This window comes from Canis lupus, chromosome 4, assembly GCF_011100685.1.
Source record: "Canis lupus familiaris isolate Mischka breed German Shepherd chromosome 4, alternate assembly UU_Cfam_GSD_1.0, whole genome shotgun sequence".
Classification (NCBI taxonomy): domain Eukaryota; kingdom Metazoa; phylum Chordata; class Mammalia; order Carnivora; family Canidae; genus Canis; species Canis lupus.
In genome coordinates this window covers 4,941,989-5,230,346 of record NC_049225.1, presented here as the reverse complement: position 1 = coordinate 5,230,346, position 288,358 = coordinate 4,941,989, and the positions used below count along the sequence as shown (strand labels likewise).

General features: G+C 39.6%; 4 protein-coding genes, 3 long non-coding RNA genes and 1 other non-coding gene across 25 annotated transcripts; 2 read left to right on the top strand and 6 right to left on the bottom strand.

Moving 5' to 3' along the window:
* Positions 1-7,462: 7,462 nt before the first annotated feature.
* LOC100687994 lies at positions 7,463-11,673 on the bottom strand. Its single transcript, XR_005357752.1, has 3 exons — positions 11,475-11,673; positions 8,550-8,636; positions 7,463-7,964 (listed from the first exon to the last, which is right to left on the bottom strand). It is a non-coding gene; the product is annotated as an uncharacterized LOC100687994 (long non-coding RNA).
* A 5,710-nt stretch (positions 11,674-17,383) lies between these two features.
* Positions 17,384-20,432, top strand: LOC106558654. 2 transcript variants are annotated; one of them, XR_005357522.1, is made up of 3 exons: positions 17,384-17,527; positions 18,822-19,258; positions 19,982-20,432. It is a non-coding gene; the product is annotated as an uncharacterized LOC106558654 (long non-coding RNA). The 2 variants fall into 2 exon arrangements; XR_005357524.1 differs by having other exon boundaries at positions 18,738-19,258.
* Positions 20,433-35,455: 15,023 nt separating this feature from the next.
* On the bottom strand, positions 35,456-42,266 carry LOC119871434. The gene is made up of 3 exons (XR_005357748.1): positions 41,470-42,266; positions 41,175-41,269; positions 35,456-35,785 (listed from the first exon to the last, which is right to left on the bottom strand). It is a non-coding gene; the product is annotated as an uncharacterized LOC119871434 (long non-coding RNA).
* Positions 42,267-55,580: 13,314 nt separating this feature from the next.
* Positions 55,581-72,401, bottom strand: TOMM20 (translocase of outer mitochondrial membrane 20). Its single transcript, XM_038533873.1, has 5 exons — positions 72,004-72,401; positions 66,330-66,376; positions 63,787-63,868; positions 59,720-59,862; positions 55,581-56,840 (listed from the first exon to the last, which is right to left on the bottom strand). The coding sequence occupies exons 1-5, from the start codon at positions 72,122-72,124 to the stop codon at positions 56,796-56,798; spliced, it is 438 nt and encodes a 145-aa protein (XP_038389801.1). The 5' UTR covers positions 72,125-72,401; the 3' UTR covers positions 55,581-56,795.
* On the bottom strand, positions 71,569-71,703 carry LOC119871701. Its single transcript, XR_005358771.1, has one exon. It is a non-coding gene; the product is annotated as a small nucleolar RNA SNORA14 (small nucleolar RNA).
* A 4,623-nt stretch (positions 72,402-77,024) lies between the features above and the next one.
* RBM34 (RNA binding motif protein 34) lies at positions 77,025-102,412 on the bottom strand. 2 transcript variants are annotated; one of them, XM_038533871.1, is made up of 11 exons: positions 102,251-102,412; positions 101,989-102,163; positions 101,392-101,516; positions 97,334-97,562; positions 96,596-96,655; positions 92,103-92,146; positions 82,561-82,644; positions 82,340-82,403; positions 80,526-80,565; positions 80,166-80,284; positions 77,025-77,368 (listed from the first exon to the last, which is right to left on the bottom strand). In XM_038533871.1, the coding sequence occupies exons 1-11, from the start codon at positions 102,307-102,309 to the stop codon at positions 77,087-77,089; spliced, it is 1,281 nt and encodes a 426-aa protein (XP_038389799.1). In that variant the 5' UTR covers positions 102,310-102,412; the 3' UTR covers positions 77,025-77,086. The 2 variants fall into 2 exon arrangements, with proteins under 2 accessions (XP_038389799.1, XP_038389800.1); XM_038533872.1 differs by lacking the exon at positions 96,596-96,655.
* Positions 102,413-105,919: 3,507 nt separating this feature from the next.
* Positions 105,920-255,711, bottom strand: ARID4B (AT-rich interaction domain 4B). Of its 6 annotated transcripts, none has more exons than XM_038533851.1 (24): positions 255,282-255,709; positions 254,397-254,451; positions 194,613-194,723; positions 191,901-191,966; positions 187,870-187,960; positions 184,851-184,930; positions 179,177-179,268; positions 171,792-171,930; positions 164,225-164,304; positions 162,154-162,230; positions 160,990-161,144; positions 157,826-157,898; positions 155,198-155,292; positions 154,243-154,340; positions 152,709-152,952; positions 152,211-152,386; positions 147,727-147,978; positions 132,561-132,645; positions 129,119-129,317; positions 119,430-120,644; positions 115,906-116,019; positions 113,449-113,664; positions 111,999-112,145; positions 105,920-107,679 (listed from the first exon to the last, which is right to left on the bottom strand). In XM_038533851.1, exons 2-24 carry the CDS (start codon positions 254,400-254,402, stop codon positions 107,552-107,554), a joined length of 3,939 nt encoding a protein of 1,312 aa, XP_038389779.1. In that variant the 5' UTR covers positions 254,403-254,451; positions 255,282-255,709; the 3' UTR covers positions 105,920-107,551. The 6 variants fall into 6 exon arrangements, 4 of the variants coding, with proteins under 4 accessions (XP_038389779.1, XP_038389781.1, XP_038389780.1 ...); XM_038533853.1 differs by having other exon boundaries at positions 147,835-147,978; XM_038533852.1 differs by having other exon boundaries at positions 255,448-255,709.
* Positions 255,712-255,861: 150 nt separating this feature from the next.
* On the top strand, positions 255,862-267,671 carry GGPS1 (geranylgeranyl diphosphate synthase 1). Of its 11 annotated transcripts, XM_038533866.1 has the most exons (6): positions 255,868-256,291; positions 256,830-256,945; positions 259,633-259,725; positions 263,541-263,651; positions 264,856-264,926; positions 265,158-267,671. In XM_038533866.1, exon 6 carries the CDS (start codon positions 265,179-265,181, stop codon positions 265,917-265,919), a length of 741 nt encoding a protein of 246 aa, XP_038389794.1. In that variant the 5' UTR covers positions 255,868-256,291; positions 256,830-256,945; positions 259,633-259,725; positions 263,541-263,651; positions 264,856-264,926; positions 265,158-265,178; the 3' UTR covers positions 265,920-267,671. The 11 variants fall into 11 exon arrangements, with proteins under 11 accessions (XP_038389797.1, XP_038389798.1, XP_038389792.1 ...); XM_038533867.1 differs by lacking the exon at positions 256,830-256,945; XM_038533860.1 differs by lacking the exon at positions 263,541-263,651.
* Positions 267,672-288,358: the final 20,687 nt, after the last annotated feature.

The following is a 288,358-nucleotide window of genomic DNA, read 5'->3' as shown; positions in this document are numbered from 1 at the left end:
AGCAGACTCCACACTCAGGCCAGAATCCCAGGTGAGGCTCAATCTCATGACCCTGAGATCATGATCTGAGCCAAAATCAAGAGTTGGACCCTCAACCAAATGAGCCAACCAGACACCCTAAAGGGGTACCTATCGTTTTAAAAAGGTGGTGGGCGGGGAGAGCCTGGCTGGCTGTCAGTAGAGCATGCAACTCTTGATCTCAGGGTTGTGAGTTCAAGATCCATGTTTGGGGACACCTGGGTGGCTCAGCAGTTGAGCATCTGCCTTCAGCTCAGGGCGTGATCCTGGGGTCCCAGAATCGAGTCTTGCATCGGGCTCCCTGCATGGAGCCTGTTTCTCCCTCTGCCTGTGTCTCTGCCTCTCTCTCTGTGTCTCTCATGAATAAATAATCTTTAAAAATAAAAGAATAAAAATCTTTTTTTAAAAATCCATGTTGGGCGTAGAGATTACTTAAAAATTAAAAAATCTTTTTAAAAAAATAGTTTTTAAAAAAGTTAAAAATAGAACTACCCTACAATCCAATAATCACACTACTGAGCATTTGCTCAAAAAAATATGAAAACACTAATTCAAAGGGATACAGGTACCCCTGAGCCTACAGTAGCATTACTTACAATAGCCAAGTTATGGAAGCAGCCCAAGCATCCATCAATAGGTGAATGGATAAAGAAGATAAAGAAGAAGATATATATATATATCATATATACTTATATGATATATATATATATCAGAGTATTATTCAGCCATAAAAATGAATGAAATCTTGTCATTTGCAATAACATGGGTGGAGCTGGAGAGTATCATGCTAAGTAAAATAAGTCAGTCTGAGAAAGACAATTACCATATGACTTCACTCATATGTGGAATTTAAGAAACAAAACAAACAAAGGGGAAAAGAGAGAGAGAGAGTCAATCAAAGAAATAGACTCTTAACTATAGAGAACAAACTGATGGTCACCAGAGGGTAGGTGGGAGGATGGGGGAAATCGGTGATGGGGATTAAGCAGCACACTTGTGATGAGCACGGGGTGATGTATAGAAGTGTTGAATCACTACACTGTACACCTGCATATTAACTGTACTGGAATTAAAATAAATTTTTAAAAAGAATCTCATTTAGATTTGTCTGTAGAAACTCCTGGTTTTCAAAAACTGACCAATTTTTTTAAAGTCACCATGTCAGGGGTGCCTGGGTGGTTCAGTTGGTTAAGCCTCTGACTACTGATTTTGGCTCAGGTCATCATGTCATAGTTGTGAGATGAAGCCCTGCATTGGGCTCCATACTCAGCAGCAAGTCTTCTCAAGACTCTCTCTCTCTCTCTCTCTCATCACCCTCTCAAATAAATACATAAATCATTAAAACAAATCAACATCATGCCAGCTAAACAAAACATGGCTGGTCAGATTCTGTCCAAGTTGCCAATTTGTAACCTTGAGTGTAGATGGTGAAGCTAATTTCAGAAAGAACCCACAGAGCTCATGAGCCAAGCTGAATCCAGTCCCAGCCTCTGCAAAAGGAGCCTCCTTCAGCATTAGATCAGCTTCAAGTTTCACTGGGAACTCAAGTTAAACTTGAATTTTAAATAAATAAGGGAATACTCTTGTAGCATAAGTATATCCTAAAGACTGCATGGCACATAGTTATATTAAAACAAAAGTATTCGTTGTCTATCTGATATTAAATTCAAATTTAACTGGGTATCTTGCACTTTTATTTGCTAAACCTAGTCACTCTCCCTGGAATCCTACCCCAGGCTCCAGTGAAGTCACAGTCTCCCAGCTCCCCCCAGCAGCAAGCTCTACACTCAAGGACACAGGGACACAGTCCACAATGCAGATCTCAAAGGAAAAAGGAAGCAAAGCAAATATTTGAGCACCTGAACACTGCAGTAACATTACCAGGTGATCTATGCAAACTACCTGGATGTCAAAGGATGGACAGTCTAGAGCTGCTTGGTCCCTCCCCAGCTGTGTTCTTTGCCCCTCTGGTTTCCTCATCTCATAAATGGAAAAGGGAATTCCTATCTCATAGGATTATCACGTGGATTAAATGGACTAAAGATAAAAGTGTATCACACTTGTCTGACACAAGGCAGATGCACAACAAATATTTGTTGTATGTTAAATGAAATTCCTCAACCTCGGAATGATTGCATTCCCACCACTCCTGTCACCAAACTAAGACCTCTCTATTGAGGGTCCCAAGAAGCTGGAGCAGAAGGAACATGTGATCCTACCATGGCGGGCGATGTCTCTGGGGACTGGGAGATGGCCCGGGTGCTGAGCTCCTGGCGAACCATCAGGATCACAGTTCAGGGGGAGAATGGAGGCCCTGGCTTTCGACATTTTGGGGGCTGGATGCCAAGTGTACAGAATGCTCCTTCTTTTATTGACATAAAAATATTTTGTTTATATTTGACATGCATTTGACATATAATATTGTGTCAGTTTAAGGCATACAACATGTTGATTTGATACATTAATATATTATAATATGACTGCCATTGTGTTTAACACCTATCATATCACATAGTTATCATTTCTTTTTTGTGGTAAGAGCAATTAAGATCTAGTCTTGTAGCAAGTTTGGTAAATATAATACAATATTGTTGTCTATATTCACTATACATTTTATCAGATATCCAGGATTTACTTATCTGCTAGTAGCAAGTTTGTACCCTTCAATAACCTCTTTCCTATTTCCCCACCTCACCCCCAACCTGTGGTAACCAACTTTTTACTGTGTTTGCATGAGTTTGGCATTTTTATATTCCACAAATAAGTGATATTACACAGTATGTGTCTTTCTCTGATATTACACAGTATGTGTCTTATCTCACTTAGCATAATTGTCCTCAAGTTCCATCCATGTTGTTGCAAATAGCGGGATCTCCTTCTTCTCATGGCTGAATAATACTCTAGTGTCTGTGTGTGTGGTGGGGGGGTTCTTTATCCATTCATTTGTTAACAGGCAAGTAGCTTGTTTCCATATCTTGACTATTGTTATTAATAGAACAATAAACACTGGGATTGTGTATACCTCTTCTATATCCTCTTGATTTCTCTTGAGTATATACCCAGAAATGGAATTACTGAATCATACTATATTTTTAATTTTTTTTTGAGGAACTTCCATAGTGGTTGAACCAATTTACACACCCACTAACAGTGCACAGGGTCTTTCCCCCACATCCTTGCCAACTTGTTATCTCTTGTGTCCTTGATACCAGCCATTCTGACAGGTGTGAGGTGCCATCTCATTGTGGTTTTGATTTGCATTTCCCTGATGATGAGTGACATTAAGCATCTTTTCCTGTACCTGTTGGCCATTTAGATGTCTTCTTTGGAAAACCATCTATTTCATTCCTCTGTCCATTTTTTTAGTCAAATTCTTTAGGGGATTTTTTGGGGGGGTCATTAAGTTGTACAAATCCTTTATACATTTTGGATATTAACCTCTTATCAGATACATGGTTTGCTAATGTCTTGTCCCATTCTACAGGTTGTCTTTCCATTTCCATACTGTCAATTATTTCCTTTGCTGTGCAGAAGCTTTTAAGTCTGATACAGTCCTACTGCACCAAAAACAAGTTTTGCTTTGTTTTCATTGGCACTTATGCAAAAAATTATTGCCAAGACCGACATCAAGGAGTTTCTCCTCCATTTTCTTCCAGGAATTTTAGTTTGGGATCTTATGATCCATTTTGAGTTAATTTTTGTGAATGGTGTGAGACAGCAACCCAATTTCATTTTTCTGAATGTGCCCACCCAGTTTTCCCAACATCTTTGTTGAGGACTATCCTTTCCACATTGGGTGTTCTTGACTCCCTCATCAAATATTAGTTGACCACATACATGAGGGTTTACTTCTGGGCTCAGAATCCTTCTAATTCCTGCTTTGCCACTGTTCTCCTACAGCATGGCATCTGCTGCAGAGATGGTTTCTCATGGACCCAGAGTGTTCTTCGAGAGGCTTAGGCACATCCAGGAGCAGCTCCAACTACCCTCCCACCTCTTGAAAGCCACATGTGAGCAGAGAACAGCTGGGAAGTTCTTTGAGCATTGCAAGGCTATAAATAGAAACTGGAACTTCAAGTTCTTCATTTGATCGGATTCCTTCCCCAGACCACTTAGAGGATGACAAAGGATGGCTGTGCATATGACACTGAAACGTTGCTGCCACGTGCTTATACTACACACACACACACAAATATACACACGCACTTAATGATCTCTGAGGGATGTCATTTTAATCTGCTTCCCTTAGAAATAAAGTTATTGTATTAGTTTGGTAGGGCTGTGGCTTAGTCCATTTGGGCTGTTACAACAAAAATGCCATAGACTAGGAGTCTTCTCAACAACAAATATTTTTAAAAATAAATTAAAAAACACAAATATTTACTGCTCAAATATTTATTCTGGAAACTGGGAAATCCAAGATCCAGGCACTAGGAGATTTGGTGCCTGGTGAGAACCTGCTGCCCAGTTCATAGATGATGACTTCTTGCTATGTCCTCACACGGCCAAGGAGTGAGGGACCTCTGTGGGGTCTTTTCTGTAACGGCACTAAACCTATTCATGAGGGCTCTATTCTCTTAGCCTCATAACCCCCAAAAGCTCTACCTCCTATCACCATCTCACTGAGGATGAGGTTTTTAACATATGAATTTTGCGGTTGAGAGGCTGGGGACATAAACATGCATGCAGTCCACAGCACCAGCTGACCTCTAGGACTTCGAATTCCTGTAAAGGGAAGCCATTCTTTTCATTCCACACTTAAATATAGGTTAAATACTTTAAAACTCTTTTCCTGTGAAACTCAATTTCAAGGTAGCTATAAGAACAGTTATCCTTGGTATCTATCTGTCTCTGTATTTGGGAGCCCCTTGATGTGGTCATACTCACTGCATTTCTACCAGGAGGACTCCCAGCCACCCACCCATGAGCCTCCTTGTACAGGTAAAGGAAATGTTAACTCAGCATTCTGGAAACCAGGGTCAGGTCTAGAAGCCTGTTTCTAGAAGCCTGATGGGGGAGGAGGGTTCTCTGAGCCCCTCTGGATCAGCCTCACTGACCCCTGCCAAGCACACCTTCCAGGAAGGAGAAGGGCATGGGTGCTCAAGGGGCATGTGGGAACCAAGCTCTCCCAGTGGAGGATACCACCACTGGAAAAGAGCCATCCCTGCTCTGTGCCTGGATGGCCTGGTCAGTGAAATGCAGGTAACAGACTTGATTTCTCTCATTGTCATTCTTGAGGTGGGTTAAGAACCCATTAGGGGCACCTGGGTGGCTCAGTTGCTTAATCATCTGCCTTCAGCTCAGGTTGTGATCCCAGAGACCTGGGACTGAGCCCTGCATTGAGCTCCCTGCTCAGTGGGGAGTCTGCTTCTGCTTCTCCCTCTCCCTCTGCCTTTCCCCCAGTTTGTACGTACTCTCTCTCTCTTTCGCTCTCATATAAATAAATGAAATCTTTAAAAATAAAAAAAGAAATTAATTAATTAAAGAAAAAGAACCCTTGGGCAGCCTGGGTAGCTCAGCAGTTTAGCGCCACCTTCAGCCCAGGGCCTGATCCTGGGGACCCGGGATCAAGTCCCACATTGGGTTCCCTGTATGGAGCCTGCTTCTCCCTCTGCCTGTGTCTCTGCCATTCTCTCTCTCTCTCTCTCTCTCTCTCTCTCTGTCTCATGAATAAATAAAATCTTTACAAAAAAAAAAAAAAAAAGAACCCACTAAAGACACATCCAAGTGCTTGATGGAAATATGAGTGAGCTACAGGGAACAGGACTTGAGCTGAGGGCAGGTAGTACTGTGTTCCAAGGAAGGAATTCCAGGGAAGGTTTCTTCCTCCTGTTGTGTCCTCCCTCTTTCCACAAATGGTTCTTGGTCTTGAGCATCTTGTGCTAGATGCTGGGGCCCAAATGATCAAAACAGAGGGCCCACTCTCAGGGTCCTTTACCACTAGACCATAGAGTCCTCCCAAAATCATCTGGCCTCCTGTAATCCTGGGCCAGCTGCCCATGTGCAGAGGGCCCTGAGAAGCCAGTCCCAGTCCCCAAGCAACTGAAAATAAGGATCACATGTCACCTGCCAGCTGCCGCTCGGGCAGATGGACTAGCTGCTCCCGTAGAACCGGGGCAGGCCTCTGATTCATTACAGCGAACAGAACCACAGGGCCTTGAGGGGGAAGTGTCATACAAGGCAGTGAGGCCAAAGATCTCCCCAGACAGGACAGAAAACTGAGGACCCCAGCTGAGGTCAGACCTCTCCACTCTCCCGAGAAGCCAACCTGCATCCCAGGCCCTCTGTCAAAACCAGGTCGATTTCCACTGCCTAGTAATCTCATTTATGAGGTTATTTTATGGTCACAAGTTGGAACTGAACGCACACTGAAATGCACGCAAATCATGGCAAGAGCAAAAAATTCTAATCTCCCTCCAGCGCTTCCAGGGCCTTTTCTCCCGAAACTACCTGCCTCAGCACAGTTCCCACAGGTTAATGACTGCTGTGGCGGAAATTGCACTGATTTATATCCACTCTCATCCACTCGAGGCAAGCCCTGCAGGACAGGTGTGGGTTAACCCGCTGGCCCTTCTGCGGACAGGTGAGGGGGTGTGGCTGTGCCCCCCCAACACCACTTCCCTAAGCCTATCACACGCAGTGACTCAGCGGCGGGGATCCAGTTACCTGTCACCTGGACTTCACACATCTGATACTCTTCCCACCTGCTCCTCACAGCAGCAGCGGGGGCCGAGCTCAAGGCCTGCTATTTAATTTGGCCCCTTTGAAAGGTTCCATCCATACCTGGTGAGCTCATCAGTTACAATGAAAGCTACCTCTCTTCCCCTTCTGAGTACCAGGCTTTTTATAATGACTGGCTCCAGAGGTAATTTCAAAATCTGGCTAGCTCACGCAGGAGCCAGCGGCCTCCAGAGCCTGGAGGCCAGGTCTGCATTTGAAGGCAGGGTGAGTTACAAAACAGGATCCCTTCCTTTAAGGGAAAGCAGATAGAAATCGCTATGTAGGACTAGCCCCTGGGGCTCTGAAGATAGAGTTCTGGGTTCTCCTGTTGCACGGGATTTGAGAGCTGGCTGGCCCTGGGTCCCCCTGCGTGTGTAACAGGGCACCTCCTAGGCCTGAGAAAAGGAAGTCCGTAATCCATACATTGATATGCAAATGTGTGTTTACCCAGGTGAGGCGCATTGTGAGGTGCACCTGGAGCAGGTTCCCAGCCTGCACCTCACCTTTATTGGAGTGTTCCTATTTCACTGGGCTACCCCAAAGATGGCTTGGAAAGTTCTGCTCACACACCACTGCTGGTCTACAAAACCTTTCCCTGAGCAGCTGTTTAACCAACAAACTAATATTATTTAGTTTGCACTAGTATATGTGGTCATTAGGTGCTTTTGATTATAACAATGGCAAGAACATCACATCTAGATAGCACCTATCCTGGAAGATCCTCAATGGTGCTGAGTAATAAGCACCATTATAATACTTATTTATAATAAGTATTGTATTACGTACTGATGACAGACCAGATGCCACTGCATTTTCTCTGTGAAAGGGGCTGAACAACTCTGCACTGACAACCATGCTGAGGACCCCAGGATTCGTTCTTTCCCAGCATTTATTCACCCGCTATGGTTGGTTTCTTTCAAGCTCTCGAAGGTGGGGACTGCCTCAGTTAGCTTTCCACAGCTGGGCTGAGCAGTGTCTGGCCTAGTAAGTGCTCAGTGACATCTGGGGTAGGAGTGAGCGAGTACAGGTACATATGGATGGACAAAGGAACAAAGTCGATCCCATGGGCCAAGCTGCAACCACCAGTGAACCCCATTAGATGAGAGTCAGAGGAAGGTGTCTACTTCCTGGGAGCCATCTGAACATGCAGAATGGAGTCAAGTATCTGCAGAGGCATTTGGCACACAACATGCGGCATATTTTATGACCCGTTTATAGAGATCTTCCTGGAAGAAAAAAAAGGGTTGAGGACTCAGGAAGTGTAAGCAATGAGTCACCTGGTTAGCTAATCACAGGAGTTACACACATTTGGCTCCAGGATGAAGTCCACCCAGGTGTTATCCAGTACCCTGACAGACGCGGGGGACGCAAGCAGCAGGGCCCGGCCCAAACCCCCCGCCGATGTGTACTTCCTTCACATGCTGCTCTGATGGGGGCTGCACACCCAGGCGCCATCACTCCTCAAGCTGCTGATGCATCATCCGCTGGCTTGTGCTGTGGCTAACAGCACGACCAGCGCCCAGGCTTCCCTGGGTGTGTGACAGCTGCCTGTGCCTGGAGCAGCACAGGAGGCAGACCTGCCCGCCCTACAGTGGGCCCACCCACCCATCCACCTGCACCCATCCCCCCAACTCCCATTACCACCCACTCCCACCCAGGAGTGTTAACAAATGCACTCTCCCAAATGGACGCTTTGTGGGCTCAACTTTGTGGTTTAATCACATATCCTACCTTAGACACATCCCCAAAGGGTGCTATTCTCTTCCTCAGCCATCGCCCCAATAAACAAACACAGCTGCTACTGCCCTTACCCATCGCAGACCCAAACCGCATCAAGGACTCCTGGACCGCCTTTATAAACAGCTCTGCGCATCCCACGTCCCACTTGCAAGTGTCACCTGGAGAGAGGACAGGTGCTGAATGGCATGGAGAGAACCATGGTGCCCCTACCGTTCACTTAACGCTCTCGGCTGCGTTACCCTATCGCATGTGTTTCCTTCAGCAAACTGAAGCCCCAGGAGGTTCAGGGTCAGTCTGTGACAGCGCCCAATCAAGCTCAGCTCCTCTGCCCAAAGAAAGGAAGAGCAGTCAACCACCCCAGGAAAGGGGAAAAGAGCTCTGTGTGTCTCTTGGGTCCCTGTCAGATATATTCTTTGATTGTGATTAGCTGTGATGAGGCCTAAGGACAGGGCCAAGGACATTTGCTTCTTGGGACAACCCTGGAAATATCTGAGGTCTCAGCTCAGCACGTTTGTTGAAGGTCTACAGTGCTACACACTGTGCTAGAAAGCAGGGTGTACAGATGCAGTTCGCTGCCTGAGGAACGGGAGAACAGCGGAAAAACATTCATGACAACAGAGTAATAAGGAAATGAGAGGTCTGCACGCACTTCAGAGGACTTCCACTGACTCTGCCTCATGCAAGAATCTGTCTTGGGAGGAAGCTGTAGTGACTCTGGGTAAGGATTTTGCAGGATGAATAGGAGTTCGTCAGGCAGATGAGAAGTCAGGAGGTGTCCCTGGCAAAGGGATCCATACCTATCAAGGTGTCCCTGCCAAAGGAACCCATACCTATCAAGGCAGCACGTATGACCGAGAACCAGATGCCAGGGACACAAGTTGTTCAGCACTTCTAGATCTCAGTGTGGTAAGAAATGGGGCCCAGGCGATGGAGCCAGCTTCACATGTCCTGCTAGAGGCTGGGGTGTGACTCCCAACTAATCAGGAGTCATGGAACATTTCTACAGAGGCGCACATGGTCAGGTTGCTGCTTTCATTGATCTGGATGGAGTTTCAAGGGAAAAGAGATGTGAGCAAGGGGGCTAATAGATCAGCCATTGCATAGTCCAGACAGGAGAGATGTGGGACCAGCCTGGGTGCAGAGCTGGTAAGGGGTGCTGACTCAGGAGCACCTGCGTGCAGCCGCAAGTGTCAAGTGCCAAGAGGGCCAGATGAGTAGCCTGAGCAGAAGTATTGTCAGTGGCACCGAGGAGGGCAATAGGTGAGGGGGTTGCAGACAGGACGGCAGACTACTCCCGGTCAGCAGGGCAAGCTGTGCGGAGAAGAAAGAGGGGGGTCCTGCAGAGTCACAGAGGACATTTCCTGAGGATGTGAGAGAGCCATGGGGAGAGAGGGGTGGCTGCCCCCCAGGCACGGTGAGGCCAGGACGCTAGTGATTGGTCTGGCCGTGCAGAGGACAAGGCAGCTCGTTGTCGTTCCTGGAGCAAGTAGGACACGGTGCATGTGGGCTAAGATGATGCAGGAAACTGGGACAAAGCGGACCAAGAAGTTAAGGACTAGGTTTCATTCTCCTTTATTGAGAAATGGTTATCTAGGTAATTAGGTGGCATTTTTTGAAAGACTAGGTAAAACAATCTTTAGAAAGACAAACTAGTAGGATCTCTGGATGGCTCAGTGGTTTGGTGCCTGCCTTCAGCCCAGGGCCTGATCCTGGAGATCCGGGATTGAGTCCCACGTGGGGCTCCCTGCATGGAGCCTGCTTCTCTCTCTGCCTGCATCTCTGCCCCTCTCTCTCTCTCTGTGTGTCTCTCATGAATAAATAAATAAAATCTTTAAGAAAAAAAGAAAGACAAACTAGGAGCTCAGTCAGTTGGGTGTCTGACTCTTGATTTCAGTTCAGGTCATGATCTCAGGGGTCATGAGATGGAGCCCCTCGTCCCGCTCTGTGCTCAGCAAGGAGTCTGCTGGAGATTCTCTCCCCCTCTGCCTCTGCCCCTCCCCCCATTTACACGCTCTAAATAAACAAACAAACAAATAAATAAATAAATCTTAAAAAGGAAAAAAAAAAAAGACAAACTAATCCTGAGTGTAATATGGTCATCTCTATCCATATGGTTTGTACATACATTGACTGCATGCCAACTGCCGTGGTGAAAGCATGTCCTTCTTGGCTCTGACAACATTGAATTATTTTACTAAGATTTTTCAAAGCCATCAAAACAACAGGTTTTAGCAGATAAAACCACCAAACATCAAACACTGTGTAGACTTTGGCCACTCCTATTTGAAATAATTAAAATCCATAAACACAGAACACAAACTGCTGCTCACGTGAGGAAAAAGGCTGCTGCTATCTTGGTACCTGTTCTTACAAACACCACCAAGCTCAAGAACCAGAAACAAACTTCAACGTCCTCAAGGCGAAGCATCTCCCACCAGGGAGAGCCAAGTAAAAATGCTTTTGGAGACAGAAGTTTGAGGGCATTGTGAAGACTTTGATATGCTGAGAAATTTCAAGCTTGAAAGAACAAGAGGCAAGAAGAAATAAACATATTCGGTATTTTAAAGAATCAAAGCATAAATGAAACTGCTCATTTGACCAAAGAGGAGATTCACAAAAGCTTTGGTGGGTGGGTTGAATCCAAAGTGGAAAGCACACAGCCACAGGCTTTCAAGCCATCCCTAGCTGAGAACAGGAGTCCTACAGAAGGTTGTAGGGTGGTGAGTAGAGCTGGGTCCACACTGTGGGTCCCCTCCATCAAATGTTCCCCTCTGCAGAGCATAGTACAGGCACTGCACAGACACAGGTTCCACCATCCAATGGCACAAATGACATGGCCCCAGTAATACCAATGCTTGGTCCTGAGTGTAGCAAGGCAGCCCCTCCCACTCCTCCCCACCAGCAGTACTGGGATGAGAAAGACTGGGGGTGGGAGGGAGCATGTCGAATGGCACTCAAATCCCCCAGAGCTAAACCCACCCTGCAGGAAGTCATACCGCTATTGCCCTGGAGGCAGCCTCTGGGCAGGTTTCGACTCTGGACTCCAGAAGCCTGCTGTCCGATTGCCATGTCCTCTTAGCAGGACAACTGGGAGCAGGGGAGAGGAAAGGAAGAAGATTCCAGGGGATGTGACTGACTCCTGAGAAGGCGGAAGCCACAGATGCCATGGCAGGCCAGGAGCCAAAAGGCCCAGCATGCTTTGGGCCCGGGGGGAAGTGGGGGACACAAGGTCTCGGGGAAGGAGCTAAGGACTTGAGGACTTCCCAGCCCAATCATTTTCCTCTTCGAAAGGTTCTTTGTACAGCTTTAGGTCAAAGGCAGGTTTTGGACAAAAGAGAGGCTGTTCCATCCCCAAAGCGAGTACTTGTCGGAACAAGTCCCTTGCCAGAACGCCGACTGGGGAGGGCATGGAGCAGTGGGATGACCCTGCGGTCCTCGGGCCCTGGCAGGGCACCAGAGTACCTCCCCGCTCTGAATCAGAAGAAGGGCATTCTTCTACTATTACCAGCTCCTCCGCCAGCACCAAAACAAGCCATGCCTTTCTCTTTCCCACGTTCCTGGGTCAAGAAGCAGGTGTGGTCTATTGCAGCAGGTTTACATCAACGGAAAGCACATTCCCGGGCTCCTCGATCCAATCGACACGTGCAGTTTCTGAGGCTGCTACGCCTGACCTCCCGGGCCGTCACTGTTTACTCATCTGCACAACCCACTCAGCCATCAGATAACAACCAAGCAACTTGGGATGGGCCTCCCACTCGGCCCAGCAGGAGGCCGCAGGGGTCCAGGAGCTCACAGGCTGCCCCGTGCTAGTGACGGCACCTGAGAGCCTCTGCTTGTACGACCCTGTCCCTCCTGGTGTCCACCTCCACATCAATACCGGGTCGCATTCATTCATTCATTCAATAGATAGATATTGTGTGTCCCCAGCAGGCTCCCTGCCAGGTGCTGAAGCTGTGATGGTGAGCTAAACTACGCATGGCCCCATACCTACATTTTATTTATTTATTCATGAGAGACACACAGAGAGAGGAAGAGATATAGGCAGAAGGAAAAGCGGGCTCCCTGCAGGGAGCCCAGTGCGGGACGCGATCCCAGGACCACGGGGAGCTACCCAGGTGCCCACCTCCTGGAGCTTTTATTTTAGTGAGAGGGGGCATTAGAAGCAAGCAGGCAAACAAATAATAGTTTCTGGTCATGGTAAGTGCCCAAGGGAACATCTAGACTGGCAGGGGTCAGCTCACGTTCCTCAGGAAGGGCTCTCTCTGGGAGGGACACTGGAGCTGAGGCCAGCACCTAAGGCCTGAATAATGAACTACAAAGGACATTTCAGTGCTGTTCCCCTGAGGAAGGAAGCCCAGAAGGAAGCCATGATGAGGCCAATGGTACCAGCATGAGCCGGAAGGCCCAGTGGGAAAAGGCACTGTCCTAGCTCATCCAACACAGGCGTGCACAGGCAACACCACCCAGGCCTCAACCCCCGGGCCTGGTCCCCTCCTCCCTGCCCCCCTGAGAGCTTCCTCCTCTCGCTCGGCACTTACATGGGCAGCAGTGAAAGTGGACAAGATCTGTACTCTCTCATAAAAAGAAAGCAAGTACCACCTGCTAAACTATGAAGAAAGACACTGTGGGGACACTCCGATAGCTCACAGTCGGCCCAATTTCCTTGGGTGACAACAGAGGGTCAGGAACTTGGTCATATGTGACACCCCTCTTTTGAGAAAGGAACCAAATACCATGTGGGGCTTGTGCCCACAAGTGGGGTAAGGGTCCCAGGACACAGGAGGCTTTGGCAGGAGCTGGCTGACTCCCATCACTGGCTGAGGCCTATTAGATTCTGTGACGGGCAGTGTGATGGGAGGGCCAGCAGCCCCTGGGTCTGGCTGCCTTGAACATCCTCACTCCCAGAAGCTCCCCTTCTCCCTGCCACAGGAGAAAGGTGCCAGGCCACATGGCGGGCTTGGCTCAGGGGCAGCGGGCCTTCCTGCTGAATGTGGCAGCCCCGTGTGCTTCCTGAGGTGACAAGTGACCTTGATTCACGTTGGTGAAGTAATGGCTGTCTGTCTCAACCTTCTCATCCATTGGTCACGTTGCAACACGGCCCTCTGTGAGCAGAACTAGTTCCCAAGAGCCAGCTCAGGGAATTTCAAGCACCGCCCAGGCGAGGCTTGCCACACTCATAACATCGGTCCAGGTGCCCAGAACCACCCTGGCCCCCTGCCACCCAAGGTGCAACAACAGGGACTTGGGAAAGTGGGAGAGGTTGCAGGACTGGCATTAATTCTCAGCTCTCCCTTTGCTGTGTGACTTTGGACAAAGGCCTTAACTTCTCTTAGTCGCTGCAGCTGCACTGACTACACGCCACAACGTTGTGAGTCATGGAGAATGAGAAAATGACCATGACAGCACTTGGGGAGCTTTAAAGCACACACCAGCGATAGGGGTTCTGTCCACCGAAAAGCTGATCAGAACAAGTGAGTTTCTGAGTGTTCGCCCAAGGCGCTCCTCTGGTATGAGAACTGGCATCCCTGGACCTATTTCTAACATGGAAAGACAACCTTACAATACAATGTTCTCCATACATCAGAAACTTCCTTGTAAAGCCCAAGATGTAAACCTGTAAAGCTTTATAACAAGATACCAGGAAATTCCCATAGATGTAAATATCCTAACATGTGCTTAGCCCCAAAATGATTCTGTGGAGGGGCTCCCAGCCAGTTCAGTCCGGGGAGCACGTGACTCTTGATCTCAGGTCGAGTTCAGGCCCCACATTGGGCACAGAGCTGAGTGTCCTGGGGGTCTCTGTCACTTAAGTGTAGGACTCGATCTCAGCTCAGGTCTGGATCTTAAGGTCCTGAGTTCAAGCCCCTGCATTGGGTGCCACACTGGGCATGGAACCTACTTTCTAAAAAAATAATAATTAATTAAAATAATAACAAGGAATAATAATTCCTTGTAGACCCAGAATTGGAATTTCCATTGCACTAATGGCTCTGAGTTGACCCTGCAGTGAGATATATACATGGGAGGCAAATCCAAGAGGATGGCTTTTTTCCCTGATGCAATCCTTTTTGCAGCTTTCAGTTTATACTATGGGGCATGTATGAACGTGTTCTTCAAAGCTACATGCCAAGTTAGTGGCCACAAAGAGTCCTAGCCCTCCTGCTTAGTGGACTCCACACTGGTCAGGGACCACATGGACCACCCTCTTCAAATGCCCCTTCTTATGAGAAATTGCTAAGTTTTTTTTTTTTAAATAAAGGCCATTTTTATTTTATTTTTTTTAATTTTATTTATTTATGATAGGCACACAGTGAGAGAGAGAGAGAGAGGCAGAGACATAGGCAGAGGGAGAAGCAGGCTCCATGCACCGGGAGCCCGACGTGGGATTCGATCCTGGGTCTTCAGGATCGTGCACTGGGCCAAAGGCAGGCGCTAAACCGCTGCGCCACCCAGGGATCCCGAGAAATTGCTAAGTTTTTATCCTTCCATTGTATCAGTCAAAAGACAGGCAAGACTTAGGTCTTCCTCACCCACAGGTAATAAGATCAGCCTAATTATGGCACGCGAGGATAAGTGGCCAAGGACTTGGCTGTGGAAGGCAGGAAGCTGGATGGAAAGGGACAAGCATGTGGGATCTGGAGAAGGCTGTTCACCACATCACATGCAGACATTTGCCCCGTATCCAGGTTCTGCTCTCTGACCTGAGGTCAGCTGAGGCTAGGAAGCACATGATCCTCCTGATTTGCATAGCCAGAGGGTCAAGGGTAGCCTAATGCCAGGTCCCAATGGCCACATCACTCACCTCACTTCATCTCACCATGTAGGCATTTTATCATCTCATGTCCTCGAAGGCTGAGAACAGTACAGTATCTTGTGAGAGACCACATTTGCTGAACTTTCAGGTCAATACATTGCTACAAGTGTTCTATTTTATTATTAGTTTTTGTTTTTCATCTCCTATGGTGCCTAATTTATAAATTAAACTTTACCATACATATGTACAGGGGGGAAATGCTGGATCTATAGGGTTCAGTACCATCCGAAGTTTCAGGTGTCCCCTGAATGTACCCCCCACGAGTAAGGGGACGATGGGACACCAACCCTAGCTGGTCTCCCCTTCATGTCACAAACCAACCATGATGGAGATCTGCTCCAGCTCAGAAGGCAGGAGTCTGATCCTCCTGGAAAAAGGTTTGAGCACCCAGGGCCTCAGGTGAATTCAGGACACGCTGCGACAGAATCCACCATCCTTTCATGGAACCCACCACCCTTTTTCTCCACTGTTAGAGAGGGACAGCTTAAGAAACACTGAGGCCAAAGCCTCACATGTAGCTGCCCAGAAGCAGGCGTCTCAAACTCCACCCCCACCCTGAACAACACCAGCCTCTTGGAGTCGCCCCTCCATGTGTTCTTCCTCGGTCTCTTTACCTGAACCCACAGCTCTGCCTTCCAGCTCCAGCAAAGGCCCAGAAGTCATCCTTCCTTGGTGCCCCACATTGAGTCTCTCAGAAGAGGCTGTCCATGCTACCTCTCCAAGAGGCCCTGACTCCCTACTGCCTCCCCTTGATCCAGAATCACTCCCAGCCCCTTGGCCCATGACCAGGTCCCCACATCCCCTCTCTCACCACCATTCAGGAGCAGCGTCTTTGTCCTTGACCTTGGGACGAGCCACCCTTATCACCCTCTCCGGTGGCCACACAGCTGTCCCCTCCCTCTAGAATGCTCATCCAAGTCTGGCTCCTCCTCATGCTGGGTTAGCCCTCATAGACTCCTGCCCTGATGCCTCTCCATGGTTGTCCCTCTTCCCCATGCTCCCCTCCAGCCAGTCTCTGTCATACTGTCTGTTTGTACTCTCCTCATGGCGCCAGGCACCCTCCAAAATTATTTCTTCTTAATGTTCTTTGTTGGTTATCTACCTCCTGCAAGTTGCATAGGCCAGGAGCCTGTGTGCTTCACTCACCACTGTATCCCCGGCACCCGGAACAGGTCCTGGGCCAGCACAGGATACTCAAAAGCTATCTGCTGACCACCTCTGAGAGTCCAGTGACTTCCAGACAACTGACACCTCCCAGGTTGCCAAGGGCCAATGTCAACACCTCAGACCACAGGGCAATAACAGTTCCCGGATGCTCCTCGGTGCTGAGGGAGAAGCCTGAGCTTCCTCCATCTCTGGCCTCCTTCTCCGATGGGCCTCCCCACCTAGCCCAGGACCCCCCAGGAGTTAGCAACAGGGCATGCACTGGCCAGAGAGCCAGGAAGAAGTCCTGGCCCTCTGTACCCCAGAGTCCCTGGCAGGAGAGCTCCCTTCTTCCTTTCTTGGCCTCACCACCTGGCCAGGCGAGCTTTTCAATTTCCCCATCCGTAAGACAGGGACAAAGAATGCTTTGTCACCCCACCTACTTCTCACGGGTGTTATGAAACAACTGTTTGCTCGGAAAACACTTTGAGCAACTTGGGTAAAGGTGCCTGTGGCTCTGATGACGCCTGCTGCACCCGATCCAGGCCAAGGAGGGCTGTGCCAGCTAGTCATCCGGTCACCGCCTTGCCCGCCCAAGGGACAGGAGGCAGGAGGCGCACAGTCGCTCCCGGGTCACCAAGCCTATCTTACCAAGCCTGTGGACTGGGCTGCGGTCCCAGAAGATGCCCACAGGGGTGTGTGTGTGTGTGTGTGTGTGTGTGTGTGTGCGCGCGCGTGTGCATGTGCGCGCATTCCTGGGCCTGCCTGACCCACTGATTTCAGCAGAATATGAGCTCTCCGTGGGCCTGGCCAGTGGCCACCGAACACCCAGCCTGCCCTTTGGTCAGGAAGGAGAGCCCAGGGTTACCTGGGGATAACCTGTCTGAGCGCATGCCAAGGGGCGGGGCCGCAGCGTCAGGGCCAGCCTCCCGGGCCGGGAGCTGGGAACAAAGGAACGCGGCCCTGGCTAGGAGGCCCTGGCTCCTAGCCGGAGAGAGCAAGCTCAACCTGCCGGCGCTCAGGTGCCCCTCGCCAGCAGCGGCTGCAGCCACCACGTTGCCATGACAACCATACCTGGCAGCTCTGCTCTGGGTGAGGGTGGAGGCGGGGGCAGCCCCAGCACTGACCAGGCATACCGCACCCCGGGCCGCCCAGGTTGAGGCTGAGCGTGGAGAAGCCCAGGCCGGGGCCGCGCAGGGCGACAATGGGCACATCTGCCCCTCGGCCAACATCGAGTCCCCGCACCTAGAACTGGGCGCCAGACTCCGAGTCCCCGCGACAGGCCTCTCCCTCCTGCAGCACCCACCCAAGGGCTGCTGATCCCTGAAGCGGGTGGCGAGGCAGCCGGCAGACAGCGCCCAGACAGCATGTACATTTAATTATAACTCTCCCGGGTGGAAAGGGCTGGCTGTGTGCAGTACGGCTGCCTGGTACTAATTATATTTATTTTCAAACGAAGAGGGGGGGGCTGGGGGGCATCTTCTGAAGATGAGTCAGAAAAAAAAAAAATCCTTCATTGTTATGAAAGCAGAGGACCGTCTCCTGAGGGTGTCTGTAACGCATCGCTGTCACCGCCTGACACGGAAAACCTGAGCCGAGAGCCAACCGCCAGGCCGGTGAACACCCGATGGCGGCTTTCCTGGCCGCGTCCCCGCATCCCTTCAAGTCGGTGCAGGCAGCACGGGCCGAGGCCAAGGCCAAAGCATAATCCGTAGGAGAGGCCCTCTCCCTCCCGGCCGGGCCGAGCTCCGCAGCCTGGCTGAGCCCCCTGCTCCTGCAAAGACGGGCCATTCGGCATCTGCTGTCACCTTAATTGGGAGGCAGCGGTCCAGTTGAAACACGGCAAAGGTTTCTCCCTCATCAAAGGAAAAGCCTTCCGACCAGATGGCTGAAATGAAAAGGCTCCATCTTCAGCCTCCACGCGGCCAACGGGGTTATTAATAACAGCACCAAGGATGCTGCAAATCAAACAGGCACACCTAAAAACCCCAAATAGTCACCCACACATGGGGCGGGAGACATCTGTACTTTGGAGGCAGGCAGATGATTCTCTCGTTTCAGGGGCACACGGCTGCTTCAGGGGGGCCTGGGCAGGCCTGCTCAGCCAGTCAGCCGGCTCCTCCGGCGAGGCCTGGCAGCTGCCCTGTCCCCTCCCCACACCCACACCCGTGGGGTGCTGGGGGGGAGAGGGAGCAGTAGGTGACGCGTCCACCCAGGAAGGCTACTCAAAGCCAGAGTGTTCAGAATGGGTTTTCCAATAATTTTTTAAACAGTCACACTCGTTTTGTTTGCTTTCTTCCAGGAAGGCTGTGCCGTTCTGGACAAGGAGGGGGAGGGAAAAGAAATGTGAGTTCATTTCCTGAGTCTTTTAAACATTTCTTTGCAGACAGAGCACTGAGAAGCTGTGGCCAGAGGGCAGAGCAGTCGTAGGTATGCAGCACTCACGGAGGGAAGGTCAGAACTCATCCCCCACGTGGGCTCTTTCCAGGCCACAGCAGGACGCTGGATTTAGCAATGAGACAGCGCTCAAGGATCTGGATGCACATCAATTCTCCACCTCCCTCCCAAGAAAATGGTTTTAAGGCCGGTTGTTTTTGGAATGGGTTTTTCCCTGTTTGTCCAGGCAAGGTTGGACTGTTAAACCAGTTTATCCTAAAGAGGGCAGAACATGGACCTGGGGCCCAAGTACTAGGGACACATGAGAGTTATGGGAGCAGCCAACACTTGTCAAAGTGCTTTTCCACATTCATTATTTTACCACATCCATTATTTTACTTCTCACAGCAACCCCACGAAGCGAATGGCAGCATGCCCATTCCACAGGTAAGGCTCTGGGAGGTTAAGCAGAAAATCCAAGGGCACCTCACCTATTCCCACAGACAAGTCATCTTTCCTGTTGTGTGCTCTTAGCAATCTGTTCCTCCTCTTATTGCTATAGTCAGCATCTTATGCAAAAGTTCTTTGTGGGATGAGCTGGCCCATATCCATCTGCCCGTCTCCCCGACTAGGACGAAAACACCACGAAGACAGGGACTTTCCTTGCTCACAGATGTGCACGGCGGCCAGCACGGAGCCTTGAGCGCAGTAGATTTGTAGTATGTATTTGTCAGATGAGTGAAGGAATGAACAAATGAACAAAAGACTTTTGCCCTGACAGAGGAAAGAAGGTCCAATAGACAGGCAGGGCAACCTCAAGCATGCCAGCCGAGATGCTACAAGGTTCATTTTGAAACTAGTGGCACAAGGTCCACAAACTGAGCACCATGGCCATGAAGACCTAGCTGCAATGAGGTGGCCTTTGTCTTTCCTGCCCAGGTTACTGTGTGCAGCTTACAGGGAGTGTGTCCCCCACCATGCAGATGGGGTCCGTGCACCCTTTTGACAGATGGACCACTCAGGGACTGAGTAGTGCCTGCCTTTGCCCTGGAAGTTATATGGCAAGTCAGGGACAGAGTTTGCAATCAGACATGTCAGTCAATTCCCATAGATTCCCTGATCAGCTCATGGATTAAAGCAATGATCTGTTTTTTGTTTTGTTTTTTTCAGAACAACAGTCCCAGTTCTGGTTCTGCCTCATGAAGATGGCACCTGGCCTCCCAGCTTAGAAGACTGGCCACTGACAAAAGTCTCTGTGACCCCCGCTGTGGCTTCCTCTGCTCTCCTCTGAGACCCAAGGCGGCTTCCATGGACAGTCGGAACGAGGAAAGTAAAGCAGACAGAAGCACACAGGGGAGATGGGACTGGAAAGAGGACCCCCTCTACCCCCGCCACGAGCCCCCCACTCCCACCTGCCTTGCCACACTGCAGGCTGATTCTGCTCTGATGGGCTTGCTGGTGTCTGCCTTTGAACTTGGTTTTAAACACAAGCATGTGAGGGCACCTGGGTGGCTTGGTGGTTGAGCATCTGCCTTTGGCTCAGGTCGTGATCCCTGAGTATTGGGATCGAGTCCCACATCAGGCTCCCTGCGGGGAGCCTGCTTCTCCATCTGCCTATGTCTCTGCCTCTGTGTGTGTGTGTGTGTCTCTCATGAATAAATAAATAAAATCTTAAAAAAAAAAAAAGGAAAGAAAGAAAAAATCTTAAACACAAGCATGTGTAAATGCTCACTGTGTTCCTGGCCTTGCCTTCAACACCAGGACTGCTGCAGAAACCCAGGGCCCTGCCCTCAGAAGGCTGCCAGTCCAGCGTGATGCCGGGCAGTGAACCAAACAGCACAGCCCCCTTCCACCCCACTCCACCCCAGAATCTCCAAAGCCCAGAGGCACAGGCCAGGCCTGACACCCCTGGTCTGCTGCTCCTCTGGGTAGATGTAAAGAGGCCGAGTGCTCCAAGACTCAAAGGGCCAATTCCTCCCTTTCAGCTTCTTCCTTTCTGATTCCGCCAGGTCAAGGTTTATGAGAAAGTGGATCTCACCATTTCTAGGACAGCAAAGTGAGGGACTTGTCACCAATCACCCTTAATGAGACCACATTCTGTTCCCGGGTCACACAGAGTAAATGCTGGAAATTGGACTCGTCACGTCTACTGCCTTCTGATAGATGGCCCTTTGGAGCTGTGGCATACATGACAGCTCTGGGTCGAGGGGGACCAGGATTGCCTGTGGCACCATGAGTGTAACACAAACCAGAGAAGACCTGGGGACACCGGGACTCACTGGGGAACTGTGCCTCCCACGACAACTTCCCTCCAAAAGGCCATTTGGCTACAACATATCATATGACTTGTTCTTAGAGTTACATTTTAACTGACAAAGTTTAACAACTATGACTTATGGCCTTCTAAAATTGGCAGCAGAAAAATGAACTGAGGAAGTAATGGAAAAAAACCACAAGTGAAGCCACTCTATATTATGCACAATTTCTGTTATGCTTTTTTTTTCCTTTCCAAGTGTGTGTGTGTGTGTGTGTGTGTGTTTTCGAAGGGTAGCAAATATTTTCCAGATACACTGTCCTGGCGTTCCCAAGCACATATTTATGCCAAGTTTATAAAAAGCAGCTGCAGACAGGGTTGACTGGAAGGATTGCTCTGCTGTCTGGCTTCCAGAAGGTGCCTCAGTTCTCCCTCTGCCACCAGGACACAGTCTTACCTCCTCAAACTCTCAAATCTGCATCATGTGTCCGAAACAGGACAAGCCCGCGGCTCCAAGTGATCTGGACAAATGCTCACCTCCAGCCCTTCTGAGCTTTCACACACTTCTGATCTGCAAGGTGCTTTAGTGACACATGCTTGATCATTTTTAGTCATTTCAAAATCCTCATACAGATACAAAAAGGAAAGTGTTCCAAAACTCATTTCACAAATATCTGGATGGCTCAGAGGGGCCTCATCAGCACCAGTTTCTGAAAGTTTAGAACATATGGTGAAGCCCTCCCTGGGTAGGCTTGTGTCAACCTGCCTTTGCATCTACTTACCCTGGGTTCAGCAAAATACCCTTCCCCTGTCCCCAGAGCATCCGATCCTGGGGCACCTGGGTGGCTCAGTGGTTGAGGATCTGCCTTTGGCTCAGGGCATGACCCCGGGGTCCTGGGATCAAGTCCCACATCAGGCTCCTCACAGGGAGCCTGCTTCTCCCTCTGCCAGTGTCTCTCATGAATAAATAAATAAAATCTTAAAAAAAGAAAAAGAAGGGGATCGATCCCTGAGTGGCTCATCGGTTTAACACCTGCCTTCAGCCCAGGGCGTGATCCTGGAGACCCGGGATCAAATCCCACGTCAGGCTCCCTGCATGGAGCCTGCTCCTCCCTCTGCCTGTGTCTCTGCCTCTCTCTCTCTGCCTCTGGGTCTCTCATGAATAAATAAATAACATCTTTAAAAAAAAGAAAAAGAAAAAGAAAAAAAGATCCTCCAATCCTTCCCTTCACCCCTCCGTGGCCTCCCCCCAGCTTCTGCCCATTGAGAAGCTCCAACCTCTGCTCTAGCACATTCTTGATTCAGCACTGCACACCCTCGGACACCCTGGGACATTCCGAGTGACTGCTCACCTGCACCCAAACCCAGACTCTCACTGGCCTGGGGTGGGGACTCCACTCACCTCCCTCCCCCACCTCAGGCTTAATGAAGACAGTAACAGCCTGCTTTGTAGCTTTCCTAAGGGTGACTAATTGGTTAATCTTGGGAAGGCCCTTTGAAGATGAAAAGGCGAGTATTACTCATGGGGTTGAAGGCACGCACCTGCCCTCCCGTGGCCTGGGTCCCCGCTCAGAGCGGGCGCTGGCTGGCTGGGGGGCAGGAGCCACATGGGGGGCACTCCCAGCACCCACCAAGGGGGAACCGGGAGGCTTCTGCGGCCTGCGCTGTGTGGGCCACTCTGAGTTTGGGGACTGTCTCATCAGCTTTTACGTGGTTTAACAAGCCTCCAGATAACTCTGCCAAGAGGGCAGCGCATGTCCGAGAATCAGTCAAGACAGTATTTCCTGGTAATTGTTTAGGGGAAGATGCTTTCCTTACAATGAATTCCTCCCTGGCCATATGGCGCTTTCTCCTTCCTGTCCTTGGGGATAGGAGCCTGGGGCGGGTTGGGCAGTGGTGGGTGCTCTGTGGTGGGGAGACCTGAGGTCTGGGGTGCCAGAGTGGGGCAGTGGTGCTGTCGCGCCTTCCCCAGCTCGTGGTCCCTCCCCCCAACAGCTCGGAGAAAGAGGAAGTGGCAGCAAGAACAGGGAACCAGAGGCCAAGACAAGGGATGAAGTCAAGGGTCGCCCAGCACCATGCCCCCGCCTACCCTTGACCCCGAGGGTCAGTGGGTCCAGGGGGACTTTGACACAGTGGCAGCTGGGAAGCCAAGAACAGAAAGCCTTTAATCCGTGCAACCTAATGCCAAGATTCCGGCTGAGAGAGCCCATTTCCTGCCCCCCACTGTCTGCACATTCCTCCCATTCCTCCCAGCACCTTCTCCCAGTGACCCCTCACCACGCAGCCTGTGCTCTCCCCCCACGGCCAACTGCTTCTTCCTTCTAGAAAACAAGTCCCGTGGCCAGCAGGATTCCACACACTTCTGCTTTCTCTCTCTTAGATCCCCAGGTTCTTAGAAGTTTTCATGGCCCTTTCTCCTCCGGCAGATGGCCTGGAACCCCGGAGGTCCCCCTGGGACATGCAGAATGGTAAAGATTTAGAGAGCAGGATGGAAAGATGGGAGCGCAGCAGTGAGAGAGAGGCCAGAGGGGCCACTACATCTTCACATCCAGCCAGGAATGGGTTGCAGAGGGTGGGGGACACGCCAGGAGGAACAGGCTAGGAAATTTTTCTGCCTCTGTTTGGGAGAAGGTGGGTGGAAATGAGTTTGGAGAGGATTAGAATGGGGTGGGGGGGTACTGTTTTGAGGCAGGCAGCCTCCGTTCCACAATTCTAACAGTGCCATCAAGTGGCCCTGCATGTAGACGCAGGCCGGAGCCTCCAGACAGCCCTTGTGACCCGGTGCACGGAGGAGCCGCGGGCCTTTGCTCCCTGCCAGCAGCCAGCCAAGCGCCCTTCCCTGGAATGGCCGGCCAGGAGATGTGGAGGGTATCCCCCCAAGGCTACATGTAACAACCCCAGTGGAAATGGGTCATCCAGTTTAGCACGTTCCTGAAAAGTGCTTCATCAAGACTCATGCCCACACGTGGAGGCATCACTGGGAGGCGTTGAAACCAAAGTCACTATCCTATGGGAGCCACCAAAGCACATTTTCAACCTAAGACATGGTCAGGGACCAGAGCAAGCCTGTCTGTGCCAGCAGACCCTTGTGTGTGTCCAAAGGAGAGATGAGGACTGAATCGAGGTGCTGGGCAAGGCTTGGTCCAGTGAGCGCACAAGAGGAGGCCCTGCCAGCACCCCTCAAGTCACCCTTCCAGCGGGGACACAAGTCTTCTTCTGGCGTTCCATTCTCTTACTTGTATTTATTTATTTTTTTAACTCTGCAAGTTAAAATCAACTCACCGTAGAAATACAAAAGTGGTTTTCTTTCTAAAAAGAGGATTTTTCTTTTAAATATTTTATTTATTTATTCATAGAGACACAGAGAGAGGCAGAGACAGGCAGAGGGAGAAGCAGGCTCCCTGTGGGGACCCCATGCAGAACTCAATTACGACCTGAGGCAAAGGTAGATGCTCAACCACTGAGCCACCCAGGCGTTCCCCCAGGCACCCCTAAAAAGAGGAATTTAAAAAGAAACAAAAGGCTTTTCCTGGCAGTGGTGTGTTTGTGTAGCTGGGCATGAGGAGACAGAGCGAGGAGATGAGCAGACATTCCAGTAGGAGCCAAGGCCCTGGGGCCAGTCCCAGCCTTGACACTCAGTTGCTGTGTACCTCTGGGAGGTGACCCCACTCCCTAGCCTCATTTTTCTATAAAAATGAGGGGGGAGAAATAGATCCATGGTTTTCAAAACTACACTCCCATGTCCCAGGGAAGGGGTGCCAGTTTGGGAGGACTTTGGTCCCCATACCCTTTACAAGAACAACCCTGTCTTTATCCATCCTATGTGTTTGGCTCTTAGGTAAGATCTTATTTTAACAAAGGGTCCCGCAGTATGGTAACCACTTTTGAGTTATCCACCCAGACCATGACGCTCAGAACTATCCGTCGTGCCAGCAGAGTTGAGGCCTTAATACCGTGTTTATACTTCATGACCCCAGACCCAGACTACAGGTGACTACATGAACAGGAACAGCTACCCCAGGTGAGCCAATCTGACTCCTCCTCCCCAGAATTGGAAACTGGATCAGATTGGGTCAAGATCGGTCTTTGTTATAGCTGAGGCAGCCACCTTGGATCAGAGGACTGAAGGGCTCAGGGCGCCAGCCCCTCTTTCTGCTCCCCACTACACCCTCACTGTGTTTCCCTACAATATATTGCCCCTGTGAAACTTCTAAAGCTCTGGACAAGACCATCTAAAAACTTCTTCCCAGGGGCACCAGTGGCTCAGTCTGTTGACTGTCCAATTCTTGGTTTCATCTCGGGGCGTGATCTCAGGGGTCATCGGATGGAGGCCCACAACTAGCTCTGCCCTCAGCAGAGAGTCTGCTTGAGATTCTCTCCCCCTCTCCCTCAGCCCCTCCCCCTGCTCACTTGCACACGCGCGCTTTCTCTGTCTCAACAAAATAAATCTTTAAAAACAAAAACAAAAAAAGCTGCTTCTCAGCTCTAAGAAACAAGGTCACCAACCCAGGGCAATACACCTCATCCCCCCAGAGCCACACTCTGTTTTTGAAAATAAAGGGAAGTTTCTAAAGAGACCAAGTTTTTATGAATTAAAATGTTTAACAGAGTAGGCATATAATGACTCAGTAAATATTGACATTATCATTCTATTACTGATATATTCAAAGATTATTTATAAATCAGTCATATTATCCTGTTATTATAAATTTTAATCTCAAAAACATTTGTTATTTGTATCTACTTGGACCTCACCTATCAATAATACTTTTTTTAAAATTTATTTGTCCCAGGGTAGCCCTGGTGGTGCAGCGGTTTAGCGCTGCCTGCAGCCTAGGGCATGATCCTGGAGACCCTGGATCGAGTCCCACGTCAGGCTCTCTGCATGGAGCCTGCTTCTCCCTCTGCCTGTGTCTCTGCCTCTCTCTGTGTGTGTGTCTCTATGAATAAATAAATAATCTTTAAAAAAAATAAATTTATTTGTCCTGAAATCTTCCATCCAAGGATTTAAGTATCTATAAATATGCTAGTTCATTCATTCTTCCATTTTCTTAGATGCTCCAAGTTTACCAAAGAAATAGATCTTTTCACTAAGATCTTACAGGATGGAATTTGAAGAAATCCCAATTTTAAATGCATATTTCCTAAATTACATCTTCTCATGTTAAAGAAGACTTGTGCCTTCTTTACTCTACAATAAATGAGAGAATCACATATTCTCCATTTAAGAAAAGGCTCTTAAGGTACTTGAGTATTTGTCAAAATCTGCATCATGACTCAAGAGTGGGCCCTGAAATCAATTTAGTGGATCAGAATCAGCATTTTAGAATTTAAAAAAAAAAAAATTAGAGGGTGTCACATGCAGTAAGGCTGCATGTTGTTATGTAAAACCTGATTTCAGATATACAGGTATGCATGAGCAGGGGGAGGATGTCCAATGCATGTCTCACTGTGGGCCTCAAAAAGGTGTGTCAGGGTCCCAGCCCAACCATGCCACCCCTCTTCTTAACACCTCAGCCCAACCCCACACATGTGTATGGGTGCACGTGCACCCAACAGCATGTCCGCATCATCCCACGTGCCCACACCAGCAGGATCACAGGAATTTCCACCCTATTGTCACCTCCTTTCCTCAGAGTACCAGCTCTGCTATGGGCCAGGCCTGCCACATTGGATTTCCAGCACACATCTGTTGGGCTTTCATTTTTGGTACCGGCTTTGGGGCAGGAGAAGGGGGTGTGGCGCAGGTGGCTGTTGGAATCAATGAAGTCCAGGCTGCTGGGCCTGAAACCCTTGAGCTCTCTTGGTTATGCTGGTGCTGGGCCTGTATGATGGGGACTGTCCAGTAGCCATTAATCTTAAGTAGGCAGGGTTACAAAGGATCCTGGCGCAGGATTGCGTTCAACCCCCAGCAGGACAGCAGTGGTTTCTGCCAGCCATGGCCAAGTCCACACAATAGCCGAGAACCTATTAGAAAACAGATACAAAATAACCGTTTTACCTAATTTTGTCTTTCGCTGGCATGAATCAACCACAGGATTGTTTCTGGCCTAGTACAGGGCACACTCTTGCTACTCATAGGTAGAGCAAGGTGCTGCACTCACCTGGGAGCTTGTTAAGAGAATCTCAGCCCCTACCACCCAGGCCTAATGAGTAAGAATCTGCATTTTAACAAGACCATCAGATTCATGCAAGCACTCACAGAAGCTTGAGGAGCTCCAATTCAAAAATGCTGGTCCCCAAACTCACTGACACCCAGTTGCCCCGGTTTCCCATCGGTGGGGGAGAAGATGTCAGCACGCATTTGTCTTTTCTTGGTAAGCGCTGTCTCACTCTGATTTTATTCCCTTCCTTCTGGCATTAAGACGTGCTCTGCGTTAGGAAGAGGGATTGTGTTTAGTTCTGCTCCACATCTTCAGGAGGCAAAGTAAAACGTAGTTACCTACACCAGCCTCCTTGCTGAACTGTTCTGGCCATGAGCCCAAAGCCTCCAAACAACTTGTGAAAAGGAAACCGGAGTGTGTCTCACTGACCCCATGCCGTCTAAAGCAGAATTGGAGAGCGGGGTCCACGTTAAGACTAGGGGTGCAGGGATGTCATCTGGGTAGCTCAGTGGTTGAGCGTCTACCTTCAGCTCAGGTCATGATCCCAGGGTCCTGGGATCCAGTCCCACATCAGGCTCTGCATGGAGCCTGCTTCTCCCTCTGCCTGCATCTCTGCCTCTCTCTGTGTCTCTTATGAATAAACAAAATCTTAAAAAAAAAAAAAAAAAAAAGACGGTGCGGCAGCGTCTGCGTAATCGTGCTCGGTTTTAGAAACTCCAAGAGGTGCCCACTCTGTGAGGAACATTGCAATTAACTCAGGCACAGACCCAGGGAGTTAGCAGGCCAGCTAGAATGTGGCGTTCCAGCCACCAGCAGAGCCAACCTCAGCCTGGGCTTGCCCACCCCCTCTGCATCCATGCCTCTGGAGCAACCATAAACCAGCAGATCGCTGTAAGAGCGTCATGTGCATGCAACATGGCACCTTCATCCCAAGTATAGAGACGTGAAATCTTATAAAAACGGGCCCAGCACTTTGGCCTGCATTAAGAAGCCAGCCTCCATAGCTGGAGACTCAAATGTGTCCAGGCTTGTCTTGCCTGACATTCTCTCCTGACACCTGGAGAACCTGTCAAGAGTAGGAAGCAAGCAGAAGGTGGAGAAATCATGCAACAGGGTCAACAGGAGTGTTCTTCCTGAGTAGAGCGGATACTTGGAGTGACTCTGTGGTACTGGGAAGAACAAAATCTAGGGCCTAGCATAGTGAGAATGACAGAAGACCAGGAGGCAGGCAGCATCTGAGCCCGGGTGGCCCTGTAGAGGGAGGGACAGGAGCAGACCCATTCTCGGCCTGGGAAGCCCACTTCCATGCACCAGCAGCAGGCCCTCTGGTCCCAAATGTGCTGTCCTGACTGTCCTGTCCCGACATCCTGATCCTGAGCGTCTTATCCTGACTGTCCTGGTCCTGACCATCCTGTCCTGACTGTCTTGGTCCTGACCATCCTGCCCTAACCATCCTGGTCCTGACTGTCCTGGTCCTTACCACCCTGTCCTGGCCATCCTATCCTGGCCGTCCTGTCCTGGCCATCCTGTCCTGGCCATCCTATCCTGACCGTCCTATCCTGGCCGTCCTGTCCTGGCCATCCTGTCCTGGCCATCCTGTCCTGACCATCCTGTCCTGGCCGTCCTATCCTGACCATCCTTTCCTGACCGTCCTATCCTGGCCATCCTGTCCTGACCGTCCTGGTCCTGACCGTCCTGTCCTGACCATCCTGCCGGCAGCAGACAGGCCCTCCTTCCCAGTGTCCTGGGATTCTCAGCATTCCAAAGCCTACAAATAACAAAGGCAGTTTTGTGGCGTTTCAGAACAAGCTTGGAAACTTTTAAATGTCAAAATGAATGATGTGGAAAGACTTGTGGGAGAAGCGAAGAGGCAGAGGCTGAGCTGGGAGAAAGGAAAGGCTCCAGGACACCAGAGGGGCCGCTGGTTAACAAGTCTTTGGGGCTCAGAAGTCTTTTAATAAAAGGGATACTCAGAAGCAGAAAAACATCTTGAGCTGTCACGAGGACCAGTGATGTGGCAAAAATGTAAAGATTAATGCAGCCCCGGCAATGAAGGCTCAGGCACATGTTACTGATTTCATTGAGGATCTGCTGTCTGAGGTGGGGAGCGTCTGATTTGCGCAAGGATGTCGCAGGGCGAGGAGTGCTATCACCCCACCCGGCCCGGACCCGGATCCGTATCTGGAGACACTTGCCACTCTGTCTTGCCAGGAGCCGGAGGCCCCACGGCCAGGAGGCTTCCCATGCCGGAGGCCAGACTTGTCACTGGATTTGCACCATCCACAATAGCCCCAGGAGAAGGCGGGGGGGCTGGCCTGTCCATGCCCCTTATCATTTGGGCAGTGATGCATCATGCCCAAGGCCGGGCACAGAGCGGACAGCCGCCCCCCAACCTTAGTTTTCTCATCCGTGAACGCCAGGCCCAGGCTGGGAACCGGTGGCATCCCCCTCGGACAGTGACATTCTAGAGGCTCAGCAGTGAGAATGCTGTGGTTGAACATGTGGAGCAGGACTCCTAATTCCACGAGGTGTGCTGACTCCAGGACACTCCCACAGCCTGTTTGCACCTCATAACCAGCCCTCAAATTGTGAAGTTCCATTTTACAGATGGAGAGACAAAGGCCCAGAGAGGTGGAGGGACACGGGACCAGGGCCACTGGGGCCGACGGCAGGAAATGCCGGCCAGGAAGGCGGTCACGAGCACTCTCAATCCGGGCTGCTGCCAGAGGCTCCTCTTCTCAAGGACCATGCCCTCCGGGGACTCTGACCATCCTATCCTGTCCTGACCATCCTGGTCCCAGCTTTGTCAGCCTCTAAACCCCAAGAGGAAAGGTACTGATCTCTTTTGAGTGAGGCCTCCCCAATGCCTGACCTTAAAGTGTTGAAGAAAGATCTGGAACTGTCCCCCTCCCCCACCCAGATGCTTTGTGCCTGACCATTCCCTTCAGATCCCTTTAAGTCTCACTATATATCCCACGAACGCTGCCCCAGCCCCAGAGCTGGTGGCCAGCTTCACCCCTACTGGGACTGGGACATCACCCTCCCCACCCCCACCCCACTGAGCACCTCCTTGGCCCAGAGCCCAGTGCCCACTTGGATGACCTTCGGGGTCCCTTACCCTCCATCATGTCACTGGAATACATGCAGCTCCCAGGTCAGGAACAGGAATCACAGTTCTGCAGCCTCACCCACCCCCAGAAGGAGTTGCCACAGAACCGGGGCCCAGGGCCTGATGCTGCCATGCCATCCCTCTGCCCGTGCATGGGTGTCCCGCATGCTCGCTCTCTCACACTCGCCACTCAGACAACCAGAAACAATGGCTGAGCCCTGAGAACTCACCCAAAGGCCCCCCTCCCAAAGGCCCCCCTGCACCTCCCATTTCCCCAGCCTCGCAGGGGGAGAGCACCTTTACTTGGCCATCTGCCATTCCACCCCCCACTAGGATGCTGAGACCACAGTCACCCCAAACAGGAAAGGCTGTCTCATTCTGTCCTCATCCCCCAGCACCTCTGCATGTGGGCAGGAAGGGGGGGTGTGTGGGGGGCAGGCTCAGAATCACCGCACATCCTGTCTGGGATTCTCGTCCTCGGGGCCTCCCAAATGTGCAATTACCTGCCAGCACCACCCACACCCCACCCAGCTCCCCTGCACAGCACCAGCTGGCCTCTCCAGGGAATCAGCCCTCAGGTCCAAACGCTGAAAGCAGCCCAATCAGCAGTAACGTGGGCTGCAGTCACCTCCACTCAGCCACAGGGGAGGTGCTCTGCTGAACAGCGGCTGCGTGGCCCTGACCCTCACCACGGTGTGTGCAAGCCCCCTGAACAGCAGCCAGCAGCATGGGCCACCCGTGGCACCCTGGCCTTCCCGAGGGAGATGTTTCATGGGGTCTACATAGCCCCGATCCTCTCACACAGGAGGGATCGCAGCAACTGAATGACTCCAGTGTTCATGGTCTGGAGATCAGGTAAAGAGGGAGGAGGCTGAACGAACACTCTTAGCTGGGTGCCAACAGGACTCTGCTGCACTGCTGCCTCTCCAGTGCCCAGGGCCACCTGGGGTGAGCCACGGAGGCGCCAGCCTCTCCCAGATCTTCTCTAGGCCTCTGGCTGTCCCAAGTCAGCTTTCCCAATACATTCACTGCAAAGTCATCTTACCATAGAATAAAATGAGTGTAGCAAAAGACAAGTTTTATTCTAAAGAGTCTTGCTTCTAGCAGTCATGGACAGCCATCAGGCTGGCAGCCAGCCCCAGGCCTGAGCCCCACAACCAGGCAGAGTGATCCGAGTGGGCCTCCCCCGGCCACAGCAGGATCTTCCTGGAGAGCCTCAGCACCCGGCATTGAGCCAGACCGAGAAAGGAATGGGCAGTGAAGGTGGGCAAAGGCCCGTCATTAGGCCCGAAGACAACAAAGGAGATGGGGCCAGGCAGCCTGCCTCTGGGGAGGATGAGCAGACCTCAAATGAGGGGAGTACAGCTTCAGGAGCCTTCCCCACCTGCTGCTGCCAGGGGGACTGTCCAGTGTGCCTGAATTTGGCCGAGATCCTTCCAGCAGCAGCTAGAGAATGGGGAGGGCCCGCAGCCAGGTCAGGTCTCCACACCCCTGCCCCCTGGGCCAGCATGCAGCCAGATGCTCACACTAAGCCATAACCACGATCAGCTTAAGCTGGCTTCTCCGACAAAGCAACGCCAATGTCTGTGGTTTGAAGTTTCAAGGTCCCTGAGTTTCAAGGGACGTCTGAGTCCATGACAGAGTGATGGGTGGTGAGGGAAAGAGGGTGAAATGCTGATGTTCTAAGTAGGGCCTGAGGCAGGGACTGGGCAGGGAGGCACAGGACCAGAACAGCTTTCTCTTCCTTTTCCTTGTCAATCCTGTCCATAGCAGACACTGAGACAGTGAGGGGATCACTCCTGCTCCAGGCCCAGCCCCTCCTGACCTCATCCCCTGACTTCTTAGGGGACATTCCCACCCCATCCCTACAAGGCAGCCCTTGGCAACAGCCTCCAAAGGTACTGCTGGGAGCTAGGAGTGCAGGGCCCCGATCTTTAAAGAACCACTGCCACACTCTGGCAAATGCAAGGAAATCATCCCGGGTGCTCTGTGCCTGTAGGACAGCCTCTGTATGTCCCGTGTTTATGAGAGGTCAAATCCAAACAAGGCTGAGGCCAGGCCTGCCTGTAACAAGTCCTAGGCGGGCATCAGCAGGAAGATCACTGGCAGTGGCATAAGAGTGGCTCCTTGTGGGACAGGAGCACATAGAGGCCAGGGGCTGAGGAAGAAGATACACAGGGTAGAGCTCTGGCCAGGCAGAGGACACAGATGCTGAGAGCCACAGGGACTTTCAGGAAGACTGAGGTCCATCCTGGGAAGCAGAGAGGACACCGTGGTGACACTCCATCCCCTGCCTGGGAAAGGACTCACAGAGCCGAGCTGATGGGACAGCACCAGCACCTGGAGGGGCTCTACAGTCCTGCCACCTGGACTGGTACCAGGACAGCCCACCAGGCACAGTAGGGAAGCTTTGGGCAGCCAGGTGGACACGTGCTACCCCACACCTGACCTGAACCGGGCTGCTGAGGATGCCTGCCCAGAAATCTGATTGGCTGAGAGATTTCAGCTTCTTTCTAGAGGACCAACGTGAAAAGTGTGTACACTTGGGAGCTGACATAGTCCTCCCTTCCTCAATATGGACTAGGAAGCAGAGTCTTTCTGCAGAGAGGATACAAACTTAAGAACTCTGCAAGAGAGAGCATAGAAACTAATAGAAAAACTGCCAGCCTCCCCCTCAATTCTGTGAGCTATCTGATATTTTCCCAACAAACCTTAACGAAGTTTGATTTCTGGTGCTTGCAACAAAAGACCTAGACTGGCCATGCATGTTATCACATCGAGTTCCTATAACATAACCCTATGAGGGCAATACTCTTAATTGCCTTGAACACACAAGGAAGTTAAGGGAAGCTCTCCAGAGCTTGGATCTGCTCCTGGACAGTCAACTTTCAAAACCCATTGTCTTCACTAGAGTGCTGTACACCTCTCCAAGGTGACCTCTCCTCAAGCATAGAGAAAGGAAATTGAAGGAGATAATATTCGAATTTAAGTTTCTTTCTTTCTTTCTTTCTTTCTTTCTTTCTTTCTTTCTTTCTTTCTTTCTTTCTTTTTTTCTCTTTCTTTCTTTCTTTCTTTCTTTCTTTCTTTCTCTTTTTTTTTTTTTTTTTTCGAATCTGAGTTTCTGCTATTGGCCAACACATCCACGCTCATTACAGGATGCACCCATTGAGGAGGAAGCATGCAAGTAAGTGGCCATGAACCGTCTACATCCAGAGCCAACACCATGTCTGGACCAGAGCAAACACTCCAGCCTCAAATCCCCATTGCTCATGCCCCAGCTCCTTGTTCACCTTTCTTGATTGGCCTTGAGCTCACATGACTATAATCACCTGCTTTTGTTCCTTGTCTCCATGGAGACTGTGAGCTCAATGAGGGGGAAGAGACCACTTACTGGGCAGTCTTTGCATCTGCTGCCATGCCTTCCTTTTGCACAAGCAAGCCCTCACTAAATGTTTGTTGAGTAAATAAAAGAGTGAATGATGCACACGAATATGCAGGTCTCCTACCAGGTGAGTACACTGGTGGGGGAACCAGTGAAGACAGGCCAGTACTCTGCAGTGCTTACACCTGGCACTAGAGAGCACCCATGCACACCAAGAAGGTGCTTCTGAGAAAGAGTGGAGGTGAGATTTTGGTAGAGAGTTTTCAAGGAAGAACGCTGATGTTCATCTATAAGATCTCCTTGACTGAAAGTCTGCAGTCTTGCACAAATGAGCCAGTCTCAGCAGGACACACTGTACTGATCAGGGTTCTCCAGAGAAATAGAATCAATAAGATATATACGCATGCTATAAAGAGATTTCTTATAAGGAATTTGCCCATAGATCCATGGAGGCTGGCAGCCCTAAATCTGCAGCATGGGTGAGCAGGTTCAAGATCCAGGACAACCAATGGCGCAGATGAAGTCCAAAGGCCATCTACTGGAAAGGCCCTCTTATTGAAAGACATAAGTCTTTTTGTTCTACCCATGCCTTCAACTGATTGGATGAGGCCCACCCACATTAGGGAGAGCAATCTATTTTACTCAAAGTTCACCAATTTAAATGCTAACCTCATCTGAAAACACCCTCCAGTTGACACATAAACTCTATCGCCACATATACACACTTTAAGCTTTTGGCCCAGAGGCGATGATCTTTCGTGGAGACCTGCATTTCTCTCTCTCTCTCTCTCTCTCTCTCTCTCTCTCTCATCCTTTCCTAATAATCCTGTAATGAGTGTGAAGCACTAGAACAAAGATCTGTTTCCTCCCAAAGAAACCCAAAAGTTACATTGATCACTGTTCTTCTCATGTGCATCCCCCAGAAGGAAATGCAGGGAACACGACCCATAAGAGTGGTTGTAAGCTAAACTTCTGAGGGCATTATCCTAACCTACAGGACTTAAATACACTGTTAGCAGATTTTTAGTCAATGTTTAAAAATGAGCTGACAGATGCCTGGGTGGCTCAGCAGTTGAGCATCTGCCTTCGGCTCAGGGCATGATCCTGGGGTCCTGGGATTGAGTCCCCCATTGGGCTTCCCACAGGGAGCCTGCTTCTCCCTCTGCCTGTGTCTCTGCCTCTCTCTGTGTGTGTCTCGTGAATAAATAAAATCTTAAAAAATAAAATAAAATGTGTTTGGGAGTATTCCCTCCACAATTTTTAAAAAATGAGCTGATCATCCCTAAAGGCCTGTGAACTGACTGTAAGGAATTCCACTGGAGATGAGTAATTGGGAAGACAAAGGGAAAGATTTTTCTCACTTAGCTAACACAGCTAAACTCACAGATAGGAAGGAGCTAGTCGTATATTCACTAATTGGAGTCATGTTTACATTCCCATTGCCAACGGGAAACATTTGCTGGTTTCAAGGAAATCTCCTGAGTTCAGGGTAATGGTTACAACTTCTCTACTTTAGGGAAGTCCTGGGAGAGGACCCAGAATGGGCAATTTCATAAGTGACCGCTTGCTAAGACAAGGCACAAATTTGCTGTACTGGTAAATCATTTTCTTTCACCATACAACGGTCAAAGTTACTGCCATCAGTGAAAATGCTCATTATTCTTTCATGTTGAGAACTAACAACTATTCTCAGGGAGAAAACCTTTCATCTGTGTTTATGCGGTATCAGCATAATAAAAGACCTTTTGTTTAAAGCAAAATTAGTTCATTCATAATAGATTCACAAAAACCATTGGAAAAAAGAAAAACCATGTTGAATCATGTGAGATACACTCTGCTTTGCAATCCAATTTTTAAAATAAGGCTTCTAAGTATATAACATGAATCGTGCCCTAGCGGGGTGTCTGTGATGGAAGCAAGCCACTGGGTCCTGGAGAGACAAAGCAGCCGAAAAACGTTCTTTTTGGTGGGGATGTTCTTCTACCGCGGCAGGCAACCTAAAGCATATTCTTCTTATTAGGTCACATCCTATTCTTCAACAGTCCGCTGAAATACCTACGGCCAATTCTGAGCAATGGTCCTCCCCTTGGAGATGCAGGTGGCTGCCACCCACTCACGTAATGTTCTGCGAAGTAAAAGGACCATAATCAAAACGCCGGTTATAGACGATCCCACCAAACACGGAGGCAAAATACTAAAGTTCAGACTGTAGGAACAGCATAGAAGAGAGCCTGAACAGATCATACAGGAAAGGTTACAGATCACTTCCTTTCTACAGTCAAATTAGCCTCTTGCCTGGCTTTTCGGTGGGGGGGTGGGGGTAGGGGGAGGAGGTGGGTGTTAGCCATTAGAAAGGTGCAAATAGGACCACTCTAGGGAAGAAAACACCCCAAGCAGTAGTAAGGCCAAAAAGTGCCCTCCTCTCCTTCATTTGGGGGGATCGACAGGGCCCTGTAGCTACTTTGTAAACTTGAAGCCTAGGAGTGGGGAGGAAGGGGTCTTCCGGTCAACATTTTCTTTTCCCAAAGCAACCAGGGCCTGTGTCAGGAAGGCTCCCCGCAGGCCAGTGGCTGCTGGGATGTGCGGGCTCTGCTCCTGCTTCATCGACAGGGGGGCTTGGGAGAGCAGGGCTGAGGGGGCCAGCACCACGCCTGGCCCCAACAGATGTGCTTCCTCCACTTGTCAACACAGGAAAAAGAATGGAGTGTGAAACTCTCGGGATCTGTGAGAAACTATGTGGTCTGGAGGAAGATCACTGAGAAGTTTTTTGATGCAAAAGACATTGTGAAATGGGTTTCGGGAGGAGAACTGTACTTTCCCACTGCGCAGTGCGCTTTTCGCAGCCGGGCAGAATGTTGGTGTCACCAGCAGGTCCAGCTCAGTCCTCTTCAAAAGGGGGACGGAAGGGGAGTCAGTTGGTGAGGGGTGGGGTGTAGGTGACTCAAGGAGAAACAGAACTAAATTCCTAGTCTCTTGACCCTTTGTTTCTGGAGGACTGATGATCGGACATCAGTGGGTTTTTAGCCTTTCGAGTTCAGGTTTGCTATCTCCTGCAGCACAGTGATAGGATCACCCCAAATGTTCTCAGAGTTTCCTACTCAACTGTAGAAGAAAGGGCAGCAGGCCATATGGTGGCTCCAGGCAGAGCCAAGGGACAAGGACTCCTCCCAGTACACAAGAAAAAGGTGAAGACTGCCCAAGAAAGACAAAAAAAAGTAAAGTAGTAAGAAATGCTCGAGATGGACAGAGAAAAGAGGGAGAGGACAAATTAAAATGAACCTTGTTATCTTAGGAAAGTTTTGTCAAGTTGTGGGTCCTTCCTTACTGCTTAATCCTGATGAGCAGGTAGTCTTCCCTTTTTGCCTTAGTTGCCAGGAAGCTCAGAACTACATTCTGGACTCCATGACTGTAGCTTTCCTTAGCCTAAGTTTTCTCCTGCTGGGGTTATTACAAATCATTTCTGGAGTAGGGAGGAAGACCACGTTTGTGATTTTCTGCTATCTGCCATCTATCTACTCCTCCTCTTTTGTTAACTGGACACCAAATTCCCTCTAGGAAACTATGGTTCCCTACCCCTTAGCCCCTGCGCTTCGGGGAGAGGGTCCCACCTCCATCCCAGGGGAGAGGCATGTAACCAAGACACAAGTCAGTCCATTGCTCTATCTCCCTTGCCTCAGCATCGGGTTATAGGTGGGCAGATGAGCCAGTGAGGTCCTAAGAACATTTTGCCAGGAATTGGGGAGCGGGGGTGGGGTGGGGGTGCTAGGAATTGTTCCTACCGGACTAGCAGGTGGAAAGATACAAGTCCAAAGCCCTTACAGCTGCATTGTGACCACAAGGGAAGCATCTGCTGGAAAACAGCTAAATCTAGAGTGAGGCCCCAGGATGAGGAGAGATAGGAAGGCAGGTCCAGGATATGCCTATGAAGCAGCAGCTCCTTCATCTGCTTTAGTTTGATCTGGATTTGTCACAGCAGAAAGCGTCCCAACTGACACAGCAGATAGAGAGAAAAAAGCCACACTTTTATTTTCTCTTACTATGAGAATAATATGTGGTGAAGGCGGAAATTTTAAAAATATAGGAAACTGTGAGAAAAATATCACCCCAATCCCATAACCTAGAGATAACAGTAAAATGGACTGACTGTTCTCAGAGTTTTGCTTTGAAGCCAGGAAAGAAAACATCACTTGTGACCACCTTCCAACATGCAGTTACCCTAAACCCAATACTGTCTCGAGTTATCCCACTGAAGCCACTCGGAGAGAAAGTCTATTTCCTTTCTGTGTAGCTTCGGTGGATAGTTCTGGTAGGCCTCTGGCTTAGATTTAACAATTTTTTTCACCCTCCAAGTTCAAAAGCCATACATTTGGCTCAGCACCACAAGGTTTTTCTTGCTAGAACAGCTGAGCAGCTTGAGAGCTGCTTGTCTCAGAGGAGCAGCTGGCATTTCAGGTTGGCCCGGTCACCTTTCAGAAGCCACTGGGACAGTGGGGGACAGGGAACCAAGTGGAGGCAGCACCAGGCCTGCCAAGCTGCTCAGTGGTTGTCTGCACGGGCCTGGGAGGTGAGCAGGGTCCTCAGTCCCAGGCCTCTGGCTCCACTGGCAGGTCGCTTTGAATCAACAGCAAAATGCTGCTGTCATGAGTCTCCCACAAAGGCTGTATAGCATGCTTTCTGTTTCTTTTCTCTTGTTAAAGTTTTCTTACAGAAAGAGTAGAAAGAATACAGTGTAACAGGCATGGGCACATTGGTTCAATTTCACACTTCTTGAGCTTTGCCAGCTTGGCTTCATGTATTTCTTTTCTTACTAAAGTGTGTTATTTAATTTTTATGATATTTTTAAGAAGGCTCTACATCCAGCTGTGGGGTTTAACTCACAACCCTGAGCTCAAAAGTCACATGCTCCACCGACGAGCCAGCCAAAGCCCCTTGCTGAAGTGTTTTGAAGTAAACTATACATACTATAAGTGGATGTATCTGATTGCTGCTTCACAGTGCAATTTTCTCTTTTAATTTCCTATTCAAATTAGGTATCTAAGAAGGACAATGTGAAACAATTGTTACCATTTATTAAGTACCCGCTATTCACCAATTGCTTCATTCATTCACTCATTTGTTGGCCAATGTTTATTGAGTACCAAGCAGGCCATGGTTTGAAGCCCTACAGATAGAGCAACACACAAAACTGCCAACCCCACTCCTCATGGAGCTGATCTTTTTGTGCAGGAGATGGGCATTAAATAGATAAAGAAGGGTAGGACAAGAGTGATAGTGGAGATGGTGAGAAATGACTGGAATCATGAAGGCAGAGCCAACAAGGTTTCCAGACAGACTGGATGTGAGGGGTGAGAGAAAAGAAGGGGTCAAGGATGATGGATCTTTTTGGCCTGGGTGTCCGGAAGCCTGAAGGAACCATTAAGTAGGATGGAGATGACCTAAGACAGCAGATGCAGATGGAAAGATCAAAAGTTCGGTTTAGAGACTCCAAGTCTGAGCGGTCACAGACAGCTGGCTATCTGAATCTGAAGTTCAGAGGTGACACCTAGCCTAGAGATGACACTCTGGAGTAGCCAGCATATACAGGTAGCATCTTTAGCCCCGAGACTGCATAAGATTATTAAGGAGTATCACTGGCAAAGACATCCAAGGACTGAGCCCCTGGAAAGTGGAAGATAGCCAGAGTAGGAGAAGATTCAAGTGTAGGGTACTGAAGCCAGGAGCACAAAAGGTTTCCAGAAGTGAGTGACTGTGTCCAATACTACCAATAAGCCATCAAAGATAAAGACTGAGAACTGGAGGCCCCTGGGTGGCTCAGTCAGTTAAGCATCTGACTCTTGATTTTGGCTCAGGTCATGATCTCAGGGTCCTGGGTTCAGGCCCCAGTGGTCTCCACGCTCAGCACAGAACCTACTTGTCCCTCTCCTCCCCACCCCTGCTTGCATGTTTATCTCTAAAATAAAATAAAATAAAATAAAATCTTTTTTTTTTTTTTTTTAAGATTTTATGTATTTACTCATAGACACAGAGAGAGAGAGAAGCAGAGACACAGGCAGAGGGAGAAGCAGGCTTCCCGCAGGGAGCCTGATACAGGACTCGATCCTGGGACCCCGGGATCACAACCTGAACCAAAAGCAGATGTTCAACAACTGAGCCACCCAGGCGACCCTAAAATAAAATAAAATCTTAAAAGAAAAAGAAAAGACTAAGAACTGACCCCACAATTCAGCACCAAGGGGCTCACTAGCTTCCTTGGCAAAAGCAGCCTCAGTGAAGGGGCCAGGACAGGGTGGGTCGTGAGAGAATGGGAGAAGTGGAGACAGCAGGAATGGACAGCCCTTTGGAGACATTTTGTCATAACATAAAAATGAGGAGAAGTGGGGTGCTAGCTGCAGGAACAAAGGGTCAAGAGGTTTGGTTTAAAATGGGATGATTATACCATGTCTCTGCTGATGGGACTATCTAGCAGAGAGGGGGAAATGATGCAGAAGACACGAATGGCCAGAGGAAGGTCGAGGAGTGGTCCAAAGCAGATGGGTACCAGGAGCAGAGGGCGATGAGCACCTGGAGGACTGGGGGCATCGGTGCTGGGCACAGGCAGTAGCGCTTGGGTGGTCCGAGTGTGAGGAACTACCACCACCCTCTTGAATCCACCCAGCCTCAAAGAAGTTATCTTGTAAGTTGCAAATCTGAGAGCAGGGTCCCAAGTCTCTAATTCCCAAAGCTGTTTGTTCCACTCTAGGCACCTCTTTATTTTTGCACAGAACCGGGAAATTGAGTTAAAGAAACCCTCTGCCTGCTTCTTCCTCTGCCTGTGTCTCTCTCTGCCTCTCTCTATGTCTATCATGAATAAATTAATAAAATCTTAAAAAAAAAAAAGGGGGGGATCCCTGGGTGGCTCAGCGGTTTAGCGTCTGCCTTCGGCCCGGGGTGTGATCCTGGAGTTCCAGGATCAAGTCCCACGTCGGGCTCCCTGCATGGAGCCTGCTTCTCCCTCTCCCTGTGTCTCTGCCTCTCTCTCTCTCTCTGTGTCTATGAATAAATAAATAAAATCTTAAAAATATAATAAATAAATAAATAAATAAATAAATAAATAAATAAATAAATAAATAAATAAATAAATAAATTTCTGGGGCCCTGAGACCAGACCCGACAAAATGTTATCCTGGCGCATCTTCCAGATTTTCCCCCCTAGACATATAAATGTACAAGTATTTTCGCTTCGCCCCTGGCCACCTTGCTTTGCACAGTCTCAGCGGGCGCCGCGGAGGCGGGCTGCGGCGGAACCAAGCTCGGGGCGCTCCCTCCGGGCCGCTGCGGGGACGCCGCCGCTAGATGGCGCCAGAGCTGGGCTGCGGGCCTGCGGCGGGCCTGCTGCGCATGCTCCCTGGCGCTCCTGCCCAGCCCCGCCTGCGGTCCGGGCCGCCGCGGCCCCCACCCCGCCCCACCTCGGACCCGGAGAAGGGGGCAGTCCGACGCCCCCGCTGTCTCCTCGGTTCCCCTGCCTTGCAGCACACCCCCATCTTCGGCTTCCTGTCAGGTGATCTCACAGCGGCCGGCGTCAGAACAGCGGCTGCGTGCACTGGGCTGATGGCGCGGAATCGATGGGCTGCTGGGAGGAGGGAGGAAGCTTGTTACAAAAAATGTTACCTGACATGTACTTTTCTGATAGTTGCCTCTCAGAAAGCCTGGTCCACCGCCCGGTAACTCAGCTGCCCCAAGCCCTACGCGGTGGACACTGGATTTCCAGGCGGCCCAGCTGCTGGCCTTAAATCATTGTCCGACCAGGTGCACACACACAACGGAGCTCACCTGTTCCTTCTTTTGTTTCATGGTGACACCGCGATGGCACAAAATATGACCAGCCTGCAAACGCTTGAAATAGAAGTCTGTGGCTGACAAATCCATCCTTGAAACACTCGTGTGTGCATCCAGGACTCGTGCAAGTCAGGTGCCACAGCTCCACAAGCGCAGAACGCGGTCTATAATTAGACTGATCCAGAGCCCTCTGACAACTGGTTCAGGGAGGTGCTTTTCTTGACTCCATGAGAGCTTATTCCTTTGACTGTAGGATATCTGTCAAGTGCTTTTTAGCATGGAATGAACTAGAATTTTTAAATCCTAAGCTGTTTTAAGCAGGTCACAGGTGTTATTTAGGATGGGTGTCTTCCAGACATACTGTTGCTCTAGGGCTGATGTTTGGAAGGCTGCCTTAGAGGTTTCTGGAATCCCCTTTATCACATACCTTAAGTCCATCCAAGAAAGAAGTTTAATTTATCTCTGCTTTGGGAGAGGATAGCTGTGCTAAAGAAGGAGAGTATAACTGAAGAGACCTAACCTTCACTATGAGAAGTATTTCATGTCACTTAGTACAGAGACCTATTTCTTTTTTCGAGATGGGGGAGTCTGATAGGTTTTACTAACAGCCTTTTCTGTAGGACTCCACAAAAAAAATTTTTTTTTTGTGGAATCAATGTCTTTTTAATTAATTCAGTTACTTTTACTGAGGTGCCCAGTGCGTGCCAGAACCCACTCTAGGCACTGAAGATGCAGCAATGAACAAAAATAGCAAAAAAGCACAGCCAGAGCTTACCTCCTTCCAGAGGAAACCACCAAATAAGTTTCTATACAGACATCTCATTAAGATGAGGACATCTATCAAACTTGCTGTCCTCAAAGCTGTGATGTAGCATGACCTATGGTAAGATGGCTCACGCAGGAAGCAGGAAGATGAGCCTGAACTCATTTTAATCACTGTGTGATTCTGAAATAGAGGCCACTTTTAGGCAACAGGCTTGAGTAACAAAACGTAGAGCAAAGCAGAAGGACCGACAGTAACCCTGTGGCTGAATACAGACAGGACCATCAGGCAACCTGCCTCACAATGTCGAGGCCCTAACTAACCAAAGGGCTCCTTACAACCAGGCACAGGTACTAAAAAAAGTAAAATTCCATAGGTTCTGTAACTCCTCACTTTCCCCCTTTACAGCCCTCCCCCACTGCCTCCAGGCAGACAGCCTCTCCCCTGCTGTCCTACCCACTGCTTCCTTGCAGAAGGAAGTAGTTAGTACTTCCTTTAGTTTAGTAAACTATCTGCTTTGTTCTCCCTCAGGTGAATTCTTTCACTGCCAGCTTCCACCCCAATGGGTCACCCCACATTTTGGGCACCCCTGTCTGATCCTGAGAGACATAACACGGAACAAGTCACTTCGCAGTTCCAAGTGCCCCACCCCCACCCCCGGCCGCCCTATATCCTCTGTTAATATCCTACCTTCCTCAGTTTTGAGAAGTCAATGATAAAACATCTAGAGCTGTCAAGACATCACAGAAATGCAGGTTCATATATTTTTATGCTATAACAGTAACTAAACAAAGCATAAGAGAAGGGAACACGATTACAAATGATTCAAAGGATTCTTCAAACAGTGTCAGAGGACTTGGAAGGTTAGGCTAGAACTCTAACAGAGAGTAGCATTAACCCTCAGTTCTTATTTACTTCTCTGAAGCACAATCTTAGGAATCCAGAATATTCTAAGTATCTCTTAAAGGATCAGAGTTGAGGAATGTGGTCAGCCCTGAAAAGGAATCCATGACTTTTAAGTGTCCCTCTAGCAGCTAGTCTCCTTTGGAGAACAGCTTTAGGCACATCTTTCAGCCTAAGAGGACTGGCTTGCCCAGATATGGGGGCTGGAAACCAACCCTGCAAGCCCAAGCAGCGCAGATTTGACCAAGCTCAAGGCCTCCGGGAATTAGGTTACACAAGAAGTCAACGGCCTCTGAGGTGACTCTGTCCAACATAGGGACGTTCCAGAACCTCTCTCAGAAGGTATGATGAATGTGAGATGCAGAGGTAAGAGGATGCTGGATGTATCCTGAAGGAAGATGTGCTATCTAGGTGGCCTGAGCCCTGCAGCACCTCCCAGATAAGGAGTCTGTGGAGGGGGTGACTTTCCCCCATGTTGAGGTGACTTTGTATTTTCTAACAGCCCCACTTCCCCCAGATAAAGAGAACAAAGGCAAAAGAAATATAGGTAAAATTACATTTCCTTACAACTTGCAGCTCCATGACAAATACTTGGGAGGGATAGACTATGACAATCCAAGGAGTTCCTGACGGCATTAATGTTAATGAATTGCTATAGGCAAAAAGCAACCGTAGCTTGACAACAGCCAGACCTCCAGGAACCTGCAAGTCTTTTTTTTTTTTTTTTTTTTAAAGATTTTATTTATTTATTCATGATAGTCACAGAGAGAGAGAGGCAGAGACACAGGCAGAGGGAGAAGCAGGCTCCATGCACCGGGAGCCCGATGTGGGATTCGATCCCGGGTCTCCAGGATCGTGCCCTGGGCCAAAGGCAGGCGCCAAACCGCTGCACCATCCAGGGATCCGGAACCTGCAAGTCTTAAGACTGTTTAGGTGAGAATCCTTTTGGAAACTTCCATGATCTCCACCCCTCCCTCCTAACTTGAAAGTACATAATCAGTCACCCCTCACAATCCCATGCAGCTCTTCCTGCCTATGGGTCCTGCTCCCATGGGCTTTAATAAAAACACCTTTTTTGGGTTCGTTTGGGTGGCTCAGTGATTGTGTTCCCGGGGTCCTGGGATTGAGTCCCACATGGGGCTCTGCAGGGACCTTGCTTCTCTCTTTGCCTATGTCTCTGCCTCTCTCTTTGTGTCTCATAAATAAAAAAATAAAATCTTAAAAAAAAAAAAAACAACACCCTTTTGCACCAAAAATGTCTCAATCTCAAGAATTCTTTCTGGAACCCTAGCTGCTGGCTCTTACCACATCCACCTCCACTTCCCCATGCATCCTGACAATGCCATCACCTAGAGGCTTCACATGAAAGGATTTTTCCATTTTCTTAGAAAAGAGGTGGAACTAATACCATTTTCCTTAAGCAAGGACAAAAAGATCAGTATGCCCTTTTGCAAAAGGGTAGTTACACTTGGCAAAAGGAAGAACTAAATTCTGCAAATTCCCTGTTGAAAGTCCCTCTTTATTTAGAAAGAGTGCTGGCTGACCATTTTGTTTCTGTTAGAGAATCAACAGAAATATTCCTTCACAGGCCCAAATAAAATAAAAAGCCTTGTGGACTGATAATTTATCCTGCTCCACCTCCTCCACTCCACGGAAGTCTGGTATGCTTGTGTCTACTCTCCAAATCAAGGACTCTGGGTCCAGGAGCATTTAGGAAGAAATCTCAACTTTAGCTAAATCTCAACTTAAGTTGCTAAATCTCAACTTTAGCAGACAAATCTTTTGGCTGACTTTTCACCCCATCCAGAAACTTCTGTTCCTTTCTAACTAAAAGAATCTGTGTAAGGCCTAAACCAGAAAGGAAAACCATTTCTAATTTTGTCAAGTACTAGAATATTTTAATTCAGATCAAATTAGCAAGACTGTTCATTCTTCTTGATTTCAGCTCATAAATATTTACTACCAACCTACTGACATGCCAAGTAGATACTCAGGATCTAAAGAAAAATAAGATCTAGCTCCTGTGGCAAGAAACTCATGGTCTAGCAGGGAAGAAAACAAATAAGCAAATGACTGCAATATATCATTTCACTGTCTCTCTGTTTTACTGATGATAACCAAAAAAACCTCACCAGGTATTTCTAAGTAATGAAGTACCCAAAGCAATTTAATTACCCAAAGTCAGACAGCCAGTATGCGACAGAGCCAGAATTCACACCACAATATCTATTATTGACATACAATCACCTTTACATTATTAAAATTAGTAATATTATTCATATTGAGCTTGCTGAATGTCTAATACCTGGGAAATCAAAGAAAACTTGGAAGGTCTTGTCTTCTGTCATCAAACATTTAGTGAGAGCATGAGTGTTTTAGTTAGCATCTTTTTCTGAATATAAAGGTGAATTTTTAAATGAATCACCTGTGAAAATAGATTAAATTTCAAGTCTTCAAAGTTCTATAGGAGGTAGAACTCTGGACTATTGTTTTAAGTTCCCCTTGCCCAATGGGAAGGTACAAAACAAAACAAGCCTGTCCATTCAAAGGGACCAGGAAAAGCAAAGTATAGACTGGTCTGCAGAACAGCCTTGAGTGAGGACTATACATAATTCAGCCACACATTTGACTAGTTTTCAAGAAAAGGATGAATAGTTTAGAATGACATTTTTTAAAACCTCATAAATGCAACTTCAATGGCTGGCAGGTTCACTTTTTTTTTTTTTAAGATTTTATTCATTTGAGAGAGAGAAAGAGAGAACACAAGTAGAGGGTAGTGGCAGAGGGAGAGGAAGAAGCAGACTCTCTGCTGAGCAGGGAGCCCAATGCAGGGCTAGATCCCAGGACCCTAGGGCCATGACCTGAGCCAAAGGCAGACGCCCAACTGAGCCACCCAGGTGCCCTGGCAGGTTCACTTTTTTAAAATTTTTCACATTTTGTTCAGCTATGAGGCAATTAAGATCTACAAAGAAGACTAGATATGTATCCTTCTATTCCCAAACTTCGTATATTTCTAATAATCCAGCGACATAATGAGTAGCTTTAAAAGAGATGCTACCCCTCACAACCATATACATTTTTTTTCCTTCCATTTACCCCTCATGTGTCATGTCAAGAAATATTTTATGTTCATTTCATTGTGAAGGATTCCAGGCCAACTTCTGCCCATCTAGATTTTCATTCATTAAGTATGTACTAAGTATTTAACTATGTTTTATGCTGAGAAACCCAATCATCAGTAAGACATATGTATTTGAGAGTGGCCTAGTGGGAAAACAGGACATGGTACTAAAAACAGTATAGTAGATCTTGGTAAGAATATCCCAGGATTCTAGAGAATCTCTAACAAGGGACACCTAACCCTGCAACTGGTAAGGCTTCACGAATTATCTTCCAACCTGAAGGTAAAATCAGTGAGGGAATGGCCTATTTTGTCCATCCAAAGATCTCTGGCAATAACCATAGTGCCTAGTCCACAGCATAGGGCCCATTATGTGAGACAACAGAATGACAGCTAGGCAGGAAAGCACGTACGAGGGAAGTTAGTTCAGTATGACCAAGGCCTGTGTGCTTCTGTGTGTTTGGAAAGGGAGGGGGACATCTAAGGAATGAAGTTTGAGAATTCGTCAAATCTGATTATAGGGGCCTTGGATGCCACACAAGGGAGGGCCATGTTTCAGAGCATTCCTCAGACAGCAGAGCGGATCAGTAGATCAGAGGTAATGAGGCTACATAGTAACCGGAGACAAATGTCCTGAGAGACTGGCAGAGAGGCCAGAGAGAAGTGGAATGGATCAGACACCTAATAAGAACTGGATAGCAGGAGGGGCAAGGTTTGGCCATTCCACAAGGTGGAATGTGGTGAGTAGGTAACAGCCAAGTGGATGATAGCTCAGGAGGAGCACATTTAAGGGAATACATTCAATTCTATACATGTCATTTGAGATGCCTGTAGCCATGCACATGACATTGAACAAGTAGGAACCCATGTCCACCTGGTCTTGAGGCAGGGAACATCAGGGACAGGTGCCACTGAAGCCAGAGAGCATGAAATCCCCCAAGAAGAATGGAGAAATTAGGGAGCAATTCTAAATGAAACAGAATTTAGGAGAGGAGCAAGTTCTAGCAGAGGTCCCACTCCCTGCCTAGAGCCCCAGCACCCAGCCCCAGCTGCTAGACCGCTCTCCCAGGCCCATGGCAGCCCACTGTCAGTCGAGCCTTTCCAACACTCCAGCCCTGTTAAATGGTCCAGTCCATGACCGCAGCTTAGGACAGCAGCATGGGAAGTCATGGCATGCCCTCCTGAAGCATTACCTGTATTTGAGTAACTTGGGAGGGGGCAAAGAGATGATTATGTTAGACAGTGCAAAGTTATAAAGCAGAAAACAAAAAAAACTTTCATTTTTAAAAGAGATAAGACATCATTTCAATAATGTTTTGTGCTCTCAACTCCTCAGGCTCTATATTCTCTCAAGAAACAAGCAGCTGTTCCATGTATAACTTGAAAGTGGCCATTTTGTTTGCTCATTGTCTCTCATGTTTGATGAGAGACATTTTTTTTTTAAAGATTTTATTTATTTGAGAGAGAGTGCAAGTGAGAGAGTAGGAGAAAAAGCACAAGCAGGGGAAGCAGCAGAGGTAAAGAGAGAAGCAGACTCGCTGCTGAGCAGTGAGCCAGACAACCAGGAGGACTGGGCTCAATCCTGGGACTCTGGGACCATGACCTGAGCCAAAGGCAGAGGCTTGACTGAGCCACCCAGGTGCCCAAAAGTACCTACATTCTTTAACAAAAAATAAGTCACCCTAGCTCCCTTACTCTTTCAAATACATAACCAAGTAAAGTGCAAATTATCCTCAATTCAAACCCCTAAATCTTATGGTCAACTAATCTTCAACAAGGATGCCAGGAACACACAATGGACAAAGACAGTCTTCAAAAAATGGTGTTAGGAAACTGGATATCCACATATAAAAGGATGAAACTGAACTCTTATGTCATATACAAAAATCAATGTAAAATGGATTAAAGACTTCAATATAAGACCTGAAACCATAAAACTCCTAGAAGAAAACACAGGGGGAAAGATCCTTGACATTAGTCTTGATGATTTTTTTAATTTGACACCAAAAGGCAGGTAACAAAAAGTGAAAACAAACAAGTGGGACCTTATCAAACTAAAAAGCTTATGCAGAGCAAATGAGACCACCAACAAAATGAAAATTCAATCTGCTCAATGGAAGATATGTGCATATAAAATATCCAATAAGAGGTTAATATCCAAAATATCCAACACCCCAAAAACTAAGAATCTGATTAAAAGCAGGCAGATGGGGATCCCTGGGCGGCGCAGCGGTTTAGCGCCTGCCTTTGGCCCAGGGCGCGATCCTGGAGACCCGGGATCGAGTCCCACGTCAGGCTCCCGGTGCATGGGGCCTGCTTCTCCCTCTGCCTATGTCTCTGCCTCTCTCTCTCTCTCTCAATCTGTGTGACTATCATAAGTAAATAAAAATTAAAAAAAAAAAAAACGGGCAGATGGTCTGAAAAGAAGACATTTTTTCAGACATTTTCCCAACACATGCAAAGATGCTCAATATCACTCATCATCAGGGAAATGAAATCAAGACAATGAGATGTCACCTCCCACCTGTCAGAATGGCTAGAATCAGTAAGACAAGAAGTAACAAGTATTGGCAAGGATGTGGGGAAAAGGGAATCCTTGTGCACTGTTGGTGGGAAGTAAATTTGTGTAACCACTGTGGAAGACAGTATGGAGGGTCCTCAAAAAGTTAAAAACAGAAGTACCAAATGATCCAGTAATTCCACTGTTGAGTACTTACTCAAAGAAAATGAAAATACTAATTGGGAAAGATGTGTGCACCTCTCTGGGTTCCCTGCTGCATAATTTATGATAGCCAAGATGTGGAGGCAAACTAAGTGTCCATCAATAGATGAATGGATAAAGAAGTGGTATATATATATATATATATATATATACATATATACACACACACACACACACACACACACACAAAACAGACTACTACTCAGCCATAAAAAGAATGAGATCTTGCCATTTGATGGCAAAAAAACACATACACAACATAAGATGGACGAGGGTATTACACTAAGTGAAGTAAGACAGAGAAAGACAAATACCATTTCACATATATGTGGTATCCAAAAAACCAAATGAACAAATGAAAAACAGAAAGAGACTCATAAATACACAGTGGTGGTGTGGCCAGAGAGGAGGTGGGTGGGGGATGGGTGAAGGGGATTAAGAGGTGCAAACTTCCAATTATAAAATAAGTAAGTCGGGGCACCTGGGTGGCTCAGTCAGCTGCATCTACCTACAGCTTGGGTCATGACCCCAGGGTCCTGGGATCGAGCCCCATGTTGAGCTCTCTGCTCAGCGGGGAGCCTGGTCCTCCCTCCTGCTTGTGCTCTACCTATCTCTCAAATAAATAAAATCTTTAAACATAAATAAGTTAATTAAATAAGTGAGTCACGGGGACGAAAAGCACAGCAGAGGGAATATAGTCAATACTGTAATAATGTTGTATGGTAACCACACATGGTGAGCATTGCACGATGTGTAGACTTGTTGAATCACCATGTTGTACACCTGGAACTATTACTTTGTATGTCAGTTATGCTTTAATAAAAAAAGTACAACAACAAAAAGAAATTTACTAAAATGTTTTGAGACTTGAAAAAGAATTCTGGTTTCAAAATGTTGTAAGAAACATAGGGGTGGCTGAGTGGCTCTGTCAGTTGAGTGTCTGCCTTTGGCTCAGATCATGATTCCAGGGTCCTGGGATCGAGCACCATTTCTGAGCTCCATGTCAGGCTCCCAGCTCAGTGGGGAGCCTGCTTCTCCCTCTGCCTCCCTCTCCATTTGTTTCCCTCTGCCTGTCTGCCGTTCCACCACCTTGAGTGCTCGCTGTCAAATGGATAAAATCTTTAAGGAAAAAAAAAAAAAGAACAATTGTAAAGATGAAATTCAGAATTTTGAAAGCCAAGTTATTATTTTCATAATGTTTTTAGTGAAAACATAAACAATGGGACCGCACAAACTAAAGTGTTTCTGCACAGCAAAAGAAACCATCAACAAAATGAAAAGACAACCAATGGAATGAAAAAGATACTTGGGAAACACCTACCTGAAGGGATTAATATCCAAAAAACACAAGGAACGCCTACAACTCAATAGCAAAAATAAATAAATAATCCAACCTTAAAATGGGAAAAGGACCTGAAGAGACGTTTTTTTTTTTTTCCAAAGACATACAAATGGCCAAGTTGCTCAAGATCACTGACCATCTGGGAAATATGAATCAAAACCACATTAACACCTCACACTTGACAGAATGACTATTACCAAAGTCAACAGGTACCTGTTGGCAAGGGTGTGGAGAAAAGGGAGTCCACTGTAAAGTGGTATAGTCACTCTGGAAAGCAGTATGAAGAGGACTCAAAAACTTAAAAAACATAACTACCAGATGATCCAGCAATCCCACTTCTGGGTATTATCCCAAAGAAATGAAATCACGACCTCAAAGAGCATTCTCAAGTTCATTACGGCATTGTTCACAAGAGGCAAGATGAGAGAAGCAGCTAAATGTCTATCAGTGGATAAAAGGATAAATAAAGTGTGACAGATATGTGTGAGTGTGTGTGTGTGTGTGTATGGGATATTCAGCCTTAAAAAAAAAAAAAGGAAATGCTGCCATTTTAGACATGGATAGACCTGGAGGATATTATGGTAAGTGAAATAAGCCAGGAATTAAAAGACAAATACTGCATGATCTCATTTATAGGTGGACCCAAACTCCTAGAAAGAGCAGAGTGGTGGTTGCCAGGGATAAGGGGGTAGAGGAACTGGGGAGATGTTGAACTACGAGTAGAAATTCTCAGTTACGGGTGAGTTCTGGAGATCTAATGTACGGCAACGAGGACCACAGTATTGTATGCTTGCAATCTGCCCAATCTTAAGTATTCTCACATCACCTGCCTGAAGAGGTAATTATGGGAGGTGAGAGATGTTAGCCTGATGGTGGTACTCATATCACGTCCACAGACACTGTGGATATCTGTGGAATATCATATTGTACACCTTAAGTGTACAAAATTTTAAGTTATAAATCATACTTCAATAAGGAGGAGAAAAAATCCTGAATCTTCCATTTCCTGTGCAACCTGGAGCAGGTTTCTTAAGCTGTAAAAGGGGAACTGCTATTGTAGGAAGCTATAAGGAGTCTGAGTGAATACATTTTTGAGCCCAGGAAGTGTTTGTCATCTTTGACATGTTAATGTCAAAGCACAGGGAGATGCAGAGAGGGAGGGAGCTGTCCTGGTTTGGGGTGCTCAATCGAACACAAGAGGCTAGCTAGATCTGCTTTTCCAGGAACTAACAAATACCACTTCTTATGCTAATTAGAGTTGGGTTTCTATACTTGCTACTGGAGTCCTAATGGCAGAGGAAGCCTTTGAAAACTAGCACAGGGCTCTCTATAAACATGGTATATTGACACAATCGGCTCGTCAATTGTCTCTAAGACCATAAAGTTGTCCTCTTCAAATGCTGAATAGGGTGAGCAACTGCGTGCACGATGTGAACACTGCCCAGAGGTCACTGAATGAACCTGTTTAACCTGTCCAGGGACTCTCTCATGCTACTCTGGGTAAACTGAGATAGGTTCTGGTTGAGAGCTTCAAACTTACCCACTCTACCAAGGTACAAACTAAAAAAGCCAGTTTGGTTCAGTCTATCCACTTCCTTAGTCAACAAAGAGAAAGACAGGGCTACATGGATTTGAAGATCTCAGTGAAGTTCCAGTGGGATTGGGATCCAGTTGTTCTTCCCTGAATGTGCAGATCACATGCTGGCACATTCCACATGGAGGCACTGCTTAATACCAGGCACATCTTTTTCAGATCAAGCTCCAGCTTAACCGTCTCGTTTCTTCTCCCTCCACAGCCCACTCCCCACCCCTAGCTCTAGTATGATTGCAAGTATATGATTCCTCTTTCAATACCAATAGAAATTAAGAACTTAGGACCTCTGCAATGCCTCCTGTTTCCAGAACACAGCTATAAGCCCTTAGAAGTGAAGGGGGGAAAATTACATATATAAAGTGTCCTGGAGACCCTGTTATCTAAAAAAGGAGAAAAATCTGTTTGACTTGCCCGAAGACACAAATAAGGAGTAAAAAAATTTAAAATCCACATGCTTAGGGAATTAATTTCTGCTTATCTGATGTGTCTAGCTGATGAGCTATTTACAGAAAAAAATCCTAAAACACATTTAAATGTCCTATCTTGAATATAGAGTCTGACAATTGATGCTCTTTATGCTTCAGATCATTATCAAATGAGTGCTGGATGTTCTTAATCACATTCTACCACGAGTTAGCTGGCTTTTTAATTATACATCTCATTTTTAGAGCAGAGTGCTAAAGTGTATCATGTGACATTAATATGGCTACCATCCTATAATTTCCTATTTATGTTTTCTACACTATCATCGAATGTCACTAGGTCACCTTCACAGCATGACCGCAGACCAGCAGTACCACCCAAATTTGTTAGACATGCTATCACGGGCACCTGGCTGGCTCAGTCAGTGGAGCACATACATGACTCTTCATCTCAAGGTTGGAGTTCAAGCCCTGAACACGGAACATAGTTCACTTACAATAAAGTAGGGACGCCCAAGTGGCTCAGTGGTTGAACATCTATCTGCTTTTGGCTCAGGGCGTGATCCCAAGGTCCTGGGATCGAGTCCATCAGGCTCCCTGCTATATCAGGGAGCCTGCTTCCTCTGCTTATGTCACTGCCTCTGTGTATCTCATAAATAAAATCTTAAAAAAAAATAAATAAAAAGTGCCCCAGTTGGCTACATATCCCTCTCTTGATTCCAACTCAGGTCATGATCTTGGGGTTGAGACAGAGCCCCATATTGGGCATGGAGTCTGCTTAAATTATCTGCCTCTGCCCCTCCTCCTGCTCATACTCTCTCCAAAACCAAATCAATCTTTCAAAAAGTAGTACTGGCAATATGCTCCTGGCCCAGACCTACTGCCCAACAATGTGCTTTAACACTGCTTCCAGGCATCTGCTCAAGTTGGGAACCCACTATTACACAGAACCCTCATCTCCTGACCTGAAAGCACAGGTGCTTAACCTGGGATCTGTGAATCTCCTGAAGTCAAAAGCAAACGTGCATTTTCCTGGGAGAAGCTGCACAATGTCAACATTCTCCAAAGGATATTAGCCTAGAAACAGGTACACTACTTTGAGTCAAACTGAGAATTCATTTCTGCAAATATACACTGAAAAAAAATTTCTCCAAGCCCCCTTTTTTTAAAAAGATTTTATTTATTCATGAGAAATAACGGGCAGAGGGGAAGCAGGCTCCCTGTAGGGAGCCTGATGAAGAAATTTCATACTATGACTCCAGGATTACACCCTGAGCCAGGCATCCCACTCTCCAGGCCCTTTAATATTTACAGTTGAGGCACAAGCAATAGTAAAAGTGCATTTTTTTTGTCAGAAGAAAGAAAATTTTGTGTAACATCTGCATGATTATTCCAATTTTCTCAAAATCTTTTCTATATCTCATTAATATTGTGGTCTCTAAGTTGGTTCAACAAGGTCAGAACAGCAAGTGGAAAGTTGCCAAACTATTTTTTTTTTAAAGATTTTATTTATTTATTCATAGACACACACAGAGAGAAGCAGAAACACAGGCAGAGGGAGAAGCAGGCTCCATGCAGGGAGCCCGACGTGGGACTCGATCCCCGGTCTCCAGGATCACACCCCAGGCTGCAGGCGGCGCCAAACCGCTGCGCCACCGGGGCTGCCCTTGCCAAACTTTCTAAGGGGTAAGATGACTCCCAACATTTGCTGGGTCAAGTTCTATGTACTTTACATAAATTCAATGTGAATGTAGATTGTGGCTATCTGTTGACAGGACAGCATGGACACTGCCAGTCCATTCTAAGTGCACTTTCACCTCAAGTACAAACTGTGGAATCAAACTATAGAACCCTTCCCAAGGAAGGACACCACGGTGCATGGATACAGATTTCAAATTCCAAAGACTTTATAAAGTGTGCAACATTAGTGCATGGGCACATTCAGGCTGTCATCACGCTCTTAAATCTTGGCTTCAGCACCATTTGGCTGGCATCACCCCTACTTCCTGGTTCCGTCACCATGGAGAACTTTAGGCAAGAAACTGTATTCAGCAATTAAACGCCTGGGGAAAAACCATGGTTAGGCTTTTATTTTTATTTAAAGATTTTATTTATTCATGAGACACAGAGAGAGAGAGAGGCAGAGACATAGGCAGAGGGAGAAGCAGGCTCCATGCAGGGAGCCCAATATGGGACTTGATCCTGGGACCCCAGCATCACGCCCTGAGCTGAAGGCAGACACTCAACCACTGAGCCACCAGGCGTCCCTAGGCTTTTTTTTAAATTTCAAACCAGACCAAACCAAACCAAACCAAACACAACTAACTTTCAAAAGTGGCACCTAATTTTAAAGCTATCATTTAAATAAGAAAATGCATAACCAACTATACTGGAAAGATATCACAATCTTTTCAACAAGCATTAGATCAAAGTTATTATTCACAAAGCCAAGTGGTACCCAGCTAGCTCAGATCACACAATTCTCAAAGGGCATTTAGTCTTCATACCCTCCTCCGAGGCTAAGCTGACGGCTCACACCCTCCAGCCAGTCCTTTTCTGGGCCCATTCCTTCTTTCTGAGCTGTCTGTCCCTTACTCCCCCACCCCACCCCCTATAACTCTGACCTATATTCTGAATGCCTTTGGTCTGAATACTCCCTCTGGATAGGTGTGGTGGTGGTGGTGGTGGGTATAGGACAAAAGACTGTTTCTTAGCTCTGTGACCGACCAATCACCACTACACTGCTTTGGATTTGGGATCTATTAGTAAAACTGGCTAACCAGCATTTTTGCACTGGTTATCTCCCTATCCCCACCGAAGGACAGGACACAGACAGGGTGTCATTTAAAAAAAAAAAAAAAAAAAAAAAAAAAGCAGCATGCTGCTTAAGGATGAGGGATCATGAACCTGGAAGGTACACAAGGAAGTCTTAAGTGTCTGAGTTACGTAGTCTGATGTTCTAATTTGATAGATGAGAATACTAGGGGTAAGTTCAGAGATGTATGTGACTGCCAAAGGCTGTGGGGTTGTCCAGAAGCAAAAACTTAAAACCATGCTCCAAATTCTTTCCTCTATATCCCAACTACAACATAAACCCAAGGTTAAGGTTAAGGACAACTTGTAAGTAAATTAAGTAAAATATACAAGTACATAAGAAAAAGTCTTCGGGATCTCTCCAGATTTCTAGACAGAATAAAGGCAATGTGTACAGGGAGGAATTGTTACTCAGTTCAACAGATGACAGTAAGTACCAAGATCTTTATTCTCAGACCTGATGTGCAATCTGTGACTACAGATGACATGTCACTATTTTGAGAACATCTCCATTCTTTGCAAGTCTTCAGTCACAAGGTTACACCTTATTCTCATCATAACAAGATAAATGAATCAGATTGAAAGAGGATTAAGGAGATACACTGAAGATAAAAGCAAAGGAGAACATTTTACAAGCTTAGCATCCCAGTTACCCTACAGGTTAAGTTTCAGATTTACAAGAGTAGCGACAGAACCATATAATTTCAGTGAAAAGCAACATAAGTTAGATCTTTTTTAAAAAGGGGAAGTGGGTTTAGAAATACTAGGTCAGGCAAGCATGCAAACTTCAGAGTAAAAATAATGCAAGGCCTGGTTGTCCAAACAAATATATACCTCAGGAGAAGGTGGATTTGAAGATGCTGAATAAAACCAAATGAATTAAAAGCTAAAAGGGACACTTCTCTGAATTAGCAGACAAATTCCCTTACTGTTTGAGGAAAGAGGGCAGACAGTAACTGGTGAAGCTCACATGGCTAGATTAAGGATGTACATAGATCTAATTCCCGGTGCTAATTGCAACTACATACATCTAAATACAAAGAGATAAATATCCAGAACACATTAAGCCCACCAATTTAAACAAAACATTTCAAGACAAATACACAGGGAGGGAGGAATTAATACAGCACAGCAGCAAATCTCACATATTTAAGAGATTAAATGGAAAGAAATAATCTCTCAAGATTTTTAATGCTCAGTTTTGATAAACAAAAGAAGTTTCCATCCAATTGTTTTATTAGAGCAAAGTGTATTAGCTTAAAAAAACGTGCATTCTTCAGCTTTCTCTTATACTTTTTTGCCTATCTTTCAAAACTAAGCACTGAGTATTTTTAATATAAGTAGTGATGTTATATGTACACTTTTTAATTGCACGTTTTAAGAATAAAATAAATCCATGATATTTTGGTAACTCATAGTGTATTTATAAAATGAAAACGCTTTCTATCAAAATACACTTTTCACTGGGAAAAATAAATAAAACAGATGAATGGATCTACACAAAGTAAAAATTAACTTTGGTAGATTTCAGCATAGGACAGTCCATAACAAGCCTATTTGCCCTTACTCCCCCAGAGCTGCTCATCTTCTGACTTAAGATTTTAAAAATATTTTTAATTGAGATTATGTTGACATTTTCTCATTCCACATCATCTTCAGCCAAGCTCTGAGCACTTACAATTCTCTGAAAGAGAAAAGAAAAATTTTTTATTTTATTTAAAAAACATTTTTTTAAATTTATTCATTAGAAACACAGAGAAACAAGCCCCTCGCATGGAGCCCGATGTGGGACTCCAATACCGTACCACGGGATCATGCCCTCAGCTAAAGGCAGATTCTCAACTGCTGAACCATCCCAGGCATCCCCTCCAAAAATTAATTTTTAAAAGTCCTTTGTAAGAGACAAGAATATCCAATAGGAAAAGAGTGTCTTCAATAAATGGTGTTGAGAAAACCATACAGCTACATGCAAAAGAATGAAATGGGACCACTTCCTTACAGCATGCACAAAAATAAACTCAAAATGGATTAAAGATCTAAATGTGAGACCTGACACCATAAAACTTCTAAAAGAAAACACTGGCAATAATCTCTTGGACAAAGGCCTTAACAACCTTTTTCTATGTATGTCCCCTCAGGCAAAGAAAACAAAAGCAAAAATAAACCACTGGGACCACACAAAATAAAAAGCTTTTACATGGCAAAGTAAACCAACAAAATGAAAAGGCAACCTACTGAAGGGTATTTGTAAATTATGTATCTAATAAGGGGTTAATAGCCAAAATATATAAAGAACTACAACTAACATGGAGGAAAAAACATAATAATTCAATTTAAAACAGGCAGAAGACCTGAATACACATTTCCCCAACAGACATATGCAAAGATATTCAACACCATTAATCATCAGGGAAATGCAAATCAAAACCACAATGAGATATCACTTCACACCTCTCAGAATGCCCAGAACCAGAAAGATAACAAGTGTTGACAAGGACTGAAGAAAAAGGAACTCATGCATTGCCTGGACTGTAAACTGGTACAGCCACGGTGGAAAACAGTATAAAGGTTCCTCAAAAAATTAAAAATAGAAATACCATATGGTGCAGTAATTCCACAACTGGTTATTTACCTAAAGAAAATGAAAATACTAATTTGGAAAGATGTATGCACCTCTACATCATTGCAGCATTATTTACAATAGCCAAGATAGGGAAGCAACACTATGTGTCCATCAATGGATAAATGGATAAAGAAGTGGTATACATATACAACGAACTATTATGTAGCTGTAAAAAAGAATGAGATCTTGCTACCTGCAACATGGATGGACATAGAGGACATTGTGCTAAGTGTTATTTCCTTAAGATAAAGATAAGCACCATCTGATTTCACTTTTATGTGGCATCTAAAAACCATGAAGAAAAAAAGGAGAAAGAGATTCATAAATACAAATTGGTGGTTGCCACAAGGTAAGTGGGTTACGGGGATGGGCAAAACAAGTGAAGGGGAGTGAGAGGTCCAGGAATAACTTATTCCAGTTATGTAAGGAATAAATCACAGGGATAAAAAGTACAGCACAGGGAATATATACTCTATCATGTAATACCATTGTATGGTGAGGCAGATAATGTCTGTCTGTGCCACACCTAGTAAGACCATAATGTACAGACTTGTCAACACCTGAAACTAATGTAATATTATGTGTCAACAATACGTCAATTTCAAAAAAAAATTTTAAGGGAAAAAAATGTCCTTTGTATTCAAAGAATCAAACCTTGCTAAAGTTTACCCACTCTAAGATTTCATCATTTAACACTGTTAGACACTGTTATCAAAGAAAATAATGACCATACTACTGCCGGTCCCATTTCAAAATCCAAGGAGGGTTAACATTATACTCTTTTACATATTAATCAATTATGTAACTAAAACCAAAAAGAATTTAAGATCTCTTTTCACTCTCATATAAACTGAGAATACTGATTAGTGCTTAACTTGTCATTCTATGCTCCCAACATTTCCCTTTTTACCCTGAAAATACTCAGTCATCATATAAGAAGGAATACAGTAATTCCAAAATTAGCATTTGAAAATATTTCCAGATAACATGAGTTAATGGAGTAAAGGAGGCCATTTTTATAAAGAGGAGTTCAGGCTTCATCCTGAACTCATCCATATTTCAAAAGACCTCACTCTCAGATCCATCTTCCAAAAGCACTATGCTATGCTGCCTTTGCAAGAGCAGATAATATTAAACTGAGAAATCTGATTTAGATAGACTAGGAATCACATTAGTACAAATAAAAAGGATTAAGACCAAATCTTTGATTTCCCAACTCTTTCCTTTAAATCTTTGGGGCCTTTATTTTCAGAAGAAAATAGTCCCTTTCCAAAATAGCTGAGTATACATCAGTTTGAACAATCAACCAATTTTTAATCACACCAACTATGGAAATTAATACACGAATAAACTATTCCAAAAAATAGATTCATTTTGGTTCCCTGGAAAAGATTTAAAAAATGAACAGAATGCATTTTAATCAATTCTTAAGTTAGATATAGTCTTACGCAGATGTAATCAAATAGCTCCAAGCTCAAAGTCCACCTTGGCAGAAGCAGAGGCACTGGGGCCTTTAGACAAGTGAGGTCAGAGGATATCCACAATCCTTTAGGATATAATCTCAGGGTAGGCCATCTTGGCTCCTCTGCCCTCTGCGCCTGGCCACTTAACTGAACGCATGGGCTCCCAAAAGTTGATAGAAACCTAGGTTCAGTAGCTGACAGTGGACTAATTTGAAATACGAAGGCCTGAGATTTAGTACTATGAGACTTATTTCCTGACCCATACGTAGGGGCACAACAACTAGATCTTATGCCCAATCACGTCAATATTATTAGGGGAAGAAAAGTTTCAAGCACTGCTATCTCTAATTCTACTTTGATTCCAAGATAAGTTTCATAATTTCATAATGTACACTAGACTAATTTTTCAATATAAATGTCCCTAAAATATTTAATTCTCAGATTCTACCCACTTTTATTAACATTTCAAATCCTTACCTGACTAATTGTTGGAAGCTTGGTCAGAAGCATCTGGAACACTGGTGGTGGAAGAGTTTGCTGTAACACTTGCAGCAACTGCTGTGGCTGTCCACACACAGCAATTGCATTTGTTAGATGGTCTACACCCTTCTCATATTCGCCTGAAAGATTTATGTAAAAATAACATGTGACCTGGAAAGCCTTTGCCTTTGTCAAAAATTCAACTCTAAAGCCTTCATTATATCTCTAAGTGATACTGACCAAAAATATCACACAAGTAAAACCTTGGAAGTAATCTATAATACGTATATATAACTGGATATTATTAAACCATTACTAAGAATAAATCAGATCACAAGTATTGAAAGTATCTTCAAAACACATTTAAAAAGGGGAGAAATTAAAGTGTAAAAATGTCCAATTATATTCCTACTTACAGACTTACAATATTTCTGAAACAGTGTATTAGACAGAAATTGCTAACTACAGAACCCTTCTTCTTCTTTTTTTTTTTTTTTAAAGATTTTATTTATTTATTCATGAGAGACAGAGAGAGAGGCAGAGACACAGGCAGAGGGAGAAGCAGGCTCCATGCAGGGAGCCTGATATGGGACCAGATCCCGGGTCTCCAGGATCACACCCTGGGCTGAAGGCAGCACTAAACTGCTGAGCCACCTGGGCTGCCCCAGAACCCAACTTTTCTGAGAAGAACCCAAAGATTGGGAACTGAGGAGAAAAGGGGGCCCAAATTCACTTTAGACTAATCCTTATACTATTTTAAATGTTACTACATGCAAATACAAGAAAGAAAAAAACTTTTAAGTAACGCTAGTAGGAAAAACAGTCACACTAATGGAAGTGGCAAGAAGCTGGTGGCAAAAAGAGGTTAACTCTGAGTGATAGGACTTTTAAAACTTATCCTACAATGGACATATTACTTTTTTTTTTTTTTTTTTTTTTTTAAATATTTTATTTATTTATTTAGGATAGTCACAGAGAGAGAGAGAGAGAGAGGCAGAGACACAGGCAGAGGGAGAAGCAGGCTCCATGCACCGGGAGCCCGACGTGGGATTCGATCCGGGGTCTCCAGGATCGCGCCCTGGGCCAAAGGCAGGCGCCAAACCGCTGCGCCACCCAGGGATCCCGACATATTACTTTTTTAAAAAAGATTATTTTCTGGATTGGTGAGCACATCAAGGTATTAAGAGGGTGGTGCATCCAGAGACAGTAGAAGATTCTCATGTCCTGCCCACCCATCCTCGCACACCTCATCGTATGCATCTCTTCTACCTGGCTGCTCCTGAGTCATATCCTTTATAATAAACCAGTAAACACAGTTTTCCAACCCTGAATAAGAATGTGACCTAATAAAGGAACTGAGGATGGCATGTGAAGAAGAAGAATTGCCTTGCTATAACATTTCACTTGTTGGGACGCCTGGGTAGCTCAGTGGTTGAGTGTCTGTCTTTGCCTAGGGCATGATCCCAGAGTCCCGGGATCAAGTCCCACCATCAGACTCCCTGCATGGAGCCTGCTTCTCTCTCTGACTGTGTCTCTGCCTCTCTCTCTCCTCTGTGTCTTTCATAAATAAATAAAAAATCTTAAAAAAAAATTCACTTGGGAAAATCTAAAGACTGAGATATTCAAACTGAATAAAGCAAAACTCTACAAAGCATTAAAAGATTTTATTAAAATTGGAAAATACAAAAGAATTAGGTCTTTTGCATGGGCTTGGACTTCCATGAGAGGACACAATGGCTCCACTGACTTAGAAATTAAGATGCCACTGAATTCTCAAGCCAATGAATTTATAGGCAATATATGGGACTGCAACACTGTTGTCTGGGGATATTAATTCTGATTATTAAATGAAATCAGAGCAGCTACTGGATTGTTATATGTAAAACACAGAATCCCAAGACACCTCCTATTATTTCTAAATATACTGGAAATAGTCAATGAACCACCATAGCAACTCAATACAATTTCTTCTCTACATTGTAGACTTGAGTCCATTCACATCAATCCTGAGATGAGATCTGGTTCAGTTAACAGAATATGCTTATGGAAGACCCTAGATGGTGGAGGCCATGCCAAGCAATGAAGTTCACTGCCTAAATAACTTACACCTTTACATGGTTTATGGTTTACTTAGATGTTGACTTTCTCCCCTAATACTAACCAACCTGATTCTTCAACCTTAGGTTTGGTTGGTAGTTTCCACCAGAAGAAAGGCAACTTGGTAGAGTTAAGTAACCCTCTGGATGGTGTGGAGTTAAAGTGTAGAATATGAGCTTAGGAAAAAGAGTTAACTCTTCCCTGTCCTTCCTCCCAGCCACCATGAGTTACTGTGCATTGCGGCCATCTGTTGACTTAAGCTGTTAGCTTCAGTTTGAGAAGGACAGTAATACAGTCTATAAAATGAGCTCTATGAGGATTTAAGTGCTTTACTATTACCCTATGATTAAATCTCAGGTTTTTCTTATTGTAATGAGGTAAAAAAGCCAAAATTACTTTCTAGTAAGACATTTCCATTTTTATTTGTAAATATTATCAGCCTACTATGCCATCCAAATGAAGATAATTATTTCTTAAAGAAAAAAACAAAAAACGCATAGAAATTACTAGGAAGGAGGAGACAAAACAAAAAATAACATGTCACCACCACTTCAAACCTTTAATTCTTTCCATAAAAACAAAACAAAAAAATCACAAATGACATTCATGATACTAAGTCTATGATACAGCAATGAGCATAAGAAAAACCATTTTTATCAACGATAGCAAATACTTCGAAGCTATTTTTCTAATAAAAGCTAATTTGAGGGCACCTGGGTAGCACAGTTGGTTAAGCATCAGATTTGATTTCAGCTGAGGTGATGATCTTAAAGAATCCTTAAAGAATGGAGCTAAACAGCTCTGCACTGGGGCATGGAGCCTGCTTAAGATTCTATCTCTGCCCCTCCTCCCTATCCCCAGGCAGAAAGTCTATCTCAATAAATAAATCTTTTAAAAATAAATAAATAAAAGCTAATTTGACACTAAAAATTTACAAATACATTTAAGACTCTACCGATTCTAGTTCTCCAATTGGCCTGTTTGATCATTTTAACTTCGTAATAGTAATGTTTTAAAGAAATAATCCTTAGTCCTTAATTGAATACATAAAGCACAAAAGCTTAAACTCTAGATCAGATTCGTATCACTGACTGAAATCAAGCACCATAAACTCACTGTATGGCTCTGACAGGTAAATTAACCTTCTCTGGGATTTACATTAGCCACTCTTTCCAATAAATAAATATTGGAAAAGACCTGAAGATTACATGAAGAAGTTGAGGAAGCATATTCAGTTACTATTTACATATTACGACTATATTCTCTGAACTGCTTAAAAAAAAAAAAAAAAACACAACCCTCATTTGTAAAGATTACTCATAGTATCTGTATCATATAGCAAATAAACTTCAAACTCACTCAAAACATTATGGACAATGATGATCCATGAGAAGTATTTTTCTAGAGCCAGTCTTTTTAGTTTTAGAGAGTGAGAGAATGAGAGAGAGACAGCACGCAAGCGTGGGAGACCGCATGAGCCAGGGCAGGGGACAGGGAGAATCCCAAGCAGAGACCACATGGGGCTCAATCTCAGAATCCCAAGATCACGACCTGAGCTGAAATCAAGAGTGAGGCACTTAACTCGTAGAGCCACCCAGGAACCCCTAGAACCAGCCTTAAATAAAATAATCCTCCCATTACTAAATGACTTGTCTTGAAATACTTAGAAAACCTTTTTTAAAAGCTGCTACATGGGACACTTGGGTGGCTCAGCAGTTGAGCGTCTGCCTTTGGCTCAGGGCATGACCCCGGGTCCAGGGATCGAGTCCCATAGCGGGCTCCCTACAGGGAGCCTGCTTCTCCCTCTGCCTTTCTCTCTCTCTCTCATGAATAAATAAATAAAATATTTAAGAAATAAAAATAAAAGCTCCACTACACGCACACACACACAAAAAAAATCCCATTATCACTATAAATTTATATTAGTGTGAAAAATTCTAATTTCTTAGTCTTTTAATGAATATTACCTTGGGCTAACAACTCTTCACCAAGCTGTATTTCTTCAAGGAAGAATTTCTGAACCGCTTCAGCATCTTTAAGGTCAGGTAACTGTTTGGAAATAGAATAATAAATAATATCAAAATCATGCTGGGGATATAATCAATACACAGAAAATCATGACACTAAAAACAAAACAACAAAAACTGAGTAACTCATAAAAAACGATAAAAAGAAATTTACTCTTTAATACTTACAAGCATTAATTTATAATCTACATTTAAATGAATACAAGAAAAAAATACTTAATGATCAAACTGATACTAGAACAGTTCTCAGAAAGCTGTGCATCAAACCTAAAGTAAAAAATGGAGTACAACGATCTCTATCGTAAAATATGCATACTTACATTAATGTGATCGTTGTTATTACAGATTTTTATATAACTAGAGTCAACTGTTTTTCTGATCCAACATTATTTTTATTTATTTATTTTTTAAAGATTTTATTTATTCATTCATGAGACAGAGAGAGAGAGAGAGAGAGAGAGAGAGAGAGAGGCAGAGACACACAGGCAAAGGGAGAAGCAGGCTCCATGCAGGGAGCCTGACATGGGACTCCATCCTGGGTCTCCAGTATCATGCCCTGGGCTGAAGGCAGCGCTAAACCGCTGAGCCACTGGGGCTGCCCTCCAGCATTATTCTGAATAGATTTTACATGTATCTACAGGATTATTTTAAATGGTAATAGAATATTCCATTGAAGGAATATAGGATTGCTTAATCATGATGTAGTTGTTGCACATTTGAGCTAATTCTCATTTCTTTGCTATTACAAACTGCTACAAAAAGCAGCTACTACAAAGCAGCTTTATGTAAATAAGTTCCCATTCCTGTGTCCCTGTTTTGTAGTTTGTTACATATTACCAGCTATGGTAATCAGCTTTATGACTTATCATTAAAAAAACATAAACCTACTTATTAAAAAGTCCTATTTTATTTAAAAAACCTAGACTTCTATTAGTGGAAGTTTTTGGTTTCTGACTAATATTATACCAATACAGATGAAAAACTTAAATTTCTCAAAGTAGAGGCATCTTTCATCAACTATCTCAGCCTAGGTTTTGATTATGCCTGTATCTAAAAATACATACTGATGTATATGTCTTTATCTACCTTAGGTTGTCCTTAGAAAGAAAAGGCTAATGAAACATTAAGAACATACTACATAGTTCAGAAAGGTAGTTGGACATAATGGGACAAAGTGGTTGCTTCTCAGTTTCACTTCACTATTATCGTGTCCAGTTACTTAGCTGTGTTGATTTCTTATTTCAAAATAATAAAATATAACATTTTCTGATTTAATTTTTCTTAGCCTCAACTTTCTTTAAAAAGAATCATCACTGATCCTGTAGTCCAAGTCCTGGGAATCCAACAATGGAACGGATTTCAATGAAAAAGAAAAACATTTTTTTAATCAAGCAGAGAAACCTATGTAGTCATTAAAAATAATTATGGGGCAGCCCGGGTGGCGCAGCGGTTTAGCGCCGCCTGCAGCCCAGGGTGTGATCCTGGAGACCTGGGATCGAGTCCCACGTCAGGCTCCCTGCATGGAGCCTGCTTCTCCTTCTGCCTGTGTCTCTGCCTCTCTCTCTCCGTATCTCATGAATAAATAAATAAATAAATAAAATCTTTAAAAAAAATAATTATGAACACAGGATCTATGAAAAGAAAAAAAAAGATTTTTAAAAGATTTTTATTTATTCATGAGACACAAGCAGAGGGAGAAGTGGGCTCCATGCAGGGAGCCCAATATGGGGCTCGATCTCGGGACCGTGGGATCACACCCTGAGCCAAAGGCAGACACCCAACTGCTGAGCCACCCAGGCATCCCCCCAAAAGGATTTTTATCTGCATGTACATATTACATCAAGGTTAAATTTGCCATGTGTTAGGATTCTGGATCAGTAGTATGAATAATCTGGTGTAACTTTTGAAGCAAATAGTATGTGGTTCTTTTAAAGGAAGCTGAAGGGAGGAAAATTAAATCATTATTATTATTTTTTTAAAGATTTTATTTATTCATGAGAGAGAGAGAGACATAGAGGCAGAGACACAGGCAGAGGGAAAAGCAGGCTCCATGCTCTCTGCCCAACGTGGGACTCGATCCCAGGCCTCCAGGATCACACCCTGGGCTGAAGGCGGCACTAAACCGCTGAGCCACCAGGGCTGCCAGGAAAATTAAATTAATAAATGTTTACTGTATTACTTTGAAGCAGCTGAGTGAGAAAGTTTGAACTGTCTTCTAGAGACTATCATCTTATTTCCCCTAAAGTAACACTCATGTAGTAAGTAAGTTGTCTTGCTGTTTGGGCCAACAAGGGGGAAATAATGATAGACCAAACAATCTGCAGTTGAACTGAGTTAACTATTCCGAAAAACAACAAATTATACCTTAAAATAGAAAAATCAGTGTCTGGTATCAATTAGCTTTGTCGAAATACCTTTGATGTAATTTGTAAAATTATTCTTTCTATAAAATATATAATATAAAAAAAAAAAAAACAGATTACCTTGCAAAGTCCAGCTCTCTCCTTAGCAAGCTTCTGCTTCTTTCTTCCTGCAAGAAATGGAGTATTTTCATTTTACCATTATTAAAATGGGAATTAAAAGAAATCAAACGGTGGCAGTTATTCATTCTATTTGCAAAACAATGCTGAGTAGGGCTCTCTTACTTCCTTAGTCTCCTGAATTCTCAGGGTCAGGGTTCTGATCAATGAGCTGTGCATGGACAATATGACATTTCTGGGCAAGAGCTTTTACCTTCCCTTTGGGGCACCAAGATCAGCAATTTTCAAGATGGAGACGATTCCAACAGCTGATTAACTGCCACAAGCAGAGCAAGCCCCGCTCCACAGGGAAACGTAAAACACAAGCAAAGAAGCCATTGCCGTGAGAAACTTTTATTACTGAAATATAACAGATTCAATCTTTCCTGAATGTTGAAAGCTATCTGACATTCCTAAACCAGGTAATGAGAAGGTAGGAGGACAGTGTTCAGAAATGCACTGCAAGATTCTTGACTCCTGCTGGCTGACGAAAAGAAAAAACTTCTGCCTACACTCTTGCTCAATTTTTGGTCTTTTGATTTGGAAAAAAACTACGTATCTCCAAAGTGAGTGACATTAAAAAATTTTAAAACCCTTAAGCCAAATCAGTAAAAGACCCTAACAGTATCTTAAGTTGCTATTTAATGGGACCCCCGGTTGGCCTCAGTTAAGCATCTGACTCTGGGTTTCTGGCTCAGGTCATGATCTCAGGATTGTGGGATGGCCCAAGTCAGGCTATGCACTCAGGACAATACAACTGTCCCTCTTAGTTCACCTCTGCTCCAAACCCCCACTTGCATTCACGCGTGCTCTCAAAATCTTTTAAAAATGTTTTCAAAGGGGGCAGCCCGGGTGGCTCAGCAGTTTAGTGCCACCTTCAGCCAGGGTGTGATCCTGGAGACCTGGGATCAAGTCCCAAGTCGGGCTCCCTGCATGGAGCCTGCTTCTCCCTCTGCCTGTGCCTCTGCCTTCCCCCCTCTCTCTCAATAAATAAATCTTAAAAAAATAAAATCTTAAAAATTTTTTTTCAAAGAAAAAAAAATTGCTATCTAATGATATGCTCCATGTGAAAGGGTGTTAGCACAGGGGAAGCAGGAACATCGTTTATATCCCAGCTCTTAGTGTCAGTGAGACCCTGGGCAAGTTACGGTAACTTGTCCCTCACTTTCCTCATATGTAAAACTGGCCCGAGAATGGTACATGCTTCAGAGTTGTTGTGAAAATGAAATTAGTTCAACCATGTATTTTTTAATATGGTCTAGTTTACAATGTGCCATATGAGGAGTCGATAATGGTCTCAAGTAAGCATCTGGTATTGAGATAGTTCACTACCAGCAACTCAGCTGAAGTTGTGCTATGCTAAATACCTACAGTAAGTTTCCCTAGTCACAGTGATGTGGAGATTGTGGCATAGCTAAGAAAGGTTAAGGCTCTAATACTTATTACCTCAGCGACTTTAGCAAATCTCTTAAACTCTCTAAAGATAAGGCATGTTTAACTTTACTGTGAGGAACAAAAGCTTCAGAAAACAAGGGCAGCCCTGGTAGCTCAGTGGTTTAGTGCCACCTTCGGCCCGGGGCATGATCCTGGAGACCCAGGATCGAGTCCCACGTCGGGCTCCCTGCACGGAGCCTGCTTCTCTGCCTCTTTCTCTGTGTCTCTCATGAGTAAATAAAAAAATCTTAAAAAAAAAAAAAAAAGAAAACAAGCAAATGTCCACTGAAAACCTTAATGTATTCTACAAATCCAAGTCTCAATATATGACTAAAGAGACAGTGACCTGTCCACCTAACTGCAGGGAGAGGAGTTAATTTATTGTGGTCCAGGAAACTTTTCTCTTCTACCCTTACAAACTGGGTTTAACCACACCAGTACCTCTTGCCAACTCGAACCCCGAAAACTTCTAAAGTGCTACCACTCTAAGGATTAAATTCTAGCTGCTTCAACAAAGAAATATACATTAAATAGGCTGATCTTATATGTAATTTTGAAGACTGCCTATTTTTCTAACAAACTACCTTTCATGGGTGTTCATCTTCAGGCAACTAACTGTGGGGACACAGAACACATAATATTCTATCTTCAATTTGCTTAAGGGTATCCTTAGGCACAGAATAATGCTACTATACTATATTAATTACTAAATATCACTACTGCTACACAGAAGCAGCAGACCTGAAGGCAAAGGAACAATGAGAAGTTGAGGGTAAGTACTCAGCAAGTTTTAGATGCCACGTGCCAGACACTATTATAAAGGCTATTAATTTGCTTGCTTGATCCTCACAGTAACACTCAAACAAGTACTACTATGAGCTCCATTTTACAGATGAGAACGTTTACCAAGGTCGTAACTATTAAGCAGGGAGAGGGACAATTCAAAGCCAAGCAGATGAACTTCAGAACACGTGTCCTCAAACATTATTCTGTATCGCCTCCATATGCTAGAGGGAAGCTGTAACAATGCTGACCGACAATACGACTCCATCTTTGGCCTTCCATCTTGTTCACATGTGCACTGGCTGACCTCTCTGGAGACTTTGTGTTCCTGGTCCCTTGGAGTTTCATGTACATACCCTAGAAAGGCCCAAGGCCACAATGGGGCAGTCTTTCTTTGGCCTTCCATGAATCTGTGAGAGAGAACACAGCATTTCTTCTTCCTGACACAGGCAGTGCCACAATATCTAATGAAAGGTTAGCTGTCATTTGGGTGCATGCAAATCCTCTGAGGTGTGGGCGAACCTTTTAATCTTGCAACAATGCCATTTCTGTTAATGCCCTCACTCTATAAAATCTGTGGACTTAGGTCTGGACTTTGTGGAGAGCAACTGTGCAGCCGGATTGTCATCTGCCCACCCCTCCCCTTGCAAAATAAGCTGCAAAAACCTGTAAAGTGTATGGAGTCATCAGCTTCATTTTTCGGCCACAAAGTATCTTCTCAGTTTGGGAGATACTTTATTATCCTTCCACTACCTTCTATCCCTTCTTCTTCTTCTTCTTTTTTTTTTTTTTTTTTTTTTTTAAGATTTTACTTATTTACTCATGAGAGAGACAGAGAGAAGGGGAGGGGGCAGAGACACAGGCAGAGGGAGAAGCAGGCTCCATGCAGAGAGCCCAATGCAGGACACGAACCCAGGACTCCAGGATCACACCCTGGGCTGAAGGCAGATGCTAAACCACTGAGCCACCCAGGGGTCCCTCCTTCTATCCCTTCTAACAGAAGTGAACACATTCCCATAAAAAGAAAAGGAAATGAACATGGCAAGTTAGTGGAATAAACAGAATTTGCTAAGCCAGATTTCTGGAAAATGACAAAAATAATAATGAAACCCACTAGAGAGAAACTTAGTTTCCATTACTATCAATCTTATAAATTTTTTTTTAATTCAGTGGAGAGTGATTGTGTTTGAATGTCTGACTGATACCAATACCAAATTTAAGACTGATTAGTTGCTTTAATTTCTAGCATAAGATTAAATTTCTAGCTTTAGTTTCATAAAACAATTTACTTGTTATTTTATCAGTATATTATACTATCCCTGTAATAAGGGAAGAATACTAATAGACTGAAAAACCATGGAATTACACATTCAATGAGTAAAATCAAGCCTTGACTCAGTTATTACCTAGAAATTAATCCCAAGTGCTACTATATAAACCTAACAAGTTAAAACAGATCTTGTCTACTTTCAAACATACACATAAAACATGAACTTACAGATTGCAGAATCACTCTGAATAAAAATTTTACTTCCTAAAGAAAGTATCAACAAATAATTATATTTATAAACATTCTTTCACATCCATTTATTACCACATGCCAGGGACCGTACTAAAGTCCCTACATACTAGAACATTTCACAAAAGAGGGAAATGAAAGTTTTAGTCGCTTGCCCAAGGTTACTCATCATTCAAGGCTGACCACTGAAATCATTAGGCCACTAACTCCAGGAAAAAAAAAAAAAAATTATGGACTGAAGATGATGGAAAAGGGACTTTGAAAATAATCTCCCAATTTGTCTAAAATGACAGCTCTTACGGTTTCCTCAACCAAAAATTAGTTTTCTCAAGGTTTCTAATGACCAGATTACAGTGTTTCCAGAGGAAGAAAAGCTTAATCCATTCTTTACTAAGCTCTGTAGCCAAACCACCACCACCATCCCTCCAACTAATATTGAAACTACCCGAAAATGATCTAAATTTCTAGCTATGCTTAGAGCCAGCATTTCTGGAAGGGCTTTCTCTTGTCGGCAATGATGGTGAGTGCTTCACACAGCGTCTTCACAAAAACAACCAGAGGCAGGGGACATTACCTGATTTTACCAGCTATGAAAATCAAGATTGGGATCCCTGGGTGGCGCAGCGGTTTGGCGCCTGCCTTTGGCCCAGGGCGCGAGCCTGGAGACCCGGGATCGAGTCCCACATCGGGCTCCCGGTGCATGGAGCCTGCTTTTCCCTCTGCCTATGTCTCTGCCTCTCTCTCTCTGTCTGTGACTATCATAAAAAAAAAAAGAAAGAAAAAAAAAGAAAATCAAGATTAAGCAAGTTTAAAATTACACAGCTGATCTATGACTAACCCAAGCCTGGAAAAATGAGTGTCTGAATCCAAAATGGCTTTCCTTCCATTAATCTATCTAACTGTAAATAAGATAAATTCTCTGTATCCCTTCCCTCCCAAAACATATGACAGCTAGAATTAGATGTCATGTTCTAGATGATTTAAGATCATCTTATGCCCCCAAGAGGGTAGGTCACTAGCCACGTGGGGCTTCTGAACACTTGAAATATCTTACTAGAGCTTAATTAAATGAGGATAATCACACCTTCATACCTTCTGGGCTTTAATACCTTACGTATCAATCTTATTTTTAAGATTCATTTATTTTAGAGAAAGTACACAAGTGTGGGGAGGGGCAGGGGGCAAAGGAGGGCAGGGAGGTAGACTCCGCGCTCGAGAGGGAACTCACGACCCTGAGACCATGACCTGAGCTGGAACCAACAGCTGGATGCTAAACCCGCTGACCCACCCCGGTGCCCCTCAATTTTAATTTTAGAGATTATTTTGACTGAGCAACCTAGATAAGTCATAAAAATATTTCTTATCCAACAAATTTACTCTTCCACTGTTGCTAATACGGAGGCCTTCGAAATGTAAAGACCACGAAGGTCTTGGTGACACGATTTCCCTCATGAAAACTCGCTTAAAAGATGTCGCAGGTATGAAATAAGACTGAACCACATGGGAAGCGCAGCCCTTTGGACTCCCCTGCAATTTCTATAGCATTCACTCATATCTTGGAAGCCTTTTTAGGGAAGCTACCAAGAGGGTTTAAGAATGCGGCAACGATACCGTTGATGTACGGATCCGGTGTCGGGCACCGATTCGCAAAATACAAAACACACGACTCTCGAGTTACATAGAGCGGTTCAAAGGAGAGAGTCCCCCCATCCCCTCCCCCCCCCCCCCCCGCCCCGGAATGACACAATCGACCGTGCATTCCGACGGCAAGCGGTCGGGGAACACAAAATGGGAAAAAGCGTCGGTCCAAAATGGAGGGACCCGTGCAGGTCGCCGGGGGCGGGCCAGGGGCCAGGGGCGGCGGCGGCGGCGGCGGCGGCCCGGGGCAGAGGACCCACTCACGTTCTCGAAGCCTGTTCTTGAAGTTGGGGTCACTCCGCCTCTTACGGTCGAAGTAGATGCAGTACCCGATGAAAAGAGCCCCGCAGACACCGGCGGCGATGGCGCTGTTCCGGCCCACCATCTTCCCTCCACCGAGGAGCAGGGCGAGCGCGGCGGCGGCGGGGCCCGCGGAGCAGCAGTTGGCGCGACCCCTCGGCGCGGACCACGCCGCTACGACCTGACGCTCGCCGCGAAGGGCGCGGAAAGGCCGAGCGCACGCACTTCCGGGCCCAGCAGCGCGAGGCCCTGCGCGAGGCCGCGGCGGTGCCTGAGCCGCGGTGGTGCCTGAGCCGCGGCGGTGCCTGAGCCGCGGCGCCCGCGCCGTCTCTGCGCCTGCGCGGGGGCCTACGCGCGGTCGCCCAGCGCCTCCGGGCCGGGCGTGCGTCGCTGTCGGGGTTTGCTGGTGGCCTCGCGCTGCTGTTAGAGCCGCTGAGAGTGACGTAGCAAGGTGGCGCGTGGCTGCGCGGCACGCACTCAGGACTCTGCAGCTGACACGCGTGCTTGTTCAGACAAAGGTGGAAGGGGCTGACGACAGATGCTTCGTCTTACTCTTCTATAAACGAGGCAACCTGTGGCTCTTTTGATTAGGACAGAATTTGCTTTTCAAGTTCACTCACATCCGCTGTGCAGCAAGCAACATAATCTAGTGATTCGGTGTCAAAAGAACATTGCAGTATACTCTCAGGAAGGGAGGAAGAAAATGAAGCTGGACACTTCCTGGAAAAATAACGGAGAAAGGAGATTGAAAAAAATTGAAAACATGAGTCGTCTTACAGTCACTGGCAACATGGTTGTTTAAGACAAAACCTTGACCAGAAAGCATAGAAAACCGGTAAATTGAGAGGGGTGGGCACCTGGGTGGCTAAGGGGCTAAGCATCCGCCTGTGGCTCAGATCGTGATCCCATGGTTGTGGGATCGAGTCCCACACGGGGTTCCCTGCCCAGTGGGGAGCCTGCTTCTTTCCCTCTGCACCCCCACCCCGTCTCTCATAAACTAATAAAATCCTTACAAAAATAGAGAGGGGTAAGAGAAGGCATATACAGGGTTGTGTAATAAACGTGAGGGATCCTTTTGAACCCTTGAAGTGACAGCAATGCTCTTACCTTGAGCCCTTGACAAGACTATGCTGAGAAGCCTCCTGATGGGGCTGGCCAGGCCAGAGGGATCAACCATGTGGTTAGAGGGTTGGGGCTTTGATCCAGGTGACATCCCTGGGGAGGGCAAGGGATTGATTACAGGGGAGGAAGCTGGAGATTGAGTTGAACTTCATGGCCCATGGCTGACATAATGAGACCAAATAAAAACTCAAGACCCAGAAGCAGCTGAGCCTCCTAGGTTGGCAATACTCTATGTGATAATACACCAGTGTGCCCTGTGCTAGGTAGGAGGGTGAAGTTTTTTGGACTCCATTGGGAGGGGACGACAAAACCTTCCCAGACTTCTCCATGTCTTTCCCTGTGACTGGTTTGTACTTCTTTTGCTATAATAAAATTGTAATTTTAAAGTATAACATGTTCCTGGGGCACCTGACTGGCTCAGCCAGAGGAACATGAGACTCTTGATCTCCTAATTGTGAGGTCCAGCCCCATGTTGGGTGAAGAGCTTACTTAAATAAAACTTAAAAAAAAAAAAAAAAAAAGTGTAACATGTTCCTGAATGAAGTCCTTATAGCTAAATTGAACCTGAAGGGGTAGTGGAAACTCCCAAACTAGTAGCCAGCTGGTCATAAAGTGACCTGGAGGACCCCCCCGCCCCCCAGCCAAATTTTTGTCTGGTGTCTGAAGGCAATCTTGTAGAAAACTGTGCTCTTAACCTATGAAGCAGACTTCATAACTCTGGATAGTTGGTATCAGAAGTTATTGCAAGGGTACTTATAGGAACATTTAGCTGGAGGCCCTAACCTAGGCCAGGAAAGCCCTCATGCTTAAGTGACGATGAACTTGAGACCCTATGGAAGACTGGAAATTGGACCAAAGGTATGCATTGCCTGGACTGGGGTGGAGGATGGGGAATGGTGTGCATTATGTACCAAAGCAAAGCAAACAATTGAGATTTACACAGAAGAGAGTAACACAAAAAGCTTTCCCTTATGCACTGCACGCATACATTCTGATTTTTCTGTTCCAAAACGCTGTCAGTCTCAGCTGTTAGAGGTATACCCTGAGCCTCAGGTATGTTGAAACAGAAGACTTATCCAAGGCCACACAGATGACATGAGGACTAGCACTCCAGCCTCTTGAAAACAGACTATATGGCCATTAGATTATGACTCCTGAATGAATGAAGAACTATCCCTGTATTGTGCATAGTAAGTAAACCTGAGGTAAATGTTCAGGTCAGACCTATGACATAAAGTAGACCAGGTAGTATGTTTATAGAAAGCATAGTTTGAGCAACATCACCCTTTTGTCCCTTAAGCACTCTACATTTTAAAACACCTGTTGTAAAACACGAGCACAGAAGAATCCTGAAACAGAAACAGCCTGGAATCCCCTATGCACTTGTTTGTGAGTCAAATCCTTACTGGGTTGTAGAATACCCTCAGTGGATCATAACTAGTGTTTGTTATTAATAAAATAGGATTTAAAATATCAGGAAGTGGGGCATCTGGCTTTTGGTTTTGGCTGAGGTCCTGGATCAGGCTCCCCGGTCAGTGCAGAGTCTTCTTGAGATTGCTCTTCCTTTCCTTCTGCCACTCCCTCTGCTCACACTGTCTCTCTCTCTCTCTCAAATAAATAAATCTTTAAAAACATACACAGATCAGAAAACAACATGTGTAGTAAGGACAAGTACTGTCATGTGCAACTTTCATGTCAGTTAAATATATCCATGTTTGTACTGGTTGCAAAGTAAAGTTAAAGCTACTACAACAGATCATAATCAAAAACAATGATAATGCTGCTCTAGTCCATGCCCCTTACTTCACCAATCAAGATATTTAGATGAAGAGGTTGAGAGGAAGGGTCCCACGTTATGCATACACAGCCCCAGAGCTTGATCAAGAACCAGATGCCCAGGCAGCCCTGGTGGCGCAGCAGTTTAGTGCCGCCTGCAGCCCAGGGTGTGATCCTGGAGACCTGGGATCGAGTCCCACGTTGGGCTCCCTGCATGGAGCCTGCTTCTCCCTCTGCCTGTGTCTCTGCCTCTTTCTCTCTCTCTCTCTGCGTCTCTCATGAATAAATAAGATCTTTAAAAAAATAAAAATAAATAAATAAAGCCCTTACATGAACCATTAAAAAAAAAAAAAAAGAACCAGATGCCCCTATGCTCCTGTCCAGGGCTCTTTACATAAAAACCTAGAGACCAAAAGGAGCACTCTACGTTAAAGACTAAAATTATACAAACTTATATGTACACTGTAAATTATACATAATATAATGTATACCAATATATACACTATAAGATACAAGAAGATTATACACCATATAGTCTTTACCTACAGTGATAGTCTATAAAGTCTATAGGCAATGTATCTTTATGTAAGTTTAACTGAAACATATGGAAAAATGCTTAAGATTATCAAGTAGTATTTACTGAACCATACTTATGAAAAACTAGATGCTAAGATGATGCTAAACATGAAATATCTACTCTCTGGATACAGGAAAATAAGAGCTCTAATTTCTACAAATTATATTTTAACCTAGTAGGTTTTCCTGGTGCTATGCCCAAAAGGCAGGATTTTAAAAATAATCCATAATGGGGCACCTGGGTGGCTCAGTTAAGCATCTACCTTCAGCTCAGGTCATGATCACAGGGTCCTGGGATTGAGCTCCACATCAGGCTCTCTGCTCAGTGGGAAGCCTGCTTCTCCCTCACCCTCTCCCTGCTCCTCCCGCAGCTTGTACTCTGTCAAATAAATAAAAAATCTTACGGATGCCTGGGTGGCTCAGTGGTTAAGTACCTGCCTTTGGCCCAGAGTGTGATCCCGGAGTCCCAAGATTGAGTCCCACATCCGGCTCCCTGCATGGAGCCTGCTTCTCTCTGCCTATGTCTCTGTCCCTCTCTCTCTCTCTGTGTCTCTCGTGAATAAATAAAAATCTTAAAAAAAAAATCTTAAAGTAAAATAATCAGTAATAACTCACTGTTTCTCAATCCCCTCACCTACCTAAGTGATACACATAAGACTCAGCACTCCTGGATTTCTCCCACCCCTCCCTCCTGGGCACAGAGGCCGCTTGGTAAGTTCTGTGAGTGGGCCAACATCTACAGCATAGGCTTGAGTCCAAGGAAAATGAAATGGTATTCTCTCCCTTGTTGAATTTTATGACTTATTTACCATATTTCATTAGAAAATATCCTTTAAATGGGGTTTTTTGAATGACTGTTTCATTCTATTGCATGACACTAATTTAAGAATACCAAGTTTTCCTGGAAGAATATTTGTTCAAATTAAAAAACAGAAATAAAAGTTGAAATCTGCTTGACAAGACAGTTTCCCAAGGACTTCAATAACAAGTTTAATTACTGGTTAAGAAATCAAAGCAACAAGTCATATAAAATCCTTGGGTTTATTACTACTAGGTTGATGAAATAAAATAGAAACCCAGAACTCCCCTTTTCACAAGTTCAAGAGAAAGGATGAAGAACGAGTGGCTATTATATAACAGCCCTTAAAACCCTTTCTTCTTAGGGACTGGGGTTTGTATTAGATCAGTATTCCAACTCTGTCTAGGTCAGCTAGTATTAAAGTGTGTATTTTTTAATTTACTCACTTTATTCTCATCTCAATTCTTGAAATAACCATCTGAAGTGTTAATTACATATTTCTAACTTACACTAATACATAACCACTAAAATTCTAAGTGTTTACCCTAAGTCTAAAATCATCCCTTATACCATCAGCAGAAACACATAATAATCATGGTGACTAATCTGCCTACATCCTAAAACAAAGGCTTCAAAGATGTTATTACAATGTGAATAGAATGAAAAGGTTTCCACGTTTCACACGCACCATCCATAAAAACCTGAAACTCAATTCATGGGTTTACCACACTTTTATTACCAGTACTCAGCAGGAACTAAATAATCTTCAGGTGGTTACTTCTGTTTTTTCTGTTTCTTAGTGTGTCCACTTTTCTTTTGTCCTTTCTTCTTCTTCTTCTTAATGAGAACAGCTTTTTCTCCAATAAACAAATTTTTACACAGTCCTACATTTTTTGAAGCGGAATTAAGTCCCTCCTTAGGTTTACCAACATTCTTCAAACTGGGATTTGAATTTGGTTTTAATTTTTCTTTATTAACAGAACGCATGACTCTCAGTTTTCTTCCCATCAGTTCAGAATTATTTAATTTCAGAGCAAGATGAACAGCATCTGTATTCTGCAATAAAAATCAATATATTAATTTCTACCAGAAAATCCTCTGCCAAGAAACTAGTAAAATTCTGACTTGAATGGATTAGAACAATTTTTAAGCTTGCTGACAGACAGAAACCCCTCCCATTTCCATATCCAGGAGATTCGATCCCATGGGTTTCAACAACTGTCCTTGAAGTGTCGTGTTCACCATGCTCCTCATGAGTTTTCCCCCAGGAAGCACTCAGCTGCCTTGTCACAGTCAGGTAAATCACAATTCGACAGGCTTCATTTTTCTCATTGTAAAACGGGAGTTTCAGCCAAGATTAGTCATGTGCAATCTTCTAAATCAATGAACCTCCTCTTGTGTTAGTTGACTTGAGAGAAGGGAAGTCTGAGACGCTGAACTAGATGCCTTGCAGGATTTTGTTTATATTCCAAGTTCTATTACTTTTCTAGTGTAATATAGAACCACTAAATGCTAACAATCCTGAATATTCATATTTGTTAAAGGACCTTACAAACTTATCAAGCAATAGTAGACAGAAGAGAAAGTGAGGTAACTCCAATGCAGTAATGATGGAAACAAAAGGCTGTGACAACCTTTCTCAAAAGCTACCTCATAATAAAACATAGCAAGAGTATTAAACATGGTCACGTCTCTTTTTTTTTTTTACGTCTCTTTCATGACAGAGCAGAAAGCTAGCTGAGGACAAAGCACAAGCGGATTCCCAGGTGGGATATGTGTGACATTCCTCAGGCATTCCTTGGGTGCCCTTAAACTAAGGGAAGGGAAAAACAAATGGTTAACTGATAGGGATGACAGTCCTGTAAGTATGAGTGTCCATCAGTTTACAAACGTCTTAGTGATTTAGGAGGAAAAAGCATTCTTATCAATCGCCTAACACCCAGAGACCCACAGACTCAATTTCCTGGAGCCTTAACATCACCTTCCCCTCCACAAGGATGTGGGAAACAGAGGAAAAAGGGAATGTAAATAAAATTAAAATAGTTTATAATCTGTGGCCCATTGACAAATACTTGAAATAGGCAGAGTATAATGTTCCTCCAGGGAATTCTCAACTCTTTTAATTTTTAATGCCTACCAGAGGGAAAAACAAACTCCCTTAGCTTGACAATAGCCAGGCCTCCAGTATCCGAGTCTTCTTTAGCATATTAAAGTCCTTTTGGAAACCTCCCTTTGTCCTTAGCTCCCCTAAGTCCCAAGTATAAAATCAAGTCACCCCTCACACTTAAAATGCAGCCCTTTCTGTCCATGGGTCCTGTCCCCGTGCTTTTAATAAAATCACCTTTTTGAATCAAAGACAGCTCAACAATTCTTCCTTGGCCTTCAGCTCTGGACTCCAACACCAACACTCCAAAAACTACGTCATTTGGTGCCCAACATGAGGTATGTCTTCTTTTCATCTGGACTGAGACTCAGCGCAAACTTGGGGAGTCCTTTCACTTCTCATCTTTTACTCTCATTTCTTTTTTTTTTTTTTTAATTTTTATTTATTTATGATAGAGAGAGAGAGAGAGAGAGAGAGGCAGAGACACAGGCAGAGGGAGAAGCAGGCTCCATGCACTGGGAGCCCGATGTGGGACTCGATCCCGGGTCTCCAGGATCACGCCCTGGGCCAAAGGCAGGCGCCAAACCGCTGCGCCACCCAGGGATCCCCTCCCCCTTTTTTTTTTTAAGACTTTTATTTATTTATTTATGAGAGACACAGAGAGAAACAGAGACACAGATAGAGGGAGAAGCAGGCCCCTCACAGGGAGCCCGATGTGGGACCCGGGCTGGGATCATGCTCTGAGCCTACTGGGCTGAAGGCAGAGGATCCATTGCTGAGGCACCCAGGCGTCCCCTTTACTCTCATTTCAAGGGCTTTTCAAGGAATATGGTCTCACTGGAACACTTTCATGCTAATTGTTCAAGTTGCAATCTTCTAGCCTCTGGCTAACTCACGAGAGGAGAAAGCCTGCCTTTTGGCTAAAAGTTAAGCACCCTGGATAAAAAGAGCCCTAGAAACTTGATGCTGTCTTTATTCCTGTCCTCATACAAAGTTGTCTAGGGGATGCCTATGTGGCTCAGTGGTTGAGCGTCTGCCTTTGGCTCAGGACTCGATCCTGCAGTAGAGTCCCGCATCAGGTTCCCTGCATGGAGCCTGCTTCTCCTTCTCCTTCTGCCTCTGTCTCTGCCTATCTCTCACTCTCTCTCTCTGTGTATCTCATGAATGAATCAATCAATCAATCAACCAATCATCTTAAAAAAGTTGTCTCTCTTGGGCACAGGACAGCCACGTAGGTGACTAGCATAGCTGCCAATCTTAAGATTCCCATGTAAAGGTTCCTCCTTACTAGTCTATGTGATCCCCTCCAAATCTCTTATCTAGCAGCTTCTTGCCACGAGACCTCCACTGGAGCCAGCCACAACCTGTACCCAAATGAATTAAAACCCAACCAGGGAAGGTTTCCTAGGGAAGTTGGTTGTAAATACCACGTGTTGAAATGTCACTTAGATCATGATGGATTTCAATCTTTTTCCACTTCATGGAAGGTGGAAATTCCGAGATTTAATACCTTACATATTCAGTACCTAAAATATTATTTACTAACATTAATATGGAGAAAGAGTGAACTGGAATGACTTTTGGTGAGGTATAATGACAGGAACGATAGTCTATCATGGCAGGTTCTGAGTTTAGGTTTCTGAAGATGTAATCTGAAGGTGACAGTGAGTTGTGTCTGAATGATGAAAGAGCAGTGACAGCCTGTCCAGTGCATTTCAGAGAACAGTGACAATCACTAGTCTCCCATACCTCAAAGAGTACGTAACCGAATCCTCTGCCAACTCCAGTAACTCGGTCTCTCACAATCCTTACTGCCACGATACTCCCACAATCCAAAAAGTGTTCCTCAACCGCAGATTCTTCAACTTCTAAAAAGAAATTCAGTCAGAAATATAAGTAAGAACAGGATTGCCTTAGAAAGTTGGAGATGTTTAATAATGTAGCAAGTTAACATAATACAGCTAATATAGTGAGCCCCATGAAAATTAGTCACATTATATTCCATACTTTTTTAAGTTAGTCTTAAAGCAAAACATCGTTATTATTTAGTTATTATTTTCCTGTTATTTTAATGATAAACAGGTGCTTTATTGGTTTAAATGAACTTACTGTACGGGAGATTTCCCACAAACACTGATCTCTTGTCCCTCTGAAACATAAAGAGAATAAAAATAACTAGAGCAGCAAATGGAAGCCATCCTAAAATGCACTCTTTCTCTCGCCCCACATATCTGACAGGTCTCCATTTCCTGATTTATTTATTTTTTTTTAAGATTTTATTTATTCGAGAGACAGTGAGAGAGAAAGTAAGAGAGCGAGCACAAGGGGGAAGAGGGAGAAGCAGGCTCTCTGCTGAGCAGGGAGCCCGACAAAGGGCTCGATCCCAGGACCCTGAGATCATGACCTGAGCCAAAGGCAGAGGCTTAACCAACTGAGCCACCTAGCCGCCCCCTCCACCTCCTGATTGAACTCATACCAGTCCTCTATTTGATTGTTTCTTCCTTCTTCCCGCTCAAAGTGAGTGAGCATAAGAGGAAGTAGTTATTTTTTTTTTTTTTTTTATCACAGCTAACACAAACACATGGCCATGCTCAAAAAGGGCATGCTAGATTAGAAACTGTCTCTGTACCGGGCCAGACAGCAGGTATGCCAGGCTTGGCCAGCCGTGTGGTCTCTGTTGTAACTACCCCACCACCCCTGCCATCCACCCCCGCCATTAACATGTAACCTAATGTATATGGTTGTGTGCTATTAAGACTTTACTTAAATAACACAAGCAGCAGATGGATTTGGCCCTCAGGATGGGTCAATGGTCAAAGCCAGAGAGGTCATTTCTTAGCCATGGTAATGCACCCTCTGTTCCTGTGGTGAGCCCTTACAACGTAGCCTTTGCTCACTGTGAGAGATCTTATAAACTGCAAATCTGGGCAGGTTGCTCCTGCATTTAAACCTGTGGGACTGCTCCTGGATAAAATCCAGACTCCTCAACACGGCAGGCCACTCTTCGTGATTTGGCCTCTTCCTAGTTCTTCAACAGCAACTCTTAACTGCTGTTCCTCCTCACACTCTACCTCTAATAACTGTATCAAGCTCTTGCCGGTCCGAAGCCAATTAAATTTTGGCCTCCACTACATATACTATTTAAAATTTCTTGGGCCTAGATAACACGGACTCATCTTTCAAGTTTGACAGAGCACCTGTTCTCCTGGAAGCCCTCCTTTGTCCCTTCTTGCTGGCACCTCAAGTGTCCCTATCCTAAGCTGCCAAAGCATCTGGTGTACTTATCATAAAATAGAGCCACAATCAGCCTGTCTGTTTTGTCTTCACCTTTATACTGTGAACCTCTAGAGAAGTGAGACTGTATCTCAGCACTGCATGCCTGACATAGAGTAGGGACTCAAAAACTGTTTAAGGAGCAGTTTACCTTTCTCAATCTCAGTATGTGAAAGAACATGTCAGCCCCAGTGATCTCCAATATCCCTTCCAGGGTAACTCTCTCTAATTGCTTGATCTAGGAGTGGTGGCTGGAAGCTGTTGACTGAGGTCCTTGTGCCACTCTGGGCACCAACACTATACCACAAAAGGCAAAAATGTTTCCTTCTCAGCTTCCTCACGCTCACTGCTGATTCCATTCCTCTCCTAGCAAAACCTCAGAAGAAAACGTTTCATTTTATGAGACTCTAGTTAAGTTCTTTTTTTTTTTTTTTTTTAATTTTTATTTATTTATGATAGTCACAGAGAGAGAGAGAGAAAGGCAGAGACACAGGCAGAGGGAGAAGCAGGCTCCATGCACCGGGAGCCTGACGTGGGATTCGATCCCGGGTCTCTAGGATCGCGCCCTGGGCCAAAGGCAGGCGCTAAACCACTGCGCCACCCAGGGATCCCTCTAGTTAAGTTCTTTACACAACTCAAGTACTACTTACAGATGAAGTCTCAGATGCAAGATCAACTCTAATACGAAATCCATCTGCAATTTGGGCACCGTTTCTGTATTATAAATACGAAGGGGAAAATGGCTGTTAAAAATAAGCACCGAATATTAACTGTAATATTCACTCTAAAGTCAAACCAAAGAATAACACATGTACTCACACAATCACTTAAATACAATCATTCTGTTCAAATCTCAAAGAGATAAAATTACCTTTTCAAGGCTTTTGTAGCAGAGCTCTCATCCTTAAACACAACATAAGCATTAATATATTTCTGATCAGGATGAATTTTACGTCTATACAACAAGAAAAGACAATATAAAAGCTATTAATCTCAAAGTCACTAAAAAAATACATAAGCATTAATATATTTCTGATCAGGATGAATTTTACGTCTATACAACAAGAAAAGACAATATAAAAGCTATTAATCTCAAAGTCACTAAAAAAATACAGCTTATTTCCTTCTCACTTTCAATCAACACCTATGACAAGAATTCCTGGGGGGAAGTTTCACCTCTCTCTCTCTTTCTCTTTTTTTAAAGATTTTATTTATTCGTTCTGAGAGACAGAGAGAGAGAGAGAGAGAGAGAGAGAGGGAGAGACACAGTCAGAGGGAGAAGCAGGCTCCATGCAGGAAGCCCGATACAGGACTTTGATCCCGGGTCTCCAGGATCACATCCTGGGCCAAAGGCAGGTGCTCAACCGCTGAGCCACCCAGGTGTCCCAGTTTCATCTCTTTTAATAACTACTTAATAACAACTCAAAAAATCACACACGACTTATACAGCTATTGGACAAAACATGTAACCTGTGCCTCCTTATTAGTCATCACTACAAGAGAGCAAGCAAGGCCACCCATGCAATGCTACAAGGCTAGAAATGATCATCTTAGCTGCAGCTCTGTACTTAACACACATATAAGTAGGTGTGACTGCCAACTTGATTCGTCTTACTGTAAAATAAAAACTACACAAATGTGTATAGCTTAGAGAAATATCAAAGATCAATACCCTTGCAGCCATTGTCCACCCCAAAGCCTCTCTCTGTGCCTCCCCTCCTCCAAAGGTAACCCCTCCCCCCCACTTTTACAGAAACCACCTCCTTGCATGTCTACGTGATTTTGTTACTCAAGTGTGTACTCTTTGATTATACTTTGGTCTTGTCCATTTGGGGACTCTGGAAGTCTTTTGAGTCTGGTTTAGTCTGTAGGATTCCCCCCCATCTCCTTTTGTTTTCTAAGACTTTATTCTCTCTTGGCAGAGAGAGCAAACGAGTTGGGAGAAGGTCAGAGGAAGAGGCACAGGCAGACTCCCCACTAAGCAGGAAACCCGACGGGGCTCGATCCCAGGACCCCAAGATCTCAATCTGAGCCGAAGTCAGACACTTAACAGACTGAGCCATCCAGGTGCCCCTGCAAGGATTCCACTTTTCTCTCTCTTTTTTAATAAAGATTTTATTTATTTATTTATTTATTTATTTATTATTCATTCATTCATTCATTCATTCATTCATTCATCCATTCATCCATTCATTCCCAAGAGACATAGAAAGAGAGGCAGAGACACAGGCAGAGGGAGAAACAGGCTCCATGCAGAGAGCCCAACACAGGACTCGATCCTAGAATCACTCCCCGAGCCAAAGGCAGACGCTCAACAACTGAGCCACACAGGCGTCCCTCTCTCTCTTTACCTCACTGTTCAACCTAGTGAAATTTCCAAAGCCTGGATTTTGTTGAATGCAAGCTAACAATATAATTCAATGTGTACCTCTGTCCTTGCGATTTCTTGGCAAATTGGCAGCCAGATCCAGAGGTATGATCAGACTCAGACTGCACCCCTTTGTCAGGACTAGAGGTAGTGCTGTGTTCTTTCAACGGGAAACATGTCATGACTAGTTTTCACTCTTAGTAACTGCAGTTATTGCTGCTCAATGCCTACACCCACTATTTCACTAGGTTTCCAAAAATGGTCATGTAATTTAGATGTGACCAATCAGCAAAAAGGACCTACTAATGACCAGAGATTCTTCTCTGAAGACACGAACCTATTGTTTTTGAAGTAACAAAAACGCTAATAAACGAATGAGTAGCATCAAGAAAGATACTAGGAAACACCAGAGCATTATTCATGGCACTCTGTAATAATATACAACACTATGTGACAATTTTATATTGATAAAACTAGCTATGATTTACTGAATGCCTAATATAATATCAGGTACTGGTTAGACATTTTATGTATTTCATTTAATCTCACATCTCTGACATGGGTGTTACTTTTCTGATTTTATGGATAAGAAAGCTGAGACTCAGAGAAGTGCCATGATCACAAGGCAAGAAGTGGCAAGCCTAGGACTTAAAACACACCTACGTGACTCCAGGGACCCTACTCAGTCTGTGCAACACACATTTGCTGACAACATCCTAATTAGTATGTCCTACAGCAATCCTGGTGTTGTCATGTTTTCATCCTCTCCAAATTCATATACTGAAATCCATTTAATGCCCAATGTGATGGTAATAGAAGGTGAGGCCTTTGGGTGTTGCTAAAGTCATAGGGTGAGATCCTCATGAATGGGGCTAGTGCTCTTAAAAAAAGTACCCCACAGAGCTCCTAGTCCCTTTTTAAATCTTATCTCACAATATAAAATGTGAGGACACAGTGAGAAGGCACTGGCTATGAATCAGGAAGCCGACCCTCACCAGAATGCAACCACGCTGGGACCCTAATCTCTGACTTCCCAGCCTCTGAAACTGTGAGAAAGAAATTTCTATTGTTTATAAAAAGCCATCCAGTCTGTGATATTTTGTTATGGCAGCCCAAATGGACTAAGCCTAATCCCAAGACAACCTAAATGGAAAGTGACTTTAAAAACTCTTAACTGTACTGTTACTTGAGGAGAAAGGATCCTTGGCACAGGGAATAGGAAGGCAAGAATGCAGTTCTGCTCCCTTAGATGTGGCAAGAACATGTTTTGTATCAGGCTTGATAAATTTTTTTTTTTTTAAAGATTTTATTTATTTGGGGATCCCTGGGTGGCTCAGCAGTTTAGCACCTGCCTTTGGCCCAGGATGTGATCCTGGGGTCCTGGGATCGAGTCCCACGTCAGGCTCCCTGCATGGAGCCTGCTTCTCCCTCTGCCTGCATCTCTGCCTCTCTGTCTCTCTTCATGAATAAATAAATAAAATCTTTTAAAAAATATTTTATTTATTTTTATTTATGTTTTATTTATTTTATTCATGATAGACATAGAGAGGTTCACAACCTGAACCAGAGGCAGATGCTCAACTGCTCAGCCACCCAGGTGTCCCTTGATAGATGATTTAAAAACACTAATGACATCTAGAAGGTACAAAGCCAAGAATAGCATCACTCTCACCCTAAACAATAAGAAGCCACATAGCCTATAACATTGTAAGCCACCAGAGCTGAAGACAAAGTGAAACCCAGCAGCCTGAACCCTAAGCAAAGATCGGTCCACCTCAAGAGACAGGAAGCAGCTCTGGTTCACAGGACCGGTGCCAGACAAGCGAGTTGGACTGATTTTAGCTAATATTTAATAAACTGCTAAAGCTGAGTGTGGGCTGGTCCTGAAATGGCATCTCTGGAGGCCGCCAACACAGTGGTGCATGCCCATGAGTGGGCTCTGCCAATGTCCCTGGGGAATGACTGAGAGCGGGCGGGAGCCCAAAAGCACCCATGGAGCGTGTGGCTGGAGAAGAGAAGGGCCAAGGCTAGTGTGCAAAGGGCACAAAGCCCCACCAGGATTCTTCTCCCTACAGAGAGGGCTAAGCTGCTAGGGCAGAGGCAACAAACCCTGTCACCTCTAGGGCACAGGGGATATACCCTTGAGGCTGGAAGAATGGAGGCCTCCTGTCACAGTGAGGAGTGGGAAATGGTCTCCAGCACAAGACCCACCAAAGGCATCAGGCAGAGCATGGCTGCTATGAGAGGGAAGACCCCCGGACACACTGACACAGGGACAGACGGGGCCTGCCAGCATCTGCAGCCGAGCCAGGACATCAGTGAACCCCACAGCCACCTGACCAGACCACTAGAAAACAGCACTCTCTACACTGGATTTGCAATAAGATTTGAAACTTCTGCTCTTTAAAAGACACCCCTGGGACACTTGGTTGGCTCAGTGGTTGAGCATCTGCCTTTGGCTCAGGTCATGGTCCCAGGATCCTGGGATTGAGTCCCACATTAGGCTCCTCGCAGAAGCCTGCTTCTTCCTCTGCCTGTGTCTCTGCCCCTCTCATGAATAAAATCTTAACAAAAACAACAAAAAAAGACACCCTTAAGTAAGTTAGCCACAGACTGGGGCAAAATATCCAAAGCATGTACAACAGAAAAAGGTCTTACATTCAAAATAGAGAACTCCATACAACTCAATACTAAGCTGGGGCCCCTGGGTGGCTCAGTCAGTTTAGCATCCAACTCTTGATTTCTGTTCAGATCATGCTCTCAGGGTCATGGGATCAAGCCCCATGTTGGGCTCCACACATGGAGCCTGCTTAAGATTCTGTCTCCCTCTGCCCCTTCCCCATTCTAAAAAAATAAAAATTAAAATAAAAATTAAAAAATAAATAAAATAAAATAAAATAAAATAAAATAAAATGACAAGCCACCAGAAAACGGGCAAAATTTTTCAAATGACACTTCTTCAAATAGATACAAACTGCCAATAAGCACATGAAAAGATAATTGATATCCTTAGTCATCAGCAAAACAGAAATTGAAACCACATGACAGGGATCCCTGGGTGGCGCAGCGGTTTGGCGCCTGCCTTTGGCCCAGGGCACGATCCTGGAGACCCGGGATTGAATCCCACGTCGGGCTCCCGGTGCATGGGGCCTGCTTCTCCCTCTGCCTGTGTCTCTGCCTCTCTCTCTCTCTCTCTCTCTCTGTGACTATCATAAATAAATAAAAATTTAAAAAAAAGTAGAAAACAGTTTAAAAAAAAAAAAAAAAAAAAAGAAACCACATGACAAACCTTCTGAATGGCTAAAAATTAAATGACTGACAAGTGCTGGTGAGGATGTGACACAACTGGAGTTCTCATACAACTGGTGGGATGTAAAATGCTGCAACCACTTTGGAAATTATCTGGCAGCTTTTAGAAAACTGACATACCCACAAGACCCAGCAATCCCACACCTCCAGATACTTTAGCAAGAAAAATAATTTGTATACCAATGTTTTTAGAACCTGTAATTCATGATAGCCCCAATCCTAAATAACCTAAATATTCATCAAACTGGTGAATGATGAACACATTTTGGTACAGCCACACAATGGAATACTACTGGGCAATAAGAAAAAAAAAAAAAGAAAGAAAGAACAAGCCACTGAACATCCAGCAGCATGAGCGAATCTCAAAATCATCATGCTGAGCAAAAGAAGTAGGTAACAGTTATCTCCTGCATGATGAGTCCATATACATAAAATTCTAGAAAACGCACGCTAACAACAGAGACAGGGAGCAGGTCAGTGGCTGCTTGGGGATGGGGTGGGGAGGCGAAGGCGATGATACAGAGTGATGTTAGTATTCAGTATCTTGACTGTGGGAATGATTTCATGAGCACGTACATACGCTAAATTCATAAAATTGTACATTTTAAATATATGCAGTTTATTGAAGGTAAGTGATGCCTTAATAATGTAGAAACAAAGCCAAAGGAATGGACTATATGAAAAAACAAAGTAAGTTTTACACGGCAAAATCCTCCAAGCAAAATAGCAGCTAAAAATAAGGAGAAATATTCATTAACTCAAATTACTAAAGGCTGATTTCCTTAACATCCACATATCTATGAGAAACTATTCAACAACAAAAAAACGGAAAAATGATGGTCAACAACTCAGATAAGCACAAAAGACTCCTGAATATATGAAAAGATGCTTGTTTCCAAGAGAAGTGCAAATTACAAGTATCATTTTTCACCTATCACTGAAAAGCTAAAAAACCTATATTTTGTAAAGGTGGGAGAATATACATCGGTTACCATCTCTAGGATAGCAGTCAAAATCACAAATGCAAATACATTTTTGACCAAACAATTCCACTACTAGAAAGTTTATCCTACAGATAATTCTCACATGTACAAAATTACATGAAAACAAGGTAATTCAGTCCAGCCTTATTTGTAATGGCCACAAGACTGCCACAACACATCAATGTCCATGAGTGGAGAATTTGCTGACACAAGTTATGGCATACCTTACAGAATACAGAGATGCTCTGAAAAAGAACAGGGGGATAATTTTTACACTGATAAACATCTCCAGTTTATAGTAAGGGGAAAAAAGGAACATGTGGAGGAGTATGCACATTTAATACTACTAAGTCAAAAGTTATGTGTGTGGGGAGTAACATATATATGTGTGTGTATCAGTGTGTAAGTGCATAAAACGTCTCTAGGAGGTTATACAAAAAAGTAAAACCAGTAGCTGCCTAGAGCAGGAAAATGGCTAAGGGAAAAAGTCTAGGAGAGAAACTTTTTACTCCCTTCCTTTTTTTTTTTTTTTTAAAGTAGGGTCCATGCACAGCATAGAGCCCAACGCCAGGCTTGAACTCATGACATGAGCTGAGGTCAAAAGTCAGACAATTGGGGATCCCAGGGTGGCTCAGCGGTTTAGAGCCTGCCTTCGGCCCAGGGCGTGGTCCTGGAGTCCCGGGATCGGGTCCCACATCAGGCTCCCTGCGTGGAGCCTGCTTCTCCCTCTACCTGTGTCTCTGCCTCTCCCTCTCTCTCTCTCTCTGCATCTCTCATGAATAAATAAATTAAAAAAAAAAAAAAAAGTCGGATACTTAACCGAGCCACCCAGGTGCCACTCACTGCATACACTTTTATACTTTATTTTTAACCATTTGTTTCATTATTTGTTCAAATAATTTTTAAAAATTTTTAATTGGGAGCAGGTGTCACAGAGGCCAATGGCAATCAGAGTGTGAAAATTCCATTTTTCTGGCACCAAAACTACTTAGGGCTATTGTACACTCCTATCAAGATCTTGGTTTCTGTTGACACTTGGGCCCTTCCAGCCTCAGAGAGGAATAGGCCTATATGGTCTGAAGAAGGTGGCCTGTGTCTTATCAAATTTCCCATTCCTTACAGCAGCTGGACAATGCCCTGTGTACGGCAGGACTGACATGTTTGGTTACCCAACAAACATTAGTGGAGTCAGTAACATATACTAACACATACTTATCAAGTGTTAACTATATACCTGACATTGTATGGGTATGGGAAAAAATTGGCAGAAACTCTGCCTGCCAAACAAATCTAAATTAGAGATGAATGTAGAAACAAACTCACCAAAATGCTCAAAGGGACCACCTAATTCAAAAATCCTGTTATTGTAGGATTCCCAAGAATATTTTTAAATTTAGAGTATAGTCAACACATTACATTAGCTTCAGGTATAAAATGAAAGTTTATACAGTTTATACAGTTTCAAATGAAATCTTTTTTTAAAATATTTTATTTATTTATTTATTCATGAGAGACACAGGGAGAAAGAGAGGCAGAGATACAAGCAGAGGGAGAAGCAGGCTCCATGCAGGAAGCCCGACATAGGACTCGATCCCAGGACTCCAAAATCACACCCTGGACCAAAGGCAGGTGCTAAGCCGCCAAGCCACCAAGGGATCCCCTGAAAATTTTTTAAAAACTTTATTCAATCAGTACTGGCTGAGGTAACTAGGGACTTCTTTTTATTGAAACATAATTGACATATAACATTAATTTCTGTTGTACAATATGATTCGGTATATGCATATACTATAAAATGATCACCACAAGGAGTCTAGTTAACATCCATCACCGCACATGGTCATAAATTTTTTTATGATGAGAACTTTTTTTTTTTAAAGATTTTATTCATTTGAGAGACAGCGAACACAAGCATGGGGAACAGCAGGCAGAGTGAGAAGCAGGCGCTCACTGAGCAGGGAGCCCGGTGTGGGGCTGGATCCCAAGACCCTGGGATCATGACCTGAGCCAAAGGCAGACACTTAACGACTGAGCCACTCACGTACCCCTTTATGATGAGACCTTTTAAGATCTACTCTCTTGGCAACTTTCAAATAACCAATACAGTATTATTACTGTAGTCGCCATACTGTACATTACATCTCCATGACTTATTTAGTTGTAACTGGAAGTTTGTACCTTTCGACCTCGTTCACCTTCTTCACACAGAGAAACCACCGAAGGGTTTCACCACAGAGAAGTCTGTGTCTTTGAATTCTTTTTTTTAAAGATTTATTAACTTTAGAGAGAGTGTACACGAGCAGGGGGACAGGGAGAGGGAGAGAAGCAGACTCCCTCCTGAATGTGGAGCCCAACACAGGGCTCAGTCCCACGTACCTGAGATCATGACAGGTAGCCCAAACCAACACACTCAACTGAGCTACCCAGTTGCCCCTTGAGCTGTTTTTCATTCACTGACTTACTTTACTTGGCTTAATGCCTTCAAGGTCCATGTTGTCAAAAATGGAAAGATTTCCTTCCCTTTTTTTCGGGCTGCATTCCTGCATGTACATGCGTGTGTGTGTGTGTCTCCCCCCATTCATCTATTGATGGACACTTATGATGCTTCCACGTCTTGGCCACTGTACTGCAATGTTTTCAAAGTATGTTATTTTATATATTTATATATTTTTTTATTTATATATATATGTTATATATATAAAATATATGGAAATAAATATTATATATATAAATACTATTTAGGTTTCATGTCCAGCATGGAGCCCAACATGAGGCTTGAACAAGAGCTGAGCTGAGACCAAGAGTTGGACGCTGAATGGCATGAGCCACCTAGGTACCATGACGGTATATTACTTTATTTTATCTATTATAACTGTACCTACATTCAGATGTTATCTGTATAACTATTAATATATCTATATCAAATATATACGTTTGTAAAATCTATATTACATGTGCTAGTTAGAAAAAAAAACAAAACCCAAGATCAGAGATTAATAGGAAACGCTGCACTTAACTGAAGGTAAATGAGAAATAAAGGTTTACACTTTAAACTGTACAACCTTATATTAACATATAACATTTTAAATGTTATATGTCAATTATATTTCAACTTTTAAGATTAATGAGAAATAAAGGAAGAGTAAAGAAACTTGAATGTCTTATCCTTGGCACCAAGTGGATAGGATAGGGGAAAATTCTCTGAAAATACGAACCACAAACCATACTACCAGTCTAGTTTCCAAACCCTCAGAGAGCCTGAAGTGGTATTAGAGTCGCAGTACCCCCAGGTGACCAACAGAAGCAAACATGGAACTCTGGAAAAACCTAACCTACCAACAACAACTATGGGGCATTCCGGACTTTCAGATGCATCCTGACTTCAAATTATTAAGATATGGGAAAACGTGTGCCTTAGAACTGATAAAATATGGTATTTATGATTTATACTAGAATATCTGGGCACAAGACTTTCTTATTCTCTTCCAAGCACTATGCTCAATTAAACGCCCTTGAAATTTTTCATGGTACATTTTCTAGTGAGTTATTTTATAATACTTTCTGTGACTCTACCATTTATTTTAAGGCTTAAAAGACAAATATCTTACAAATTTATATGCTATTACAGACGTAAGAAAATGGTCAAGTATGACGTCTTACACAAATATAAAAATCCATGAAAACATGATCTCAACTTTTAACCAAAATGGAAAAGAGTTTAAATCTACTCCCTTTCTGTAATTATAAACTTACTTTATTGCTGCCAACTTTTTGGACAAAGTTCCCTCTGCTGGAATCTTTTAAGAAAAAAGAAAAAAAAAAAGAGTATTAAAGAAAATTCATTATCTGAAATATTACTTCAAATTAATTGTATTTTAATTAACTGAATTCTAAATATCTTACTCTGATGTGATCATTTAAGACATTCGAGAGAAATACTGAATCAGAAACAACCATCCTAATGTTATATGAATGGGACCTGGAGGCTTAGAACAAAATATTCCAATGATGTAAGACCATATTCAGATTTCATAGGTATTAACTTTCCATCTAGATGGAAGTAGACATACTGTGCCCTTGAACTGTGTCAGGTGACTCAAAGGGGTCTCAGGTCATGAGAAGACACTGATGTTGAAGATGCATATGAAAAATTAAGGAAAACTTTTATAAAATAAGCTTGGAAAAAGGCAACATTTCTTAAATTAATATTTTATTGTAAATTCTACAGGATTTGAGATATCAAACTAAATTGGTAAATAATGTAAAGAAATATTATTTCAGCTGAGTGAAGTAAGTCAGTCAGAGAAGGACAAACATTATATGTTCTCATTCATTTGGGGAATATAAATAATAGTGAAAGGGAATATAAGGGAAGGGAGAAGAAATGTGTGGGAAATATCAGAAAGGGAGACAGAATGTAAAGACTGCTAACTCTGGGAAACAAACTAGGGGTGGTAGAAGGGGAGGAGGGCGGGGGGTGGGAGTGAATGGGTGACGGGCACTGGGGGTTATTCTGTATGTTAGTAAATTGAACACCAATAAAAAATAAATTAAAAAAATAAAATAAAATAAAATAAAATAAAATAAAACAACAACAAAAAAACAAACAAACAAAAAGAAATATTATTTCAACCAAATGTCTAAAAGTTGATATATGCCAGCTGGCAAAAACAAACAAACAAACAAAAACAAAAACAAAAAAACAAAAACACCCCATGGTATCTTTAATTGGGCAAATAAGGGAATCCCCTTTACATTCAAGCTCACTTTAGTTTCAGTCATATATAGTATTTATTTATTTATTTATTTATTTAAAGATTTTATTCATTTATTTATTTGAGAGAGAAAGAGCACAAGCAGGAGGGGCAGAGGAAGAGGGAGAAGCAGACTTCCCACTGAGCATGGAGAACAACACAGAGCTCCATCCCTGGACTTTGAGATCATGACTTGAGTGGAAGGCAGATACTTAACCAACTGAGCCACCCAGGTGCCCATATATAGTATTCCTTTAGTACTATTTAAGAGTGAATGGGGTAGGGAGGGACAACTTTATGGAGTAGATGGAAATTCAAATCAACAACTGTGACTGTCAGGATATACCAATACGGTCAAGATACTGAGAAGGCAAAGGTGAAAAGAAACAGACCTGCAAGTTCGCAGATCAGGAACACCTATGAATGTCAATTTAATTTAAGGCAGTAATTCTAAATCTCTGAAAATCTTTCTTAGTCATCCAAAATATAGCAAAACTAAGGAATTTTCAGTTTGTCCTGTTCAAACTGCTAACATACAACATAACAGTGCAAGACATGAGAAATGCCCAAGTGAATTATCAATAGGTGAATGACAGTCATCAACACACATTTATTGGGTGCCTTATAGGAGCCTGCAACCATCTAGATCCTATTATTGAAGATACAAATGAGTAAGTGTAATATAAGGCAATAAGGTACAAAAACAATTTAGAGGAAAAAAAATACCACTTAATGATATAAAGTATCAGAAAAAACTCGAGTGACATTTTCTTTTTTAAAACTTTATTATTTTTTTAAAGATCCATTTATTTGAGAGAGACTGCACTGCATGCAAACACGGGGGTGGGGGAGGAACAGATGGAGAGGGAGAAGAGAATCCCAAGTGGACTCCTGAGCCCATTGCTGAGCTTGATCTCACAATCCTGAGATCATGACCTGAGCTGAAATCAAGAATCGGACATTTATAACTGCCTGAGCCACCCAGGTACCCCAGAATAAGTCACATTTTCATTGTCTACAAAAATACAGACAGTATCTTAATAGACAAAATGAGATTTCAAGAAGGATGCCCAACAAAACGAATGAACTGAGCAAAAGGACAGGAGTGAGAAAACCCAAGTGTATGGTCAGCATTGAGGGAAGCTTCAGAGCTGCAGAAAAGTCTCATCATGTGGAGGTACACATGGCCTCAGGGCCACAACATGACAAGTGTCAGGCTATGAACCAGGACAGATTTCACTCACAGAAAGAAAAATGTAAGAAGTTTAGGCAATTCCATATAGGTTTGATGTGTATAATGTGCAGGTACTGGTGACCCAAGGATGAGCAAGACAAACAGTACCAGCAATCACTGCTTTCAGTCTGGTGGGACACATGAACAATGTAGTAATTAGAGAAGTGTATCATAAGGACCGTGATGAAGTATACAGTGCTACACAGTGCACAGCAGGGTCAGCAAACAGACCAGTAATCCAGGGACAGGGAAGAATCTGGCCAGGTTCCTCAAAAGTAATACCAGGCCAAGGTGTGTATGTGTGTGTGTGTAATAATCCTGAGTTTCACTAAGAATTTTTGGGAAAACTAAGTTCACAGTGGGTATGCTGAACAGAAATAGACTGAGGGTAGAAACCATAACAAGCCTCTGCAACTATTCTGGCAAGAGGTAATGAGGAGTTAGGTGGAACAACGCAGGAAGAAAGGAAGGACTCTTGGGGGGAAAAAAAAACACAGCTAAAAAATAGGCAGGGATACCAACAATAAATAGGCTGAGTGGGCAAAGAATCCAAGGCAATGAAAAGGAAGCCTTGGTGGCACTAATTCACACAGAATATCAGCACGCAGCACGGGATGGGGCCAGGGAGAGTGGAGGTGGACACAGACATGCTGAAACCCGGGTGCCAAAGATACCCAAGTGGATGTGTCAGGGACAGATCTGATAGGGATAATGGGACTCCAAAAGGCAGACAAAATATATATGAAAAGAGAGAGAAACAAACACCATGACAGAATCATGGAGACTGCCAAAAACCTTGGGAAATGTCTATTTTTAAGAGAAAGAACACATGTGCCAAGTGTGGGGGTGGGGGCAGAGGGAGAAGGAGTCTTAAGCAGACTCTGGTCCAAGCGAGAAGCCCAAATCAGGGCTCGATCTCATGACCCTGAGATCACAACGTAAGGCAAAACCCAGAGAGTTGGACACTTAACAGACTGTACCCCTAGAATCGTCTACTTTTAGACAAGAGGGCAGTTTTGTCCTCTGGGGACATCTGGCAATGACTGGAGAAACTTTGGGTAGTAACAGCCTGGGTGGGGAGGGTGCTACCAGAATCTAGTGGGTAGAGGTCAAAGATGCTGCTAAACATCCTCTAATGCACAGGGCAGCCTCCAATAACAAAGAATAATCTGGCACCAAATATCCATATATCAAGGCTGAGAAATCCCATTTTAGAGAGTCACATGAGGAAGAACAGTTAGAAACAGGGATTAAACTTTTCTTTTATTCTAATGTGCATTAATTACACTTAAAAATTATAAATGAGAATAAAAAGAATGATGCTATTTCACGCTCCAAGAAGCACGGCTATAACTCGTCTATAGAGTGTTCAGTTGGTGAAATCAGATATCATCTCCTTCTATAAAGGTTTAATATTAAATTGATTTACAAAACAAAAACAAAAACAAAAATCAAATTTGTCTGCCTGGGTAACCGAGTGGCTCACTCTGTTAAGCATCTGACTTTTTTTTTTTTTTAAGATATTATTTATTTATTCATGAGAAACAGAGAGACAGAGAGGCAGAGAAACAGGCAGAGGGAGAAGCAGGCTCCATGCGGGGAGCCCTACGCAGGACTCGACCCTGGGTCTCCAGGATCACGCCCTGAGCCGAAGGCAGCGCTAAACCGCTGACCCACCCAGGCTGCCCAAGGGTCTGACTCTTGATTCGGGCTCAGGTCATGACCTCAAGGTCATGAGATCAAGCCCTGCATCTGGCTCTGTGTTCACCAGGAAGCTGGCTTGGGATTCTCTCTCCCTCTCCCTCTGTCCCCCCGACCCCCCGCCCAAGCTCATGTATAGAGCATATGTCCACTCTAATAAATAAAATCAATCTTGAAAAAAAAATTAAATAAATAGAAACTTTGGCTTCCTATGCTCGGAATTTAAGTACTGTTTGCAGTAATCACACAAACTTTCTGTATTGAATGCCTAGGATTCTAGAAATGCTATTCAACATGTTTTAATGTTCTGCAAACAAGTCACACATCCACCCTCCAACAATGGTATCATTTTACTATGTGAACTCATTAAATATGAACAGAATCCAAGTGCCAGCACTACATACTAAGAGCATCTCTTCTCTTCAATTAGATTTGAACCTGTTGATTCAAAAAAGTTGTGCTTCTCCATCTCGCTAATACCATCATGTTAGTAAGTCTGACTTAAATGCAATAATACATTTTAAGATTTGCAATTTCAAGTTGGGGAGAACACATACCAAAGAACGAAATCGTACAGAATCTATTTGTCCATACTCTCTAAAAAATGATTTCAGCTTCTAAAAAAAAGAAAAAAAAAGTATATATATTCTTCAGTTTACTTTAGAACATCAAATAAGTGCTATAAAAAGGAATTAAGTAAAACTGATAATATTTTATTGCCAGGTTTTATTTTAAGAATATTTCAGGAATAATTGACTATTCAGATAAAAGACAAAAAATTTGGCTGAAAGTTATATATGTTTATATAATATAAACACAACTCAAGTTATTACTACCTATAAGGTACACATTTTTGTCTTTCAATCTTTTATAATCTTTATCACATATAAATTATAAAGGTAGGACTTAACCCCACACAATGGAAGAAACTTAGGATGTATGCATCCATTTATAAAACAAACATTCATTGAGCCTCTTACTATGCACTAGGCACTATTTCAGGTTTACTTTCTAGTAACATGTAACAGAAGAAATAGCTAGGAGAAAAAAGAAAACCCTAATAGGAGGCCACTGCAATACTTCAAGAAGATTTGCAAAAGCTTGTATTAGGGCACTGACTACGGTAATGGAAAGGAATGGGTGTATACTGGAATCAATCTAATTAATCTAGTCATTTATAATGAAGTCAATATGTTAATAACTTATTAATCATGCAGTTATTCAATGAAGGAAGAATAAACTAAGCTATGAATTATTAACACTGAATCTTTACAACATGCAGATTATACACTTACCTTCTTATTACATGTGACAGGCAAATTCCCAACAAACACAGTTCTCTCATTCTTTAATTTCTCCTCTTCTTGGTTGATTTCAATTTTCTTTCTTTGATTTAAAACTATGTGGTCTACATCAAGTACTTTTTTATCTGCTACATTAATACCAGATTGAAAATTATTCCTTTTCTGTTCCTGTTTTTGATGAATTTCTTCTTCTAAATCACGACTTGCTAGAGTGTTTTTCCTTTACAAGGCAAAAGAAAATAAAGAGCAAAAAGAAAAGAAGAAATGAGTCCTGGAAGTCAGGTGTAGTATTTGACAAAGTACAAGGATTAGAAAATATTTCCACCTGTGCTTTGTACTTACTGTAGAGTCTGAGATTCTCTCTTTCCCTCTCCCTCTGACCCTCCCCCTACAACCTCATACACATGGTCTCTCTCTCTCACAAAAAAACTCCTACCTACTTTTGCTTCCCTAAATATAAATTCATGATTCATAAATATATGTAAATTTAAAAAGCAGCATTCTCAAAGTGACCATTTTTTTCCTAAATTTTGACCAGTATTACTCTTCCACTAGAGCATAAGTTCCACTGAGGGTTCATGTCTAGTTTTTTGTCCACTATGGCATATAAAGTACTGAGCAGGAGTGAAAGGAACCAAGACAACATGGTGAGGTAGGAACCAGGTCAAGGACCATGACTGTTAGGAAAATGTGCTTAGACAGTATCCCATAGAGTCTAAGGAGCCACTGAGGACTTTGGAGATTGCCTAAAAAAGATCATTTGGGCAGCAGAGCAGAAGATAATTATGAAGAGGTGAAGGGTGGAAAAGGGAGATCAATAAGAAGATAGTTGTAACAGCATACTATCTAAGAAGACAACAGACCAACTAGAGAAAGAGAAGGGTGGAAAGGCAGAAAAAGATCAAAGAGATCAGCATCATCAGGACTCAGCAGCTGATTAGATGTGCAGGGAAAAAAAGAGAGTGTAAGATGACTCCCAAGTTGTTGGCTCAGGCAACTGGAAGGCTGGTGGTATCACTCACGCAGAGGAACAGGCTTGATGAAGATAAACAGCTCAGTCTGAAGCATTCTGAACTTAAAGTGCAGTTGACTCTTGAGCAACATGTATGAACTCCACTTACAAGTGAACTGTTTTCTAATAAATATAGTACAGTACTATAAATGTATTTTCTCTTCCTGATGATTTTCTCAGTAACATTTTTTTCTCTAGTTTACTTTATTGTAAGAATAAACACTATACTAAAAAAGCAACCTACAGAATGAGAAGATATTTTCAAATGACATATCAAATAAAGGCTAGTGTGTAAGATCTATAAAGAACTTCTCAAACTCAACACCCAAAAAATAAATAATCCAGTCAAGAAATGGGTAGAAGACATGAACAGACATTTCTCCAAAGAAGACCCACACATGGCCTAAAGACACATGAAAAAAAAATGCTCCTTGTCACTTGGCATCAGGGAAATACAAATCAAAACCACAATAAGATACCACTTCACACCAGTAAGAATGGCTAAACTCAGGAAACAGCAAATGTTGGCACAGATGTGGAAAGGGGAACCCTCTTGCACTATTGGTGGGAATGTAAGCTGGTTCATTCACTCTGGAAAACAGGATGGAAGTTCCTCAAGAAGTAAAAATAGAGCTACTCTGTGACCCAGCAATTGCACTACTGGGTATTGACCACAAAGATACAACCGTAGTGATTTGAAGGGGCACATGCACCCCAATGTTCATGGTAGCAATGTCCACAATAGCCAAACTGTGGAAAGAGCCCAGATGTCCATCAACAGATAAATGGATAAAGAACATGTGAGATATATACACAATAGAATATTACTGAGCCATCAGAAAGGATGAATACTTGCCTTTTACATTGATGTAGATAGACTGGAGAGTATTATGCTGAGTGAAATAAGTCAATCAGAGAAAGACAATTACATGTTTTCACTTATATGTGGAATATAAGAAACAGCACAGAGGAACATAGAGGAAAGGAGGGAAAAACTGAATGGGAAGTCATCAGAGGAGGAGACAAACCATGAAAGACTTAACTACAGGAAACAAACTGAGGGTTGCTGGAAGGGATCCAGGGGAAATGGGGTAATTGGGTGATGAGGACATGGAGGGCAGCCTGAGTGGCTCAGCGGTTTAGCGCTGCCTTCAGCCCAGGGCGTGATCCTGGAGACCTGGAATCGAGTCCCACGTTGGGTTCCCTGCATGGAGCCTGCTTCTCCCTCTGCCTATATTTCTGAGCACTGGATGTTATATGCAACTGATGAATTACTGAACACTACATCGGAAACTAATGACATACTATATGTTGGGGAATTGATTATAAATTACAAAAACAGGGATCCCTGGGTGGCGCAGTGGTTCAGCGCCTGCCTTTGGCCCAGGGCGCGATCCTGGAGACCCGGGATCGAATCCCACGTCGGGCTCCCGGTGCATGGAGCCTGCTTCTCCCTCTGCCTGTGTCTCTGCCTCTCTCTCTCTCTCTGTGTGTGACTATCATAAATAAAAATTAAAAAAAAAAATAAATTAAAAAAAAACAGAACTATATATAACATAAAATATATAAACGTGTATTTTATGTACTGCTTATGGTACTGGTAAGGCTTCTGGTCAACAGGAAGCTATGAGTAGTTAAGTTTTGGGGGAGTCAAACTTCTATGTGGATTTTTGACTGTGTGGGGGTTGATGCCCCTAAACATTCCATTGTTCAAAGGTCAATTGTATATAGAAAATATAGATGCAGATGTTAGCAGGTAAACAGATTCACAGCTCAGGAGAGAAAACAGAACAATGCAGCCATGGGCATAAATGAGGTTGCCCAGAATGAATGGTAGAAAAAAGTCAGTGACCAAACACAGAATCCTGAGGAAAATCAACATTTACAGAGCAGTCAGAAGAAAAGGTACCCACAGTAACACTGAGAAGAAACAAACAAGAGGAGAATCAGAAGAGATTGCTACTTAACAGCTGCAGAAAAAAGTACCCATGAGAAATACAAGAGAAGACTCATGAGACAAAGGCTTTATTGTCTATTAAATATGGCAACTAGGTCAGCATGGCTCCACTGAGCAATGTTTCAGAAGTTTGGTCAGATCACAGAAAAAGAAACACAACAAGCAAACAATCAGACTACAAGTTCATGGAAGAGAAAACAGATCAAGAAAAGAAGAGCACACAAGTATCACATTTTTCTGAAAGCTTGACTACGAAGGGAAGGAAGGTAGCAAACGGAAACATGACTATAGGTAGGGTTTGGTTTTGTTGGATTTCTCTTTTTAGGATGATAATCTTGAGCACATTTGTATAGCAGACAGAGGAAAGATACAGGAAAGAAAAGAAAATGGATATATTTGAGGACATAATCCAGAAGGAGGTAGAAGAGGTCTGTAGTATACACAGCAGGGGTGACTGATTTAATTTGGACAAGGAAGAAAACATCTTTCTCTGAGGGAAAAGCAAAGAAATTAAGGATATGCATAAATACACTAAGTAGGAGGTCAAAGAGTAGTAGTGAGTAACTGTTAGCAATGAACAGCTGTGACTAGGTAACATCATCAATAGTGATAGAGAAACGAGACTTCAGGGGCTTAAAGGAAAGGTACATGGGAACCTGGATGTGACTGCTATTTGGATCTTGATCAAATCAACTGTAAAGAAAAATTTTTTAAGCTAATGGCAGAAATCTGATCTCCAACTTAGTAAACTTAAGAAAACAAAACTCATCTTCATGCTGAATTATTTACACATTTAGATTACAGATCTCAGATTTGCTTCCACTTAATGAGGGAGTCATGAATGGGGTCAGGATGAAACAAGACTGGCCAAGTATTAATAACTGTTGACACTGGGTATGTGAGGTTCTCTTCTCTTCACCCTTTTCAACTTTTGAATACGTGTGAGATTTTCCGTAATAATTTTTTTTTGTAAAAATTAGAACTACAAAATGAGAAAAAAAGATGAACACTGCAGGTGCAAAATCTCAATTTCTTTACCATCTAATTTCCTCAACATCAACTTAAGAGAATTCTACCAACCTTTTGTGTGCATCAGAAAGTTTTTTCTTCGCTTTCACTGATTTTGAAGGTTCTTGCAAAAGTGGTCTCTGAATTTGAGATGTACTTTCTTCCTCCTCATCCCGTTTCCTTTTCGTGGTGGTTTCCTTTTAAAAGTCGTAAGTTAAAAAAAAATAATAAATTAAAAAAAAAATAAAAGTCGTAAGTTATGTTTGAGATCTCACCTTTTAAAATCATTTAACAGTCTTTCTAAATTAGCAATTTTTCTGTCCCACCGGATGTCCAGTAGTGAAAGGTTACTTAAATTCTCTCCGCCCCACTCTGGAAACCACGCACTGAGAGGTAAACTGCTTAGGTTTTTGTTGTTGTTGTTGTTGTTTGTTTTTTAAAGATTCTGTTTATTCATGAGCGATACCCGGGGAGAGGCAGCGACACAGGCAGAGGGAGAAGCAGGCTCCCCGCCGGGAGCCTGATGCGGGACTCGATCCCAAGACCCCGGGGTCACGACCTGAGCCAAAGGCAGGCAGACGCTCGACCGCAGAGCCACCCAGGCGGCGCAGGCTGCGTGTTTTAGAAGCCTATCCAACGGGCCCGTCGGAAGGGCACCCGGTGACTTACTCTGGGCACAGGCACGTACACGGGCTGAAGCTGAGGCTCTGAAGAGCTGAAGAGGGACGCCAGGCGAGCTGCGCTGTCTCCGGAGGGACGCCTGCCCTGGAACAAGCTGCGGGCGACTTGTCCAACCACATAGTCTCCGGTCAGAGTCCCGCGAACGTCGTCGTCCGGGCGTTCTCTGGACACGGACGCCACAGAGTCAGCCATGCCACGTCCCACCGCTCCGCCCGCCCGAGCTCCCGAAGGCTTGCCTCGTGCCACTCACCCTTCCTCCGCACCTCCCTTTTTCTTCCGTTTGTTCTTCCCTTCCACCAGCATTCTCATCCCACGGCTCCAGACACACCAGCCGGCCCGCGAGCCCGCGCCCGCGCCCGCGCCCGCGCCCGCACTTCCGGCTCTCGGCCACTTCCGCCCCCGGAACCACGCCCCTTCCGCTCTGGGCTGCGTGGGAGCGGGAGACCTGCCGCCGCTCGGGGCTGGGCTGCCTGGAGCAGGTGGGAGCTCTTCAGGTTTGCAAGTGAGAGAAGAGTGCTTGAGGCTTGGAGGGTAACTAAGAATCTGCCCGACTGGGTGTGGGGTACCAGCCCAAGTGGAGGGAAAACACGGTCGAAAACCCCTGAATCATTGGCGGGGAGGGAGGGAGGGAGGTTTATCAAGATTATCAAGAAAGGTTACAGGGACGTAGGTTACACAATATTAGCAATTGGTGAATCGGTGTGCAGCGTACGTGGGTATTTTTTGCATTGCTCTGGCAACTTTTCTGAAATTAGACACGATTTCAAAATTAAATTTATAGCAGTGGAGGCCTCAGGCCGAACCCGCTGTTCCCTTGCTCTTCTGCCAGATCCTAGGCACTCTTGCTATTTTCTCAGCCTAACTTCGCTGACTCCTCTCCCTCCAAACCCATACATTCTAGCCTTTTTTATTCCCTTACCCAAAATTATCCTCCTTAGTCATTTTCGCCTGCAAAATCGTGCCCATACGTCAAGGCCCAGCTCAGACATCTCACATATGAAAATTTCCCAGCTATTTACAAGATTTTCCCCCAATCCTTCATCTAGCTGCATTAGTGTTATGTACTCTCTCTAGATGTCTAAATGGGTGTCTTAATTATCCTATTTCTGCATCTCTATTTGCTGCTGTACCTATTGAATGTTGGTAAATTGATTATGTAGTAAAAGGTAAATATTATAGTTAGATAATTGAATTCAGAACTTTGATGGTAATATCGTACTGACAGAAGTCACGGAGAATATATGTGACCTTTCATAGACCACATCAGAAAAATGAAAAAAAATCCTCATAATACTCATCTGCTTGGGCCTGGTTTTTGAGTCTCTTTTTTAAAAGGTTTCCCATAACTGTGATCTTTCACAAAAGATGAGACAAACCCAACTGTGCCTATTTGCAATTCAAGTGTCTCCCTCCGAAGAGATTCTACTCATTTTTTCCTTCAGAAGGTCTCCCAATCCCATTCCCTCCTTACTCTCTCTAGCATTTTTCCAAGAATCATTTTCTCTCCATAGCACTGCAACTTCATCACATCTGGTCTTTCCCGACTCTTCCTCTCCACTGTTGCCTACAGTCTATTTCTAGATGAATCTCCCTCAAATGTTACTTCAAGGTTTGCATCTCCTCTGTGTCACCATCACATCTGTCATCACATGTCCTGTATACTAATTCACCACCCCTTTAAACTCTTATGCACTGGTTTTTCCTTACAATGTAGTTTAGCACATATTTAAGTCTTACATATATTACTTCCACAACTAAACCATGACACTATTCCTCCAGGAGTTCACATATAATATACACAAAACCCATTATGATGTTAGCCAAAAATCCGTAAATATTAGGTGAAAATTGAAAGGTGGAGAAATGGACTCATAAAGAATGAAAGGTAGCACACATTTCTAGAGGAAAATAATTAGGATGAAAGAGGCTCTGGTTGGAGACTTAAATGATCCCCATTGCTGTTCAGAACTGGTTTTTAAGCCTTTGGAGATCACTTAACCGCTTTGAAAAGTTTAAAACATAAAGACTCTTTTCATAGGAAAGCACAGACAAGGGGCGCTTGGGCGGCTCAGTTGGTTAAGTGTCCAACTCTTGATTTCAGCTCAGGTCTTGATCTCACAGTCATGAGTTCAAGCCCTGTATCAGGCTCCACACTGGGAATCAAGCCTACTTGAAAAAAAAAAAATAGACAAAAACACTTTGTAAAAAATGTTAGTGGTCTTTATGTTTGCTGCTTCAGCTTCCCCAGTCTCCCCAGGTTAAGAATATTAATAAGACCGCACTCTCAGCTTATTTCAGTAGGGGGAAAAAAAAAAAAGGTTTGGAGAAAAAAAACCCACATCCTAATTTTACCATACACTGTAACTAGGTTGATAAAATATAGTTCAGGTGCCCAGATGAAAACGTTAAGTCAAATTCTGGTAATAACCATGAAATTCTCAAACTCTCCAGAGAAGCTGGGAAGGACAGAATGGGCAGGAAGGCAGAGAGGCCCCAGATAGTAAATGTTGACTCCAACAAAGTTTAGAATTGTTCCCCTTTACAGCACTATTTCTGTAACACGCAAAGTAGGTGATAGCAGTAGTTCCTTGAAAAACAAGGTGTCATGGTCAGGTAAGATTGATAACAGAAGGGTAAAGGAAGTTAGCCAGGTGTCTTCACAGGCCTCCTTAGTTTTGAATATGCTAACACTGAATCTCTGCAGAAAAAGGAGTGCTATATATGGCATATATATCTGACAATTGCCAGAGTATTTCCAGGAATCAGTATCTAGGACTTCATTTTGGGAAGCACTGTTCTTCAGATTTTAAAATTCACCTCTTAGAAGTTAAGCAAATTTCTGTAAAAATAAAGGATCATCCCAAAGTTGATTTAAAACTATACATTTGAGCTTTTTAGGCCTTAAAAATTGTTTAAAGGATTGTCTCTTGATGGAAAGTTCATTAAATGGGGCAAAAATCCTAATTACCGATTTTTTAAAAGTGGAGAAAAGCAGTGGTTCTCAACTCAGACGCATATTAAATCACTGGAGACCTTTAAAGAAAGATCAATAACCAAGCACCATCCTAGACCAATTAAGTACGACTCTTTGGGGGGCAATAGCTGCCCCCCCACCATCTCCATGGGCACAGTGGGAGTACGGACTATTGTTTTAACAATGTCCAGATGAGGGCAGCCCTGGTGGTACAGCGGTTTAGCACCGCCTGCAGCCTGGGGTGTGATCCTGGAGACCTGGGATCGAGTCCCATGTCAGGCTCCCTGCATGGAGCCTGCTTCTCCCTCTGCCTCTCTCTGTCTCTCTCTCTCTCTCTGAATAAATAAATAAATAAATATTTGAAAAAAAAAAAAAACAATGTCCAGATGATTCCAATGTGCAGTAGGGCAGAGTGCACTAAAAGTAAAAGTCCAATGAATGAAATTACAAGACAGAAAAAAGGCAAAAAGCTGCTGGTGCAGGTTTCACATGTTAAAGGAAATAAATTTTTTCTTCTTTAGACAAACCTCCCAAGTCATAAATATTCATATTCAGGCTCAAGCAAAATAGTCTATAGTGTATATAAACATATAAAAATGCCTAATAAATCCTGTGTCTGGTTAATGGACTTTTAATTTTAATAGGTATAATATTTCCCTTTTTGGCAGGTCAGTGAACCCCTTTTCTGATAATAATGGGCTAGAGATATATGTTCCAGTCAGTCATCACATATAGAAATGAACTAAAATTACTTAATCTTGGGCAGCCTGGGTGGCTCAGTGGTTTAGCACCGCCTTCAGCCTGGGGCCTAATTCTGGAGACCTGGGATTGAGTCCCACATCGGGCTCCCTGCATGGAGCCTGCTTCTCCCTCTGCCTGTGTCTCATGAATAAATAAAATCTTTTTTTAAAAAATTACTTTATCTTTTAGAAACAAAATCAAGGATTCACAAACTATGGCATTTTATTTCAGAGCCTCTGCTTACATTTGTACAATATATTACATAATTCTTCATTGTTTGCAGATCCTAATATATACTTTATAGCTTTTATTCTATAAGCTTTTTCTTCAACGTTTTGCTGTCAACAAATCTTTACAGTCCTGTACAAATTTGAATAACTTGAAACCATTTTCAACAAAATTAGTTACTGTAAGCACACACTACAAGACTGAAAATGCTTTTCTTAGAAAAGTTGAATGTAAAGGATTCTGACACGTTAGCATCTACAACAAAACGCTTCGAAATTCTCACGTCGTATTGCCAGAAAACAAATAAAACATGCCAGCCCCATCCAAAGAAAGTACACAGAACTACAATTAAAACGGTAAAACAGTCTGTACAGTAAAGTACTGTGTATTAACAGTGCCAGGTATTAAATAGCTTGAATGAACACATCCGCAATATACAAATGTCTTACAAAGGTGTAGAATTAAATACAAGTGCCAAACAGAACAGAGATTGGAATCATACAACATAAAGTCAATACAAGTGAAAACAATTTTGCGTTCATTTTGGATTTTATACAAGGCATTTAATTTTGTAGGCCTACCACTCCGATTAGCTATTTATACTTAAAATAACAACCATCCTTTTGAGACAGTTCATATCAACAACCTTGAAACATACTAATACAGTTTACTTGTTCCTGAAGTCCTCTTGTAGCTCATAATAAAATAAGCAATACAAATGAATTATCTGTATTTAAGGAAAAAGAAACATTTACAAGAAAACACAAAAATATAACTGTTATAATTCATTATGAATAAATATACACTTTGAACTGGCTAAGTACAATCTTTATACATTGTTTAAGATTTAATACAGTTTATTAGCCATTTTCTTTTTTCACACAATGTATTATATCAAAATTAAAAAAAAATACTGATTTATAGAAAAATGGCAAAGTACAGTAGTTCCATTCCAATTTGAAGGGGCATGAAAAGCCACTGCAAGACCTTTTAGCCTAATTCAAACCTGTAAACATGTTCAGTCTTTTTTAAAGAGAATCTTTAATATTTGGTTACCAGGATTGATGTCTAATATCCTGTTAACTGCAGGTTTTGAATTTATTACATGTGCTTGACTTATACAATTAAAGCCACCCTAAGGTGACTTGCTTTAAAAAACAATTAGCTCGTACAAATGAAAATAGGTTCATATTTTTTCATAAATAAATGGAAAAATATCAAATGTTCCAGCTTTAACAAAATACAAGGGAATACATATACAGTAAGTTATCTTAACATGTTCTGGCCCACCGAGTAACTATGCTTACTGTATTGTCTCTACAGGCGGTGAAAAGCCTCCATTTGCCACAGTGGAAGGCCTTCAAGTTACCAGACACACAATTCCCAGACAAGTTGGAAACAATTATTGCTTGAGGAAAAGCAGTTCATTGTACTTTTTCTTCATAAAAAAAGTGCACTTAAGTGCCAAGTCAGCTTGTCAAGAAACAATTTTTAAATATAAAATAGTGCTTGTCTGATTTTTTTTTTTTTTTGTGCCACTGTGCAGTATAAAAAAAGACGTGGCCCTCAACAGCCATTAAGTGCAAAGTGCTTTAGCAAGTCCTGCTGTCACCTGCACTCAACTGACATTCCATTTTGTGATGCGCTGGACATTGACGGTTCAGCTAGGGTTAACATAACAGCAGCTGTTATGGAACTGGATGAAGGGGAAGAAGAGGATGAGGATGTAGCAGCACCTGAGGAAAGGAGAAATCAAACCAGAGACTTAAATAAATGTTTATACAAGAACAAAAAGAAAGCAAACACCAGTCCACTGGACTAAAATCACTTAGTTTATAAGAGCATTCCACAATGTCACAATACCATAGTATCAAAAAAGGAAAAACTAGTGTATCTCAAGTAGCTAGACCACGTGTCAAAAAGAACTTTAAATCCAATAGGAAAAATCTGTAATCCCTCCAAAAATAATTTCCCTCCTACTAAGTCCTGCATCTTCCAGTGTTTGGGGTTTCTTATGAATTTAAATGGTGATGAGAATGGGAGGCTAATTGCTTCTTCCAGTTGGAACAAAAGGGACCACAGCTCAACTATAGCATTTTCCTATACTTTGTTTACAAAGCAAATGATAAATTTGTTATTTTCCTCAGGGAAATTCTCTCCTTGTTATAGATCAATTATTTGGGGGAAAAATGTTATAATGGATACATGTACAAGGTAAAAGAAACTCCTTCAGTACAGGAATATAAGGTAGAAAAGCAAATCTCATCAAAAACCCTCCGTAAGTCCTCCAACTTCCACTTCCCCCTTGTTACCAGTTGCTTCATTGTCTTCAAAACTCTAGAATAGGGGCTGGCAAATTATTGCCCCCAGGCCTAATCTAGACCATCTGTTTCTGTTAAGAAAAACTTACTGGAAACAGCCATGCCTATGTGCTTACATCTTGCCTATGGTAGATTTCACACGTACGACGACGGCAGGGTGAAGTTGTTCTCAAGAGACCAATTGGCCCTCAAAGCCCAAATTATTTATCATCTGCCTCTATGGAAAATGTTTCTAGCCCCCGTTCTGTAAGAATGTTATCTCCAGAAGCTAGAGATATGATATGCAAATTTAATATGTGCAGCTACAACTCTACTTGAAAAACACAATCATAGTATATATTGTTTGATTCTTGATTTTTCTTTTTAAACAATCTGTCTCAGGAGATTGTTACATATTGATACATATATAAATCTACCTCTTTGTCTTTTCAAAGTTGAATAGTACTCCATTATATTTATGAATTGTAATATTTAATTTTTAGTCTCTTCCTGTTACCAACAAAAATGCAATGAACATTTTGAGCATTTTATTTTTTTTTCATTTTGAGCATTTTAAATAAAATTTTAAATGTCTACTTTTTCTTTAATGTATCACAATTTAAATAATTTGTTATTATAAATATTATCACAACAAACTTCTTTATGGTTACTATTTTTCCTTGAGACCTATTCTTAGACCTGGAATTAGCTAGTTCTCCAAATATATAATTAAATTGTTTTCCAAAATAATTGTGCCAATGCTTCCAGCAATGTATATGAATTAAACTATATTTTCCTAGCATTGGTTTCAGTTATACATTTTGAGTGTGGGGATGGCTAGGAATAGTATATTTGGTTTGCTTTTCTTTGACAACTAGGATAGTCATTTTCTGACTGATATTTTAATAGTATTTAGGAACTGACTTTTAATGCTAACACCCCAGAGAAAGCATCCATTTATCAGAATCACTTGCTATAGAGAATCTGTGGTGACACATACACAAAACACTGTTTTTAGAGGAGCAGTTTCTGGATAGACCTCTTATTACATAAAAAATACTCTAAAAAGGCTTAGATGACTTAAGAAGAAGGAGCTCTAGCATAAGGATTTAAATAGTATGCTTATAATTGATTTTTAATTATTTTTAGATGGTTACATATCAAATACAATCCTGATCCCCTTCCTTTGACAGAATGTTTCTGTATATACTTTCTATATATTAGCATTTCTTTTCAAATTACTCCATAACCCAGGCTTTCAGCCAGCACACAAATTAAAAAGCCTAGACAAAGTTGGAAAGAGTTATAGGACTTATCACAACAGAAGAAGAGGGATGGAAGTATATTCCTCTGAAGAAAAAAAAATGAAATCAAAGTGCTTCAGAGCATGAGAACAGTGGAAAAAGAAGAGGGTCAGGGAGGAAAAATCATAAGCTTGCAATGACACTGTCCCTCCCCCCATCTCTAATGTCCCCTTTCTGCATTCACTACAAAACCTGAGATTTTCCTAGGGCTCCCTTTTTCCTAGGGTCACCATCTCGACCTCCTCACCTCCCCCTATCCCAATCAGCTTTAATCCAGCTTCTCCACTGCCACAGTTCATAGTAAATGCTCTTGAAAAGGTCACTAGTGATTCCAATATTGATCAGCCACTAGCCACTTCACTGGCCTTTCAGCAACATTTGACATAAATGAGCACTCTCCTCTTCCTCAACTGTTGGCCAGCCTCTCCTGGTTTTCTTCATATACGGCTACTCCTCAAGTCTTGCTACTTCAATCTTTTCCCTCTCAGCACTACTCCTAAAAGTGGGCTTGCCTCCACTTTCCTTCTTTTGTACTCACGTTTATTTTCTAGGCGATTTTCTCAAGTACTGGGGCTTAATAAACCACTAGGGATAAGAACTGTACCCTAGCTATGCCAGTGACTTAAAAGTGATCTCTCTAGTCCTGCCTTCTCCCTTGAGCTACACACTTACATATCCTACCCTCTACCCAACATCTCCATCTGGATGCACAATAGGTATTTCAAAAAGTAACATGGCAAAGGAGCACCTGGGTGGCTCAGTCGGTTAAGTGTCTGACTTTGGCTCAGGTCATGATCTCAGAGTTCTGGGATCTGAGCACAGTTCAGGACTCTCGGCTCAGTGGGGAGTCTGCTTACCCCTCTCTGCCCCCTCCCCTCGCTTGTGTGCACATTCTCTCTCTCAAATAAATAAAATCCTAAAAAAAAAGTACCATGACAAAAACAAATATGTCTGATCCTGTGTTCCCCAACCCATATCTTTTCTAGGTCTTCCTCTTTTTTTTTTTTTTAATTTTTATTTATTTATGATAGTTACACACAGAGAGAGAGAGAGAGAGAGAGGCAGAGACACAGGCAGAGGGAGAAGCAGGCTCCATGCACTGGGAGCCCGACGTGGGACTCGATCCCAGGTCTCCAGGATCGCGCCCTGGGCCAAAGGCAGGCGCTAAACCACTGCGCCACCCAGGGATCCCTAGGTCTTCCTCTTTAGGTCTTCCTCATTTCCTTTTTTTTTTTTTTTTTGGTCTTCCTCATTTCCAAAGTCAGCACCAAGTAGCCGTGTGTTCCAGCTGAAAACCTACAGGTCATCTTGCTGCTTCTTCCCTCCACCTGCACCGAATCCATCAGTGAGCACTGTTAACCCAGCACGCAGTCCAGAGCACTGTCACTCGCCCCCAGAAGCCACTGTAAATTTAACATCTCCCTAACTGATATTGCTTCCCTCTACCACTGCCCATCTAGAGTTTGCTTTCCACATAGCAGTGATCTTTAAAAACTATAAATAGACCACAACATTTTCCTGTTTAAAACTTTCAAATAGCTGTCCATCTCACTTAGAATAAAATCTAAACCTGTCATCCTTGCCTACAAAGCCCCACAGGATTTGGCTTCTGCCTACCTAGATTACGTTTCTACCACTTTCACCACCGTGATTTTCTTTCTGCTCCTGAAAGCACTAAGGTGCTTTCCCACCTTAGAGCAGCTGTTTCCAGCCTGGGGTGCAATTTTGCCCCCTAGAGGATATCTGAAAAACATCTGAAGACATTTTTGTTTGTCACGATTGTGAGGCACGGGCTATTGGCACCCAGTGGGTAGAGGCCAGGGCTGATGCTAACCCATCCTACAGTGCACAGAACAGCCCCCAACAGCAAAGAATTATCTGGCCCAAAATGTTAAAAAAAAAAAATTAAACAAAAAACCCCACACCTCTATCTTAGGGAATACTTGCTGTTCTCTCTGCCCAGGACTCTCTAATGCACTGAATTCTGTCTCCCCAAATTCTATGTTGAAGCCCTGACTTCCAATGTGACAGTATTTGGAGGTAAGCCATGTATCTCCTGCCTGTGGTACTTTATTATGGCAGCCCTGGAAGACTAAGAGAACTCTTTTCCCTCAGATTTAGCTTCTCTCACTTCCTCTGGTCATTCAGGTCTCAATGAAATGTCCCGACCACTTGTAATCTAACACATCCAATCCCTGGGTTAACATTATTCTCTTCACAGTGTTCTTTACTATCTGAAATCTAATTTGGGTTTTTTGAGGCAGATTATAAACTCCATGAAAGCGAACATTGTGATTTGAAATAATTTTTTCTTTAGATAAAATTTTCCATTTTATGGATGAGGAAAATAAGACAGAGAGATTAAAGGACTTGCCTAACAATACACAGATGTAAACTCAAGAGTCTAACTGTAGTCATAAATTGCTTGTTTAAGTAAGGTTAGTAACTTACTTTCTCTCTCTTTCTTCTTTAAACGCTTTCTCCTCCGATCGATGGAAGCTACTTCAGATTTTAATGACAAATAATGTTTTCTGATTTCCTGAAGTTTTTCTTGAAGAATTGTGATGCGTTCAGCACTTGTCATATTTTCCAGGTCCGCTGTGAATTTAAACGTTTCATCAATACATATTTTTGAACAAAACTGTAGCACATAAAAGCAAGCATATAGTGTGGTTGCAAAAAAAGGTCAAGACAGATGAACTAAAATAAGGCTTATGGATATTGTTTCCCTGAGATTTTTTTTTTCTTAGCCTAGAACATAACGAGCTATGCCTATTTAGGGGCACCTGGATGGCTCAGTCAGTTGAACATGTGACTCAGGATCTCAGGGTAGTGGGTGCAAGTCCCCTGTTGGGTGCAGCTTACTTAAAAATCTTAAAAATTAAAAAAAAAAAAAAAAAAAGGAAAAGCTATGCCTATATATGCTTATAACATAATACATGTTGAATCTGTTGAATAAATGCGTAAAATTAAAAAACTTAGTACCTAAATACATATGCTAAAAATTCTATCATAAGTATCAAATACATATGCTAAAAATTCACATACAGTATCACAATATATCACTAAAAACCATACTTAGATAAATTTTTGTCTTTCAGCCTCTTCTTGTCCTCTTTTTTGATTTTTATGAGTTATGTATAACTTGTTTTTTGCGTATGTATAAATTTATAAATTTTAAATAGTAGGAAAACTTTAAAAAGCTCTAAAAAAGCAGTTTTCAATTTCCTAAGAATATCTCCATGTGTGAAAAACTCTGGGGTAATCTTTTTCAGGAAGTTTTTATTATGGAGATTTCTCATGTAAGCTAAAGTACACAGAATAATAATGCCATCCACAAACCAACATTCAGCTTCAGTGATTAGCATTCATTGGCAAATCTTGTCTCTTTCTACCCCACTGATAACTCCCATCCCCAAGTGCAGATTATTTTTAAGCAAATTTCTAACATCTTATCATAAATATCTATCTAGTCGATGTTGATATTTGTCTGAATTGCCTTGAAATTTTTCTTTTCGAAACTTGTTCATGCAAATCAAGATCCAAATAAGCTCTCTACACTGCCATCGGTTATGATGTCTTAAGTTTGGTTATAGCCTCCTTTTTGGAGTTATTAGCCTGAAAAGCATTACTAAGCTGAAGTTTCTTCCTCTATTTTTTTTTTTAAGATTTTATTTATTTATTCATGAGACACAGAGAGAGAGAGAGAGAGAGAGAGAGAGAGAGAGGCAGAGACATAGGCAGAGGGAGAAGCAGGCTTCCCACAAGGAGACTAATGCGGGACTTGATCCTGGACCCCAGGATCATGCCCTGACCCAAAGGCAGATGCTCAACTGCTGAGCGACCCAGGTTGTCCTGAAGTTTCTTCCTCTTCATTGTCAATATACTAAATGTCACTTACACATCTGAAAACTCCATTTGTAAACTTTGGGTAATCGATTACTGGGTTCCTTGAGATCCGGATCTTTATCTCCATTCTTTCCACATTTTCCTGGGGACTGTGTCCTTGCAGGAGATTTGGTATTGTGAGACTTCATTCCAGTGGAAACTGATTTGACCGGCTGACTCTTAGTTACACTTTCTCCAGCAGAAAGTTCTTCACTATCACTACTATTTGCTGAAAGAAAAGTTAAAAGAAAAGCATTAGTAAACCAAAAAATAACAAAAAACTTGTCACAGATTTTAGTGAACAATTTAACAATTTAACATTTTCTACTGAAGTGAGTACCTTGCTTTACAGATCCTGCCTAGAGACCTGAAAAGTCATGATGTACAAATACAGCAGCATCTCAGTGAAGGACAACAAAACCAAAACCAATAAATTCTTACCTGAATTGCCAATAATATATTTTTTTAAATCATTCAAACTAATCTTCCATTACACCTGATAGATTGCCAATGTATCATAATTATATATTTGAATGCGTTTTTATTCTATTCTATTACTATATGAAAAACAGAATACAGCATTTTTAAAATGACTCATTGTAAGAACTTAATTTTAATATTTTAGGTTGTATACATATCATGTTCATATAATACTTTTCCTACTCCTCTGGCCATAAGCAAACAATGATATATAATCATGAAATTCAATAAAAAAAAATTCTTTGGGTTCCCAAACTCTAAACTTTGATGTGTACATGATTTTCTCCTTAACTAACTCCTATATCATAGCATGTTGACTAAAATAAACCATCAATTCAACTCTGGTAAATATATTCAGTATGAATATTTCACAAATCTATGTAATAACTGTGTTACATCTGTCTCTGCTGATCAGTCTCAGTTCTCCAATAGAAAGGCTTAACCTTGCCAGTTTACCATGTGAATAGGTGATGGGGATTGATATTTCCATGAATTACCACTTCCTGGACACAAAGTATTATCTTAGATTCCATGGGTTGGTTCCACTTTACTAAATTATTCTCAGAGAATGGTTTCCTCATTCTGATGTACCAAGCCTTTGGCCCAATAATTAAAATGGGAGAATATAATTAACTATAACTGCTACAGAACAGTTATAGAATACAATCAAATATAACTGATGTACTCAAAATTATAGGAATACATTAAGTGATTTGTTGAAGATGAGCCCTCTTAGGAAATGTCATTTAAATGGTAAAGTCTTTAAGACAAAAATATCACTGTGTAGTAAGTAACACTTTAAATATCCTGTTTGATATTCCAAGTAATTGATGATCAACTTAGCATTTATTTATTGTTTCGTTATTTAACAACAGCTACCCCCAAGAAAAGCATAGTTAGGCTTTCAAAGCCTGAAAAGTATTCTAGATAGAAAAGGTACACAGCAACTCCTCCCACTGTGGTGTTTGGAGAATGAAGAAATGCCACCACTCCTTTATAAAACACATCTTAAACGAATCCCCTCCCAACCCCACCACTGCTGCTCTGGAACCCCTGGCAACTCCTAGCTAAGCCACCCAAGGCTTGGCCCCACTCTGATGCAGTGGTCTGCCTCAGCCTGGCTTTCATGGCCTTGCTGAGCACAGCCGCCCGGGGCCCCGAGGGACGCCATATTCACCGCCTGGAAGTCATATGGGCTCAGCAGAACCTCGGGGAGCTGGCCGCATAACCCTTTTCTGCACTGAAGTGCAGCCAAGCCGGCCGATAGCAAAGGTCAGGCAGTGGAGGTGGCAGGAGTCTCCTGGAAGAGCAGCAGGAGGTCAGTGTGGGGCACCTGAAAAAAAATTCTTTACATATTTTCTGCTTCTCACTTTGTCTACAAAAGAGAGATAAAATGTGCAGCTCTCAGGAGAAATACAGTATATAAATTCCTGTTGGTTGACAAACAGAGCCATTACTAAAGTTAAATTTTTAGTATTGTTTATATAGCTGCTCTTGGGACACACAGTTTGGGGTACCACAGATAAATGTAGTAGACTGGAGTTGTTAGAATTACAGCTCTAAAGCTATCTTGATTAATCTCTTTCAGTCTGATTTTGTCTTGAAGAGTTACAAAGCAATCAATTTCATTGTAATAAAAACAATATATAATTGAAAGTATTTTCAATTATATATGGTACATATAATGTCAAGTGGAAAGAATGGGTGGGACATAACACTAACAAAGATGTTGAACTTATATTGGCTATTATTTTAAAGAGGATTACCTGATCATTCATCAGCAATCAATACCACTGTTGAATAACACCAAACTGCTTAATCCTAGAATTTACCTAGGATCAGAAGACTTCTGTGTGACTTTTTTGAGGGCAGAGACAAAACCAAAATATTTAACTATACCATATCCTGAATACCCTTTTCTTAATGGGGGGGAAAAAAACCGTATCCGCCATTATTTATATATTTAAATAACAAGAGGTTTCACACTTACTGCCTTTTCCCTTTTTTTTGTTGTTTACCACTGTTGCTTTATGGCTTCGTTTCTGCTTTTTTGATGAACTTCCTCCTCCCTGAGATTCTTTCCCTCTTTTCTGACCTGTACAGGCTATGATGGGAAAGAAATTATTAAGTAACACAAAGTAAAATTAAGCTTTCCTAGGTATAAATTAATTCCACATTTTAGAAGCAGAGAACAACTCTGAAACTATGCATATTCTTTATGAGAGGTACAATTATCAAAGAAATTACTGTAATTTTTAGAATTACTTATCATTAATGAACTGAATTACTACACATAATAGAAGAGTTTTAAAAAAGCAAATAAAGTAGGTACATCCATCTTAGAAAAATCAGATAAAACTAAAAACAGTTCTCAAAATAGTACTGGAAGTTTATGAGTCTAGTAATTCAAAAACAGGTAAATGCTGAAAATAAAAACTGAAATTTGTTAAAATTCAATAAAAGCAAAATAAATATTAAGATTTAATTACAGATGAAAATATTAATGCTATATATTTTAATGATATTAATCTTTAAATTTATATTAATGGGATAAATTTTACTAATTCACACTTAGTTATTTTACCAATTTATTTATTTCACCAATAACCTCACTGCCAGAGCACTGGTTGACACATATACCATTTACAAATCCAGCATAGTAATTCTGAGAAATATTTCATCTTCTTGGCAGGAAATTATCCCGAAACATCATAAATGTCTTCCTCTTTAAGAACTAGCCCACATCCTACATCTTCACTAAGACCTTCCCTTCATTAAGACATGCCCAGGCTTCATGTCATGACCACTCCTCCAGACTGTAGTTTCAGGACACTTTTCTATACTATTAACATGGTCCTCAGCATGTGCTGTGTTTCTAAGTATTTCTAATTATATGTACCATCTACCAGACTTCTTCAGAGATTAATAAAGTCCCATCTCTACTCAGTACAATGTTAGATACTGTAATGACATATAAATATGATTAAAAAAAAAACTATGCATGCTTACTACAAGAAACATTTCTTAGTCCTGTTACAAATGGTAAAATCAGTCTTGAATATATAAGATGGGCTTCCTTGGTCAAAAATGGAATAAGCTAGGGGGGTGCCCTGGGTGGCTTAGTCGGTAAGTGTCTGCCTTCAGCTCAAGTCATGATCTCAGGGTCCTGGGATTGAGCCCTGTAACAGGCTCCTTATTCAGTGGGGAGCCTGTTTCTCCCTCTCTCTGCTGCTCCCCCTGCTTGTGCTCTCTGTCAAATAAACAAAATCTTAAAAAAAAAAAAAAAAGACAGGAATAGGCTATTAACTGTTTTGTTTGTAACTTCCTAATTTTTTAAATTACACCTTACTAATAACTTTTCCTAATGCTATTTTATTTATTTATTTTTTAAGATTTTTATTTATTTATTCATGAGAGACAGAGAGAGAGAGAGAGAGAGAGAGAGGCAGAGACACAGGCAGAGGGAGAAACAGGCTCCATGCAGGGAGCCCCACGTGGGACTCGATCCCCGGTCCCCAGGATTAGGCCCTGGGCTGAAGGCGGCGCTAAACTGCTGAGCCATCCGGGCTGCCCTCCTAATGCTATTTTAATATAACAATTTAAATGAAACATAAAGAGGTTATTAAAGTAATGACTGTGTTGAAGCACAGAGTTTTAAAAATAATTGCCAGGTTTCTCCCTAAAAGAGTGTTAATTCTGAAGCTTTCAGGTGCAAGAAATAAAAAGCTTAAGGTGAACTAATTGGAGGGAAATCCTAAATTTAAGTTGTAAAACTTCCCTTTTTACTTTTGCTATAATGTGAATTCTCTGACATTGGTAGACAAATTTCTTAAAATGAAGCCATATGAAATCGGTGCTTAAGAATTTATTTTAAAGAGAGATCAAGGGGCACCTGGGTAGCTCAGTGGTTGAGTGTCTGCCTTTGGCTCAGGGGGTGATCCCAGGGTCCTGGGATCAAGTCCTGCATCAGGCTCCCTGCGGGAAGCCTCTTCTCCCTCTACCTATGTCCCTGCCTCTCTCTGTGTCTCTCATGAATAAATAAATAATCTTTAAAAAAAATAAAGAGAGATCAATTCTAAAAAATATTTTATGCTTTGATTTCATAAAGCAGATGGTCTCTATTATCCTAAATTTGGGAGTATTTCTTTAGTTGAATACTTTTTAACCTGGTCAAGATCAAGATTCCAAAAAAGGCAGTGCTTAGTCAGTCAAAAGAATATTCTAGCTCTTTTCCATGGAACACATACTGTAGTTATATGCATGATATGAAAACATAATGATGATCCCAACTGAATTGCAACTATATTTTTAGTTAATATTTATTTTTATTATTATTTTTAAAGATTTTATTTATTTATTTATTCATGAGAGACAGAGAGAGGCAGAGATAGAGGCAGAGACATAGGCAGTGGGAGCAGAAGTAGGCTTCATGCAAGGAGCCCGATGCAGAACTTGGTCCCAGAACTCTGAGACCACACCCTGAGCCGAAGGCAGAGGCTCAACCACTGAGCCACCCAGGTGTCCCAACATTTATTTTTTAAAAAGAAATGTTTTAAGTCCAGATTTGTATGACAGTGTCACATCATTATATCTCAGTAAAGCTGAAAAAAAGGAAAAAAATATTTGTGTGAGAATCTTGGAATTAACTCATCTGATCTATGCCACATCTCTTTAAACTCAGCTAAAAACGTAAGGCAAGTATAATAAAAACTGGTATGTTATATAAAATATATATCCTATCTTTGCAATGGAAAAGTATGTTTCGAAGTCAAGTGTCAGTGTATATTATATTCATTTGAAGACACCTGAGTGAAGTGGTTTATAAGAAAAATGAAGACAGAAGTATAGCTATGGTAAAATCAAAAGGCACTAATACTTTGGAAAGTACTAATTTGAATTTCTTTTAACAACTCCATGGAAAATCAAAAAGTATTACTGTAGGTTATTTACATACACACTGGTCCTTCAATTTGGAAGCTATGCAACTAAGAAAGCAGCAAATTCCTTTACAAACTCACACAAGTTAGTCAGGCTTGAAAATCAGTTTGACACGGTTGTCTGAGGAAAGCAGTGCCTGGACAGTTGGTTGCTCCAAACCCCTACATACAGTATTTGGTTAAGGGTGGAGGGGTCTGTCAATAAATCAAAATGTTTGTGAGAAACTGCACATTACAATTGCAAAAACAACGTTACAGAAATATATTTCAGCTGCTCATGCCATATAGTCATGTATAATGAATTTTCAAGCAGGTTTGGATTTTGGATGCACTTTTCGCATGTGTTCTGGTCCACTATGAAATGTAATAGCTCAAGCAAAGGACATTAAATCCTTCTCAAGCTTTTAAATTCATTCACTATTCATCACTCATATTACCCTTCAAATTTCCATTTTACCATGGTCACACAAGTATTTCATTTAAACATCTCATGTTCTAACAGGAGACACTGTGAAGCCCTTGACAGCGTAAGGAGGGAAATCTTAAAATAAGGCAATGTGTGCTTTTTGCTCCTCACCTTTGTCAGGATGTTCTGGTTCTGGCTGATTACTACTGCTGGAGCTCACACTTGCGTCAAAGCCTGCTGGTGAGCTGTTCCCTTCTGACTGGAGGTCTTGGAGCTCCCCTGCGACACTATCCACCTCAATTGTGCTATCCGTTTCACTCTTGATACTTCGAACCTCCTCTTGGTTTGGAGCCAGCGGTTCTGACACTGTCACAGAAGACTGCTGCTGACCGGCTTCTGTTACAGTGACCGAAGAAGGCGATTCGGGTGTAGTAGGAGGGGTATTGAGCACGGAATTGCTGCCACTACTAGGAAATTCTGCTTTTTTGTCACCGATCTCTGCTGTTTTTTCCTCAGCGGGTTTACTGTCAGCACTGGCTGGAGGTGGTGTTTCCAGCTCGGCACTGGGCGAGCAGCTCTCCTCCTCAGCTACAGTCTGCAGTGACCCCTCTGCCGGCCCCTCTTCTGGGGCAGGATGGGGCGGGGAAGCTGCCGCCTCCGTGTCAGAGTCTGAAAAAAGCTCCTTCAGTGTTTTTTTAGGCCACTGTCCCTGAATGCTTGACCAGACATCTTTTCGATCTTTTGCTCTGCTGTTCTGAAGTCTTTCATCAGAGTTATTTAAAAGTTTTATCCTTTTTTCTGCCACCTCTGAAAATCCTGAATAGAAACCAGTTGTCCGTAGAGATTTTCTCTTCTCCTCCAAACCATTATATTTCTTAGTTGGCGTCATCTTTGTTTTTGATTTTTCTTCTTCCTCTTCATCTGAAGAGCTGTTGCTACTGTTTTCTATGCAAAGCGATTCTTTGTTCTTGGCTTTTTCTTCCTTTTTGCCAGGTGATCCGGTTTTTAAACACTCCTCTGTATTGCAATACCTTCTTTTACCACGTTTCACTTGTGGCTTTGAAGACTTCTCTGTGGTGTCTTTCTTAACATCTTTCCTCTTTTTTGTAATTTCATCGTCTTCTTCATAATCAGTATCTTCAGATAATCCTTCCATATCTTTTCTTAATCTTTCTGGAGATTTTGACACTGGTTTGGACATTACCAAATCTGCATGGACTTTGTTTTCTTCTAGCAATGATGAACTGTTCTGTTCCTCTTTCGCAAGAAGATCATTTCTGGTGTGGGTCAAATGATCAATCTTAGAGTCCTCTTTGCCACTGTTATCTATATCTTGAGCACCTGTCTCATCTTCCTGCTCACTGTCCTCAGCAGAACTTTCAGAAGCTAGAAAATAAGAAGAAAAGCCAATGAGTATAATAACACTAGCAATGACTTCCCTGTGCAAGGCGCTTGATATAATTAGCCTCTGTTTATAACCCTCTTGGGTTGCTAGGCTTTATCCCCATCTTACAGGTGAGGAAAGGGAGTTTTGAAGAGGGAAGACACTCACACAATGATGGTAATGTTTTACATTGAGAGGGTGACTGTAGTGACACTCTTGTACACTTTTGCCAAAACACAACAAATTGTAAGCATAAAAATCATGAATTTTATTGTTTGTAAATTATACCTCGATAAAGCTGATTATAAAAAAACTTCTTAAATTTTTTTTTTTTTTTTTTTTTTTGAGAAACTTCTTAAATTTATGAGTAGAATATAATAGTGCAGTCAGGATGCAGTCCCAGGTCCAGGTAATTCTAACTTCAAAGTCTGTATTCTTAGGAAATTATATGCTTCATTTTTTCAGTGTTGTAATGATTATTCAAAGATTTATGAACAATGAATTTCTATGATGTTTTAAAGAATAGACACAATTAACTTAAGTAACTGATACCTTATATAAAAATATTTACAGATTTTATTTCTTAAAAATTCATTTTAGTAAATGAATTCAATTAGGTATAAAAAATAATTGCCAGGGCATCTGGGTGGCTCAGTCGGTTGAGCATCCAGCTCTTGGTTTCAGCTCAGGTTGTGATCTCATGGGTCATAGGATGGAGCCCCAAGTAAGGCTCTGCAGTCAGTAGGGCGTCTGCTGGAGATTCTCTCTTCCTCTCCCTCTGCCACTCCTCCCTACTCATGTGCACTCGCTAGCTCTCTCAAAATAAATAAATATATCTTTAAAAAATTTTGCCTTTACTAGGATTTTAATATTAACATTTACTGAGAAAATGCCATATGCCAGATACTTTGATATGCCTTGCACAGACTGTCTGATTCAGTCTCACAATAACCCTATAAGGGGCAGGTAAAATAACCCCATTTTACAGTTTAGGAGACTGGAATTTAGAGGTTAAACTACCCCAAAGAGCTAATAAAAGTCGAGATGAAATAGAAATATAAGCTGTTTGAACTCCTGGTTTAGAATTGTAATTACAATACTACATATATATATATATATTTTTTTTTTAAGATTTTATTTATTTATTCACAAGAGACACAGAAAGAGAGAGGCAGAGACACAGGCAGAGGGAGAAGCAAGCTCCATGCAGGGAGCTCGATTGGGATTCGATTCCGGGACCCCAGGACCATAACCTGAGCCAAAGGCAGATGCGCTTAACTGCTGAGCCAAGCAGGCGTCCCACTACGTATGTTCTTTAGCTAAGTTTCCTAAAAATAAAAAATGATACAATTAAGACAGAAATATTTAACTTTCAACATGTTTCTGTATAACTGAATTTTTTAAACCATAGAAGCAATGCAAATATGACTACAAACAAATGTAGAAAGAAAACCAACAGCTCTTTTTCTTCCTTTTGCAGCCTCTGAAGTCTCAATACCATTTCTTTGGGTAGTATATTATTTAGAAATGATGAAAACTGTAACTTTGTTCATTTAGGAAATTTAGCCTGCAATGAGCAGTGAGGATGTTTTCTTATTAATATTCCCATCTCCTGTCATACTTTCTATATATAATCATCTTTAATTAAATATACTATTTGTAGAGTACATAAATGTGGTTCACTGCAGAAGTAGGCAGCATGCTTGATAAACTTCTTTTCTGATAGAGCCATTTATTTTTTTCAAGTTTCCATAAGTCCTTCTTTTCTTTTCTACGTTATATCTTCCTTTTGTAGGCCTTTCATCTTTATTTCAACTACTCCATTAAGTCGAGCACTCCATCTGATTCCCTTATTCACCAAATCTCTCTATCTCAGAGGCCTACTTTCTAACTCCATCTAGTTGGTTGCTCTCTGGGTCTACTCTAATAGCCATCATCCTAGAATTCCTTTCACTGCTTTCTCTTGACAGAGACCCACTGTTAAATGAATTGCCCATCTTCCCCTTTTTTGGTTTATTCCTGTATGTGTTGGAGCACATCATCTAGTACTTTCCTGAAAAAGGTATATAGAAGATAAATATTCTTTGTCCTTATATCTGAATACATCCTACTCTTCAAACTTCATTGTTTTAGATACAGAATTCCAAGTTGAAAATTATTTCCCCTCAAAACTTTGAAGGTATTTTCCTTACAAGTGTTAAAAACACTACTTTCATTTGTCTTCTCGTCCTTAGTGGTGGTTGTTTTTATTGCTGGTATTTTTAAATTTCATAATAATGCACTGTGGCATAGCTCTTTCTTAACCAATTTACCAGGTGTTTGGTGAGCTCTTTCAATATAAAGATTCAATGTCCTAGGGCACATTCAATGTCCTGAGCCTTGGGTGGCTCAGTCAGTTAAGCATCTCCTTTGGCTCAGGTCATGATCTCAAGGTCCTGGGGCCTTTCATCTGGTCTCCTGCTCAGCGAGGAGTCGGCTTCTCCCTTTCTCCCTGCCCCTCACTGCCTCCTCCCCTTGCTGGTGCTCTATCTTATATACTCTGTCTCCCTCTCTCCCCAATAAATGAATAAAATCTTTAAAAAAAAGAATCATGGGCAGCCCCGGTGGCCCAGCGGTTTAGTGCCATCTTTGGCCCAGGGTGTGATCCTGGGGACCCAGGATCAAGTCCCACATCGGGCTCCCTGCATGGAGCCTGCTTCTCCCTCTACCTGTATCTCTGCTCCTCTCTCTCTCTCTGTCATGAATAAATAAATAAAGTCTAAAAAAAAAAAAAAAAAAAAAGAAAAAGAAAAAGAATCATGTCTGTCAGTTCTGAAGGTTTTTCTTCTTTTAGTTACTTGGTAATTTCTCCACCTACCCAAAGATTATTCCAGGATGACTCCAAAGATTGGTATGTATATGGGGGGGTGGGGGGAAGAGAATATACCACTGTATATACAGCATATATACAGCACTCACTAAGACATGAGGTACAAATCAATAATTTAGTTGTGAGACAGTTTATAAGAAAATCCCAGCTCAGTGTTTTCTTGTTCAGTTTTTCAAAATCCAACTGCTTTTTATAGTTACAAATAACCAGGCATCTGTTTCCATGGCTTCTTGATGCCTCAGGCTGACTGATTCTAGAAGTAATGCTAGTGCCTTTCTCCCCATTACAAAAAACAAAGATTATAAACATGAGATTATTACTCAAAGAGTGGTATGGTTACCTGTTAATTTCTTCCCCTCTAATTTCACTATTCCTAGAATGATACTCATATCACTCATCTTCTAACATTTCTATCACTGCTTTCTTATACTTTCTCAAGTTTTCCTCAACTTCAAATTCTGCTTTGTTGAATTTTAATTTTTATTTCTAAGTTTTTCTTGTTTGTTCCTTTTTCACTGTATCCTGTTCTTGTTTTATAGATACTTCTGGGTTCTCTGAGGTTAATAAGAACCAGAGATAATTAATAGTTCATGTTTGTTACCTTCATTATCTCTCTCCTCAAGGGTCATCATTTCTTCTGTTTTAGTTTCCATCTTTTATGCTGGAGCTTTCCTTGATTATGTACACTGAAGGATGACCTACTAAAACTTAACTCTGTTGGTATGGGTTATTAATGGATAAGCTTTCCATGTGGTGATTCATCAGGGATCTAGTTCATTTGAGAGGATTTAGTGCTAAAATGTGGATGATTATTCTCTAGAGACATTCAATGCCTCCACAGAATTCTAACCATCACCTCCTCTCTTGTTCCATCCGTAGCCCATCTCATGCCAAGGAAATAGACTCCTAGCTATCTGTTCTATACTTGTGGGTGGTCTCAAATTTTCTTTATTATATACATGTACATATACATACACATATGCATTCATAGCAACAATCATTTTTTTTTAAACTGGAAATAATCTGAAATGTCTTGAAGTTGATCTATGGCCAAATCTAAAATAAAATAAAATTCACCATGGAAAGGAGAAAATATGAAGCAAATATTTAAAATGTTACAAATATGCCAATATGATGCTCACTGTTGAATTATGCACAATAGGGAAAATAATTGAAATACCTAAATATCTTTTTTTTAATCAAAAACTAATTAAATAGGGCAGCCCCGGTGGCACAGCGGTTTAGTGCCACCTGCAGCCCAGGGTGTGATCCTGTAGACCCAGGATTGAGTCCGACATCGGGCTCCCTGCGTGGAGCCTGCTTCTCCCTCTGCCTCTCATGAATAAATAAAATCTTAAAAAAAAAAAAAAAAGAACTAATTATATAAATTATGATACAGCTATCCTGTAGTATGAATGTGCTGACATGGAAAAATTTATCAGTTATACTATACCAAGCCCCACACCAAAAGGTTGGGTTTGCAGTGTCAATGATCCCATTTATAAATATATTGTATTGTGTATGCGTGTATATGTATATGTGTGTTGTTTGAGGATATATATTTATTATACTAATATATAATACTAATACTTATATATTACATACACAATCATACATATGCTATGTTAACACTATTTCTGAAATAATACAGGAAAAAACACAGGGAAAAACAGGAGAGAACAGCAACAGGATGCACAAGCCAGAAAGCAGATGAATCAGAGTTAACAGATTCAAGAAAGGCAACTCTTTTCTCAAGTCAGCAATGAATGGAGCTGAGAATAAACCCAGAGATTCAATAATAATTGGCTATATCATGTATCTATGAAAATGAAAAGTAGAGGAGTCAGCCTAATGTAAGGAGCATTGGGTGAACATTATTATTATTATTATTAGGTGAACATTATTTGACAAGAATTTAGATTCCTAGGTCCTCACATCCACCGCAGTTTGCTAGGTGACTACTCTTCTGGAGGTTTATTCTCTCAAGATGGTAATTCAAGATTCCTGACCTAGGCAATGCTAAGAACTATTGAAGGCAAGGTACAGATGTGATGCTGTACTCAGCAGGATCAGAGAATTAAAAATGCTAAGGTGCACCTACGCGGCTCAGTCAGTTAAGTGTCTGACTCTTGATCTCAGCTCAGGTCTTGACTTCAAGGCCACGAGTTCAAGCCCCATTTTGGGCTCCAGGCTGGGTATGGAGCCTACTTAAAAAAGAAAATGCTAAGAATTTCACCCCTCACTTTCCCAGTTCTCAACTGGATCCTAGAGCATTAGAAGACATTCTCTTACCCTCTAGTGAAGACTAGAAGACTCTTCTCTCTAGAATGCAACTAGTGTAAGAAAAAAACCTAAAGATCTGACAGTAGTCCTCTCCAAAAATTGGCCCATCCAGATTATCCTAGTGAAACTCAAAGTTGACCTGTCCCAACCATGTGCTCATGATTCCTAATCAGGAGAAGACAGCCAAGGAAAAAGTCCTTCAATAAGGAAGAGATCAAAACAATAAGGCAGGAAAGAGCAAACTGGAAGTAAGTAACCACGCAAAAGAAGAACAAAAAATTACAATATCCTTTGGAAAAAGCAAAGAGAGAAAGATAAAATGTACACATCTTAAAAGAATAGAATAGTAGGAGAGCATGCAGAAAATAAAGAACTCTTGAAAATTAAAAACATTACAGCTGTCACCAAACATTATAGCAGTAAATTAATAGTCAATAAAAGGATGAGAAGATAAAGTTGAGAAAATTTCTAAGAAATCAGAGAAAAAGGGCAGTCAGTTAAGTGTCCGACTCAGGTCATGATCTCAGGGTCCTGGGATGGAGCCCCACATTGGGCTCCCCACTCAACAGGGAGCCTACTTGTCTCCCTCTTCCCTTACCCCTCCCCCTGATCATGTGTTCACAAACTCTCTCAAATAAATAAATCTTTAAAAATAAAAGAAATCAAAGAAAAAACACAAAAGAATGAATAGTAGGCCTACCCCCAAAAGATAAATATATTAGAATATATAATAGAAAGTACAATATTGGGGGCACTTGGGTGGCTCAGTTGGTTAATCGTCTGCCTTTGACTCAAGTCATGATCCCGGGGTCCCAGGATTAAGCCCCACATTAAGCTCCCTGCTCAGCAGAGAGTCTGCTTCTCCCTCTGCCTCTGCCCACCTCCCACCCCACTTGTGTTCTCTCACTCTCTCTCAAATAAATAAAATCTTAGGAAAAAAAAGTGCAACATTGATATAATGACTAGTCAAGAAAACACACACACACACACACACACCCCAAACAAGAAAGAATAGTAAAAGGCAGAGGAGGGGAATAATCAACAAAACAATTCAGGGATCCCTGGGTGGCGCAGCAGTTTGGCGCCTGCCTTTGGCCCAGGGCGTGATCCTGGAGCCCTGGGATCGAGTCCCACATCGGGCTCCCGGTGCATGGAGCCTGCTTCTCCCTCTGCCTGTGTCTCTGCCTCTCTCTCTCTGTGACTATCATAAATAAATAAAAAATAAAAATAAAAATAAAGTAAAACAAAACAAAACAATTCAAGAAAAGCAGCTGAAACAGAAAGGTCCAAGTTTGTAGAATGAAAAGAATCTAACAAGAACACAGGACAGTGGATAAAAATACATCAACATAAAAAAAAAAATACATCAACATAAGGCATAATCACCGTGAAATTTTAAGACATTAGACACAAAGATTCAAGATTCCAAAGAGAGGGAAAAGAAAAAAAAAAAAACATTAAGAAATAAAAGTCGCACAGGAAGAATGAGGAATTGGAAGAGCTCTGGATTTTACAGAAACGATGTTAGAAGAAAAAAAAGACAACTGAACAATACCAGTAAAATACTAAAGGAAAACATTCTATCTAGGTAAAACATGCAAAACCATACACAGGATGATATTCTCAGACACACACAATCTCTAAAAATCTTTCCTTCTCACTCATTTGTTCTTAAAAAATTACTAGAGAAAATGTTCCACCACAATGAGTACGCCAAGGAAGGTAAAAAAAGACAGGAGATGCCAAAAGGACTTCCAAGTAGTACTCTGAAGAGTGATTCCTAGAATGGGATCTCCTCAGGAAGATATCTGTGCACCAGATGCAGAAGGAAATCAGTCCATACTAGCACATACCACAGAGTTATTTCCAAAGAAAGTAATACAAAGGACTGCTATCACTGCTGTGCTGTATCACAAGATACCTGCTGCCCCCACACAATCTGAAGGAGTTTAAATAGGTTTAGCTTGTTTTAACAACGTGTTGATGAAATTCCAACTCTCCCCTCCAAGTCTTGCCAAGTGTTATCCCGATCAGCTGACTACATCATTTTACCCAGCAGAAACATTTTGCTTTGACCTAGAAAGCTAGAGGTATTATTTGGTAAACCTAGAATCAGAAAACAGCAGCTTACTACTCCCATACTCCTGTTCATCATCCACTATACTACATCCGAGTTTCTGATTTGGTAAGCCCCAGTGCTTCCCAGAACTCCTTTATGACCCTCCCCACTGAAGTACCTTAGAGAGGCTTTTGCAAACTCTGAGAGAAGCTGAATGTGAAATTAGAATATGGCCTACAGACTCTATTCAGGCAACATTCTCAGGGAACCTTCATCTGAGTGGAAATATTACCTTTTCTTACACAGCAAGGCTTATGCTTGCTACTCAGTTTTAACAAAACTAAACAATATGCTCTTTAGAAATATATATTTATGTTTAATATATATACATATGTTTAATTATAATGAAAAGTAAAGGGATGATTGCACTAAAATCAGGATATTAATTACTTCTGGAACAGAAATGCAAAATTCTTTTAAGTAAATATTGTTTGTTCATCACTATGGTAGACATACCAATGTTCATATTATTCTTTAAATTATATATATTTTTTCATATACTGCCTAGATGTCTGACATATTAGAATTATAAAGACTGAACTTTAGAATACTCACAGCATTTGGTTTAAAAAATTAGTTCATGCAAGTAACCATCTGAATTAAGAGACACAAAACAATTTCTGTCACATTCTAAGTGAGTAAAAATCCAAATAATTAAGTATTGAGAAATGTAAAATATTTTTATGAAGATACATACTTCATTTGATAGGTCGTATTTCCCCCTTCCCCTGATTGTCAAATTTATTAAATCTCCTCTCCAGTCTTCCTCATTTTTATTATTTGATAGTTATACCTCATTCTGCCTTAAATATTAAGCAATAATGCCATCATAAAAGAGATCATAATAGATGTAATAGAGATAAGCAAAGTTTAGTATTCTTTACCAAAAATTCAGTATAGCTGTGTAAGTCTAATATTGCATAACAGAAACCATGCTTTAACTGGCAATGGAAAAAGATAGTACCTGAAAAACCCACAGTACAATACTATAGGGTGTGAATAATAAATCATAACTAAAATTTAATGAAGCTTTTAGATCCACTAATAATAGAAATATTTTCAAGCCTCAATCAATGGCTGATTTTAAGTAACAACAGACAATAAAATTTTGGCCCAATTAAAAAACAGTGAATTGCCTTTATAGAACTTGATTTTTAACAATGAAAAACACATATTGTATGCAATAGGCTATTTATTATGTTTACCTTGAAGTCCATTAAGGATAGAAGTAATTTCTATGGATTTAATATGAGCTGTATCAGAGTTTTTGGCATCGGTAAGATCCAGTTTGGATACCATTTCAGGAGATGGATTTGTCTGGAAAGGTGGTTTTGACAAGCGCCGAAGTTTACAGTTTTTAGGAGAGTATTTTTCATCTTTGTCTTTTTCTTTGTCTAATTTATTCTAGGTTAAGAAAAAAAAAGTATCTCACATTAACCATGAGTTATTATGAGGCATTTATTAGTAACAATGTTAATACTCATTTTAAATTCAAAGCTGTATTATATATTATTAAACAATATGAAAAGAAAGAATATAAGAAGCTCTTCATAAACAGAGACAGTGGGACACCTGGGTGGCTCAGCAGTTGAGATTCTGCCTTTGGCTCAGGGCATGATCCCGGAGTCCCGGGATGGAGTCCCACAATGGACTCCCTGCATGGAGCCTGCTTCTCCGTCTCCCTATGTCTCTGCCTCTCTCTCTCTCTCATGAATAAATGAATAAAATCTTAAAAAACAAAACAAAACACAGAGATGGTTTCCCAAAGTTGTTTTTTTTTTTTCTTTTTTTTTCTTAAGGATCATACATTCATTCATTCACGAGACACAGAGAGAGAGAAGCAGAGACAGAAGCAAGCTCCCTGCAGTGAGCCCAATGTGGGACTCGATCCCAGGACCCTGGGATCACGACCTGAGCCAAAGGCAGACACTCAACCACTGAGCCACCCAGGTGTCCCTTTCCCAAAGTTTTTAACAATTACTACAAGTGAGCAAAATGTTTTTTGTTTAATATTTAAATTTTAATAGTGGAGTTAAATTAGTAATCCCATAAGCAATTGAGACTAACCAACCTCATACTGCTAATAATTGGCATTACAAACTCTTCAAAATTAAATCCCTAAGGCTTAAATATTCATTAAAAAAACAATTTCAGGGGCGCCTGGGTGGCTTAGCAAGTTGAGCATCTGCCTTCAGCTCAGGTCATGATCTTGGGTCCTGGGATGGAGCCCCACATTGGGCTCCCTGCACAGTGGGGAGCTTGCTTCTCCCTCTCCCTCTGCCTGCCACTCCCCCTGCTGTGTGTGCTCTGTCAAATAAATAAATAAAATATTTAAGAAAATAATTTCAACCTGGTAGTTTCAAAACGTGTAACATTTTCAATATAAAATGTGGGTTGGGAATGACAAAATTCTAAACATCTTCATTTAGCTGGCAATGAGGAGTAACTCTAAACAAATGATCTCTTGTAAAGCGAAGTTGGAGACAACTTTCTTGCCTCAGTGGTAAATTACCATTTCTAGTAAAGAACTGTCTGTTTACCAATAAGATGAGGAGAGGCTAACTAAAATACTTCTGGAAATTGTTTTTTGAATCTGTTTTGAAAATAATTTATGGGAAAAATCATTTAGACAAGCTTCTTTTTTTTTTTTAATTTTTTATTTATTTATGATAGTCACAGAAAGAGAGAGAGAGACAGAGACACAGGCAGAGGGAGAAGCAGGCTCCATGCACCGGGAGCCCGACGTGGGATTTGATCCTGGGTCTCCAGGATCGCGCCCTGGGCCAAAGGCAGGCGCCAAACCGCTGTGCCACCCAGGGATCCCTAGACAAGCTTCCTAAATGATGATGTAGAGCATGATGGAGCAGTAAACAACTCTGACATCCTATTATAGAGACAGACTAGAATCTCAGTGACTATTTTCACACTTCTCCCAAAGATGGTACATCACCATCATCACTCTGGATGCACAGAAGATAATTCATTACATATTACAGACGCTTTAGGGTAAAGGTTCTCCATGTGTGGCCCTGGACCTTCTGGGAATATGTTAGAAATGTAAACTCCTGGAACCAGCCTCAGATCTAGTGAATAAGAAATGCTGGGGATGAAGCCAAGCCTTCAGAGTTTCAACAAGTCCTCCAGGTGACTGATACATGCTCAAGTGCAAGAGTCACCTATTTAAGACATCTGGGTTTAATTCTCAGAATGCACTGAAAAGCCTTATGTGCAGGTAGACAACCATAGCCTATCAATAATTAGTGCTGTTCCTATTTTTGTACCATTACCAGCCTTTTCACTACTTCATTATTTTATTCCAGAGATTATAATGTATCATGTATTCTGAGAGCAGAAAAGGTCCACCCCACTCAAAATTCAAATATGGCTTGCTTGCATTCATTCATTCATTCATTCATTCATTTCAAATATGGCTTTTAATGGCTATCAGAAGAAAGATGAGAGGGAAAGGGGTGCAATATCAAAATATTATCTAGGAAGCATTTTCCAAAATTTACATGCCTTTTCCCCAAAGACCAGGAATTGTAATATGCCCTGGGAGAGGCCAAGAACTAAACTGAGAATAAATATTTACAAAAAAATCTCTCTAGGGAATATTCTAATACCACTTCTCCCATCTCTACACCCCCTCTTCTACCTAAGCAATACTCCTCCTAAAACTTGCTGTGTATAGACACTGGCTTTTTTTAACACCACTCACAACTTTTCCAATAGCTAAAAATAATGCCGTAATTTCCATACTTCCCAATAAAGACCAAGAGTGAAGCTAAAAGGGGTTTGAGAAGCTACCAGGTTGTTACACTGAAACTTGAAGAACAGATTTGATTTTACAGTGAGAAAAGAACCACCATTCTGGGGGAAAAGTCTGCACTATTTGGGACCACCAGCAGGAAAGTAAACAGTTCCTCACTGGGAATACAGGAAATTGAATTTCAAAAGAACTACTAAACACCTCAACTATAGATATCATTCAAAGGATTAAAAAAGCCATTAAAAAGATAAAAAAATATTTTAAAACCTAGTGACTGGTTGACTTTCTAATAAAAGTTAAAAGATTTAGTCTTAGAATAAACAAGAGTAATTCTATCATACACAGCAGTAGCATTAATTTCCAAACAAGCTCATTAATAGATTCCCACAGTACCCATCGATGGTGGGGCTAATGTGGTCCTGTGAACATGTTCTAAGCTCCTGCCAACAGAGTCAGACAAAGATGAAAAGAAACAGAGGAGGTGCAGACAGGCTCTCCTCTGCGTTCAGATACGTCTTCCTCTTCCTTTGAATAGTTTACAGCCATTACACTAAGCCAGGCTCCTAGACACACTATTTAATGATTCCTCACTGGAGAGGAAAGGGGCAAAAAAGGACTGAAATAACTAAATGAAATCTGTCTGGATGGTCTTACCCAATGTTAGGACTAAAAAACCCTCAAAGATCACTTAGTCTTGTTTTAAAAGATCTTTCCCAAAAGCTGACAATATTAACTATACCCAAATCTAGCATTTGATAAATTCGCTGTTCTGAGAGTATTTCCATCTCTACTAATATTCATGCACACACACTTAATACATCATTTTCGAGGAAAAGTTCTTTGATTAAAAGCTATGATATAGCAAAATAAGTACTTACCTTTATTTTCTTCCGATGTTTTATCTTTGGCACATTTTTATCAGCAGGTCTTACTATTTTATCTGCTTTAATCCATTCATCATACCTAAAATTAAAGGAAATTAATATAAATACACAAAATATCACAGAAGTAACTATGCCATATTTAAGAAAAATTCGTAAATAGAATTGTAACATTTTAGAATAGGAAAAGACCTTGGAGACCATTTAGTTCAACTTCCTGGTTTGATGAATATAACTACCAAGGCCCAAAAAGAGAGATAAAGTGATCTGCTGACATAATGTCAGCTTCTGGCTGAGCCAAGACCAAAAAGAAAGATCTCTTGACATCTAAACTAGCACTCCTTACTCTGCTATACCAGAAAAACCAAATTGTATTATAAAGAAACCACAATATATTCTGGCTTTTTCTGTTTTGTTTTCTTTTAAGCAGCAAGTGAGACAGTTGGTTTTTTTTTTCTAGACTCATCAGGAAGCTAAGGAAATACGCTCTAATTTTAAATGACATTGTGATACGACAGCATATTATAACTTACAAACAATGCAAAAATCAATTGAAATAAAAAACACCTTCTTATAAAATAGTAGGAAAGCTTGACTCTGCCAAATTTTTCAGTATTCTGAGGTGCTTCCTACATATACAGACAGCTAAGAGTCAACAGCTCTGACTCTGATGGCCTTTCCAAAATGCTGACAGTCTGTGCGCATTTCATAGGGTGCAACTTACTACTGACTGCAATAAAGCTATTTGTTTAAAGCAAAACAGAATGGCAGTTTATTTTTATAAAAATTCAGCTAAAAAGAAGAAACATTAAAAATGAATTAACCTCTTTTTATGTTCAAAAGTTATATACAATTACTGTGGAAAATGGAAAACTACCTGACATTTTTAACTCCAGAACACGGAACAATTGAAAATGAGCTTTTAAATTAAAATGTCCTCATTATTTGAGGTACTAAATGAAGTAATAAAGGTCCTAAGTCAGGAAGTAAATGACTTGGGTCATTACCTGACGAATACATTATATTCTTGCTCTAGGGTAGGCCTGGAAAGTATGTCTGTAACCACTCCCAGATAAATTCTACTGGCTGGTGTAAACTACTAGCTGCAATAAAGCTGAGGGCACACCCCTCAGGCAAAGGATTATGTCTATCTGCTGGAAGCTGCTGATAGTAAACTGTGGGGGCCACAGTGATAAGTAAAAAGAATGAGAAAGAATGCAATGCGTTCTAGGAAAGTCTTCACATAATCCCTGCAGGCTAGTTATGTGGCTCTGGTTAAGCCATTCTCAACATCAGATTTAGTGTATTCTGCATAAATAAGACTATTTTATTTATTTTTTTAAAGATTTTATTTATTTATTCATGAGAGACACACAGAGAGAGAGAGGCAGAGACACAGGGAGAGGAAGAAGCAGGATCCCTGCAGGGAGCCTGATGTGGGACTCAATCCCGAGACTCCAGGGTCACACCCTGGGCCAAAGGCAGGCGCTCAACCACTGAGCCACCCAGGTGTCCCAAATAAGACTATTTTAAAAAGTAAAATAAAAAAATAAGACTGCATATCACATACAGTTTTTGAGAATCAAACATATGATTAAGTACTTTGAAAACTTCTAAAACAAATATTATTCTACTAAACATACCCCTTTTGGTATTTATACTGGCACAGTAACACCTATCTAAATATTTACAGTACTTTTCACTTTCCTATGAATACTAAAAATTGCATTATGCTTGAGATGAAAGCAATTCAGTTCCTTCCAAAATTGGGGTGAAGGTGGAAAATGAACAGAAAATATTTCTGCCCTCCACAAAGTTGAATGTAAACTAGAAGCTGCTCTTATTTGCATATAGTTATGGAAGTCAATGCTATATACTTTGTTTAAAAGAAAACAAAAGAAGCTTTCTAACTACTTAGAGATAACTGAAGATAGTTCATGATGGTTATATATAACAACAACTTAACTAAACAAGGATATATTATTTTTAACCTTTCTTAAATGAAGACTATCTGTTGTGTAGTTAGTTTTATAATATCAGACATTTTTACTATTCAACTTGGGTTTTTGACATGAATTATATTTCAAATTAGGGCAAAATAGTAGCTTTAACTTAAGATCACTACCACGATGTTATATATTTATTTTACATGGAACACCAATTACATCAAACAAGCAAAGAATACATCTGCCTCCATAGTTAAAATGTCCACTGTGACGGAGGAAGACTTAAGACTCAGAATAAATGTTAAATTTTCTTCAGAAGAAGGTAGAAGAAACATACACATCAGTAACAGCTATTGCCTGGTACAGGCTGATGCCCACTGCCTGAGTTCCAACAGTGTACAGATGCCAACTGGTAATTATTTTCTAAAAGAAGACTGGCTATTGGAAGAACTTAAAGTAGTGAGTGTGGATGTGGAAAGCGTTGGAACAGACAGAAAAGAAAAAAAGGCAAATTCTGGAATTAGATGAAATGAACTACACAATTCTAAAATATCTGAATAGTAGTAATTAAACACTATGGTCTTACTGCATTTTTAAAAAGATTTTATTTATCTATTCATGAGAAACACACAGAAAGAGGCAGAGACATTGGCAGAGGGAGAAGCAGGTTCCCCACAGGGAGCCCAATGTGGGACTCAATCCTGGGACCCAGCAATCACACCCTGAGCCGAAGGCAGATGCTTAACCACTGAGCCAGCCACCCAGGCATCCCTGATCTTACTATTCTGGATGATAGTTTTGTTTTAAAATAATATTCTGTATGGTTTTAGGAGATGCCTTGGACAATCATTTAGATATGTTTCTTTTTTTTAAAATATATTTTTATTTATTCATGAGAGGCACAGAGAGAGACAGAGACATAGGCAGAAGGAGAAGCAGACTCCCTGTGGGGAGTCTGATGCAGGACTCAATCCCAGGACTCTGGGATCACAACCTGAGCCAAAGGCAGACACTTAACCACTGAGCCACCCAGGTGTCCCTAGATATGTTTCCTATTGAAGTAATTACATGGTAACTTATAGTCCTCTAAGTATTAGCTAATATTATTACTCTTTTATTAGTTGCCTCTTTCTGTTCTACTTTCTCAGTGTGTGTTTGTTCAGGCATTCCCCTGTTCTGACACTACTTAAATTTTTTTCTTTTCTCCATCAAATGTATTCCCTATTTTTATAAAATGTAGTAACACAATATTATTGTTATTATAATTAATAGCCTTTAGAACTAGAAAATGCCTTAAAAACCTATCAATGAATTTATTTCGCAGATTAAGAAAACCAAACCATGAAAGTAAACTGACTTTGCAAGCAATAGGCTTGCCAAAAACAGCACCAGGTAGGGAGTTAGAGAAAAATGGAAGGTAGAGAAAGGAACTGCCTCTTAAAACATTCTGGTCAGTATCAGCATAATGACAGAGGGCATGGCAGGTTCCATTCAGAGTAAGCACAGAGAAGAATTATAGATCAGCAACTGGAAAAGCCACCTTCAAAGTGCACAACCACAGCACCTGGGGGGCTCAGTTGGTTAAGGGTCTGCCTTTGGCTTAGGTCAATGATCCCAGTGTCCTGGGATTGAGCCCCAAGTCAGGCTTCCTGTTCAGCAAGGAGTATGCTTCTCCCTCTCCTTCTGCCAGCTGCTCTGCCTGCTTGTGCTCTCTTTTATTCCCTTCCTCTTGTCAAATAATAAATCAATAAAGTCTAAAAAAAATTTTAAAAGATATAAATGCACAACCTATGATGAGGGAGAACTGAAAATAATGTGAGAATTTTGGTTAAGGGAGCCCTTTTAAATTATAAATGCCCTTACCAAATAGAAGTTGAGATCATGGACACAAACGTTAGCCCAGACAAATATTTCAAAATTTAATGAGATTCTACATAGCACTTTGTCTGATTAATCTTAAAAAAAAAAAAAGAAAAAAGATTAGAGAATAAACAGAACTGTAACTGATCATCATCTTTTATTTTTTAAAAGATTTATTTATTTATTTATTCATGAGAGACACAGAGAAAGAGAGTCAGAGACACAGGCAGAGGGAGAAGCAGGCTCTGTGCAGGAAGCCCGAAGTGGGACTCGATCCCGGGTCTCCAGGATCACACCCTGGGCTGAAGGAGGCGCTAAACCACTGAGCCACCTGGGTTGCCCTGATCATCATATTTTAAAAATAAGAAATGTTCTTTTCCTTTATGTAATTACTCAGAGTATCATGCAAGTGTTCCATTTTCTTGATAGAATACATTCAAAGAACACAAAGGAGAGACACATAAGTTCATATGGAGAAAAAAACTGGTGCCAAACGCCCCCCCCCCCACTACATTTCCTACAGATACCAACTTATGTAAAAGGGGTAGGCCAATTTAATTTTGACTTTAATAGTGCCAGTTAATTTAAATAAAGGAGACAGTATTAGTAGGTCAAGATCTCTGACTCCCTATGAAATACCAAGAATTAACACTTGAATGAAATGAATCTAGTTCAGAACTACAAGAAGTTGATGCTGCTCATTCTATATAAACTTTGTCTTTTAATACAGTATACTTAATATATATTTAAAAAGAAACTATACATTTACTACAGGCATAAAAGAAAATAATCAATGAAGATAAAAAATGAGAAAATTCAGCTCAAATTCAAATATCTTGGATATCATAAAAATGGAAACTACTGGAAGTGGCAAAAAGCAGAAAATTGCAGCTAAGAAACAGAAGACGATAAAATAGTTCTCAATTTCTCCTTAGAGTACGATATCAAAGTAAGATATCCATTCATGCCTCAAAATACATTCTTTTATTTTGTTTTGTTTTTAATTTATTTATTCATGAGAGACGCAGAGAAAGAGAGAGGCAGAGACACAGGCAGAGGGAGAAGCATACTCCATGCAGGGAGCCCAACGTGGGACTTGATCCTGGGTCTCCAGGATCATGCCCCGGGTGGAAGGCGGCACCAAACCGCTGAGCCACTTGGACTGCCCTCAAAATACATTCTTAAAGAATATTAAGAATCTTAATAACTAAATGCGATACTTTTTTAATTTGAAAATGTTTCCAGTCATTTTCTGACATCCTCAAATACACAAGAATGCTGTCCTTCCCTCAGCTCTCCAATATTCTTGGTTTTGCTTTAAGTACCACAGACGGAATCAAGAGTACGTATTTTGATGAGGTCTCTCAATGCATAGGAAGAACACAGCTTAACAGGTATTTAGGGTAACAGGTCTTCAGAGAAACCACTTTTTATCATTTTAATACACCTAGATTCTTCTTCAAGGTTAGCTAGCAGGCCTATTGGTTGTCTTGTTTATGATCACATTGTCTGAGAGCTAGGAGAGAAATGTAAGCTAAGCAGTGGGCCTTCAAACAAAATGACTGGTAACTCTGGATTCAAGCAGTAATAGAGTTCTATGAGAATGTCTGAAGAAAACCAGGTAGTTTGGATTATTGATAAAAACTGTGCTGCCTTTAGCCTGGGGCCTGATCCTGGAGACCTGGGATCGAGTCCTATGTCAGGCTCCCTGCGTGGAGCCTGCTTCTCCTGCCTGTGTCTCTGCCTCCGTGTGTGTGTGTGTGTGTGTGTGTGTGTGTGTCTCTCTCATGAATAAATAAATAAAATCTTAAAAAAAAGAAAAAAAACTGTGCTGCCTTTAATTGGACGTTATCTTTAAAAATCACGATCACAAGAAAGTAATTGGCCTCTTTGTGACAAAAGGGAATATAGTTTGCCAGGGCACAATGAAAAGATAACTAAATATTTCCATTTAAAAACAAATATTGAAAAACTAAGAAAAACAAATATTGAAACAAAAATTAAAACAAATACTGATTTAGAAAATTAAGTCTGATAGTAATTAGACTATATTTTTCAATGATCAATTAATGCACTGTCGGGAATGCATGAAATCTAGACAAGTATCTCATCAGGTATTTAACTAAAAGTATTGAGGAAAATATTTTGAAAGTATATATTTGGTGTACTTGAGAATACCTCTATTGAAATCATCTAATATTCAACTAATGGAACAAACATGAAAGAACAGAAGCATGAGCAACTCATTTAACTGATGTCTGCTCCCTGACCTGTATAAAATAAAGGAGCTGGATCCCTAAAGTAAAAAAATTATATGAAAACTCTGTGACTGAAAGTATGCATGAGGGCTTATTCATTTGATAAATACTTCTTAGGTACTATTTATGTGACAGATTGTGTACTAGGCACTGAGTATTTAGGAATGAATACAACATGGCTCCTTCCCACAAGGAGCTTAGCATGGAACACAGAAGACAACACTAAGCAGTAATGGCAAAATTAACAATACAAACCTTCTGAACCTTTTGAAAGCAGCAGCCACATAGATATTGGAATTTTAAAAATGTGTTCAATTTAAATATTCATACAAAGCTAGAAGGAACCATTCAGAGACCATAATATACTTGCTCTCACCAGAGAAAAACAGAGAAAAACAGCTTTCTGATTTTTGTTTGGATGTGTTGGCAAATCATCTTAGCAATGATAAAAACGGAAAAGAATTGTTAATCAATCAGATATAAGAAACCAAAATGGTTCTGTTGCCCACATTAATCCACATTTTGGTTCTTCTTAAACCCAACCAAACCACCTTCAAAGAAATATTATCAGTGTGTATCAATACATACCCCAAAAGACATAACTTCAGAGATTTAAAAAAAATAATTACATGCAGAATAAAAGTATTTTAAAAATAATTTCATAAGCAAAACCAAACTGACATTAAAAAGCTCACTCTGAAATATATATACAAATTATTAAAAAATTATAAAATCTAAGAACCAACCATTAATTTAAATATTAAAATCATCTGTATTTTGTTTTCTGTGACGATTAGACTCATTTAATAACAGCTGAACAATACGTACTTCATATCTTGTCTATTTATATATAAACAGTTAATATATGTCACATACTAGTCAGGTTTTAAAAACCTCACATCTAAAGTAGAAATTTAAGCTATCTTAGCAAGGAGAAAAATTTTCCCCCTTAATCGTTAGAGTAAAAAAGTATAGAATATAAAGCATAATGTTGTAATAGGAAAAAAGACCAACTCATATGAAAAGCAGTAATAGTTATTAAATTATAAACTTTATAAGCTATTTGATCGATATTTGCCTAGTTTATGAATTTTCCATAATAGTTTCAATTTACACACATATTTTCAATCTGAGAGAATACCTAAAGCAAAATTTATGACTCATTGAACATAATTTAATGCCTTCTGTCATGTTAAGATATAACAAAAATAAAAGCATTATACTGTTGAAAAAATAAAATTCTAAGCATGCCATTAACATTTCATATTTCCAATTCATATAACCACTTAATATTAAGTCCACATCAAAGACACAGGAATGATGTTCATCATAATAAAGAATATAACAGAATGACAATTAACTTGAATTTTATAGCATAATCATATTTAATGTTTGACACAGCAGCCCAAGAGTATGGTGTAGTAATTGTATCAATTATTTTTCCTGAAGATTTTAACTCTGTAAAATGAAACAAAGGTATAGGTCTTTAGGCAGAGGTAATATGTAATGTTAAGAACACATCATAAAGCATTACACCAGGCTTATTTATAGAGATCACTGCAAATGGTTAACAACCGTGGCATTCACTGTATTTTGTGATGTAAATACTGACTTTTAAAAGTACCTGAAAAGTTTACTTTATTAACAGTTGTTAAGTTTAGGGGATTGGTACTTATGCACAGTTAGACAAAGGTACTGATGTACCTACCAATCTACAAAACCACCCAATGGAACAGGTCCACATTTACATTTTACATTAAATGTACCTGCCAATATACAAGAACTACTGAATGGAACAGGTTCAGTTTGGGAAACACTCTAAGTTGAATTCACAAAGAAAGCAAGCCCATCTAAGTGCAAAAATACCCAAGCTATTAATCTTTTTTCATGAAGGAAGTATTTATTTTCACTTGCACTGAAAAACTAGAGTCCACTTAGAAGTCGTATTTTTAAAGTACAAATTATTATGTTCATTTTACTCACTGCTTTGTCTCTACAGTTAGAGGACTGCCTGACACAAAGCATCTGGATACAGCACAAGAACTTTTCACATGAATGGTAACAGCCATTTGACTGCCATAGTACTTTTTAATTTTATTGTGCTTTCGAGTAAGCTGGGGAACGTGACAAAGGGTTGGGGATAATGAGAGTTTGGAAAACATGACAGTGAGGTAACAAGAAAAAAAAGAATAGGACACAAGAGGAAAAGCATGCAAAGGGAATTGGAATTCTTTAGTTAAAAGAATAGGGTGATGTTCCCTCCTTGCCCTCTAAAACAAGTTTGCAGATATTCACTTGGAAACCACTGTCAAATGGTGAAAGTTAACTTTCACACTATAGCAATAAAGAGACAAGTTCCTAGAATACTTTCCTTTCCTTTCTATCATTACCAGAATAATTATTTCAAAGAACAGAAACAGAACAACTATGTATTCTTTAATCAACATTCCTAAGTCCAATGGCAATGAAAAGTATGACAGGGATCAGATTACATAGGAAATAAAAGAAGAAAAAAAAAAGTAAGGATGTACAACATTCTGCAGATGGAAGGAATAGAGAAACTGAGCAGAAGTGACATAAAATTTCTTAAAGGGACAAAAGGAGACAGAATAGGAGAGTCATAGAGTAGAAGTATCTCCAATCAGATTCATTCCAGTGTCTCACCTTCAACTCTATTTTGGCTACAAATTAGAGGAGATGGGCTGTCCATACAACAAAAAAGATATCATAAAAAAGAACTGACTACCATACTTACATTTAAAAATTAACTCAAAATGGATTAAAAACTTATGTATTAAAGACAAAACTATATGATTCTTAGAAAAAAAAAACAGGGACATTTTCACAGCCCTATATTTGGCGATATTTTCTGGCATACACCACCAAAAGCATGGACAACAAAGGAAAAATAGATGAATTTGGACTTTATCAGAATTTAAAACTTTTGCACATCAAGAGAGTGAAAAGACAACTCTGAGAGTTCACAGAATGGGAGAAAATATTTGCAAATTATGTATCAGAGAAAGGATTAATATATAGAACACATGAAAAACTCCTGCCACTCAACTGCACAATAAAAACAATTAAAAAATGGGCAAAGGGCTTGAACAGACATTTCCCCTCAAGGAAGACAAATAGCCAAAAAGTGCACAAAAAGATGTTCAATGTCACTAATTGTTATAAACATGAAAATCCAAACCAAATGAGATACCCATTAGGTTAGCTTAATAAACATTTTTTAAAAGCAGAAAGTAACAAATGTTGGTGAGGACGTGGAAAAACTAGAACCACTATACAAATCTGGTAAGAATGTAAAATGGTATAGCCTTTCTGGAAAATGGTTGGACAGTTAGTCAGAAAATTAAACAAAGAGTTACCATATATAAAAGCATCAAGAGGCTCCAGTGAGAGAGCCAGGCCACAACTGTCCCAATCCCCCATTAGTCTCTATAATCTACAGGTGACATTTTTATACACCATTCCCTTTTATTTTAGATTAACTTCTGTTCTATTTCTATTTTGTTGCCAGCAGGTCCAATTTAATTCAGTATTTGTTTCCTACTTACCATATACAGGCATGTACTTTTCTCCATGTGGTAAGGGATATTAATAGAATGAATATGGAATTGGGATTTTTTTTCCCATGTTTTAGAGTTAAATGCACTTTTGTAATGGGAAGTATTGTGGTGCAAGTAGAAAACTTGAACAATTAAAAAAAAATGTATCCACAGTCCTAGGTGTAAGCTATATTCCAGAAGGTCAAATCCCTTTGGCTCCAAAAAAGAATTTGGAAAAATTCAGTATAAGAAAAGTGACTCAAATTAGGACTGGAAAAATAGGAACAGAATGTAAAAGTAGTTAAAATGGATACCAGAAAGATAAAAGAAGAGCACAATTTTAAGGAAGAAAACACACAGGCAAGAAGAGACAAAAGGATAACTGAGGAATGGCAGTAAAAGAAAATAAACAAGAAAAACAGTTGATGCTGTTGCAGCTGGAACACAAGTGAAAATTATCACGGAAGGAGCGATCAGCTGGGTAAAATACCCCTGAGAAAGCAAGTAACAAGAGTTCAGGAAATAAGGATGGAATTCAGCTAGATGGGGTCACTAGTGACAGGGAGGTGTGATAGGGGCAAAAGCCCTATTGGAATGGGTTTTCACAAAACGACAGGAGAGAAATTGGGTGACAAGTGTAAACTCAAAGATTTTTGCTAGGTGGCAAATGAAGCAAAAGAAATGACACAGTAGGAAAAAGCAGGGAAAGCTCAAGTGAGTTTTGAGATGAGAGAAATAACCACAGGTCCAGACATGGATGATTCAGAACAGAGTGAGAAATTGACAACAGAGAAGAAGAAAAGGGAGAATTTCTGGACCCATGTCTCTGATTTAGGCAAGAAGGCATGAAATTTAGAAGACTGGCTTGAGGGCAGCCCCAGTGGCCCTGTGGTTTAGTGCCGCCTTCAGCCTGGGGTGTGATCCTGGAGACCAGGGATCTAGTTCCACGTCAGGCTCCCTGCATGGAGCCTGCTTCTCCCTCTGCCTCTGCCTCTCTCTCTCTCTCTCTCTCTCTCTCTCTCTCTCTCTCTCTCTGTCATGAATAAATAAATAAAATCTTTAAAAAAAAAAAAGACGACGACTGGCTTGAGATAGTATAGTAGCATGCTTGTTCACTGATGACTTCAAAGATGAGGCAGAGAATGTGGCAGCAGATGCTAGTAAGAAGGTAGATGTGGAAGCTATAGAAATCCTCCTCTCATTTCATTCTTTCAATGAGGTCATAAAGTAAGGTCACTAACTGCAAGTGAGGATGGGGAAGAGATGCTGAGTAGTTGAGGAGCTAAGAAACAGTATGAAACAGTCTTTTGAGAGACTGAATGGAAGTGGGACATATCTTGGCCACTTGAAGTTCATAGTCACAAATTTATTTTTTTAACAAAGCTAAACTTATGCACAACTCATTTCTGTTATTAATCAAACATATTTTTAAAGATGTTATTAGAGAGAGAGAGCACAAGCAGGGAGGGAGAAGCAGACTCCCCGCTGAGCAGGGAGCCTGATGTGGGGCTCGACCCCAGGACCCTGGGACCATGACCTGAGCCAAAGGCAGATGCTCAACCAATGAGCCACCCAGGCACTCCCACAGTCATGAATTTGAAAGAAGTCAACATAGTTGTTTGCTTTCTTCAGCCAGGATCAGCTGCACAGGCCAGGAGTAAGAGTGTGAGACTGAAGCAGTGTTCTAGTGGTAAACCACTTCTTCGTATCTTCAGTCCAAGAATAATATTCTGCATATGATATTGAACTTATGTATGCCAAACAAAGGAATAGATGTTTGTTAAAAAGCAACTGAATGTTAGCATAAAAAATGGGTTTGAACCCATTTGTGAAAGCTTTTGATCACTCCCCCATCCCCATTCCCTCAAAAGAGAAGTCAATTTGCTTAGAGAAGTAAAGTATAACAGATACATTTTTATTTCAAGTAATATACTTAAGTATAATTTATCTTATTTTCAGTTTCCTATAACTTATAAAATGGAACAGAACTTGTTACTTAGGAGTTTTACAGTTGAAATTTCAGTGTTGCTTTTCCTTTTTTATTCAGGGTATCCTCTTAATGGAGCTGATGAACCTCAATATTAAAAAATTTTCTAATCAAATTCCCAACCCCTTGATTATGGAAAGCCAAACTGGAAACAGAAAAAAACATATCAGCCTCAATACATAATACAGTACTGATGCATTTTTAAATCTCAAGCCAAGCAGTCTAGATAGCCAAAATACACTTAGCTATATCACTGAACGGGGATAAACCCAACATGCACAACAGAGATTATAGCAGTTGAATTTCAAAGTGTAACTTTATTTTCAAAAATTCCATCTCATATTTATGGCATGACTTAGAAACTTGAGAATGAAAGTGATCACTTAGGTAATGGTACTAAAAACTTCTATAAAATATTAACATCACTATGAGAAAACAGCCTACTATTAAAAATTACTGAAATACGATTATAACTTTTAAAAACATGAGCTATGTACCTTAAAAGACTAAAAGAGAACATACTATAATATTAATAGTTGTCTTTCTATTTTAATATATTTTGCCATTTTTCTAGATTGAACGTTCTCTTTAGAAGAGTTGAAAACAATTTATAAAAAAGCACTGACTTTTCTCCAAGCAAATCTACTTGTATTGGACAATAGTTGTATATTCGGGCACCTCATCTGAAAAATTCTATAGGAGTGTTATACATTTATAAGCCATTATATTGCTTAAGATCCAGAGTTGTGGCTATTTTCCAGAAAACTGGATGTAAGCCTATAAATTTTTTTTTTTTTTTGTGGTGGTGGTAATAAAAAAACAAATTGGCCCAAACACTATCCTTTGTGTAGCAAAAATTAACATTTTTCAGTTGTAAAATAGGGGTACAAATGAAAATTATATTAATGTAAATGTTTACACTGCACTTTAGAAAAAAGGAAAAATATAGAAATTACCAGAACAGTATTTTTAAAAGAAAGATACTCTTAAGAAAAATGTCTTCACTAGAAAGTGACCTTTTAGATCAAACAAAATTCATATATATAGCTCCGTATAAAATGTCCTAAATTGCTATAGTAATGAATGACTGCCACTGAAGATTAAACTATTTTCATGAACTTTCATGCATAAATCTTCATTTCTAATTTCACGACTCATAAGTGTAAATTCAAAGATCAAGCTGAAGATCCCCGGAATAATAGGCAACTTGTTGTAGAACTGATGAGGATTTGTTGCAGTCCTCATTAGATTAGCTTCTGATATGAAGGAGCAGCAAAAATCATAATTATTGCTTATTCATCAATAAGAGACTGGTTATTACTGCAGAGAGAAATAAGAGTACTGTTCTATTGACTAAAAGAAAATTACTGCTAATCTACAGTTTTCTCTCTGATGCTGGAGTGTGGAGAGATCCACTCTACAGGTCTTCATCAAGTTGGTCAGTTTTCTTCTTTTGAAAGTTCAGACCATATAAACGCTTGAGGTGTAAGAAGTAGATGGCATCCTTCTCAGTAACATAAGCTTGTCTTGTTGAACTAGGTCTCATTTGCTTTTCTATATTATTAAAAACCTGAAGGCCTCAATTTAAAGTCTTCCCCCTTATCCTACCCAATCCCCTACCAGTTTGAAAGCTAAAATATCGATATTCTCTCTCTACTCTCGAAAATCCACGTATTCCTAGGGTAAGATTAGTCAGTCTTCTCTTAGCAAACAGAAAGCTCTATCTTCCTTGCAGAATAATTTAATGAATGTCTCAATTCTTCCACCCACTAAACCTCTTTTCTGTTTAATGAGATAACAGAAAATAATCAAGCCCTGATAATGGTTCAAGTTGGAGAACAGTAAATTCTGTCACAAAATTTAAAGTATTTAATAAAGGCCATTAGAAAATAAACCAGCAGAGTAGGACTAAAGAACTGAAAGGAGAGGTAAAAGATGATGTGGCTTATCTATCTGTGGGCATTACTCAGTAATTATTAATTTTCCTGATTCAATTTTTTCCTTCCTAATTTTAAACTAACATGTTCAACTTTTACAGTTACATTATAGGCATAAATGGAACTCCCTCTACATTTATATTAATAAGATCACTTAGGTCAAAATGATTAAATATCAAAGACTGGGCAAAATATTCTTATAGCAGATATATCTGAGATCTCAAGTATCTTCCTTTGAATATGATCATTAATAGCCAGCCCTTTAAGTGAGGAAAATCATGCACCACAGAGGCAGCTAAGAGCCAACAGACAAAAGAATAAATTACACATGATGCTGAAACTGATTATTTGGAAAAGCTTATGCTTCAGGATAACACTTATGATAACAGTATTCTTAAAATTGAAAACTTTGTTAACTCTGCTGGTCAGAAATAATAAAGAACGGGTCCCAAACAAAACTTCTAAACGTTTCCTTTTGACTTAACTTGTTATTTTCTTCCAAGCATCAGAATGGATGAGAGCTGTACTTTTCTCTAAATAAGAAAGATTAGCCATGCTTCTAGAGCTTCCCATTGCCACAATAGGACGACATAAAATAGATTTTTAAGAAACAGAGACTATACAGCTTTCTTAAGAAACAGAATTTGAGATGATGTTTTCTTAATAGCTTTCCAAATCACAGAATACAATTTAAATAAAAAACATGGGAACTGTATTCCTCCATGAAGACACTAGGCACACCATGAAACCACCACTTAAGATTCCTATGGTGAACTTTTCAAGGGCAACAACCCTATTATAGACTGTATTTCAAATATAATATCAAATACTCCAAAATGAATTGTTTTTTCTTAAAAGATCATCTAAGTGACCAGATCCTAAAATGGGCTTGCCAATTTTGGATAAAATTCAAATACAAAATTTCTCTGGGTAAGCCAAAGAAAACTTGTGTAAGGAAAGAATTTAAGCCATTGAACACAACCTAAAACCAAATCTTAGTCTTGCCTTTCATTCCTAGGATTACCAGCAGTCAGAAAGTACACTCTATTTTAGTCAAGCAGACTTGCTTAGACTTCCAACATATTGTCTCAAACAGACAAATTTCAGAGGCTTCTGAACAAGGCTGTAATACAAGAGCTGTTAATGAGGAAATAAAGGCCTCTTAAAATGGCTAAAGCTTATTAAGAAACTGCAACTCTAAAATCCCTGCCTACTAAAGGAAAGAAATATGAATTAAGATTACAGAGAAGAGGTTATTGTGGCAATGTAGTTGAAAATGCAAGAGCAAGAAGCCTAGTAGACATCAAGACGCTCTTTAAAAAAGATTTTTCTATCATTTCCCCAATAATATTGCCTCTGTTAATCTACATGTATAACATAAAAAGCAACTGTATGGATTTCAGTTTTCTAAACACTAAGGGTATCTTCTGAGTATTAAAAACAGTAAGTAGGAAGTCACTACGCGAGGCATTTACATGCTAAAATCTACGTATTTTTTTATATGGTACTATGACCTCAATTAGAATATTGATAATGTAATTTGTTAATTCAATTTTAAAATAGAAAATTATTTTATAAGTGTTTTTAGGTAGTAATCACTAGCTAAAACTCAAGTTACCTCACATTCCATCCGCAGTAATGCACCAAGTAAAGGACCTCTCCACCTTCGACATCAGAATCTTTAATACTAGCTTCATACATTTTTTGATTTTTCCCTCGTCCATACCGCACTTGGACTTTCATGCCTGGTGGATAGCATTCAAACTCCTCTTCCTCATTGTTGTCATCATCCTCTTCATCCTCTTCCTCCTCCTCCTCCTCCTCTTCTGCTTCTTCATCATCTTCATCTTCCTCTTTATTCGTTTCATCTCTTGAAAGGTTTAAAAAATTGCAGTTAATAAAAGACACCTCATAAGCTTTTCAGTTCCAAACCACATAAAATGATAAAAATTGTGGCTGTGACTGCTCCGGGAACAGCAGGTTCTGTGTGTATGAAATTCTGAGTTTCAACGTAATGGTAAAAACTAAAACTGTATAAGATGACCATGGTTATAGAAAGATACATTTAGAGAAAATGAAGATTGAAAAATGCATTAAAAGAAAATTTCCAATAGCCAGAAGAATAGAAGTTGCGTAAGAAACTAGTAAGGGCGACTATATAACAACTTTTCCATGTTTATTATAAGTGTTTTACACAGAAGCATTGACAAAAACAAAAATCATTACACCTCATAGCCATTTTCAGACTAAAAATTACTTTTATTCAAATATTTCCATCCTCAGGATGTTTAAAACAAAAACTTTTACTAGCCAACAGCTGGTCTTACTGAGTTCCAAAGGTGTTCCAACCAAAATTTTAAATGTTATGCTAACTGATATTTTACCTTTCACAGTAATATTTGACTAACTTCACTATCACATCTAGTTTTTTTTTTCTATTCTAAACTTAGCTACAATTTCTTCTTTACTGCAAATTTATTGAAAGTCTTCTACTACCTTGAAAAAAAAAGTCTTCTACCAATTCTCTCAACTTTAAAGTTCCAATGAAATACACATATGAGGCCATATCCAAGTAATATGAAACTAAAAGTCAAATCATTCTAGAAGCAGCACTGCAACTATTTCAAAATTCTCAATATTTTGCGCTTTTTAAAACTGAGCATTTACATTCATTCTATATTAGTCAAAAATCTGTGCTAAACAAGTTGGAGAAAATCTTAAATTATAAATCTTTCCAAAGACTAGAATTATTTTTTAAAAATCTTCAATTTGAAATTCAACTATATTTACTTCTAAGTTTTCATCTGTTGTGCACAGTATAAAAACTATGTCTATACTTATTATAATTTTTCTCTCAAAAAGAATCCATCACTTTAAAGCTGACAAAGATCATAAAACAGAACCGCAAGACAGCTAAGTATGCTTTAAAAATTGATGAATATAATATTTATATAAAAAGCTTTCTCTGTTAATGTTTTATATTCTTATATGCAAACTTCTTAGCAATAATATACTTTATTATCATTCCTAATTATGCAGTTGTGTAAGCAACAAAAATAATCTATAGTAATACTAGCAACACCAAAATGGTTTTTTATTCTCCTAGCTCTTTCCTTCTACATGGTGAGGCAGAAGGAATGAAGGGAAGCCTAATAGCCTTGTGAAATTAAGTCTAAGTTTACAAAAGTAACAAATGCATTAGTTTTCTCTGAAATACATCACAAAGTCTACAAATCTCAAGAATTATTTCTATTTTTAAAGATTCATTTATATTCAAATGATTAGGTACTTAAAAATTAAGACCTAAACAAAATCAGATATAATCTGAGACAAAAAATAGGAACTCTATTATTAAAAATACATTAACATGTCTATAATGAAGAAATAATTGTTAGGCTAAAATGTCTAGGAAATTACTAGAAAAAGGTATTCTGGATGATAAATTATTATTAACAATTTTTAAATAAATGTTATATATATATATATATATATATATATATATATATATATATATATATATAAATGCTTAAGATATTTTGGAGGGAAGAGTATTACTTGTTTAAATCATAAGCTTAGGGATCCCTGGTGGCGCAGCGGTTTGGCGCCTGCCTTTGGCCCAGGGCGCGATCCTGGAGACCCGGGATCGAATCCCACATCGGGCTCCCGGTGCATGGAGCCTGCTTCTCCTTCTGCCTGTGTCTCTCTATCTGTGTGTGACTATCATAAATAAATAAAAATTTAAAAAAAAATCATAAGCTTATATCTCTGTGTATCAGGGAGAAAAGGAAGTGTATTCTAATGGCCACAACAAAATTAGAAATTTATCATGCACCAAAGAGATTTATCATGTACCTCAGAATCATATAAGAGAAAAGAGATACAGAATAAAATGTCTTAAGATTTTTTAAAATAAAAACAAACTCTAAAAACTATGTCGTACATTATACAGTGCACTGAACACAAGTGATAAATGCCAATAATAGCAAGTACAACCCTACTTTAAAGTGGCAGCCAGGTCAATCTTTATTTTAATCTGGAATAAAACCCTAATACTCTGCAAAAATAAAGCAAACAAAAATTTAAAATAAAATTCTCACATTGAATATCAACCTCAGACACAAACCAAATGAAAAGCACTTAAGTAATATACTAAAGTATAAAAAAGCAAACAACACAATTACTATCAGGCAAATAAAATATTCTACTCCTTCCTCTAATAAATCAGTGGCAAAAATCAGAGGTAAATGCACTAAGCCAGATAGAACACAGAACAAAATACCCTTTGAAAGTATAAAATGTAGCCAGCATACAGAATTTAAAAATTAAATTTATATCACATCCACATGCACGCTGCATGCCATGTGTGTACCCGCATACACACACACACAACTGTTTAAAGTTTATTGTTTAAAGAACTATACGCTGAGAAACCAAATGTATCAGTATTTTTCACCTGAATTCACAAAGAAATATCAAAGTTTCCCAGTTTAATGACACACTCCTTACAATGAAACAAAAGTTTTTTTAAATCTATAATTTGTTAATAACTACTATAGGCCAGGCACTGAACCTGGCATTTTATCTGAACTAACTTATTTATCTCCTACACCTGGACTATGAGAAAAGGACATGGAAAGTTCCTGGTAGTAGCTAATTTCTTAGAAAAAGTTTACATGCTAGAGAAATACATAAGATTCTTTATAACTGTAAAAATTTTCTATTGCACTTACCTAATAAAATTCAGAAATCAATCTTGGACATTCCCAACACATAATAATTCTAAAGAATATCTACCAAATTAGGGCAGTCACACCAGGAAGATTTCAGTTTGTGGTATGATACATTTATAAATATATGTAGTAAATTAAAGAGTATATATAGTTGAAGAACTTTTTAAAACCTATAATATATAGTTTATACTATAAAATAAGCTGAAACACCAACTTGAAAATTTAATTAGTAACAAAAAGAAAAATAGGCTTGTCACAGTGCCTCCTACACAGTAAATATTCCAGAAATACATGCAGATTTAAAATCAAATTTTTAGGCAAAAAGCTGAATCTTATTAAGTTTCTTAAGAGTTGAAATGGTCTCCAGTAGCAGCAGCGAGGAGTACTTCAAAAACACATGTGCACAAAAAAACTACAACCAAGTATAATGAGAAAACATACTATATTCATCTACACCCAGGTTTTTCCTTCCATGTTTATCTGCATGCTGCAGCCAAAATTTCAGAAGACTCTAAAATGATCAAGAGATTTTAGGCAAATAGCTAAGTACTTACTAAGTTTCTTAATAGCTGAAATAATCTCCAATTAGCAGTTAGGAGTATCTGATACACACATTTGTACAAAAAGATATTTAACCAAGTACACTAAACAAACATCTTTCACTATATTCAGGAAGCATATTTTGCTTCCCTTCCTTTGCTTGTCCACTTGCTGTGGCCAAATTTCAGAAAAATACTAAAATGATCAAAAACATTTGGTTGTACTTATTTAAATGGACCATTAACAATGGAGATGTTTAGGTTTTCTAAACCTCAGAAATAAGACCAGATGCCAAAATTCACCTACAAAATCCAGGGATCCCGTGGCAGTGCATAAATTACATTACTAAATAAGTAAGTTCATCATTCCAAACTAACCAAAACAATTGCTACTGTCACATTAAACACAATATAACAATCTTGGCCTTTTGAAACTATTAGCACTTTTCCATTTTTACTTTTTGCTTAAGAAATTAATACACCTCTTAAAATCTAGAACCAACATACCATCTACAAAACATTACAGAAAGCCATCTTCCCAAATTTCTATTATCTGGTTATTCAGCAGAGCTTAATGTAGTAAGAAGTCCTTTTTTTCTAGCTCAAAATTTCATAAATTTCCATGATGAGAGCAAGAAGAATGGATCAAACCTTTTGCTACAAATTTGCATTAGCAGGGTCTCTGAAGGAGGCAAATGGTACTTACAAAATAAATGCAAACCACTGATAATCCTATATTTTGTCAAATTTAGATTCAAACATACACACACAAAGAGCAAATTACAAGAATTCATTCAGCCAAAATGCATCTTAACCAAAAACAAATTTCTTACCCAGATTTTGCTTTTTCTTCTTCAGCTTCTACCTTTATGCTGAGGGATTCATCCATACCAGTTGTCTCCTCATCTTTATCCTCCAGATTTTCATTTTCTTCTGTTTTTTTCATGTTAACTTCTTTTTCCTGATCAGATTGTGTAGGTATAGATTCTAATACATTCTTTTTACTTCCCTAGAAAAAGATCAGAGGAACTAAACCAACAAAAAGTATAAAATGTCAACCTAATTCCATGATCTAATTGTTACCAAAAGGAGGTAACAACCAATACTAACTTTGAGAAAGGTAGTAGTTATTTTATGAAACTCCTGTAATTTCTAAAACACTAAGCAAAAATAGCTAACAGCTAATTTTAAATTAAAAAGTAGCACTTAATAAAGAAAATACATAAAAAATAAAATATAACATTTTACGATAAATTAGCTATGAAAACTTTACAGATGATGTAGAAAATGTATCAAAGAAGGCATAGCACTATTAACAGTATCTGATTTACCAGAGAGGGCTTAATATTTTCCTTTCTTTCAATATCATCATCAGTAGGTTTTTCTTCTTTTGGTATTATATTTTCCTCATCTTCAATCTTTATTTCTTTGATTTCTGGTTCATTTTCTTCCTTAACTTTTATTTCTTTTACATTTTCACACTCCTTACATGGCTTGTTAACAACTTTCTCTGGCAATGCCATCTGGAATTCAATATTGGCCGACCTACAGTACTCCTCAAAACCATATAAGTATCTGGAAACATGAAGAGAAATTACATTTGGGAAAACATTTCAAAATACTGCTATAGAGTCATGGTTTTTAAAATGTGTTTATTTAAGTTCTCAGATACTGAGCCACATTAATATTCTCATTTATTATAGTTCAGTTCTTCCCAATCTTTTTAATCCAAATCAAAACATTTTTCAAAGAAAAAAAGTCATTTAAAAAACTATACTAGGGGGATCCCTGGGTGGCGCAGCGGTTTGGTGCCTGCCTTTGGCCCAGGGCGCGATCCTGGAGACCCAGGATCGAATCCCACGTCGGGCTCCCGGTGCATGGAGCCTGCTTCTCCCTCTGCCTGTGTCTCTGCCTCTCTCTCTCTCTCTGTATGTGACTATCATAAAAAAAAAAAAAAAAAAAAAAAAAAAAACTATACTAGGGGCACCTGGTGGTACAGTCCGTTGAGCATCAGACTCTTGTTTTCAGCTCAGGTCTTGATCTCAGGGTCATGAGACCAAGCCCCATGTTGGGCTCCATGCTCAGCTCAGAGTCTTAAGATTCTCTCTTCCTCTCCCTCCACCTTTTGCTCTCTCCAAAATAAATAAATCTTAAAAAAAAAAAAAAAAAAACTACACTAAAAGTAAAAAGATAATCAGAATGTTAAATATTGTAACTGTAACAATAGTAGTTATTAAAGGCATTAGCATCAATGGGGCACTTCTTCCACGCCAAGCACTAGTCCTTTTCACGTGAAATTTCATTTAATTCAATGAGGCAAGTATTATTTTTCCTTACAAACAAGGAAACAGAAGCTTAGGAGAATAAATAAATGGTCCCAGGGACATAAAAGCTAATAATTGGCAGAACCAGGATTCAACCCTTGACTTTTTAAAGGCATTTTTTTAAAAAGATTTTATTTATTTATTCATGAGAGACCAAGAGAGAGAGAGAGGCAGAGACACAGGCAGAGGGAGAAGCAGGCTCCATGCAGGGAGCCTGACGTGGGACTCAATCCCGGGTCTCCAGGATCACGCCCTGAGCTGAAGGTGGAGCTAAACCGCTGAGCCACCCAGGCTGCCCACACCTTGGTATTTTAAGCTCTACACAGTACTTTCCAAATTTACATGGCCACAAAAACTTTCTTTATACAGTATCACATAGATCTAGTATTCGTAGAATATACTGTAGAAAATGCTATTATAAAGTGACTAGTCGAGTAAATTCTGATTTCTTCTTAGAAGAAATAATCAGCCTCACTTATAAATTCTAACCTGCTTTCTAGGTAAAGTAGTGACTATAGGTATATTAAGAACAGTAACTTACTTTTTATAAGCACATTTAACATTGTATCCTGCAGCTGAATTTAAGACAGGGATTCCAAGATCTTGGTAGACTTGTTTCCAAACAGCTCCACTTTCAATCTAACAGACAAAGTAAAATGAAAACTCCCAAGTTAAAAGGTGGACCTATAATAAAATTTGATTAATGTAGCATATATATGTTTATGTATGTTAGTTCTGGTCTCAAAGGAATAAAAAAAATTAACTAGCTTAATAAATTCTAAATAAAAAATTTGGTTTACAATATTTTACAGTAACTTTTAATCTCAAAATTATAAATGTTGAAGTGTTAGGCCATTTGATTTTTAAATTAACCCTAGCAAGTACAAAAGAAAATATTCAGGTTTCTAAATCAAAACTTGTAATGAAGAGATAGATAAAATTCTTTAAGTAATGTATTAGCTCCCATAAAACCTGTAAGCTTAATAAATCAAAGCAGTTCTACAGAATACATTTCCCCCCCAGAATAATCATAACTGGATGGGCACCATACATGGCCACCATCACGGCAGCCTTAAGATAATTTCTTCAGTTCAATGAAGATTTTTCTGCAGGTTTCCATATATACACATATGTGTAGGCACATGTATGTGTGTGCATGTGTGTGTATGTTTCAGATACAAAGGAAGAGATTAAGGATATAATAAAGACTATTAACTCTTAAAGACCTTACAGTTTAGTGGAAAAGGAACATAGGAAGAACTTCTATCAATACTCAAACATAGGTGGTTTATGAAAGTATGGCATACTTCACAGTAAATCAGAAAGCTCATTTGAAAAAAATCTTCAATAAATTTATTTGGTTTGAGGAAGATGTTTCTAACTTATGCTTTACATTTTCTTCTCCTTCTGAAGTTTTTATTAGTGTACAAGTTTAGGGAATTTTTAGATGAGAAAACATGTACAAAAAATGTTTCATTTCTAACTGTAATACTTACATTATCAAATCCTCCAAGTTTGTGTACAAGTCTGAATAATTTAAAGAGATTCAAATTTCGATATCCAAGTACAGGTCGTTTGTTAATAGGCGTGCCTATAAAAGAAAATACAAAATATATTATAATCATGCTACATTTTTAATTTAAAATTACAGAAGATTCCTATATCACCATTAAATATATATGGTGCAAAGTGTGTGTATATATAAGAAAACAAGTCCCTTGTTAATCAAAAACATGATGTCTACTACTTAAGCCCATTTATTTTTTATTTTTTATTTTTTTTAAGATTTTATTTATTTACTCATGAGAGACACACAGAGAGGCAGAGACATAGACAGAGGGAGAAGCAGGCTCCATGCAGGGAGCCTGATCTGGGACTCGATCCCAGGACTCCAGGATCACACCCTGAGCTAAAGGCAGATGCTTACCGCTGAGCCACCCAGGCGTCCCAAGCCCATTTCATTTAAATACATTTCTCATACCAGATTTCTGAAACCTTATATTATTTCATTCCATTTTCATTTCCCTTAAGAGCAAAAGAATAAACAGCTGATAAAATACCAACAACAAAAAACTTTTTTTTAAGATTTTATTTTTATTTATTTGACAGAAAGAGAACACAAGCAACGGGACTGGAAGAAGCAGCAGACTCCCTCCTGAGCAGGGAGCCCTATGTGAGGGTTCCCTGGGATCATGACCTGAGACAAAGGCAGACAGACGCTTAACCGACTGAGCCACCCAGGTATCCCAAAACAAAATTTTTTTTAAATCAAGGAAACAAAGTTTGGTAGAACTGAAGAAAGTGCTAAGATAATTGATAGGCAACTGCTTCACAAATAATTATTTTCATGATACTTTCTTTGTATGCTATTAATTTGCTACTAGTCTAAACAATGATTCCAAGGTAAGCTATATAGTTTTGTTTCTCTCTATAGATATTTACTTGTTTATTTGTTAGAGAGAGAGAGAGAGAGAGAGAATTCCAAGCACACTCCCTGCTGAGCATGGAGCCTAACACGGGGCTTGATCTCATGACCCATGAGATCATGACCTGAGTTAAAACTAAGAGTGCAACACTCAATCAACTGAGCCACCCAGGCTCCCCTAGTTTTATTTCTTTCTAATGTGGAACATGCAAGGAAAGGACACTAAAACTACCAAACTGTTAGAAAGTGGTAGAGGAAATAATGGAATGGAGATATACCTGTAGCTTTTTCAAAACAACCTATGACTGACATAGTCATATTTTACCACTTTTTCTAATATCAGCTTTTATTTATTTTCTTTTTTCTTTTCTTTTTTTTTTTTTTAAGATTTTTATTTATTTATTCATGAGAGACACCAGAGAGAGAGCACGCGCGTGAGAGCGCCACAGGCAGAGAGCCACAGGCAGAGGGAGAAGCAGGCTCCATGCAGGGAGCCTGATGTGGGACTCGATCCCAGGACTCCAGGACCACGCCCTGGGCCTAAGGCAGGCGCAAAACCGCTGAGCCACCCAGGGATCCCCTATTTATTTTCTTTATGTTTTTATTTATCTTATATAAAAGCCTAAGAAATCCACCCACCCACCTAAACCACCTTCTTAGGCCAAACCTCTTTTCACACAAAGAAATAATACAGAAAGCAAAGACATTTCATATCAAACAATAAAAAGATACCTACATTACCACTAACATAAGTAGCCACTATCACTTACTAAAGCAAAAGACACAGAGCCAGCTTCTACTTACCAGCAATACAAATGAGGATTTAAAAAATGTTAATTGCCATCCCCCCAAAAAATGAATTCCCTGAGTAGTGACACTTCCAAGTAAGATTCATTTTGTCTCCCTCAAGCTAGAAAGTTTTCTGCCTTTCCCTATTCTCTTTCTAGTATCTTCCCAGGAAAGGAGACATGATACTCTGAATAGCAGATAAGCAACAGAGTAACAGGGCCATAGGTACTATAGTGCCAGGTCACTAGGGTAAGTTAAAGGTTAGCACCCATTCTTCTTTCCTTCAATTCTTGCATTTCTTTAACAACATTAGGCAGATTCAAAGAACTAAGCCAAGGCTTACTTGAGAGTCTATCAGCTTTCTCTACATCTAACTTTCTTTGAATGGTTTAATTCTCTGCTTAGTTCTGTGTGGCTAGGTCATAAGAAGGCTTATGGCCCATCTCCCCCCCCCCCCCCCCCCCCCCCCCCGTCTCACTCACATGTACACATACACAAAACACACACACACACACACACACACCCTAGGTTTATCAAACAGTGATTCTGGAGAGGGAAGCTTTTTATTAGAAGCACCTATGTAGGTGCAAATAAATTGGTAATATGATTCCCATTCGGCTCCCACTCCCTAGTATTAAGAGTTCTCTGGGGACTCATGGATGGGTAGCCAGATAGGCAGAAGTGAATACAGGCCACATGGATCCATGGCCATAATATCCATCAAAATACTGTCAAAGCCCTCATTCCATTCACTATAGGACAGGCACTATGGTAGGTGCTGGTGACTCTGGCAATCAATAAGAGAGCCATGATTACTAGTGACACAAAGCTTGACAGAATTCTTAAAGTATTCATTATCTATGTGATAGATTACAACATTAATAATGAATTTAAAAAAAAAACAACTCACCTCTATCCTCCATAAATTTGTATAACTGCTGAAGAAAGTTCTCCCTTTCTTCTGGAAATGGTTCTATTTCTTCCTAATTTTAGTCATAGAAGAAGAGAATATTATTTTCCTCAATGAAGCATTTTAGTAAGGTAAGATTTCCTACCAACAGTAGAGACTAATATTCACTAAAATATTTTAGAGGCTTTTTACCAAGTAAAAATTATTTCTCAACACTAATCTTCAAAATCAAGCAAGTCTAGACATTTTTATGCTTTCCAAAGGAATATGCCCTAAAAGGTATCTCAGTAGTGGCAATCCCAAATGTAAATTCTCATACAAAAAATGAGACTAGCAAGATGATTCATGAGCTTTTTACTATATCAGATATCTATTCTTTAAATCGGGGCCACAGGCTCAAGAAGACCTACTCTTACTTATAGTATATTGGGTCAGGGTTTAACATCAAAACGGACTTTCTTATTGCTCCTCCAGAATTATACAAGTGTGGGTCCCATTAGCTGTAACTACAAGTATCCTTCATTATATACAGCCCCACTGTATAGCACTTCAAGCTTATAAAAATCAGTAAAGTGGGGAACAAACTTGATCTACAATACCTGAAGATTCAGACTTAGGGAAATCTTCAAGTAATAAAATAGTTCCCCGATTTATCAATTACAAGGGAGGGACTAGCTTCTTGCTGCTGTGGCCAGGGGCTGTGGCAGTAGGGAGCTGGTCCTGAAGCGACCTGCAAGGAGCAGGGTAGTTGGTGAGATGGAGGAACTCATCAATTCAGTGACTATCATCCATTCAACAAACCACTTAATGAGCACCAGTAAGTGTAGGCACTATGCTAGGTGCTGAGTCAAATAAAAGAAAAATAAGCAATGGAGCCTGCCATTAGAGAACATGATTAGGAGTAACTGCAGAGAAAGTGATTAAAATTTACACCTAGGCCTTAACAGTTACTCTGGCTGAAACAAATGTATCCTTGATGGTAAAACTTAAGAGCATACTTTTCAACTGATAGTCTAAATAAATCTATCATTTTAATTTTTAAAATCATGTGTCTAATGCCATTCTTTTGACATTCTTTGCCCCTTTATTTTAAAATCTAGCAGAGCAAAGGAAAGCAAGTTAAAAACCAAAAGCAAAATTCATGTTGATAAACGTTTAGATCTGCTGGCTGAGCAGAGAAAAATAAATTACAATTATTAATTTGTTTACCAAAAAAATCTGCACTTAATTTAAACATGGTCAATTTAAACATGGTCCACAGAAGCTGGGTTAGATACAAGTGTACTCTTTTTTTTAATTTTTTTTATTTATTTATGATAGTCACAGAGAGAGAGAGAGAGGCAGAGACACAGGCAGAGGGAGAAGCAGGCTCCATGCACTGGGAGCCCGACGTGGGACTCGATCCCGGGTCTCCAGGATCGCGCCCTGGGCCAAAGGCAGGCGCCAAACCGCTGCGCCACCCAGGGATCCCCTGGGTTAGATACAAATCTAAGGAAACCTACTTTCTAGATATTATATATTTGACTTTCATGAACTTCCAAATGTATTCGTATTCCTGTCACAAAAATATTTCAGTGAAATTTGTATTTAACTTAAGAAAATGTTTAAACTGGAAATCAGATTTGCTTTATAAAACACAAAGCTAAGCAACAAAAATTTTAGTAACTAATATTTATTGATCATCATTTATTTACATGTTACACATTAGGACAGACAATCTGTCAAATAACACAGGGTCCTTTACCCTTACAGAGCTGACAGGGTAGAAAACTGACAAGAATGTGTGTGTGTGTTGTGTGCATAAATTACAAAAACATGCACAAGGAACAGTATTAGGTTAGCCTAGCAAGTGGAGTGACTGAGTTTCTTCAGGTGAGGTAGGTGATGCTTCACAGGTTTCCCTTTTTCAGAGGTGACATGTTAGTAGGGTTTTGAAAATTGAACAGGAGTTTGCCAGATTAAGCGGGGGAGAAAAGGAAGGGCACTGTAGGCAGAGGTACTGGTATGTGTACAGGTTGAGCAGAAACAAGGTATGTAATGTAATATTGCTACAGTATCAAGTTCAAAGTGGCAGGGTATACCAAGAGAAAGGATAAAAAGGTGGGGCCAGACTGTAAAGAAGGTTCTTTAAGTGAAGCTTGACTTTGAGGGTGATAAGCTATTGGGGAGGTTTTAAGCAAAGGATTGCTTGTTCATTTTTGAATTTTAAACAGCAGTGGGAAAGGCTGAAGCTAAGAAACTTCTACACTACACACTGTCATCATAGATCACTGTCATAAAACACAAATTCTAAAACAATCCTATTTCATCAATAGTTGCTTATTACAGTTAAAAGGCAGAATTCAATAACTTACCTAAAATATTACATATTGACATTAACTTATTTAGTTTCCTGAAATCATTCAATCCAATTCACTTGATGGTCAAATATACAGCCTTCATCATTTGCACCATTCATCAATAACTTTTAGGAAGTCATTCAACAAACCATAAAGAGTACAATGGTGCAATGTCACTAGTAGTATCATGGACACCTTTTGTTAGTACTTATCAATGCTAGACCTAAAGTAACAGATACAGTAAAATCTAAAATTTTATCTCCTTGAGCCACATGAATTCATAGATGTTTTATTTATGATCTGATTAGAACTACCCACCCATTTGTGTTATATATAATTAAAGATTCTCTGAATCTAAGATCTTTTATACTCCTTTTTTGCTGATCATTCTTTTAATACTACTAGATGGAAAATATATTTTATACTTCTATAGGTATTTCAATAAAATGTGCAGATGAAAACACTGTAGGGGGTGATGGGTGGTCCCATGATGACCGAAAGTATATGAAAGCAGTGTTTTGTTCTGTTAGGTGGGTATTTCCCTTATTATCTGGTAAACCAAAAGCACAGCAAGATTAAGAAACATTTTTGAGGTTGCTGAAATAACTATACTTAATATTTTTAATTTCACAAGACCATATTTCTATTTTAGGTAAGCAAGAAAACTACATGGTTATGATGAACAACACAAGCACATTTTTATTATGAAATATTTCTAACACTAAAAATACTGAAGTGATTGATGACTTTGGGCTAGATTCTAACTCACAGAGGAAGCCCAACTGTTAGCCTGAATTTTAAAAGATATCAACTATTTGTCCTTACCTCTTCTTCACTGCTATTATCCTCCTTTTCTTTTTCATCATCTTCCTCCTCCTCTTCTTCCTCTGCCTCGCTGCTAGAGCTATCTTCCTTCAGTTCAGTCTTCCAGTTAGCAGGAATAGTTCTACTTTTGTGAAATTCAAGGGCCTGATCAAAGGCTGAAGAGAGGACCATTAACTATGTGAACTGGAGAAATTAAGACAACTGATTTATCTAGTAACATTAAACAAGATAAAAAAATTTAAAACTGCTGTACTAATATCACTGAGATTTACCATGTGTTTGCTGTGTACCAGGTACTGTACACTGTAGCAACTCATTTAAAACCTAGCAGTCCTAAGCATCAGGTACCCAATTTATAGATGACAAACTGCTACAATAGGAAAGTGACTTAGGTTCAAACAAATACAAAAGAAAAGAGTAGTTTTCTTCTTTTAACCAGAAATTAAACCTGCCTAGCAAAACAACTTTAGGACAGGTAAATTTCTGATCTTTTATCCAACAAATCGCTATTAAACAGCATTATATACCAAGCACAGAGCCAATGTAATGAACTTACAATAGCTGAAAATATACTATAAATACGTTATCTTCATTCCTACTAAAAACTGAATTAAAATTATATTAATGATTAGCTTAAACTAAAATTAGCAAGACACAGGTATTTTCGTTTTACTATACATGGAAATAAACTCTAAGCAATAAATTCTTAGTGATTTTTAACCAGTCTATATAGCACACTATTAGAATTGATGAGCTTGGGCAATAAGAAAATAAAGTTGTCTACAATGCCAAAAACCAGGTAAGAAATCAATTATGGTATATTCCTCAGTAAAATATAACTACTGTTAATGCCAAATCAAAATTACTTCTGATTCCTGGTTCTACCATCCTCAGAACTAGTATTCTATTTAGTAGGCAAAAGCAAGGCTATAGTAATTGGTGATGATCTAGTTCTTTCCCTCTTAAGATTGCTGCCCCTGAAAAGAAACCTTAAAATAGCAAAAGACACACAGGTTTACAAAAGTGTAATTTCACAGAACCAAACAGAATGTCAAAGACAGAACTTTAAAAAACGTATTTTTTAAAGAGCAAAAGAAAGTTTGATCTTCATAAACACTTCAGCAGTTTTAAATTAACCATAAATTATTTCAAGATTATCCTTACCTTGTTTTAATATAGCATCAGGCTTTGGTGTAGTGTCACTAGTAATTTCATGGACATCCTTTCTGGGCACTGAAGTACTACATTATTTTTTTTTTATTTTAAAGGGGAAAAAAAGCCACAAAACACAACAGAGATTAATAGTCCAATTACACACCATAGAATGATTTGAAAATATGGAAACATTTACATTGAAGGTGACTACACAGTGTTGCAATTCCCAAATAAAATGCTAGGCAGGATGTTAAAATATGTAATCATCTAAGAATGACTCCACCTTGAGTGATGTTTTTTTACAAACAAGGTATTCTCAAATGTCAGAGTCCCTGGCTAAATGCAAAAAATGAAAATATCAATTCTGCAATCCAAAAGAATAATAAATGAAAATATTTGGATAGCAGGATCAATCCAATAAAAAAAAAAGTCAAATAGTAAGAATTTGCCATTGTTTTAAGATAATCACAAGAAACTACTAAATTTAAGATTAGAAGAAAATGTCCTTGTTTATAACATAAATGTTCTTTTAATAATTGTTTTTAAACTGGATTCTAGCCTTGCAAACAACTTCTAATATATAATTTAAGGTCTTTCATGGAACTCCCCAACCATATATATACACACACATATATACATATATATATATGTATATATGTATATATGTATATGTATACATACAACTGTCAAAACATGTTGATAGTGTATATACACTATTGTCAAAACATGTTAAGATAGTGTATGTGATATATATATACCTCACAACTGTCAAAACATGTTGACAGTGTATGTCATATATATATTATTGTATATAATATATGCAATATATATATATATATAGTCCTATTTTACAATAATGAATCATTGTTCTGCATCATTCAGCTCTTCTGCATTTGGCTTATATCAATCAATCTACAAAAGCCTGAAAACAATTCCAAGTACATTTTTAAGACAATCTATGTTTTAACTTTTTATTTTAAAAATTTCTAATACACATAATAGGAGATAGACTAGGGCAATGAACCACCACATATCCATCACCCAACTACAATAATCATGAACTCATAGTCACCATTTCATTTATATCCCTACCTACTTTCTCCCACACCTCATGGATTATTTTGAAGCAAATCCTAGATATTATGATATAGTTCATTAAATGAACCACCACATATCCATCACCCAACTACAATAATCATGAACTCATAGTCACCATATCCCTACCTACTTTCTCTCACACCTCATGGATTATTTTGAAGCAAATCCTAGATATTATGATATACTTCATTATGAAGCTTTAAAACTCTTTCTAAAAATCATAACCAATATCATTACCAAACATTTAAAAATTAGTAATTTAATATCATTGATCAGTATTCAATTTCAGTGTTCAAATTTCTGATTACCTCAGTTTTATTAAAGTAGATTTCACAGATTGCTTTTAAAAATTACTTTTCAGAACCCAAAAACCCCAAAACCAATCTTAAAATGTAATGATCTTTTTAAAGTATACAGAGTAAAGTATAAAATATATGACTTTTCTAAATTGCACAATTCTTGAAAAAAAAAAACAACCACAGCAATTCATAACTCAGTTCCAAAAAAGTTCTATATGAAAAATCACTTAAATACTTAATATACATTTATAGTAACCCATTTTAACCCTCAGACTACTGGAGAAGTCGAATGTTATACAATAGGTATCAGTATAACCATGAGACAAAACTAAACATATCAGAGCCCAATTAAATATTCCAGAACAATAAACATAGAAAACAAGTATTAGATATGGTAGATACACCTAAATTCACCTCAACAAATCACCAGCTACTATGCAGGCAAATATTGAAAAGTTAGGATAATGATGGGAGTCTAGAAACTCTGGGAATTTAGAAAAAAAAATGAACAAGGAAAACACACTATAACCCCATTTAAATGATCATGTGAAAAATTATTATACTTTGAAACATTTTGTATAGTGAAAAATAAAAGCATAAGTCATTAGAAATAACTAATTTATCATTTACCATACTAACTTGGAAAAATAACATGTTTTTCATCCCTAGCAAATTATACTTACAATTTGCCATCTTTGAAAGATCGTACAAGAATATTGTCTTTTTTCACAGCAATTTCATCACTACAATCAGGACAAACCACCTTTAAAAAAAGTGTAAAACTATTATAACTAAAAAAAAGCATATTTACAGATAGTTACGTATATATCAACTACTTAAATCCTTCCAAAAAAGTTTCAGCTTAAAGAAGTAATTTTAGTTTGCAGGGTAAACAGGTAAACACATGTGGGAATACACACAAGTAATTTTAAATTTACATCCTCTATCTTTCCAGCTCTCTGAATTCCCCACACTGATTTTGGCACAGGCTTGTGTTGAAAACAGAAGCGGGGGGGATCCCTGGGTGGCTCAGCAGTTTGGCGCCTGCCTTTGGCCCAGGGCGTGATCCTGGAGACCCGAGATCAAGTCCCACATCGGGCTCCCTGCATGGAGTCTGCTTCTCCCTCTGCCTGTGTCTCTGCCTCTGTGTGTCTTTCATGAATAAATAAAATCTTAATAAAAAAAAATGAAAACAGAAGCGGGGCCATGCCTAGGCTGATGCTGTGGACCAAGTTCTAGTCAGAAATAGAAAGCCTATATGAAATTGGGAGGCTGGGGTGGAAACAGAGGTAAAGCCCAAGTCTTAATAGAGGGTATGCAGTATGGCTAGGAGAATAGCAGGAACCAAAATGGGAGCCAGTATCAGAACCAACATCAGAGTAGCTCGATCTTAAAAAAGATGAGGTTCTACGTATTATTTATATTTAAATATATATGTAAGCACAAAATTTTCTTCATAATACTACCCACTCTAAAAAGTAAACACTGGGACACCTGGGTGGCTCAGCGGTTAAGATCTGACTTCAGCTCAGGATATGATCCTGGAGTCCCGGGATCAAGTCCTACATCAGGCTCCCTACATGGAGCCTGCTTCTCCCTCTGCCTGTGTCTCTGCCTCTCTGTGTCTCTCATGAAGAAATAAATAAAATCTTAAAAAAAAAAAAAAAAAGTAATCATTGTAGGGGTGCCTCGGTGGCTCAGTCAGTTAAGCATCGCCTTTGGCTCAGGTCATGATCCCAGGGTCCTGGGATTGAACCCCTTATCAGGCTCCATGCTCAGCAGCAAGTCTGTTTCTCCCTCTTCTTCTGTGATCTCTCTTGCTTTCACTCACTCTCAAATCTTTAAGAGAAAAAAAAAAATCTTAAAAAAAAAAAAGTATACATCTTAAAGAAGACACCTGTCTGGAGGCTATATATGATTGATCACTACCAAGAGAGGACTTATGTAACTGGAGTTGCCTCAGCTACTTTTTAAAGTGAAGTTAAGCAGGCCTTCCCAAAGGCTGATAAAGATGCCTATAAATTTTCAGTATTTTAATTCCAAGACAGCCCACTGTGTATACTAAGAACAAGTTAACAATATAGTTATATGCTTACATGAAAAATGAGCTAAGTAAGTATGTAACAGGTTTGCTTTAAGGATGTGCTCATTAGCTCTGAAAAGTGAATGACACAATGGGACCTACAGGCATGTGCTCTCGGGATCCCTGGGTGGCGCAGCGGTTTAGCGCCTGCCTTTGGCACAGGGCGCAATCCTGGAGACCCTGGATCGAATCCCACATCGGGCTCCCGGTGCATGGAGCCTGCTTCTCCCTCTGCCTGTGTCTCTGCCTCTCTCTCTCTCTGTGTGACTATCATAAATAAATAAAAGTTAAAAAAAAAATAAAGATGCTGATAAATAGACTTAAAAAAAAAAAAAGGCATGTGCTCTCACCACAGGTCAGGAAGAGGCTAGAAATAGGTTAAAGTCTAATTCAGTCTTTTTTTTTTTTTAAATTCAGTCTTTAAGAAGTTAGTTAACATTTTCCATAACTGCAACTGCATTTCACTAGGCATTCTTTAAATGCTGACGGCCTTCTGAATGAATTCATTGATGAAAGTCTTTTATATGTTATTAACATCCAGGGAAACTTCCCTGTCATTTCAAAAAAGTCCTGAAGTCAGTTATTAGCATTTATTCATGTACTCATCTTGTCACTCTACAGATACTGGACTACCACATCAAGGTACTGTACTAAATAAATGCCAGAGAAAAAGAGATCAAGGCAGTGACTGCTCCTCCCCACATGCCCCACCCAATGTAGTCAGGAAGACAAGTGCTGAACAAGTAAACACACATGTATGTAACTGCAATTGTGTCAAGTCCTTATTTAGATAGTCAGGAATGCTTTCTTAAAAGACACAACATTTAAGCCCAGCTTTCAAGACTGAGTAGGAATTGGCTTGACAAAGGATGTATATGTGTGCATGTGTGTGTAGTATAAGGGATGCAGAGACAGCAAGCACTGGAACCAGTCCCTGGAGCAAAAGACAGTCAAGTGTGGCTGACTTTCTGCCTAGACTGATTAAGAGAGTTAAGAAGGGTTCAGATTTCCCAGTCTTTTAGGCCATGTTAGTTCTTTGGATAAAATCTAAAATCTTTAGGGTAAGGCTCTGAAGTAGGATAATGTTATAACAGATTTGTCTTTTAAAAATTACTTTGAAAAATTAAAAAACATAAAAATTGCTTTGGGAGCACCTGGCTGGCTCAGCCAGAAGAGCATACAATCCTTGATCTCAGACTTTTGAATTCAATCCCTACATAGGGTGTAGAGATTAAATAAATAAAACTTAAAAAAAAAAAAAGAATAAAATAAAAACTACTCTGTTATACAAAGAAAATGGGCCAGAGAAGGGTGAGTTAAAAGTGACGAAACCACAACAATCATCCTGGTGAGAGAGGTGGTGACTCAGATGTAGAATGTTGACAATGGCATACTAAAGGAAAGAGAATATTAGAGATAATTAGGGAAATGAAGAGATGAGTGAGCAGAGGATGCTCAGGTTTCTGTCTTGCACAAATGGTGTCATTCACTGTGAGAGGAAACCCTGGAGGAGGACCAAGTTTGGGAAAGAGGGAGGAGAGAATACACTTAGTTTTAAACTTAGTAAGTTTTAAGATGGCTGAAGGACATCTAAATGGAGATACTAAATAGGTAAGACACCCAAGTTCAGAGCTCAGAATGGAAGTCTGAAATGTAAGATGTAAACTTACGAGTCAACAGCCTAAATATCAGGGGATCAATCTTGGGTCTAAACCTGTAAACAAAATCTACCTTTTTCTGTTTTCTCATGCGTTTTGCAGTCCTCCACTCTATCAGCTGAGCTATCAAAGAACTTATACTTTTTCATGGGTTTTGAAAACTACACATATGGTAGCTTTGGCCAATGCTGGTGGTGGTGGTGTGCAAGTGGCTTCACTTTCCATTCTGCCACAGGAACAATAATCCATATTTCATCCTGTTCACCCATGTATGTGATTTACTTGGCCCCTAAGACATTTCAATTGGTTAACTCTGTAACCAATGCTATAAAAGGGCATGAGATCACCCTAAAGAGAATACAGAGTTATATATTCTGAACCTTGCATGGTAACATTTAAATGTTGGTTAGAGGAGAAACAGTGAAAGAAAATGAAAAGGAAGAAGACTGCATGAGTCATGGAAGCTAAGATTTTCCTTCTGTTAAAATGGGGTAAATCCACTTATTTTTCAGTCTCAATTACAATTCAATGAGACTAGTTAGGTGAATGAGCTTCACACAGTGCCTGGCCTTGGCAGGTGCTCAATTCATGGGACCTACTTATAGGTCCAAGGAGTACACAACTGCTTTCTAACATAGTGATGCTACTAAACACTTGTAAAATTAACTCAATTTATAAAAATTAATCTTAAAAATTGAAACCCAAATACTATTTATGTGATTTTGTGAAGATTGTTTGATCTAGAACACAAGTTCACACTCTAGTTTACAAAAATTATTCATCACTGTCCAAAATATCTCAATTTTGGGGGAAGATTTACATACATAAATAACTGAGATTCTTTAAATAATACTGAGATGGTCCAATGCCAATTACTAACAATTCAACAACATAAATCCTTAAATATTTTTCTCATCATCAAGGAAACTATTTAGAAACTATGGGTGAACTGTTGTTCAACACAGAAGTTCTAGCTTCAGCAATCAGACAACAAAAAGAAATAAAAGGCACTCAAACTGGCAAAGAAGAAGTCAAACTCTCACTTTTCCCAGATGACATGATACTGTATATATAGAGAACCCAAATGACTCCACCCCAAAATTGCTAGAACTCATACAGCAATTCAGCAATGTGGCAGGATACAAAGTCAATGCCAGAAATCAGTTGCATTTCTATACACCAACAATGAGACTGAAGAAAGAGAAATTAAAGAATTGATCCAATTTACAATTGCACCAAAACCCTAAGATACCTAGTAATAAACCTAACCAAAGATGTAAAGGATCTGTACTCTATCAGTACACTTATGAAAAAAATTGAGGAAGACACAAAGAAAGGGAAAAACATTCCATGCTCATGGATTGGAAGAATAAATATATGAAAATGTCTATGCTACCCAGAGCAATTTACACATTCAATGCAATCCCTATCGAAAGACCATGGACTTTCTTCAGAGTTGGAACAAATAATCTCCTAAGATTTGTATGGAACCAGGAAAGATCCCAAATAGCCAGAGGGATATTGAATAAGAAAACCAAAGTTGTTGGCATCAAAATGCCTGACTTTAAGCTGTATTACAAAGCTGTGATCCTCAGAACAATATGGTACTGGCACAAAAACACACACATAGATCAATGGAACAGAACAGAGAACCCAGAAATGGACCCTCAACTTTATGGTCAATTAATCTCAAACAAAGCAAGAAAGAATATCCAAAAGAAAAAACACAGTCTCTTCAATAAATGGTGTTGGGAAAATTGGACAGCCACATGCAGAAGAATGAAACTAGACCATTCTCTTACACCAGACACAAAGATAAACTCAAAATGGATGGAACATCTAAATGTGAGACAGGAATCCAACAAAATCCTAAAGGAGAACACAGGCAACAACCTTTTTTTTCTTTTTTTTAAAGATTTTATCCATCTATTCATGAGAGACACAGAGAGAGAGAGAGAGAGAGGCTGACATAGGCAGAGGGAGAAGCAGGCTCCACGCAGGGAGCCCGATGTGGGACTTGATCCCAGGACTCCTGGATCATGCTCTGAGCTGTAGGCAGACTCTTAACCGCTGAGCCACCCAGGCGTCCCCAAGCAACAACCTTTTTGAACTTGGCCGCAGTAACTTCTTGCAAGATACATCCATGAAGGCAAGGGAAACAAAGGCAATAATGAACTATTGGGGCTTTATCAAGACAAAAAGCTTCTGCACAGCAAAGGAAACAGTCAACAAAACTAAAAGACAACCTACAGAGTGGGACAAGATATTTACAAATGACATGCCAGATAAAGGGCTAGTATCCAAGCTCTATAAAGTACTTCTCAAACTCAACACCCAAAAAACAAACAATCCAGTCAAGAAATGGACAGAATACATGAACAGACATTTCTCCAAAGACGACCTACACGTGGCCAACAAGTACATGAAAAAATGCTCCACATCACTTGTTATCAGGGAAATACAAATCAAAACCATAATGAAATACTACTTTATACCGGTGAGAATGGCTAAAATTAACAAGACAGGAAACAACAAATATTGAAGAGGATGTGGAGAAGGGGGAACTCTCTTGCACTATTGGTAGGATTGCAAGCTGGTGCAGCCACTCTGCAAAACAGTGTGAAGGTTCCTCAAGAAGTTAAAAATAGTGCTACCCTACAACCCATTGCACTACTGGGTCTTTACCCCAGAGATATAGATGTAGTGAAATGATGGGACACCTAGATCCCAGTGTTCATAGGAGCAATATCCACAATAGCCACACTATAGAAGGAGCTGAGGTGTCTGTCAACAGATGAATGGATAAAGAAGATGTGGTGTGTGTGTGTGTGTGTATGTGTGTGTATACACACACAATGGAGTATTACTCAGCCACCAAAAAGAATGAATACCTACCATTTACATCCACGTGGATGAAACTGGAAGGTATTACGTTAAATGAAATAAGTCAATCAATGAAAGACAATTATCATATAGTTTCACTCATATGTGGAATATAAAAAATAGTGAAAGGGACCGACCATAAGGGAAGGGGGGGAACTTGAGTGGGGAAAAATTATAGAGGAAGACAACCATGAGAGACTCCTAACTCTGAGAAACAAACAAAAGGTTGCAGAAAGGGAGGTGGGTAGGGGGACAGGGTAACTAGGTGATGAGCTTCTTTTTCTCTTTTAAAGATTTTATTCATTCATTCATGATAGACACAGAGACACAGGCAGAGAGAGAAGCAGGCTCCCTGCAGAGAGCCCTATGAGGGACCTGATCCTAGGACCCCGGGATCACAACCTGAGCTGAAGACAGATGCTCAACCACTGAGCCACCCAGGCATCCCTGAGTGATGAGCATTAAGGAGGACATGTAATGTGATGAGCACTGGGTGTTATACTATATGTTGGCAAATTGAATTTAAATAAAATTAAATTAAAAAAAAAAGAAAAACAGTGAGAGAACCTTAATATTGAATATACTAACAGTAAAAAATTATTATTTTAGGAAAAGACACACAAAACTTGTTAAAAACATTTTTTTTAACATTTTCAAAAAGAAATTCTTACAGAGAATCTTAGTACTTTAGGAAAAAAGAAATGATCACATAAACTGACACTTAAGTTTTTTTGTTTTTTTTTTTTAAAGATTTTATTTATTTACTCATGAGAGACACACCGTGAGAGAGAGGCAGAGACACAGGCAGAGGGAGAAGCAGGTTCCATGCAGGGAGCCCGACATGGGACTGGATCCCGGGACCCCAGGATCATGCCCTGGACTGAAGGCAGGCGCCAAACCACTGAGCCACCCGCAGATCCCCGACCCTTAAGTTTTCTACTCACCATTAACCAAGTTACTTAACCTTTCCACTACTCAGTTTCTGGATCTCTAAGTGAGGATAAACAATACCTGCCTCAGAGTCCTTGCAAACAGCATTCAATAACTATTAGGATGAATAGATGGATATATGCAGAGGTACAAAGGTATCATAAAGTATTCATACTTATTAAAATAAATAATTGCCCTCTTTAGTTTTAACTGTAAGATGCAATATAAGTCTTAATTGTAAGAGCTAGCATTTACTGGGCAATTATTTTGTGCAAAATACTGAACTGATAAGCATTCTGGATGAAGAATACATATCATGTTCACTGAAAAGAATGATAAATAGACATCATTTACAGATAATAGTAGAAAAAGAAAGATTCTCTTCTTCTGCAGTCTTTTGCACAATGAATTTAGGAGTTTTAAAAGTTTGCATTATGAATCTCCACCCAAAATAGAGCAGTATAATGAACTCCCACAGACCTACCCTCTAAAATTACCATAATTTTGCCTTTTTTGGATGACTTTAAGAGTTCTTGGTACTCAAAGACAATCTTGAAAGAAATCTTTGCATAAACTAAATGATGCTAAAAACACTTCCCTACTTTGCACCTATGAAAAACACTAGTAAGATTATCAATTGTTTTCTTCATGAATTTAAATAGCTGAAAATTAAACTTTTATGCTGAAGTTACTCACCAATGCAGGAAACCACAGTGCTTTCTTTTTATCCAAACTAACGTAATCTACACACACAACTTTTCCTAGTAGTTCATCAATCTGTTTCCTATCATCCTCATCTTCATCACTGGAGGATGAAGAAGACTCCTCCTCAGGTCTAGGGAAAGAAAAAAATATTTCCATTTATGTTCACAAAGAATAAGCATACCAAGCTGATAAATACAGGTATTCTAGAAATCTTATCCCACTTTCTAAAACTCACAGAATGGCAAACTTCAATTTTTAAATTGTTTTCTAAATTTCTAAACAATAACAAAAAGGGTTATCATTAGAAGAAAGCACATCATTCTCCTTTTAAACATCTTTTAGATCTATTCAGTGCTACTTTAAAAGATCATGGGAGAAGAACAGAACAGAGTAACACCAGTCCCCAAATTCTCAAAAAGCTGAAGGCCTCAAACGAAACATCCCAGTACTATACTAAAATATATTTGATCCAACCCTCAAATCAAAGAAGTTCGGCAGATAGCATTTTATATTCCCAATACAAAGCTAATTTTTAGAAAGGGAAGAAAAATCTTTATTTATTGGGTGGTTAGGGTGGGGAGAGAAGAAAATCTGGTAAGAGATCACTGCTATCCTTAATACCAAACATACACAAATTAGGCATTGATAAAATGTACAGTACTGTTATTTTCAGAAATTCCTTCCAGTTTACATTGTATATTGGACTGATAAATTAGAAAGAAGTTCACTATCAGCAGAAAAAGGAAGTATTGAAAACCATCTACTTGTTCTTAGACAAAAGTAAAAAGTAAAACTAAAAAGAAAAAAAAAAACACAAAACAAAAATTCTACTCTGAATCTGGTTCCAAGAAAGCCTTACAATCAGTGTTAAAGAAAATAAAGATTCTAACAACCGAGTGTTCAAAATGCCCAGAGTAAGTGAAGACACTAAGAAATGAATAGACTGCAGTGTATGTTCTTTGTATAAAATAAAATGGAACAATGGTTAGTATTGATTACCTACAGGGTTAAAAACATTTTTGAGATAGTTGACAATGACCAAGTTCACTGACAAAAAATGTAAATTGACATTATTTTAAAAGCTTGGGCATGATTTAACTATTTCGTTGATTGGGACAAATCTACTATACTCTAAACTTGTCTTGATGCCTTTCCAAAGGGCTGACAACATAAATGTCACTTCTTTATATATTTCAACATAAATATAAAAAAAGAAAAAGCTACTATAGAACATCTTAGAGTGATACAGGAAATATCACTAATTTGACTTCCATGATCAAGCTACTTAAAAATTGTCCCCTGGTAAAGACAGAGCAAATTTTCCAAATTGGCTGCCGAGAATGAGTGTACTTCAAATGGCACTTAAAGCAGTTCAAAGTAGGGACTTAGGAAGTAAGTAATAGGAGGCAGGAAAAACCAGTACACCTTCGTGTCAGCACAACATAAAACCTTAGAAACAGGCACACAGCTTGGGAGAGTAATGACAGACCTCCCAAGTCAGAGTTCTAACTGATGAGAAGTGTTTCTCAAGGGCAATGACTTTTATCTCTTCACTTTCTAATGACTGTAGAACACAACCAAGCTTAAAACCATAATTACTGCTTTTTCAAAGCAGTCATAAAGGATTTATTTGGCCAAGATTTAATGGACACTTTTTATGTCATTATCATTAGCAAGACAGAAAGTCCCAAAACACAGATAATATATATCAAAAATCTTTAAAACACAGAGAAAACTGGACTTTATCTGCCTCACAAAGTCATCTACATCTTTATGAAAATTCTCATTTCTTTAAGATTTAACAAGTGTGAAGACTTCAGACATCAGAAAGCGACATAGTAAAAAAAAAAAAAAAAAGTGAAGAACAGAAAACACCTATCCACCTCATATATTAAATGTCCAAGTTCCACTCTAATACCACTGCCCAATTATAAACTAGATTTCCTGCCCATTCTCTCCTCAACTGAAGATTTTGTTCCAATACCACTCGTTTCTCTCTCCCGTATCATTCTTTTCTGCGTCTACTACACTGAGTCCCATCAGCAAACTGCAACTTCCATTGATATGCTATTATTTATTTCACTTAAAAAAAAGAATTCCCTGACCTCACCTTCCCCACCAGCTACTGCCACCTTATTTCTCTACTCCCCTTTGCAGTCAAAGAGGCTGCAATGCTCTATTCCCTGACATCTGGAAACTCTTTTGATGACTTTTCTAAGTCTCTGTTCATATGTCACCTCAATTAAGTGACCCTGACCGTCTCATTCAAATTTACAACCTGCCCTCCACAATCTCTCCTCACTTTTATTCTTTTCATACAGCATTTACAAATCGATCATACTGTATAATGTATTTAGTTCTTCCTTGTTTTCTCTTTATTGCCCATCTCCTCTATGAGAATACAAGCCAGAAGGGCAGAGATTTTTATCAATGCCTGTTTTATTCACTGATATATCCCAAGTACCTCAACAGTGTTTGGCACAAGCATAGATATTCAATAAATATTTGTTGAGTAAATAAATGAACTGAATAGATTTCTTTCTATTATGGTATTTCTAATTTTATTTTTCCTGAAATCACAAAATGTATACAAGCAGTATAATGTACACAACCAGTATAAACCACACCATTATATATACCTAAGGTTCCTTTAGCTTTTCCTCCTGGAGGAGTTTTAGCCAAGGAAATAATTTACACAAGACACTCAATAAACTGATGAACTAAAATAAATGAGCATCAAAAATATTTTAAGGGAGCAAATACAGAACAAGCAGGAACCTGCTTGGTTTTAATCCTCTCTGATATCGTTGCTTCTTTGGTGGTAAGGTAGTATTTGTTTATAGAGCCAGAACAAAATAATGCACTCTTTGTGACATAACATCTGACGATGCCACTGACAACAAAGCTAATTACATGGAAATGTTTACCACCACAGACTAACAGCTAATTACTCAAAGCTGATTGCACATCACTATTAATTGTAAATTAATTGTGAAACAAGTAGAAGAACTTTAGACAAGACACGTGCCAAAGAACAGCAAATGATGAGATGCAAAAAAGAAAACTCAGCAGCTCAATTTTGAAATGTAATTCTGACTTCGATGATCCTTAGGATTTCAGACAAGTAACTCAGTTTCAAATTTTGTACACTAAATTAAAAACCTGTATTAGTATTAGGAAGACTAACAATGAACAGCTCCTTAGAAATTAAAAAATATAGAACATATGGACGTGTATATACTTACCAATAAAAGAGTTTTAATTTTTCATGTTTAACCAAGAAGGAAACTAGAGTCAAAATCTCGTATTAAAATAAAACAGCAAATAATTTTAAAAATCTTCTAGGATTAGATAGTGGTACTGGTTACACAATCTGTGAATACACTAAAAAACACTACACATTGTATACATTAAAGGGGTGAATTTTGGCATGATAATTACCTCAATGAAAATTTTTTTTAAAGATCTGCAGACCTATAACCACAAGGTACAAATCACTACTTTATTGTGTAAACTTTAGCACTGTTACCAGGTAAAATCTATGCCCATAAATAATCACTATCAAGAATCATTATAAGCTTTATTATGCTTTATTCTTCTGAAGGAGAAAAAAAGTAACAGCAAGCAGACTGATTTCCTACTGTAACAACTGCATATATACTTCTGCCAGGTTACTGGAAAACACTTTTGAGCGTTGAGGGTACACAAATGGTTCCTATAATTTCAGGTATTCTATTCTTTAGGCAGAATCAAACAAAACATCTGTATACAATGGCTAAATTCTAAGAGCAAAATTCAATCAACTTATAAACTGATCAAATAATCAATAACTTGCTTTTAAAAATTAAATAGAGAATGATAATCTTAAGAAAATACTTGAATACTTTAGAATTAACCAATTAGAGTATAAATAAAACTCAACTAAAGGAAGGTGTCAAAAATAATCAATTTTGGAATACCTGGAGGGAGATTAACAGTTATGTGGATTAACAACTGTTAAAAGGAAATAAAGGTAGGGATATATTCATGTAACAATCGAGTCTGGGGAATCATGGGAAGAGATAACCTTATTTATCTTTGTACAAAATTAAATTTTAAATGACAGAGAATCAAAATGAAGACTTTTTTAGTGGAGTAATGGAAGAGAAAATGAAAGTCAGATAAATGACTTTAAGGTCGGGGTCCAAGACTCTGTTGCAGAAAATCACTCATAAAGGAAGAAAGAACTCTGAGTAAGTGCAATTAAGGAGAAGGGAATTTCCAACTGTAGTACCTGCCTGTGGTGCCTATATATCATGGTGTTAAGTGCTAAGTGAGAACATTATAATGTCTCTTGGCAGTGAGAATGACCACCATAGTGAGGGGGAAGGAATAGCAAGCAAACAAGATTACAGATGAGCAGGGCTTCATTTTCTCCAATAGTTAATTCTCAACCTTAGGTCTGTCTTTTTACATTGCACTTAATGCAATACAATCGCAACAGCAAATCTTTCATTATACACAGAGATTCTCAACAGGAAAATCACTGAGTATGTTTGCTAGAGTCTTTAAAAACAAAGATCAACTTGCTCAGTGATAACTATATGCTTCTGTCTCATCTTCAAGAAAGGAAGACTTCAGCTAATAGATTTTTTTTTTAATACACCATAATTCTGGGTCATTTTTGTAGATCACTCCAGATAATACTCTATAAAATTATCTTACTTTAAATTTATGTTTACACCTCTATATGACAGTTGAAGAAAGACAATACATGCCTAAATATTAGATGGAATGCTTTTCAAAATTTAAAAAGAATTTTTGATAGATACAAAAACTGTTTTTCCTATAATATGTATATAATATGAATATGTTGTTTTAGAAAATTGAAATAACATAGCCAAAAAACAGTTCTACCTATAAGACAAACACTAAGTAAGGAGAATTTTTATATACTTACATATAAACACATTTTTATGAATGAAGTCATATCACATACTGGTGTTTCATGAAAACATTTGCATTCAATACGTGATGTTGATATCTAGTATTTATACAGTGCTTCCAACATAAACGTTTTAAGGATATGAATTCATTTAATCTTTGCAACAACTCTGAGAGAGGTAATACTATTATCTCAGTTTTATAGATGAAGAAAATTGAGGCATGAAGACTAAGTAATCTGCCCAAGGTTATACAGCAAGGAGGTGGCATGGACAGTTATTCACACCCAGGCCACGTGGCTCCACAGTTCACACTCTTAACAACCAAACCACACTCTCAAAAGCTAGAAGAGAAGTAGAAATCTTCACTGATGAAATAATTTTACATTAAATACACTCCACCTCACTATTCTGACATCACCGATCATAAGTAGAAGCTGACTACAGAACTATGGAAGACTCTAATGAGTAATGATAGGTAAAACTTTAATATACAATCGAAGTCATTAATTTTCAAAGAAACATCAAAGGATTTATCTTAGAAGTACTTTAGTGAATATTCTATGGCAATAAAATATCCCTCTGAAAAAACTGAGATTATTAGAGAACTGTAATAACAAATAATCACAAGACTCTTTCATAAGAATAATGTTATCATACATTTTTCATTTATTTTTCTTTTTGGATAGAACATTTCAAATTTCAAATGTCATATGCAGAAGAGTAAATAATAGTTATACCATGAATACCCTAAAAATAATCAAGTCATCAGCAAGCTAAATCACAAGTGAGAGAAATTATTCACTTAGTAATTAAGAAAAACATTTTCTAAAAATTTCAGAGAGTTAAGAAAAAAATAATAATGCATGGTCTGAATCACAAGTAGGAAAATACTAATACCAAATACTTTTTCAATGCAAGGATTAGTCTTTTAATTTCCTCCCTCAGAGGAGTCATTTTTCATTTACTGGAAAGTAATTGAAAATACTATTCTATCTAAATAAGAGTCAATCAATCAAATGGGAAAAGGCCCATGGACCATGGGTGAGTTCTTGAACATGGTCCTTTCCTTCCTGTGTTCCTTGGATTACTTACTGGCTTCTGAGCCCAATTCCCCAATTTTTAATACAGGTAAAAATAATAGCTATCTTCATGAGTTTGATACAGGCTCAAAGTAAGTAAAACGAGAGATAGTGCTTACCCAATCTCTATCTCCAAAACTCAGCAACAATTAGACTTAATACGTGATTCTAAATACTGAATTAAATCATTCACTTACACTAAAGGTTTCAATAATTCAACTCAATATCTATTTTTAACAGCTACTTTGACAATATATGGGCTTAGACACATTAAAATTTTTTCAATTGTATCCAGTAAAATATTCAAAATTGTTTTTAAAATAACCTCCAATGGAATAAATAAAAAGCCAATCCTTTCCAATTTTCTTCTCCTGCTATGGAGGCACTATGCTTGTAACTATTTCAGCTGCTTCTTTGATAGGTACTACTTTATCTCTAAATAATCCTCTTATACTGATTTATACAATAAGACATTATTCTGTTGACTTCCTATTGTTACTAGGACTTTATTTTATACTTAAGTCACCTGCTCCTCTACCTCCATCCTAAGTTTTCCCTTCTCATATAATTTTTGGGGTGAGTTACTTAATGCCTTTGCTATTTTTTCTCTATCCGTTATCATTGTATCTTTCATTTCCCGCCAATGTTCCATTATATTGGGTAATTGAGTCCACTTTTTATCAGAGACCTCCATTCCTCTTTTCTATTCTACTGACTACCAATATCAGTGTTACCATGGAGAAGTCTGACGCCATTCTGCTTTCCTGTCCTTTGCAATAAGTTATGTTTCTTTCCGAAACTGTTTGAAGATGGTTTCTTTATCCCTGTGACCCCTTTATCTTGTGATCTTTTGTAATTTAGAGCCTTTTGGGCCTAAGTACAGCCCACTAAAAGTAATTTGTCTTTGACATTAGATAGATGCAAAGAATTTAGAGGGCTCAAAGGAAAGAAAACAGGTTTGTTTTCAAGGGAAGAGTAGGAAGACACAAAACGGTTCACATAAAGATGGGAGGATTTCAGTTGGAAGACTAAATGACTGACACCATGAACAGAAAGGTGGCATTAGAGAAAAAAAAAAAAAAAGAGCATGAATAGGGTATCAGGAAAACAAAGGATGTATTTAGTGAATGTTGTTTGGTTCCATTCTGACTACAGCACCAAGATACATGTAGGGAAAACTGGCAGGTAGATATACAACTGTTAAGGTTGGCTGAGCATAAAGAATCTCAAGCATCTGTGCTAAGGAGTCTGAAATTAGTATGAGATCCAGTTAGCATTTTGCAAAGTACAATTTCAAATTAGTAACTCTTAAAAAAATACTATAAGGAGAAATAAATTCAGGTTCAACTAACAGTTATGAAAATGGACTTACATATGATTAGATCTTCTTCCTCTATTTGTTTTCTTCCCTATGACAGGAGTGCCAAAATGTTCAGGGTTCGTGAGTGGGAGCTGGTCTAATGTCTGTGGGTAAGAACATAAACCCATCAAAGTTATGACGTTTCAAGTTCTTTTTCCTTTTTAAACCAAGTTAGTTTAAGAATATGCTCAGATTTGAAGATTAAAAACTGCCCCCATGGAAGACTAAAATACAACTTTCCTAAAGATAGACAGCTGTCATTTCAAAGATAAATGAACCCATTACTGAGGGAGGACAGGTGAAAAGAGATTAAGTTGTTCTTTCTTCATTATCTATTTGAAGGCTGACTTCTAAGAATGATTAAAATACAAAACAAAACATAGTTCAATAGAAAATACACTGGAGAGATAAGAAATCTATATGTAAGGACCTAGCACTTGAATTGGAGCCAATTGAAAATCAAATTTCTTTTTGTTTAAAGGGAATCATATCTATAATATAGAATTCCTAATAAATAACAAGCAAAATAATCCAAAAAGCATCAACTGTTTGAAAAAAGGCTTTAGATAGGATATATTATTACTTTGTAAACATTTTCTGCAATAAACTGTTCAAAGAAAATGTAAAAATTGACTTTTCTACATTTAATTTTCCCTTCTTTTTCAATCTGCAGCATCAAATGTGGTACTTGATATGTAGATAATGATCAATGAGTAAACATTTCTTATTGTCAACTGACAGTTCATGTCAAACCCTTTGTCCCTCATCCCATCATAAAACAATGATTTCCAGGTGAGGAATTGGTTGTTGGTTAAAAACAGAATGAAGAAAAAAGTGATTTTGGAATGACTTCCTTCATTTCTCAATATCAGGTACTTCTTAGATTTTTCTTGCCATTACTTCCTGCAAAGGTTTATATAACTAAAAAGTTAATTATCAACTTGAAGATGCTATCCCAACCAACTGAATCCTCTGAATATCAATTTTTTATAATCCTACTTTTTCTGCATTTTTAAAACCTTCCACATAGTTGCTATCTCTTTCATCCCTCCAATTGAACCTCTGCTATTACAGAGCACTTCAGACTTCTCAAAGTTAGAAACCAGGGTGTTATACAAAAGGGCATATATACATCAACTCAGATTTTTTTAAGAAAATCAGATATCGGGGATCCCTGGGTGGCTCAGCGGTTTAGCGCCTGTCTTCAGCCCAGGGCGTGATCGTGAAGTCCCTGGATCGAGTCCCATGTCGGGCTCCCTGCATGGAGCCTGCCTCTCCCTCTACCTGTATCTCTGCCTCTCTCTCTCTCTCTGTGTCTATCATGAATAAATAATTAAAATCTTAAAAAAAAAAGAAAATCAGATATCTAAATATAAACTAATGTTAATATTTAAGAGGAAATTTTTGACTTTTATTTTTGAAACATAATTTTGTTCAAATGGTGAACTAAAATGTGAAAGGGGGGGCAGCCCCGGTGGCGCAGCGGTTTAGCGCCGCCTGCAGCCTAGGGCATGATCCTGGAGACCCTGGATCGAGTCCTATGTCAGGCTCTCTGCATGGTGCCTGCTTCTCCCTCTGCCTTTGTCTCTGCCTCTCTCTCTCTCTCAATCTCTCTCTCTCTGAATAAATAAATTTTAAAAAATCTTTAAAAAATAAAAGGTGAAAGGGGGAAGCATATTAATCTATGTTGCATGACTTATTAGAATATATATAAATGTACTTGAGGTACATAGATCTATCTATCCAAGAACAAAGAATATTGATATAGGTAAACAAAGTAAAGATCAATTCCCTCAGAAGACAGACAAAAACTATTAACTTTTATAGGGCATAAAATTTAATCTTTCAAAATTACTTTAAGTCAAGCATTTTAAAGGTATTTGGAGGGACGCCTAGGTGGCTCAGTTGTTTAAGCATCATTTGACTCCTGATTTCAGCCCAGGTCATGGTCTCAAGGTTGAGGGACTGAGTGCCATGTTGGGCTCTGCATTCTGCAGAGGGAGTCTGTTTGAGGATTCTTTCTGTCCCCCTCCCTCTGCTCCAATGCTCTCTGTCTCTCAAATACATAAATCTTTAAAAAACCAAAAACAAAACAAAAAAAAATTTGGAGGCAAAAGTTGGTCCAAATACAATTACAATAACATGCCAAACAAAATCTCTTTAGAAGTCATTTGTCATTAACTCCTAAGTATGCTTCCCAAGAACAAAAAATTTCAAAGTACTATATTTGGTAAGCAGAGAAAATAAATTAATCTGGATTCACTTTCTGCCAAGCTAACAGAAGATTAAATGCCCCACCTCACTCCCCTAAAATTAAGGTTGCTCTTTTGAAAGCAGACTTCTATTAAGGACTGTGATTTATATTTTAAGCATCTAGTAGTTACCAGTTACAAGAAAGAAAATATCCAGGATTTCTGATTTCTCTCACTATGTAATAAAGGGAACAGTAAAAAGCAGTATCTCTGTCCCTGGCCTCAAACCACATCCAGGAAAGTAGGAGTACCTTTATTTCAAATGAAAGAAAAGACTAAGGGAAGGGTAGAATGTGTCTTCTCTAAGCCTAAAGAGCAAAAAGCTGAGGCTCCCAGCTATACTGAAAGCTAAAAGAAAATCCCATAGGCTTAGGGGAAACATGCCTATGTCGCTGTTACCTAAATGTGCTGCAGGAAATAAGGCGCTGAGATTTTATCTAACCTTTCTTTAGAGTTTTCAACTGCATACAGTAAATGTACAACAAATACCAGCTGATGAAACTACTTCTGAATAATGTGCTCTGTAGAAATGCCTCAACAGAGAGGCAGCGGCAACACCCTCACTAAACGGGTAAGAGAGAACCAGTGATGTTAGTGCTGGAATTCAGACTGACGGAAGTGCTGCTGCAATCTCTTATCATGGAAATATTCAAATTTTTTAAGGTTTTACTTATTTATTCATGAGAGAAAGAGAGGCAGAGACACAGGCAGAGGGAGAAGCAGGCTCCATTCAGGGAGCCTGACGTGGGACTCGATCCTGGGTCTCCAGGATCAGGCCCTGGGCTGAAGGAGGCACTAAACCGCTGAGCCACCTGGGCTGCCTGGAAAACTTCAATTTAAGTCTTTTGGTTTGTAGCCTCTTAATGGAATTAATGACCCCAAACACTGCCAGTCTGATGTGGCTTTTTGCTGAAAGGCCAAACTTATCACTGATAATAACAATGCTTTGAGTAATCTTTCAACAAATTAAAAACATTTTCTGAAAATGTCAAAAATATCAAATAAAGGGAAGGAATACACAGATGGCAGATTAAATACATTCCTGGCCAATTATCACAGAATTCAGTACATTTATAATTGTAAAATACTTGACTGTTAGATTAATGCTCTTTCTCTTCCAACAGATGATAAGTTACTCAAAGATAAATTCCCTATTTGGCTTATCCAAGTAAAGTATCTCCAATACCTAACATAGCACCTGGCTTAAGAGAATGGGATAAGGAACAAATACACTAGTATTCCAAGTACCCTCTAGCAAAACATAAAGTCTAGCACATGTAGACACACACAGTAAAAGTGGTCCTCCTTGAAAGTGAGAAACACTGAGCTACCTGTTCAGATTACTTCAGTCTTTACACTACAACTGTCTTATGAGTTAATTCTCCTAACAAAAACAAATTATTTTAGATATTTCTCTGGAATAAATAAGTAAGGCACATGCCTTAACTAAGCAGATGAAAAATCAAGTCTTCAAGCCCCCATATTCACTCACTATATATATCTATACATATGTTCTAAGGCAATGAAATTATTTCTAAGGATTATATAAACTTGGGGGGCACCTGGCTGGCTCATTTGGAAAAGTGTGCTCTCAGGGTTGCAAGTTTGAACCCCATACTGAATGTAGAGATGACTTAAATAAATAAAACGTTAAAAAAAGAAGAATTCATAAACTTATAAAGAATTGTTAACTTCATCAGTGCAAAAAGCCATATTCACTGCAAATTCTAAAGCTGTATGTACTTCCTATATTTAAACCTTTGCATTTTAACAAATATTTACTGAAGGCTTTTGTGTAGAAACAGCACTGGGAAAAGAAGAGCTTATCGAAATGACAAAAACATGGCTATTACCCCCAAAACAGCTTAAAATCTTACAGGGAAAACAAGAAAAGTAATAAAAAAAAAAAAAAAAAAAAACACTATCAAATAAGAATAAAAGAAGTGCCAAAGGATCAAAGGACAAAGGGATCAAATTTGGTTAGAAAGCTCATGAAAGACATCATGGAGGAACATTAAGAGAAGCAGTGCTCAGCAGAAACCAAGAAAAGAATATGAACCATAATCTGAAAATACCAAGTAGTCTTATAAGACAGAAGTACAGGGAAATGGGGCACCTGGCTGGCTCAGTCAGAAGAGTATGTGACTCTTGATCTCGGGGTTGTGAATTCGAGCCCCACGTTGGGTACAAAATTTTTTTTAAAAAATGAAAAGAAAAAAGAAGTACAAGGAAATGGTACAATATAATACTGAAAAAATAGGCCAGACTGTAATACACAGAACCTATTCCAAAAAAAAAAAAAAAAAAAAGAACCTATTCCAAAGTCTGAGTTGCAATAGGAACTCAATTAATTAAGGGAAATGAAAATATTTTCAAAACAAGAAAACATAAAATAAAGTCTAATAGTTTAATATTAAAATGTCCCCAAAGAAACACAGTTCTAAATAGTGATAAGAAAAAAAGAAATCATAGTTTGGCCACACTGTGCGTTAATTAACATTTATAGGCTGGACTAGAGATTGTAACACTTTAATAATGTGTCCATTTTAGAAATTCTGGATTGCAAGCTACTAATGTACAAAACTTTGTGAACCCTCCCTCCATTCTTAGTAACTTAACACCTTTCAGTTCTAGAGCATGGCTTTGGTTTTAGAAAACACTGGTTTGAGAACCAGCTCTGACCATCAGTTTCACCATCTGTAAATTGAAGATAATAATGCTATCTACTTCACAATGTTGTGAATGTGATGATGCAAGTAAAGCAGTGAGCAAAGTCCTGGCAAATATAAGCACTTCATTTATCCATCGAACTACCATGTATTCAGTTCCTACTCTATGCCAGGCACTGTTTTAGGAAATGGGGACAAGTGGTGAAGAAGACATAAAATCCCTGCCTTATGACACATTCTAGTGAGGAAGGCAGGCAATAAACAAATAACTAAGCACATATACATATCCTGAAGTCCGAGAATGATACAAGCTATGAAGAAAACTCAATCAATCTAAAAGGCAGGGACTAATTTAGAAAGGGCAGACAGGCAAGGCATCTTTGAGGAGGGGCTATAATGTCAGCCAGTAATGGTAGTAGTAGTAAGAGACTGCTTATAATATCTACAGATCATTTAATGATCAAAGGGTTCAAATGAATTATAAACCAAACATCTCTTTTCTATAATTATTTAAAATTAGAGTCTACATAAAAGTTGCCTAAAGATAATAGTTTAAACAAGCTCATTTCATTTTCACTGTGGACAAACAGTAAAGTATCACCTGGTGCTCAAACACAAGGCCTTAAACAAGATTTACAGACTACATGATAATGGTATTAATGAATTTTTCTGAATGACATGTAAGTTGCTTGAGTTGAGAAAGAAAATATGCTCCCCCCTAATACAAAATATTGAAACATGGTCATTCATTAAATGATTACTTACTTCACTTTCAGCAAAATGCCTCTCTCCCTTCAGGCACAGTGAAGATCGTCTCAGTGTCTTCTCATCTCCATCATCAAAAACTACGAGAGAAAGTAAAATGGAAACTATTGAAGGATTTTTCAAAAATTAAGAAGACAATATAAATTATCATTTAATTTTCTGAGTGCAAAGAGAACTATTATTTCAGAAGATAGCATTTGAAATTCAGTTCACATTTTTTTAACTGACAACTTCAAAACTTTTTTTTTTTTTTTTATGATAGTCACAGAGAGAGAGAGAGGCAGAGACATAGGCAGAAGGAGAAGCAGGCTCCACACACCGGGAGCCCGACGTGGGATTCGATCCTGGGTCTCCAGGATCGCGCCCTGGGCCAAAGGCAGGCGCCAAACCGCTGCGCCACCCAGGGATCCCATTAACTGACAACTTCAAATACAGTGTATGTTTTCCCATTTCTAATGATAAAGAAATAATATACCTAAAATGAAAATATCTTCCCTGACCAGAAAATATTAAACAAAAATAAGAAGTTAACATTTTAGGAAGAAACCATTAAAATGCTAATTAACCCTTTTCAACATGGTAAAGGAAAGTTTTCCAACTGGTGAATTCTGACAGATTTACCAAAAAACAGAGTACAAATTTATATATTCAGACAGATCCTAAAAAATTACTCTGCTTTTACTATTTAAAGCAGGTTCCTAAACCTGAGCACTGCTAACATTTTGGGGCAGCTAACTCTTTTTCATGAACCACTATAGGATGAACAGTATAGGATATTTAGCAGCTTCCCTGGCCTCCAGCCACTAGATGCCACTAGTGGCTCCCCACTTGTGACAACCAAAAATGTCTAAGGACATTGCCAAGTGTTCCCTGGGTGACAAATTTGCTCCCCATTGAAAAATATTTATTTAAAGAACTAAAATGGAAGGAAGGAAGGAAGGAAGGAAGGAAGGAAGGAAGGAAGGAAGGAAGGAAGGAAGGAAAGAAGGAAGGAAGGAAGGAAGGAAGGAAAGAGAGAGAGAGAGAAAGAAAGGAAACTTACACCAAATTTACTGTAAGTTTATACATACACAGAACATATGCACATTTAGGTTATAATTTTTAGCATATACTTACATCCCTCACAAATCATGGGGAAAACATACCTCTGTTTTAAATAAAATTACGAGGCTTTGATTTTAGAAATAGCAGTTTTTACCTAAGTAACAAGATTAGTTTCTTTAAGTGAAACTTTATGTGAGACCAGATAAGTAACTTTTAGTTACTTATTTTTTAATGTTGTAACTAAATTCAAGGATAAAAATGCCACATTTAAGACTATCGTACATAATTACCACCTAGACTTACTGCACAGAACATACTCAGTCTTGTTACCTACATGAAGCCAAACTTTCCTGTTTCAAATTAAAATTTCCCTTCTCTTCACCAAATTTTTTCTCATCCAACAAAAATATAAACAAAACTCATCTAAACTATTTCTAAGCTCCATCAAAATTTGACATCGAAGACATTTTAATTACTCTCATCTATGAGGTATTATAAGAGTAGGAATTATTCCCATTCAATTTTATTATTATATTATTATACCAGTATATCTACTATCGATTGGGGGGGGAAATCTGACATTTTACAATGTTCAAAAAAAAAAAATGTAGGTGAAATAAACAGCTACTTGCAAAACAAAACTATAAATTGAAGAATATAAGGGAATATGAATTTGTAATACTGACAGAAAGAAGCCCTTTTAAAGATTCAAAACTAAAACTACAAAGGAAAAGGTGACCACAGGAAAAACTGACAATATGAAAACTGACAGCAGAGATAAAACTAAAGCAGCAACAGAAGAAAAACACTTGCAACTAAGGTATTCAGGGGTTAATATTCAGAATATGTAAAGATCTTGTGTCCTAAAAATAAGAAAATATAACCATCCCAACAGGACAAGGGAGAGACTGGGAAGATACTAGAAGATGGTAATTCAAAAGGAGTGTTTGGGTGGCTCAGTCATTTAAGCCTCCAACTCTTGGTTTTGGCTCAGGTCATTATCTCATGGACCATAAGATCAAGCCCCAAGTTGGGCTCTGCTCTCAGTGGGGAGTCTGCTTGAAGATTCTCTCTTCCTATCCCTCCCCCCAACTTGCACACACGTGCTTTCTCTAAAATCAATCAATCAATCAATCTTTAAGGAAAAAAGATGGCAAGTCAAATGAGTGAAAATGCAAATAAAATGATATTCCCTTCAATAAACATGAAAAAATATATCACTAGTAATCACAGGAGGAGAGTATTAAAACAAAACTGAGATACTACTCTCTATCCAGATGGGCAAATATTTTCAAGATTACTAATATCAACTTTTGCCTGGGCTGGGAATATGGCTGCACTCATACACTGTCCACAGAAGTATAAATGAATACCGTCTTCTAGGAAGGCAGTTTTGACTCCCTACTTAAGTTTTAAAGTATATTTCACTTCACTATGCCTCATCCTTACATACACATTACATCAGAGACATACAAGAATAATATGCATGTACAAGACACCCAACCCAGCATTTATTGTAATAGCAAGAAAACTGGCAACATCATCAGTAAAAGAAAATAAAGTATAGTATATCAAATGTTATGAAACCTACTACAATTAGTAGAAATTTCTTTTCACAACATCATGAACATACTAAAATGTACATTTTAAAATGGTTAGTAAGATAGAAAAAAATTTCTCTAAGATACACTTTGAAGTGAAAAAGCTACAAATTCAACTGTATAATATATATACTAATTTCAAATTATACTTTATACACACACTTATGAAATAAAAATTCTAAAGACATGGAAAGATTAAAAAAAAAAAAACATTAACAGCAAAAACAAAAACAACAACAAAAAAAAAAACAAAAAAATCCATCTAGAAAACATTAACAGTAAGAATATCTATGGCATTAGGAGAAGAACTATATCAAGGAAATTTTTATTTGTATTATCTTTGAAAATAATTTTTAAAAGCTTTATCCCCTTACCTACAGTGTACCAACTTGCATCTGTTAATTTATTGATAACAGCTTCCTGATATGCACCATCAAGATTCTTCACTTCCACAATAGCTCCAACCTAGAATATTTTTTAAAAAGTTAGAAAAACTTTTAGAAGACAAATGAACAAACAAAAACCTGGCTTCTATTTTTTTTTTTAACCGAGTCCATGGTGGTGAAGAATAAAAAAACTACTGATGTGATTTGTCTTAAGGTAACAGCAGCTTTTATTTACCACTGTTTTTATATCATTACTAAAAAGGTCAACATAGTAAAAAAAAAAAGGTAAATAATATCTAAATATTTTATGAAATCAGGTTTTGCTCTTACAACCTCCCTGAGAAGTTCTGGGAGTCTTCAGAGGTCCCCCAGACCACACTTTGAGAACCACGATCTATGAAAAGTGACTAGTCTTACCACATACTACCACTCCTCCTTCGAAGAGGCTGGGGATCAGTATAAACAGTTAAGAAAGAGCTTTGATATCTCCTTAAGAGTTATAATGTACCACTAATAACAAGCATTTGAAATATTTTCAAAATGCCAATAATTACATTTATATGGTCTTTGTGTAACTACATCAAACTAAGAAGCTTTTGCACAGTGAAGGATATTATCAACAAAATGAAAAGGGAACCTAGTGAATGGGAGAAAATATTTGCAAATCATATATCTGATAAGAGGTTAATTATCCAATATATATATAGAGAGAGAACTCCTATAACTCAACAGCAAAAAAACAAACAATCCAATTAGAAAATGAGCAGAGGATCTGAACATTTTTCCAAAGACACACACATGGCCAACAGGTACATATAAAGATGCTCAACATCACTAATCATCAGGGAAATGAAATCAAAATCACAATGAAATACCACCTCACACCTGTTAGAAGGCTATTACCAAAAAGACAACAAAAAGCAAGTGTTAGCAAGGATATGGAAAAAAGGGAACCCTTGTGCACTGTTGATGGGAATATAAAGTAAATTGGTACAGCCACTATAGTAAATAATATAGAGGCTTTTAAATTAAAGATAAAACTATGACCCAGCAATTCCACTACTGGGCATCTATCCAAAGAAAATGAAAGCATTGGGGTGCTTTGGTGGCTCAGTCAGTTAGGCATCTGCCTTCCACTCGGGTCGTGATCTCAGGGTCCTGGGATTGAGCCCCACATTGGACTCCCTGCTATGCTTCTCCCTCTGTCCCTACTCCTGATTGTGCACTTTCTCTCTCTCAAATAAATAAATAAAACCTTTAAAAAAAAAAAAGAGGAAGAAAATGAAAACACTAATCCAAAAAGATATCAGCACCCTTATGTTCACTGCAGCATTATTGACAATAGCCAAGATATGGAAGCAACCTAAGTACTCACTAGTGGATGCATGGATACAGAGAGGGGGGAAAAAAAGAAAGGGGTGTGTGTGTGTGTGTGTGTGTGCCATAAAAAGGAAGGAAATCTGGCAGCCCCGGTGGCTTAGCGGTTTAGTGCCGCCTTCAGCCCAGGGCATGATCCTGGAGACCCAGGATCAAGTCCCACATCAGGCTCCCTGCATGGAGCCTGTTTCTCCCTCTGCCTCTGTCTCTGCCTCTTTCTCTCTCTCTTTGTAATAAATAAATAAAATCTTTTAAAAAAAGAAAAAAAAGGAAGGAAATCTTGCCATTCTGGGACAACATGGATAGGCTATGAGGACATTATGGTAAGAGAAATAAGTTAGAGAAAGACAAGTGTCATATGCTCACTTATATGTGGAATCTAAAAACAAACAAAGAGAAGCTCATAGACACAGAGAATGGACTGGTCATTGCCAGAAGGTGGGGAGGGAGTGGGGAGTGGGCAAAATAGGTAAAAGTGGTGTAAACATACAAAATATCATAAAATAAGTCCTAGGGATGTAATGTACAGACAGCATGGTTACCACAGTCAATAATACTGTATTGCATATCTGAAAGTTACTAAGAGAGTAAATCTTAAGAGTCTCTATCACAAGCAAAAAAAAAAAAAAAAAAAAGAAAGAAATTTCAACTATGTATGATGATGGATGTAACGAGGCTTACTGTATTGATCAAACATCGAATCATTATGTTGTACACCTGGAACTAATATAATGGTATACGTCAATCATACCCCCAATAAAAATAAAATACAAGTATATGGTCTTTATGGTGATAACAAAAAATAAACTTGTTCAGAGAAAGACTGTTAGCCCCACACAATGCCCAAAATGGGGAAGGAGATGCTGGGGAATTTTAACAGAGCCTTTATTAAATGACTATAGTCAAATACATGGTACCATTTTTTTGTTTAATAAGTAGTCTAGGTATTATATTTCATGTGAACTCATTAGAAAATATATTGAGATCAAATGACCATCACTTTTGGTAGGTTTATTTCCTCGAAGAGAAACATCCAAATGCTGACACTTTTTAAAGCTATGGAAGTACACAGGGAACAATTCAAAATCTATACACATACCAAAAAAAAAAAAAAGAAAGAAAAGAACAAAACACTTCAACAATCTTGGGATCAAAATTTAATATACCTGCCTATGTCAAAATCAAGATGGTCCTAAGCCCTAACCATAGACAAAAAACAATTTAATAAAGTAAGAAAAACCAAACAAGTAAAATAAACCAACTGTGCCATAAAGAAGCAGGAGCAGAAGGAGAAAAAAAGGGCTTGAGGATACAAAGTGGTTGCCTTTTCTATCTCTTCACAACACTAGGCATATTTTGTAGCTGGTCAGAACTGGCCCCAGCCACATGAACAGGGAGGGCAGCTGGAGCTATGCTGGTGTGCTGGTGCTTCCAAGGCAAAAATGCAAATATTGTACAGAAGTGTTTGGGTTCTGAACATTCAGAAGGTACATGCTTCATATACAGGGGGGTAAGCCTATCAGAATTTTGATTCTGCCATTACTGGCTGGCATGGCCAGATTACCGCCTTTAGTGTCCTCTTCTCTAAAGAGCTGTTAGGATTATATAAGATTATATGAGCAAAAGACCTAGCACAGCATTAGCACATACTAAGTGCTATTTAAATTAATGGTGGCAAAAATAAATAAATAAATAAAATACATCAATGGTGGCACGCATCACATTTTAAGTATACATGTTTTGTCTTTTGTCCCTGCAAATGATGAACATGTGCACGTAACATTAAAGATGGCACCTACAAAACAGAAATGGTGGAAAACAATTTTTATAAGGCAAGATTTTTTTAAATTACAAGTGTTATTAGCTCTCTTTAGTACCCACTAAAGCTCTGGGGATTCAATTAAAGTCTTTAAATCAACCATAAACAAACAACTGGCAGATACACATATGTAATTCCTCCAAAAGTATAGCTGCAGTAAAGGATTCTTTTTGCATCTATAGATGTTTCTTCAGTTCTGTTAGCATTTCTTAAAACTCACCCAGGCAGGCCACTGTCCAATTTTTAAACATTAGAAAGGGCCAAAGAGCACACAGTGGCTACCCATACATTCCCTTTAGCTTGTTCACTAGTAGAAAATAGAACAGTACCTATTTCACCCGCCAGTGAGAAGAAAATAATGCAAATAAATAAATCTATATGTAACATGCTTATCACTTTAATAATCACCTGACAACCCTTACAAAATTCCATTTGCCTATAATTGCTTCAAAGAATTAGCACTAGCTCTGAGGTTAACATGTTGGGTTTTTGTCCTCACTATTCACATCATCACAGAACCTCCATCACTTAATCTGTAATTCATCACCTATTAATTCTGGAAGTGCAACATGGTGAAATGCAAACAGATGAGTAAATAAAAAGCATTCAATGTTTCTTCTATGTTCACTTCATTTCTGAACACAGATTTTCCTATCGCAAAAAAGTTTCACTGAACATTCTATTGTTTTCTACTGGTCTATTTAGAGAGAATCATGTTTATCAACTCATAACAGCAAATGAATTAAAAAGAAATAACCATGTATAATTATTAATGTTTCCCATTGAAGTATTAGAATTAATAATGAATAAATAAATGAGTTACCTTCAGTGGGCCCTTTATGTGGTCATCCTGAACTTCCACTGTTGAAGAATCATGTCTAAATGTTACCTAAAGATCACAAATTTAATTAGCAACAAACCCACACAAAAAAATCAGGTGATGCAAACTCATCAACATATGAATGCATTTTCACTACAAATAATCCATCACAGCTATCTAGTGTATATAAAATCTCAATCCCTAAGTAGATTAACTGAAAATTTTATTGAACAATTTCCCAGACTAAATCAGTTGGTGTTTCACGTATTAGACTTTATTCAATACCATTAGCTATAATTTTAGTAGTATCATTTCTCTTCCTAAAACAATGAGGGGGAAAAAACAGGTGGAGACCTTAGGCTATTAGGTCCTTTATCATTCTGTGAAGGCCTAGTTTAATAATAAGTAGGAGAAACAAACATTTACTGAGAGTTAAGCATCAGGATCAAGCATCAAACATCTAATCTTTACAACAACCTTACTAGGTAGGTATGACTGTTCCCACTTTGTTGATAATAAAACTGAGAAGACTAAGTAACCAGTCCAAAATCACAGAACTGGTACATCTTACAGCTGAGATTCAAACTCAGGCAAACTCCAGAATTTTACTGTACTCTCTATCAGTACAGAAATCAGAGAATGGGAAATCAGATGTGAGGAGATTAAGTTAAAATAGGGGCTCAAGTTTAAATACTTCACTAGTTAGTGAAGAATAAGATAGCTTCCAGGATTCAATGTAGAAAAAGTTGTTTTCCCTATACAAAGCAAGAGTTCTTACAGGGACTGAACCATCAACATGGTCTTATCAGATCAGATGTCTTTGGTAATTGATCTATGTAATATACTCACAAACCAGTTATTGAAGAGATGTCACAGCATCCTAGGCATTTTTGTCTCACACAAAAGCGTTACCAGGCTTTATTCAAATTATATGTTTAGGTATCTCTGTCACTCACTTAGACTGTAAGCCATTTTACAATTGAGATCAGATTTTTTAACACTAGAGTTTCAATACCTAATATAGTGCTTAGCATATAGTAAATGTTTAATAAATGAAAACTGATTAAGGAATAAAAGTACATCAACAAATTGTTGAAATGTATTAACTCTGAATCATAAACCAGAAGAGAAGTATACAACTATATCTGTTGAGAAAATAATTTGAATTATAAACAGATTTTTAGAGTAGCCAAAAAAATTAGCAAGTTTTAGATGTTCATTATTTACAAGGCACAAGGTACTGGTACTCTGTGCTATCAACAGAGGCAGTAGAGACCAACAGTTCTCTCTCTTCCTTTTATTAATAGGAAGAAATGGCAGGAGTGAGACATGCCATTTAGCTGGTTCATTCATATACTGCAACATCCAGCTAAGACTGCAAGTCAGGGCTAAAATCCAGCCTGTGCTCTGCAAACCAAAGCATGGGTCCTGGAATAAAACTGCTCCTGTCCAAAAGGAACACCTTTTTCTAACACGGAAGTCTTACCTGCATGACAAGCTCTGCTAAAGAGGCTATCTACCAGGAAGGAGGGCTTTTGTCTAATTCACAGTAAGGTGTTGCAATGTGCTCACAGGAGTTCTGTTTGGAAGAGTGAGGAAACTGATAAAAAAAAAAACTTTCTCTTCATTTCTGAGATAGTAGTGGTAAAAAAAGAATGCTCAGGGAATACCAGTGTGTGAAATCAGAACAGGGAATGCCACTATGAGAACACTGTAAGAGTACCCAGAAAAATCAAATCACTAAAGAGCTCACAGTCACCACACATGTGAAAACTAAAGGCATGGTGTGGCCAAGACTAGACTCCTACAGGTTTGCCATTAATTTAAAGGTCTTATCACAATGGATCTTAAGTAGGAGTATAAATCAGAACTACCCAGGAAGCTTTTTTCAATACATTCATGCAGAAGGAAAGAGCCTACGATACATGGAAAAAGCTCCAGAAGAAAATGTGAAACACTCCAATGGACATACAACAGGCTCTGTGGCCTGTTTAACTTGGTGGTATTCAAACCAATGTTTTACAGGGTATCTGGTAAACTGGACTATAATTCCCTTGAGGACAAAGATCAGGTCATCTTCATATCCCCCATCCTCCTTCCCACCAAATAGGCCTGCCTAACCTGCACAGTTTACCACTCAGTAAATAACTGACAAATGAATAAATATCTACTTTCAAATATTTCACTTGTCCTATATTTTTCAACACTGATAATTTACTAAAATATAAACAATTACATTTCTTCTTCTGCATTACCTGAGACAAAACGTAAGTATTTAAGAAAGGTCTTTTAAAGAACGTAGAGAATAAGGAAAATAACAACTAGATCTATCGTATTTTATTGTTATCTAAAATACCATCAATTATAAATCACATCTCAATCTGATGGTTAAAATGGTGAGAGGGGGGTCTAAAGTTAAGAATTAAACTACATGACTTCTAAGATCCTTTCCAGCTCTAAAAGGTTAACAACACAAACAGTACCAAGTCTATACTGAAATGGCACTCAAAATACCAATTTGTAATAAGCTAACTTCATTCTAATTAGAATACTTTAAAACCCCAAATAATGTGTTGTTTTCAGGTATTTGACAACCCTTATATGAAAACTAAACTCTTCTTGCAGGAAAAAAAGTCTTAAATCACCTCCCCAACAAATATAAATTTAAATATCAAATACTGAACATATAATTTATAAGATCTACATATACTGCACCTTGACTTTGACAAGTCGTTTTGCTGTCTTGATCTTAGCTTCACAAAAGGCTCCTCTGTATTTAGCACTCACATCAGTGCCCACTGTCAAATAGGGAGGCTCATCAAGGGCCTAAAAATGCAAATAAATATAATTAGATTTAAAGTCTCTAATTTTTTAGCACAATTAGACTTCAGTCTGGCATATCTAATCCCATTATGGCTATAAAAGTTGTCATAATTGAATGTATTTGTTAACAAGAACCATCCATAAAATACTCAAACTTAAAGACAAGTAAAATCTAAGTGTCCAAAAAAACCTATTTAAATGTACATCATATAAAATAAAAATGTGTCTTTTTTCTTTATACAAAATACATATAGTCTATGATATGAATCAGCTTAAGTTTATCATTCTATCCACCATCCCATCTACCCATTCATTTAAATCTTTATTTACTATATGGCCACCTAAAGAGAAGGCAGATTCTTAAAAGTCTCAAAGTCTGAGAAAATTTCTTTTAATATTTAGATTACATCTTAGCCACCACCCAAATTCAGAACACCTTTGTCATATTCCTATCTAGACAATTCTAAGGAAGAATTGTAACATACAAGGGGTGGGAGGAATTACATGTATTCAAATATCTGGAAAAAACTGTAAGAAATCCAATCTGGGAAGTCTTAAATGCTCTGGCATGGATTCACTGTTTATTTACCCTTATATGTTAAATATTTTAAGTTTCCACACTTGTGATATAGTTTCATTTTGTGTGTATGATTTAGTTTTTAATAGTCTTAATCTAGCTGCTCTCTTTACAATCAGGTACGTTTCTTACTAAGATTTTATTTATTTATCTGAGAGAGCATGAGTTGGGGGGATGGGGCAGAGGAAAAGGGAGAGCAGATTCACTTGCCACTGAGCAGGGAGCCCCTTGGACCCTGTGATCACGACTTAAGAAGTACTAATAAGAAGTACTAATATCCTGAGATGCCCCACACCAAAAAGGAGGGGAGAGTTTGGGAAAATCCGTTTAATGAACGAACAAACTCCTACTCTGCCTCACCATTTCCTAATCTATTTGTCCAAAAAAATGTTTTTTTTCTATTAACATCTTGCAGAAGTTCTATAGAACACAAAGTGGAAAAATGCTGTTAATATAGCAGTGAATGATGAAAATACAAATTTCATCTGGATCTTAAAATAAATTCAACCCAAACAGTTGTGGATAATACACATTAGGAGTGATCAAAAAAAAATATATGTCCTAATACTATACCAAAAGTATATAATCAAATAATCGTAGTAACCTTTTTTATAGGTGGGAGATGGCACAATAAACCAAAACAAAGATGCTACACCTAAAAATAGGAGGGTAGCCTCCTTAGTAGCCATTTGTTTCACATCCTATTTATTTCAAGAAAAGCATTTTAAAAAGAATATATTATTCTTTTATATATTAATATATAAATTAATATTAATTAATATATTAAAATATATTAAATATATGGTTTTTAAAATCTACATAGGGGAGTGGTGCCTGGCTGGCTCAGTCAGTAGCGCAGGCAACTCTTGATCTTGGGGCTGTGAGTTCAAGCCCCACATTGAACTGCAGAATTACTTAAAAAAAAAAAGTTTAATTAAAAAAAGAATATAGATATGAATATATGAATATTATATATATCTAATTAGGAAAATGCCCATATTTCAATAGTTACGCCATTACAGAAGTATACCATCATAGCAAGACAGTAATTTCTGAATTACTACTACTTAAATTTATTGATATCACTGACTACAACTTGGTAAATTTTTATTGCTCTTGCATGTAAACTTAATAGATTCATTTTTCTACTTTACCTATTTGCCTTAACCCTGTTAAAATACCATTTTCCTTGGTCAAAATCTTGTTTAAATTCCAGACAAGCTAGTAGCTTGATTATAGCAAGAACATGAAACAGACACACAGCACTTTACCCACAAATTTTAAGAAAATTTCATCAATTCACTTTGTGGTCCAATTGGTATTATGTGTTACTGTTACAAAAGCAAATGGTGGGGTTGTCTTCACGACCACAGACATTACTTTCCACAACTTGCAAACCTCTCCCATTAACACATCTTGCCTTTTAGCCAGTAAATTTTATTTTTATAGACAAATAGTTAAATAAATACAGATGAGGAACATGAAATTGTGAAATGTAGAAAAACAAGAAAACAAAAATTGCACATTTGTGCCTACTCAGAAACAAATATTTAAGAAGTGATATGCTTTTTAGATATTTTTATTAGAGAATTATGAAAAAAAAGGAACAGAATAGTAATATATTTACACTTCTAGTATACAGAAACCCATTTGCATATTATTTTCATTAATATTCATACCAAACCCTGGCAATATTCCAATGATAGCAAGCTAGAAGTACATTTATTGAGCAGATTTATTCAACTTAAATTTGAAAGAGGAGCTTTTTTCCCCAAACCAAGCCCATCTCACATCCTTATCAACATAAAAATCCAGGCTAACAGAAAAGAGAAATAATTACTTCAAATATTGTAGAGGTAAATTATTATTTGGAACGGTAATATTTCCCTTCCTTCAAGCTAAAATACATGAAAAGGAAGTAGCAAAATCCTTAAAGAAAAATATCTATTAGAAAAATACTTGAGAAGGGAAATCAAAGTCTAATAAACACCTGCCTGCTAAACTGAAATAAATTGTTAGAACAGTGTTAATCTGTTAAAGGCAACATATGAAAAGCAAAGATCTATGATGTGATCTTACTTCTGCCTCTATTATTTTGTTTTGCATCATCTTACATAAGTTAACTTTTCCGTTCCTAAATTTTAATCGTTAAACGAACCTAAGTATTTGAATTCTGTATAGCTCTGTTGAGTGTTTCTCAAAGCAGGGGGGTTATAGAGATGGTCAAAATGAGACACTTTAAGAAACATAATCATCTAGAAGTGAAACTATGCTAACCAAAATACGAACGGGGATTTCTACCGGAAAACAAATGAAATCCATAACCTACCTACACGGTCAGGTTTGTGTATATAATTTTAGCAGAGCATAAATTACCACTCTATCATTAGTGTAACATAAGGTAATAAAGCAGAGTAATAGCATAGGCAGAAAGACAGGGTCCTAACCACAGCTCTATTTCTTATACTAACTAGCTCTATTTCTTACACTAACTAGGTGAGTTTTTGTAGGCTACTAATCCTCTCTAAGCTTCAGTGTCCACAACAGGAAAACATGGTCAATATTAAAAAGCACTCAATTATGATACCCCAAGTATTTAGCTATTAACAATTATTATTACTATTATGAAACAGTCAATGTGGGCAAACAAGTCATTAAACGAATGTAAATTCTAATTTGGCATCCTCCTCTCTCTCTCTCTCTCTCTCTTTAAAGATTTTACTTGAGAGAGAGAGAGAGAGAGAGAGAACAGGCATGCACATGAGGAAATGGGCGGAGGGAGAGAGAGTATCTCAAGGAGACTCCAAGCTGAGAGTGGAGCCCAACCTGGGGCTCGATCCCAAGACTATGATTATGACATGAGCTAAAATCAAAAGTCTAACACTTAATCAACTGAGCCACCCAGGTGCCCCAATGAGCAATCATTTAAAATGAGGTTTTGCCTCTAGCATTTTAAAAAGAAAAAACGGGGGATGCCTGGGTAGCCCAGTGGTTAAGTGTCTGCTTTCAGCCCAGGGCATGATCCTGGAGTCCAGGGATCAGGTCCCACATCGGGCTCCCTGCATGGAGCCTGCTTCTCTCTTTCTCTCTCATGAATAAATAAAATCTAAAAAAAAAAAAGGAAAAGAAAAAAACGGGGGGGGGGGTGAGTCAAATGGTTAAGCTTTCTCTATTTCTAGAAAAGCAAAATTTTAAAAAAAGAAAAAAAAGAAAAATTAATCAAATATATTTATATCACACATATATAAAAACATAAAAAAAGATAGGAATAACTGCTAAAAAGGGATTAACCTTTTTGAAAGGGAATGGAATACAGGGGTATATGTATGAAAATATTTCAAAATAAGTCTTCCTGTTCTTTATTTTTTGAGAGACAGCAAACTTGCCCACACACGGGGGAATGGGGGAAGCAGGAGAGGGAGAATCTTTTTTTTTTTTCTTTAAAGATTTTATTTATTTATTCATAAGAGACAGAGAGGAGAGAGGAGGAGACACAGGCAGAGGGAGAAGCAGGCTCCAGGCAGGGAGCCTGAAGCGGGACTTGATCCCCGGTCTTCAGGATCACGCCGTGGGCCACAGGCAGGCGCCAAACCGCTGAGCCACCCAGGGATCCCAGAGAGGGAAAATCTTAAGCAGGCTCCATGCTTAGTGCAGTCTGATGTGGGGCTCAATCTCACCACCCCGAGATTATAACCTGAGCCAAAATAAGAAGGTGGACAAAAACTGAGCTAACCCAGGCACCCAAGCCTTCCTGTTCTTTAAAAAATAAATAAAAATAAAGTTTCTTTTTTGTTTGTTAAAATTGGCATGTATTCTTTGCTTTTTAAAATATATACTGGGGGGGGGGGCATCTGGGTGGTTCAGTCAACTGAGTCTCTAACTCTTGATTTCAGGTGAAGTCATGATCTCAGAGTCGTGATATCTAGCCTCACCACAGCTCCATGCTGGGAGCAGAGCCTCCTTAAGATTCTCTCTTTCCCTCTCCCCTGCTCCCTGTCCCTCAGGCGCACCTGCTCCTTCTAAGAAAATAAAAATAAAACATATACTAAAGAACATTTCAAACATACACAAAAGAAGATGGAACTATATAATAAATCCCCCATATACTCATAGTCTGGCTCCCACAATCATCAACACAATTTTTTTTTTAAATTTATTTATGATAGTCACACAGAGAGAGAGAGAGAGAGAGAGAGAGAGAGGCAGAGACACAGGCAGAGGGAGAAGCAGGCTCCATGCACCGGGAGCCTGATGTGGGATTCGATCCCGGGTCTCCGGGATCGCGCCCTGGGCCAAAGGCAGGCGCCAAACCACTGCGCCACCCAGGGATCCCCATCAACACAATTTTGTCTGATCTATACTCGTACCCATTCCTCCTAAACAATGATTATTTTGAAAGAAACCCAGATATTACAAGACTTCATGAGAACAGTAAAAAGTATTATAATCTTAGGGGAAAAAAAGTAGGTACACTTGGGTGGCTCAGCTGTTGAGCGTCTGTCTGCCTTCCACTCAGGGCGTGACCCTGGGGTCCTAGGATGGAGTCCCACATCAGGCTCCCTGCAGGGAGCCTGCTTCTCCCTCTGCCTGTGTCTGCCCCTCTCTGTGTGTCTCATGAATAAATAAATAAAATCTTTTTTAAAAAAGTATTCTAATCTGTAGTGATTAGAATTATGGGTTATTTTTATTTTTCTTATTAACACTCTTTTGTACTTTCTAATGTATTTAGAATGACTATATTAATAAGAGTCAGTACAATATAGTAAATTCAGAGCACAGGCTCTTGAATTACATGCTTAGGTTCAAATCTACCACTTGGTAGCTGGGTGACTTTAGGCTAGTCTGTACCTCATGATATAGAGTGACTATCTCACAGGGATGAGAACTGAAATGCTACAGTAAAGTGCTTGGAACATGGCTCAGAAAACAGTGCCAAATAAAGACTGTTACTATTACTTAATAATTTGGAGAAAAACTGTGAGGTAAAAAAAAAAAAATTTCAGGTCCTATACAAAAGAGATACCACACAAATAGAACAAATGCTAGCATAAAATTGTGTGTATATATGGTGGAGGTAGGGGAGGAGGTGTTTAAATATCATCCCCTCATTCAATTCAGAAATAAAGTAATCCTGTTGATATTAGTAGCAACAGGTTAAAATGTTTGTGTGGATGCTCTATTATGAAGTATATATCACAACCCTTTAGTACAGTAGAAAGATAACCAAGACAATATACCTATTCTAGGACTCCCAGATTTTGGTTCAACAGAGTTATACAAAGAATTATTCAGCAGGTTAACTAAGATTACTTGGACCAACACTGACCCTGTTAGATATACATGCCTTTAAACCAGAAAAAAACTCTTCTTACCTTCTCTTTTTGCTCTGCTTCTCTGATTTTTGTCAATAATATGGACAATCTCAGAGGCTAAAATAAAATGTTATTATGCAGCACCTCCATACCAAAAAGGAAATTAAACTACTAAATTACCATACCTTTGTTTAGCAAACAGAACAGTTTTCTAGTTGTCAAGGCAACGGCTACCTCATAGTTATCCAGCATTGCTTAAACAATTATTTTTCTAGTCAATCTACCAAATGCCCTAACTGGCACCTAAAAACCATTGAATTCCATGGGAACACTAAAAAGCATACGCAATTTTTAAATTAGCTATTGGTGGATAATTAATCCTTTAAGAAGCCAAAATGCCAGTGAAACATACAAGTGCCCAAAGGAACCAACAGTAATTTCTAATGTGCCTTGGGCTGCAGTATACCAAATATTTGAAGTAAGCTTCAGAGAGACAATAGTTGAATCAATTCTCCAAATGGCTGACTACTGTTGACACTGCCCAGGAAATATTCAGTTATTCAAGATCTTTTTTTTTAAAAAAAAAAAAAAAGCAAAACATGCCTGATGGCATTTGACTGATGTAGTCTCTTCAGAAGGGTAAGCATTCAAACTGGTTTTGGCAGTGCCAATGCAGTCAGGAGAAACAGAGAACAAGAGTATTAAATCTGATGCTAAAACCCCAAGTAAATAAATATATTTAAACACACAAGTGTAACAATAAATCTAGGAAAATGACCTTTTGCACATGACAATCTGAAAGAGGCATTAAAACAATAGCAGAGAAAATTCCAACAGAGGAATGAAAAATACACTTATATGCCAAAGGGTATGTCATTTAAAAAGTAAAATGCACAATTTTTTAGAACATGAAAAAAATACCCCTAAGTACATTGAAGAAATAAAGAAAACTGTGTAATCTAACTTTAAAATCTTCTCTGGGACCATTTCCTCTCTTCCTTTTCATGTGGTACTAAGGACATGGAATAGTGAGGGGTAAGGGCTGGGGAGGCATAGAGGGATGGGACAGATGCTGAGTAGACAAGGTAATGAGGAGGAGCCTGTGAGAGTCACATGGAAGCACAGGCCGACCTGTGGTTAAGGACATGGTAGTTGCTAAACAGAAACAGAGGAAATGAGCAGCACAATTAAATTTGTTACACTCATCAAATAAGTAAACTCACTGATCAAATAAGTAAATATATTGAAGATAATGGGGCCATGTCACTGCCAAGGAAATTTAAAAGGAAGGAAGGGGAAAGGCTATAAAGAAGTCCAAGGTGGGGCACCTGTGTGGCTCAGTTGGTGAAGCCTCTGACTCTTGGTTTTAGCTCAGGTCATGATATCAAGAAACTCTGGAGTTCCAGACCTGCATCTAGGTCGGAGCTGGGTAGGGAGTCTGTTTAAGATTTGCTCTCACCCTTTCCCAATACCCCTTCCCTGCCTATGTGCTCCCTCTCTCTAAAATAAGTAAGTCTTAAAAAAAAAAAAAAAAAAAAAAAGTCATCATCTAAGGTACTGGCCTGGAATTCGAATTATGAATTCAGAGGCACCTGGGTGGCTCAGTGGTTGAGCATCTGACTTCAGCTCAGGTCATGATTCTGGGGTCCTGGGATCAAGTCTTGTATTGGGCTCCCTGCAGGGAGCCTGCTTCTCCCTCTGCCTATGTCTCTGCCTCTCTCTGTGTGTCTCTCATGAATAAATAAATAAAATCTTTAAAAAAAGAAAAGAAATACAAATTCATGGTTGCATTATATATACACATAAAAAACTTAGTTACAGTGGTGTGGTATACACACACACACACATATATATATATATTTATGTGCCTCTGTGCACATATATATACATATATATATTTTCCTAACCTGTCCACTAGGAAGGCCCAAGAGCAATTTATAGCCCAGTAACCAAAAACATACTGATGGCCTATCTCTTGGTTTCTAAATCCCATCCTACATTAACAGAAACCAAAGATCTTTGGAGAAATGGCTGACTTCAAAGTTCGGCATGGAAAGTACAAGAAGAATCTGAAACATCTTGGGCCAGAAAGTAAGGAAATGCTCAATAAATTACGGGAGGCATTCCGAAGAGACACAAGAACCAAATGAAGGGCCACAGAGGGAAAACTTTGAGCATCAAAATAAACACCTGTTATCCTTGATAGGCATACATGTGTATGTCAAAACTGACTGACTTAAGATGTATATATTACACTATAAGTAAATTATACCTCAGTTAAAAAATTTAATAACAAATTACAACCCACTCATTAAAACTGGCATCCATGAGTCCATACCGACAAGTGAATAAATGATAAATAAATAAGTAAATGCAGAAAAGGGAAAGTTCTCCCTTATAGTAAAATGTTAATAAATATAACAGGAATGATGGAAATAGAGAATCATCTTTTGGCAGTTATCATAAAGATGAGAGATTCATAGCATTGTCTATAGATGCTAACTTGATGAATCTGGTCTGATGAACAGTATATTGGTAGAATTTTGGAATATTACTCAATTATCAGTGGTACAATGATGGAATATACTGAAGACAAAGGAGCAACCTTCTGTGCAGCATCTGACAATGAGAAAACCTAGACCCAGATTGAAGAAGTTACCCTACAGAATTCCTTAAAACTCTAAAGAATATGAAATATAGGAAAACTAGGCAACAGTTTTAGATTGAAGTAGTCTGAAGAGATATGACAGTCAAATGCAACATGAATTCCTGCATGGACCAGAAAGGAAAAAGAGATATTCTTAGGAGAGTTGGTAAAATTTAAAAGGGATCTGTGGATACGGTGGCAGTACTATACCCAAGATGACTTCCTGATTTAGAGGGCTGAATGCCGGATAGGTACAAGAGTGGCCTTTTTGTTGGGAATTACACACTGGAATACTTCAGGGTAACAGGACATGATGGCTGCAGCTTCCTCTCAAGAAGTATGAAGATAAAGGTAACAAGTACTACATACATATACATATATACATATTATTTGTACTGTAAATTCATTATTCTCTGAGAGTAAATTATTTTTAAGGTACTTATATATATTTATTGGGCACCTGTATATCTTTTCCTATGAGTTGCTCATTTGTGCTCTTTATCCATCTTTTTGAGTTACTTTTTTTAACTGGATTATAAAAGTTCTTGCATATTAACAAATAATCAGGAGCACCTGGGTGGCTCAGTCAGTTAAGCGTCTGACTCCTGGTTTCAGCTCAGGTCTCAATCTCAAGGTCATGAGATCAAGCCCCACATCAGGCTCCTCAGTCAGCATAGTCTGCTTGAGGTGTGCTCTCTCTCTCACAAACAAACAAACAAACTTTTCCCCCAAACACAAAAATTTTCTGTGGATGCCAACTATATTTCCTAATATTTTCCTAAAATTTAAGTTACTTTAGAAGATGGGACAACAAATTACCTGTAAGTAAATTTTATCCCCATTTCTACTAACCAGAGAGATACTTGCATATTCACAGATATTGACAAAGGGGTATCCTCATATTCCTGGGAATTTTAAAGGCTCAAAATAGACATTCTAACTAGACTATTATCAGCAAAGAGGTAAGAGAGAAATGTAGGAAGGACATTTGTTAAGTGCTTGCTGTACATTTAAGACATTATCCTATGAGCTAAAAAAAGCACACGCACTTTCCTCATATAACACAAAGGTAGCCAATTTATTTTGTCCTCAGAAAAGATCAGTCTTTTTTTTTCTTTCTTTCTTCCTTTTTAAAAAAATATCTTTTACATTTATTTGACAGAGAAACAGTACAAGCAGGGGGAGTGGCAGACAGAGGGAGAAGGAGAAGCAAGCTCCTCGCTGAGCAGGGAGCCCAATGTGGGGCCCAATCCAGGGCCCGGGGATCATGACCTGAGCCAAAAGTAGATGCTTAATCCACTGAGCCAGCCAGAAGCCCCAGAATAGGTTACTCTTGTTTGTTATCTTGCTGGTGAGGTCAAAATCTTATTCAAACTAAATGAAACTGCTTCAGACTAATGTCACCCTCAGAACATACCATACTTATTTATAATATTTAAACTTTAATGATCTGGAATTTTAGAGCTTAGTGGCCAATCCAAAAATCAGAAATTACAAAGAGAAACCATAAACTGGCATTGTTACGGTCTATGTCTATCTGGGCATATTAGTAATACCTACTTTGGCATGAATTGAAGGGCAGTAAGTAGAACATTTTGAAATGTCGCAAGATAAGTCACTAAGGATACATCTAGAGAACATTTTCTAAGAATTTGTTTGATTTCCAAAAATAATAACAATCCTTGAAAGTCCCCATTTGCCAAGGTTTTTTAAGATGACCTGAAAATTACATTTTGTTACCAATAAAAATAATAATAGAAAACTAAGGAGAAAAATCAGATTAGCAGAAGTGTCTGTCTTCTCAGAGATGACTATCAGAATACCATTCCAGATATTTTCCCCAAGCAAAATAACTAGAGAGATAGATGACAGATAGTTTGATCAGCTACTCTTACTTCACTGTAAATTTTGTTTTTCACTTAATAGAGCATGAATGTTCTTCCATACCTTAAAAGTGATTCTATAAAGTGAATGCTAATCACTACACAGTCTAATCTGTGCTACTCCAACCTTTATGTACTTAGTCCTTCATGAATGCAGAAAGAGGGAGACAGAAGCAGGGAGGGAGTAGGAGGAGGATGGATGAAACAGAAGATGATAAGGAGATAAACAGTAGAGGCCAGAAGAGAAAACAAAGAGAAAGCAAATCCTGTGGACAAAGGGTTTGGCACCTGGTTCACCAGCTCTCCTGATGAAAGCCATCTCCTATTTGTTGTCTGATTTCAGAGTACATGTTTCCTGTTTTGTTTCCATTTAACCCATCCTTGCTGACCAGGGACTCCATCCACATCCCGGCCTATCTCAATCTGGAGTTCCTCAATGAGGTCTGACAAGGTGCAGTCCCACCTGTGGCTCCATTTCCAGTGAGAGCAAGAAGGAAGCGTACTATAAAGTGAATGTAAGAGTCTGTTAAATCTGTAAAAGTGGATCAGATCCGAGACAGCCTGTGCAGAGTACTGAACTCTTCGGAGTAAGACATATCTGTAATTATTTTTTGTACCTACTGCTCAGAATAAAAACACTTGAAATATGGGAGAAGAAAAAAAAAAAAGTACCCTGGCAAATTTGAAAAGTCTCTGGTTTTTGAGCCAGAGATTGCTATTTACTTACTTAGTAACTTTCTGTCTTGGAATATGTCACACCTTCACCATTTTAATCTTTGATTTCTTCTCTGTAGACTGGAGACTTATCTTGTAGGGTGCTTGCAAGTTTTGAATTAAAACTAAGTAGTATATTTAGACTCCTTAAGAGACTGACAAGTCCTGGATAAGCACTGAGCAATATCAGATTAAACAGACGAAACTGCTATTTTTATAGGTCAAAAATGTCAAATATTGGCAATTTATATAGTTCAACCTAACACTGATTTTGTCCTTTTCTTTTAAATAGGTACAAAACCAGAGATCAACACCTCAGACACCTAACAGTATAGTCATATTCCACAATCTCCTCAGACCCTGCTACTCCATGGCCCTGAGCCAAGACCCAGCTTTGCACTACTAACCACTCTGGATCCCACAAAACTCCACTTAGGGGTATTTCCTTTAGATGATTGGGCCTCTCACTGAGTCTGGATCCTGAGCAACCTCCATTTGACCCTGAAATGACTGGTACACCAGTTACACCAGGGCTGTAACTATTTGTTCCCACTTGATGGCTGTCTGGCTCACCAACCAAGTTTTTGTCCTGTTTTACATCCTCAAGAATATAACCCTGAAAGAAGCCATCAATAGGAAATTAATCTAGGGCCACCTGGGTGGCTCAGTCAGTTAAGCATCCAACTCTTGATTTTGGCTCAGGTCATAATCTTGGGGTCGTAAGGTTGATCCCCTTGTCAGGCTCTGAGCAGGGCAGGGAGCCTCCCCACCATGCTCTCTCTCTAAATTAAAAAATTCTTTTAATTTAGAAAAAGGAAACTAATCTTTGATCACTTGAAAACCTGTCCATTACTTGTCTAGTGACCAAAACAAACCAACCCACATATAAGCATTCTAAGCCCTAGAACTTCTAATTTCAGATCACTGATATATTAACTCCTTTGTAACCAATACTACAATACTCACTTTTACACTTTATACTCGCTTTACTTGTCCCAAACAGATACAAACATTCTGCAAAGGTGAATATTTCACACTGTATTTTAATGATTTGTATCTCTCTCCTAGATTGAGCAACGTAAGATAGAAAGACTCTTACTCACTTCTTGATGCCCTCATCCTAGAATCACACCTGCATGTAGGAGGAATTCAGGAAACATTTACTGAACCAAAGAAGCCAGACATTAGTTAAGCCTGGCTGAATGAGAGTTTTGTTCAGATAAATCTTTATATTTCAAAATGCCTTATAATGAGAACCATCTTATAGTGAGGGGTCAAAAGCATGAGCTCTAGAATCAGAGTACCTGTTTCAAACTCTAGGTTTGTGACTTACTAGGTATATGACCTTTGAGGTAGATTAACTTCTCTGAGCCTAGCTTCACATTTGTACAGTGAGATTGAAAATAGTAATATAAGGGATCTCTGGGTGGCTCAGAGGTTTAGCGCCTGCCTTCGGCCCAGGGCATGATTCTGGAGTCCCAGGATCGAATCCCACATCGGGCTCCCTGCGTGGAGCCTGCTTCTCCCTCTGCCTATGTCTCTGCCTCTCTCTCTCTCTGTCTCTCTCATGAATAAATAAATGAAATCTTAAAAAAAAAGAAAATAGTAACATAATAAGCATATAAGATGTATATGTATGTAAGTAAAATACATAACAAAGTTGTGATCTGTTACATAGAAAATTGTATCATGTGCTGACAAATCTGTAATAGTTCTGTTATCTGTTAACTTATCAGATAACCAATTTTTTTAAAAAGATTTATTTATTTATTTGAGAGAGAAGGGAGAGCACATATGCAAGGGGAGGGGCAGAGAGAGAGGGAGAGAAGCAGACTCCCATGACCTCAAGATCATGACCTGAGCCAAAACCAAGAGTCAGATGCTTAACCAACTGAGCCACCCAAGTGTCCCTCAGATAACCAAATTTTTACAATAAAAAAAGGCCTGGAAGTCTCAGTGGTTGAAGTCTGCCCCTAGGCTCAGGTCATGATCCCAGGGTTCTGGGATTGAGTCCTGTATCAGGCTCCCCGCAGGGAGCCGCTCCTCCCTCTGCGTATGTATCTGCCTTTCTCTGTGTGTTGCTCATGAATAAATAAAGTCTTAAAAAAGAAAGAAAGAAAGAAAGAAAGAAAGAAAGAAAGAAAGAAAGAAAGAAAGAAAGAAAGAAAGAAAGAAAGAAAGAAAGAGGCCATATAGTTTCATAAAGACTAAGCTGGTAATGTGACAGGCATCAATTATTAGATTATTTCTCCTAACAGAGATATGTTCTGGCAATATACTTTGCCAACAAGTTGATTAGACTGGTAGCCAGACACTTGATCCAAACTGGGCAGATCAAATTCTCTGTCCTAGGAATTTAATGATAAAATGCTAATCAATTTGTTGGTAGAGCAAAATAATATTGTCTATAGCCATTTTCTGACATGTAGGGAACAAAGAGAAAACTGGTCTGCAAAGAAAGAGTCAGAAATAAAGAACTTAACAGATGTACAGAGAAACAAGGGACACATAAGAGACTGTGTGTGTATGCCCTCTAAATGCCTAAGGAATAGCTAGCTAGTTCCTGCTAGCTCTCCAACTCCCAACTTACTTAAATCCCTCCTAAAAATCTGACTGGATTTTCTGCTCTTGGGTACTAGCTTTCCTTAAAATAAATTCCCTTTTCTGATTTTGATAATCTGAGATGGTTTCTATTAACAATAATCAAAACAGTCTTAATTAAAAACCCATCAGAAGCTTATCAACGTAGAGTAATATAAAATGTAACTACAATTCTTTTCTTTTTTTTAACTTTTATTTATTTATGATAGGCACACAGTGAGAGAGAGAGGCAGAGACACAGACAGAGGGAGAAGCAGGCTCCATGCACCGGGAGCCTGACGTGGGATTCGATCCCGGTCTCCAGGACCGCGCCCTGGGTCAAAGGCAGGCGCCAAACCGCTGCGCCACCCAGGGATCCCAATTCTTTTCTTTTTAAGATCTTATTTAGTATTCATGAGAGACAGAGAGAGAGAGAGAAAGGCAGAGACACAGGCAGAGGGAGAAGCAGGCCCCATGCAGGGAGCCCAACGAGGGATTCGATCCCGGGCCTCCAGGATCACCCCCTGGGCCGAAGGCAGCACTAAACTGCTGAGCCTCCTGGGTTGCCTATAACTACAATTCTATAAAGATTTGCTAAGCATCCATAATGTCCTGGGATGCTTAGTACTTAGTTCACATCTATATAAACATTATACCAATTCCAGTTTAAAATTTTAGGCTACATTGTCACAATATAGGTCTATGACATTGAGAAGACTAACTGGACACATTTAAGGTTGTATATTCAACTAGTGTGATTTGGACTGGAAAGGAAGCACTGTCAAAGCCTTCAAACCAAAGTCTCAGGAAACCCAATAGTAATTTGATCCACAGTTTTGAAAGATTACATTGAAAACAAGATTTCAACATTCTACAAAAAAAAAAAAAAAGTTCTAAGTCTATTAACCTATTCTTTTCTCACTGAACTGAATACATATTGAGTAACTTGTCTGGATTCTGGTTAACCACAGCACACACATTACACTATAATACAAAGTTAGGTACTCTGGAACTGCTCTAGAAAAATATTTTGAAGAATAATTCTGAAGAATAAAATCGCTTACAATATATAGTCCTTGCCTCCCATTGAGTCTCAATTTGTATTAAAACTATCACTAAAACTGGAAAGAATTTTTTTTAAAGATTTTATTTATGTATTCATGAGAGACAGAAAGAGAGAGAGAGAGAGAGAGGCAGAGAGAGAGGCAGAGACACAGGCAGAGGGAGAAGCAGGCTCCATGCAGGGAGCCCGACGTGGGACTTGATCCCAGGACCAGGATCATGCCCTGGGCAGGCACTAAACCGCTGAGCCACCCAGGGATCCCCCTGGAAAGAATTTTCTGATATGATACGTCTGATCCCTACCTAACCCATCAGTCTACAAGATAAAAGTGGTATTAAAGACAATAATGTGAGACTTTTTAAATGCCTTATTTTCTTGTGTGCATATTTTAGGGTTTTTTTTCTTCTTGTTATTCTATTTTGGGGTTTTGGTTTATATTTCACCTGATCACCAACCCAGCATCTTTCAAGTTTTTGATGGTGGCACCAAATGGCTTTTATTTCGCCATTCCTACCATACTACATCACACTAAATGGAGATTCTGTTAGTTGTTGACGATATCTCTTCACTTAGAACCAAAAGAAGTAATTTCAGAATAGGTGTAGAGAAACATACTTAAGTCAAAACTATCTCCTGCCTCTGCATATGCATCTAGTCTTATTGCTAGGTCACCCTGGTTGTCATCTAGATCACGAGAAATTGATGTCACACTGGTTGTCATCTAGATCACGAGAAATTACTGTTACATCAGAGGCAATATCAAATAGTTCCAGCCATATTTTAAGAACCATTTACCCTTCTCCACTGCACTTATTTAAATAAATGAACACAAGATATCATAAATGAAAGCAGGTAGAAAGGGCCACACTATATACAGGGATCTATATAACAGGCCATCCGGAGTACTTGATCTTGCCTTTTTTCAATGGGCTCTGAGAACAAAGCATTCAATCCTCAAGGCACTCTAACATGATACCTTACATCAGACTGCTCATCATCAGATCTGGACTTTTAAAAATTTATACCAACCAAACAGGTGACTCATCAAACTAGGATCCCATGTAGATCAGAACATTTTCAAAATTACATTACCAAGCCTGCCGTGTCACCAATTGTGATGACCATGCCCACCTTGCCACCAGCTAACCTCTGCCTCCTTTAGATTCTCTGACCCCAGTGAAGTCATGAAAAATTTTCAGTGAGATTCCCTTTCATTTTCTTTCCAGCTAGGAATGCTGGAAAGAAAAGCCAATAAAGCCCTGAAATTCTAGCGTTTCCCTTGCTAGCCCATTTTCCAAGAAAATGCTGAAGAAATAATCCACTGGTCTGATTATGCAGGTGAGATGAGAAATCACAAGTAGTCTGGGGACAATTCACCTAACACATAAAAAATACAGAATATTTTATTTACTTATCTTAAAAAGATTAGAAAGTTTTTTTTTCTTTTTTTTTTTTTAAAGATTTGATCCATTTTAGAGAGAGAGAAAGAGAGAGAGAAGAATGAGCAGGGAGGATGGGCAGAGGAGGAAAGACAGAGAAGCAGACCCCTTGCTGAGCAGGGAGCCCAATGCAGGGCTTGATCCCAGGACCTGGAGATCATGACCTGAGTTGAAGGCAGATGCTTAACCAAATGAGCCACCCAGGTGCACCAGAAAGTAAATATATTTATGTTAATCTACCTGAGCCATGTTTCCCAATAACATATACATCCTGAATGAAAGTGGCAAGCAGAGAACACAGAGGGGTTGAAAGTAGTCCATTCACTTTCAGCATATTTACTGTGTTCAGTATGCCTATAGATGTTATTTGGCAGATGACATAATCTGGTTTCCATAAATTGTGGATTATATTACAAATTAGGAAAGAGGTCTTCAAAGTGTGCTTCAAAGTGTGCTCCGAGGGCCAAATGTATCAAGCATCATCTCCGAACTTGTTAGAAATGCAAATTCTCAGGCTCCACTCTAGACATCCTGATTTAGAAGCTCTGGGAGAAGGAATGAGCAATCAATGTTTTAACAAGCCTTCGAGGGAACTCTGATACACCCAAAGTATGAAAACCTAGAGGTTATTTCTGTAGGTCCTCGCAAGAATTTGTAATAGATACACTTAGCAACTAACAGAATCTTTTTGGTTTCCTGACCCATATAATATGAGATATTATGGTGGGAGTGGCCGAAGAAAAAGCCATTTGGGAATCATGGCTACCATCAAAGAGTTGAAAGATGCTGGATGGTGCTAATGAAAAGAATATTCTACATACAGAATGAAATAAGGCAATAAAAGGAAACTCATTTAGAACATAAATATGGCTTAAGATTCTGGCAAAGAAATCAGGAACTGAGATAAAACTATTAATGCAAAAAGTAAAAACCAAGAATAATTAATACTACTCTGCATAAAAGTTAATACAAAAAGCCTGACTGCTATTGTTGGCCTGCTTGCAAGGCGGACCCTTAGATGGCATCTGGGAACTTATGGGAACCTAGCTTTCAGAAGGGTTCCCACAATTCACTGATAAGACTGACTCACTGTGTCTAAACTGTATTACAAACAATACAGTTTATGGTAAACACCTGTTTTCATTCTCAGAGTTGGGCATTTGGGTATGTGGCAAGCATGGGGTGTCTATGTAACTAGCCACTATAAAAATCCTGGGTGCCAGGTCTCTACCAAGCTTTCCTGTTGGCAATACCTCAGATATATTGTTACAATTCATTATTAGGGGAATTAAATGTCTCCTGTGCGACTCTACTGGGAGAAGATTCTGGAAACTTGCACTTGGTTTATCCTAGACTTCACCCCAAGCATTTCTTCCTTTTGCTGATTATGTATCCTTTTGTTTTAACAAATTACAGCCCAAATGAAACTATACACTGAGTGCTGTGAGTTCTCTCCATGAATTACCAAACCTGAGGGTGATCTTGAGAACTACAAGCACATTCTCTTCTATGATGAGCTCTTTGACAGTCACATAACAGGGTTAAAAACACTGACAATACCATCAAATCTGACATGTTTATATTACTCTTACTTGATGCAATAAAATAAAGCATTTTAAAATCATTTTATTTCCATCTTCTTACTTTTTTAACATATCCAGTAAGTCTAATTTGAATCCTATGCTCAGTCCTTGCCCAGTCAAGGACCCGGCACCTACACTGACTGTCCCTTAAGGAAATCTGACATGCTGTTACCAAATGAAGGGAAAATACATGCTGAGCAGGCCCAAATAAGAGAGGACCACTAAAATCAGGCTATTTAGCAAATACAAAATTTACTTCAAAGAAATTAAGGAAGCATCTCAAAGAAGACAACAGTCATGATCTAGCACAGTTCAAACTAGTTTACAAAGAGTTCTATGTAACTTCTAATAGTTTACATTTTAAGACATAAAAATAAAAAACAAAACGGTTTCAAATGTGAGCTCAAAATAAAAAGTCACAGATTGTACAGACTCAAGGTGATGACTTGTCATCAGACTGCTTCTTGCCAGGGAAGGTCAATAGACTATGCCCCAAGGTGTGTAGGAGTTAGTAATCTATTTAACACCAGTTAGCAATTCTAAGGCAGCTGGGTAACAGCTAATAAAAACCTATTGTTTTTATACCACTGAAAAGACCAGGGAGGGATGATAGAAACATCAGAGATACATAATGAAAAGAAATTAATATATTATTAATCATTTTACATATCTATATCATCAATGATGGAATAATTTTCTGGCACAAAATGGTCCTTAAACTTTCCTATTTGGGGTAAAATAGGGGCCTAGGGACATATACCACAGTTTAGAAGAGGGATCGAGTATGAAATAAAAAGAAACATTGAAATACTAGAATTTGGTGGTATACTTGAAGAGATTAAAATAATCAAAAGCACAATGACTATGTAAGCATAAAGGTGCCTGACAATGGTCTCCAGGGGGGTCCAAGTTAGCCCAGCACTCACTGGCTCAGCCCCTAACACTGTGCTTACCTATATGCCAGGCCCTGTACTAAGCATTCTATGCTAATTAACTCATGCAGTCTACCTATGCATATGGCATGAAATCCTAAAGGAACATCTATGACACCAAAATACTCCCCCAGTCTCAATGAGCATAGTGTAAAAGAAGGTACAAGTAAACTAAGTGAGACAGTGAAAGGAATGAAATTCTCACCTTTTGTCTAATTCACAAACTGAAACATGATCAGCCTAACCCCACAAATGTAGCTACCTAATAATTTCTTCAGCAGGCACTAGGCATGACTTTTGGTGCACTATTCTGTGTTTCCAGGATCTTGACTTACTGACTTTTTTTAATGTGTAAGCTATTTTTTTAAAGAAATTATTAGTAGCCTCTTTCAGCCAATATAAAATAATAAGCAATGGTTTTACTATCCAGCCTGAAACTAAAAAAAAAAAAAAACAAAATAACTTTAAACAACGGTTTTCAAGTCACTAGACATCAGGCAAAGAAGAACAAAGATCCCTAAAAGATAGAAAACAAATGAAGTAAACCCTATAACTGCTCTAGCTTACTGCTTTGATAGCTATAAGGCCATGACATAAGAAGAGGAAACTGAGACAAAAACCATAGGACTTCCACTGGAGAAATAGAGATAAGAATCTAAGGAAACCAAGGTGGCTAGAAGCCCTAGGACAGACTATCAGAGAGAAGAACAGACTATCAGAGAAGAGAAGGCTACCCAGAAAGAGAACCTCGGGGATCTGTAAAAGGTCCTCCTCAAGTCTTCAACAGAGGACCTAGCAATATGCACATGTGAGGAAACTACACAAGACCAAAGAAGAATCTTCAGCAATAATTAGAGGGAATGCTGCCTAGTGGTTCACACAGGGCCACAAAAGTGCTTGTTCTTGCCAACTAGATTAGAAAGACTCATAATTTATGGGTAGCATATCCACAAAAGTCCTGTCTTATCTTAGTAGTGGAGAATAACTAGCCTTTGTCTCTGTACCGCTCCTTGCCTGCCTAGCAAATTTTAAAAGCAAGACCCAAAAAGTTCAAACTATTTCTAAATAACTTACCTACTTCCTAAGAAAAATCTTAAGATTTACAGGACTACAGAAATATCCAGCACCCGAATATAGCAAAACTCACAATATCTGCTATCCACTCAAAGATGATCAGAAATGCAAAGAGGTAAGGAAACACGACCATAATAAGAATAACCAATCACTCAAAAGTGATCCATAACTGTTACAGATACTAGAATTCACAACTAAGGACATCAAATACTTATGTGTATTCCTTATGTTCAAAAACTCAAATAGAGACATGCAAAAAAAATTTTAAAGACTTAAATCAAACTTGTAGATATGAAAACTATGATATCTGAGGAGCACCTGGATGGGTCAGTCAATTAAACATCTGCCTTCAGCTGAGGGCATGAGCCCAGAGCCCTGGAATTGAGCCATATAGTCCTACATATATGTATGCTCCACAGGGAGTCCACTCTCCCTCTGCCCCTCCCCAAACCCGTGCATGTGTGGGCATGCCCTCTCTCTCAGATATATAAAATCGTTATTAAAAAAAAAAAAAAAACTATGATGTAAGATGAAAACTACATTAGCTGAGGAAAAGATTCATGAACTTGAAGACAAAGTAATAGAAAAAATACAAAATAAAAAAGAAAGAAAAAACAACCCCCACCTGTAAAAAGGAAAAGAGCATTAGGGAGCTGTAGCACAACTTCAATAGCCTAATATATATATAATTGGAGTCCACAAAGAAGAAGAAAGAGGATACCAAAAAAAAATTTTTTTTTGAAGAAATAATGGCTAAATTGTTTCTAAACTATATGAAAACTATAAACCTAGAGATTCAGGAAATTCAAAAATCCCAAACATAAGTAAATGATGCCATCAACCAAGTTGACATGATTTACATCTAGAGCACTCTACCCAAGAAGAATAAAACATTCTTCTCAATTGCACACAGAACATTTATCAAGACAGAACATAATCCGGACCATAAATCAAGTCTCAATAAATGGGAAAGCAGTTAGGTTACATAAAATATGACTACAACGGAATTAATTAAGAGATCAATAACAGAAAGATCTCTGGAAAGTCTACAAATATTTGGGAACAAAGTAACACATGGGTCAAAGAAGGAATCAAAAGGAAAATAAGAAAGTATTTCAAACAAAATAAAAATAAAAGTAGAACATATCAGAATATACGTGATGTTGCTACAGAAGTATTTAGGCATGAGTTTATAGCACTAAACACTTGTATTGAAAAGAAAGAAAAAAAAAAGAAAAAAGAAAAGAAAGGTCTCAGATCAATGACCTCAACGTCTATTTTAAGAAAGTAAATACAGAAGAGCAAATTGAACTAGAAGACAAGAAATAATAAAAATTAATATAACTATTAATGAAATAGAAAACAGGAAAATAGAGAAAATCAATGAAAACAAAATCTGATTTGTTGAGATTAATAAAATTGCTAATCTAGCCAAAGCATCACGAGTAAAAGGGGAGAAAATACAAGTTACCATTATCAGGAATGAGGGAGGTGACATCACTACAGATTTTACAAATATTAAAAGGATAAGGGAGCATCATGAACAATTCTATGCCCATGAGTTTGGTAACTCAGATAAAATGGACAAATCTTGACAGACGCAAATTACAAAAACACACTCAACAAGAAATAATAACTGGAATAGACCTCTACATATTTTTAAAACTGAATCTGGAGGTGCCTGGGTGGCTCAGTGGTTGAGCGTCTTGCCTTTGGCTCAGGTAATGATCCCAGGGTCCTGGGATCAAGTCCCGTATCGGGCTCCCTACAGGGAGCCTGCTTCTCCCTCTGCCTATGTCTCTGCCCCTGTCTCTCTGTCTCTCATGAATAAATAAAATATTTATTTTATAATAATAAAATAAATAATAAATAAAATAATAATAATAATAATTTTAAAAAAAAACTAAATCTGTAGTGCAGCCCCTGGGTGGCTTAGTCAGTTAAACATCTAACTCCTGTTTTTGGCTCAGGTCATGATCTCAGTATGTGAGACTGGGCCCTAGGTGGAGCTCAGCACTCAACACAGAGTCCTCCCTCTCTCTCCACCTTTACTACTCCCTCCACTCATGTTCTTTCTCTCTCTACAATAAATAAATAAAATCTTATTAAAAAAATATTGAACCTGAAGTTAAAAACTTTTCCACAAAGAAAACTTAAGGCCAAAATAGCTTCACTGGTAACGTCTATGAAATATTTAAAGAAGAAATAATATCAACTCAACACAAGCTCTTCCAAAAAATTGAAGAGGACAGAACCTTCCCCAAATAATTCTATAAGGCCAGCTTTTTCCTGATATACAATGTCATTACGAGAAATGAAAACCACAGACTTCTATCTTTCATTAACATAAATGTAAAAATTCTAAACAAATTTTTAGCAATCAGAATCCAACAATACATTGAAAAGATAATACATTATGATGAAATGAGGTTTATTCTAGAAACGGAGAATGGTTTAAAATTCAGAAATCACTCAATGTAATTAAGGATATCAACAAACCTTTAAAATAAAAAGTATATGATCATCTCAATAGAGAAAATGCGTTTGACAAAATCCAAAGTGCATTCCTAATAAAACCTCTTAGCAAACTAGGAACAAAAGGAAATTTCTTCAACATAGAGGTAACCCATGAAAAATCTTCAACTAACATCTTACTTAATGGTGAAAGACTGAATGCTTTCCCCTAAGATTAAGAATAAGAAAAAGCAGGCAGCTCGGGTGGCTCAGCGGTTTAGCACCGCCTTCAACCCAGGGTGTGGTCCTGGAGACCCAGGATGGAGTCCCATGTCCGGCTCCCTGCATAGAGCCCATTTCTCCTTCTGCCTGTGTCTCTGTCTCTCTCTCTCTCGGTCTGTCTCTCATGAATAAATAAATAAATAAAATCTTTAAAAAAAAAAAAAAAAGAACAAGACAAAGCTCCTGACTGGCTCAGCCAGTAGAGCATACAACTCCTGATCTCAGAGTTATAAGTTCAAGCCCTACATTAGGTGAACAAATTACTTAAAAATAAAATCAGGTTGAGCACTTGCCCTCAGCTCACAGCGTGATCCTGGAGTCCCGGGATTGAGTCCCACATCCGGCTCCCTGCATGGAGCCTTCTTCTCCCTCTGCCTGTCTCTCTGCCTCTCTCTCTTTCTGTGTCTCTCTTGAATAAATAAATAAAATCTTAAAAAAAAATAAAATCAAGAAAGAAAAGAACAAACAAACGAACAAGACAGAGATGTCCACCTCACCAATTCTATTCAAGGTTGTCCTAGAGAGAGGCACCTGGGTGGCTCAGTTGGTTAAACATATGACTTTTTGGTTCAGGTCATGGTTTCAGGGTCCTCAGGTCAAGACCCTCATCAGGCTCCATGCTCAGTGGGGGTCTACTTGTCCCTCTGCCCCTTCTCCTGCTCGCACTCTCAAATAAATAAATAAAATCTTAAAAAAAAATTTGTCCTGGAGATTCCAACCAATGCAATCAAGAAAGAAAAACCAAAGGCATTTGGATTGGAAGAAGAAAAACTCTATGGGCAGGTGATATGATCAGCTAGCTATACAGTGAATCCAGTGTAATCTACAAAAAAAAGCTTCTGGGATAAGTGGTTTTCACAAGATCATAGAATACACAGTCAATATAGGTAAATTAATTTTAGTCCTATAAGCAAAATAATCAGAAATTAAAATGATCAGATGTTGAAATTTTACAATAAAATAAAAAATTACTAAATAACTGAGGATAAATCTAGCAGAAGATGACAGTTATTATTCTGAGTACTAACAATACATCAGGATTCCCTCAGTGTTTTTCACAGAGTTATGATCGATTGATGGACTATGAATATAGTTTGATGGGTCCTGACCAAGATTTCAAAAAATGAGAAAAGAATAGAAAATATCAGAGTGAAATTAACATGGCAGAATTATTATTTTGTGAAATTTGTTTTTAGTGTCTATGTGTACATGTATTATGTTGTTATATGAAATCTATGCTCAAAGGTGAGCTCACCAGGCACCTGGGTGGCTCAGCGGTTGAGTGTCTGCCTTCATTCAGCTCAGGGGGTGATCCCAGAGTTCGGAGATCAAGCCCCACATCAGGCTTCCTGAAGGGAGTCTGCTTCTCCCTCTGCGTCTCTCATAAATAAATAAAAAATCTTAAAAAAAAATCTATGCTCAAAAAATGTCTGAAAGACTTAAAGAGAGCTAATTTTTTCTTGATGAAAAACCCAAAAGATATATGGCTGAGAGTTATGGCTAAAACAAAGAATGAGAGCTCCAACCCCAAGTTTTTGGTCTGAAGCAGGAAATTAGAGAGAGATGGATATTGGAAAGTGTTAGTCTTATATAATATTCAGAGGTAAGAGCTAGGCAAGCATAGGTTTTGCACTCCAGCCATATTAGGTTTTTCACCATTTCAACTTCTCCCAGCCTACCGGATCTTTGGCCACAATGCTATCTGTCCTTGAAGCATCCCTCCCCCTACTTTCCATCTAGAACACTATCCATTCCTCAATGTTTTGCTTAAATATAAAGACTTCTCTGAATTTTCTAGACACTGTCTTTATATTCTTTATGTATCAAGTCAGAACACATAGATTCAATCATTCCATACTTTATGATATATCTTTCTACCATCCTTCTATCTGTGAATCATTTATATTTAAAGTAAATGGCAGAAAACTTCCAGGTTCTAAGTCTGGCCTGTAAGGAGACTAGAAGTTACCATGCCTATCTCCACAACAAGAGAAAAGCTAATCAATGACTCTTATAGAGAAATGACATCACAGGTCAAATTATTGCTCCCAAAATTGAAGAGATGAACAGGCAAATGCAGAGAATTACAATTTAACCAGAGAAGTAGTGAAGGAGTAGAAACCTGTGCTGGAGGTACTAAGGCTATTACAATTTAGGAAAACCTAAACTGTAATTGATGAATTTCTATAGGCTCAGTATGGACAGCCTGAGTTCTCCCATACTTTCAGGAATGACCTACCAGTTCTCACAGGGATCAGAGAAAAATCCCCTTGTGCTACTAGCAGGGGGTTAGGAAAAGTTTTCACCATTTTCAAATACACCCAGCGCATGGTTTTTCTTTAACAAGGCCTGTCCTAAAAAAACAAAAAACAAAAAATAAACAAACAAAAAAAACCCCCAGCTATTTTATCAGAGCCTAACCAACCTGGGGGAAGGAAATACCCTCAAGCTTTCCGGTCTCATCTAAGGAGAAGTGCCTGAGCAGCACTTGTGAAGATCACAACACAGGGATACCAGCTCACTAACTGAGACCTGATCATAAGACTACAGAATGCTTCCTTGCCCTGCCCCCACACCTTTCCATCATATGAACAGAACTCCTATACAGTAACAGAGGATTACAAGTGGAAGAACTGTATATATAAAACCTTATGTAAAACAATCTCTTAGAAAGGGCACCTGGCTGGTTCAGTCAGTAGAGCATGCCACTCTTGATCTCAGGATCATGGGTTTCAGCCCCACATTGGGCACAGAATTTACTTAAAGAAAATCTGAAGTCAGAAACAAGGAAAATTTTAACCTCTGACACCCATAGCTACAGCGAACAGTAAATATAGCCTAAAACCTAACCAATAAACATAAAACCTTATATTAAAGGCCCATCTACCTCAGTTCCTTTTACCCAGCACATCATTACAAGTAAAAATTACTGTAACAATTTACAGTAAAAAGTTATAGGGCACGCTAACACATTTTGAAGAAAGAGATTGGATCAGAGCCAGACTTAGATATGGCAAAGTCGTTGGAATTATCAGAGAAATTTTTTAAAAAATATACTTTATTCCAGTTGCATTTATTATTTTTTAATAACATTTAATTTTTGCTTATTCTGTCATGTGTTGTATAATTGTATGCAGTCAGATCAATTTTTTGGTTCATTTTTAAGTAAACTCTATGCCAAATGTGGGGCTTGAGCCCACGACCCTGAAACGAGGAATCACATTCGCATGCTCTACCAACTAAACTAGCCAGGCACAAGAATTTAAAGTAAATGGCAGATGTCAGAGAAACTTTCCCCTAAATACTTCAGCATATATATTGCCTTTTTAGTTTCTAAACTGAAAACTATATCCCTTGCCCAGAAATCTGAAATTAAAACAGCAAATGTCTATTCTTTGTAATGAAAATAATAAATTCTTGTATTTTTGGCAAGGTAGGAAAGGAATTAAGCATAAAATACTAAGAACCCAGAACAGAAACTTTCCTGTAATTCTTCAATTTCCTTTTTCTTTTACCCTCCTCCATTTTTTTCTACTCTCTTTACCACTAGGTGGGGAAAGAACAAGAGAAAAGAAGGGTAAGAGAAAACTGCTGAGAGTTAAATTGCCTAAGATTAACCACTCACTGACTTACATATCTGACCTAAAACCTATAATATACCAGGCACTAGTTAGAAACCAGGGATACAATCTAAGACCTGGTCTTTGTTTCCAAGGAGTCTAGTGGAGGAGTCTTAAACAAGTGAGCAATTACAACACACAGGTAACTACTGTGATCAGGTTCTGTACCAGGGGAGCATAAAAAGCAATGTAAATCAGTCTTAGGATAGCAGACAAGGATACCTGAAGGATGACTGATGCTGATAGTCTAGGAAAAAAAAAATCAAGATGCATAATGACTTGGGGGTGGCTGGGTGGCTCAGTCAGTTAAGTGTTTGACTCCTGATTTTGGCTCAGGTCATGATCTCAGGGTCATGAGACCACGCCCCATGTGGGCTCCCTGCTAGGCGTGGAGCCTGCTTAAGATTCTCTCTCTCCCTCCACCCATCCCCCCATGCACACATGCTTTGTGCTCGTGCACTCTCTCAAAAAAAAAAAAAAAAAAAAAAAAGCGTAATGACCTGAAATGAGAAATAAAGAGTCTAGAAAACTGTAATGCAAGGGGAAAGGTATTAATACAAGAGGCTACAATTATTAATAACCTTCTTAATAAAGAAGCATTCTCACAGCCAAGGGAGAAGTATGGCCTGAGAGCAACACGAGAACCACTACAAAATTTTATGCAGAGTGACATGATCTGATGTATATCTTTTATCACTGTGGCTGCCATGTGGAAAATGAACCCTAAAGATACAAAACAATCAGAGAGAGACAAGTTAGGAATCTCTTGTAATCTAGAATGAGATAGAGGTAGGGATAGAAAAAGGACTGACTAAAAGACATCTTCATAGGGAGGAAAACCATGAGACTCTTAGAAAACTGAGGGTTGCTAGAGGGAGGTCAGTGGGGGATGGGCTAAATGGGTGATGGAAATTAAGGAGGGCACTTGTTGGGACGAGTACTGGATGTTATATGTAAGTGATGAATCACTAAATTCTACTCCTGAAACCACTACTACACTATATGTTAACTAACTTGAACTAATGAAAAAACATTTACACACACATCTTCATATTCAGTCACCCACTGAATAAAGAAATAATGAAGAATTTTATCTTTTTTCCTGTAACTGCTGATTCCCATTTCATTAAAACAGATCTGATCCTGAACCCGTAAATTAAGAAAATTGAACTAGAGTGATATCCACAGTACAGAAGAGGTTGTAGTAGAATGAGAGAAAGCAAGAGACAATTCCAGATGAGGCTACAGCTCTGTGTACTATGTGTAATGTATTAAAATCTAGAAGTGTTCATGATGGTATATAAGAAAGGGCTTATGTACTTACATTCTTGTATCCACCCTGAAGTGAAGAGCATGCATCACATCAAGCAAATTAACGTCCTAATTATCATTAAATTAGTAAACCTTGCCTTTATTCTCTACCTAGTGATTCAACTGGCAGCTACTATTTTCATTAAGAACAATTAAATGAGCCTGACAAAATGAGATCATATTCCATATGAATTCCTGGTCCCCAAGAATTTAGTCTTTTTTTTCATCATACAACTTAATACATGAACTCATCTGCTTTATAAAAAAATCTATAGATGTATAAAGAAAGTAAATGCTGTCTCCCTTCACTTTCTCCTTTTTTAACATCCCTCATAACTTAACTCCTTTTGTTTCTTTATGATCTTCTTCCAGTCTCCTTTCTCTGCATTTACAGGGATCTGTATACAAAATGACATACTTTTATTGCCAACAAATGTTTAAAATTAGCTTTTATTTACACAGACTATGAATATCCTTGTACAAAAAATAAAACAGTACCATACCCAGTCCCAAACCCTTCCCATTGGTAACCACTTTTATCATCTTGGCATATGTCCCTCCAGATCTTTTTCACTCTTCCATTTATAAACTTGTCTATGTACCCATACACAATATTTCTGTGAATATATTTTTACATAATTGGTATGCTCTCTTTCAACTTTTCTTTTTCACTCAAAAAATGTTCTGGAGATGTTTCCAATCAGTAAACAATGACTATCAAATTATCTTTGTGGTATTTAATGAAATTAAATGGCTTCTAGGTTTTCACTATTAAAAACAAGCCTTCAACAAACATATTTACACATGCTTCCTTGTGCATCCACCTGTACAGTGTTGCTCTAGGACAGATGTCAAGAGTGAGCACAGGATAAGGCACATTTTTTTTATTTCAAGAGATAATGCAAATGCTCCAAGAATTTCTAAAACATAATTCTAGTACCTTGAAGACCAATATATAATGAAAAAATAAAATTCTCAGTGTTCTATAACCAAGTGTTCTACTTTGAACAAAAGCTTTTCTAGTACTGGAGGAGTTTAACGATTTGACATCTTGAACACAAATCACCATTTCTTCACCAGTTATTAGCAATGCAATATCTTAACAGTCTTAAAAGATACATGTATTCAATTTGGTGATAATTATCAATATTAAAAACACATATATCCCTAGCCCTAAGAATGTATACCAAAATTCATCCAAAAGATACCTTTGTATTTGTGTGAGACGACATATGTTCAAAGGTATTCATCAAAGATGCAAGTCAGTAAATCTGGCTAATACAATTCAAAATAATAATGAACAATGATCTTGGAAGTGTTTTCAACTTATGCCTTAGCTTAAAGAGTACATTAATTTGACGTTTAGAAGCTATAAAACAAAACACTGATAAGTTTAACCATTAAAAAACCTCAGGGGTGCCTGGATGGCTCAGTTGGTTAAGTGTCTGCCTTCAGCTCAGGTCATAATCCCAGAATCCTGAGATTAAGCCCTGTGTGGGGCTCCCAGTTTAGTGGGGAGTCTGCTTCTCCTTCTCCCTCTGCCCCTCTCCCCTTGTGTGTGTGTGTGCACTCTCTCAAATAAAAGTCTTAAAGAAAAAAAACCCTCTGCATGGCAAAAAATAAAACTACACAAAGCAAGCAAACATAAATAAAAATAAACTCTAAAAAGATTTGTTATCCATTATCACTAATAAAAAACTAATCTCCCATATATAAGGGCTCCTAGAAATTAATTTTTAAAAAGACTAACCATTCAACAGAAAAGTGGGCATATTATAGGAAGAGGTAGTTGACATTATTCCAAACAGCTCCTGGGGTACCTGGGGAGCTCAGTCGGCTGAGCATCTGACTCGTGGATTCAGCTCAGATCATGATCTCAGGGTTGTAGGATATGGTCCAATGTCTGGCTCCATGCTCAGCATAGAGCATATGCTGTCCCCCTACCTCTGCTCCTCCCTTAGATCGCACTCTCTCCCTCTCTCTCTCATAAATAATAAAATCTTAAGAAATAAAAAGAAACTCAAGGTGGCTCCTAAACATATGAAAAGATGTTCAAATTCATTCATAAGAGTAAGGCAAATAAAAACTACTCCAAAATAGTATTTTTTACTTTTAGATCAACAAAAGTTAAGAAGACTGATAACATACTTTGCTGGTAAGGTTTGGGAAAACAAGCAATCTTGCTGGGGAGAATGTAAATCTATATAGCCTATATGGAGAAAACACCAAAATAAAAAAATATATACACTCTTTAACCAGGAACCCTACTTTTGGGGATTTAGCCTACAGATAATCTTGTACATGTATGAAATAACATATCCACAAAGCTACCTCATCTCAGAATTACTTACAAAAGTAAAAGGTCACAACAACAACCCAAACTCCAAAAATGAGGGAGCAGTTAAATGAGCAATATTATGTCCATAGAACTGACTAGTATAGAGCTGAAAAAACAAATGAGGAGATTTGGGGTTACTTCAGGCCAAAGATAGGCATGAGGACTGACTGCAGATGAACATGAGGGAACTTTTTAGGGAAGACAAAAATGTTCTAACACTGGCTTGTGGTAATGGATGCACCACCCTATACATTATTTAAAAATCATTGATTTTTACATCTATTATGGTTTAATATTTTGGTGTAAAAATTATACCTCACTTAAGTTGTTAAAACACAAATGAGGGCATTTTCTATGCACCTATATATCAAAACATCTCCCAAATGTGCCAAGGAAAAAAGTTGAAAGTGCAGAATGGATGTACGATTTAAAAACTGAAGGTAGGGGCACCTGGGTAGCTCAGTCGGTTAAGCATCCAACTCAATTTTGGCTCAGGTCATCATCTCAGGGTCCTAAGATTGAGCATGGTGCCAGGCTCCTCACTCAGCAGGAAGCCTGCTTGAGATTCTCTCTCCCCCTCTCCCTCTGCCACTCCCTCAATTCACTCTTTCAAAATAAAGAAAGAAAATCTTTTAATAAAGAAATAAAATTTGATGATAAATAGGACACCTGGTGGGCTCAGTCAGAAGAGCTTACAATTCTTAATGTCCAGGTTATAAGTTTGAGTCCCAAAGTGGGTGTAAAGATAACAAAAAAAAAAGGTAAATAAATTTAGAAATTAATTTTTAAAAACTGAACATAAAAGAGAGAAATATGAAGGCAAATTTGTGTTTGCTTTTCTATGCATCAGCAACACTGGATGATTCACAGGAAACAACAGTGGATACCTGTGTGGAAAGAAAGGAAACTCAAAAAGTGGAAAGAAAAAGTGAATGAAAAGTTTTTTATTACATTCCTTTACATTTTTAACTTTTAAGCCTTGTGAGTGTTCTAACCACTTGAAAAATTAAATTAAAAAATTACATATTTGGTCTTCAACATATAAATATATCCTGTAATGCAAACTTGTCTGCTTTCACATTTTCATTACATATTATATGTGATTTAATTTTGCAATCATCATAACATTAACAATGAATGCATCTACTTCATAAAAATGCTTTTTAAAAAGACCATTTATATACAAATCTATATTGCCTAACTAAATTAAAACAGTAAGAATTTATTTTAAAAAATCAGTAATCTCGAAGTAAAATATCTGATTTACCTAGATAGTACAAATGTAAGCAAACCACTGCCCAAACCTAAGTAACTAACACTAGGGTTTTATCACATAGCATATTCTAAAAAGCATAGATAATGAAAAAAAGAGAGAGAGAGAGAGAGAGAAACAGAAAGAATGAAAGGAAGATAGGGCCAAAAAAAGTCTAGCAAACCAACATAGCAGTATAGCCAGTTTATCACCACCTACCTACTCGAGCTGATTTTAGCATTTACTTCTGTGGTAGACTGGCATTAAGCAAGACTATACCTACGACAAATGTCCTCTACCAGAAAAGGGCCTATTCTGGCAAATTTGAGCCATATAATCCCTGAAGTCTGACTCTCTGTCATAATTTCAATATATCGGCCAGCAAAGCTCTGAGAGAGAACAGGTGTATGAGCAGAGAGAGAGGGACAAGCAGACTCTGTGCTAAGCAAGAGCCAAAAACAGGGCTTGATCCCAGGACCCTGAGATCATGACCTGAGCTGAAATCAAGAGTCAGACCCTTAACCGACTGAGCCACTTAGATGGCCATGCAAAAACATCTTTATAGTTAACTGATGAGGGAGTAGACTTACAGAGAATATTTACTGTTTATCTGCCGATATCATAATCACAACTTTTAAGCAGTGGATAGGTCCATGTGCCTCCTAATGATATGCATTATGTTCAAAACCAAATAAAATATCCAAAATTCTAAAAAGCAATATATAGGGGCAGCTGGATGGCTCAGTCAGTTAGGCATTGGACTTGATTTCTGCTCAGGTCATGATTTCAGGGTGGTAAGATCAAGCTCTGCATGGGATTCCACACTCAGCAGGAAGTCTGCTTGAGACTCTCTCCCTCCATCTGCCCCTTCCCCTGCTGGCATATGTACTCTCCCTCTCTCTCTAAAATAAATCTTTTAAAAAGTAGTAAAAAAAAATAAAAAGCAATATAAACAAAAATTATTTACTGCCATTTAGCAACCATTTGGAAAATTTATATTGGACTTTCAAATTTGAAACATAAAAAACTCATGAGTAGAAATTAATTTTTTTTTAGAAATTAAATTTTAAATTAAAAATTACTCTACAGGGATCCCTGGGTGGCGCAGCGGTTTGGCGCCTGCCTTTGGCCCGGGCGCAATCCTGGAGACCCGGGATCGAATCCCACGTCGGGCTCCCTGCATGGGGCCTGCTTCTCCCTCTGCCTGTGTCTCTGCCTCTCTGTCTCTCTCTGTGTGACTATCATGAATAAATAAATAAAATCTTAAAAAAAAATTACTCTACAGTAAAAAACTAAAAATCTAAATAAATATATAAATATTTAAAGCTATAATTATAATTATATTTTTACATAATTATATTAATAGTATAATTATACAATAGATTTAATATTTAATATAGTAAAACATAAAAACATAGTAAAAAATTTACTATATACTAAAATAATACTTCACTTCTTTAGCTAGTGACAGAATATGAGAATAATGATATTATCAACCACCAGTATCTTTTTTAAAATGCCCTAAAATCTGAAAACATGTAAATATTTTACATCAATAATATTAAAAAGGGAGGAAACTGGGTGGCTCAGCTAGTAGAGCATAAGACTTAATTTCAAGGTCATGAGTACAAGCCCCACATTGGGCATGAATTCTACTTTTAAAAAAAATTAAAATGAAAAAAAAACCGTAGTAATCTGAAAAAATAAAAAACTGAAGTGAACAAACTATTTATCAAGGTGGTAGGATAAGCACATAAAAGCAATTTTTTCAAGTCACTTTTTTTTTTTTTAAGATTTTACTTATGTAGGGCAGCCCAGGTGGCTCAGCAGTTTAGCACTACCTTCAGACCAGGGCATGATCCTGGAGACCTGGGATCAAGTCCCACGTCAGGCTCCCTGCATGGAGCCTGCTTCTCCCTCTGCCTGTGTGTGTGTGTGTGTGCGTCTCTCTCTGGGTGTCTCATGAATAAATAAATAAAATCTTAAAAAAAAAAAAAAAGGATTTTACGTATTTATTCATGAGAGACCCAGAGAGGCAGAGACACAGGCAGAGGGAGAAGCAGGCTCCCTGCAGGGAGCCTGATGCAGGACTCGATCCCAGGACCCCGGGATCACTACTTCAGCCAAAGGCAGACACTCAACCACTGAGCCACCCAACGCCCCTTAAGTCACTTTAAAATAAGTATTCTGGGTCACTTGGGTGCTCAGTCATGGGGCACCTGGGTGGCTCAGTCAGTTAAGTATCTGCCTCAGCTCAGGTTATGATTCCAGGGTCCTGGAATCTGACCCCATGTCCAGCTCCCTGCTCATGGGGAGCCTGCCTCTCCCTCTCCTCCCCACTCATACTCTCTCTATCTCTCTCAAATAAATAAAATCTTTAAAAACCAAAAAATAAAATAAGTATTCTAGGGCACCTGGCTGGCTCAGTCAGTAGACCATGCAATTCTTGATTTCGGGGTTGTGAATTCGAACCCCATGTTGGGCACCGAGTTTACTTAAAAAAAGTAAAACTAAAAAGTAAAAATAAGTAGTTGTTCTTATATTCTCTAGTGCAATATAGCCTAAGGACCAAAAAAAAAGCACACAAAAGAATCTTTTCTTTCTATCTATTTATCTATCTATCTAGAGAGATCGGGAGTGCAAATGGGCAGGAGGAAGGGGCAGAAGAAGAGAGAGAACCTCAAGTAGGCTCCACACCCAGCAGAGTCCAACATGGGATTCAATCTCACAACCCTGAGATCATGACCTGAGCCAAAATCAAGAGTCTGATGCTTAACCAACTGGGCCACCCAGTTGCCCCCGCAAAGAAATCTTAAATTCCATTAGTCTTACTATTACTAATAAGATTGCTATTGTTATTTCAAAATGTATATATGCTACACATAATATACGTTAACGTTAACAGGAACTATGTTAGCATAAATTTAAAAATATATATAAGTTAAATCAAAACTCTGTTAATTGTTTATGGGAATTGGAAATATCAGCATAAAGTCATTATTTATTTTTCTCTTTAAAAACAAGCCACTGGGGCAGCCCAGGTGGCTCAGCGGTTTAGCACCGCCTTCAGCCCAGGGCATGATCCTGGAAACCCGGGATCAAGTCCCACGTCGGGCTCCCTGAATGGAGCCTCCTTCTCCCTCTGCCTGTGTCTCTGCCTCTCTCTCTTTCTCTCTCAGTGTCTCTCATGAATAAATAAATAAAATCTTTAAAATAAATAAAAAATGAAAACAAGCAAACGGAGGCACCTGGCTGGCTCAGTCAGTAGAGCATGCAACTCTTGATCTCAGGGATATAAGTTCAAGCCCCACGTTGGGTGTACAGATTGCTTAAAAATAAAACCTTAAAAAAAAAAGAAAAAGCGGGATCCCTGGGTGGCACAGCGGTTTAGCGCCTGCCTTTGGCCCAGAGCACGATCCTGGAGACCCGGGATCAAATCCCACGTCAGGCTCCCGGTGCATGGAGCCTGCTTCTCCCTCTGCCTATATCTCTGCCTCTCTCTCTCTCTCTATCTCTGTGTGACTATCAAAAATTTAAAAAAAAGAAAAAAGCAAACAAACGAAAACTAAAACAAAAATCCCACCCTATTTTCTGGATATAAAGACTAAAAAAGCCTAGAAGCAATAACCCAGTAGCAATGAACACCCCTAACACCTGATTGTGATCTCTAAAAATCATTTCCCATTTGAAGAAACCAGGGCTCCTCCAGGAAAAATCTGATTTTACATCTGGAGCAGGCAATATACATGATAAGCCCAAGATCCCTTGTGCCAGAAAGGAAATAATCAAAAACTAACAGGATCATACTTAAAAGAACACAGAATCCAAGGCACCTGGGTGGCTCAGTCAGTTAAGCATCTGTCTTCGGACCAGGTCATGATAGAGACCTGTCAGGTTTCCTGGGAACTAGTTTCTTCCTCTGCCCCTCCCCCTGCTCATGCTCTTTTTCACTGGAGCTCTCCCCCTCATATAAATAAATCACAGAATCCATTTGAAAGGACTCCAACTGGCACCAAAATGTCAAGCAGCAACCACAACAAATTAAAACACAAGAAAAAAAATCCATGATACTAACAAAAACCCTAAAAACAAACAAAAAAAACCTTCATTGGTCATTTTAGGAGGGCACCTTCTAATTATTTTAAAAACCAGCAAACTGAAGGGAAAATAGTCATCTATTCTGTATTTTTGTATTTTAGAGTCACTACATAGAATTTCAACTACTAAATGCAGTAGGAGTGATATAATTATAAAATCATTTTGCAATCCTTGTACAATGGACAGGCAATAATCATTAGTGACTGCTAAAAACCACTGAGTGAAAGTTAACATGAATTTTGTAATAAATAGATAAGGCTTACAAACACCTAAAACTACTGACCAATCTTAGCAATACTAAAAAAAAAAAAAAAAAAAAAAAAAAATCAACATTAACATTATGTGCCTCCTGATGATACAAAACAGAAATAAAACACCTCTTAGGAAGTATGATCCTCAAAAATAGCCCCTAGAACTAATTACCAGTTTACAAGAAATACAGGGATTAAACAAAACCACACAGATATAATGAGCTATACTCTGAAGGTGGAAAATTCTACAGGTTAAGTAACATGGTTCCTTCATCAACTAAATGGCATGAAACAGAGGAGACTTTACAGAGTAAGAGACGAGGCTTAAGAGACAATGTGAGGACTTTATTTGGATCCTAATGTTAAGAATCCAATTGTAAAAGACATTTCTGAGACGATCAAAGAAATGTGAATATGTTCTAACTATAGGATGGCATTAAGAACTATTGTTAACATTATTAGTAGTGACAATGGCATTGTGATTATGCTTTGGAAAAAGACGGGTGAAATGATATCTGAGATTTGCTTTAAAATGCGGCACAGTGAGGGGGAGGTGAGAAACAGATAAAACTAGAATGACAAAATGTGAACCATGCTGAAGCTAGGTGATAAGTATGTGAAAATTCACTGAACCTCAATTTTGTATGTTTCAAATTTCCAAAATAACTTTTTAAGCTGTTACCACCAGCATATTTGTCATACTGAGGTGTATTCATCTCTAATCATCTATTTTTATTACTTGGAGTGTCCAGAATTTGATTATCATGAAATTATCTAAAAACTTAAAAAAATGGTTTCAAACAATACATTTACATAATCTAAAAACCAATTACCACATCATATTAAATCTATACAAAAATTACTGCTTGCATTATTAACAGTCACTATGCCTATTCAACTAGGACGCTATATTTGTTTTAGCCACACTTAATCACAACCAAAACTACAATCAGGACTTTTTTTTTTTTTTTAAGATTTTATTTATTCATGAGAGACACAGAGAGAGAGAGAGAGAGAAGCAGAGACACAGGCAGAGGGAGAAGCAGGCTCCCTGCAGGGAGCCTGACGTGGGACTCAATCCCGGGTCTCCAGGATCACACCCCGAGGCTGAAGGCAGGCGCTAAAGCGCTGCGCCACCTGGGCTGCCCAGGACTATTTAAGTTATAACTTTAGTGGCATGGAGATGGAGAACTAACCACACTGTTAACATTTGCCATAAAAGCTGGCTTTGATCCACACATAGAGACATTTCATTCATTAAAAACTGCAGACTTAGGGGTACCTCAGGCTGAGCTGAGTCAGGGGAGTGGGTAACTCTTGATCTCAGGGTTTTGAGTGTAAGCCCCACACTGGGTATAGAGATTACTTTAAAAAACAAAATAAAACAAACTGCAGTCTTATAAGTCTCTCATTGTACTTTCTAGAGCCACCTTAAAGTTTGAACCTAATTCAAGTACATATTCATTAAATACTTGTTAGCGTTTTTCAAGAGTATAAACTATGTTTTTGAAACTACCCAAATGTTTAATATGCTAACAAATAATAACTGCTGAGAGTTCAGCCTAGTCAAAAATTAACACGTGACTAATTCATCAAGGAAATAATTACTCATACAAACACTTCTTGTCCATCACTATGGGCACGAGTTTAGTAATGGTTTAGAAGTGGATGGACCTGTTCTCTGGAATACAATGGAAAGGAACACTGGTTTATGAGTCAAGAGATCAACTGAGGAGGCTAGTCTACACCAGAGTTTGAATTCCTAATTCCTGTTACAGATATGTAAGCAAAAATAATAAAAATATCTATATCACTATGTTGTCCTGAAGATTAAAGGAGATATCTGTGTTTACAAGAAGACAGAACACATATAAAGTACTCAGTAAACACTTCCTGTCATTTTTTTATTACTCTATTACTATAGTTTGTTATTTATTTACTTATTCAAAAGAGTGACGGGGGATAGAGCACACATGCACATGCGTAAGCATGAGCAGGGGGAAGGGCAGAGAGAGAGAAACAATCTCAAGCTGACTCCAGAGCATGGAGCTTGAGCTCATATCCCCATGACTACCACCTGGGCTGAAATTAAGAGTTCGCAGCCAAAGCAACGGAACCACCTAGGCATCCCACTATAGTTTGTTCTAGATTAAAGCTGCCTTGCAGGGCGCCTAGGTGGCTCAGTCGGTTAAGTGTCTATCTTCCGTTTAAGTCATGATCCCATCTGGGATTGAGTCTCCCATCAGAGTTACCTACTCAATGAGGAGTCGCTCCTCTTTCTCTCTCCCTCTGCCCTTCCCTCAGTACGTGCTCTCTCTCATTCACTCTTTCTCTCTCAAATAAATAAAATCTTTTAGGGACGCCTGAGTGCTTAGCGGTTGAGCATCTGCTCAAGGCGTGATCCTGGGATCTGGGATCAAGTTCCACATCGGGCTCCTTGCATGGAGCCTGCTTTTCCCTCTGCCTAGGTCTCTGCCTCTCTATCTCTCTTTCTCTCTCTTTCTGTGTCTCTCATGAATAAATAAATAAAATCTTTAAATAAACAAAATCTTTTAAATAAATAAATATTCCTTGCAAGAGAAAAAAATAGCCATAATACATTTTAAATAAATGTTTTTCTTCAGTGATAGTTCTTTTTCCTTCTCTTCATATCATTTTTTTTTATTTTTATTTTTTTATTTATTTATGATAGTCACAGAGAGAGAGAGGCAGAGACACAGGCAGAGGGAGAAGCAGGCTCCATGCACCGGGAGCCCGACGTGGGATTCGATCCCGGGTCTCCAGGACCATGCCCTGGGCCAAAGGCAGGCGCCAAACCACTGCGCCACCCAGGGATCCCCTTCATATCATTATTTTAGAGAATTTTAAGGATATTTTTAATCTCTAGTGCCTCCTTTACACAGAAGTTTCATTTACAGTATTTTCTTAAATATGCATAAGGCTATCTAGAGTATACTGTGGTCTCCAAGTTTCTGTTTCAATTTAAATACAAATATTAAACACATAAAGAAATAAATCCTGAAACTTAAAACCAGCCGTTTTATCATTTTAAAATCACTAAAATGGGGCAGCCCGGGTGGCTCAGCAGTTAAGCGCCGCCTTCAGCTTAGGGCCTGATCCTGGAGACCCAGGATCGAGTCCCACACATCAGACTCCCTACATGGAGCCTGCTTCTCCCTCTGCCTGTGTCTCTGCCTCTCTCTCTCTCTCTCTCTCTCTCTCGCATGAATGAATGAACGAATAAATAAAATCTTTTAAAAAAATAAAAAATAAAATCACTAAAATGTTAAGTTTCCCTCTAAAAAGTATCTCCCAAAATGATCCTAGTGTAAAATTAAATTATATAGCAACAATAAAATAAAATAATGCATTCTTTAAGTCAAATGAAATAAAAAAAATAAATGTACAAAGTTTAGTATCTAAATGTAATTTTAACAACCAAAAAAGTACCTGGCATACATAACAAATAGTATCTATAGATTACTAAATGTATTTTAACAAGTGCATTTTTTTAAAGATTTTATTTATTTGGGACCCCTGGGTGGCTCAGGAGCTGAGCGTCTGCCTTCGGCTCAGGGCGTGATCCTGGAGTCCCGGGATCGAGTCCCACATCGGGCTCCCTGCATGGAGCCTGCTTCTCCCTCTGCCTATGCCTCTGCCTTTCTCTGAGTCTCTCATGAATAAATAAATAAATCTTAAGGGAAAAAAAAAAAGATTTTATTTGAGAGAGAGGGAATGAGAAGTGGGGAGAGGCAGAGGGAGAAGCAGACCCCCCGCCCAAGCCCCAGGACCATGACCTGAGCCTAAGGCCGAGGTTAACTGAGCCAAGCAGCCACTCCTGAACAAGAGTATTATTAAACAAAAAAAGCTCTAATCTAATCACTATAAAACAACTCTAAGAGCCATGGAGAACATAAGGACATCCTGTAATGACAGATAGGGAGCTACCAGCCATAGGCATACCTAAAATGTGGCTACAGAAGAACTGAATTTTTAACTTTAATTTTAACTCAAAAACTAATGTTCAATTCACTAATTAGAAAACTTTAAAAAAAAAAAAAAAAGAAAACTTTTATGTATGTCTAGAACAACCTGGATATATGAAACTACTCTTTCAACTATAAATTTTATGAGCTGCAAATATAGATCAAGTATCACCTATGAAAACTTGGTGTCCAGGGGCACCTGGATTAAATAAGTTAATCCTGGGTGGCTCAGTGGTTGAGTGTTTGCCTTTGGCTCAAGTCGTGGTCCTGAGGTCCTGATCCGGAGGTCCTGAGATTGAGTTCCCCAATAGGCTCTTCTTCACAGGGAGCCTGCTTTTCTCCCTCTGCCTATGTTTCTGCCCCTCTCTCTGTGTCTCTCATGAATAAATCTTAAAAAAAAAAAAAAAAATTGGTGTCCAAATTAAGATGTGCTGTAGGTGTGAAATACACATCAAATTTCAAAGATATAGTGTGGGGAAAACAAAGTAAAAATCTCATTAATAATTTTCTATTGATTACCTGCTAAAATGACAATACCTTGGATATGCCAAGTTAAATATTAAAATGATTTTTACCTGTTTTTCTTTAATGCCACTACTAGAAAACTTCAAATTTCACGTGGCTCCCATTATATTCCTGCTGACAATGCTGTTCTAAACAATAGTGTAGCATCTGAGTATATGCCCACTATTTATCCCTTCTATTTATCATTAATAGTAATAATTAACAGCTGTTGTTCAGTAATATTAGGCATTATACTCAATGCTTTACATGGATTATGTAATTCAATCCCTCCAAAGTAGGAGGTCAGTTTTTATCCTCATTTCAGAGATTTTTAAAGAATCAGAGAAGCTAAAAAAAAAAAAAAAAAAAAAAAAAAAAGAATCAGAGAAGCTTAAGTCATTTGCCAAAGGTAAGTAATGGTGTGAGGATTAGAATTCAGTCTGATTTGAAAGGTTATTTTCTTAACCACTGAGGTTCTACTATCCCCAACCCTAAACTTACATTCCCGAATTTTACATTAGTTAATACACTGCCCCCAAGATGCCTCGTTAGCACAGTAGGTAGTACGAAAGTCTCATAAAGGCACTGTCCCCAAAACAAATTATCTGTCAATGAAAAATTCTCATTCAATTCCTTTTACTAAACAGTTACAAAAAAAAAAAAAAAAGCAAACCAGGAAAGAAAAAAATGGGACGTTCCAAGAACAAAAATTAACCAAAACTATATAAATTTCACTGCCAATCATTTTGTACACAGGTAATATGCACTGTATATATTTTAGCATAACGCAATACACTCTGAGCTTACTATGTACATATTCTACACCATTAGCAATCAGTAATTCAAAGACAAGTAGCCAATGTGGCCTCCCCATACCTTATGTTTACAGTTACTATTTTTTGGCACTTATAAACCAGACATAGTAAGAAGTATTTTGCATGTATCATCTTATTTAATTCATAACAAAACAAACATTTTCTTCCCATTTTTCATATGCTAAAAATAAGACTCAAAGAAACTGCCTAAGGTCATGCAGCTAGTTAAGAGTCAGAGAAGGATTTCAACCTAACAAATTGATTCTACCATATTATCTATCATTAAATGATGAGGTTAGGGACGCCTGGGTGGCTCAGCAGTTGAGCCTGCCTTTGGCTCAGGGACTGATCCTGGGGCCTGATCCCAGGGTCTGAATCAAGTCCCGCATCGGGTTCTCATGAGGAGTCTGCTTCTCTCTCTGCCTATGTCTCTGCCTCTCTCTCTGTGTCTCTCATAAATAAATAAAATCTTTAAAAAATTTAAAAATAAATGATGAGGTGAGTTGACAGCACATCATTTTGCTTATAATACACCTTTGCTGGTTTGACAATGAAGAGCAGTACTTGAATTTATCACCTCCACTAAAATAAGGTAGATTTCATTTTTAAGAAGTTAGATAGTGATCTGAATATGTACTATCAAGCTCAAATCATTCACGTATCCATCTTCTAAGAAACACCGTACAAAATATTTGATATATATAAAAGAGAAACTGTGAAAGCAAAAACTTACAACTCAAGGCACACAAAACTTGGTGAAACTGATTTTGTAAATGCATTTATGACAACAGTTGTAAGAAAAGAAAATAAATAGTTGTTCAGTATCTGCTGCCTGTCATTAGAGAGTACAGCCACAGCACAAATTTCTTAGAATCGGGAAAGACATCTTGGAGACAGAGGATCCTGTCATGCTACAAGAACCAAATCACTGGTTCCAATTCAATCTTTAGGCACATTCTAAATTAAACCATACTTAACCAGCAGCTATGTATGCAAAGAAATGCACAATAATGCAATCTAGAAATAATTTTTTCCAATCACAAAAGTAAGAAAATCTCTATGAATTACTTGCTGGAAGCAGGTTTCTATTGTACTAAGAATTAGCAGACCTCTCTTTCCATCTATATTACCTACAAGATGATATTGTGATTGTTCAAATAAAGTGTTATTGCTAAATTCATTCTAGAGCAGCATACTCCAAATTTTAACCTGGAAATAGGAATAATGAAGATGATGCATGTCTGCTCCCAAAATTCCCTTCAGCAAGGATGTTCTCAGGCACCTCCACCTCTACTTCACTCTCAAACCTTGCCTCATAGCACCACAGTTTTGCATACTTTTAAAAAGACTTTAAGTCAACCAAGTAAAAAGGTGGCTCTGAGAAAAATTAAAAAATGAAACATTAAAAACAGCAATCCCCCAAGATTAATTTGGGATATTCAAAAAAGAACAAGTAGGCACACACAAAATAATCATAAGCAGCTGTGACTTAAAACTGCCTATTACTGGTTTTCCCTGGGTGGAGGAGGGGGTTAAGCATCTGCCTCCGTCTAAGGTCATGATCAGGGCGGAAGGGGGGGGGAGCTGGGATCCAACCCCACCTGGAGCCCCACGCAGGGAGCTGAGCCCATTCCCCTCCCTATCCCACCCCCACCCTGCTTATGTCCACACTCACTTAAATAAATAAATTTTTTTTAAAGTTTTTATTTGAGAAAGGGAGAGCATGTGAGTGCTAGAAAGAGACAGAACACAAGTAGGGCAGAAGAGCAGAGGGAGAAGGAGATCCAGACTCCCGGCTGAGAGGGAGCCCGATGCAGGGCTTGATTCCAGGACCCTGAGATCATGATCTGAGCTGAAGGCAGATGTTTAACCAGCTGATCCACCCAGGTGTTCCTCAAAGTCCCCCCCCCACCCCCCACCCCCGCCTTAATTACTGTCATAGCAGTACTTTGAAAAATCATTGTAAGTAGAAAAACCTACTGCTTAAAAAAATTTATCTTTTAGACTAAAACATTTCAATCATTAAAAAAAAATTGAGTTAAGAGGCACCTGCCTGGCTCAGTCAGAGGAATGTGTGACTCCTGATCTTGGGGTCATTAGTTTGAGCCCCAAGTTGGGTGTAGAGATTACTTAAATAAATAAAACTTTAAAAACAATTTAAGTTAAGCATTCATTTGTTTTTTTCAACACTGTGCTATAAATTTTCTTTTTAAAAAAAAAAACATTTTTTTTTTTTTCATGAGAGACACAGGCAGAGGGAGAAGCAGGCTCCTCACAAGAACCCAACGCGGGACTTGACCCCGGCACTCCAGGATCACGTCCTTATCTAAAGGCAGCCGCTCAACCACTGAGCCACCCAGGCATCTCTGTGCTATAAATTTTCAATGTCCTCAACAAGCAAGGTCTGGAAAGCCTAAATTCTAAAACAAAAAGAGTCACATAAAAATCAAATAAAAAATTAACAACAGAGGTGACTGGTAATCAGTTAAACATTCTTCCAAATCCTTCCAACTCTTGATCTCAGTTCAAGTCTTGATCTCAGGGTCGTGAGTTCAAGCCCTGCATTGGGTTCCACGGTGGGCATGGAGCCTACTTAAAAAAAAAAAGTAAACAAGAGCAGTGAAGCTTTATTCTCTGGGAAGTGTCTGAGTCACTGACATTTTGTTCAGCTTCTAGAGGCCAAACTTAACTCCAATATTCAGACCAGTTTACCCAGCCCACTGGTTACCTTGGGGACCACCTATCTTTAAGCATTTACCCAAGAGATAAACCAATAAAGATCAACCAGTAAACATCTGTAATATTTCTGAGTATATTCTATGCATGACCTGTCTGTACTGACAAAGAATTTCCATTTTCATGAAATTCCTTTGTGGTAAACAATAAATATAAATCTCATTTTATAGAAAAGCCCAAAAGGCTAAATGATTTTGCTAAACTACAGTGTCTGTGGTAGGCAGAATAATGGCCTCCCTAGAGATGTTTGTATCCTAATCCCTAGAATCTGTGAAAATGTTGCTAAATAGCAAGGGAGAATTAAGGTTGCAGATGGAACTAAGGTTGCTAATCAAACTGACCTTGAAATGGGAAGATTATACTGGATTATTTGGACAGGCTGAATGAAATCACAAGGGTCTTAGGACACCTGGGTGGTTCAGTGGTTGAGCGTCTGCCTTTGGCTCAGGTCATGATCCCCGGGGTCCTAGGCTTGAGTCCTGCACTGGGCTCCCCACAGGGAGCCTGCTTCTCTCTCTGCCTATGTCTGCCTCTCTCTCTGTGTCTCTCATGAATAAAAATAAATAAATAAATAAATAAAAATAAAAGCTTTATATAAAAAAAAAAATCACAAGGGTCTTAATAGAAGTTAAAGAGGGAAGCAGAATAGTGTCAGTCAGAAATTTTAAGATAGAAGAGAGGCCAGGAGCAAAGGAATGTATGTGTACAACCTCCAAAGGCTGGAGAAGGCAAAGAAACACTTCCCACCCAGTCTGCAGAAGGAATGCAGTCCAGCAACACTCATTTCTAACTTCTGACCTCCAGAACTGCAAAATAATAAGCTTGTCTTGTTCTAAACCACCATTCTGTGGCAACTTGTTACAGCAGCAATAGGAAACAAATACAGAACCCAAATCTGTCCCTGCTCTGAAAGAATTTACTAGTTTTATAAAGAACCTACGTAGTAACATTTAGCAATGATTTGCTTATAAAAACCTGTCCCATTTAATCCCTGAAAATTCAACTTGCATTCTCCTACATACAAGTTTGATTCCTAAAGAAAATGAAATAGTGATTAATCCTGAATTTTAAAATATACTTTAACAATATAACAGGAACTTATTTGCCCAGTACCAAGGAAGCATGAAATATTCCACAGAAGTTAATTTTTTTAATAAGTGAAGTTTATACTTTTCAGAACAGAACACAACTCTACTTTTTGTGAAAATTTAATGGATCTTTCTAAATTCTTCTGCTTCCCTTGTTCCATAAAGAGAAGGAACAAAGGCGTTTGGCTGATATCAGGGTTGTGGGTTCAAGCTCCATGTTGGATGCAGAGATTACTTAAAAATAAAAACTTAAGAAAAACATAGAGATGTAATTTATTAAAACCTGAAAGTTTAAGGTCCACATTTGAAAATGGAAAGGATTACTCAACAAGAATACATTCATGTGTCTTTAGTTTTTAAAGTATCTCCCTTTTCTCTTCCTTAAGTAATCCCAGTATTCACTGTACCCATTTCAAAATCCCTCTCCCAATACCCTTACATATACATATAAACATAAGTGCACATGAACATACACACACTCACAACTCACAAAGAACCGGATACTTCTAAAACCATCTGTGGAGTATGCAAACTAGACATCTAAGTAAAAACATGAATGTTAATGAGAGGCAGAACAATATGAGTATTAGTAAGAGTTCTCATTTGAAGTAGCTTAGGTTTAAAATCTAGCTCTGCCACTTACTAATGGCATGAATTTACTTAGGACAATTACATAATCTCCTCAGCCTTACTTTTTTCATCTGCAAAACAGGGATATTCATATGCGCCTCTCAGCATTTTCTTGAGAATTACATTTTTAAATGTGTAAATGTCTAAGACATATTAAGCACTAAATAAGTAGTAGCAAAATTATAATAATAATAATGATGAATTTGATGATGTCATGAAGAATATGATGAGGGCAGAAGTTGTGTGATAAGTATTTTAATACTATTTCAAAAGGAGACAAAATTGATGAGAGCTTGATTTCGGGATAAATGGAACGTGTCTACAGCTTAGAAATCACATGTTTAGGGGCACCTGGGTGGCTCAGTAGTTGAGCATCTGCCTTTGGCTCAGATAGTGATCCCAGGGTCCTGGGATCAAGTCCGGCATTACACTTCCCACATGGAACCTGCTTCTCCCTCTGCCTGTCTCTGTTCCTCTGTGTCTCTCATGAATAAATAAAATATTAAAAAAAAAGAAAGAAAAAGAAATTACTTGTCTACTAAAATACAGGATTGTGCTAATTACCAAAGTACATAAGGATTAACCATTACTTATTATCATAGACTTATAACTCATGTCAAAGCACCTGTCTTAACACTCCAAATTGATATATAATTTTCTGGCTCTCTGTGGTCCCTTCACTTAAATCTTTCTACAATAGTTGCTTATTATTTGAAAACTCCCCCCTATCTCCCTCTATCAACACAAGAAGATTACAGTTGGAATTCTTTTCAACTGGGGGTGCCTGGAGTGATCACTCGGTTAAATGTCTGCCTTTGGCTCAGGTCATCATCATGGGGTCCTGGAATGGAGCCCTGCATCCCTGCATCGCAATGGGCTCCCTGCTCAGTGGGGAGCCTGCTTCTCCCTCTCCTGTTCCCCCTGCTTATGCTCTCCCTCTCTATGTCCTTTCAACTAGAAGGAAAAAGGCTGCATAGGAAAAAAATATTTTTATACTGGGAAAGAAAGAACGGAAAAATACAATCAAGTCCAAACAAGTAAATAGAGAAAGTTTCCAAAAGACAAGAAAACTTATAACCTAAGGGATGCCACCCAGATTGTAGTTTTTTAGTCTAGGTAACCTATGTTATCACTTGTTAATAGTCTAAATCCACAGAGCCAAATGATCTTTGAAAGTCTCTTCTAGCACTATAAGCCACAGTTCTTTCTACTCAAAATTACTCTGGCAATATAACCTGAAGATTCATTTTTCTCCTACTATAAAATATTAACTCCTCAAGGCCTTGTACCATTTTCCTCTAATTGACGATACTAATTTTCAAGCCAGTAAAGGTTCTCCCAGAAGCACTAAGTCCACTGTAGTTCATTTTAATATGTTTTCCTATGATTCTTTTCTATTTTAAAAGAATAGGGTAAATTACATAAAGTATTTAATTCCATGATACAGGTAAATTCAGCTTTAAAAGGATTTTCTTTCAATAAAGAAAGTAGGTTAAAGGTTTCTAAACTACACTCACTATTCCATAAAGCCATCAAAAGGTCACTACATGGAAACAACTTTATTACTCACTTATAACTAAGAGAGGCAGCATAGTTCAGTTTACTAACAAGAGAACAGATTCTACCATCAGTTTGATGTGTGCCTGTGGGCAAATCACTCAACATCTTTGCATCTGCTTCTCCAACCATAAAAAAGGAAAAATGCTGCTGACCTGCCTCAAAGGGATAGTAAGAAATAACTAACGATTATGAAACTTTAAAAACATAACGTGCCACTTAAAAACATTATAACACTAGTGTTAAAAAAAAATCCTTTCTAAACCACATATTCTGACCCGAAGCATCTGTGGGGGGTCAATGCCTATAGTAGCCTGTCCTACAATTAACCTTTCTAATAAACACTACTAGGAATCCCAAGCATAGCATTAGCTTCTCTAGCAGCAGGCATATAGCAGGGGGATGCTCCCTCACTAATCTCACAGCTTACCTTTTTTTTTTTTTAAATTTTTATTTATTTATGATAGTCACACACACACACAGAGAGAGAGAGGCAGAGACACAGGCAGAGGGAGAAGCAGGCTCCATGCACTGGGAGCCCGACGTGGGATTCGATCCTGGGTCTCCAGGATCGTGCCCTGGGCCAAAGGCAGGCGCTAAACCGCTGCACCACCCAGGGATCCCACAGCTTACCTTTTAATCGCAATCTCAAGCAATTAGATTTCATTATTAGTTAGTAGCTGTAATAATAATCCAAGGGCCATGAGGGACTGTCATAAACGCTACAGATGACTGGACTATTCACCACCTAGCAGTACTAGATACTCAAATAAACTAACAATACTTACTGATTACCCACTGAATGCTAAACACTGCTATACAGGAAGTTTCTACATATCTGCCAAAACTTAAAGCAAAAGAAACATAGTGGTGCCCTGTATCCATCATTTGGTAGCAGAGAAAACAGCATATTGATTGCAAATAAAATCTTGCCAAAGCCATGAAAAAAGAATGACAAAGCTCTGTTATGTATAAATGCAGAAGGACAGCTTAAAAGTTATGTAACAATATGTATAGTACAAGCCCATTTTTCTAAAACTAAGCATAACAAAATAAATCCTCCTTTGTAAAAATATATGTGTACAAAAAAAAAAAAAGGAATGGAAGAATATATACCCCAAACTGTTAGCTCAAGTTGTCCACAGGAAGTGAGACTGAGGAACGTAATGACTTTTACTATTCTCTGTATAGTTTCTATAATTTTTAATACTTATGGCAAACTTATATTGCTTTTATAATAAAAACACAAATTTCCTAGGAATAGTTTAGAAAAATTGGTCTCCTAGTTGGAGTAAAGCAAAATTAGGTGACTAAGTGTCAAAAGCCCTCAGACACCAAACAATTTTTCTTAAAATCACTGAACGACTTTCAGAAAGGATATTCAGATTTAAAAAAATAAAGATAGATCCTTTGGTGAGATAACCTTACCAAGATAAAATTGAAAAAATGAAAACTACATTTTTTTAAAACTCCCAAATAAGCATAAGCTAAACTGCCTCATTTAAACTTTGACAGCAATAGTAGCTCCTTTGTCTTCAAGCCTGTTCGGCTTCCCTTTTACTCCTCTCTAGAGTAGAGACAGGCTTGGCAGGGCCCCATCACTCATTTGCTCCACCCCCACAGGCTCTCAATGCCAGACCAGCTTCAGGTGACTAACTGCCACATCAGAACAGTGATCAGATCAAGAGAAGAAAAAAATGTTTGCCCTACATAAGCAAGCCTAGAGGTGGATGCTTATCCAGAAAATAAATATCTCCAGTGGTTCACCTAATCCAGTAACAACCCTCTAGGCTTGAAAGTAAAATTTACTTTTCCCTTGAAAGAATCCCATTTGGGCAAACCAGCAGCAAATTAGAAGAGAGAACAAGTATTATATTTACTAAGAGAAGTTTCTGCATTAAGAAGGGCTGAAATAAAATAAAAGTTTGAAACAGGAGCAAAGAGTTCTTAGAATAAAGAAATCTGGTCCCCCCCCCCCATGAAATTTTTTTTTAAGATTTACTTATTTTTTATTTAAGAGAACGCATGCATGAGTGTGCACATGAATGGGGACCAGCAGGCATAAGAAGTAGGCTCCCCTCCCCACTGAGCAAGGAGCCCAACAAGGGGACTCAATCCCAGGACCCTAGGATCATGATCTGAGCCAAAGGCAGATGCTTAACCGATTGAGCCCATCGAGGGGCCCCTGAAATATTCTGTTTTTAAGGAATTCATAAAGACAAAAATAACAGGTTTTAACCTTAATTACAAAATTACAACTTTCCCTCCAAACTTCCAAATCAACTTTTAAGTTAGAAAAGATTAGAGTAACTATATCACCCTGGAAGCTAATTTAAACTCACAAAAGTTTGCACATTCTTTCCACAGAACTAATAATAATAGCTACAATTTACTGAGAATTTATTACATAATAGATCCTGTTCTTACATTTAGTCATCCCCAATAACCCAATGAGGTGGGTACTACAAATGCTTCTCATTTTAGACAAGGACACCAGCCTTCTTAGAATGTTTAAGAAAACTGCCCACAACCTGGGAGAGTCCCAATTCGATCCTAAGCAGTCTTGATTAAAGAATCCTCACTCTATCAGTTTACAAAAGAAGTGACAGGCTTTTATGGGAATAAGAAAGCTACCATATACTGACTACTTACAACTATACCAAGTGCAGTATAAAGCATTTTAAATGTTATTTCATTTAGTACTTACACAACTTTGTAAGGCAACTATTATTATCCCCATTTTGAAGAAAAAATGAAACTGATGTTTCCTTTCATTGCAAAAATAAATAACTCTCCCCAACTTCAACAGCCAAGTAAAAAACACAGAGAGACAGTACTGGGAACAAGACCTCTCTTTCCAAGCCATATGCTCTTAATCATTTATACTGTTTATTGGGCACTTTAACTAAACAAAGATGGTTTTTATAGTCATATTCAAGTATAGTTTTTTACTACTGGTTTAAAGTGAATCTTTTCTTTACCATTTGCTCAGAGTTTTGTAGTTTATAATCTTCATTTCTGCTATTAAAGTAAATGATTAAAAAAATAAATGATTTTCAAAGAAACTTCTTAAACAGGTACCAACAATTATGCTTTCATAAATGATTATGCCCAGCAAAATTATCAAATTAGGAGACAGCAGCCTATTCCCTGTTAAAGCTTTGACACAGAACTTCAGATATAAGTCACACTGCCAAAAATCTATAAAATTAGAAGTGGTTTAAATAGGTCTATATAAAGTATCCATACCACCATTCAAGATACACTACATATAATCTGACAGACTTTAATAGTATAAAGCTATTACATAATTATTTTTCTCTTAATGATAGCCAAATTTATAATTTGAAAGTGACATACACTATTTTCTGTAAGATTTTCTTCCTTACAAATCATAACAGGCCAGAGAATCAGCCTCTGTTACCTGGCTGCCAACACCAATGTTAAACTGACAAGACACACCAGGCCAAGAGTAATATAATCTCTAACTGTATCCTAAAGCTAAGTACATCTGGATATTCAGTTAGATTTTATCCTTGCTTCAGATGACCCCATTTGACAAATAACTGAATGCGGAAAAAGTAAGAGGAAACACATATTAAGTTTTACAATAAACAGTTTCATAAGTAAAGCCAGTGTGCTGAAAACTATACCTCCAGATTTCTAGAGCAACCTTTTAAAATCATTTTATGAAATGTTTCCATGAATCAAAGGCTATTTACTTATAACTGAAAAAAATTAAAATTCTTCTTATATATTCAAAAAGTCAAATATTGTAAGCTATGTACGCATTTCACATAAATGCTAACATTTCAGATATAAAAACTCTTTTCTGATTGTACATGATCTAAACAAAAAAATTAGAATATAAAATAAGTAGTAAGCAATGGATTACATGTTTGTCTAAGGGTATGAGTAAAAGGACTTATGAACTATTCCTCTTAAAATGATTAGTAGCTGATCAGCTAACAGGTGTTACTACAGAGCTGTGTTCCCTAATATTTGTATTGCAGATTCCACCGGGAAGACAATGAAAGCTATGGTTCACCTTCCCAAGAAAGCATATGGCCATATGAAATTCTGCACATAACTCCAAGGAGAGGAGAAATTTTTAACACATCTTGAAGCCCATACTTGGACCTTCTGAGTAGAGTATGAGCAAGTATTGATAAAGGAATACTGGGAACTATACTCAAAGCAAGACAAGTGTCATTTTAAAACTTTCCCTCTTTCTTGCCTTTTATTTTTATTCCTTGCTTCTATTAACCAGCCTAAATATGACCATTATCATAGAAAGTTAAACATGAAATTTGTTTTCTCTCTCTGTAAACTAACCCCCAGATATCTTATTTTCTAATAAACTATTCATATACTTTTATAAACTCATTTTTTCCCTCCCTAAACCTGACTGCTATCTTGAATCTGAGTATGAAAATGATCAGATTTCTAGAAACACAACTTGAATGTCCAAATGTCCAAAGCAGAAATGTAATAAAATTTATACAGTTCTCTTTTAAAATTAAGTTAAAAAATAATAAAATTAAGTTAAACATACTGACTAGTATTTTAAGAGCTAACAAATATGCATAGTCTTATTTTGATGAAAAATAATTAAATGAAAAATATTTCAATTATCTTGGGAACAAAAGCTAGTTATAACTTGTTTCGTTCAATGTCCATTAGGTGTAAAGGAGGCCCAACTGAAAAGAAAAAAAGATTGACACATTTTCTCTATAGGCCTTATCAAAAATTCACATTTTCTACTATCTGCAACATTTAAATATCAAAAGAATTAATATGACTATGGCTTCCACTGTTACTATGTCATGCAGAATACTAGATCATAATTCTTACAAATGTAGAAACATCTTTGTTCTGTGACACCAAGAGGAAGACAGTAAGAATCTTATTTTTAAACAATTCATCAAGAATAAAAGTTTGCAACTGTTTTAAACGTGTCTATTACTAAAAAATTAATACAGCATACCTGTATCTTGTTTAAAACCACATTTCACAGAACACATCACTCAGCATTTCTCACAAATATAAAATATAATGCTTACTTCCAAAAATTACACAGCCCTAACTTCATCCTAAACACCAGTTTTTTAATTATGCACCCAAAAAATCTTGGTATCCTCCTCGATTCTCCTTGCTCTACATTCAATCTGACTGGAACGCCTGTCAGCTCTATCTCCTAAAGAAATCTAGACTTTGATCTAGAGTCTCTAGACTCCTCACTTCCCTCACTGTGGTGGCCGATATCCCACCATCATCATTTATTAAAATAAAATAGCTTCCTGGGGCAGCCCTGGTGGCTCAGTGATTTAGCGCCCCCTTCAGCCCAGGGTGTGATCCTGGAGACCCAGGATCGAGCCCCACCTCAGGTTCCCTGCATGGAGCCTGCTTCTCCCTCTGCCTGTGTCTCTGCCTCTCTCTCTGTGTCTCTCATAAGTAAATGAATAGAATGTTCAAAAAAAAAGCTTCCTAAGTGGTCAGCTTCTATTCTATCTTCAACTTGCCTTCATCAGCCTGTTTTTAACACAGTAGTCGGCGATCCCTTAAAACTATAATGAGGGATCCCTGGGTGGCGCAGCGGTTGGCGCCTGCCTTTGGCCCAGGGCGCGATCCTGGAGACCCGGGATCAAATCCCACGTTGGGCTCCTGGTGCATGGAGCCTGCTTCTCCCTCTGCCTATGTCTCTGCCTCTCTCTCTCTCTGTGTGTGACTATCATAAATAAATGAAAAAAAAAAAAAAAAAAAAGACCTTCTTCTCTGGCTTAACGTGTTAAAAAAAAAAAAAAACTATAATGAAAATCTGCCACTCTGTAATTAGACTGCAAATTCCTCTGTTCAAAACTCACAGTTGTTCCCTATTTCTATCAGAGTAAAAATCGCAATCCTTAACAAAGGCCTTCAAGGTTCTAGATAATCTGATCTGCTCTGTCCCCAACCTGCATCCCCTTCATCTGTCTGACCCATGCCCTCCTATTCTCTTCTCTTCTTACTGCACTCCAGCCACCCTGGCCTCTGTGCAGTTCACTGAACATGCTGAGCTGCCTGGAAAGCCACATGACTAACTCTTTCACATCCTTCAGTCAAGTATTTGCATAAATGTCTTAATACACCTTTTTGACCACCTTATTTATATAACTATAACCTCTGCCCCAACTTCCACATTCCCTACCCTCCTTACCCAGCTCCACTCTTATTTCCATACTATTTGCCACCTAATAAACTAGATTACTTATTATGTTGATTCCCCTTTGTCTTCTCCACTACACCTTAAAATGTAAAATCCAGGGATCCCTGGGTGGCTCAGCGGTTTAGCGCCTGCTTTTGGGCCAGGGCATGGTCCTGGGGTCCCAGGATCGAGTCCCACGTCAGGCTCCTGGCATGGAGCCTGCTTCTCCCAATGCCTGTGTCTCTGCCTCTCTCTCTCCCTATCATGAATATATAAATAAAAAAAAAAAAAATCTTAAAAAAAAAAATGTAAAATCCACAGGGCTGGGATTTTGTCTTGTTCCCTGAAATAATCCTAAACAGCTAGAACAGAGACCAGCATGTAAGTGTTCAATAAATGTTGGATAAATTTTTTAAGTGTCCAAATCTTTGGTGGTCATGTAATACAATGGCACAAAGCATCTGAAGTTAAACACACAGCTCTCTAAAGGGTTACCATAGATAGTGCTACTTCCCTAAAAACAGAAAGATCCACTCCTCCTAGAACCCAAGAAAATTAAAAATATATGTTCACACAAAAACGTTCATAGCAGCATTTATTCCCAATAGGCAAAAAGTGGAAATAATCCACCACATGTCCAACAGCTAATAAGTGGATTAGCCATATGTGGTATATCCGTTAAATGAAATATTATTCACCAATAAAAAGGAATACAGTACTGATACATGCTACAAAATGAACCTTGAAGATACTATGCTGAGTGAAAGAAGTCAGACACAAAAGGCCACATGTAGTATGATTCCACTGACAGGAAATGTCCAGAACAAGCAAATCCATAGAGACAGAAAGTAGATTAGTGACTGCCGGGGGAAGGACAGAGGAGAACAACGAGTGACAACTAATACGTACAAGTTTCTTTCTGGGAAGACAAAAACGTTCTACAGTTAAACAGTAGTAATATATGCACAATCTTGTGAAAATACTAAGTACTGACCTGTATACTTTAAGATTTATTTGAGAGAGAGCTTGCACATGCCTGCATGCCAGACTGCGCTCAGTGCAAGAGTGGGGGGAGGGGACAATGGGAGAAAGCATCTCAGGCCAACTTCCTTGCTGAGCTGCTGAGCCAGAAGCCTGAGGTGCAATCCCACAACCCTGAGATCGTGACCTGAGCTGAAATCAAGTCGAACACTTAACTAACTGACCATCCAGGCACCCCTGAACTGTACACTTTAAAAGGGTGAATTCTATGAATTCTGTGAATTCTATGGGAAGGAATACTCAGGTCAATGTTCATGGCTCACTAATAAGGGAACACTAAGAGTTGGGAATGCCTTCCTGGCTGCATTCAATCTTCAGAATCCCATCCACCAACTAATCACAGAAAACATATTTTAAAAGGGGAGGCAGGGGGCTAGTCATCCGTAGGCAGCAGTAAGCAGAACTTTTCCTTCACATCCAATCCATTCAAATCCTATCATCCCCACCTGCAACACATCCACCTCTCATACCTGGTCCACCACCATCTCTCACCAGAACTAACCTGGCAGCCTTGCCACTGGTGCCCCTCCTTCTAGTCCTGCTCCACCCCAGTCTATTCTCCCAACAGCAGTTACTGCTTAAAAATGTACATCAGATCACTTCACTCTCTTGCTCAAGACCCTTCAGTGACTTCCAATACACTCAAATTTTACCCTAAGTAAGCCCTTCCCCATGGCCTACAAGGCCCTACAGTATACTGGTCCTTGTGATCTCTCTAGCCTCAGCTCCTACCACTCCAGCTCTAAAGGCCTTCTTCCTGTTCCTTAAGGTATGCCAAGGTCAAACAGGCCAAAAACATTCCTCCCCAGGACCGTAGCATTTGTTTTTCTGCCTGGACTGCTCTTCCCCCCAGATAACTGAATGGTTCACACTATTACTTGTTTCACATGATGCTTTCCACAAACAGGCCATTTATTTTATTTTATTTTTTTTAATTTTTATTTATTTATGATAGTCACAGAGAGAGAGAGAGGCAGAGATATAGGCAGAGGGAGAAGCAGGCTCCATGCATCGGCAGCCCGACATGGGATTCGATCCCGGGTCTCCAGGATCGCGCCCTGGGCCAAAGGCAGGCGCCAAACCGCTGCACCACCCAGGGATCCCAAACAGGCCATTTATTACACCTCAACTAAAGTTAACACTTTCAGGGGATCCCTGGGTGGCTCAGCGGTTTAGCACCTGCCTTTCACCCAGGGCATGATCCTGGAGTCCCGGGATCGAGTCCCACATCAAGATCCCTGCATGGAGCCTGCTTCTCCCTCAGCCTGCGTCTCTGCCTCTCTCTGTGTCTCTCATGAATAAATAAATAAAATCTTTAAAAAAAATAAAAAAATAAAAAAATAAAGTTAATACTTTGTCTTTCTGGCACTGTATGCTCTTACTCTGATTATGCTTTGTCTTCACAGCACATCACCTTTTTTTTTTTTTTTTTTGGCATGGTGTCCATCTATCCTAAAATGCAAAGTAAACCCCACGAGGTTAAGAACTCTTTTTTTGTTCACTGCTGCATCCTCAATACCTAGAAGCATATCTGGTACATGGAGGGCATACAATGATCTGTTCAGTGACTGAATTTGCAGACTGAAGCAGCAAAAACACATTCTTCAGTGAAATATGTACTCATCCAGCATACTTAAAAAAAAATTACGATAAAGAATTAGCAATTTAGACAAAAACCAAGTCATTATTTTACAAAATTACCCGTTCATCAAAAAGACCACAAATTCATAGGACAAAATACATATGCTATATTATATATGTAAATCCTTTCAAATACTACAGTTTAAAGTTAACTATGAGGTTAATATTCACACGGAATTAACCAAGCCTCTGAGTTCTCTTCATCCTACCTGATTCCTTAATCTTACATCTTAACTAGTATTATGTGGACATCACACAGGCCCCTTCAATACTCAAAACCCTATACATCTTTCCTCAATGCCAATATATTTCAGTTGACAATAACATCCATCTCATGCCCCAAGAAACTTCCATCTTCTTCCCACCCCAGGGTTAGTTACTAGGTTCTAAATTCTGCTTCCTAGGTATCATTCAAGCCCTTACCTCTCACTTGGACATCTCACTTGGAATCTCCAGATCTTCCATTCAGAATACGTCTAATATTCACTACAATACCACCAAAGTGACCTCTCCATAAATCCACCAACTTTACTCCTTTCAAACAACGTTCAGTGGTTCCATGTATCTTTCAAGAAAATTTTCAACTCCCTAACTTAGCCTGCCTCCCATCACTGCCCTCCTATTCCCTCCTCCAAATACATTATGCTTTACGTTAGGCACAGTTAACTAACAGTTTCCAAATACATCATCTTGGTTTTTTCCATTTTCCTAGATGCAGTCCCCTTTCTGCCTCAAACGCTTTTCTACCCTTCTTTGCCCAATCAAAACTTTAACACTTAGCTTAGATGTCAATTCTACCAGAGAACTTTCCATGACTGATTTAGATGTCCTCTTCTGTCCTCCCACAGCACTTACCACAATTACTGTATAGTGCAGTCAACACTCTTATAATTCAGTATGTGCTGTTGTGCTTTATTTTTCTCTGTCTTCTACTAGATTGTGAACTCCTTGAGAGCAGATCTGATAGCTTATTGACCTTCATTCCACACTGACTGATGCATGCAAGTTGTTGTTGTCAAATGAATGATTTATGAAAGGGGGTGGGGGAAGAGGAATAAAGAAGAGAAAGAAAAAGGGTAGATGGAGTGACAGTAGACAAAGGAAGGCAGAGGGAAGAAGTGAATAAAAAGGAAGAAGGGGAAAAAGGAAGGGAAAGAAAGAAGGAAAAGAGGAGCAAGGGAAAGAAAAGGGAGAGGGGAAGAAAGGCATAGAGGGGTGAGAACATGCACATAAGCAAAGGGCGTTTGTAATCGAACATTTCACATTATTTTTATGTGTTCTGAAGCTAGTGATTCCTGAAGAGTATGGTACATCTGAAAAAACTCCATCTCCCCAAGCTTCTAAGCACAACCATCTAAATCACTTATCCCATAAAGATTCTGAAATCTCTAGCCTCTCCAGCTTCTCCCACTTCACTTGAAAATTTACTGCAACGTAATGAGAGATGTTAATAACATGTACAATGTATAAACAAGAAAACAGTTTTAGTTAGAAAAAAGTAGGAAATGAATCTGACATAATTGAGTCTTGGAATCATTTACAAACTTTTAATAATCTAGGATTTCCTGATAATGTGCTATTACTGACACTGGAAGATCTATAAAAAGTATAAAAAATAAATCCAACATAACCCCAACATCATGACCTATGTTAAGAACAAAACTGCTTTTGTGTTACAGTGCTATTTCTCAAAAACACACTGGGCAAAAATATTACAAGACAGAATACACTAGTGAGTAAAGGGACTTTATTTTAATAAACTCTTGAATACTACAGCAAAATTGTTTCTAAAACACATAACACTTTAAATGATATATACATTTTTATTTTGGGACTTTAAAGCAACAACCAGAAAAGTATTACTAAACATTCTTTCAATGACATCAATAGACTGTCACTTAATAAAATTTAAAAATTTCTTGTGACTAATAAAGCAGATAATAAAAACCTAAAAGCTGCCTCAAAGTACAAACATGTTTTGTTAGATCTGATAAATAGCATAAATCCTTCTATAACTCAGTTGTCATTACAATTTACAAACAGGGAATACAAAAAAAAAAAAGAAAACTTAAGCCTAATATAATCACTACTAAATACTTTTTGAATTGCAACTTTGTTAAAGCAAAATACCAATCATGGGCAGCCTCTCAATATTCACCATGTAAGAAATTAAGTTCCAAGAAATGAGCTAATTTGTAGTACTGCTGACTGCCAGTGTACTCCCATTGAGAAGGCTCACTATATATACAGTAACAGGAAGTTCTTCTTGTATAAAATTAGAAATTTTCTTTAATAATTCCTTCCTTTCAACATTACTAGTACCCCTTTTCAAAAAGCAATAATAATGGAAATGCTAAGCACTTAAAATTACTAGTACTAAAATGACACCAAAAAAATTTGCATTTGCCAAATACTATGAAACTTTTAAGGCTAAAGTTTCCAACGTACTTTCATTTTTTAAACACGCAAGTTTAAAAAAAAAGGGGGAAATGAAAGGAAGAAAAGGCAAGAAAAGAAAATTTAAATCTTAAGGACCTCCAACTTACTACATTTCTTTTAATCAAACATTAACAGAGTACCTAAGATATACACCGGGAACTACAACAGATTGCGATACCTATCACAAACTAAATGCTCTTATTCAGCTTCTGAATTTATTATATGTTATTCAACCCAATGCCTTTCTTAAGAAATTCTCACCCAATACCAAGGAAGATATACGGTTTTCCTTAAAAAATTCACTTGTCAAAAAAAAAAAAAAAAAAAAAAAATTCACTTGTCTCTGTTTTATACAGGTCACAAGAGTTATAGCTAGCATCTGTGAATAACAAAAGGGATTTGTTTCTGAAACATCATTGATTGTATTTTTCATTTACATGAAGGTGAGACAGAAAAATTCAGCAGATATTTTCAGTTTATAGCACCCCAAACTCAAGAAGAAAAAAATCTAAAAAAAAAAAAATCTACAGCTAAACTTAATTACTTTATATAGCTGATAAATATTTAAGTAGTCACAGCTTTTATTTTCTTCCATAAACACAAGCATTACAAATTTTCATTTAGATGCAGTACTATAAAAGCAGAAAATCCTAAAAGAAAACTTGTTTTCAAATAATTCCAAGGAACTACCAAAAGTAGACATTTATATTTTCACATACTATTCTATCCATTTCTATACTTGTGAACACACCCTACCCTTTCAAGCACTTCTGAATTTGTCACGAATGAAAAATATCTCTAGTCTCTAAGTTCCACCAGTTGAACCTAGACATGTCAGATATCTAACTAAGGCTTTTTATTCTCGGATGTATTAAAGATTGACAGCATTCAATTACATATACCAAAAAAAAAAAAAAAAAAACCCAAAACCAACCTATACTTTCTTTCCTTGCAATAATTTCTTCCACGAACTAAGTAAATTCTACTTTTTACACACTCTCCTCCATTCAGTTAACATGTTTATATTTAAGAGGAACCTGGCAATGGGTTTTCCACATCAATCCACACTGGTTCTATTACAGTATCTGACAATTTACCGACTAAAAGGATCAAAGAAAAAATAAACCAAATAATCCTAAATCCCAGGAAATACAAGGAAAAACTGAGGTGTGTAAAGATTCTCTTCAAAAATCTCTCGACTCAGATTATTTTCATAGCTTACCAAATAGGTCTTCTGCTAAAAACCCACAACACTGTTCACACAATAAACGAGATTTTCTTTCATCGGTGTAATCGATAGAACCACAATACAGTTCAGTTTCTAGAGTCGGATTACTTGACCTGCTTTTTCTGTTTTACCTTTTAAAATACTTTATTTCATGCAATTACTCCTGCCTTACCCTGCAAGAAGAGACGGTCTATATGGGAGAATTATGCTCCGTGTGACATCCTATAAGTGGCCCCAACTCCACAGCAGAGCCGACAGAGCCACACCAGCTGACCCCCATCGTCTTCCGGGAAACGGGCTCCGGCACCCCGCCACCAAACACACCTTCCTCGGCAAAACTCGGAGGCCCCACACGCGGCCTCCATCAAACCCCCCTGTTCTGTAACCCCAGAGCTCGGTTTCCGTAAGCAATCCTACCTTCATGATGATTCCGGGACCGCGATCCCCGCGAAAACACCAGATTCACCTGCACCTGGAGGGGAAACAAAAGACACCCAGTCAACACTACAGGCACCCCTCTGCACCGGCGGAAGCGGAGGGAACCGGGCGAAGCCCGAAGCCCGACGCCCGAAGCCCGAAGCAAGAAACGTAGCGGGCGTCAGCCCCGGAACCACCACACGCCGACGAGGGGGCTCCCCGCGGCCTCGCCAGCCCCGCAAACCGAGCCACCTACACAGCTCGGCAGCTTCCCGTCCCCATTGTCGGGACCCGACGGAGTTTCCCGTCTCCGACAATGACGCCATTTCTGTCAGAGAAGAAACTCACAACAAGCCCGGGGGCCGGCGCAGGGCCGGCTGTCCCCACCGGGGGCCTCTGGGCCCCGCCGAGCGGCTCGGCGCCCCATAGGGTCGCGCAGGCCCCGGCTCCAGGGGCCCCGGGTGGGGGCGGCGGGAGGCCGGGCGGGCCGGAGGGCCGCGGGCAGGACGACCCACCGCACAGCCGCTGCCCACGTCCCGTTCCCGGGCGGAGACCGGACAAGTGCGAGCGGGATCCCCGGCGGCCGGGCCGCGGGGGCCGCCAAAGGACCGAGGGGCCGGGAGACCGCACGGCCCCCCGTGCCGGCCCGGGCCCCCCACCGCGGCCCAGAGCCGCTGAACCGCTGAGTGTGCGGCCGCCAGGATGGGGGGCGACTCGCACTCTGCAACTGCATGGGGGCGGGGGCTCCCGGGAGGCCGAGGCCCCGAACCCCAGCGCCCGGCGAGACACCGAGCGATCGTCCCCCGCTCCTCGGCCGGGCCGGGCCGGGTGACTCCCGAACGGACCCCCTCACGAGACAGCGAGAGCCTCGGAAAATGCCCCTACCTTCCGCGGAGGCGAGCTCTGACCCTGGCACGTCCAGAGTTCCCTCCCCTACTCCCCCCCAAAACCAGTAGGCCCGGGGGAGAGATGGGGGAAGAAGGGCGGCGGGTCCAGCGGTTGCTGAGGCTGAAGCTCCGGCTCCTCCTCCTCCCGCGGCGGCGACTGGTACCTTTGTTTGGCGGCCGCTCGGGCTCCCTCGCTGGGGGGAGGGGGGGACGACGAAAAATCCCTCCCGGACTGGAGGTCCGGGCCCCGAATCGCGCTGCCCTCCAGAGGACGGCAGCGCCAGACCCTCTGCGGCTCCCTCCGGGCAAAGGTCCAGGCGGTGGCCGTGGCGGCGGCAAGCTTAAGCCCAAGACTCTCCCTCCGCTCCGGCGCCCGAGCTCCTCACTCCGGACTCGACTGACGGGCAAACATCGCTCCCCCCCCCCCCGCTCAGTGCCCCCCCTCCCTTCTCTCTCCCCTCCCCTAGAAGCTTGCCCCTCCCCTACCTCTTTCCCGGATGGCCTCTTAGACGACCTCGGATTGGTTAGCGTTCTTTAGAACCCGCCTATATCCCATTCTTATTGGTCCTCGGAATACAAACAACGACGCCATTTTCCCACCACTTCTATGGAAACTGAAAGTTACTCCTCAAAGCTTGCCGGGAAGTGTAGTCCAACCTCTGGGGCCAATGCGCAAGCCCTTGCCCAGGAGAACTGCAAGACCCGCAATGCCCCGCGCCTGCGTGGGACGAGGAGTGAGGGGGAAGGAGAGGAGGCGGGGCGACAAAGCAGTGGGGAGGCGGCGACGACGCCTGCGCAGTGTGACCGGGATGGCGCATTTTCTTGCTTCGAGTAATGCAGTGTCGCTGGTGGCTGAGGAGGGTGGAGAGTTCTGTGGTGAAGCAAGGGGAGGGACCCATGTAGACGTCAGGCGGAGCCTTGGTCAGAACTATAAAGTGGGAAGTTGATGCTGGGTACTACTACTCCCCGGACCGGCAACGCGAAAAGTTGTGATATCACCGTTGAACCGTGAGCGGCTGTGGTGGCGGCCGGGGGGGGGGGGGGGGGGGACCCGGATGGGAAATGAGGGCGGGGGAGGCTGGAAGGCGGGGTCGAGAGGAAAGAAAGAAAGGAGGGTGAGGACCCGGATGCTGAACCGGATTGTGTATGAATTTTCCGTACTTGCTAGAGAAGGGGAGGAGCGGTAGGTGATCCAGGGCGGCGGAAGGGGGCATCTGAGCGGAGAGGAAGCAGGAACCTCACTGACCCTGCGGGCTTCGTACGAGTAGAGGAATCGCTTGAAGCGGTTTTGCCAAGTCTCTTAAAAATCTGCCTTGAAGTTATTTAAATCTATTGCTTGTATCTCGGGCAGTTTTCTTCAGCTCTGTCATCTCCCAAAGTTTGCGTGGAAGGATTCACTCTGCGTTTCACAGCCAAGCTTACGTTTGTATATCACTATTTAGCAATTTTGAAACCAGATCATTGTCGGGGTGTGGGGGACGGGGGAAATTGCATGGTATTTTTATCTTTTTATAGTGAAAGCGTATGCCCTGATTTCATCCTCTAGCGCGTTTCCGTTGGTTCATTCAATCGTTCACAAATTTGTTGAGTGCCTACCATGTAAAAAAAAACGGTGCAGACAGGAAGTAAAGTGGACACACGAGTGTGACCTTGGTAATAGTGGTGAGTAATACAAAGGAGAGTTACGTGATGCTTTAATAAAATAGGGGATTTGGCTTAAGGGAAGTAAAGTGAGAATCGAGCTAAGAGTGAGTTAGCAGGAGTTAACTATGGAAAGAACATTCCAGACGGAGAAAATAGCCTGTTGGAAAGCCAGGTATCTAGAGGGAACTTTTAAAGTTTGAAGAACTAACGTCGTCATCGTCCTCATAAAAAGATAAAGTGTGAGGAACTGAAGAGGGGGAAGAAAGCCGGAAGAGTCAACCAATCTTTAAGGAGCTTTGTTCTTACCTAAGAGCAAAGGGATGTCTTCGCAGGGTTCTCAATCTGTAGGGAAATAGGGCCAGATCTGAATTTTGCAAAGATTCCTGGCTGAAGAATAGAGGTCTGGATTAGAGGGGCAAATGCAGGGAGCCCAACCAGGCAATTATTTCAATAGTAGTCCACACAGAGGGGACAATCTGTTTTTATTAATATTCATCCGTCAATTGTGTGAACAAATTTAAGGCAGTTTTCCTGTTTTGAAAGGGAGTAGTTTCAGACTCTCTCACAGATCCATTCTGTAGTCATTCCATCTAAATAAAAATAAGTTAGTATATTTTGTGTAACACTAATGCCTTTTTATTTGAATCTAGTCTCTGATGGCTGAAATTTCCAGCTATAATAAATAGGAGTCCTTTCCATTAAAAAAAAAAAAAAAAAAAAAAAACAGGTAGGGCATAGGCCACAGTTTGTAGAACCCGTTAGACTTAAGACAAAACATTACTTTTCAATACCTAGAAAAATTGCGGTTCCTCTGTTTTCCCACCACTGAGAATACTTAACATATAAACATCCTCTAGGAAAGGAACATTAATTGGCTCACTTGTTAAGTGAGTGTTCTTACAGTAATTTTTTAAAAGCCTTAAGAATTGAAACACAGATTAGCTCTGACTTCTGGGCAAGAATATACTTGTCTCCAGAAGGACATAAAAGAGTTATTGAAAGGTGGATTTATTCACTTTAAAGTTAAGTGTGTTCTGGAGGCTGTGAAAGAATAAACATGATTATGTCAACCTAATTGGGAAGAGATAGCTACCAACTTTTAAATTCAGAAGTATGTAAGAGATGCCTCTTTAAATTGTTTATCCTACATTTAATTGTTGTAATCTTTTGTGTAAGTGATTATTTTTCCTGCTTGTCATCTTTTTTTAATCTCCCAAGAATGAGGTAATGTGTCAAAGTTTAAATTACTAAACTGATTTTTAGATAATTTCAAAATATCTTTTCAACTTTTTTTCCCCTTGTAACATGCTGAGTATTGTCGGTTAAGGCAGGTTTAAAACTTTCTACATGGAACGTTTCTCTTTGAGGTCATATTGCTAAGATGATTTCCTTTGCTGGAGTGCTCAATTCTTATGATTGTTTCACCTAGGCACTCAAGAGATTACAAAAAACACACTTCTGTTCATGATCCTACAGACCAAATCTTTTTAAAGAAGCAAAAGAAAGATAAACTTGAGAAACTTTCTAAAATGCCAAAATGTCAGAGCAGTTAGAAAAAAAGATTCCTAAGATAAGAACAAATAAAAATAGCAATAGATACTTAGAAGGAAACAAAGTAGGGATTGGATTCAACAATAAAGAAGGATTGTAGGAAATACCGAAGTAAATGTAAAACTCAGATAATAAATCACTACAGGAAGGGACCCCTGGGTGGCTCAGTGGTTGAGTGCCTGCCTCCCTTCGGCGCAGGGTGTGATCCTGGAGTCACTGGATCGTGTCCCGCATTGGGTTCCCTGCATGGAGCCTGCTTCTCCCTCTGTGTGTCTCTGCCTCTCTCTGTGTCTCTCATGAATAAATAAATAAAATCTTTAAAAATAAATAAATCACCACAGGAAAATACTGTGTGTGTGTGTGTGTGTGTGTGTAGATACAGGGTAATATTTTTGCTAATTGCATTAAAGTTAATGCACATCTTAAATTAGAATCTTTGAAATGGGTTGATTTCGTTATAGAAAGTAGGAGAGAGGAGTTTTTGCTGTATATTTTAAATATATAAAATTTATTCATCTTAATGCTCACTGAAAAAAGTATGTTTACTAATTATGTAATCAATTAAATAATAGGATCTAATTCTTTGGATTTGTTTTGACAGTGATTTGATGTCAACAATTTAAGCTTTTATGGTTGAGTAAAATAAGAAAGGCTTAATACAACTTTTGTAACTAAGGAAATCACTTAGAGTCTAGGTGAACTTTGACCAATGAAATACTTGAAGATTTTCCTTTTTTTTTCCCTTATAAGAGGTAATCAACATATATAGTTCACCCATTTAAAGTACATATGTTAGTATATTCACAGGGTTGTGCAACCATCACCACAATCTAATTTTAGAATATTTTAATCCCTACGAAAAGAAACTTCATACTCCCTATTCTTCCTGCCCCAATGCTAGGCAATCTCAATCTACTTTCTGTCTTTATAGATTTTCCTATACTGAACATTTCGTATAAATGGAATATAATTTGTGGTCCTTTGTGACTGGCTTCTTTCACTTAGCCTGTTTCTAGATTTCATATATGTAGAATATTCTTATAAAGCAAAACTGAAAGTCTGCCTGCACAAAAACACCTTGAGGTACAAATTCCTTTGCATTTGAAACTCAAAATTAATTTAGTTAATAAGATTATATTTCTCCTTTTTCACAGATCAGCTTTGAAATTTAAAAACAATGGAGAAGACTCAAGAAACAGTCCAAAGAATTCTTCTAGAACCCTATAAGTATTTACTTCAGTTACCAGGTAACTGTTTAGTTATGGTCCATATAGGGTCTTGTTATAGAGTAGTGGTCATTCAAATACTAGCATACAGAAAAGATTAGACTTACCAGCTCTTAAGATTTCCTCTTTAAGGTGATACGTATGAGAAAAATGACAAATAGAACGTTTTAGTTTTTTTGTTCTAAAAAGGGACATTTTAAGCACCCTTTTAAAAATCTCCAATGTGGGGTGCCTGAGTGGCTCAGTTAGTTAAGCATCTGCCTTTGGCTCAGGTCATGGTTCCAGGACCCTTCTGAGTCCCACATCAGGCTCCCTGCTCCTCAAGGAGCCTGCTTCTCCCTCTCTGCCTGCTGCTCCTATCTCTCTCTGTCAAATAAACAAAAATAAAAATAAATAAAAAATAAAATTAAAATATACAATTGTACAATGTAACTAAAAATACTAAAAACTTTTGAGTAGGTCATTGGAGGTTTTATTCTTTATGGATGAAACACATTACCCATTATTTAGATATTAGAGGTTTTTATGCCAATTTTTATAACAACAAACAGCTTCACTCTACTTTCCACATTCTCTGTTGTCATACACACTGCATTTCTTAGGCTACTCGTTCCTTTAAGAGCCAAATAGTAATGCATCTCTAAGTCACATTACTTGGAAACATAGTCCACATTACTCCTATAGCAAGATGGATCACCTGAACATGGCTTCTTACAGTAACACCTGCCTAGTCATGTATATGTGCATGTTTTCTTTGGTATTTTTGTAACTTGATTTAGAAAATTATAACAGCAAATAAAAATTTATATACATAAGTGTGGGTTCTCATAATAAAAATTCATTCACAAACCAGTTACTTAAAAATTAGAATGATCTTCTAGAAATTATATAGAAGGTGGTAAGTTAGTTGACAACCATATAAACCTATTTAGCCCAGAGGATAGGTAACCTATAGACCAATGATGTTCCCAACTCAATCACAATAAACACTTTCATTTCTATTCTAAAGTGCACACCTTTCTTTATGAGCACACCTCAGTGGTAATACGTGTTTCTGTTTGTAAGCCAGGAGAAGATAAATATGGTTATCCAAGGCAGAAGAGTAGTAGCTTCCTAGCTACATCTTGGAAGCCATTATGATTAGTGTCATTTCTATTCTGGTAGACCTACGTGCTAATGCCAGTGTTTCAAAAGAATGGGGGGAACCGTCTACTCCCAACTCAAATTCTACTCAGCCATATTGTCTGATATAACTCACCAAAGATTATTAAATGAAATAGAGTTGACAGCATAAAGATACTCCATAATACAACAGAAGCAATATAAGAGGATCCCAAATTTGTTGAATATAAATTAGCTTTCACTATGATGATTCCAGAGACAAAAAATAAGTAAATAAAACAAAATCATTCTTACAAGTTAAAATCCAAATGTCTTAAAGATGAAATCTTCAAGAGCCAAAGGACAAAGAAGACATACTTTTTAAAAAAACTTTTAGGCAGTCTGTTACTATTTTTAAATTCATTACAAATAGGTGTACAAATAGTACACCTCTTTATTGCTTACATGCAGGGCAGATAGGGCAGACATCTTCGACTGCCTTGCCCTTGGCATGATGCTGCTGTTTTTTTGACATATAACTGCACAAACAATGATTGTAAGTATAGCTCAAAAAGTTATCCAGGGAGGCACCTGGGCAGTTCAGTCAGTTAAGCATCTAACTTCAGCTCAGATCATGGGATCAAGCCCCATGTGCTCAGCAGAGAGTCCACTTCTCTCTTAGTCTCTGCCCACCCTCGGATCCCCCACCCCCATTGTACACTCAGGCATGTCCTCTCTCTCAAATAAATAATCTTAAAAACAAAAGAAGAAGAAGAAGAAGAATCAAAAAACACAAAAGAATGAATAATGCAAAGGGAAGCTGCCTGCTATTTAATATTTAAGAAAAAGCCAAGAGGCACCTGGGTGGCTCAGTCAGTTAAGCATCTGACTCTTGATTTCAGCTCAGGTCATGATCTCAGGGTGGTTAGAGCAGATTCTCTTTCCCTCCCTCTGTCCCATTCCCTAAAAAAAATAAATAAATAAATAAAATAAAAAAGAGCCAAGAGACCCCTTCTGAGTAATATTTAGTGGTAAGTGTAACTACACTTATTCAGGGTCTCCCACTGAGAAACATGGTGATGTTTCTCCTGCACTCTACCCATCTGTTGTTGGACTTGTTTTGTAACAAGTTTGCAGATACTGGCTAGAACTGGGCTGTGGTAAAACATGCCAGCTATCAGTGCTGTGAAGAGTCTGAAGAGTGTCTCCTGTTCTGCTACTGTGTAAAGCAAAGACTGTAGTTACATTTTAGCAATAATGTTTACCTGTGTAATGAACATTTTTTTAATCCTCTGTAAATGTTACATCTGTAACCTTTTTTTTAATCCTCATTATCTTGAAATAGGTAACATTAAGCCATTAGGTAACATTTAAAACTCTCATTAGTTATCTCACTTTTTAAAAAATCAAATATGATCTTTCATCCATGATAGAACGTAATAACCTCAAAAGATTTTCCCAAAGAAACAGAAAACTATGGGGCACCTGGCTCAGTCAGTGGATCATGTGACTCTTGATCTTGTTGTAAGTTCAGGCCCCACATTGGGTATAGAGATTACTTTAAAAATAAAAATCTTTGGAGTGTCTCGGTGGCTTAGTCAGTTAAGCATCTGCCTTTGGCTCAGGTCATGATTTCCGGGTCGTGAGATCAAGACCCCTGTCAAGCTCACTGCTCATCATGTTCAGCAAGGAATCTGCTTCTCCCTCTCCCTCTGCCTCTCCACCGCCACCCCCCAAGCTGCTCATGTTCTTTTCCTTCAAATGAATAAATAAAATATTTCAAAAATAAATAAAAATCTTTAAAAGAAATAAGGAGTGGGGGAATTGAGTGGATAATGGGCATTAAGGAGGGCACTTGATGTAATGAGCATTGGGCATTATATGTAACTGATGAATCACTAAATTCTACCCCCAGAAACTAGTAATACAGTGTACGTCAACTAATTTGAATTTAAATACAATTTTTTTTTTTTTTTTTTTTTTTAATGGGCACCTGTTAAGCATCTGGCTCATGATTTCAGCTCAGGTCATAATCTCAGGGTTGTGAGATCAAGTCCTCATCAGACTCCATGAGGAGTCTGCTTGAGATTCTCTCCCTCTCTAAAAAATAAATATCTTTTTTTAAAAAAAGAATTAGGAAATAGCATTATGGATAATAAGGCTATTTTTCACAGAGAACTTTAGAATTCCTAAAGTAACTTTAAAGGTGGGCAAGACCATTTGATCTGTTGGAAAGTTACTCTTGCTAATGAAAGATTATAATAATTAACTGTTAATATTAGGATTTTTCTGAAATTTGTGAAGTCAAATGACTTTTATTTATTTGCCCTAGTGTAGGTCCTCAGTCCAAGAGTCAATAATGTTAATTAAGGTCTCCTGGAGACCCGGGATCGAGTCCCACATCAGGCTCCCTGCATGGAGCCTGCTTCTCCCTCTGCCTGTATCTCTCATGAATAAATTAATAAAGCCTTTAAAAATAATAATGTTAAGGTCTTTTAAAGAGGAAAGGTAATTGGGAGGCACCTGAGTGGCTCTGGGTTTTGTCAGGTTCTTGATTTTGGCTCAGGTTGTGGGATCAAGTCCTGCATTGCACTCTGCACTCAACATAGTCTGCTTGTCCCTCTCCCTCCCTCTGTGCCCCTACCCCCACTCATGTGCACTCTCTCTAAAATAAATAAATCTTTTAAAGGAATAAAGAGGAAAGGTAATTACTGTTTGTTTCTTTTAATTTTGAGGAATCTCTATGACTAGCTCCTGTTAGAAACTATTTGGGGCCTTAAAAGTATCAATCCAGACCCCAGAATCTGGTGAAAGGAAAAAAATATTAAAGCACAACTGCATTACCTGTAAGTTAAGCCATTTATTGTGCTGTTTTTTTTATGTATATTCTAAAGTGAAAGGAGAAATGTGGTTCCACGTTCTTTGTGTCTGTCCATCTTCTCAACTTGTGTTTTAAAGCAATATGGGTTATGTTGCATAGTTGTACATTGTAAGAATAGCTCATATTGGCTTTTATTAAACTAGAAAGTAGATAGAAAGTATAAAGTATGTAGCTGCTACCCAGACCATTGCTTACCTTAAAAGTTAGTAGACAGAATATACTGCTTCTTGAACCCTAAGAGATCCTTCCCTTTTAGACTTCTCACAGAAAAATACAACTTTCTTTCATTTGGACATGTGATGAAAATTAGTATTCATTTGCTTGGGTGATTGGTGCTAGGAAAATGTAGGTCTTAGAAAATACTGTTTTTGTTCACTTAAACTTTTTATGTAACTTTTTTTTTCTGAAACCTCATCTGAAATTAGGGTGTTACTATGCATTCACTCTAGCAGGAAGCTTGTAGAATGTTATTAAGTGAACTGGTTGGAGTTTTTATCTACCATTCCTTTATATGTGGGCTAAAATGACTTCTATTGATAACCACTACCCAAAGACCTCTTGAGCTTTCCATGTAAGAAAATGATAAAATTGAAAAACTAAGTCAAAATTAACTTTTGGCTAAGTTGGGATGCTAAAAGGGAATACTTCAGGGAATGGTCATCTCATTTTTTGATAGGAAAGAGGCAGAGCTGTACAATCTTTAAAACCTTAATTTAAAGGAATTGTAGATAATTTTAAGAGGTAATTTAATGAGATTTTATTGAATGCAATAGCAAATTATATTTCATTAGAAATACCTATAGTTCTCTGAAAAGGAGTGCTAATTAACTGCCACTAACAAGACTGGCTTATTTTTCAAAAAAGGAATGAATTAGATCATAATTCCTAAAATGCTATTTCATTCCAAAATTGTTGATACAAGTTAAGATGAAAGGAATGGCTTACTAGTAGGCCATTTGAATACTTTAGAATCTCTTTGCCCTAATTTTTTTTTCTTTGCCCCAATTTTAAAAGACTGTGAGCTTTTAGAATATGAAGGCAGAGGGGGCAATAGGAACCCAGCAGGGATGGGGCTGGATTCAAGTTTGAACAGCTTTCCAGGAAGTTTCTGAATGTTTTTTATAGCTGAAATACTAATTTTATTGCCAAATTTTATTCTTTAATTTTAGGTAAGCAAGTGAGAACCAAACTTTCACAGGCATTTAATCATTGGCTAAAAGTTCCAGAAGATAAGCTACAGGTATTTAGCCAAATCTAACCTTGTTCTTAATCCCTAACGAATTAATAGGTGTCACATAAAATACTTCTTGCTCTTAATTGAGTTTAATGCTGATAAATGTATTATTTTATATTGAGATTGCTATATAATTACTCACTGTAAAAACTAAGGAATTCAAGACTCTCATAACGTTAAATACTAGTGTTTTGAATACCTCAAATAAAATGAAACTGTCATTGTCTTTTTTGTTAGATTATCATTGAAGTGACAGAAATGTTGCATAATGCCAGTTTGCTCATCGATGATATTGAAGACAACTCAAAACTTCGACGTGGCTTTCCAGTGGCACACAGCATCTATGGAATTCCATCTGTCATCAATTCTGCCAATTATGTATATTTTCTTGGCCTACAGAAAGTCTTAACCCTTGACCACCCAGATGCAGTGAAGCTTTTTACCCACCAGCTTTTGGAACTCCATCAGGGACAAGGTCTAGACATTTATTGGAGGGATAATTACACTTGTCCCACTGAAGAAGAATATAAAGCTATGGTGCTGCAAAAGACAGGTGGACTATTTGGATTAGCAGTAGGTCTCATGCAGTTGTTCTCTGATTACAAAGAAGATCTGAAGCCACTACTTAATACACTTGGGCTCTTTTTCCAAATTAGGGATGATTATGCTAATCTACACTCCAAAGAATACAGTGAAAACAAAAGCTTTTGTGAAGATCTAACAGAGGGAAAGTTCTCATTCCCTACTATTCATGCTATTTGGTCGAGACCTGAAAGCACCCAGGTGCAGAATATCTTGCGCCAGAGAACCGAAAATATAGATATTAAAAAATACTGTGTACATTATCTTGAGAATGTAGGTTCTTTTGAATATACCCGGAGTACTCTTAAAGAGCTTGAATCTAAAGCCTATAAACAAATTGATGCACGTGGTGGAAACCCTGAGCTCGTAGCTTTAATAAAGCACTTAAGCAAAATGTTCAAAGAAGAAAATGAATAATCAGCCATTCTTGATTAGGCCTGGTAGCTTGTTGTAGTTGACTATTTTTTTGTCTTTTAGCGTATTGCTTTTTTAACAACTTGGACCAAGCTGTCAGTCTCCAGAAAGTGGATAGGGGTGATGTGAGTGAGGTTGTTTCAATTTATAACCCCTTTGCACAGATAATCATGGTACAAAGTTGAAGGAATCAAAAGGAACCACATTTAAATAGGTTTTATTTGAATGTCAGAATGTGCTGTGTTTGGACCTTATGGACAACTGCCACAAACGTTCTGTCAATAAAGAAGACTTCAGCTTCCAGGAATTTTTATCAAATACTTCCTAACTGTACTGTGTGGGCAGTTCCTCATTTGTCTACCCCAGTTCCAAGCCAGTGACTCCTTGGGGCCAGTTTCTGTAGCTAGCTAGCCCAGAGACCACTGGACCTCCTCTTCTTCCTAAATGTTGCTACTTAGAATATCTCAGTCTCCTCTTGGAAACTCCCTCACTAAAGTCTTCCATGAAAATCTGACTATGGTAAGCATTAAGCAAAGGGGGTCCTTCTTCTTACCCCCTTCCTTTTTTTCTTCCTCCCTGCCCAGCAAATTTTGCTCTTTAACCAAGGAGTCTCCACTTAATGAAATTTATATGCTAGCCCAAATTCATTCTTTTTTTCCTTTTAATCTGTGACCCAAAACATTACTATCTGGATACAGCAGTGTCTTTCCATTTAGGAAGGAAAAAAAAAAAGTACATGGAAAAAGTATTCTAGGAAGGAGCCTTTATTTAAGCTTTTTTATATTTTCCTATCAGTAGTAAAAATCATAAAAGAGCTATTTGCAAGGAGCTTTTGCTTAAGTACAAAAGCAGAGGGAAATGCTCTTTTCCTTGCCATTCACGTCACCACTCCCCCTTGAAGGCAATTGGTGCTTGAATGGAAAGGGAAGGTAGGTATCTTTAATCTCTGTGATTAAAGGAATGAAAAGTGTAACCTGAGAGCTAGTGACTGACTGAAAAGTAGTCAAAGCTATGCTGTCAGGCACTAATTAGCTTTATAGTGCTTTAACCCTGACTCTCTATCCCTTTTGTGTAATTTCCACCTCCAAACCCCTGGAACTATCTGTGGCAATAAGAGGTAGGGGGGATAAAAACGATCACCCTGATTCCTTCATTTAGAAGTGTTGCTGACCTCTCAAAATGAAACTTTTCCAGAAACCTTGCATTTTGCTTGAGTGGTTCTATTATAGTATATTAAATCAGAACTAATCACCATGTCCTTGTATGAGACATTATCACTGAAGCCCTCAACCTAAATTTTTGAAAAGTTGATTATTCCATTTACTAGCTTTTAAAGTCATTTGAATCTTCCATTTTAATTGATATAAAGAAAATTTAAAATCATGGGTATTTATGCCGCATTATGGAAACTTGAACTTTGTGTTTATAAATCTGTTACTTAAAAGCTTAATGATTATTCAAGAAGATCTAACACTATATAGACAAAATATTTACCTTTAAGATGAAGGCTCCTTACCTAATCAAATTAAGTTTGGCCTGGTACTATTCATGATTCTTTGTCATTTGTATCTGGCCTTTGTTGATGACAGAAATGCTTGACTTTGAATTGGGGACTTTACAAAGCATCATTTGATCCATTAATCAGAAATCTATTCTTTTCACTTGAGCTATCATCACAGTTTGTCAATACAGAAGGAAAACAATGTAAGAGTAGTTAAAAGTTTAATAAAATATAGTAATTTATCTAGTTTTAAACTCCAGTAATTTTTTTTTTTTTTGTAAAAAGGTATATCTTGGAACATAAGTAAATTGGGTTTTGTCATGTAGAAAACCTGTTTTAAATTTTAAAATGTTTTCACATTTTCTAGTCTATGGAGGTTCAAAAATTTTCTTTGCCAAAGCCAAAAGAATAAAGGCTAAATCAGGTTGCCATGAATCGCTTTCAGCAAGATTTTAAATCCATTAGCTCTTTTCTATTCCACTCTGTTAACTTCTTTTTTTTTTTTTTTTTTTTTTTTAAGATTTTACTTATTCAGGAGAGACACAGAGAGAGAGAGAGAGGAGACAGAAACTTAGGCAGAGGGAGAAGCAGGTTTCTCACAGGAAGCCCAATGTGGGACTTCATTCCCAGACCCTGGGATCATGCCCTGAGCTGAAGGCAGAAGCTCAACTGCTGAGCCACCCAGGCGTCCCCACTCATCTTCTAACTTCCTTTCTTCAACTGTGCCCTACAGTTATTCACTTCAGGAAGCCTTTCAAGGGCTTTCTCAGATCACTTTCCATCTTCCTTTAGGCCCCTTCTCATCCTGCCAGTTGTCAATCCTGGATGCTTCCAACCACCTGTATCTTTGCTCCTCCCACCTTGCTCAAAGCTGCTGGGGAGCCTTTCCAGATGCTGTTAACAACCATCACAAGTTAATATGTTAGGACCTCAGTTAAGCCATTTTATTGTTTAATCCTGATGGAGATTGCACATTTGTCAATCTAATGTCCCCTGCTTCTTTTCCAGTCTCTTCCCAGTTAATGGAAACTGCAGATTTTCCTCCTCTCTATTTCTTAGGTCTGTCTTCAAATTGTCTGCTTTTCATCTCGAGAAAAGTTGTTTGTCCTCATGCCCTCTGCCAAGCAAGCCCTCCTGTTCTTGATTCCCTCCCTTTCTGCCTCTTGGGGGTCTATTCAGCCCCCTGCCTTATGTCCTCAAGATTTATCCATTGGCTCTTTTTTAAATCAGTGTATTCAGAGAAAGGAAAAGGGGAAGGAAATGTACATATATGAAGTACTTAATAGGTACCCAATGATTTGTTTTCTTCAAGCATTTGCTGAGCACAGCTGGGACCTTAAAAAAAGTTAAGCACATTGTTCTGTACAGCTGGCCTCCTATATGCACACTTAAATGTGTTTAAAAGTTTGGAAAGCACTCGTCTATTGTAATCACATACACTCCAACCAAAGTGGTCTTTCCAAAGCATAATTCTGATTGTCATTCCCATGTCTTACATTTGCTGGTTTTTTTTTTTTTTTTTTTTAAGAAAGAATTACTTATTTAAGGATTTTATTATGTATTCGAGAGAGAGCATGAGCGGGGAGGGGGGCGGAGGGAATGGGAGGGAGGGCAATGAGAGAGGGAACCCCAACATGGGGCTCAATCCCAGGACCCTGAGATCATGACCTGAGCTGAAGGCAGATGCTTAACTGATTTAGCCACCCAGTGCCCCAGGTTTGTTTGTTTTTTCAGATTTTATCTGTTAGAGATACCATGTGAACAAGGAGAAGCAGATGGAGAGGGAGAGAGAATCTGAAACAGACTCCACACTCAGCTTGGGCAGAGTCCCAACACTGGGTTCAGTTTCACACCCCGTGAGGTCATGATCTGAGCTGAAACCAAGAGCAAGACACTTAACTGAGCCACCTGAGTGTCCCTCTTACATTCTCTTTGAATCTTCAGTACAGCCACCTATATAAATCCCTTGGCATAACATATAAGGCTTTCCAAAATCTGATCTCCAACGCACCATAATTAACCATGTTTCCTAATGTTTCACACTCACCACAAGGTTTAATTAAGCTCTGCCATAAAATAGTGTTCATCATTGCTGAGACCTATTTTCATTTGATTCGTTATTATTTTTCACTTGAGCTATCGTCACAGTTTGTCAATACAGAAGGAAAACAATGTAATTGTTCAATGTTTCAATGAAATTATTATCATTTATTCGTTACTATTTCCTGGATGCCTATATGCTAGATTCTTTGCTTGGCTTTGGAGACAACAAGAGTGATAAAGACACTATTCCTTAACTTTGTGATTTTTCTGGGATGGAGACTAGTAAATAGCCAATTATTAAACCGCATTGTTAGTACTAGAATCAGGGCCCCTAATTATTTACTTGTCTGCCTCTCCCATTGGATTGGAAACCCATTAAGGGCAAGGACTGTTACTTATTCACCCTTGTATTCCCAGAAGCACTTAATAAATATTTATGAATGAATAAATCTACTTGAAACTAATCTCCCCCACCCCTCAAGGGTTCCATTAAAATAACAAATGTGAAAAGATACCATAAACTTCAAATGTTACTTTTTGTGTTAATGTGGTTCTACCTCTTAATTTTTTCTTAAATTCTTATTCAATGTTCTGTTCACTTCTGAAAGAATTCGTAGACTGCTTACTGTTTTGTCCGTGATTACCATTTTTATCTGAAGCCTGACCTCAAATTCAAGTCCTGTAACTGCCTAGTCACTTGATCTTTCCATCATCACCTTCCAGTAACATAATTAAAACCAACCTATATTTCCATTCCTATCCCTCTACCAATCCAAGCAATGAAATGAAACCACTTTACTGCTGCATTTTCTGTCACAATCTTTATGCTTCAAGTGATCCAGGAATGTGTATTTTATTTACCCCCATCTCCTCCATCTATCCAGTCCTCCCAAGTCCTATAGATTTGTCCTTTGAAATGTCTCTTGCCTGACTCCCTACTTTGCATTTTCCCTGTCAGAACAAGCTTTGTTGGGATGCCTGGATGGATCAGTTGGTTAGATGTCTGCCTCCAGCTCAGGTGGTAATCCCAGGGTCCTGGGATTGAGCCCCACATCGACTTCCCTGCTGGGTGGGAGGCCTGCTTCTCTCTCTGCTTCTGCATGCACTCCCCCCTGCTTGTGTGCTCAGTCAAATAAATAGATAAAATCTGGGGATCTGTGGGTGGCTCAGCGGTTTGGTGCGAGTACCACATCAGGCTACCTGCTGATGTGAAGGAGCCTGCTTCTCCATCTGCCTGTGTCTCTGCCTCTCTCTGTCTCTGTGTCTCTCATGAATAAATAAAATCTTTTAAAAAATAAATAAAAATAATAAATAGATTAAATCTTTAAAAAACAAAAAACTGTTGCTGATATTTGGTGGTTACAATACAGAAAATGAATCATCATAATGGACCCCACAATAATGTGAATTCAGATATAATGCAGTTGGCATTCGGCTTCTCAACCATCATCCCCCCTCCCCCCCCCCGTGCACGTGCACACACAGACATACACACACACACCTCCAGCTGGCTATTACAGACTTCTTCTGGTTATTTCATTAATCTTACAGTAAGGCAACTTCACATTTTATGTGATTGAATATATTGGACCTTAACAAGTAGTACAGCTTATTTTTACTATATACTAGCTAGTAAAATATATAGTAGTGTAATAAGCAATAGTGTTAGTAATATAAGTTAATGTTAGTAAGTATAAGTAATGTAAGTTTCAATATTAACCCATGAGTTCAACTTAATTGTGTAGAATGTTTTATGACCATTGATTAATGAGCATCTTTTCATGGAGATGTCTGGGAAACCTTTGTAGCACTAGTTGCTGTATTATGTGCATTCTTTTTTTTTTTTTAAGATTTTATTGTTTTTTTAATTTTAGTTGGGGAGAGAGGATGGAGAGAGAATCTCAGGTGGACTCCATGCTGAGCGCAGAGACCAACAAGGGCCTCGATCCCCTGATCTTGAGATCATGACCTGAGCCTAAACCAAGAGTCAGACGTTCAACTGACTGAGCCACCCAGGTGCCCCTATGTGCATTCTTTATAAAGCACTGTATGCTCTAGGAGAATGACCCATTAATTACCCTTGAATTATATTTATTACTGTACATAGAGAAAGAAAATAGTATCTGAAGATCTGAGAATTGGTTAAATGAATAACGGAAGATTTATTAGTGAGCTGCAAAAGTGATTTGTATATCTTACCAAAACTTTGTAAAGTCACTTAACAGAAATTATAAAATATGATGACTAAACACCAGGAAAGTAAAACCTTTAAAGAGAGTTAATTGTAATAAGTTATTTTTTTAACAGATGTCAATGTTTTACAAGAAAGAAATGATTTATTAAAGCTGACAGATTGACTCTTGATCTTGGGGTCATGAGTTTGAGCCCCATGTTGAATGTAGAGATTACTTTAGAAACAAATTTTAAAAATTATTTAAAAAAAAAAAAGCTGACAGATTAAGTCAACCATAAAGAATTGGACATATAAAACTAATAAGGAGGGATCCCTGGGTGGCGCAGCGGTTTGGCGCCTGCCTTTGGCCCAGGGCGCGATCCTGGAGATCCGGGATCGAATCCCACATGAGGCTCCCAGTGCATGGAGCCTGCTTCTCCCTCTGCTTGTGTCTCTGCCTCTCTTTCTCTCTCACTGTGTGCCTATCATGAATAAATAAAAATTTTAAAAAAAAATAAAAAAAATAAAACTAATAAGGAAACTGAAAATGAAGCAGTTTGTTTAAACCAATAATAATATGTCCCTTGAAACAAATAAGCAATTCCAAGAGACAAACTAAAAGATTTTCTTAAAGACTTTATTTAAGAGAGGGAGCATGAGAGAGAGTACATGCAAGCACCAGCAGAGGGAGAGGGAGAAGCAGACTCCCCGATGATCAGGGAGCCCATTGCAGGGCTCCATCCCAGGACCCTGAGATAGTGACCTGAGTCAAAGGCAGATGCTCAGCAGACTGAGCCACCCAGGTGCCCCAAGACAAACCAAAAGATTTTCTAATAAGTTTTATGAAAATGCATTTGTGGTTTGATAACAGAAGTGAACATATGGTTTTTTTTTTTTAAGATTTATTTATTTTAGAGACAGAAAGTAGGAGCTGAGGGAGGGGTAAATGGAGAGGGAGAGAAACAGACTCTCTACTGAGTGGGGAGCTGACACAGGGCTCTAGCTCATAACCCTGAGATCATGACCTGAGCTGAAATCAAGAGTTAGATGCTTAATTGACTGAGCCACCCAGGCTCCCCATGAACACATGATTTTTAAAAGTTTCTTGAGTTTATTGAATCCTAAACTTGGCCAATTAAAGTTTGTAAAGCTCTGGATTGAAAATGAATAAAAAAGGAAAGCATTCACTAAATGACTTAGCACTAAAGATATTAAATGTATACCATTTAAGCAGTATTATAAGGCTTAGAAAGAATATAACTGTGGATAGTAAAGAGGAAACCAAGATAGGATTTCAGCACCACAAAGAATGTCATTAATATCAAGAAATCCTCAATTTGTTGGGACCACAGGTCCCATATAGCTATCAATTTAATGAGTAAGTTGTTGGAAGAATTTATTGCAATTCACTGGGCTTTATCATGCCTCCAACTGGAGTATCATTTAGCAAAGTGACTACTACAACAAACAATCAAACCAATAATTTCTTCCCAGCTTAGAATACCATCATAGTATATATGGACAATTCATGTCACCTAACTTGTTTTCTTGGAATCCCGTCTCTTCTTAAAGCCCATGCTGCACACAACTGCCAAATCTAATCATTTGCTTTCATTTTATGTCTGCTCAAAAATTATATCCTTACAGGACACTTTATTTTTTCAAAAAGATTTTTATTTGAGAGAGCACAAGAGAGAGCAGAAAGCACAAGCAGGGAAGTGGGGGAAGAGGGGCAAAGGGAGAGAGAGAGAAGCAGACTCCCCACTGAGCAGGGAGCCTGACCCCCAAGATCATGACCTAAGCCAAAGGCAGATGCTTAACCACCTAAGCCACGCAACGCCCCTTAGGACAAACACTTTAGCTTCACAAAGCTCCCTATAATCAGCTTCCAGGCTTGTCTCCTACCACCATACCTTTTTTTTTTTTTTTTAAGATTTTATATATTTATTCATGAGAGACACAGAGAGAGGCAGAGACACAGGCTGAGGGAGAAGCAGGCTCCATGCAGGGAGCTCGATGAGGGACTCAATCCTGGGATTGCAGGATCATGACCTGAGCCAAAGGCAGACGTTTAACCGCTGAGCCACCTGGGCGTCCCCCACCACCATACCTTTACTTAACCTAAGTCCACCTATTTCATTCTCCTCTACCTATAGACATTATGCACATTTCTACTTTAAAGCCTGTACTCAGGGCTTTAACCAAGGAGAACAACAAACAGGTGTTTGTCAGCTATAACCTTCAGAGCACAGACAGTAACCTCTGTTATTTGTAGGAAACAGGATCACGGAAATGGAGGTTTTTCTGGAAAAGTGCTAGCAGAGGGCACACGGCATGGTGACACTTTCACCCTATTCTGCCTAATCCTGTCTCTGCTCCACAGCTGTATATAGCCTCTGTGTCCTGCCTTCCCAAACAGAAGCCAAAGGGTCCCAGAGGTTGCTGTGTCCTCCTGCTACAGCCAAGGATAATGTGTGCCCTCATTTTGGCCAGTTGGATTCTGCTTGCAGGGAGATTCTTCTTTTTTCTTTTCCTTTCTTTTCTTTTCAAGTAGACTGGACACCCAGCATGGAGCCCACTGCAGGGCTTGAACTCTTGACTGTGAATTCCAGATCTGAACTGAGATCAAAAGTCAGATGCTTAACCGACTAAGGCACCCCAGGTGCCCCTCCAGGGAGATTCTTCAGTGGAAATAAACTTTTGGGAGTCCACTCATCTAGCAGCCGACTCTGACCAAATGACTAAATGGTACTTGCTGTTATTTTCTGGTTCTTGTTATTAGGTATGTGTCCTGAACCTGAACCTGGTGGTCCCTTCAGTGAATTCCCTTTGTTCTTAAGGTAGGCTGATCTCCATGCCGTAAGAAGAGAAAAGCAGGGGATCCCTGGGTGGCGCAGCGGTTTGGCACCTGCCTTTGGCTCAGGGCGCGATCCTGGAGACCCGGGATCGAATCCCACGTCGGGCTCCCGGTGCATGGAGCCTGCTTCTCTCTCTGCCTGTGTCTCTGCCTCTCTCTCTCTCTCTCTCTCTCTCTGAGTGTGACTATCGTAAATAAATAAATTAAAAAAAAAAAAAGAAAAGAAAAGCAAGAAGGCACAAGATGGCTTAAGAGATTGTTATAGTAAATTGCCATTGTGTGAAAAAGAATTAAATAAAATAATTTACATAAATTATTCCTAGTATGGAACCGATGGACAGAAACTGTGAAATAGAAGCAAGAGAGACTTTTCGCATTAAACCATTTATTACTTTTGACTTCTAATGTGTGAATGTATTATCTATTCAAATACTGAAAATCTTACAAATAATGAAAGCACCAATAAACAAGAAATATTATCAATAAGATAATTTTTTTAAGTTGGCTACTTATTGGGGTGTCTAGGTGGCTCAGTCAGTTAATCTGACTCTTGATTTTGGCTCAGATCATGATCTCAGGGTCCTGAGATCAAGCCCCAACCACCCCGCTCCCCCAGTCAGGCTCCTGCTGGGCATGGAGTCTGCTTAAAATTCTCTCTCCCTGGGGCACCTGGGTGGCTTAGTGGTTGAGCAACTGCCTCTGGCTCAGGTCATGATCCCAGGGTCCTGGGATAGAGTCTTGCATCAATCTCCCTGTGGAGAACCTGCTTCTCCCTTTGCCTGTATCTCTGCCTCTCTCTGTGTGTCTCTCATGAATAATAAAATCTTTAAAAAAAAAATTCTCCCTCTCCTTTTATGCTTCCTCCCCACTTGTACTCTTCCTTGTGTGTGTGCATGCTCTCCAAAGAGAAAAAAAGAAAAAGTTGGCTACTTACATTAGGTATTCAGGTAAGACTTCTCTGAGGAAGTAGCAGTTAAGCTGAACTCTGAATGGCAAGAAATTACACATACATTGATCCTGGTGAAGAGCAATCAAAGCAGAAGATCTTCAGGTGAGAAAGAGCTTTGTTGATACATACAAGATAATGAATTTAGGGGCCAGATTATGTAGGGCTTTGTAAATCACAAGGATTTTAGCTTTTTTCTTAAGATTTTATGTTTTAAAGGTTTTATTTATTTATTTGAGAGAGAGAGAGCAGGGATACAAATAGGGAGAGAAACAGAGGGAGAGAGGGACAAGTAGACACTGTGCTGAGTGCAGAGCCTGACATGGGCCTCAATCTCACAGCCCATGGCCCTGATCATGACTTGAGCTGAAATCAAGAGTCAGTCACTGAATCGACTGACCCACTCAGGTGCCCCTTTAAGATTTTATTTTTCAGTGATCTTTTACACACAACATGGGACTTGAACTTCCAACCCTGAAGTTAAGAGTCGCATGCTCTACTGATGGAGCCAGCTAGATGCCTCAGGATTTAAGCTTTTAACGAAAATGCAAGTGGGAAGCCAATGGAGTGTTTCAAGAAGAAGGGTAACTACATTTAATTTTTATTTATAGAAGATTATCCTGGCATCTGAGTAGAAGATGAATTTATAGAGGGCTAGGAGAGGATATAAGGAGACCCACGAAGGCAGTGTTAGAGTGTTCCATGAGAGATGATGGTACTTAAAACAAGGGTGGGAGTGGGGGACACAGTATAAAGAGATTGAATTAGGATTATTTTGAAAGTGGAGTTGAGAGGAGTTACTGATGCATGGCATGTTGAGTTAATGAAAAGAGGAATCAAGGTTGACCTCTAGATTCTAGATAAATTGAGTAGATAGTGTGGTATCATAAACTGGATTTAGGAAAACGGAAGGAACAATTAGAGATGCCTATGAGCTATCCTAGAAGAGATGTCAAGAAGACATTTGCATGCACAAGGTAAGATAGAGTTTCCAGGAAAGATTAAGCAAGGCTGGAAGTTGAACTTTGAGTTTCTGACGTGTAGATGATGTATAAAACCATTGGATTGAGTGACCTCACCTAGTGATAGTGTGTAAATAAAGAAGGGGTTCAGCACTGATCCCTGGACATTCCACTTTCAGGAATATATATATTTTTTGAAACTGCTTTATTGATTCACATGCCATACAGTTCTTTTGAACTATACAATTTAGTGGATTTTATTATATTCATGGAGTTATGTAACCATCACCACAATCTAATGTTGGAACATTTTTGCTTCCTCTAAAAGAAACCCTATTGACATCCCCATACCCCCTACTTCACCTCCCAGCCCTCACCCTAGGCAGCTACTAATCTACCTTCTATCTCTATAGATTCACCTATCCTGGACATTTCATATAAGTGGAATCATACAACATGTGGTGTTTTGTGTCTGGCTTCTTTCACTTAGCATGGTGTTTTGAAGGTTAATCCATGTTGTATCACAACTTCATTTCTTTTTAAGTCTTAGTAATGGTCCATTGCATGGATAGACCACATTTTGTTTATCCATGTGTCAGCTGATGGGCATTTTGGTTGCTCGTACTTTTTAACTATTATGAATAATGTCGCTATGGACATTTGCATATAAGTTTTTGTGTAGACATATTTTTTCATTTCCTTTGGGTAATGTTATGGATTAAGTGGTCATGTTCCACCCAAAACTCATATTTTGAAGCCTCAACCTCCAATATTTCTGTATTTGGAGATAGGGCATCTGTGGAAGTAATTATGTTTAAAAGAGGTCATAAAGGTGGGGACCTGATCCAACAGGATTAGTGTCCTTATAAGAAGCTTAGACAAGAAACAGCTATTTTCTCTCTCTTTCTGTCATGTGAGGACACAATGAGAAGACAGCCATCTGCAAGTCAGGAAAGAAGTGCTCATCAGGAATCAAATTTGCTGGAAACTTAACCTTGGACTTGAGCCTCCAGAACTGAGAAAATAAACTTGTTTATTTCCCTAAGCCGCTTGATTTAGGGTATTTTGTTGGCAGCTCAAGCCAACAGTAACAAGTAAATCCTAGAAGTGGAATTGCTGAGTCATATGGTGACCTTGTTTTACATTTTGAGTAGGGAATATATACTTAAGATATAACCCCTTAGGTGTACAAAATCTATATAAAAATATATTTACTACAGCATTACATATAATAGACAAAAGTAACAAATGTCCATCAACATAAATTGATTAAATCACAGTCTATGAATGTGGCAAAACTATCTATATACTATAAGGATATATGAATATAGATGTAGATACTTATAAGTATTAGCAAAATACTTTTTTTCTTTTTTCTTTTATTGATTTATTTCTTTTTTTTTAAGATTTTACTCATTCATGACAGATACAGAGAGAGAAAGAGAGAGAGAGAGAGAGGCAGAGACATAGGCAGAGGGAGAAGCAGGCTCCATGCAGGGAATCCGACGTGGAACTCAATCCCGGGTCTCCAGGATCACACCCCAGGCCGAAGGCAGCGCTAAACCACTGAGCCACTGGGGCTGCCCTGATTTATTTCTTTTACAGATTTTATTTATTTATTCATGAGAGACACAGAGAGAGAGAGAGAGAGGCCGAGACACAGGCAGAGGGAGAAGCAGGCTCCATGCAGGGAGCCCAATGCAGGACTCGATTCCAGGACTCCAGGATCACACCCCAGGCCGAAGGCAGACACTTAACCGCTGAGCCACCCAGGCGTCCCAGCAAAAAACTTTTTTTACCAATAGAGAAATGTTATTGATCCATATCACGTCGTACTATTAATAGCAAATAGAGTTATAATGAAATATTATAAATAATTATGTATTACCATAACAGCAATAAAATTATTGGAATTAGCAAAATGCTGAAATACATAATGAGACTTAATACTATATTTAAGAATTAGGCCATAACTTACAGCTTATATTCAAGAGTTCTAAATTTTTTTAAAGACTTTAATGTCTGTATAACACACAATGAAGAAAAAAGACCAGTTGGTTTCATTAATCAAATGGAGAAATAAATAAGCTGATGAAACGTCAATAGTACCTGCCAACAAATTTCATACTAAAATCATTTGCTTTGGGACACCTGAGTGGCTCAGCAGTTGGGCGCCTGCCTTCGGCTCAGGTCATGATCCCAGGATCCAGGATGGAGTCCCGCATTGGGCTCCTGGAATCCCGCATCTGGCTCCCTGTGAGCCTGCTTCTCCCTCTGCCTGTGTCTCTGCCTCTCTCTCTCTCTCTCTCTCTCTCTCTCTCTCTCTCTCTCTCATGAATAAATAAAATAAAATAAAATTTGCTTTACTTTCTGGTAATTGAATTTGATAATATCCAACTATTTTTACTAAGCAAAATACTTTTTTTGAGATATTTGTGTTGTTCTGTCTCTCTTTTTCCCATCCTTAATTCCAGAAAGGTAGCCAGGCCATTTTGTGCTTTCTTGGCTCAGGGAAGTATTATGATTATCAAACTAAAAGAAACTTCTTGCAAGATACCTCCTTTTCTGAATTAATTTTCCTGAAGCCTGAGTCTGTGGAAGGAGTCAGGCTAGGTATCCTGGAAGAGGGCCACAGAAAAATGGAACAGTGACTTTAAGGACAAAGAGAAAAGAAAGGAGAGGAGAGATTCTGGAAGGGGAACAAAAGCCAGGAGTTCCCATAATTGTTGCTAGTGTTCCGGGGGATGAGCAAGATTTTAGAGGATGGACTGGACATCCCCTCTCCCTTCCATATGAAGTTTTCAAGGATGCAAACATTCAGTCCATAAACCCAAGAGAAATGAAAAACATATCCAGGGATACCTGGATTGCTTAGTCAGTTAAGTGTCTGACTCTTGATTTTGACTTAAGTTATGAACCCAGGGTTGTGAGATTCAGCTCCCTGTCAGGCTATGTGCTCAGCACAGTCTGCTTGTCCCTCTCCCTCTGCTCTCCCCTCCTCATCTCTCTTCTCTAAAATAAATAAATAAAATCTTAAAAAATATATCCATGCAAAACCTTGTGCACAAATGTTCATAGCAGCATCCCCATGACAAGGAAGCAGAAAGGTGCTAGACTTTGAAGCTATTGTTATTAGCTTTAACAATAACTTGTCCATGGTGTTACAAAGCCTAGAAATGAGATGACCTCAGGTACCTCCTAAATCTAAAAGCTGGTAAAGTGGCCCCAAGTCTGACTAAGATCAAACTTTTTGCTAGCCCTGTGAGAATAAGGTAGAGGAAGAATATTCATCCTCTTCATGGGTGGCTCAGTTAAGTATCCGACTCTTGATTTTGGCAGAGGTCATTATCTCAGGGTCCTGGGATTGAGCCCTGCATCAGGCTCCCTGCTCAGTAGGAAATGTGCTTGTCTCCCTCTCTCCCTCTCTCTCTCTCTCTGCCCCTCCCCGACTTGCATTCTCTGTTTCTCTAAAATAAATCTTTTAGAAAAAAAAGAATATTCATCCTTTTCAAAATGCTAGACTGAGTATAAGTGTTGATTCTTTTTCCCCTTTGGGAGAATACTAAAAGGAAAGTGAGAGAATAAAAAGGCTAAAATATCAAAATAACATTGAGAATGGAAGGGCTCTGCTAGTGGATGAGAAATTTCAAAAAAAAAAATTCTGGAATACAGAAAGCAGATGACTGATTAATGAAAGCAGTGTGGATAGCCATAGTTAAAAACATGTAGAGAAAAGATTAGGGCTGACATAGGATCCAATAGGCTCAGCAGAATAAGATGTATAGGCAGAATAATGCCCCCACCAAAGATGTCCGTGTCTTCATCCTCAGAACTGTAAACATGGTATGTTATATGGCAAAGGGGAGTGGAGGTTGCGGATGAAATTAAGATTGCTAATCAGATGACCTTAAAATAGAAAGATGATCCTGAATTGCCCAGGTGGACAAATGTAATTACAAGGACTTTTTCAAGTGCAAGAGGGAAGCAGATGGAGAGTCAGAGAAGATGTGAAGATGGAAATGAGGTCAGAGTTATGTGATATGGAAAGGACTCAATGCACCATTTCTTTTCTTTTCTTTTCTTTTCTTTTCTTTTTTAAGATTTCATTTATTTATTCGAGAGAGAGAGAGTGAGAGTGAGAGGCAGAGACACAGGCAGAGGGAGAAGCAGGCTCCATGCAGGGAGCCCCACATGGGATGCGATCCTGGGTCTCTAGGATCAGGCCCCAAGTGAAAGGTGGCGCTAAACCGCTGAGCCACCTGGGCTGCCCCTTAATGCACCATTTCTGACCATGAAGATGGAGGAAGGGGACCATGAGCCATGGAATACAGGTGGCCTCTAGAAACAGGAGATGGCAAGGAATGTATTTTTGGCTGGAGCCTCCAGATAGGAACACAGCCTCGCTAACACCTTGATATAGCCCAGGGAGAAGTGTTGGACTTCTTTAGAACTATGAGAATAAATTTGTTGTTTTAAGCCACTAAAATTGTGGTAATCTGTTAGATCAGCGATAGGAAACTAACTGGAACAGTGCTATGCTTGTCAACAGAGGTTTGAAGGGATAAATATGGATGAAAACAGGAATTAATTGATGGTCTGTAAATAAAAGAACGCATTCCCCTCACTACTTCTTTCTTGTACCCCAGTGGGGAAACTAAATCATCGTTGCCAGGAATATATCCCTAAACAAAAAAGTAAGACATCTTCTTTGGAGAGCTAGAAGTCAGTTTCTTTCTTTTTTCTTTTTTAAAAGATTTTATTTATTTATTCATGAGAGAGACACACAGAGAAAGAGAGAGGCAGAAACACAGGCAGAGGGAAAAGCAGGCTCCACACAGACAGCCTGACGTGGGACTCAATCCAGGGTCTCCAGGATCACGCCCTGGGCTGCAGGCAGCGCCAAACTGCTGCGCCACCAGGGCTGCCCTAGACGTCAGTTTCTTTGAAGAATTTGGGCAACTGGCAAAGATGTTGGTGTCAAAGAGCTACACTCTTCTATTTGGTATTTAGGAGCCTCCCTGGAGCATGACGGTTGTTCCTTTCCTGCTCACATGACAGTGAGACTTACCATCAGGCAGTCTTGCCCACAGAAGCCAAGCTCCTGCTAGCTCCAATTTAGAATTTCTACTGCGTCATTTTGTGGTATAATTGGACTACCAGAAACTTTCACATTTATAGAGCATCTGCAGTATAACACAGAAAGACCAGGGTTAAAAGAAAAAAAAAAGGAAACAAAAACAAAAAAATTTCATTTAAAGGAAACAAATAATTAAGGAACTGAGAAAATCTTAAAATAAGACAAATCATAGTCTTAAATAGTATAATTGGAGAAATTTAAAAGATATTGAATTGACTCTATGACAGATGTTATTTACCTACCCAGAAATCATTACTTGCTTTTTCCTATGGAAAGAACTCTAATGTTTTCTCCGTGTTTCATGGTCAGATGCTTTGGGGGGGAGGGGCAGAATTCTTTTTCTGAGGAGGTCAATCTTTTTCTCTTAAGATCTTCAACTAATTGGATGAAGCCCACCTATACTAAGGAGGGCAATCTGCTTTATTGAACACTACTGATTTAACTGTTATTCTCATCTAAAACATGCCTTCATAGCAACATCTATACTAGTGTTTGACCAAATATCTGGGTGTTATGACCTAGTCTAAGTCAATACATATAATTAATCTTCACAACCAGTATGCTAAGGGGAAAAGTTGCCACATCAGAAGGTCCCAAAAGTTCTTAAGAAGAATACCTACCACTGTGGAACATCTCCATGGAAGACTGACTCTTCCTTGCAGTGGGGCTAGGAGGAGGACCAACCCTGAAGAAGATTGTAAAATTACAATGAGACAATTTTCTTTTGCTTTCGTTTTCTACTTAATTTATTTTTAATTTATTTTTAAATTAAAATTCAATTAATTAACATACAGTGTATGTTTCAGAGTAGAGGTCAGTGATTCATGAGTCTTATATAATACCCAGTATTCATTACATCACATGCCCTCCTTAATACCTATCACCCAGTTACCCCATCTCCCCACCCACCTCCCCTCCCGTGATCCTTAGTTTGTTTCCTATAATTAAGAGCTTCTTATGGTTTGTCTCCCTCTTTGATTTCATCTTGTTTTATTTTTTCCTCTCTCTCCATGATCCTCTGTTTTGTTCCTTAATTTCCACATATGAGTGAGATCATATAATCGTCTTCCTCTGATTGACTTAGTTCACTTAGCATAATACCCTCTAGTTCCATCCACATCATTGCAAATGGCAAGATTTTGGTTTTTTTCTGATGGCTGAGTAGTATTGCATTGCATATATAAACAACACCTTCTTTATCCATTCATCTGTCAGTGGTCATCTGGGCTCTTGCCATAGTTTGGCTGTTGTGGACATTGCTGCTCTAAACATTGGGGTGCAGGTGGCCCTTCAGATCACTACATTTGTATCCTAGGGGTAAATACCCACTAGTGCAATTGTTGTGTCATAGGGTAGCTCTATTTTCAACTTTTTGAGGAACATCCATACTATTTTCCAGAGTGGCTGCACCAGCTTGTGTTCCCACCAAAAATGTACAAGGGTTCCCTTTCTTTGCATTCTCACCAACATCTGTCATTTACTGACTTATTAATTTTAGCCATTCTAACTGGTGTGAGGTGGTATCTCATTGTGGTTTTGATTTGTATTTCCCTGATGCCAAATGATGTGGAGCATTTTTTCATGTGTCTGTTGGCCATTTGTATGTCTTCTTTGGAGAAATGTCTGTTCATGTCTTCTGCCCATTTCTTTTTTTTTAAGGTTTTATTTATTTATTCATGAGATATATATATATATAGAGAGAGAGGCAGAGACAGAGGGAGAAGCAGACTCCATGCAGGGACTCGATCCTGGAACGGTGGGGCCACGACCTGAGCCAAAGGCAGATGCTCAATTGCTGAGCCACCCAGGCATCCTTTCTTCCCATTTCATGATTGGATTATTTGCTCTTTGGGTGTTGGGTTTGAAAGTTCTTTATAGATTTTGGATACTAGCCCGTTACCTGATATGTCATTTGCAAGTATCTTGAAGATATTTGCAAAAAATATCTATTTTTTTAAAGATTTTATTTTTAAGTAATATCTACACCCAACATGGGGCTCAAACTCATGATCCCAAGATCAAAATTTACACACTTCACTGACTGAGCCAGTCAGGCTGATTTTGTTTTGTTTTGTTTTAGATTTTATTTATTTTTATTTATTTGCGAGAAAGAGAGCATGACTGAGGGGAGGAGCAGAGGGAGAAGGAGAAGTAGACACCCCACTGGCAAGGAGTGGGATGCAGGGTTCATTCCTAGGACTCTGGGATTATGACCTTAGCAGAAGGCAGACACTTAACCAACTGAGACACCCAGGTGCCCCTGATTTTGTTTTCTTTAATAAATATTTCTCAGAATGTGCCTATGAACAATTATTCATAGCCTCAACTTTCATAGTGTCTGATTAGACACTAATAAAATCAAATAAATCTCCTGAAATTAAGTGGACTTACCTGACCTTGATCTTCTTTCAAGTTACCCCGCAACTCCAAATGGCTTCTGTACTAACATAGTTGTCATGGTCCCAATAACAAAAACCAAGAAATTGTATGCAGACACTGAGAAAGTATGCAGCAGCAGAAGAACAGGCCAAGACAGATAACCAGGAAGGGAGCAATCAAAGGAGTAAGGAACTCAGGAAGGAAGAAGAGACCAGGTAATTAAAAAGAATGGTGTTCTTAATCTGGGATCCATGGACTCCTTTGGGGCCTATTAATAGGCCTGAAGGGATTGATTAATGCCTGGAAATTATGGGGAAAATTTTTAAATTTTTATTTATTCATGAGAGACACACAGAGAGAGGCAGAGACATAGGCATAGGGAAAAGCAGGCTCCCTGCATGGAGCCTGATGTGGAACTCGACCCTAGGGCCCCGGAATGATGACCTGAGCCAAAGGCAGACACTCAACCACTGAGCCACTCCGGTGCCCCAAAAAAGAGGAATAAGAAGGGGAAGGGGGAGGGGAAGAAGGAAGAGAGGAAGGAGTAGAAGGAGGGGAAGGAAGAGAGGAAGAAGAGGAAGAAAGAACCACTAGAATTGGGATATCTGGTTTCCAGGAGTGAACTGTTATAGTGTAATGCAGGAGAGACATCCAATAAGATAGTGACTAAAAAAAAAAAAAAAAAGTTCATAAAATATGGCAGATCTGTTCTTTGAAGAGTCATTTAGCTTTGTTCCTTCAACTTCTTTTCCACTTCAACTCATGCCAGTCTGTCTTCTGATTCCAAGACTATCAAAACTGCTCTTGTCAAGGGGACACTGACGTTTATCTTGCAAAATCTAGTGAGTAGTTCTCTCTCTTCATCTTACTTGACTTCTCAGCAGGCAAACCCCCAGTCTTCAAGTTTTGCACCTACCTTTCTGGCTTAACCACCATTTTCTTTAAAAAAAAAAAATTCCATCTTGTGCCTTGAACTCATGATCCTTTTTTTTTTTTTTTTAAGATCTTATTTATTTATTCACAAGAGACACACAGATAGAGAGGCAGAGACATAGACAGAGGGAGAAGCAGGCTCCATGTAGGGAGCCCGACATGGGACTCGGTCCCGGGACTCCAGGATCATGCCCTGGGCCAAAGACAGGCTCTAAACCACTGAGCCACCCGGGATCCCCCCTTTTTAAATTTTTTAAATTTTTTAAATTTTTAATTTTTAATTTTTTTTGAACTCATGATCCTAAGATTGAGAGTCACATGCTCTACATACTGAGCCATCCAAGCATCCCTAAGCCATTATTTTTGTGTGTGTGCTCTAGATGAAATGACTGTAATAGTTCATAAGTGACCTGTCTGTTCACTGTCTTCCCTCTTAACTCTCCCTCTGCCCTGCGTCCCATCCGTGATAACTTGCAACTAGAAAGATCTTTAAAAACTGTTAAGTCAGTATTTCCTACTTAGGAATCTTCATATTTGCTCTTCCTTCATATTTTCCTTAGGCCTGTAATGCTCTTCTTCTATTTTTTAAAAAGATTTATTTATTTATTTATTTGAGAGAGAGAGAGAGAGAGGGAACCTGAGTGCACACGCTCCAGTGGGGAGGGGGGCAGAGGGAGAGAATCTTTAAGCAGCATCGCTGTTCAGCGAGAAAGCCAATGCAAGTCTCAGTCCCTGCAAGTCTCAGTCCCACAGCCCATGAGATCATGACCTGAGTGGAAATTGAGTCTGGAGTTCAACTGACTGAGGCACCCAGGGGCCCCTCAGTTGTTGTTTTAACATTGCTGGATCCTTCTTATCTTGCAGCTATCAGTTCAAGTACCATCATGAAAGTTGTCTTCCTCACGTTTTTTGTTTTTGATTTTTTTTAAGATTTTATTTATTTATTTGAGAGAGATATTATAGAGGGGGTAGGAGAAGCAGACTTCTCACTGAGCAGGGAGCCCAATGCAGGACTCAATCCCAGGACCCTGGGATCATGACCCCAGCCGAAGGCAGACACTCAACCAACTGAGCCACCCAGGCACCCAAGTTATCTTCCCCTTACCTTTCTACTCTAAGTTGGTTACATCTTATTATAGTACCCTCTATTTCCTTTATTGCACTTATCACAATCTGAAATTATTTATTTCATTTATGTATCATCTGTCTCACACCATTAGAATGTAAGTGTCCCAGGACTGGAACACTGCATCTCTTTTTCACTGCTAGATCTCCAATGCCTAAAAAATGGTATTTGGTGCAGAGCTGGCACTCACTAAATATTTAGCAAATGCACCAATGGTGAGATTCAAAAGAGATTCCATTGAAAATATTCAGTACTTTAAGTTTGAGGTTTTTCTATAATATTTTAAATATGGCTTCAATTTTTATTTATTTTTAAAGATTTTATTTGTCTATTTATTAGAGAAAGAGAGAGAGCAGGGGGAGGAGCAGAGGGCAAGAGACAAGCAGACTCTGCACTCAGCACAAAGCCTGACTCAGGGCTTGATCTCATGATCCTGAGACCATGACCCTAGCCAAAATCAAGAATTGGAAGCTCCATTGACTGAGAACCCAGGTGCCCCTTAAATATGACTTTTACAACAAAGGTTGAGAATCAGTCCTATCAACATTTGCTGTAGAGAAATCAAGGGATAAGGGGACTGAGAAATCACCTTGGTGATTTGAAGTCAATGGTGAAGCCAGAAGGCCAGGCTGAAAGGGATAAAAGTGAAAAGGAGGTAAAGAATGAGAAATAGAATGTACATTCCTCTTATAGGGAGAGATTCAGCAGAGAAAGCAGTTCAAGTAGATAACATAGTTGAGGTAGGATAAATGTGACAAGAAAAGGATTGAAGGCAGAGGCATCATTATTTCACTATAGACCAAACTGGGCAAATATTGTCACAATTTGGTGGAGAGAAGAAAGTATTTTACAAAGAAAAAGAAGATTTATGCTTTTTGTATCTGTTGTGGGGTGGTCTGAATTTGGCAGATGCCAAATAATTTTCAAGAACTGTCTTTTCTCAGGCAAAAGACAACTTAAAAACCTTCATGTTGGGGTACTTGGGTGGTTTAGTCAGTTAAGCATCTGCTTTCCTCTCAGTTCAGGATCCCTGGGTCCTGAGATGGAGCTCCCTTTCCCTCTGCCTGTCCCCCTGCTTGTGCTTGCTCACCCGCTTTCTCTCTCTGTGTCAAATCAATCAATCAACCACTCAATCTTAAAAAATTTTTAAAAACCCTTCTGATTAAAAAGTCTATAGCTCTCTTTCGGACATATATGAATGTCAGTAAATAATTTACCTTGCGCGGCCCCCCGGGTGGTTCAGAGGTTTAGCGCCGACTTCCGCCCAGGGCCTGATCTTGGAGACCCGGGATTGGGTCCCACGTCGGGCTCCCTGCATGGAGCCTGCTTCTCCCTCTGCCTGTGTCTCTGCCTCTCTCTCTCTCTCTTGCCTTTTATTAATAAATAAATAAAATCTTTTTAATTAATTTTTTTAATTTTTATTTATTTATTTTTATTTATTTATGATAGTCACAGAGAGAGAGAGGCAGAGACACAGGCAGAGGGAGAAGCAGGCTCCATGCACCGGGAGCCCGACGTGGGATTCGATCCCGGGTCTCCAGGATCACGCCCTGGGCCAAAGGCAGGCGCCAAACCGCTGCGCCACCCAGGGATCCCTAAATAAAATCTTTTTAAAAAATTACCTTTATTCTACTACAGTTTTTATCTAAATTAGGGTTAAAAGTACCCTCCAACGTTCATGAGTGCAAGAAGCTTGGTCAAAATAAAGTGATAAACCCATCAAAGTCAAGCCTATGGTCTAACAAAATCAGGTTTATTAACTTGCTGAAACAAGTAAGACCACACATCAGAATAACTGGGAGAGTCTAACTGAAAAAAAAGGGATGGGGAAGAGACAGGGATAGCATAGGATTGGGTGGAGTATAGGTAAGAATTGAGCAGGCTCTGGTTTGGGCTATGAAGCCAACTTTAAGGTCTAGAATCCTTGAGAACTACAAAGTCAAATTAAATATGGAATGGTATATCTAAAAACCCCTTATCTGAAGTTCTATACCTGGATTGGAAAAGTATCAAAATGACCTACCTGACTCAGCTCAGTCAGGCAGAACAGGGATAGTCCATTCTTACTGATAGAATTTCAAACAACAAAGCTTTTCAGAAGGTTTTTCATCCTACATCCTTTTATTAATCAACAAAAGCAGTTTTTACAGATTCACAATGGGTATCTATCCCTATGTACTGAAATTCTTCTCAACTTTAAGATTTGAGTTATTATTCAATTTCCCTTGGGTGGGTGAAAGGCCTCTTATTTTCAACCAGTGGTAACAACATCACAGGTATTATGTACTTTAATCATGCACCAGACCCCATTAAATGTCTGTGTCATCTCATTTGATCCTCACAACAAACCATTTGATCCACTGAGCTGGCTACATAGAAAACTGA

Bases quoted from the DNA above. Each gene is read 5' to 3' on its own strand.
- TOMM20 (XM_038533873.1), bottom strand. From the start codon at position 72,124: ATGGTGGGCCGGAACAGCGCCATCGCCGCCGGTGTCTGCGGGGCTCTT. The intron at 59,863-63,786 runs GTAATATTCATT...TAAATCTTTCAG, and splicing joins TGAAGAGTTGTTAGCCCAAG to GCGAATATGAGAAGGGTGTA. The intron at 56,841-59,719 runs GTAAGGATTTGA...TTTCTCTTTCAG, and splicing joins AGCTTCCAACAATTAGTCAG to AGAATTGTAAGTGCTCAGAG.
- RBM34 (XM_038533871.1), bottom strand. From the start codon at position 102,309: ATGAGAATGCTGGTGGAAGGGAAGAACAAACGGAAGAAAAAGGGAGGT. The intron at 101,517-101,988 runs GTAAGTCACCGG...GACTTTTAAAAG, and splicing joins TGTACGTGCCTGTGCCCAGA to GAAACCACCACGAAAAGGAA. The intron at 82,645-92,102 runs GTAAGTTTATAA...CTTGTTGTATAG, and splicing joins AAAAAGTTGGCAGCAATAAA to ACGTAAAATTCATCCTGATC.
- ARID4B (XM_038533851.1), bottom strand. The intron at 184,931-187,869 runs GTAAGGGGATAA...TTTCTCTCGTAG, and splicing joins TGCAAGTTGGTACACTGTAG to TTTTTGATGATGGAGATGAG. The intron at 157,899-160,989 runs GTAAGGACAAAT...GACTAAAATTAG, and splicing joins ATAATAGCAGTGAAGAAGAG to GAAGAAATAGAACCATTTCC.
- GGPS1 (XM_038533864.1), top strand. From the start codon at position 259,656: ATGGAGAAGACTCAAGAAACAGTCCAAAGAATTCTTCTAGAACCCTAT. The intron at 259,726-264,855 runs GTAACTGTTTAG...CTTTAATTTTAG, and splicing joins GTATTTACTTCAGTTACCAG to GTAAGCAAGTGAGAACCAAA. The intron at 264,927-265,157 runs GTATTTAGCCAA...CTTTTTTGTTAG, and splicing joins TTCCAGAAGATAAGCTACAG to ATTATCATTGAAGTGACAGA.